Here is a 223,489-nt window from a genome sequence, read left to right on the forward strand (position 1 = left end):
TTGTAGTACATTATTTTATTCTATAATCAATAAATTTCGCAGGGCACGCGATGTAAAGAATACTATAGGTAATTTTTTTACACCTTAAGTTACATTATTGAAGTTTTAGTAGGGATCCCTAATTTTTTTCAATAAAGATTATAATAGCCTATGTCACTCGGGAATAGTGTAGCTTCCAAACAGTAAAATAATTTTTCAAATCGGTTCAGTAGTTTCGGAGCCTATACAAATAGCCAAACAAATCTTTCCTCTTTATAATATTAGTATAGAAGTATAGATAAATAATAAACACCCAGACAAAGAGCAAACAATGTGAAAATCGAACCCACGACCCTCGGCACAGCTGTCTGGGTCGTTAACTATTGCACCACCGAGTCAGTCAATTGTGACTAAGGTTTGGTTGGTTGCAGGGCGTGTAGACGTAAGGAGTTCAATCTCTGTATATGAAAAGGTAGTGGTCGAAAAACGACCAGCTAAGACGACGCCTCCGTAGCGAGTGGTGTACTTCCAAAGATGGTATGGAAGGCAGTGTGACCATCTCTAAACTATAGATTCTGCCTTACTTTAGTTGAAAACCTGCCAAATCCTGCCAACGTCTGTAGTAAAAAATTGCCTAATTAATGCCAACTTTATTAACCCTTGTAATAAACCAAGAAAAGTAAAAAATACAGGAGTTTCATATTTTCACATACGCTCTTTCATATTTTCGCTTCATCACTACCACCAATAATAATAAGTATCGCCCAAGAAATGTCACTAACAAGATATTATCACCTTAAAATCTAAATCGAATCTATCTATAAGTATGTCTCTATGACTGATTACATTGAAATATAAACTGTAAACTCGTGTTTATGAATACTCGTTTCAAGATTATCAACTTTCTACGCAAAGTTTTAAAGTTGTTAATTGAATGTGACACGAATATAGCGCGAGAAGTATGGGGAAATCATCGATCGTAGATGATCGATGGGGGAAATCCCCTACATGCTCACGAAGTATCTGCATGGTTATATCATTTTTTACATTTTATTGTGTCGCCATAAGGAAATTTATTTTCTTTATCCCAATTCCCAATACTGCCAAAAACTGCCAAGAGCTAAAATAAGAGTCCAATCCTGCCATTTTGGCAGGATCCTGCCACATATGGTCACACTTATGGAAGGAGAAAACATGTTGCGCCGAACTCAGCTGACTGGGAGAAGGTCGGGAGAAGGACAATGAGCCCCAGCTCGTAAAAATATCCAAAATATTGTTAATTAACGCTAACTCAAAGCAGACGTACATAATGTGATAGCGATTGATTTTGTTTTGTTATTGCTTGGATGGTTGGATGAGCTGACAGCCCACCCGGTGTTAAGTGGTTACCGAAGCCAGGTGGGTGGCGCATTTACGTTGTAGATGTCTATGGGCTCAAGTAACCACTTAACACCAGGTGGGCTGTGAGCTCGTCCACTCATCTAAGCAATAAAAAAAACCTAAATATATCATTGTGGTATTGGACTTCCTTTGAAGGATAACATCCTGAATGGGTTTTTCGAGTGAGGACTAAAGTCATTGCCACAGCTCACAAAGTTGGCAAGCTGAAGGGGTCCGGACATCTATGCCGTAGAACTGACGGTCCCTGGAGCTGACAGGTCCTCAAGATCTCTAACCGGGAAAAGCAAAGTGACATGCGAGTGAGAGAGAGAGAGAGAGAGAGAGAGAGAGAGAGAGAGAGAGAGAGAAAGGTGGAGCGTATACCTGATCCGATGGACCGAATGGTAGATAGTCGACGTTGCCCTAAGCACGTCATTACAGATCCTCTCGATCCATTAACGGTGCTTTTAGGTACCGCAAGCGCCGGTCACCGTCCTCGCCGAACCCGTTGCTTGCGACGAAGGGCTCGACGAGTAAATTATCGCACAGACACAGCCCACTGAGTTTCTTGCCGGATCTTCTCAGCGAGTCGCGTTTCCGATCCAGTGGTAGATTCTGCGAAGTACTGCTCTTGCTAAGGCCTGTGTTAGCAACACTCCGGTTTGAACCGCGTGAGCTCACCTAGACGTCAAGGAGAAGCTGAAATAGCCTCTCAAGTCTAGCAGCATAGGTAGGAAAAAAAAGTGCTGCGATTATCGCCGCCACTCGTAGCCAACCGCCCCGGACCATGGCACCTTTGGCCCTTGGACAAACACGCCCGTGGTCGGGTATCTGGAACAGAAACTGCGATTTCAGCAAAAAACCCAACGAACCTACCGGGATAACATGAAATACATTACTTACTCGAACGAGGGTGACTGAAAATCAGCGTTGTTCGATGCATCCACTTTGAACAGCATCAGGCGAGCCACCTCCTTTTGTCTTTCTTTTTCCTTTTCTTTTATTTATCTACTTGTATTAATCTAAATCTGTGTGGAAGGCAATAAATAATTTTATTATTATTCTTATTATTACTAACCTGGTAAATCTATATCTATACTAATATATAAATCTACAGTGGTTTTTACGGATGTTCCGTTATAACTACTGAATTATGCATCCGAGGACGGTGGCCGATTTGCATCACCTCATCCTTAGTTTCGTTCTAACTTTAAAAGTTTGAAGTGAAAAAAAAATAGACTAACTAACAAAACTCGTTTAGTTGTAAGACTAATAGCTTTTATGACAACGAGAGCGTAGACTAAGTTTTTTTGTTTTTTTTTTTATTACTTAGATGGGTGGTAGACAAGCTCACAGCCCACCCGGTGTTAAGTGGTTACTGGAGCCCATAGACATCTACAACGTAAACGTGCCACCCACCTTGAGATATAAGTTCTAAGGTCTCAGTATAGTTACATTAATAACATTATGTGATATTTTCATTGATAACTATTATTTTCAGTCCAAAGCAAAAGACTTCAGAACTCTATTTTAATGTAATTAAGATTTTTTTTCATTAAATAACATGGCGGCAAACCTTATCGTCTCTGAGCGTCTGTAAAGGTTATTTTAAGAGACAACTTCCCAAAGGAATTCACGCCTTAAAATCTGTCTAGCTCACAGCAGCCCTAAGTTAAACCAAAAACCGACATACAAAATCACTGATCCTCTCCGACAAAGACAATTTAAAACAATATACAAATTGAGTCAAATATTTGTTTTGCGTAGGTGTGTTTCAAACAAGCTCCGCCCACCGCGAAAGCCTTAATACAGTTGTCTCGTTCTAACCTAACGTCTCTTTCGCTCTGTGTCAATGACATCTGACATGTTCAAAAAATCTAAGGAACGATTTAAAAAAAAATTAAACAACTTTCACTCATGAGAAAAATAGCCAGTCATATTAGTGATTTCCTACTTAAGTTTTTGTGTTTCCCGAAGTTCCTATTTTATTTTTTATTTTTTTTATTGCTTAGATGGCTGCACGAGCTCATGGCCCAACTGATGTTAATTGGTTACCGCAGCCGATAGACCTGTACAACGTAAATGCCGCCACCCAACTTGAGATATGAGTTATAAGGTCTCAGAATAGTTACAATGGCCGCCTCGCCCTTCAAACCGAAACGCATATCTTCACGGCAGAAATAGGCAGGGCAGTGGTACCTACCCGTACGGACTCACAAGACGTCCTACCACCAGTAAATAAAAATGTAATAATAAAAAAATTACATGTTTCAACATTAGATCTAAATCGTTGAACAAACTCAAAAAGCACGTCTTAATAAAGATGTCCGTGTGTTTTATTCAAATAAATACAAAAACGTAATACCGAAAGCTGTGTCTGTCCGTGTGGTCGTGAAGCTTCGTACCACCCCTGTGTAACGTGACACTGCGCGTTCGTCATCACACACCGACCGGACCACGACGCGGCAATATATAAATGGATTTTACGATTCTTAAAACTTTGAAAAAAAAAATTATTATTATTTTTTTTTTATTGGTTAGATGGGTGGACGAGCTCACAGCCCACCTGGTGTTAAGCGGTTACTGGAGCCCATAGACATCTACAACGTCTCAAGTATAGTTACAACGGCTACCCCACCCTTCAAACCGAAACGCATTACTGCCTCACGGCAGAAATAGGCAGGGTGGTGGTACCTACCCGCACGGACTCACAAGAGGTCCTACCACCAGTAAAATATTTATTACCTGTACTGTGTGTGTACCCGCGATTTCGTCCGCGAACAAAATAGAAGAAGGCGAAGTACCTTGATATTACATAAGCTATCTCTGCCTGTGAAAGTCCCATCAAAATCGGTCCAGCCGTTCCAGAGATTAGAGGAACAAATAAACAGACAGACAAAAATTGTAAAAAATAAAGATTTTATATGTACATGTACATTCATATGCATGAAGTAAAAAGCGGTTATTTTAATGTTACAAACAAACACTTCATTTTTATTTATTTGTATAGATAACAATCTATTATTAGTTCGTTATGTATGTTTGCTTTTTTTTAACGCTGGGGAATCCATTTACGGATACCCGGTCAAGGGGGGGTAACGGACCGGGTTACGTTGGACTCCGGCGCCTCCCAAGAGGAAGAGGGAAACGAGGAGGGCCAAGGTCCTCCACCTTCCCGAATTCCTCGCAGGAGATTACGCCTTGAAAAAGACGCGCGATGCGCTCGACCCGCAAAACCAGCTACCGACTAAACCCCATCGAGCTCCACCACACCAGCTACAGACCTACGGTACCGATGTGCGCGCCAAAAGTCCGCCTTCGTCGGTACTCGTCCTGATGATAAGACGGGATTTCATTTTTGGGAATATCCCGAAAGACGTCGTCTCGGGAGACATACCGTGGGCGGCGCACAGGAGCCACCTTGCACCGCCCTACCACCGGACCGACAGTTGAGTACCGGGCGCCCCCGCACCCACCAGCCAACAGTCCCTACAGGGGCTGAGCGGGAACTTCACGCCCGCGTCGCCCACCCCTGCGCTGAAGTGCTGAAGAGGGATCCCACTCCCTTTCGCGCTCCTCAGCCTCACGGGACGCCATGACCAGGTCACAAAACCTGGCCATGGCCTCCCACAGGTACCACCACCTTGCCTATTTCTGTCGTGAAGCAGTAATGCGTTTCGATTTAAAGATCATGATAGCCGCACTGTAAAAACTTAGACTTACAATTCATGTCTCGAGATGGGCGGCGGCATTGACGTGGTTGTTGTCTATGGGCTCCGATAACCACTTAGGCGGGCCGTGAGATCGTCCACCCATCTTAGCAATAAAAAAAAAACTTTTAAAAGTAATTTTCATCGACTTCAACACGTTTGATTAACTTGAAAATTTGCACAGGCTACAAGATTCGATAATGACAAAAATAATTTTGTAACTTCAATGTCCCGATAAGATAAGATAAGCCTTTATTAACAATCTAATTTAAGTTACATTTTTAATAAACTTATTATCTAGTTTTATTATTCGACACCGGTTTCTTGATCGCCTTGCTTGTACAGCATAGGCCTCCTCAAGGGTTCTCCATAATATTCCATCCTGCGTTTTTCTCATCCAAGTCGTTCCTGCCACTTTTTTGATGTCATCTTCCCATCTACGTTGCTGTCTTCCTCTATTTCGCTTTTTTTTTTATCTTGGACACCATTCTGTCACTCTTTTGGCCTATTTTTTCTGTTTTATCTCGAATTAATGTCCTGTAATGTACTGTTATTAATAAAAAATTAAAATGTCCCGATAAGAATACACTTAAAGCTCCTTATTTGCAAGGAATATGTTCCATAAGTACGCCGCGAGTACAGAAGCTGTGAATATGCAAAATCGCGTTTGCAAAGAATATTAGTCATAATCCTAATAACCATTATAACATAGTATATTATTTACATTGCCGCAAAGAGTTACAAAGTAGCTACCACACGACTACTTTAAAGAACATTTCAAGCCCTCTCCAAGTTTATCCCATCAGCGTTGAGTGAGTGTAATGTTTTGGACAATATAACAATAACAATCGAAGTCCTTGGAAAGTATCGTTTGCAACAATACTACAAATTATCTCGGTTCAAGTAGTTATTGAAGTTCTCAAGATTTTGGGGTGATTATTTTTTTTGGTTTTTACGCGCGAATTTTTGCGAAATGTATTGGTTCCTTACATGATATTCGTTGTATCTGTCTGAGCTTTGTATGGTCTACAAATTTATAGCACTTGCTGCCTTTCATTATGTGTCCATTGCGGGAATCCAGCCGAGATACCCACTTAGTTTCGTGCTGAATCTTCTCAGTAAGTCGCGATTGCGATCCCATGGTAGATTCTGCGAAGCACTGCTCTTGCTAGGACCAGTGTTAGAATATTCTCTCAGACTGAGCTCCGTGAGCTTACCTACCAGTCACCGCCTAGCCGGAACCGTTCATTGAGCTACCAGCAAATAGGTAGGGTAATAAAACCAGCGGAGAAAGTAGCGTCGCAATGCAATTGATCACGACACAACACAGTTCTTAGGTCAACTACGAGCAACTCAATACCAGGGCAGAGCACAGTCTAATCGCCCATTTTTTTGACCTCATCCCACCCAGACTCTGTATACAATTACAACGTTAATGTCTTATTGAACAGCTTTAGAGCAGTTCTTTATGTGACATTTTTTAAGGCAACACCTCTTTATAGGTATGAATTTAATCCATATAGATTAGTAGTATTAGTAGATTGGAGAAGCAGGTGTCTTTGAGTTGTTAGGGCTGCATCGAAAACGCTCAGGCAGCTGCTAGAAAACCTGGTGGTAGAGCCTTTTGAGAGTCCGCTCGGGTAGGTACCACCACCCTGCCTATTTCTGTCGTGAAGCAGTAATGCGTTTCGGTTTGAAGGGTGGGCAGCCGTTGTAACTATACAGAGACCTTAGAACTTATATCTCAAGGTGATTGGCGCATTTATGTTGTAGATGTCTATGGGCTCCAGTAACCACTTAACACCAGGTGGGCTGTGAGCTCGTCCACCCATCTAAGCAATAAATAAAAAAACTGATTTAGTATAAGCACTAACTACATTAGGGGCAATACCGAAAAAAAAAATTGCAGGGTTTTCGTTCGCGGAACGTTGAACCCGAACCCATAAAACTACCCACAATTACGGTGCCATTACATCGTTACTCAGCACATTGTTATCGCCCCCATTTTAAATGGATTCCACATAATAAAAAAAAACACTATTGATTATGCTTGTTTTGTTGTCGAGGGCTTTGAATGAGGATTAAGCTATGGGGCGGTGTGACGGAATTGGTTTAGAGCATTATGTAGCGAGGATAATGAAGCTCTCGACATGTGCTCCTTGATTCTATCAAGGATGTTTTTGAAATATACTCTGCATTATGGTATTTTCATCGGATTTCGCGAGGCGTAGACGCAATTAAAGCCACTTTTACGGTTTAATTTCGCGTTTTTATTTGTCATTTTATATTGTTTCGTTGTCGCGGACGACTAAGGTTGAATAGTCAAAGGATCACGTGAACGGCCGATTCCGTTTATTTAGGTATTAAGTTGTAACTAGTGGTCCCCGCAGTAGTCGAAATTCGACTATAATTGATTGAAATTAAAATTCTATAATCAAAGACTTTACTTCTATAATCCCAGATTTCGTTAAGACTACACTGTAGACAAATAATATTAAAGATAAACAATATTAATCTATTCTCAATTTGACAACAGACTTTAAGCAATAACAAAAGTTTGACAATAAACAAAATAGTATTTATTTATCTCTGAGTGTGTGTGTGTCAAATACACGGTAGTGTGTGTAATGTTTTTTTTATTAATTTAATGTATTTTTTATGCATAATTTAAAAAAATATTAACATTCTGCACTCCTTCTCTATATTCTCTATAAGTGTGGGAAATTTTAATACTCCTCCGTCCGCACAATTTTTTTATTTTTTTATTGCTTTGATGGGTGGACGAGCTCACAGCCCAGCTGGTGTTAAGTGGTTACTGGAGCCCATAGACATCCACAACGTAAATGCGCCACCCACCTCGAGACAAGTTCTAAGGTCTCAAGTATGTTACAAAGTTTTTGCTTCACGTATTAATATATAAGTCACACTGTCACAATGCCAAGTCTCCGTCTTAGTCTATGTCTTGTAGTCATTGTAGGTTGTATTTCCTATCAAAGAGGTTGCACGCCACGAGGAACGTTTCATCCGTCGACATTTTAACTTTTTTCCGTCTAACTACCGTCTATTTTTCAATAAAATTACTTCTAGACTTTTGACGTTTCACACAGAACGAACTAGCAGTATCTTGAAATCTGATAGCTTGATTTAGGTTATCATCTACGCGATAAGAGGATCCTAGATTTTAGATAAGCACCAAACATCTCCACTATTACAATTAGAGTTTTTTTTTTCAATTGCAATAACTTCGCGCACCACACGTAGAATTCATTTGGCAATAATTTAATAACAATAAAAAGGCCTCGATAAAAGTAGTTTTAATCTTTGCCCTTTTCATTTGTGGCATCTTTTAATTTATTGGTCTTTGTAGGCAAATGAGGATTCGGTTAGTGGTCACTGTTGTTATGGACATCAGTAGTGCCACGAGCAGACTCTTGCCACTGCCTACCGCTGAGTGTTCCCCTCAAATCTCGTTTTTTATTGCTCAGAAGGGTGACGAGCTCACAGCCTGATATTAAGTGGTTACTGGAGCCCATAGGCATCTACGACGTAAATGCCGCCAACCACCTTGAGATATGAGTTCTAAGGTCTCAGTATAGTTACAACGGCTGCCCCGCCCTTCAAACCGAAATGCACTACTGATTTACGGCAGAAATAGGCGGGGTGGTGGTATCTATCCGTGCGGACTCACACGTTTTTACGGATGTTCCGTTATAACTACTGAACCATGCATTCGATTGACTTGAAACTTGGTATCCATGTGGAAAATATATGTACTTAATGGATAGGCTAAAATTTGTATGAGTGTTGGACTCCTTACACCAGTTACGGAGGCATTAATTATGAGAATCTTTGTGGGGTGAGAAATAATAATGTTAATTTTAAATGCCCAGCGAAGCGGACGGGTACAGCTAGTCATAAAGTTACCATTGTATAGAATAAAAAATACAAGAATCATACAAATGCATACGTCTTTCGAAATTTATATTCGTCTGTATCGTTATCTTGTGTTCGATCTCGTGTATGTTTGAGCAGCAAGATTTGAGAATGAACGCGAGATCCCGTGAGCAACCCAGAGACGAATTAACTCTAAACAATTGAGTCAAAATATGTACTGTAAAAACTGAGGCCTTAGAACTCACATAGGTGGCAGCATTTACATTGTAGATGTCTATGGGCTCCGGTAACCACTTAACACCAGGTCGGCTGTCAGCTCGTCCACCCATCTAAGGAATAAGAAAAAAAAGATCGGTTCTATGTGGAGGAAACAAATGCAACCCTTCTTATACCTGAATACCAGTAGTGACGTATGGAAACAGCGGCCTATCCCGATCCATTAACGGTGCTTTTAGGTACCACAAGCACCGGTCATCGTTCTCGTCGAACCCGTCGCTTGCGAAGAGCTCGACGAGTGAATTAACTCATAGACACAGCCCACTGAGTTTCTCGCCGGATCTTCTCGGTGGGTCGCGTTCCCGATCCGGCGGTAGATTCTGCGAAGCACTGCCCTTGGTAGGGCCAGTGTTAGCAACATTCCAGTTTGTGCCCCGTGAGCTCACCTGCATGTTAGGGCGAAGCTGAAATAGCCTCTCAAGGCTATCAGCATAGGTAGGAAAAAAAGCGGCCTATTTTTAAAACGATGATTATCAACTGGCAAATCACATATTTTCCCTGCCTATTCACTCGTAGTCTAAGGAGCTATTCCAGCTACGAGCAGACGGGTCAAATCACGTCACGTATCCAACTTGAGCCGCCGTGAAACATTTTAAGTAGGTACTCTAGGCAACGACGTACAAAAAATGCAACAATGGTATGTTATGTTTTATACTAACGATATTATTTGGGTTATTGTCGAAAGCTTTTGGCGTGTACTTGACTGTGCTCTCGAAAGCTTTTCAGATAATCAAGAGTGTTATTAAAAAAAATGATTGTGGGTTCTGTATATATATATATATATATATATATATGTTTTTGTAGTTCTTCGGTCACTGTGTCCCATATATTGCCTAGGGGGGCGCGCGGGAACCTAGCAGGAGGTTCGTCTCCTGGAAAAAAGTTTTTGTGTATTTTTTTCATTGCTTAGATGTGTGGATGAGCTCACCTGGTATTAAGTGGTCACTGGAGCCCATAGACATCTACAACGTAAATGCCGCCATCCACCTTGATATATAAGTTTTAAGGTCTCAGTATACATACAACGGCTGCCCCACTCTTCAAAACGAAACGCATTACAGCTTCACGGCGAAAATAGGCAGGACGGTGATTGATACCTACCGGGTTCATAAGACGCCCTACCACCAGTAAGATCTGATGCTAAATGACGTCAAAAGGTTTAGGTGGTACAGTGCCCAAGAATTGGACATACATACGCTCAAAAAACATTACCCTCCTTCGGTAGTCTGGTTAAAACATGTATAACCTTAGTTGCGTTTGTAATTCAAATTCAAATGATTTATTTGCCAGAGACATGGTACATAAATGATGGTATTGTATAATTTTAACATTCCAGCATGTTTTTACTTGAGTAAAAAGTGAGCAAATCTATCTATCTTTATCTAATATATAAAATTCTCGTGTCACAGTTTTCGTTGCCATACTCCTCCGAAACGGCTTGACCGATTTTGATGAAATTTTTTGTGCTTATCCGGTATCTATGAGAATCGGCCAACATCTATTTTTCATCCCCCTAAATGTTAGGGGTAGTCCACCCCTAAATTTTTATTTTTATTTTTTAGACAAAATTTTTAATATCTATTTTTTTATGATACAACATACAAAAATACATACAATCCTCAATTTTCACCCTTCTATGATCAACCCTTATTTTTTATTTGCTAATTAAAAACTTTAAAAATTTTTGCGAGAATTTTGTTTTTATTTTGTCATGACGTAGAATAATAAAATTCATATTACTCTGAAATTTTCACCCCTCTACGATCAACCCCTATTTTTTATTTGTTAACTTTATTTTTTTTGGCAAGATTTTCATTTTTATTTTTATTTTGTCATGAATTAAAATAAAAAATCTGATGTTACTCTCAAATTTTCATCCCTCTATGATCAACCCCTTTTTTTATTTGTTAATTATAAACTTTAATTTTTTTGTCAAGTTTTTTATTTTGTTTTGTCATTACTTAAAATAAAAAAAAATCATATTACTGTCAATTTTCACTCTTATACGATCAACCCCTATTTTTCCATCCCGATTTTTTTTTTTTTTATGCTATGCACAAATCCGCAATAAGGTTGCAAGATGGCAATCAAATATTATAATTGTAGTACGATAAATTCTTATTCAGAGTTTATAATTTCAAGTTCCTTTAATTAAGTTTTTTTTTAAATTGAATTTGATCTCCCGCCCTCGCTGGTGGACTACTGATCAACTATCAATCGATCAGCTATCCCCGCCAGGTGTCACCACTCATCCAGCAAACATCACGTAGTGGGGATGAGGACGAAGCCGGTCTCCTGTCTTACTATTTTTTAAGAGATTTTATGACCTGGTAACTGAGACCAAAAATATAAAGTCATGTCTTATTTTAATTGATATTAATCATATTTTTATGAAAAATGATACTATGGAGTGAAATGAAATGAAGATGATTAATTTGAGACACTAATCAACTGGGAGGAAATTAAATGAAATGAATTGAGATGATATGGGATGAAATATAATCATAGTAAAATGGTGGTCATTACTAAGATTTTTTAAGTGGACATTTTTTTTTTATTGCTTGGATGTATGGACGAGCTCACAGCCCACCTGATGTTAAGTGGTTACTGGAGCCCATAGACATCTACAACGTAAATGCGCCACCCACCTCGAGATATAAGTTCTAATTAGGGTCTTAGTATAGTTACAACGGCTACTCCACCCTTCGAACCGAAACGCACTACTGCTTCACGGCGGAAATAGGCGAGGTGGTGGTACCTACCCGTGCGGACTCCCAAGAGGTCCTACCACCAGTGATTACGCTAATTATCATTTTACGGGTTTGATTTTTATTACACGATGTTATTCCTTCACCATGGAAGTCAATCGTAAACATTTGTTGAGTACGTATTTCATTAGAAAAATTGGTACCCGCCTGCGGGATTCGAACACCGGTGTATCGCTTCATACGAATGCACCGAACGTCTTATCCTTTAGGCCACGACGACTTTCAAAACTTTTTTGAGGATCCCGAGAAGTTACGTCCAGCGGCTTTGTTTCATTTTCCCACATTTGTGCACTTTCACAGATATTAAACAGTTAATAAACGACCATTATTACACATTTAAGCCCGAAGAAACACTAAATAGACAAAATTCCCGCCAAAATGGGGACATTTTGTCTTACTTACTCACTATACATCATAGATTATACACTTAATATATTTGAGAGCTATACAATACTATATATTTTTCTACCATGTTTTTTTGGTTTTATTTGTGTAGTAGTATGTTCAGTAGGTCTGAGAATCGGTTGTGAAAAGTGAAAAGGGTTGTTCACCCCAAACATTTATTTTTTATTTTAATTTTTTGGATATTTTTTTTTTTGTTTATAATGAGGTATTATGTGGTTAAATGAGGTTTTTTTTTCTACAGTAGAATTTCCCTAGAAATCTTATTTAAGGCAACACAACGTTTGCCGGGTCAGCTAGTATGTATATAAAAATGAATTGCTGTTCGTTAGTCTAGCTAAAACTCGAGAGCGGCTGGACCGATTTAGCTAATTTTGGTCTTGAATTATTTGTGGAAGTCCAGAGAAGGTTTAAAAGGTAGGTAAATATGAAAATGCTCGGCATTAAATAAAAATAACAATTCTGTTTGTTTTACGTTTTTTTTATACAAAAGTTTAGGACTTTTATTTATCGATTGAGGCAATACGAAGTCTGCCGGGTCAGCTAGTAAAAAATAAAGAATTTTTGTATTACTAGTTTTTATATGGTTTTTTTCTCATAGCCACGGTACCCCAAAACGTCACTTCCTTGACACATCGAGAACAAGATGCCGGCTGTCGTGCACAAAGGCGCCGCACAAAACAGACAACAAAGCCCGCCAAATAAGCGTTTAATGGCGTTTAACTACCAACTTATGGTTTCGATCCATCTGTCCACCCTAACGAGGCATAGGGGTGAGCATGGCACAGCAATTATTATTTTGGGGATTATGGCTTTTTTCGATATGCCTCTTTAATTTTGGAATTAGGTATAGAGCGAAAACCTCTTTGGAATAAATGAGTAGGATTGTGAAAACGTATGTGGGATTATCTGGTCGATTCGGGCTAACGAAACAGTTGATTGCTACACACATACTTGATTTTTATTACGTCTTTGTTACAGCAAATAAAATAGAATATACAGGCGTGTTGCAGGTCATCCCTCCTCTCGCTTAAAAAAAAACTGTATGTGCTATTAGTCCTCTTTACGACATCCACGAGAAGAGTGGTGTTATTTTATAAAGCCACACAGCGAGGAACGGTAACTATATACGATTTAAAATTACAATAAATCCACTCTCTAGAGAACCAAATATCGAAAAAAAAAAGACACGCATCCTTTTTTTTTTTTAGAACATTGAATAGACTTCAAATGAACAAACTCGGCGCGGTCCCCCAGCCTTTGAGAGTGTTTGTTCTTGGAGGCGCCTTTGCACAGATGGGTCGGAACTGCATCATTTGATTAAGTTTTAAATGTCGCGCATGGTCGGTAGCATGGGTTTCGTTTGATTTCATTATCCTAAAAGAGCTTTACTGGAGAGAGGTTAGCGCCGCGAATGAGTCTCTTGCCTCAAAGCTCTTGGATGACAAAACGACCAGCTACCTTCCCGTACATGTTCAGCTTAGACCATTATGTAACAAGACCGAAATTATGATATTTTAGCAAAGTAGAAGGAAAGAGACCCCGCGGCCGATTACCTAGCCGTTGGTGTGATCAAGTAACCGCTCTAACTGGGTTGCCAGTTGCAACCGCCATTCGAGCAGCTGAGGATCGGACGAGATGGAAACAGCTCACGAGACAGGCAACGGTCAAGTTTCAGGGACACGACCTTCAGCAATGAAGAAAGCGACGAAGAAGAAGAAGAAGCGCTAGCTTCAAGCTAGACATTACAGATAAAAAATCAAAACGTGTTTACGGTTGAAATATAGAAAATAATGGAATTTTAATTTCGTAATCACAAACATACATACATCGATTGTGTTAAGAAATTTCTATTATAGTACTTATATTTGTATAAGATTATTTTTCTGTTTACACCTATTATTTATATATATATTAGCTTGGTATACCTGCCTAGCCCCCCTAGTGGTGAGTGGCTACCGTAGCTCATGGACGACAGCAATACCAGGAGCAGAGCCAAGTCACTGCCTACCTACCCGCTTGTCTGTCGTCGTCGTCGTGTAATAAAAATCAAACCCGCAAAATTATAATTTGCGTAATTACTAGTGGTAGGACCTCTTGTGAGTCCGCGCGGGTGGGTACCACCACCCTGACTATTTCTGCCGTGAAGCAGTAATGCGTTTCGGTTTGAAGTGTGGGGCAGCCGTTGTAACTATACTTGAGACCTTGGAACTTATATCTCAAGGTGGGTGGCGCGTTTACGTTGTGGATGTCTATGGGCTCCAGTAACCACTTAACAACAGGTGGGCTGTGAGCTCGTCCACCCATCAAAGCAAAAAAAAAATGTAATGGAATCTTTGAACGTAATTTTCAACAACTTCAAGACGACCGGCTATTCACTGTTTCTTTCCCTTCTTGATTTTCTCCGTTCGTTGTTTCGCTTCAAATCGATCCGCCTTCACTTTTGTTTTTCCTACCTATTCTAGTAACCTCGAGGGGTTATTCTAGATTCACCGAATTAGTAGGTGACGTCTTTGCTAACACGAACCCTAGCAAGAGTAGTGTTTCGCAGAATCTACCACCGGTTCGGAAACGCGATCCACTGAGAAGATCCGGCGAGAAACTTAGTGAGCTGTATCTGTGGATTAATTTACTCGCCGAGCCCTTCGTCACAAGCGACGGGCTCGACGAGAACGATGACCGGTGCTTGAGGTACCTAAAAGCACCGTTAGTGGATCGGGAGGATACAAAATGACGCGTTTTGGGCGACGGAGTCCCGGTTTCACGTTGCTTATGCCACGCTTTTATATAGTGGCGTACGCTATGTTTACTGATGGTAGGACGTGTTGTGACTCCGCACGCATATGTACCACCACCCTGCCTATTTTTGCTGTAAAGCAATAATGTATTTCGCTCTGAAAGGTAGGGCAGCCGTTGTACTACAAAAAGTGAGATTCAAAACTAATGTCTCAAGGTATTTACGATATCTATGTCTATGGGCTCCCGTAACCACTAAACTGGGCCATGAGCTCGTCCACCCATCTAAGCAAAAAAATATATCCTGAGCTTTCTCGACAGAACTAGAGCCTTCAAGAATGTTCTCGGTCTATTCAGAACATTCTCGATACAAATCGAGCATTGACTTCAAAATTTCCAGGCATATCAAGTATTAACGTCTGAATAATAAATTTTATGACATCGTTCTAATGTCAGACCAGTATCGACCGGGTAAAAAGATAGATGAAATCAGGTAACCGTACTCGTCGAACTCGACAAAGAGGTCGACGTGTAACCTAACCCATGAATCAGTACGCTGAGTTTCTCGCCGGATCTTCTCAGCGAGTCGCGATTCCGATCCGGTAGTAGATTCATTCGCGAAGCAATCGCTCTTGAGTTTTTAGGTCTCCTTTGAAGGCGCTCGGGCAGCTGTTAGCAAATCCCACCCCTCCTGGCTGAGCCCTTGCTCGCCCACCTGTCTTGGTGAAACTGGAAAGGCCTCCGGGCCACCAGTAATATTTCAATCATAAAAAAAAAGATGAAATTAATCGTTAATTCCTGTTTGCTATTTTTATTGTTTCAAACTACACATCAAGAAGTGAAACGCTATTTGGTTTAAGCTACATTTATCTTTGTAATTAAAGGTGTGTTTTATTTGGTACTAGCGACCCGCCCTCGCTTCGCTTCGGAAACATTAAAACACACATGAAACCAAAAAAAAAAAAATTTTTTTTTAAAAAAAGTAGCCTATGTTCATCATGGACAATGTCGGCTTCTAATGTAAAAAGAATTTTTCAAATCGGTCCAGTAGTTTCGGAGCCTATTCGAAACAAATAAACAAACAAATCTTTCCTCTTTATAATATTAGTATAGATATAGATCAGCATCAACAGTTCGATGTTTTTAATTGAACGTCAATCAAGTTTACTCCATTCGTATAGCTGGAGATGTTTTTTTTTTTGTTACGATATATTTTCCAAATTTTAAAGATTAAATAGCTCTCCTGTTAAGTTGCAAAAATGTAACTATACCGAGAACTTGGAACATATATGTATATTTTTATTGCTTAGTTGGGTGGACGAGCTCACAGCCCACCTGGTGTTAAGTGGTTACTGGAGCCCATAGACATCTACAACGTAAACGCGCCACCCACCTTGAACTATAAGTTCTAAGGTCTCAAGTATAGTTACAAGATCAAGTAGTATAGTAAGGTCAAGTACCTATAGTTATCTCAAGTTGGGTGGCGCATTTACGCAGTAACCACTTAACACCAGGTGGACTGCGAGCTCGTCCACCCATCTAAGCAATAAAAAAAAGTCGCTTAAACTTTTCCCGCTTTATTTTACTTTTCTTTTTTTTTTTCTTTAACAATTTGCGAAAATGATATCCCATCTTCGGAATTAGAACCGGCGACCGTTCCGACATACGGTAAACGGAATTTCTAATTAAGATCTTATTTGAGCCGACGCGTTCGTCCCGCACCGAAGTCCCGGCCACATGATCAAACAGAACATGTTTGTTTAGGTTCACCGACCAGGGACTCAATAGAACTACACTTAATTGTGAGTGTTTAAAATATTATTATTTTCTCTAATTTAAAACTACGTTGATGTCTTAAATTTTTGTTGACGTGATAACTTCTTAAAATTCCATGGAGCCGTCTGCACGCACGAAAAAACATGACTCATGCGGCGTTACCTCGCTCTGAGGCGTATTTTCTTATGACGTTGTCACGTTCAACTATCGTCAGTAAGCCGACTTTACAGACAAACGATTTTTTTATTGCTTAGACGGGTGGGCGAGCTCACGGCCCACCTGGTGTTACGTGGTTACCGGAGCCCATAGACATCTACAACGTAAATGCCGCCACCCACCTTGAGACATGAGTTCTAAGGTTTCACTTTTAATTACGGCTGCCCCGCCCTTCAAACTGAAACGCATTACTACTTCACGGCAGAAATAGGGTGGTACCAACTCGTGCGGATTAACAAGACGTCCTACCACCAACCAGTAAGCTGTGTTAAAGCTTTTAAGTTTGTTGAGCATCAACCAGGTCCAGATATTAAAGGAATCAACGAGCAAAGAAATTACTTTTCTGAGATGATTTCTTTGGTTACAGAGTTAGATATCCGCTTCACTCATTAGACATGTCAGTTATTAGCTCCATCTCTACGAAAGAGTTACCAACCACAGAAAAATACCGCTCAACCTAAACACTAAGGAAATGGCTAGATCGATTTTTTAAATTTAGATTTAGATTTTACTGGTGGTTGAACGTCTTGAGTCTAGCACAGGTGTGTAACACCAGCCTGCCTATTTCTACTGTGAAGCAGTAATGCGTTTTTGTTTGAAAGGTGGGGCAGCCGTTGTACGGTAAAAACGGAGACCTTAGAACTCATGTCTCTAGGTGGGCGTCTATGAGCTCCGGTAACCATATAACACCAGGTTGGCCATGTCCACACATCTATGCAAAAAGCCTAAAAAAACTTGTCATAATATGTTCTACTAGACCTTAATTACATGACCTTCGTAAATGTACCCCGATGCAAGCTGAAATACATAGCCTTGGAACAGAGCTGATTTAACATTTAGAATTCTCTCACCGGACACAACAAAAGGAGGTTTGTTATTAAAAAAACATCACACATTTGTTTTTTAATTTATTTATGCATCAAGTAACTACAAGATTATTTGCAGCAAGCCGATCGTGTATATTTTTAGTGCACTGTTTATTGGGTCGTTCATTACGCGTGGTCGTTAGTTTGCCTTCGGAACCAATAAAACAGTTTTATCATAATCATGCACGCATTAAAACTAGCAACAAATAGCTACCTAGGTGCGTACCTTAATAAATCAATGTTATTAATGTGATCAAATCATTATGTGCAAAAAAATACTGTCTGTTCATGTATCTATAACATTATAAGCGATTATTTAGCCAAAACAAACAAATGTATTTCGACTTCAATATGGCGCCTAAAATAAGTTTTTCTTTAATTAATTAAACATAAATAAAACAACATAAGATGACATAAAAATTACACACTATATTCATTATCGGTGGGCGTCTCCGATTATATCAATAGAACAGTGTATCGAAATGTAAAATACTGAAAAAAAAAATGGCCCAAAAACACTTTTAATGTTCTCAAATAAGTTTTTAATTAGATACACACTTTTCTAGCGTACGAAACAGAGATCCGTATTTCAAATAATCATCACTGCATAAAAGCATTTGATTGAAATATAAATGAATTAATCAAGTCAGCTGCTGACCAAATGTAGTTTTGTGGGACGCTACAAAAATATCTCGCACTTTTCAGAAAACAGCCGCTCAGTCAACACAACGCCTACATAACAATCCTCAATTGTTTCAAAAGCTGAAAAATGGCGAATGCGACTCCGACCAATGGAAGGCGTTGCCAACGGACAATCGAATGCAACTCTATTGGCCCTTACGATCTTTTTAATTCCCTTCGACCAATCACGAGCGAGAACGGAAGTCGAGTCAAACCAGTTCCATTTTCGATTTGAACGGACGTGCACGCGTTACGAATTCCGTACACCGTACGTTTTTTTTTGTTCAATTATTTTTTTCGAAGTTTATTAAAATTTTGCGCGAGTGTTTATTTTACAAGTGCAGTGAGGCCATAGCGTTTGTTCTGACTGGATACAAGATATTTTATTAAGAAACGTACGTAAATAGGTTGTGTTTCGTCACCGGCGAGGATTTTATTTATAGCATTTAGCTTTAACAAGCTGTTCGTGTGTGACGGATCTTAATTTAGCAGTGCACATGAGTGAGTATGCCACGAGATGTCTTCCTTATAGAAATTGGACCGGGCGATCGACACATACGCGATTGTTTATTCTCTGAACAAAATACTTCTATAGATAATTTACTAACCAACATTCCAGAGAGTGAGAGAGAGATAGAGATTTTTAAATCATTGTTTATCAATTTTTTTTTAATATGTGTGCAGCAAAATCTTGTCTATATTACTACCATGTAAATTTAAAATTCTTGCATACATATTTTTGTTAAACAAAATATTATTTGTGTGCCACGTTCCGCTCTTTTTTAAATTAATTGTAATTACCATTTGTAATATTTATAAAATTTCCAAATTTTAACTCAATATTAACCTATACATCGAGTTACAACAAACATTGTGTTTAAGAAAGCCAAACCGAAAATTGCTATTCGTAATATGGCTTAAAGCGCTGATAACTCATTTTGATGAAGACACAATCTCCCCGCCAAGACATCATTTGAAAGCTATCTGGTGAAATTGTTCTATACACAACAATACAACAACCAAATCAATAAACGACTTGGAAATGCAACTTAAATGTATTAAAGAAATCTCTCTAGCTTCAGGCTTGAGCTAAAAAGAGTTTTAGATTATGATCTTAAACTAGAACATAATAAGAAATATCGCAAGTGGAAAATAAATTTATTCGAGTTTTTTTTTTTTCAATTGTTTATACGACTCTTGATTATCATTCTTGAGTACCATCCGGCTATGGAATGAGCTCCACCCTCCACGGTGTTTCCCGAGCGCTATGACATGTCCTTCTTCAAACGAGGCTTGTGGAGAGTATTAAGCGGTAGGCAGCGGTTTGGCTCTGCCCCTGGCATTGCTGAAGTCCATGGGCGACGGTAACCACTCACCATCAGGTGGACCGTATGCACGTCTGCCTAAAAGGGCATTAATTTTTTTTTTTTAAAAACGAATGAACGAACTTACTACCTGCTCTTAAGTGGTTACCGGACAACGACAATGTAATTGCTGCCACCCACTATGAGATGTGAGTTCCAAATCTTACAAACGGCTGCCCCACCCTTCGAACCGGAACTTCTGCGGCAGAAATAAGCAGGGTGGTGGTATCTACTCATGGAGGTACTGCCCCGAATGTGTGATAATCAAGAATCGATTGATCTTACGGATAGTTTGGTATGAAGGACTATGTTTTTCTGTATCCATGCAATCGGTGAGATTCACAAAGCCGAAAATAACACTGAACTGCGTATAACGACTGTAATGATAGATAATACGTTTGGGTATTATGTCCTGCCTCACGTGAAAATTGTTTGAGGCTCCGGCGACCGGTTAACGCATAGCCAACGTATAGGCCTAACCGGTATTAAGAGCATTTTCTCTGAAGAAACCGTGTCGACATCAGGGATGACAGTGCTAGGAGATTATTAGTGGGTTGTAGACTAAGGATGATAGTCTCAGGAGATTTTAATGTGTTATCGTTGCCTCTTTCTAATCGTTTTCTCATTAGTGAAGATCATGTCTATAGTCTTCTAACTGTTGTTTAAAACTCTCCATTTATTTCTGTCTATTGCCTCATGGAGAACTTCGTTGACTAACTATTATAAGTGCTGGTCAGTGCACCGCTTTTTTACTAGTAACTTCTTATCTGGATTATGAGGGTTTTAGCGTGCTGTGACCGAAATATTCCAGGAGGAAGACACGCGATTGACAGCTGCGCTTATGGTCAATTAATGATAATGGCGGGCAAAGAGACTTTTAAAATTTAGGAAAAGATCTCATACGGTCAAGAAATATAATGTCGTTTCATAGTTAGACCAGGGTAGGTGGAGCATAATTTGTAAGTAGTACAGGAATAGGGAAGTTTGTAGTGGTAGGACCTCTTGTGAGTCCGCGTGGGTAGGTGCCACCACCCTGCCTATTTCTGCCGTGAAGCAGTAATGCGTTTCGGTTTGAAGAGCAGGGCAGCCGTTGTAACTGTACTGAGACCTTAAAACTTATGTCCCAAGGTGGGTGGCGCATTTACGTTGTAGATATCTATGGGCTCCAGTAACTACTTAACACCAGGTGGGCTGTGAGCTCGTCCAACCATATAAGCAATAAAAAAAAAGTATCTGAGTAGGAAAGCACCGGCCATTGACCCATTTTATGAGGTCCATGGTGATTCATAGCCGTTCTCCGCTAAAGACTTTCCAAACCTCGCTTCAGAAGGACAAAGTGTCCTAGAAGCTCCGTGAAGGGAAGCACTTTTCAGAACCGAATGGTACTCTGGAACCGCATCCACGTTTCCAATGCAATTGCTCCAGTAATCACATAAAGCCAAGTGTTACACAGGCTGCTGAATCTATCTTATACCTTTAAACGAGCAATTCTTGTATATCCCCAGTATACTAATTTTTTTGAAAATCGTTGGAGCCGTTTCCCAGATTCAGATTATACCAGATATTTATATAATCTGAATCAGGGAAACGGCTCCTTATTTTTATATAATCTGAATCTCGGAAACGGCTCCAACGATTTTCATAAAATTTAGTATACAGGGGGATTTCGGGGGCGATAAATCGATCTAGCTACGATTTATTTTCAGAAAATGTTGTTTTGTTCGTGTTTTCAATAATCAACCCTTACCGACATCTATTGGCGAATAATAATACTATTTTTCATAATTGAGAGCAACTAACTGCTTTAAAGACAATAAATAATACTATTATGCTATTTCAGCAGATGGCGTTGTTAAGCCACCCGAAGCCAATGAGTGTTTGGTTTAAGGTTAGACCAAGAAAATGAATTGCTTATTTATATTATTTGGGTCTTTTTAACTCACGTGTTCACTTAAAAATGCCTAAACGATCTTGGAATATGTCATCATTTTATCAATATGCAATTCGTATTTAAATATAATTTCTAAAAAACACAATTTATCAAAACAAAAAAAAAACCGGTCCTCGTCTAGCCAAGAATACATGTTTAAATCGTGGATAGTCCCTTAAATAATCTGATTTTAATTCACACATTTAATTGTAATCATGACGCACGTCTAAATTGAGTAAGTGAAATGAAAACACGTACCGACAATATAATACAGTATTATTATTGCACGTTTAAGCAAGATTCGATTTTCTCGTAAAGTAAACAGAATGTGAGTCATCTTGTTTTGTGTGTTAATTTTGTAAAACGCTTAGGTACTATTTAAGTGAGGTCATGGGGATTAGAAGTTGCCGACTTAAGTAGTTTCACAATGAGAGTGTAGACTAAGTTTTTTTTGTTTTTTTTTTTATTGCTTAGATGGGTGGACGAGCTCACAGCCCACCTGGTTTTAAGTGGTGACTGGAGCCCATAGATATCTACAACGTAAATGCGCCACACACCTTGAGATATAAGTTCTAAGGTCTCAAGTATAGTTACAACGGCTGCCCCAACCTTCAAACCGAAACGCATTACTGCTTCACTGCAGAAATAGGCAGGGCGGTGGTACCCGTGCGGATCCACAAGATGTCCTCCCACCATTATTATATTATTAAACTAATTTTATTATTAAACTATAAACACTTAAAATTGTTTAACATTTCACACATCACAGTCAAATGAAATTTTGTATTCGACATTTGAATGTTGTGCTTACTAAGCAATGCCAGCGTCGTCACTCTTTAGAAAGGTCCGAGATAATATTGTAAACTAAGCTTCTATCGTGGACACTCACGGTTGGACTGGTCCACAAGCTTAAAGTCGCTCAGCGAGCTATGGAGAGGGCTATGCTTAGAGTTTCTCTGAAAGATCGAATCCGGAACGAGGTGATCCGACTGTTTGGGCTTGGTTCTTTAGTTTTTTGATTTAGAGCGCAATCGATATGTTACTTGGTAATTTGTTAGGAACTCACCGAAGGTCTGTATCTTTGTAGTTAAAATAATATTTTGTAGCACTATCTTCCTGGAGTGTCCACTCCTGTCTTCCTTCTTTTTATCTTGATGAACACTTTCAGTTTTTTAAGTAATTAATTAGCTGCACTCAATATTCACTACAATTTTTCGCGATCGCACAATTTTGACGCGCACGATTCAAATTCGACTTTATAATGGACTTGATATAAGAGGGGAAAGGGGCGGGACTATATCGATGCGCTCTCAATTACGTTCAAAAATATTAATGCGATGTATCCATTGCAGATAGCGTAAACACCGACAGAGAACCAAAGTTATAGACACAGCACAGCGAATCAGTAAGCTGAAGTGGCAATGGGCTGGCCATATTAGCCGGACAACCGATAACCGTTGGGGTAAACGCGTTTTTGAACCGCGAATTCGCGCGGCGTCCTCGCCCTCAGGCTCGGTGGAGTGAGGACCTGTGACAGAGTAGCTGTCAGGAACTGGATGAGAGAAGCCGAGGATCGTGCTCAGTGGCGAACAATTGGAGAGGCCTATGTCCAACAGTGGCTGATGATGATGAAGCTTCTATCAGATAGGAAATAACACACTGACTCTTCTTCTTATTCCGTCCCTGTTCCAGTTATCTGGGGTCGGGTCTTCTCACTCTACGGCGCCAAGCTGATCTGTCCTGGGTTGTTGGTTTTGGCAATTGGGCAACGTCTTTTTCGATGTTTGACCACCAAGTCGATGGCTTGCGGCCTCTACCTCTCTTTTGTTCTGGCGAGCTTAATGCGATAATAATACACTGACTGTAGTAGTTTCATTCTGTAGTGATTTATTCGCAATTCCACTTTTACAAATATGTAGGTGCGTGCGTGTAATCACTACAAAGTATATTATTTTCTAAGCTCTTTCTCGATAGCCTCATTAACTTATTTTTTGTCCTATCTAGTCTAGATCTATATCTTCTATAGAAATCATCGTGGCCTAATAGACGTCCGACGCATTCGTATCTAGCGATGCAACGGTTTCCGAATCCCGCAGGCGGGTACCAATAATACCAAAAATATTATTATAGAAATAAATAGCTGAAAGAGTATCTACTACGATACATATATCCATAAAAATAAAGTATTTTAAATAAAATTTAATGGACCAATTGTAGGTTAGTGTCTTCTTTCTTAGTTCGCTTCCCTTCAAGAATTTTTTTTTAGTATGTAAACTACATTCAAACACATTCACACAATCGGTAGGCTCTGCCACTGGCATTTTTTATTTTTTTTTATTGCCGTTGTAGGCAGACGAGCATACGGCCCACCTGATGGTAAGTGGTCACCGTCGCTCATGGACGTCAGCAATGCCAGGGGCAGAGCCAAGCCGCTGCCTACATTGCTGAAGTCCACGGGCGACGGTTACCACTCATCATCAGGCGGGCCGTATGCTCCTCCGCCTACAAGGGCAACTATCGTTTTTAGAATAGATCTGATCTAGAATTTTCTTCTGTGTTTGCAAGGTACCAGAAACACTATAAGAAATTCCAACCCGTACAATAAAACCTACCGTAGTAACATACTGCGATATACGAATCGAAGCCCTTTGTACAGTGATCAAAATCATTTACCACTACACCAAATGGGGCGATCGAGCTGCAATCATAATTAGTATGAATTCAACCGAAGTATCGCTTCCGAGAATTGTAGCTATAAACTCAATAAAACCCCTACCATGCATACTAGTTCTGCAAAACAATTATATTAGTTGGATTTCTTTTTAGTACTTATTTACAAACATGTATACATATGTAGTTACATTTCTTTTGTCGCGTTTGGAATGTGGAAATTCTTGTGTCAAAGTCCTCATGGCATCAAGATTTGAGGCTATATTTATGAATAAAATCATAAAGTAATATATGAATGTTAATATCTTCACTATATATAAAAATGAATTGCTGTTCGTTAGTCTCGCTAAAACTCGAGAACGGCTGGACCGATTTGGCTAATTTTGGTCTTGAATTATTTGTGAAAGTTTAGATGTTTAAAAGGTAGATAAATATGAAAATGCTCGGAATTAAGTAAAAATAACAATTTTGTTTTTCCTTTGATGTGTCCCCCGTCGGACCGATTTCTTTTGTTTGTTTTAAGTGTATTTTATACAAAAGTTTAGGTATTTTATTTATCGATTGAGGCACTACGAAGTCTGCCGGGTCAGCTAGTACATAATATAAATGTTAATATTTCAAATAAAAAAATAAATATGATCGATTTGTTGGTTCGTGAAATTTACGTTTTGAGGTAGACCGTAAGCTTTCTTTGGTCATGATCTTTCATTTCGGTCCAAACTCTACTATTTCAAAGAAGAGTTTGTCATAGTTACTTTCAGGCATGATGGATAGGATATGAGCATATTTATTTAACAAATGGATGCTAATTCTTTGTCTAGCGACCTTAGAGCGCGATCTAAAGGTCATAAAATAATGTAAAATTTTAAGTCACCTAAATAAAAGCGTTTTTTAGCGATTGTTAGGTTATTTTCAACAGTCTGTAACTTGAAGAAAAATGGAAGAAAAAAGGAAATTGTTATGCGTCGATAAAAAGAAAGTTCATGGTCATTAATCAATCATCACGAAGATCAGATCCAGAAACTGGACACTTGGAACTACAATGTGCAGTGCAAGTGTAGATTATCATCTTACCAAGACGCGTTGGAAATTCAATTCTATTGGACAACAATTTAATTAAAGCAAAACACCCTCAAAACGTTCACAATCTTTATCCACACTTAATACTATGAATGCGAAAGTATGTTTGTTTGTCCTTAATTCACGTTGAAATGAAGCATTCGCTTTTTTTAATGGGCTAATGTTAGGTCAGGAGAGTGACATAGGCCACGTATAATCCCGAAAAAAAATATCTCGTTATTACAGTAAACTACACTGACGTCAGGTTTGACGCCCCGTGAGCTTACCTACTAGTTCTGTGAATCTAGTATAACCTCTCGAGATTACTAAAATAGGGTTGTCCGGTCATCGTTCTAGCCGAACCCGTGTCGCTTGCGACGAAGGGCTCGACGAGTAAATTAACCCACAGACACAGCCCACTGAGTTTCTCGCCGGATCTTCTCAGTGGGTCGCGTTTCCGATCCGGTGGTAGATTCTGCTAAGCACGGCTCTTGCTAGGGTTCGTGTTAGCAACGTCGTCAGGTTTGAGCCCCGTGAGCTCACCTACTAGTTAAGGTTACGCTGAAATAGCCTCTCAAGGCTATTAGCTTAGGTAGGAAAAAAAGAAAATATAGGCAGGAAAAAAAAAATCTGACATTTCTCATTGAATTTGAGCACGCGAGTGAAGCCGCGGGTCGGAGCTTTTAAAAAATAAACGAAAAAAAAAAACATCGGCAAAAGGTTCCCGAACGAACATATTTCGAAATCCTTAAACCGAACAAACTTCGGTCTTATCGTCCGATTAATAATTTTGAAACAATAAAAATTAACCCCAACAAACAAACACATGTTGGATAAGTTCAATCTTTACGAGTCAGGTTAGAACGTAATTTTTCTTGTAATATTGGTTTACAAGGTCATTAATTAGCCCCCCGCCGCGTGTCCGGAGAGCGACACGTATTAAATGGCGTCCGATAAAATCTGTCACGGCCATTTTAGGTTTTATGTAGCTCTTGTTTTTTCTTTTGTTTTTTTTTTTTTTATTATTTTTCAAATCCTATAATTTTAAATCGTATAAATTTGACGTTTTTATTGGTTTGTTAATGTTTACTTCACGAATTGATTTGTTTAATCCACAAGTATTTGGTTTAAATTACATTTTTGCAACTTTACAGGAAATCCACTATGTTTAAAATTCGAAAAAAATGTCACAACGAAAATACGTCTTCAGCTATTTGAGTAAACAATGAAGCGTAATTAAAAACATCGAACTGTTGATGCTAACCTATATATATAAATAAAATTGGAGTGTCTGATTGTAATATTGAAATACACCAAACGGTACATACACAAAAATAACATTTTTTACAATTTTTGTCTGTCTGTTTGTTCCGGCTAATCTCTAGAACGGCTGGACCGATTTTGATGAGACTTTCACTGATAGGTAGCTGATGATATAGGGAGTAACTTAGGCTATTTTTTTAGACTAACTTCGCCCCGCGGCGTTACCCGCGGCACGACAATAACCGCGGGTAACATCGCGGATCTCAGCTATCAATAATCAAATTTAATGTTTCCGAAGTGAAGTGAGGGTAAGTCGCTAGTACCAAATAAAACGCACCTTTAATTACAAATATAAATGTAGTGTATTAAGCGAAATATCTCCTTTCACCCTTCGGTATGTATTTTGACACGACACTGGGTCGTTGGAGGCACAGACAGACTGGCTTGACGCCGGAACATAGAATATAAAGCATGCTCATACATGCTCCCGTAATCTTAAACCTCTGGATGTCAGGCGATGAGGTCACGATTCACCTAGTGGTAGGTAATAACTGAGTCAATTGATCAAGTGAAGTGTAGTTAGAAGTCGTCGTGGCCTAAAGGATAAGACGTCCGGTGCATTCGTATGTAGCGATGCAACGGTGTTCGAATCCCGCAGGCGGGTACCAATTTTTCTAATGAAATACGTACTCAACAAATGTTCACGATTGACTTCCACGGTGAAGGAATAATATCGTGTAATAAAAATAAAACCCGCAAAATTACAGTTTGCGTAATTACTGGTGGTAGGACCTTTTGTGAGTCTGCATGGGTAGGTACCACCACTCGCCTATATCTGTGAAGCAGTAAAGCGTTTCGGTTGGAAGGGTGGAGCAGCCGTTGTAATTACGAGTATACTCGGACCTTAGAACTTACTCTCAAGGTGGATGGCGTATTTACGTTGTAGATGTCTATGGGCTGCAGTAATCACTTAACACCAGATGGGCTGTGAGCTCGTTTACCCATCTAAGCAATAAAAATAAAATAAAAAAGTGAAAATCCTTACAAACAACCCCGCTTAACGAGTGAGTGCGTGCGCCAAGCTTCAGTCCTCAAACTATGGAGAACATCTGTCAAGGCTTTAATAAACAAAGATACCATATGAGCACGACTGTTCTGCCAAAAGTAACTGACTATGATAATGAGGTCATAACTGAGACTAACTTACAACGCGTTTCTTGAGACATGTTGTCGAAGATTCTACATACAGAACTGCCGCTGTGGATTACTAATGAAACATTTGACCTTAACCAAATTGATGTTATTTTTGAGGGACTTTTTTTTTCTACCTATGCTGATCTCCTTGGGAGGCTATATCAGCTTCTCCTTGACGTGTAGGCGAGCTCACGGGGCTCAAACCTGACGACGTTGTTAACACGAACCCTAGCAAGAGCAGTGCTTCGTAGAATCTACCACCGGATCAGAAACGCGACCCACTGAGAAGATCCGGCGAGAAACTCAGTGGGCTGTGTCTGTGGGTTAATTTTCTGAACGGTGACCGGTGCTTGAGGTACTTAAAAGCACCGTTAGTGGATCGGGAGCATCCGAAATGACTATCTCTGAAGAGTTTCATATATGATATAGCCAGCCAACATAGAACACCAGATATTTATGAGACCCCTGAATCGCGTTAACGACATTGTCAAGATAAAATTGAATGTATGTTCTTTTCAAGGATCAAATATCTTTATTTATTTTATTGCGTTTATAGGTTCACGAGTTTAAGGCCCCTGGAGTTTGGTAGTTAGTGAACTTCATTGGTACAACGTGTCCCTATGCTGACTCATAGTCTTAAACGGTGATACTGGTGGAAGGACCTCTTGTGAGTCCGCACGGGTAGGTACCTATCTCGGGCATCAAGTGGGAGTACGTCAAAATTTGTATTGGTTATGGCGGATTTTTTTTATTGCTAAGATGGGTGGACGAACTCACAGCCCCCCTGGTGTTAAGCGGTTACTGGAGCCCATAGACATCTACAATGCGCCACTCACCTTGAAATATAAGTTCTAAAGTCTCAGTATAGTTATAAGGGCTGCCCCACCCTTCAAACTGAAACGCATTACTGTTTCACGGCAGAAACAGGCAGGGTGGTGGTACCTACCCGCGTGGATTCACAAGAGGTCCTACCACCAGTAAAATACCGGGTAATTACATAATTGTACATCAAACGAGATACATTTTCAAAAGTAGGCATTGGGTCATCAAGGTACACAAAGTTATTAAGGGTTAAGTGAACGGAAGAAGGTGAAGAAACACACTCTAGAAAATACAGTTTAGGAGGTCCACGGAAAAAGGTCACACAATCGATGCCGATGATGACGAAGTGAATGATGCGATTTCGTGTGTGGTTCATTGGTTCCGTATCAATAACCTATTATTGAATAGTAAGAAAACTAAATGTATTAAATTTACTTTAAAATGTATTAAACCATCTTTAAATGTGAGACAAGTGGATAGTGATATAATTGTTTCTGAGGAATCATTGGAGCTTGTTGAGTCAACCGTATTTCTTGGTATAACAGTGGACTCCAAACTGCAATGGGGACCTCATATTCATAAATTGGCGAGTAAGCTCAGCTCTGCAGCATACGCAGTAAAAAAAATTAGAATGTTAACAAACGCGGACACGGCTCGTTTAGTTTACTTTAGTTACTTCCACAGTGTCATGTCCTATGGCATTTTGCTATGGGGCAATGCGGCCGATGTAGAAACGATATTTATTCTGCAGAAAAGAGCTATACGCGCTATTTATAACATGCACTCAAGGGAATCCCTGAGGGAGAAATTTAAAGAAATTAAAGTTCTCACTATGCCATCCCAGTACATTTTTGAAAATTTGATGTATGTTCGTAAACATATTGAGGAGTTTCCTAAAAAGTCGGACATACATAATAGAAATACTAGGAACAAACACAAGCTTGTTGTGCCGATGAGTAGGTTACATAAGATACGAAATTCATTCGGGTGTTTGTCTGTGCGCCTGTACAACAAAATCCCACAAGATGTTCAGAACCTATTTATACATAGGTTTAAGAAAACTGTTAAAGAACATCTGTGCAATAAAGCTTACTATAAAGTCAATGATTATCTAGAAGATTGCACAAAGTGGGAATGAGTTGCTCGCTCCGGGCATTTCAATATTGTAGTAATTGTTACGTTATAATACTCATTGTAAAAAACTCATATTTAAAAAAAAATGTAATATTAAAAAATTAATAAATAATAATTGCTTATTAAAAAAAAAAAAAAAAACATGCCCGCTGAGTTTCTTGCCAATTCTTCTCAGGACGGAGGCTAGTTCTTGTGAATTGGCGGTAGTTCTTTTGACGTTCAACAAGTATGTACTTTCATTTATGTTGAATAAAAATTTTTTGATTTTGATTTGATTTGACTTAACTATTTATCTATCTATCTGTCAACCCACAGACGACCACTGCTGGACATTGGTTTCCCCCAAGCCTCTCCACAACAATCGGTCCTGCCCTACCTAATCAGACCACATAAGACCCTGTCCGATCTTTAAGAAGCTTAATGTCCTTAGAATATTTCGAAGAAAAAGACACGAAAAGGCTTCACGCCAGAATCGATCTACTCCAGTCCAGAACCCAAAGTTGAAGAACACGATAAAGAAGTAATCGCCCATAAAACACTAAAGCTACCAACTACGAGTAAACCATTTTTTAGATTCGTATCAAAAACATAAGCATTCAATAATACCGAAAGCTCTGTCAAAAAAGTTTCGTTTTTAACAAAAGTATTCAAGGGAATAGTGCAGTGATTTGTATAAGGTTCGCTTCGCGTTGAATTGTCGATAAATCTCTCATTTTACAGCTGGTGCTGGCGATAAGGATCGCGGACGCCACGTGGGGCGTTAGTGATGTACTATAATGCGATGGTTTCAACGATAAAATCAGTTGTAATTATATTTTGATAACAATCTGTTGGAAGATTATTTGGTATTATAATGTGTGTAGTACATACGGTTACTTTCCCTTGAGCCGTAGAAGCTCTATCTTCTATTTTCTCATCAGTAACGTTCCACCTTGCAATTATTCAACTCAATGACCCCACAAAGTGGTATCAGGGCAAGAAGAAAAAGGCTCTTATTAGCTTATTGGTGGTAGGACGTCTTGTGAGTCCGCACGGATAGATACCACCATCCTATTTCTGCCGTGAAGCAGTATTGCGTTTTGTACTGTAACATCTGAGACCTAAGAACTCATATATCAAGGAAGATGGCGGCATTTACATTGTAGATGTCTATGGGCTCCAATAACCACTTAACACCAGTCCGTCCACCCAATTAAGCAATAAAAAATAATCAGAAATAATCCACTTTCAAGAAGCTGTGGCATATCAGGGCTTAGAAGTATAAAAAGGGGCTTAACCATTAGGCCTGTATGCGCGCGGAGTAGTTTCGAGTTCTTTGTACACATTGTCAGAAAGAGAAGTGACAATTTAGCAAAAGCTGCTGGTAATAGACAAGGTATGCGGAAGAAGGCCCAGAGGCAGAGTTCAGTCCATGATGCAATCTGCGTAGCCGAGGATAGGCTGAGTTGGTGCAGGATAATCCAGGAGAAAGTAATTAAAGGAGGCCACGACCCTCAGCATTGGGTATTATTGACGCAAGAAGGAGAAAGAGCCATTAGTCAATAAATTTGTGACCAGAATGTGTGAATTGTGTCAAGAAATTCAGCCTAAACTGATTATAAGATTGTTCTCATAAGTATTCACCCCTAGCACCCACTCTTTGGCACTTAAATGCCAAATAACATAAAGTCCTAGTTTAAAATAAGCCATAAAATATGATATTAATTCTCAAACAGTAAAAGAAATTTTGGACAAAAGCCAAAATTTTAGTTTAAAATAGTAAAGAAACCTAAATTTCGTGAATGACGCTAAATTTAGAGCCGATTACGTATTATTATATGCGAATGTTTAATGGGATTTGTCTTTTAAGGGTCTTATATCTTAACATTAGTAAGCACTGTTACTGGTAGGACCTCTTGTGAGTCCGCGCGGGTAGGTACCACCACCCCGCCTAGTAATGCGTTCCAGTTTGAAGGGTGGGGAAGCCGTTGTAACTATACTGAGACCTTAGAACTTATATCTCAAGGCGGGTGGCGCATTTACGTTGTAGATGTCATCACCATCATCTGTCCACTGTCCACTGCTGAATATAGGCCTCTCCAATTGAGGTCCAGTGCGGCCGGTCAGTTGTCACTTACATCCAATGTGACCCAGTGATTTTCACTAGGTCATCGGTCCATCTGGTAGATGGCCGTCCCACACTGCGCTTGCCAGTACGTGGTCTCCACTCGAGGATCTTTCTGCCCCAGTATTAGGCAGTATTCAAGCGGCTTAGCTCTGCCCCTAGTCCCGGTAAATTAACCCTCAGACACAGCCCAAGTTATCGCCGGATCTTCTTAGTGGGTCGCGTTTCCGATTCGGCGGTAGATTCTGCGAAGCACGGCTCTTGCTAGGGTTCTTGTTAGCAACGTCGTCAGGTTTGAGCCCCGTGAGCTCACCTACTAGTTAAGGTTACGCTGAAATAGCCTCTCAAGGCAAGCTTAGGCAAGAAAAAAAAGCCCCTAGTTTTCCTGACGTCCATGGGCGACGGTAACCGTTCACCATCAAGTGCTTACAAGGGCAATAAAAAAAACTTACAATGTGGATAGATGACAGGTTATTGTGAATGAATTAACTTTGTCGATTGACATCATTAGATCTCACTTGGTCACTTCGACATCAGACTCTTCTCGATTTGCGCAATTGAGATTGAGAAATTTATCGTTTCTTGTCTAGAAATGACATAATATTCAAATTCTAAGAGCTAGATTAAAGCATTATAAGTTACTAGCTGTACCCGTCCGCTTCGTTGGACATTTAAAATTAACATTATTATTTCTCACCTTCACCCACAAAGATTTTCATCATTAATGCCCCCGCAACTGGTGTACGGAGTCCAACACTGATAAATATTAGCCTATCCATTAAGTACATGTATTTTCTACATGGATACCAAGTTTCAAGTCAATGGCATGCATGGTTCAGTAGTTATAACGGAACATCCGTAAAACCACTGTAGATTTATATATTAAAGTATAGATATAGAAGTAGCACTCCTGGCTGAGCCCTTGCTCGCCCGCCTGCCGTGGTAAAGCTGGAAAGACCTCCGGGCCACCAGTCTCTAAAACATAAAAAATAATGTATGTTTGTAAAGGTGTCATTACATCTTTCAAATATCTTGTGTTCTGTGATGGGTAACACCACATTCGCGAATTTCGTGATTAAAGTATGAAATTGCGTAATTAAAATTGAATAACTATTTTAGGACATAATCCTCAAGTCTCAAGTGGAATGGTGGCATTGACCTATTGTTGTCCATGGGCCACGATTACCACGTAACACGAGGTGGGCCTTAAACAAATTCATTTGTATACGTACAAAATAACATTTGTTTTCAACATGTCATAATATGGTTTTAAAATACCACATCCCTAATACCATTTAGAGTATTTCGACATAATTTCCGACGTTTTTCGTGGCCCATCCCGTCCTACATAGATTACCGTAAAATAATTTTTCATCAACCCTTGAAAAAGTTTCTCAAATCGTTGTCGTTGTAACGATTTATAAACTTAAAGGTTTAATTATAAATCGCAGCATTAAAAAAAAACAACGCGCGCGCTTAACACAATCTCGTTCGAATTTTAAATATCGTTAATGATTTTTTTATTTAAATAAACTGTTGGCCAACGGTATCCACATAAATACATTGTGTGTTGCTAACTTAAAATAATTAAAATACAAATGGAAATTTCTTTTCCTCTTTCCACTATATTAGGTTTGGCAAATTTAGCTCACTGCTCACGTGATGCTAAACGGCTATCACGGCTTCTTTTTTCCTACCTATTTATTGGTCACTTAAGGGGGGTTCCACCCACGTCATGGCAGGTAGGAGAGCCCAGAGGGAGAACAGGAGTCGCGTTCGATCCGTAGGCGAGAACGGCCACGCCACGTCGAAGATTGTGAAGTTAAAATAGTGTTTTTACAAAATAGTGACCAAAAAAATCAGTTCCTGAACGTGAACTTCCACCGTAACCCAACTTGAGATCCATCTAATTTGCATTATTAGGATAAGTTACCTTGACCTTCAGATGGGAAGGCGCCGTGTCTTCGCGGCAGACAAGACAGTCCTGCCGACCGGCTTAGACTGAAATTACACTCTCTATCTATTCTATTCTATAAGCCCACTGACTACTGCTGGAAATAGACATGCCCCAAGCCTCGTTACAAAGATCGGTCTTGCGCTGCTTGACGACCGAGAAGATGGATCTACGATTGATCTCTCTCTGATACTCTATCATGAGTCATTGTTTGAGAGCGAAGGGAGGACGGTAAGCGGGGGACTTAGTGGGGCAAGCTTTTTCTTACTGGTGGTAGGACCACCACCCCGTCTATTTCTGCCGTGAAGCAATAATGCGTTTCGGTTTGAAGGGTGGGGCGGCCGTTGTAACTATACTGAGACCTGAGAACTTATTTCAAGGTGGGTGGCGCATTTACGTTGTAGATGTCTATGGGCTACCACCACCACCACTTAACACCAGGTGGGCTGTGAGCTCGTCCACAAGGACTCTTCGGCAGTATACAGCGGCTGCGCTGTATCCTTGACATTTATAAAAGCAATTAAATAAAGTTGGAGTTAGTCAGTTACCCCTATCATAATCAGATCAATTTGTATGGAGTTGGAACAGCGCCCCTAGCGGCAAACGAAGAGAAGCTGTTCGAACTCCATAGAAAAATAAGTTAACTTTTACGCGATCGAGAAGTTAAAAGACTCGCACTACGCACACTGAATTTAATAACGATTTTTGTAAAAAAATATTTAAACGGATTTTATGACCTAGTAACTAAGACCTTTAGGTCAAGTCTTATTTTAATTTTAATGATAACTTTTTTATATGAAAAATGATTTTATGTAATGAAATGAAGTTGATTATTATGAAACATGGTACGAAATGCAATGAAATGAGATGATATGGGATGAAGTATAATCTCAGTAAAATGGTGGTCATTTACTGAGACTTTTTCAATGGACTTTTTGGAGGATCTTGAGAAGTTACGTTCAGGAACTTGTTTCATTTTCTCACATTGGTGCACTTTCACATATACTAAACAGTTAATAAACCACCGTTATTATACATTTAAACCTGAAGAAACACTAATTAGACAAAATAAAACAAACCACACAACTTCACTCCTCGCGTTCCCGCCAAAAAGTCCGATTTTTGTTAATGCCAAAACGAATTAGGAACGTCGATAAATATATATTTCGCGTCCCTACCCACCGCGACCAGATCCATGCATCAGGCGGGCCTCCCTCGCGATCGTGTCGATGATAAAAATTACTTAAAACACACAAGAACATTTGACACTATGACCCCTATTGCTGTCTCGTTCGCACTTCATTGTTTCGAACGCGCCGGAAAAAAGACGCGCAGTGAATAATTCTCGCCTGTGGCACACGTAAAGGATTGTCGCATGAATTCAGGGTGTGGTTGAACGAACGAGCGTTTTTTTAAACGCTGTAATTCAAACGCAGAAGTCGGTGTAATTTATTTATTTATTAGGCACACAATGCACATTACAAGCTAAAAAGATACACAAAAAAAAAGACGTGTGGCACTCGGGGACTGCCGCGGTAAAGCTATTGCAAAGCATTTTTTATCAACTTATGCAATTACAATTAGACAATAATAATTTAATATTAAAACAATAATAAAAATAAGACCACGCCATATTTAGCAAAACATTACCTGTCCCCTTCACACTCATAAGCTAAACTGCGTGAGAGAGAGATGGGCAGACTTTTCATGATGCTCATGCAGTGCGACGTCACGCCGCGCGCCTATTCGCAAATACTACACCAGCGCAACGTGTGAATGTGTTGAACGCGAGCTACGTAGTATGCGTAGTAGGGGTGTCAGGTTATTTTCGTTACGGAATTTCTTGATTCAGTCGCCGCGCTCAAGGCCCGCGATAGAAGCTATGCAATAGCTTAATAATAACAACAAGTAAAAAAAAAACTGGCTTATAACATAAGGCATGTGCGCAAACTAAACAAGACAAATGTGCTGAGCTTTTACACAATATTATAAATAATACAATAACTATTGAACAATTACATAACTTACTTTACTAATAACATGGAGGATACCTGTTCGGGTCCCAGAGGCACTCTAGTCGCTGATATTCATTATTGAATTCTATATTTTTATCTGTACTCCATCTTTGGTTTGCCATTTCAACGCTTAAAGAGCGCGCGAGTTAAAAATATCCACGTCCGCACAGCGTAAGCCCTTTCGCTGTGCGGACTGTTCGCCTAGCTTCACGTCGCGTCTACACTATGAAATTAGTTGCATGACACTAATTTCACCAAAAAATCGCGCAGGGCACGAAACTTATTTGCATGCATAAAATTAATGCATGCATTACGAAAATATTAAATGAAACTGTTGGTAAAACTAATTTCACGAAATTAGTTTCATGTCACTATTTTCGTAATGTAAATTCGCCCTAAAGGATATGATTAACGAAATAGCCATTCACTCCTCGATATAGAAAAGCTTAAAACCGCTCGTCTGCATTAAGAAGGCCCCGTTGGAGTCCCCCAGTAAATCTCTCGTTGTCTCCAACTCGGATCTCGTTCGAGTTACAGACAATCTGACGGTATTTCTGGCGATAAACATATGGAATATTGATGACGGCAGTAACATAGATGGCGTGATATCATTTTCATATTATTGTATTCTTTCATAACGATAAATAAACCTTTTTTAATCTTTTTAATATGCGTTAACAATTTTTCACATATCAATAAATAACCCTTTTTTCTAATTTTTTAATATGCGTTGACAATTTTTCACATATATCAATAAATAAGCCTTTTTTTCTATTTTTTTTAATATGCGTTGACAATTTTTCACATATCAATAAATAAGCCTTTTTTCAATTTTTTTAAATATGGGTTGACAATTTTTCACATATCAATAAATAGCTTTTTTTTCTAATTTTTTTAATATGCGTAGACAATTTTTCACATATATCAATAAATAAGCCTTTTTTTCAATTTTTTTAATATGCGTTGACAATTTTTCACATATATCAATAAATAAGCCTTATTTTAATATTTTTAATATGCGTTGACAATTTTTCATCATCACCAAAATAAATACCACTTCGGTTGATATCACATGATGATATCAAATTGCATTCACATCGAAAGATTTGGATCGCAGAGCAAAATATTACTTGAAACTAATTGATTTAGAGTCTACAATTGGAGAACCAAGAAAAAAAACATATAGAAATCTATTTCTGTTCAAAGTAAATGTGACCTTGTTATTTGCTTGTTATCGTCTTCGCGACTTAATGAAAACATTTTATTTTTATTTATTTTTTATTGCTTAGGTGGGTGGACGAGCTCACAGCCCACCTGGTGTTAAGTGGTTACTGGAGCCCATAGACATCTACAATGTAAATGCGCCACCCACTTTGAGATATAATTTCTAAGGTCTCAGTATAGTTACAACGGCTATCCCAATCTTCAAACCGAAACGCATTACTGCTTCACGGCAGAAATAGGCGGGGTGGTGGTACCTACCCGTGCGGACTCACAAGAGGTCCTACCACCAGTGAAACCTACAGCCCACTGAGTTTCTCGCCGGATCTTCTCAGTGGGTCGCGATTCCGGCGGTAGATTCTGCGAAGCACGGCTCTTGCTAGGGCTAGTGTTAGCAAATCCTCTCTGGTTGAGCCTGTGACCTCACTTAGCCGTCTGGGCGTAGCTGAAATAGACTCTTAGGCTACCAGCGAATAGGTAGGACAAAAAAACCTACAGCTTTGTGACAGCCAGCTTTTGGAGTTTATTTATTTTTATTGCCCCTGTAGGCTGACGAGTATACGGCTCATCTGATGGTGAGTGGTTACCGTCGCCTATGGACATCAAAATATCAGGGGCAGAACCAACTTGCTGCCCACCGAAACGCGACCCACTGAGAAGATCAGGCGGGACACTCAGTAGGCCGTGTCTATGTCTATTGTCGACAGTGGAAACTTATCGGTCAATGACAAGAACTGTATCTAGTACAATACAAAAAACGTACATAAATTTTTCGATGCTCATGTTACCCGTGTTTTTTTATTGTTAAAAACGCGAATTTTATATTCAAGTCACTCCGGCACTAGAGTCATTGCTCTGGATATCTCGACAAAAGACGTTAATGTTTTTTCTTTGTTTTCAGGTAAACCCGGGACGGATTTAATTAAAATGCGAAAAAAGAGGAAAACCTTGTACTGCGCCAGCAAGAAATAAACGTGAATGCTTAAAAGATCGCGCGGACTATGCGTGCGTGAACCAGACAGAGACTGGCCGTATACTTATTGTTCAAGTGAAATATTCAAAACTCATTACAAATACAAACAGTGCCACGGTGATTTAAAAAAAAAAAAAACAAACAAAAAAAAAGTCGAACAAACAAGTAATCGCCGTTTTAAAACTCGAACGCTTTTTGTTTAAACGTTTTGGGATTGCCGCCTTCCATGTTTGACTAGAGATGTCTACGTAAATATTTAATATAAGCCACGAGAAAAGCGTTCGAATATTCAAAAAGTCTAAACAACTAATTAAAAAAAAAAACTCAACAAAATCGCTTATTTAAATTTGGAATAATGATTTAAAACATTTAAACTATGTGGATACTTTTAAAATAACATCAGAATTAGCGCGCGATTATAATTTCCAAATTCGAATGTAAGACCAGCGTTAATAAAAGTGATATTCAAATTAGGAACTCGAAACTAATAAAGCTAGACATTCGTGACGCGACTGACGTCACGGCGTTAAGTGCTGTAGTGTGAAACAGTCGTCAAAGTGGCTGGGGACGAGCATCTGGACATGCTGGGGGGCCCCGAGTGGGGGCAGCGGGAGGCCACCCCCCCTAGAGACGCTCCCCTGCCGAGTTTTGGCTTTACACAGGAGCAGGTCGCCTGCGTTTGCGAGGTGAGTGAACTGCGTTATTAGTATGACCGTGTGTGGCCAGATTTAATTGTTTTTCTCATTTCAAATGTCAATGGTAGAGTACCCGCTGTGATTATTTCGCTTCCATCTGTATTTTTATAAATAGTAACAGAATATTTTATTACTAATTTATTAAAAAGTTATATTAACACGTATATTTCGTTTATTATAAATCATATTATAATGATTTAAAAAACCAATTTTCATTTTATATTCCGAGTGTAAGTCTTAAAGCTTGGAACGTATTTTACTTAGACCGTTAATAATTTTAATTTAACTGGTTATGTCTGACGCGAATGGAATAGAATAGACCTCTTTATTTTTAACCGACTTCAAAAAATGTGGACGTTATCAATTCAAATGTATTTGTTTATGTGTGTGTGTGTGTGCTACTTCAGAACTTTCTTCTAGGTTAACAAATTAACATGATTCTTTTTTGGAACGAAGTTCCTTACCGCGCGTTGTGAAAGGGGGCTAGACGGAAAAAATTCTTACGAAAAGTTGTCACGACACTTTTTTTATTTATTTTATTAATATAAGTAATTTTGAACTGTATGTCGGAGTGATAGGACACACTACGGCGCTGCGGAGTCAACGCAGCATCAATCGCGTTTGAGTGACAGCCGCGTGACAGAAGAAGACCGTAGTGTGTCCTATCACTCACTATGTATAGTCTTAGTGTGATGGCTACACAGTGTCTACGTGATGACGGTTATTATTATTATTCATATAAATAGCTGTTTCTTTGTATATTATTATTAAATATTTTTTTTAAATCATTGTGAATAACATAAAGTTGATAACTTTGTAAAGCAGTATTTTTTTATCAATAAAAAAATCATAATAAAAAATGTATACCCGAATAATTATTTTCTTTATACCTCGAATAGAACTTAAAATTAATTTTTTACAATAAGGGACTTCGTTCCTATCTGGTGTCCCACGATACCACACATCTTTTTATTTAAAAACCTTTGCTTCTCATTTGGTCGTTTCCGGGCTATCCATAGTGATCCATATTCATAATTGTCTTCGACTATATTGATGATGCTCTAATTATATTTTGTTAAAGTCTGTTGTCATATTTATTAAACTGTTTAAATTATTACTCAGCATTGTTGTTTAAGCTCCGAACATCAGTTGCATATACCTATAATATGTATATTGAATTATAACATCACAATATTTTTTTTTAACTAGACTCAAAATACTTTATATACTGAATCTTTAGTATCTCCGGTTATATTAAGATAGACAGTAGGCACAACATTAACTACTTACGTAATGGTATCATGCAAGAACTAAGCAGGGAGCTTTAAATTGTGTAATTATTGGCAGAGTAAGTGGGGTTTATTTTGCGCATTTCAGACCTTTAACTCGTAATAGCTTCGGGATTACATAGATATTTAAAAGTCCTCATCATCCCAGCGCGCCAAGTGTGCCCAGTGTGCTTCAGTACGAGTTTTTAAAAGTTCTAGATAGCGTAATAGTTAACTCAAATTTGTATGGTGTTCTGAAGAGAACCTTTGCCGCTAGGAGCTCTGTTCCAATTGCTTACAAACTTGAGTTAACTTTTACGATATCGAGAAGTTTAAAAAAACTCGCACAAGTACACAGAACCCGTTTTGCATTAATTATATTAATACAAAACACAAGATAATGGTGGTTTTTAATGTTATAAAGTCCGATACGATACCAGCACAGATAGATGACAGCGTTCTGCTTATTTCGACCGTGATACAGACACGCTTTTTTTTATTCCTGCCCATTCGCAGAGTCTATTGAGATACTTGTTGTTCAGGGTAGGTTCAACGGTAAAAGGTCTCGTGGACGAAACCCCTGGACTGATCAGATAAAAATCCTTACCCAAACCCCACTTTATGAGTGCCAAGCCTCAGTTCGTAAACTATGGAAAATATCTGTCAAGGTTTTAATAAACAAGGATTCCGCATAACCACGACTGCTCTGCCAAGACTGATGGTAGGACTGGTGGTGTGATTTATTCGTGTTAGGCCCTCTTGTGAGTCCGCACGGGTAGGTATCACCGCCCTGCGTATTTCTGCCGTGAAGCAGTAATGCGTATCGGTTTGAAGGGCGGGGCAGCCGTTGTAACTATATCGATATCTCAAGGTGGGTGGCGCATATACGTCGTAGTAGTCTATGGGCTCCAGTAACCACTTAACACCAGGCGGGCTGTGAGCTCGTCCACCCATCTAAGCAATAAAAAGAGAGTAACCGACTGTGATGGTTATGATTCGCTATTAGCCTAAGAGGCTATTCCAGCTACGCCCAGACGGCTAAGTGAGCTCACGGGCTCAACCTGAGAGAATTTGCTAACACTAGCCCTAGCAAGAGCAGTGCTTCGCTGAATCTACCACCGGATCGGAATTGCGACCCACTGAGAAGATCCGGCGAGAAACTCTGGGCTGTGTCTATGGGTTAGTTCGCTGGTCGACCGAGACAGACACGCATTCGTTTTTGAGAGCACGGGACTGCAATTATATACAATTGAGACTTCAAACTCATGTTCCAGGTCATTAACGTTTGATGTCTACGGTCTCTCGTGACCTCTGAGCGTCAGATCGAAGGTGGCCTCCCCTAATACATCCATCTCTCTACGACTAAACGGACTTTTTGGCGGGAACGCGAGGAGTAAAGTTGTGTGATTTGTTTTATATTGTCTATTTAGTGTTTCTGCAGGTTTAAATGTGTAATAACGGTGGTTTATTAACTGTTTAATATCTGTGAAAGTGCACAAATGTGGGAAAATGAAACAAAGCCGCTGAACGTAATTTCTTGGGATCCTCCAAAAAGTCCACTGAAAAAATCTCAGTAAATGACCACCATTTCACTCAGATTATATTTCATCCCATATCATCTCATTTCATTTCATTTCGTCCCCGTTAATTAATGTCTCAAATAAAACATCTTCATTTCATTTCACTCCATATTATCATTTTTCATAAAAATAAGAATATAAATTAAAATATGACATGACTTAAAGTAAAGGTCTTAGTTACCAGGTCATAAAATCCTTTAAAAAAAATCAACGAGTAAACAAAAAAAATATTTTCGATCGAGAGGCAAAGAAAAATATATAAGCGATATTTTTGAAAATAATTCCAAAAAAATGTTTTTTTTCGTTTCTATCCACCACCAGCGAAATTAATAGGACGGAATCAGCCGTGGTTTCACAGTACCATATTTTATTCGCTGACAGCACAGAATATTCTGCGGTATCCCAGACCTGCTTAAGGAATCAAAATCCGATATTTAATCACTCAGTCGCCTAAAACATACCGGGAGAAGTAAATAGAGGGCCGCCCGGTAACCTTGACAACCGGATATCCGGTTTCAGAGGGGGCGGGGCTTCGTGTATATTGCGATGACTTTTATTCACTGAATTCTCTTTAGAGACATAAGCACTAGAAATATAGCTGGATAATTTTTAAATATTTTTTATGAGGTTTGAAAGGAATCGTCAGCGGTAGGTAGAGCTTAGCTGTGCCCCTGACAATGTCCATGACCATGCGTATCTACGCGCGAAATAGGCAGGGTGGTGGTACCTACCCGTGCGGACTCAGAAGAGGTCCTACCATCAGTAAACGTAGACGTTAATATTAAAAAAGATGTAGGGCAGATGCCGTAACGCCAGAGTATAAAATGGCGTTACGTGGAAATAGTCGGGGTTCACATTATTTCGGATCCTCCTGATCCATTAACAGTGCTTTTAGGTACCTCAAGCATCGGTCATCGTTCTCGTCGAACCCGTCGCTTGCGACAAAGGGCTCGGCGAGTAAAATAACCCACAGACTCAGTCCACTGAGTTTCTCGCCGGATCTTCTCAGTGGGTCGCGTTTCCGATCCGGTGGTAGATTCTGCGAAGCACTGCTCTTGCTAGGGTTCGTGTTTTGCTAACGTCGTCGAGTTTGAGCCCCATGAGCTCACCTACTTGTTAGGTTACGCTGACATAGCCTCTCAAAGTGTCGGGACAGTCAGAACGAAACTGTTGGCTTACAGTGTCATTGTGTAAATTATTTGTTGAAAGTTTTTTTTTATTTATTTTTTATTGCTTAAATGGGTGGACGAGCTCACAGCCCATCTGGTGTTAAGTGGTTACTAGAGCCCATAGACATCTATAAAGTAAATGCGCCATCATTACCACACCTCAACATCATTACCACAGGATTTCTTTATGGTTGTCTCAAAGAGGTCACTTCTATCAGTAAGACCGCCCTATATTTTTACGTATACACGGATTAATTTTTAATCTAATTTATGTTACGATATATAAATCTAGTCCGTTTCAATTCGGCTTTGAAAATGTATTTATATACATATTTTGCTTTAGGATAATTTGTCTATAATCTCGCCCCCGTGGCAACCCTCGTTGTGTATCCCATTATCTTCGCCCTCCAGTAAACAAAGTGGTAACCGATATCCGCCATTAGGGGGCCGCTCATTACTGCATTCTGTTTTGTATACCTACGTAGTACCTATAGAAATAGCACGCGACCGTATCTTGTAACTGCAATTTTGAGATCTATGTATATTTGTTGTCGTCCAGTCTATTCATATGCGACTGTGTCAGTGCTCGAATCCCACAGGCAAGTATGTACTGAGCTTCTCGCCGGATCTTCTCAGAGGGTCTCGTTTTCGATCCGGTGGTAGATTCTGCGAAGCACTGCTCTTGCTAGGGCCAGTGTTAGCAACATTCCGGTTTGAGCCCCGTGAGCTCATCTACAAGTTAGGACGAAGCTGAAATAACCTCTCAAGGCTAGAGTCAATCAGCATAGGTAGGGAAAAAAAGTTCGAATCCCACAGGCAAAAGTATGTGTACTCATTTTTGTAATTAAATGTGTGTAGGATCGTTAAGAATGGAATGTATAATATGAAAAGAGTGTGGAACGGATCGTTAAGATGTGAGTGAGAGACAACGGAGAAGATAATGACATACAGAATGACAGAGAAATAGGAAGATGGCGAAGACGGGTTAATAAAAAATGAGCAAGGCGTAATAAAAGTGTTAATTAATTTTTAAATTATTAATATAACAGAAGATTTTGGAACAGTGAAAGTTTTATTTTATGCGCTGCGATCCCTATTCTACGTGTATATGTAATTAACTCATGTTCAGCGATGACTTCTCAAAAAATCCGGGCCAGGTGACGGGGCAACGCAAGGCCAAATCGTCTCCCGAAACATGTCTTGTCTCCGGATCCATTTTCTGTCCTTAGGCTTCTCGTGGCCTAAATGATAAGACGTCCGGTGCATTCGTATCTAGCGATGTACCGGTGTTCGAATCCCGCAGACGGGTACAAATTTTTCTAATGAAATGCATACTTAACAAACGTTCACGACTGACTTCCACGGTGAAGGAATAAAACATCGTGTAATAAAAATCAAACCCGCAAAATTATAATTTGCGTAATTACTGGTGGTAGGACCTCTTGTGAGTCCGCACGGGTAGGTACCACCACCCCGCCTATTTCTGTAGTGAAGCAATAATGCGTTTCGGCTTGAAGGGTGGGGCAGCCGTTGTAACCACAGATCATAGAAACACAGGAGATATGGCAAGGAGGCGTGGCGCTTGCGAACGCATCTGGCCTCAAAGCGGCTTGATGCCAGTTTCGGTCATTAGTCGAATGTCAACTTGCGACGTCTTCATTGCTTACGATTTTTAACAAAATGCCGCGTTGTTCAGTGATTGTTTGCAAAAATAACAGCTGTATTGTGAATTACAAGAAAGATAGCATCTCATTTCACACGTAAGTACTACAATATTATAGTTTATCATATTGAAATTACAGAATTCATTAAAAAATTTAGAAAAGCGATGATAGATCCCTTTTCATTAGGAACTAAAACCATTGCTTGCTTAGTACAAATGAATCGATGAATCGGCTGCTCTAATAGCGCAATGGATAATTTTTTTACTGATACTCTCACTCACACGATAGTTTCGTGAAGCGGCCGCTGTCGGCTTTTGTGTGTTAGGGTTGTCTGTTATTGTATTGTCTGTATTGTCGATATTTTATACGATCCTATTTAGTACGAATGATTATTTAAGATACAATTAATTATTTAAAAACCCAATTTGTTTCTATTTCTTGATTACTTCACCTAACTTTTATTGAATCAATAGCTAATGGCAATATAGGTAAATAGTAACTTCAGAAACTGAGCATTAAATAACTGATAAAACGTAAAATAAGTGTAGATAATGTGTTGGTTTTTAATATATTGTGGTATTCATGCATCATTCATATAATGATCATCATTTATACCATGCTTTTATTTTAAAACTTTAGCTATCCGAAAGATCCAAAGATAAAAGAAATGTGGATAAATGCGACAGGAAGGGGTCCAAGCTGGTTCCCAACAAAAAATCACACCATATGCTCGTCCCACTTTGAGCCAAAGTGCTTTCAACCATTGAAGAAAGTTCGTCGGCTCTTCGAATGGTCGGTCCCAACATTGAAGTTGCGTATGGTATTGATGAATTATATGGAACCTTCCACATCCAAAGTGTGCTTTTATTCTGAATTGGATAAAAAGGATCCTAATTTGGTAAGTTAAACTATTTTACAACATCAAAAACTTGTTTCTTTTTTTTAATATAAATATAAAACAAAGTAAGTTTTTTATATGAGAAATTATATAAATGCGGAATGTTTTCTTAATTACAGACGGTTGCTTTAAAACTTCCAACCGGAACCGAATCACAAAATCTCACTTGTGAAAAAAACGATAATTCGGAAAATACTGCTCCAACGTCTACAATATATGGTATCGATACAAACTTTAATGCTCGACAAAATAGCATTTTGGAACAAGAAAATCTGGAAAAAAATGATCTCATCGAAACACCTAGAAAGCGTAAATTACGCCAATTGATTTTGGTACAAGACAGTTTCATAAAAACACAAAAAATGCAAATCAGAAGGCTTCAAAAGAAAACCAGCCGTTATCAGAAAAAAATTGCTAATTTAAAGGACATTTTGAAAAACCTTAATGAAAAAAACTTCATTAGTGCTGATCACGTTACGCAATTAGAAAACATTGGAGTAACCGACCTTATCCAGCGTTATGAAAGAAATGTTTCATCGGGTCAAAGTACTAACCAGAAATATCCGCCTGCTTTAAGAATTTTTGCCACTACTCTTCACTTTTATTCGCCAAAGGCGTACGCGTATGTAAGAAAAAAATTCCAAACAGCTTTGCCTCATATTCGAACCATAAAAAAGTGGTACCAATCTATCGATGCTCAGCCTGGATTCACGCAAGAATCATTAAAAGCGATAAAACTTAAAACTGCCTGCACTAAACACAAATTGTTGTGTAATTTAGTTTTAGATGAAATGGCAATCAGACAGCATGTAGAGTGGGATGGAAAACAAATGCACGGGTATGTTGATATTTCTAATTCTGCAGAACAAGGGGATTGTTTACCCGAAGCCAAAGAAGTTCTTGTATTTTTAGTTACCGCAATTAATGGGGCTTGGAAAATACCAGTCGGGTATTTTCTCATTGACGGTGTCACAGGAGAACAACGGTCTAATCTTGTCAGACAATGTTTGGAATTATTAGAAGATACAGGTATTCAAGTTACCTCGATGACTTTTGACGGCTGTCCAGCCAATATCACCATGGCTAAGAAACTCGGATGTTCTTTTGAAGTTGAAAACTTAAAATCATATTTTGAGCACCCCGTTACTCGTCAACCTGTACATATTTTTCTCGATCCATGCCACATGCTGAAGCTATTGAGAAATGCTTTTGAATCATATGGATGTTTCATGGATGCTTCAAATAGGTGTATAAAATGGAGTCATCTAAAAAATCTGTATGACATTCAGGATAAAGAAAAACTGCACTTAGCAAATAAATTACGAAAAAGTCATATCTTTTTCAAGAACCAAAAAATGAAAGTTCGCTTAGCTTCGCAATTATTTAGCAACAGTGTTGCAGATGCCCTGAATTTTTGTTGTGAACTTCAAATCGCTGGTTTTGATGATGTAGAAGGCACTGTGGAATATCTAAAAACTATCAACAACTTGTTCGATGTGTTAAATTCAAGGCATATGGCCCAACTCCATTATAAAAAACCAGTTTGCCCAGGCAACAAAGACAAGGTATTTGAAACTTTAGAAAAGGCGAAACGGTGTCTAACATCTATAAAGCTTTCAGATGGTACAAAAGCTATCATTACACCCAGAAAAACCGGTTTTATTGGTTTATTAGTGTGCATAGAAAGCCTCAAGGCCTTGTATATACAACTAATTGAAAAGGACCAAAAACTTAAGTACATTCCGGCTTACAAAATCAGCCAAGATCATTTAGAGCTTATGTTTGGACATATACGGTCACATGGTGGATGCAGCACCAACCCAACGGCGCGACAGTTTCAAGCAATATATAAAAAGCTCTTGGTAAAGTCGGAGCTTAGAGATGTAGACCAGGGAAACTGTATAGCTCTTGAGGAGGTTTCTTTTTTGTCGTGCTCTTCAGCTGTCCAAAATATAAATCTGACAATCGAACCATGTAAGTTACACGAAGGTAATGACGAAGACGAGATGAGTTTATTATATGAACAAGCCGTATTTGATGAGGAAATCAGTATACTTGTACAAGATGTCACAGAATTTAGTAGCCAGGTAGTGTCATACATAGCTGGATTTATAGTTCATCGTTTGCTAAAATTGCTGAAGTGTGATACATGCTGTAGCGGTTTGATTGCAGATACAATTAATGACAAGCACCTCAAGTTAATAAAATTGAAGGATAAAGGCGGCCTTATATTTCCATCTAGTGACGTAATAACCATATGTAAACGGATGGAAGTAATAATAAAAACATATATTCTTTCATCTAATACCACGAAAATTTTATCAAAAAATATTAGACAAGAGCTCATGTCAAAATCTTTATCGCATTTTTTAGGTATGAATCTTTTTGAAAAAATTAATTTTCACCAATTTAATCAATCGCCAATGAATAACCATTTAATAATTCTTATAAAAGCCGTAATGGAAAAATATGTAAACATAAGATTACACTACTTAACTAAGAACGCTATACCTAAACTGTCTAAGCGGCAAGTTTTAAATAAATATTTACATTTTACTGGTCAATAAAATCCTTAACAATAAAATTCTTGCAGTTTTACTTGTGTTTCTCTTGATTCGAGAAGTTGATATCCTAACTGTTTCTTGGTAGTTAATATAATTAGTTAATATTCCAATTATGATAAAACTTCGCTTGTATAGAGTACCTACGGTCGAGGGAAACTCCGGTATAGTATTCAAGTCAATTTATTATTATTATTATAAGTATTATAGTCAATAAAATTTTAGGAGAGAGAGCAGATAATATAGTTAACTGAATTTTAATCGATACTTTTCTATGATTATCACTTAACATCACTAGTTGCATAACTTGCACATGTGTGTTTATTCAGAGTCCGTAGCTACAGGTAAATGCGCCGCCCTCTTTTTGCATGTGTTCTATTAATGAGTTTATTGGTGTTGCTGTAAGTTTCTTCGTGTGCGGGAGAAATATGAGCTCGTGTGCCGTTCTTACAATTTTTGGTTTTGTGTGAGTGAAGTAAGTGGGAGAAACGCGGAGACATCTGAACACGAATAATTTTTTGTACAAAGCTAATCTCCTTGTTTCTATGATCTGTGGTTGTAACTCTATTGAGACCTTAGAACTTACATCTCAAGGTGGGTGGCCATTTACGTTGTAAATGTCAATGGGCTCCATTAACCACTTAACACAAGGTGGGCTGTGAGTTCGTCCACCCATCTGAGCCATAAAAAAAAACCTCCGAACGGTGACTGGCAAGAGGTGGGTGAGGACTGCCGAAAACCGGGCTCTGTGGTGTAGATTGGGAGACATCTTTGTCCAGCAGTGGACAACTGTGGGCTTATGATGATTATGATACTCTACTCTCCTTGGTTAAAAAGTTCTATCGCTTCCAAACTATTTTTGGGGATGCTATCGTGCGGTGTCTGGGAACCCCATTTTCCAAAACTTGTCGCAACCCATCGTGATAAGGGTCCAGTTTACTCCAACTCCGTATATCTCACTCGTACACAGCTTGGAATCGGAGACTGAGTTTAAAAACAACAAAAGTATCCACAACGCGACAGGAGACTAATGATTCCGTCTAGTCGAAATGTCGCCTTGAAAATTATTATTTGTTTAGGTCTGCCAACGGATGTTTTCGCATCAAAATTTCGCCAAACAACAATTTACGGCCACACAAGAATGTTTCTGTTTATTTATGTGTCCATTGTGATGTTCTTACATGCGATTGACCAATCGAATTGACCTCATTTCATTTTAACACGTTTTTAACCGACTTGAAACAAACACGAAGTTTTCGATATGATAGTTTTTTTTTTCACGTGTGTTAGTTACCTCAGAACTTTTCTCTGGATGAACTGATCTGATGATTGTTTTTTTTATTGGAAATGGTGTTTGTCATGTGGTTCCATTTTCTAGACTTGTCTCATATTAAGGCATATCTAATTGACTTCACTACTGGACTTTTTTACTGGTGGTAGGGCCTCTTGTGAGTCCGCACGGGTAGGAACCACCCCCCTGCCTATTTCTGTCGTGAAGCAGTTATGCGTTTCGGTTTGACGGGTGGGGCAGCCGTTGTAACTATACTGAGACTTTAGAACTCATACCTCAAGGTTGGTGGCGGCATTTACGTTGTAGATGTCTATGGGCTCCGGTAACCAATTAACACAAGGTGGGCTGTGAGCTCGTCCAACCGTCTAAGCAATAAAAAAATTAAAAAGCAGCCCCTAAACGCCAACAACGTGAATCCTACCCACCTTAAGATATGAGTTTGAAGTTCCAGGTTTACAGTACAACGACTAGCCCACCCTTCAAACCGTAAAGCAATAGTGCTTTACGCCAGAAATAGGCAGGGTGGTGGTGGTACCTACCCGTGCGGACTCACAAGACGTCCTACCTTCAGTAATTACGCAAATCATATTTTTGGGTATGATTTTTAATACACGTGTTATTCCTTCAACGTGGAAGTCATTCGTGAACATTTGTTAAGTACGTATTTTATACTGCACTTGCTTCTGGTTAGAAAGTACACATAGATCAAATTCAAATTCAAATTCAAATTGAAAATCATTATTTCAACTTAGATGTCAATATAACACACTTATTGAATGTCAAAATATAAATAACAATGTTAACTCTAACACCGGTTCCAAAAAAGCCACAGTCCTGAGAAGAACCGGCGAAACAAACTCAGCGGGCTTTTTGTTTTTGTTTTTTCTCAAAAAAAATATATTTTTTAAATAAGTAAAAATATTTACGAATAAACGAAAAAACAAGGCAAAAAAAAAAAAAAAGGCCGGGGGCGAGGGCCTCATTCCCACGTAGTGCCATCTAGTAAATAATCCTTAACTTTATAATATGCCTTGTTGCACAAACGTTCCTTGATCAAAATGATTATCAAAATATACCGCCCAAATGAGTTAATTAGGGGTTGAATTTTCACATGCGAATTTCGTCACTTTTTAATGATACATGTGTATTGCACGGTCATCGCTCTCGACGAACCCGTCGCTTGCGACGAAGGGCTCGGCGAGTAAATTAACCCACAGACACAGCCTACTGAGTTTCTGGCCGGATCTTCTCAGTGGGTCGCGTTTCCGATCCGGTGGTAGATTCTGCCAAGCACTGCTCTTGCTAAGGTTAGTAACGTCGTCAGGTTTGAGCCTCGTGAGCTCATCTACTTATTAGCAATATGCTGAAATGGCCTCTGAAAGCCATCAGGTTAGGTAGGAAAAACAAAAGTGTATTGCAGTTTATAATTGTGTTTAGAGTAAGCGCGCCTATTATGGACCACCATAAGGATTTTGTCAAATAAAATTCAGAATTTTAAAGTTTAATCAGCCTTATATATTTCGAACAGTTCCATAATTATTTGGTGTCAAAAATCTATATCTATATATTTATGTATATAAAAATGAATTGCTGTTCGTTAGTCTCGCTAAAACTCGAGAACGGCTGGACCGATTTGGCTAAGAAGTCGTCGTGGCCTAAAGGATAAGACGTCCGGTGCATTCGTATGTAGCGATGCACCGGTGTTCTAATCCCGCAAGCGGGTACCAATTTTTCAATTGAAATACGTACTCAACAAATGTTCACGATTGACTTCCACGGTGAAGGAATAACATCGTGTAATAAAAACCAAACCCGCAAAATTATAATTTGCGTAATCACTGGTGGTAGGACCTCTTGTGAGTCCGTACGGGTAGGTACCACCAACCCGCCTATTTCCGCCGTGAAGCAGTAATGCGTTTCGGTTCGAAGGGTGGGGTAGCCGTTGTAAAATTGCAAAAATTTGGCCGCGGGAGGGTAAAGCTTAGCGTGCGCTGACCGACGGCTCGGTGCGAAGGATGTTCTTTAAGAAGCACGGGTAGTCCATATTACAGAACCAGTCCATAATTGGCGCACTCACTCTAACTAGAGGTCCCGCAGTAGTCGAAATTTGACTATAATTAATTGGAATTGTAAGTTTGTACACTATTATGCTTCTATAATCACAAATTTCACCAAGGCTACTCTATAAAAAAATATTAATAAAGACAAACGATATTTAATCTATTCTCAATTTGACCACAGGCGTCAAGAACAAAAGTTTGACAAAAAATAAATAGTATGCATGCGTGTGTGCGTCAAATACATGGTATGTAGTGTGTGTAATGTTTTCTTTATTGATTTAATATATCTTTTATGCATTATTTAAAAAAAATATTAGCATTGTGCTTTTTTTTTTCCTACCTAAGCCGGTAGCCTTGAGAGGCTATATCAGCGGAACCTTAACTAGTAAGTGAGCTCACGGGGCTCAAACCTGACGGCGTTGCTAACACGGACCCTAGCAAGAGCCGTGCTTCGCAGAATCTACCGCCGGATCGGAAACGCGACCCACTGAGAAGATCCGGCGAGAAACTCAGTGGGTTGTGTCTGAGGGTTAATTTACTCGCCGAGCCCTTCGTCGCAAGCGACGGGTTCGACGAGAACGGTGACCGGTGCTTGAGGTACCTAAAAGCACCGTTAGTGGATCGGGAGGATCCGAAATGACGTGTTTGGGGCGACGTCGAATGCTTTCCATCTTTCCGCAGGATCGGGAATTGTGCACTTCTTCTCTATATTCTCTATAAGTGTGGAAAATTTCATACTCCTCCGTCCGCGCAATTTTCAAAAGCACGTATTAATATATAGATATCATGATACGCCCGTACCAAGTGAGAGCGGGTGGCTAGTTTGGAACCCTACTAAAGTCCCCTTTTTTCGTACAGGTCCTTCAGCAGGCCGGCAACATAGACCGGCTGGGGAGGTTCCTCTGGTCGCTGCCGGCATGCGAGCGTCTTCACGCCCACGAGTCGGTGCTGAAGGCGAAGGCCATGGTCGCCTTCCACCGGGGGAACTTCAAGGAACTGTACAGGCTGCTGGAGTCGCACAACTTCAGCGCACACAACCACGCAAAGCTGCAGAGTCTATGGTTGAAAGGTTTGTTCGGTTTCTAAGATGGTTCGCTTTTTTTTTTATTGCTTAGATCGGTGGATGAGCTCACAGCCCACCTGGTGTTAACTGGTTACTGGAGCCCATAGACATGTATTACGTAAGTACGCCACCCACCTTGAGATATAAGTTCTAAGGTCTCAGTATAGTTACAACGGCTACCTCACCCTTGAAACCGAAACGCATTACTGCTTCGCGGCAGAAATAGGCGGGGCGGTGGTACCTACCCGTGCGTACTGACAAGAGGTCCTACCACCAGTAATTACGCAAATTTTAAATTTGCGGGTTTGGTTTTTACTACACGATGTTATTCCTTCACCGTGGAAGTCAACCCATTAGAAAAATTGGTACCCGCCTGCGGGATTCGAACACCGGTGCATATTGCTACATACGAATGCACCGGACGTCTTATCCTGTAGGCCATGACGACTTCAAAAGTCTATGATAAGAGAAAGGAACAAATTGTATATGTCCAGCTCACTACATGGAAGCGGAGCGGCTTCGGGGTAGGCCACTCGGAGCAGTTGGCAAATACCGGGTGAGGCGTAAATTCCCCCTCCCCAGAACGATATGGGACGGAGAGGAGACCTCTTACTGTTTTAAGGTACGTTTCCTTATTTACTAACTAAAATATGAAGCGTTTTACAAAATTCCAGCCACTAAAAAGCGAAAATTACAAGCAAATTTCTCGCTGGATCTTCGCATCGCCAAGACCTTGAAGATTTGACGTAAATCTCTCTTTCGGGTTGATCTGTGGACTATTTCGATGCACAGAATCATCATAGACGATTGTTTCTCTGATTTTTCTTCTTCCCAGTCGTAGTACACTCCTGGCGGAGTGGTCGTGGTTATGTATGTCTTATTGCTTGGTTGCGGCCTTTTGAGAGACTTCTCCATCTCTCTCTATTTGTGACGGTACTTGTACATTCAGTAAGGGAAACACTTAGTTGATGATTTAATCAAGTCTATCCACCTCGTGGGCGATCGGCCGCGAGACTGTTGACCGCTTAGTCTTTCTTGAACCACTAATTGTTCCAATGAGCTTTCATTACGAATGATACAATGTTTCATTACGAATGTTTCTCTGATATAATTACCATTAATGGCATTTCGGTAGTCAGCGGTTTGGCTCTGCCCCTGACATTGCTGAAGTCCATGGGCGACAGTGACTACGCACCATCAGGGGGCCCGTATTCTCATCTGCCTCTAAGGACAATAAAAAAATACTACAAGTTTTTCTACTTTATCCCAAGCTGTTTCTGGCGTATATCGACGACAATGGCATAAATGCTGGTGGCAATGCGGGGATCTATGTGAGCATTAGATGAGTATTAGGTGAGCATGGCTCAAGAGACGTATAGAAGTTCATTATTGCAAAAATCCACTTGGCGTATTGCAATTTCGCGCGAATGATCCCTGCGATCCGCTCTGAGAGTTTCTTTTCTATGACCACTTTAGACCACGTGGGCAGCGGGATCTTCATTCATCTGAATCAAGATGGGACCATATACAATTGACACGTCGACCTCATTTTCCAATTGCTTGTGATCTCAGCCCTGCGCCCGTGCATTCATCTCAGGAAAAAGGCTCACATATCTCAAACATAATTTTTTCGTACAGGAAAAGTCCAGATCCGTCCTCCGCGACTGGTATCTCCACAACCCGTATCCTTCGCCACGAGAAAAGAGAGAGCTGGCCGAAACGACCGGACTAACCACAGTACAAGTCAGTATATTTCCTACCAATAACTTTCATATGGGCAATATAGTGTTCAGCAATACCAGTTTTTACTACCATCAAGGAGACGCACAATTGTGAGCATCTGTGAGCACACGTGAGCACCGATGAGCACGCATGAGTGCCTGTGAGCACACGTGAATATTAATAACGCCTTGACATCAGCTCGCAATCAATTTGTCGAGTTACAGAAAAAATACATTAGACGTAGTTCGCAATAAAATATAGTTTATATTATGCATTTATTACTTCGGCGCACAAATTGTGGTCCGATGGTAACATTACACCACCGCAGCACTTCCTCAAACCTGTTCGTATAGTGTTACTGATATCAGATACATTATTTTAAATTCTAATACAATGTTGTTGAGATATGTACAATGTCAATGTTAGTCTAAAAAAACAAGGTTTTTTATAAACAGCGAAAGAAAAAAAAAACGTTTTTTTTTTTAAAGTAAAATTGGCGAAATAGGCAAATATATAATTGTTATGTGAAATATAATTATTTATTTATTAAAAGGAGAACCAACAGCCAACAATTTTTTAATTTTTTATAATAATATAACAAATAATGGAAACAAAAAGACAATTAAAGGTCCTCATCAATATAAACAAATATACTATTTAACTACTACTAATATATATTGCTATTACTAATATATATGTAACCTCTATCCGATTAATCCTTAAAGAGGTTAATATGTTATTTATATAATTCTTCTATAGATGACATAAATAGAATTTCGATTATTGAAACATTAGAATATTAGACATATAAAGAGCATTTTTGCAATATTAAAATATAAAAAGATATAAAAATAATGGTGAAGCTTTAAATGTTGTTTCTCTTTATAAGAGCAACTCAATTGCTATAGTTTTACAAAGCTAAACTGTATTTTGATTTAAATAAATAAATACATTATATATATTATAAATATAATATTTTTATGCACGAAATTACACAACACTCCAGGTGCGGGATCAATGTCCTCACACGGACGCGACTCACTTCATTATCGATTGAAACTCACAACTTAAATAAATAATAGTTTAAAAAAACTAACAAAATACACTTTTATAGACAATCCAACTAAAAAATAGAAAATAAATTTTAATATATTTGAATTAAAAATAGTGTAAGAAAAAATGATTTTATTGTAAAAAAAAGCGTATGGTGCTATTCAGGATATTATCAAAATAACACTTCTACTCATATATGTTCATAAAATATTTTAAACTACTGATACCATGCACGCCACGCGTTTTCAAAAGCAAGCGCAAAATCATTTTTTCTTACACTATTTTTAATTCAAATTTATTAAAATTTATTTTCTATTTTTTAGTTGGATTTTCTATAAAAGCGTATTTTTTTAGTTTTTTCAAACTATTATTTATTTTTCATTTTTTAGTTGTTTTTCAATAAATTTTTTTAATATTGAATTGTTTTGTGTACAGTAAAGAATACTGTCTCTTTCTCTACTCGCTCGGTAAATCTATCATAACCCTTCGAGGTTACTGGAATAGGTAAGAAAAAAAAAGAGGGTATTGCAATAATGACGATATGGATTTTCGGTTTTCAGGTATCGAATTGGTTCAAGAATCGCAGACAGAGAGACAGACAAGCCGAGCATAAAGATAGGTGAGTGTCAAGGCGGATTTCATTTTTAGGAAACTTTAACCGCTTCTGAGGTCTAGACTGCGCGTCATAAAACGGCCAAGTGACACATCATAGTCGGTTACTTTTGGCAGAGTAGTCGTGGTCATGTGGGATCCTTGTTTATTAAAGCCTTGACAGATGTTCTCCATAGTTCGCGGACTAAGGTTTGGCGCACGCACCCGTCAAGTGGGGTTTTGGATACCCGATCCTGTAGACCAAATGATAAACAGTCGACGTCGCCCAAAACACGTCATCACGGATCCTCCCGATCCATTAACGGCGCTTTTAGGTACCACAAGCGCCGGTCACCGTCCTCGACGAACCCGTCGCTTGCGACGAAGGGCTCGACAAGTGAATTAACCCATAGACACAACCCGTTGAATTTCTTGCTGGATCTTCTCAGTGGGTCGCGTTTCCGATCCGGTGGTATCCGGTGGCCAGTGTTAGCAACACACCCGGTTTGAGCTCCGTGAGCTCACCTACACGCCAAGGAGAAGCTGATATAGCCTCTCAAGGCTATCAGCATAGGTAGGAAAAAAAAGTAGGGGTTTTGGTAAGGATTTTCACTTGAACAGTCCAGCGCATGGGGCTTCGTCCACGAGGTCTTTTACCATTGACCCTACCCAGAACAACAGGTTTCTCGATAGACTCTACTGGCCGTCGCGTTACGTGTCCAAAATATCGAAGAATCCCGGAACAGCCATTGAGAGCTGTTAAGTTCCTTTAGGATCGTATTGTCGGTGCGATGCTCAGTTGCATTACGTAACAAAAATAATAAAACCTTTTCGCGGCATTTCGAACACCTGGCAACCATAGACAAAGCACAGATAACACAAACAGGGGAGGGTATTGTCTATAACCATTTCGCTGGCTTCGTGTAACGTGATACTTTGTGTACGTATTCCCTGTACACACTAAATTAATCTTTATTGGACCGAACGTAAATGTCAAAACGAGTTGTCCGCGATGAAGCAGCATTTACAGGTACTGGGAAACGCAAGGGAGAATCGTCTTTAAAGAGTGCGTAATATTGTTCACATTCGCATTTCTAGCAATTGGCTCAACAGTACTACTAATCTGAAATACATTTATGTACAAACGAAATAGACCTTTATCGCTAAGAAGATTCATATATGTTTTAAATAGCTTTAAAAATATTGCATTAACACCAAAATTAAAACAATGTTGATTTTTTGTTGTCGTTCTGTTGTTTATGTATTACGCTATTTAAACTCATCTCTTCACTATAGTAATACTTACTAGTCGAACTCGACAAAGAGTTCGACGTGCAACCTAACCCATACATCAGCCCGCTGAGTTTCTCGCCTGATCTTCTCAGCGGGTCGCAATTTCGATCCTGTACTAGATTCACTCGCGAAGCAGTTGCCCTTGAGTTGTTAGGTCTCTTTTGGGAGTCCTTGCGTAGCTGTTAGCCTATTCCGTCCCCTTCTAGCTTCGTCCTGATGAAATAGGAAAGCCACCGTGCCACCAGTAATCCTTCATTCCTAAAAAAAAAAGAATTAAAACTAGGTGCGACTCGTGGTTTCGCCCGCGTGATAAGAAAACAGTCAGTGTAGCTTCTCGTGGGAATTACATGTTTTTTCGAGTTAAAAGGTGGCGTATGTCACTCCCCTTATACTATCATTAAAAAAAAAACATTTCAATCCATTGCTTCGTTTCAAAGTGAACGAAAGACCAACAAACAAACACCCTTTCACGTTTACTATAATTTAATATTAATGGTTAGTAATTTCTGCCGAAAATCCTTCCGGCAAAATACATCGATTTAAATCTCGAAACATCGTTATCATCAGCTGAGTCGTACACAAAAAAAAAAACAACAACAAAATATCTATATCTAAAATCGAGTTTGAGCGCGAAAGAGACAGATATCTGCAAGTTAAAACGAGACAGACATAATGTAACATGAAACCCGCACATCTGCGTCCTAAAAGCAATGGTAGACGCCACTCGCTCATCGGTGGATAAAAAATTATTATTTAACCGTGTAACTCGGAGCTTTCAACATGCGAAACGTGACTGGACGTTGTCGAAAAGCTTTAAGCTTAGACGGGTGAACGAGCTCCCGGCCTAACTGGTGTTAAGTGGGCACCGCCACGAATAGATTTAAAAGGACGTTAATAGCGCCATCTACCTTAAGATATAAGTTTTTTTTATTGCTTAGATGGGTGGTCGAGCTCACAGCCCACCTGGTGGTTAAGTGGTTACTGGAGCCCATAGACATCTACAAGGTAAATGCCGCCACTCTATAATGATATGAGTTCTAAGTTCTCAGTATAGTTACAACGGCTGCCCCGTCTTTCAAACCGAAACGCATTACTGCTTCACGGCAGAAATAGGCGGGGTGGTGGTACCTACCCGTGCGGACTCACAAGACGTCCTACCACCAGTAAAGTCTAAGTGTCAGTTCTATAGTACAATGCCTGCCCCACTCTATAAACATATTACTGCTTATCCGGATCTTCTCAGCGGGTCGCGATTCCGTTCCGGTCGTAGATAGCTGTATCTACTCTCGCTAGGGCTAGTGTTAGCAAACTCTCTCAGGTAGAGCCCGTGGGCTCACCTATCCGTCCGGGCGTAGCTGGAATGGCCCCTTAGGCAATCATACCTAATCGTTTAGCAATTTTATGTTTTTCTCTAATCAAGTGTAGTTTTTATAATTCACTAGCGACCCGTCCTCGCTTCGCTTCGGAAACTGTAATTTATTATTGATTTCTCCACTATTTAATGGATGTTATTATACATATAAACCTTCCTCTTCAATCACTCTATCTATTGAAAAAAACCGCATCAAAATCCGTTGCGTAGTTTTAAAGATTTAAGCATACATAGGGACAGAGATAGCAACTTTGTTTTATACTATGTAGTGATTCTGTTATTGTTGGTTTTATAACTACTCACTGTGTTATTATTAAATTAATTCTAATTTTTTTATTACACGATTTTGCTAAATATCGCTTTGTTTGAACCAATCATTGTGGTGACACACTGATCATCAACTTTCTTGTCAATTGGTCGATAATCTGAATCGGTAATCATATTGACGAGCTCACAGCCCACCTGGTGTTAAGTAGTTACTGGAAGCCTATAGATATCTACAACGTAAATGCGCCACCCACCTTTAAATATAAGTTCTAAGGTCTCAAGTATAGTTACAATGGCCACCTCACCCTTCAAACCGAAACGCATTACTGCTTCACGGCAGAAATTCGCGGGGTGGTGGTATCTACCCGCGCGAACTCACAAGAGGTCCTACCACCAGTAAATAAATCTTTTGTCAGATAATTTCGTCCGCACTGCACTAATTGTATTCAAGTTGACTAGTCGGATGACTCAATTATATTAAGTCTACTGTTTAAAAGAAAAAGAAAATAAAAAAAAAAACTTTTAATCTTGTTTTTTGTTCAATGAAGCGAAAATACACGGTCGACTGACTTACTATGTGGGTTCATTGCCGACTGAGTGGAAAAAATAATGGATCCATACTTGAGGACGTTACTTGGCTTTGTTTTGGTATAAGTATATTTTCTATTGGTATTTATTAGTAATTGTCTTAAGAGGCATTTCACTTTTTTTTTCCTACCTGTGCTGATAGCCTTGAGAGGCTATTTCAGCTTCACCCTAACGTGTGTAAGTGACCTCACGGGGCTCAAACCGGAGTGTTGCTAACACTGATCCTATCAAGAGCAGTGCTTCGCAGAATCTACCACCGGATCGGAAACGCGACCCACTGAGAAGATCCGGCGAAAAACTCAGTGGGCTGTGTCTATGGGTTAATTCGCTCGTCGAGCCCTTCGTCGCAAGCGTCGGGTTCGACGAGGACGGTGACCGGTGAATTTCGCTTAATACGCGACATTTTGCTTAATACGTGATATTTATCTTTGTAATTAAAGGTCCGTTTTATATGGTACTAACGGCCAGCTCCGGCTCCGCTCGGGTCCTTAACAAAAATTTCACGATATTTGACGTTGCTTTATTTTTTTAAATAAAATAACACTTATTGCAGCATAACTATAATAGTTAGACATATGTTGTCGTGACACTTTTTGTAAATAATAATGTGTTCTACAAAGTCGTCATTATTTTATTCTATCATCAATAGTTTTCGCAGGGCACGCGATGTAAAGAATATTTTAGGTAATTTTTTTACACCTTGGGTTACATTATTGGAGTTTTAGTAAGGATCCCTAATTTTGTTTCAAAAAAGATTATAGCCTATGTCACTCGGGAATAGTGTAGCTTCCAAACAGTGAAATAATTTTGCAATTTCTGTTCAGTAGTTTCGGAGCCTATTCAATACAAACAAACAAACAAAAAAATCTTTCCTCTTTATATAAGTATAGAAGTATAGATAATCTATGTTAGTAACTTAAAAACCAAACACATAACTATTTGACTATTTAGTACTTTTTTTTGTTCGATATGATTTAATATTTGATTGTTTTTTTTTGGTTCAGTGTTCAATTTCTACTCGTTAGGTTCAGAATATTGATGGTTGTTATAAAATATTGGATACGTCGTATCACATTTTATACCACTGTTATATACAAAATTCAAATCGGTTCAGTAGTTTCGGAGCCTATTCAAAACAAACAAATCTTTCCTCTTTATAATATTAGTATAGATATTAGCATTAACAGTTCGATGTTTTTAATTGAACTTCGATTAAGTTTATTCCATTCGAATAGCTGAAGAAGCTTTTTTTTTGCTATGAAAGTTTTTCCAAAATTTTAAACTTTAAATGGCTCTTCTGTAAAGTTGCAAAAATGTCGCTTAAACCGACTAACCTTACAACCCTCGATTTATAATTGGCTACTAGGGCCTATAGTACTATAAAGCAGCCTTTCCCAAAGTGGGCAATAACGCCCCCTCATGGGCGCTGCAGGCCTAAAGGGGGGCGGTAAGAGACCCAGAAAAAAAGGGGTGCGTTGTGTAGAGGCTTGGGAGGCGATTTGTAATTTCATCTAGGAGGGCTCTTAGACAATGACTGAGCACTCGCTATAGACGATTATATGTAGGTGAAAAAATGGGGGCGCTAAAAAATAATTTATTCTCGAGGTGGGCAGTAGACAAAATAAGTTTGGGAACCCCTGCTATAGAGGTAGGAGGAGCTATTTTTTAAAGTCTAAATCGAAAGCAGAAGAAATGTCGGAACACGCAAAAAGTCCTGGGTTAGGAATGCCAGGGAATGGTAAAATATATTCGTCAGGTTTCACTATCCATTATTACACCATATATTCTTCCGTCTTGATGAGACGCGTCTGATATGAAACGCGAGGACATCATTAAACAATATATGCTTCGACCTCAAGTCTCAAGGTATTCACGTTGTGACGTCACTTATTAGTAATAACAATATCAATTATAAAACCTCTGCTAGTAATGGCCACTGCACGAAGTTATTATTCATTGTGCAACTTCATTGAGTATCCTTCTTTCGCTAAGTGACCATGGATTAAAGTCCTTAATAAAGCTATTCTAGTATCTGTTCAATGGATTCCGTCTTATTTCGTCCTATAGTCGTCGCGGCCTAAAGGATAAGACGTCCGGTGCATTCCTATCTAGCGATGCAACGGTGTTCAAATTCCGCAGGAGGGTACCAATTTTTCTAATGAAAGACGTACTTAACAAATGTTCACGATTGACTTACACGGTGAAGGAATAGCATCGGGTAATAAAAATCAAACCCGCAAAATTATAATTTGCTTAATTACTGGTGGTAGGACCTCTTGTGATTCCGCACGGGTATGTACCACCACCCCGCCTATTTCTGCCGCGAAGCAGTAATGCGTTTCGGTTTGAAGAGTGGGGTAGCTGTTGTAACTATACTGAGACCTTAGAACTTATATCTCAAGGTGGGTGGCGGCATTTACGTTGTAGATATCTATGGGCCCCAGTAACCGCTTAACACCAGCTGGGCTGTGAGCTTGTCCATCCATTAAGGCAATAATGAAAAATAAAATAAAAACACTCCATATAAAAATACCGCTTGTCCTTAAACTTTTTATCGCAAGCTACCCGCATCTTGAGTCGTCCCACCCGAAAATGCAAAGGCACTAAAAAATATCGGATTACCTATATACATCAAAACGTCACCCCTTGTAGATGTCATGTTGTCGGTTGAAAACTCGTGGATGCTGGGCAGATCACGTGGTTTTGAGGAATACTTGGGAATACTGTTAATAATAAGGTCCGCGACTAAGTTCCCGCTGTGTTTTCGTTGAAAATGCAACTTTATTGTGATGAATTAAGCTTACAAATGAATCGTTCGAAGTATTGTCCATCACTAGCCATGAAAAAATCTCATGTTTCTGGGAGTAGTCAAATAATTATAATTAACTAGTGGTCCCGTAGTATTCGACTCGAATATTCGTAGAAATTCGACTATAATTAATTGAAATTGTAAGCTTGTACACTATTATGATTCTATTATTTTCAAAGACTATTTCATAATTCACAAATTTCGCTAAGACTACACTATAGAAAAATATTAATAAAGACAAACAATATTTAATCTATTCTCAATTTGACCACTGACGTGAAGAACAAAAGTTTGACAATAAATAAATAGTATGCATGCGTGTGTGCGTCAAATACATGGTAGTGTGTGTAATGTTTTTTTATTGATTTAATGTATTTTTTAGGCATAATTTAAATAAATATTAACATTCTGCACTCCTTCTCTATATTCTCTATAAGTGTGTGAAATTTCATACTCCTCCGTCCGCGCAATTTTCGTAAAAAGGAATACAAAGTTTTTCCTTCACATATTAATATATAGATTAGCTGATAATTAGTTAGATGTGACATCGAAAGGAAATCTACATCATTGCTTTCAACTAAGTTTTAACGGGTTTGGCGACATGAGGCCCAATTTTGTCATGCAGGAGAACCACTTTATCTTCTGGTCTGGTATTGTGCCAGTTTTCACGCAGTACTTGGCTACATCACCTTAATCTTAGGAGTAGAACTCTAAGACCTAGCGCTTAGTACGTGGTTAGCGCGATCTCTATGATTACCCTGCTCTGTAGGCGCCGATATCTCAAAGCATAACCCACTCCACGGTGTAAATAGAAAATGGACTTACCCATACGATTTCTTAATAACATAATCAGTAATCAAGCAATTAATTTTGGATTTTAACACACGAAAGGTTCCCCTGCAACTTCGCTAATGCATCTTAGGCCTTTCTGATTTTAAATTCTATGCAGTCGCGGCTCTAATCCTACGCAACCATAGTCCAGTCCTTATGGATGCACTTGATCCTCACTCAGCGCTATTAGACGCTAGTAAATCTAAAGCTGTAGAGGCATAGCTCAAGTGATCGTACTCATGACGCGACATCTAGCCAATAGCAACAGCCCGCTGAGTTATGTTGATGGTTATTGATGGTTATTAGTCCTCAGCGGGCCAATAGTAGATACATTCGACCAGCATCTCTTCATCAGTCAAGGCTCCTTCGAAGACTTTTTGGCGGTCGTAAATCCTCTGCTCATCCCAATGAAGCTTTAAAGGTTGCCGGGCCCAAATCAATATGGCCATCCCAAAAAAAAAAAACCACTTCAAAAGAAATATTACAAATTAAAAACGCTTTTGTAGTTCAGTTAATGGTTTCACGTTACGAAGCTGTCAGAGCGATCACGTCAGGTTGTTCACGCGCACCGCTTGAGGCGACCTGCGGCTATTGTGAGGTCTTTAACGATTTTTTGTGAGAACTTCCGACCGGAGTGCGTTGCTTAGATTTTCTTACAGCTTTTTTTTTAAAACTACCCAAGCTGAGAGCCTTGAGGGGCTATTTCAGCGTAACCTTAACTAGTAGGTGAGCTCACGGGGCTCAAATCTGACGACGTTGCTAACACGAACCCTAGCAAGAGCAGTGCTTCGCAGAATCTACCACCGGATCGGAAACGCGACCCACTGAGAAGGTCCGGCGAGAAACTCAGTGGGCTGTGTCTGAGAGTTAATTTACTCGTCAAGCCCTTCGTCGCAAGCGACGGATTCGACGAGAACGATGACCGGTTCTTACAGCGCTCAGTGTGCTTAGTGCGAGTTTTTTAACGTTCTCGATAGCGTAAAAGTTAACCCAATTTTGTATGCAGTTGGAACAGCGCCCCTAGCGGCAAACGTACGCAAACGATCCCATTCCATACAAATATGAGTTAACTTTTACGCTATCGAGAACGTTAAAAAACTCGCACTGAGCACACTGTATTTTAGTGAACAATAAGACTGTAGAAAAGCACCATAATGCAGTGCAATGTATAATTTTCGTGAGCCCACGTGATTAACATCAGTCCATCTGGAGTCAAGGGGTCACCTCTAAAGACTTACGTTGAGACCTGAAAGATCTGAGAGTATTGCAATGTGACCACCTGTCTTTTCCATCGGGAACTTATTACTGTGTTAAAAATAAACATGATGGTGATATTCTTGCGAGTTCAAAGTACCATAACTAATCACACCGGATCACTCATTGCAAGCGGCTTGCAGTGCGAGGAGCATAACCAAGCTTCTGCCTATCAGCCTATTCATGGAGTCGATCTTAACTCTTCGTTTGAAGATGAACATACCCGACCTGGAGAGGTGTTAATCCAGTTCAATAGTTGTAGTGTTGACCGCGGGAACCTCTCTACTCTGACCGGGTTCTGACTCCGAACAGAGATTGGACGTCTGGTGTAAGAGTGCAGGGGATTCATTTGGTACGGTAGGGTCCTAAAATTCCTTGGGCCTGCGGTCTGCTCCCAACATTTGCAGATTGTCAAGTACCATATACCAGCGCGCCCCCTGGACGCGGGGACCTCGTAGGAGGTTCGGCTCCCGCCTAAAAAAAAGCTCAAACATATCTGTGATTAAAATCTGTCATTTTTGTTTTCCAGCGGCACCGGAGGCGATAAGCAGCTGGACTCGTCCACGGATGAAGACAGCGACGCGCCCCCCGCGCCCCTACCTCCCCCGCAACCACTCTACCCCCTCTACGACCACCCCCTAGCCCACCTCCAGTACCACCACGCGTGACCGCGCCACCACTCGCGCGATCCACTCTCCACAGCACGCGACAGGTGATACGGAACAAACTTGGTGGTAGGACCTCTTGTGAGTCCGGAGCAGGTACCACCATCCTGCCTATTTCAGCCGTGATGTCGTTTCGGCTCGAAGGGCGTGGCAGCCGTTGTATACTGAGACCTTAGAAATCACATCTTAATGTGGGTGGCGGCATTTACGTTGTAGATGTCTATGGGATCTGGTAACCACTTAACACCAGGTGGGCTGTGAGCTCGTCTACCCATATATGCTATAAAAAAAAAGCAAGAACCGTTCTAGTGTGACCTACTCCAAGTACGCAACTGGTAGCTTTGTCATCATCAATTAAGGGTGTCATGACTGATGACCGTGGACCGATACGATACCGCCGTCACGAGATCTCATCGATTTCGACAAGAATATCGAGAGGCTTGCGACGAGAGTCAACGTGATAAAGAAAATTTTAAGGATGGTGTTACAACAATTTTATATAAAGCATTTTTTTTTGTTGTTGTTTAAACTCTCGAGATAACTGTATGAGGATTTGATAGAACTTCATTATATTTCTCGACGTTAGAAGCAAAAGGTCCGTTGCGTATGAAACAGTCCAAATATTTGTATGGTTTTGTTTCTTATTTCTAGATTACAATTTGTAGGTCAATTAACTGTTTATTATTTTTTAACCCAACATAAGTAATCTTGGCGTTAATACGCGACATTTATCATTGTAATTAAAGGTGCGTTTTATTTGGTCAACAGTTCGATGTTATTAATTGAACTTCAATTAAGTTTACCCCATTCGAATAGATGGAAAAGTTTTTTTGTTATGATATTTTTTCCAAATTTTAAACCTTATATGGCCTCATGTAAAATTGCAAAAATGTTGCTTAAACCAAATAGTCCCTCGATATGTAATCTCTATATTAATACGTGAAGCAAAAACTTTGTATCCCTTTTTACGAAAATTGCGCGGACGGAGGAGTATGAAATTTTCCACACTTATAGAGAATATAGAGAAGGAGTGCACAATGCTAATATTTTTTTAAAATAATGCATAAAAGATACATTAAATCAATAAAGAAATCATTACACACACTACATACCATGTATTTGACGCACACACGCATGCATACTATTTATTGTCAAACTTTTGTTCTTGACGTCTGTTGTCAAATTGAGAATAGATTAAATATTGTTTGTCTTTATTAATATTTTTTTATAGTGTAGCCTTGGTGAAATTTGTGATTATAGAAGTATCAAATACAATCATAATAGTGTACAAACTTACAATTTCAATTAACTAGAGGTCCCGCAGTAGTCGAAATTCGACTATAATTATAATTAAATAAATATAATTATAGTCTTAATATAATAATTATAATTGAATAAAATATATATTAATAAAGACAAAGAATATTTAATCTATTCTCAATTTGACCACAAACGTCAAGAACAAAAGTTTGACAATAAATAGTATGCATGCGGGTGTGCGTCAAAACATGGTATGTAGTGTGTGTAATGTTTTCTTTATTGATTTAATGTATCTTTTATGCATTATTTTTAAAAAATATTAACATTGTGCACTTCTTCTCTATATTCTCTATAAGTGTGGAAATTTTCATACTCCTCCGTCCGCGCAATTTACGTAAAAAGGGATACAAAGTTTTTGCTTCACGTATTAATATATAGATTATAGTCGAATTTCGACTACTGCGGGACCTCTAATTTGAATTAAAAAGATCGTGAAACCTTTTGCCTCTAACATCAAGACGTACCCACGAATATTATTTGAAATGTCATTCAAATTGAATTTCATTAACATTTTCATAAATAAATAACGTGTTATTATTTTTCAGAATTTTTGTCAATCAATGTCTCTTCTATATCTTGTAAATAGTTTATTAATTATTTTTATTGTAACGTAAAAAAAAAAAAATATTAAATGTAATTAATAATTTTACTATTAAATTATAAAATGTAAGTAAGTAGGTACATACATACTTTTATTTCGTTTTAAATAAATATATTTAAAATAAATGGTGTGTCGTTTTTGTGTGCGGTGGATTGTTTAATGCAAGGATGAACCACGCGCCGTCCAGCTACTCTTGAGTTGTTAGGTCTCCTTCGGAGGCGCTCGGGTAGCTGTTAGTAAATCCCACCCCTCCTGGCTGAGCCCTTGCTCGCCCACCTGTCCTAGTAAAACTAGAAAAAAGGATTGTGTGTGTGTGTGTTTTTTTATGCTTAAATGAGTGGACGAGCTCACAGCCCACCTGGTGTTAAGTGGTTACTGGAGCCCATAGACATCTACAACGTAAATGCGCCACATACCTTGAGATATAAGTTCTAAGGTCTCAGTACAGTTACAACGGCTGCCCCACCCTTCAAACCGAAACGCATTACTGCGTCACGGCAGAAATAGGCAGGGTGGTGGTACCTACCAGTGCGGACTCACAAGAGGTCTTACCACCAGTAATAACGTGGAGCACTGGCACAAATGAGTATAGTCTATACACTACACGGTCAGCTGCTGAAAACTATAGGCACCGCCATATTGGCCTCGGCTGCTCTGACGAACGCCTTTCACTTTATCCCTACTCCGCGGCCGACCGTCACGCGACATGCAACACACAGACGAAAAAGTTTGAGACGTTGTAATAAAAGTTTTACTTTAAGCCTCCGGGCCACCAGTAATCTAGTCTCGGCGAAATCTGTTATTACAATTTTAATAAAAATACAAATGTAAATTACGATAAAACCATTTATTCCGAATATCGTATTTACAATTACAAACATTGGTGATGAGTTTATTTTAAGTATAGTTCATAATAAATTATACGATTTTTTTAATTGAAAATAGGCCATTTAAGTGATGGTCTCCATATCTTTCTCCATATCCCTTGCTTCTTTTTTTTGGACATGGAATCGATGAAAAATTAACCAAAATCTTCTTAAAACACGAGACTTCTACAACACGATAACGAGATTTTTGTTTAAAATTATTTGGCAAATGACATTATACACTATGAACACACAATATATGGGAATAGCCGAAATTTTACTGCTTATTTTTTATGTAGATAAAAAATACATACAGGCATAGTTGACATATTTCATTCAGAAAAATACTCTCCTTTTTAATACGCTTTTATTAGCTTCTGACGTATGTATGTTTGTAACGGAATCTTTGAACATGATTTTGACCCCCTTTAAAACGTCGGATTAACTCGAAATTTGGTATACTTATTAAGGACCGATGACATATCACTATTAAAAAAAAAATTGGAAAAATTTAAATTCAACTAAAAAATAAAAATAGTTTAAAGAAACTAACAAAAAAGGTTTTATACAAAATCCAACTAAAAAATAGAAAAAAAAAATAATAAATTTACCCTCTAACTATTGAGTCGGTTGGTCGTGTGTTAAATTCCCACATCGGGCAAACATTCGCGTGACGTACAGGTTTGTTTGCTCTTTGTCTGGCTGTTTATCATCTATATATGTATGTATTCAAACGTATATAAGTGTACATACTTATATACGTTTGAATACATACATGACTCATTCATACTATTCACTCATACTATTCAAACGTATATAAGTGTACATACTTATATACGTTTGAATACATACATATCTCTGGTCAGTCTCTGGTACCTATAACAAAGAATCCAGCTATTTTTGTAATGAAACTTCTTTAGGAGCATTGAGAGTAAAATTTAACTCTCGACAGATTCGTTACGGCTAGAGAGAAAAGATACATTTAGAACGAGTGAGCAAAAAGACAGCGTCTCGCTAACCATTCGATTGTGGAGGGAAAGGACAAAGCGAGCTAGGTCGTTTCTCTTATACACAGCATTCCCTATTACAAGAGAAATTTAATTTAAGGATGAAAAATGAAGAAAACAACAGTACTTTCACGTGTACAATTTATTATTATTATTCAGACACCGGCACACGAAATGCGTCCACCGTAATACCGCTATTCAAATCTAAGAACACAAGATTCGCGTTGTCGTAATAACTAATGTTTATATATTGCTCGGAGGTGATGCCGTTTTTCGTGCCGCAAGTGTACAGAACGTGGTCTATGTTCGGCGCCCAAAAATGATGGCCGTTATGCGGACGGTCGTAAGCCAAAGCCACAACGCCAGACAGATAAGCTTCGTATGTTATCTGAAACAAAAATCCACATATAGCCGCCGGAAGGTCGGATTTGAAGACGTACAAGCCTTAATGTCATTCCCGATACTGGTAATAGGAAAGAATGTTGATGATAAAATTAAAACCCCCTTAAGTTTGTGAATACCTGTATTCCGACTGTAGTGATGTCCACGGTCAGTTCTGCACGCGCCAGTTGCCCAGGGACTAGAGTGACGTTCGCACAGAACCCGTGACCCAGCGTGATCGGTACCGTGAATTGCGAGTCTTGACCAAAACTCGCGTTGAACTTGAATGAGGATGCCCGATTTTGCGTTGCGAGTATTATATCTGAAAGCGATTGTGGTTTGAATTGTGTGCGGGAAACCTATCGAATTATGGGCCGTTTGGAGCTAGGCTTCGGAGAAAAGTGAGACAGTTGTGATCTTCCAAAAAATCCATTTAAAAACTTTTATCCCATATCATCTCGTTTCGTTTAATTTCATCATCATATTAATGTCTCAAATTACATAATCAACTTCATTTCATTTCGCGCCAAATCGTTTTTCATAGAACAGAATATACAAAAGATTAGGCTGTATGGATACCTTCGCCTGTCCATTTGGGAAAATGGAATTCTATATCAGCATATATTTTTTAGGGATATTATGACCTGGTAACTAAGACCTTTAAGTCATGTCTTATTTTAATTTATATTCTTATTTTTATGAAAAATGATAATATGGAGTGAAATGAGATGAGATGTCATGGGATGAAATATAATCTCAGTAAAATGGTGGTCATTTATTGTGATTTTTTCAGTGGCCTTTTTAGAGGATCCCGAGAAGCTACGTTCAGCGGCTTTGTTTAATTTTCCCCACATTTGTGCACTTTCACAGACATTAAACAGTTAATAAATCACCGTTTATACACATTTAAACCTGAAGAAACACTAAATAGACAAAATAAAACAAATCACACAACTTCACTTCTCGCGTACCCGCCAAAAAGTCCTACTATATCAAAGAGTGCTGACATACCATAGTTGATAATTCCTTCGATGCCCACCGGACCATTCCACGACACACGAAAGGAGTTCTCTACTTTTTCGCAAATTGAAACACTGAAATTCACTTTGTTTACATTCGTGTTATAATAAAAACGTTCCTTCAAACTTTTACGTTGCTTTTTTATTTTTGTTACGTCAACATATTTAGGTATAACGACTTTTACGATTTCTTTCCAGCCGTACTTTCGATATAAATACCAGGGATTTGAGTTATTAAAAAATATCTTATCCGGAACTCTTCCCATGTAGGTTTTTAAGCAGCTTTTTAACTTGTCGTCGCTTAGCCCAAATAACTCAAAATTTGTTGTTCTATTTGTTAATTCGCCTTTGTGATTTGATTTCGTGTTGATAGTATCGAGTTCAGTGGAAATTTCGATATCGATACTAGCTGATATCGATTCCAGGAACGTTACTATCAAGATCCACTTCATTGTTATTCTGAAATAATTATTTATAAAATTTTTACTCTAACTCACGTATACTGCAGTCATTATTAAAGCAAATGTTTATCTATATATATAAAAACGAATTGCTGTTCGTTAGTCTCACTAAAACTCGAGAACGGCTGGACCGATTTGGCTAATTTTGGTCTTGAATTATTTGTGGAAGTCCAGAGAAGGTTTAAAAGTTAGATAAATATGAAAATGCTCGGAATTAAATAAAAATTATATTTTGTTTTTCGTTAGATGTGTCTGTCCCCTGTCGGACGGATTGCTTTTGTTTGCTTTAAGTTTATTTTATATAAAAGTTTAGGTCTTTTATTTATCGATTAAGGCACTACAAAGTCTGCCGGATCAGCGTGTCTCAGAAATAAATATAGGCAATGAAAAAACAGTTTAATACCTTTTTTGTTTGTCAACCCAGTATTTTTAGTACCCACCGACAGAACTCGTCTTAAAAATTTTGTTACCATTGTACGAACACTAATATTAAAATTCAAGCATTTTATTTCGTTTTTGTTTCAAATTAATCACAATTAATTAAAAAATACGTATTCAAATCGGCTACCCATACTTTATGCCTGATATAATTTAAAATCAACCAATTATTTCGATACCATTTGGATACCTACCACAATATCACATTAGCACACAACATCTCAGTAATACATAGCTTGTTATTCAAAGGATTCGCATAAGACTTGTTGTTAAAATAAAAAGATGTGGTGTCGTGGGACACCAGGTAGGAACGAAGTTCCTTCGGCTAATGTAGAATCGACACAATTTGCAAAAAAAAAAATCGTGCTCAATTTTATGTAGGTTTTCTTGATTTTTCTCTTAAATTTTGCTGATTAGTTTTTATTTAAGTATAGGAAAGTATTTAGGAAATTCAGTATTTTAGGAAATAATAAATTACGTAAAATAGAAAGAGAATGGATGAGAGAACGAAAAGAAAGAGGGAGAAAGAGAAAGGTATTATATACTACTCGCTTGTGTATGCGACTGTCGCGCCTGCGCACGTCTCATTTAACGGTTTTATTCCACGCACTTTTTTCCACGGATTTTTTCTTACGGTTTTACTATCACATTTTTTTCAGTTCGGTCGCGCAGCAAAATCCCTATCCTCTCCAAGCCTGCCGTAAGGAACTTCGTTCCAATAAAAAGCTACCAACAGAAAGGACTATAAAGCCACAAACAACAGTTTTGATCGATCGAGCCAAGCAATGTGGCATGAAACTGGGTTGAGAATAGCAAAGAACAGTTTTAATTGCAAATATCCTGTAATTATGCTTTTGTGCTAATCATCTCGACGTTTTACTAATTGATGTTGATACCTTTATAGACGTTCAAAGGACGTAAACAATAGTTACGCGCTTGGGTTCGGGATAAATAAAATTTCACCAAAGTACAACTTAAAACTGTATTCAACACTTAGAACACTTAAAAACTTCACAAACACTTTATAACACTCAAAAAACACTTTAAAAATCTCAATTCGCTTGTTCCGCTTCGCTTCAGGTGATCCTCTCGCTGTTTCGCTTCGAGTAGTTCCGATTACTGACTGACTGCGTGCCATTTTGAACGCTTTTATAGCCGATACCTCATCCCTAGAATTATCGAGAATATTCTACACATCTCTAGTAGTCGTTTCCGCTATCTGACAATAGATGGCGTTGTAATTCTCGAGCATTCTGGATCCTTCGATATTCGTTCGGCGATAGATGGCGTTACTCTTATCGGCATAACACAATTATCTAAACGACTGTTAATAATGTTCTTTTAATCCATCATCCATCACTGGATAGAAGAAATAAATATTCAATGCAGCTTAAAAACAAACAAACAAAAAAAACATACTGTTACACCGGTAAGAGTAACGCCATATATCGCCGAATAGTCGAACGAATATCGAAGGATCTAGTAGCATCTAGAACGCTCGAGAAGTACAACGCCATCTATTGTCAGATAGCGGAAACACAATACTCGACTTGTGTGGAGTATTCTCGATAATTCTAGGAATATGGTATGTGGAAGCGAATTGAGAGTTTAAAAGTGTTTGTTGAGTGTTCTAAGTGTTGAATACAGTTTTTAGTTGTACTTTGGTGTAACATTTATTTATCCCGAACAACACTGCACGTAAGAATACTGAACCCAACCCTGTAATTAATTCAATGTTTTTTATCCTGATTTAGATATTAGAGATACTGAGTAGGATATTAGAGAGAAATTATATAATTATTGTATCATAATCATCGGTCCTTAATGCGTGTACAATCAAGTTAATTGGACGCCTTGAAGTCTGTGAGAATTACATTCAGAGATTCCTTTTTTTTTCTTTCTTTTTTTCTACCTAAGGTGAGAGCCTTGAGAGGCTATATCAGCGTAGCCTTAACTAGTAGGTGAGCTCACGGGGCTCGAACCTGGCGACGTTGCTAACACGAACCCTAACAAGAGCCGTGCTTCGCAGAATCTACCACCGGATCGGAAACGCGACCCACTGAGAAGATCCGGCGAGAAACTCAGTGGGCTGTGTCTGGGGGTTAATTTACTCGTCGAGCCCTTCGTCGCAAGCGACGGGTTCGATAAGAACGCTGACCGGTGCTTGAGGTACCTAAAAGCACCGTTAGTGGATCGGGAGGATCCGAAATGACGTGTTTTGGGCGACGTCGACTGCTTTCCATTCTGTCCACAGGATCGGGAATGTAGTTACCGGCGGCCACGATGAGAGAGTTCTCGTGTCGTGCCGCTTTATTGAAGTGGAGAGATTCCGCTAGATACATGCATACTTACAACAAGCTAATAAAAGCATGCTGAAATCTTATAGATACAAGTTCGGAGCCACATCTTGGATGTCGGTCTAGGGCACAACCACACCTGTACCGACCATGCGATGGAAGGACTTGGCTTTGTTCTGCGAAGAGATCACACCCACGGCTTGCGGTTTACGATTTTAGTCTTTATTGGCCTCTCGTTAGTGCTGAGACTGGTCGTGAGAATATCAACCTATCGACGTTGGTGAAAAAATGGAATACCATACTAATTAGTAGAAGATTCATAGAAGAATGCTCCGGATACCTTGGACAGCGAAGAGAAGCGATCTGTCTATTTTACACCAACTACAGATCAAGACTAGACTGTCCACACTCTACCTTCGCCGCGCACTCGAGTACTTCGGTCCTATTGCTCGGAAAACATCGGATAGCTTAGAGAGACTATTCGTGACAGGGAAGATCGAGGGATAGAGAACGCGCGGGCGTAGTCCGACAAGGTGGTTCGACCAAATCCGCACCACACTAGAGATCCCATTCCACGACTTCAGGCGGCCAATGATCGGAGGCGCTTGCGGGACATTACAAGGAGCAAAATCCTGACGACATATAATTGTTCACGCAAATTCACATGTAATTATTACTCTTTAAAAACGAAATTGTTTATCTGTATAAAATCAGTACGAAGCCGTAATAATCTATGTTAATGTTCAGTTTTTTTGTCATTCATTACTCTGTACGCCCTGCTCAAGCGCCTCTCACGCGAGCGGTCGCGTCTTCGGTATAATTAAATGTAAAATGTACTAATTCAGACGAAATACAAGTGTTCAGAAGAAGTCAGTGCCTTTATTATTCAGTCTATCAGTCCGCTGCTATGCGATCCAGTCGAGCCCGTCTGGTGGCCCATGAAAGCTCAGTAGCCGCGCTCAGTCGACCACCATATTCAACATATAATGGTCATGACCCTCAGCAGTGAGGAAATGACGCGAGGAGGAGGAGACTAATTAGTAGCTTTAATATTAGATATCCTTTTGATTTATTTATTTTCCCTACATAATAATTGGTAGCCTGGTATTCTAACTACGCGCAAACCGGTAGGTGAGCTCAGGTGGCTCAATCTGAGAGGAGTTACTAATACAAGTCCTAATGCTTCGCTGAATTTACCACCAGATTGGACCTACCACCAGTAAATGGACGGTGATCGGTGTCTAAAAAGCCTAATAGCACCGAGAGTGGATCGGGAGGGTCCGATAGCATGTTTAGGAGTTATTTTGGTAGTGGTCAATAATGGTTCAGGGCGTTATCGGAAGTGAGATAATTAAGTAACACATCTGGTTAATCGGAGCGTTTATTTGCGACTGAACTTAAAAAGTAAAAAGGAATAGAGCTTGCGGGCGCAGCTGCATGTTATGACTACGAACAATTTTGCTCACATAACAAACTGTGCCCCTACAGATATGATAAGAGGGGCAGCAGCTTGGCGTTAGCCTACCGCTTATTTCTTGTATGTAATTACTTACAATATATAGGGATTTATGTTAAAACTTTATGATCTAATTAAAATAACATGAATTTAATAAGGAATATATTTACTTTTACTATTTAATACAAAAAGTTGACGGAGTACGTATTTAATACATCACTAGTGTTCTGATCTGTGATTATAATTTTCGCATCCGAATAATATTCTATCGTAATCTCTTCCATAACTTTCACTGTTGGTTTCAATCTACTTGCCGCCATTACGGTGTTAATGTCTAAACCCCAAAAATGATGATTGTCGTATTTTCTGACGTAGTTGACAGCTGTCAAACCTGTCAAGTGTGCCTCGTAATCAATTATAACCTCAATTGTTGTTATGTTTGCCGCCAACTCGGCCTTAATATGTTGGTTTGGTTCTAAATGCACATTAATGTTGGCATCGATTTTTACTACTTCGTATTTCTTTGCGTTCTGATTGTAATTCGCTATGAATAAGATTCTCGGAAAATCGTCAAGCTTAATGTCATAAGTGATATAGTCGTTCACCGTTAATTCTTGAGCTTTCGTCCATTTTGACGCAACATAATTCTCGATTTTATCCTCAATTTTCACTGAAAAAACTGTTGAATTACCTTGGTTATTGTAAAATTGTTGCGACAATACAACCATTTTGTTTTTAATTATGTTTTTAATGGCGCGTTGCGGCCGGAAATGTCTCTCAACTTCCTCCCAAGAGTATGTCTCGTATAGATCTCCCCAGGGTGTAGGGCTTTTGAGAAATACATCGTCAGGCTTTCTACCGAATAGTTTTTCCACAGCGTTTTTAAGATTAGCATCGGTCAGGTTAAATGTAAGTGTTTCTGTATCGCTTATTACGTCAGAATTACATCCGGATATTTGTATTTGATTGTCACTTTTTGACATTATTATCTCAATCGCTATTTTAGCTTCAATTATTGGTAGAAGAATAATGGTTAGGATTCTGAGTTTCATCTCTGTAATACGTAAAATGGATAAAGTGTTAAATTAAATATATTTCAAGATATGCCTCTCGAGAGTAATACATATATTATGTAACAGATAATATACATATATACACACATACATAAACACAGTAATACATAATATACGTACTAATTATTTCTTTTGACTTTTTTGTTTGGACAGCAATTAATAGAAAGTATGTACATTGTGCACCGAGGGAGAAAAGTAGGACATTTCCTTCGGCTCGGGTAGCAATTTTACACGCGGGATGAGGTCCTACTTTTCTCCCGCGGTGCACATACTATTTTTTCTCCTACCAGGCCGAAAGTTCGTGGAGTACCGAGCCGGGGTCCAGGGGCGAAGCCCCGGTGGGGTCCAGGGGCGAAGTCCTGGCAGGGGGTAGCATACTCGGATGACATACTCATAAAAAAACAATTTAACTGTTTCTTAATTTTTAAATAAACTATTAATTAAATAAGAACTGTCTGCTGAACTCATATTTGTTTAATACTTCACTATTAAATTTTATTGCCTTTTTTTGAAGTGAAACTTCTTAAGGCGCATGAGGGTAAAATTTTTACAGAACGTCACTCAGGTATGCAACGGAAGTGACATCAAACTACTATTGTTGTCAAATGTCAGTAGTAGTAGTTGTTGTATTTTTCCAACTGGAAAGGCAAATGTATCATACCATACGGCCTAATATTTTATAATTTTTTTTGTGAAAAATGTTAATAGGAATTGAAATGAAATGAAAAGAATTTGGAACATTAATCAAATAGCGTGAAATTAAATTAGTCAATTCAATTGGCAAAATATTAGTCATTAACAATTTAGAAATCTAAACATAATGTGACTGTCAACACTGAGGTTTGAGATTGATATTTGACAGACTTTTGGCGGGAACATATCTTCCTTTTTCCCTTCCTCTAAGTCTCGGAAATCTAAAGTTTTAGATTTGTATAAATATAAGCAAGACTTATAAATTAGTTCACCAAAAAAGTTTCACTTCTGACATGTGTACTTTGTACGCACGTACTTTTTTTATTTCACTTTTACACTAAACACAATATTGCAAATTACCAGAGCACAACAATGGCGGAGAATTTTAGGTGCGTGAGAGCAGACGTAGACACTATCGCGCATGCGCACTTATCAGTACCCAGGGAGAAAAAGTTACACTTTCTTCCCTGTACAGCGGGAGGAAAACCGAACTTTCGGCGTAGGTAGGAGAAAAAAAATTTCAATCAATGCGGCATTAGATGGAAGTCTTTATTAAAATTTTGATTTTGTGTATAACAATGGTATAAAATGTGATACGACGTATCCAGTATTTTATAACAACCATCAATATTCTGGACCAAAAGAGTAGAAATTGAAAATTGAATTATAAAAAAAAAACAATCAAATATTACATCATATCGAGCAAAATCCAGGTATTGCTGATTAATAAATAGCCTTTGCAGTAGGCACTTGGAAAAAAAAGTACTATAAATAGTCAAATATAGTGTTCGGTTTTTAAGTTACTAACATAGATTACAAGTAATATTTTACTAACAAAATGCTATGCTTTATTTACTGAAATAAAAATACATAATAATAATTAACATTAGAATATTAAAATAGATAACTAAAAGATGTATTTGATGTCGTCAGCGTAAAAGTGGCCTAATCCTCAATTTTTCCTAATCATGCTAATATTATTTACATTGCAATTTATTTAAAATTATATTTTGATGCAATACCGGCCTATCCATAGTTTCACCCATAGATAACAGATGACTTTGTAAACATTATTTTTGCGCGTATTGTTTTTTTCCTATTCCAATTCAAATTCATGAAAACTTAAGCCTCATTGCTCCATAATAACTATGGTAGGCTTAGGCCAAACTTGCACTGACGCCCTCAATAGTGGAAATGCAATTATATGTTCAATTAACTAAAAACATAAACCGCTTTATAGAATAACAATTCTTACCTTCCGAACTTAAAACACGTGGATTTAAAACAAAATAATATTGTGCAGTAAACGTTTTCCAATTACGTTGTTATATAAAACTAATTTCTTAATAATTGTTCGATTGATTTTGACAACGCAAGCAGCTTCGAGTTCTCCAGTAGTCACACGTAGCGATTTTATTGATGACGCAGTGAGAGTCGACTATGTACCTACTGCAAGGCGGCGGCTGGCATTATTAGTCTTATTATAAAAAACACAAATCCTTTTCTACAACACTGTTTTATTAAAAGACGCTTACAGAAATTTAAAAGTCGTCGTGGCCTAAAGGACGTCCGGTGCATTCGTGTTGAGCGATGCACCGGTGTTCGAATCCCAGGCGGGTACCAATTTTTCTAATGAAATACGTACTCGACAAATGTTCATGATTGACTTCCACGCTGAAGGAATAACATCGTGTAATAAAAATCAAACTGGTGGTAGGACCTCTTGTGAATTCGCGCGGGTAGGTACCACCACCCTGCCTATTTCTGCCGTGAAGCAGTAATGCGTTTCGGTTTGAAGGGTGGGGCAGCCGTTGTAACTATACTGAGACCTTAGAACTTGTATCTCAAGGTGGGTGGCGCATTTACGTTGTAGATGTCCATGGGCTCCAGTAACCACTTAACACCAGGTGAGCTGTGAGCTCGTCCACCCATCTAAGCAATATATATTTTTTTTACACTACCCCTACTAGGATCAGTGCTTCGCGGAATCTACTATCGGATCGGAATCGCGACCCACTGAGAAGATCTGGCGAGAAACTCAGTGGGCTGTGTGATGACTTACGCGAGAGTGTTGTTCGCTCACGCGGCCCGCACACACATAGACACCCTCCAATCCCTACAATCCCGCTTTTGCAGGCTAGCCGTCGGGGCTCCGTGGTTCGTGAGAAGCGTTGACCTACACGACGACCTGGGCCTCGAACCAGTCCAGAAATACATGAAGTCAGCGTCGGAACGGTACTTCGATAAGGCTATGCGTCATGATAATCGCCTTATCGTTGCCGCCGCTGACTACTCCCCGAATCCTGACCATGCAGGAGCCAGTCACCGTCGACGCCCTAGACACGTCCTTACGGATCCATCAGATCCAATAACCTTTGCATTAGACGTCTTCAGCTCTAATACTAGGAGCAGGCTTAGGGACCCCGGTAACCGTACTCGTCGAACTCTACAAAGAGGTCGACGTGCAACCTAACCCACAGACACAGCCCACTGAGTTTCTCGCCGGATCTTCTCAGTGGGTCGCGTTTCCGATCCGGTGGTAGATTCTGCGAAGCACGGCTCTTGCTAGGGTTCGTGTTAGCAGCGTCGTCAGGTTTGAGCCCCGTGAGCTCACCTACTAGTTAAGGTTACGCTGAAATAGCCTCTCAAGGCTATCAGCTTAGGTAGGAAAAAAAAGGTAAACTAGATAACACTAAAGTAACGTAACCGTACGAGCTCATATACCACAAGTAACTACGCAAATTACATTTTTGACGTGACGTCTTATAACCCCCATGACCCCCCCCCCTGGGTCCGCCGTTGGTCACGTTCAACTATAGTCAGTGAACCGACTTTACAGACAACCGTTTTTTTTTTGCTAAGCAGTTTTATTCCTTCGAGCCATATGTGAGCGTGTGCTGAGTATGTTATTAGAAAAAAAACGGTGCACGTGCAACTTGCTGCACGTGAATGAAGTGAAACTTCTTTTTTCGATGTGCAGTATTGGGGATTTCTTCATTTTTAATACGCTTTTATTCGTCCTTAAATCTAATTGCTATTGTAATAGGGAATGTGTATATGATATGCGACATCTTCAACATTTATATTATATATATTTTAAATTATAGTTAGAAAAATAGCCTTTTTTTTTAAATGCTTCATTAAAATATTGGACGTTACTCGTTGCTAACGCTCGCGCTGGCCTGTAACAGGTGTACTACGCGCATGCGTTCGAGTGCCACGCGTTCACTTTCGCTGTCTCTTTCTAGTATGGTAGCGTTAAACGTATAGGTTTTTTTTTTTTTTTTCTCTGGCCTGGGGCCGAACCTCTAACGAGGTCCCCGCCTAGGGAGCGCGCGGGGTATGTGAGACTCAACGATTTGCAGGTGTTGAGAGCAGATCGCGGGCCCAAGGATTTAGGGCCCACCCACTAAACGACTCCCCTGCACTCTTACACCCGACGTCCGATCTCCGTCCGGGGTCAGAACCCGTTCAGAGTAGGGGGGTTCCCGCGGTCAACACTACAACCAGACACGCGGCGCCACCCCGAGGACGCCCGACCGACGGGTCGTCGAGGCGATAGTCGACGACCAACGACGACAGTCTCCGCGGTATGGCGGCCCTACCAGGCCGCCCGGGCGGTGCCGCTGGTGTTCCGGGATACCCCGCTGGGCCAGAACCAGCCTGCCGGGTCGGAACGCGATACACCACCGACCGGGAAACGTATAGGTAACACAACCTTGTTGAAAGTCGCATTAGAAGTGTCACTTCGAAAAATAATATTCATCTGCCGACTGTCAACACCGGCATACTCCCATCGCCCGAATTTAGTACACTGGCCAACTGCTCCTTTAGGCTACGATTGTCAATGTTTTACGAATTGGCTTGTATGATCTATATTCCCTTTGCCTTTCGCGACACCTATGAATCGGCCAGTTTAACCCCTACGAGGACTCGTTTGCCGATCAACGCCAATAAAACAAACAGTTTCTCGTCAATGTATTTAATAATCCGATTCATGGAGTTAATAAGTACCTACAACTGGAGTGCTGTCTAATGCCGAGAAATCGGTCTCGAAAGAGAATACTTTTTGGTCGCGGTGTCCTTGTCTAATGTGGTGACCATATAAAATTTATTTATAGGACAAAATTATACACATGCATCAGTTTTGAATTTACCTTAAGTAATTCTGTGTAGCCCTATGTAAATACAAAACACGTGCTTGCAACAGTTTATTTATGTAAATTCAATTCTAATCATTGCTTCGTCGTCATGGTGACTTTTTTTCGACGGTTTTTTTTTGGAAATCGCTGCGTTATCGAAAATCTAGCACTGAGTTTTATTACAAACATCATTACCTCAGTTCTATTACTTAAACTTCCTCCAACTCATGTTTAACGTCCGAATACTCAACCGTGACTTAAATATTATGTTGAACTTAATTACGCAATTCCTACTTTAATGTACTGGCTAAGTGGGCCGTGCAAATTAATATTTGACACACTGAGTGAGACACTGCAACACACATGGTCTGCGCGTATCGGGTGCTCTTTTCCTACATTCACATCTTCAATTGATTTAAAATTGCTTGTATTTTTACTTCTGTGCTATTTTTATGACACGTGTATATTAAGTCTACTAGTTACATTTTAGGAAATAAACAACACAATGGGTAATAAAATGAAATGAACTGAAATTAATTTATTTGGTATATGTAGACAATTAAATAACTCTTAAATAACAAGTCAATACACATAATACAATACTTATAGTACTTGATCTCTATTTACAAAATATTGGTTATATTATTATTATTAAGTTCAGTTAATTTTCTGTAGTCTTATAATAGAAGTCGTCGTGGCCTAAAGGATAACACGTCCGGTGCATTCGTATGATTTCCGCCGTGAAGCAGTAATGCGTTTCGGTTCGAAGGGTGGGGTAGCCGTCGTAACTATACTGAGATCTTAGAACTTATATCTCGAGGTGGGTGGCGCATTTACGTTGTAGATGTATATGGGCTCCAGTAACCACTTAACACCAGGTGGGCTGTGAGTTCGTCCATCCACCTAAGCAAAAAAAAAAAAAAATAACATTTCCTCTATTTTATGTAAATTCTCTTTTTTTCAACGAAAAACATAATTTATTTTAATCAATATCTAAGTGGACCATGAGTATCATTAAAATTTCGCAATTTAAACTTCAATTCAATTAAAAATCGCCATTTTTCTTTAATGAATCTAAAATCGACTTTATATTTACAATCACTATTTCGCGACTTTTAAGTTTTTGTTTCAAAACCTTAACATCTTGTCGTAATTTTGCTTTTCTCGGGATATTTTTTATTTCTTGCGTTTGAGTACTTGATTCCTCTTGTTTGACCTTTATATGGGACACTTTCTAGAAATTCCAACGTCATATTTACTAGAAAATCCTCCTCGTTCGCTTAACGTCAGGCAAATGATATACATGCTTGCGTGCGACGCTATTCAATACAATAAAAAAAGTTCAAAAAATACCACGTGATGGCTCTTATAATCTGAAAAATACATTGCAAAATTATAGTTTTTCACGATTGTTTTTTCAAATTTAGTATATGACATAGATTAAGTACAATTTACAAGACAAATGGTATTAAATATTATAATGAGAAAAAATATCTCACATTTTAAAAATATATGCTCACACTAGTAAAAATATATCAATGAATCTGACATATGGAAGGATATTCCACAAACTGGAGAGGATTCTCGCTTACAACCACTTACAATACAAGTGTTCACCATGATTACACGGAAACTTTCACGATTTTCGAAAAAAAACAAGCCACAAGCTGTATCAGTGCCCTTTTAATTTCGAACTACAAACGTAAATAGACGCCATTTTTCTTTTAATCCATTCATAGCTCTTTTTCGGTGATGCCAACAATTAATCTGGTTTCCCACCAAATTCAACATGAAAACCATTAGAAATCTACGTACCTACCATTAAATTTTCCATTAAACAGAGTTCTTATTATTATAGAACATAAATTTTTTTTGTTAATGAGCTTTATTAATGTGTGATGTTCTATTCAAAATCAATATATATCATTTAATCAATACTTCTTATATAATTTATTTTAATAAATTGTCATCATCAGAAATTAATTTCACCATAACTTTGTACGTTTCTTTTGAACCAATTTAATTTTTGACGTTGATGGAAATTTTAAATTGTCGCACTATTTTCTAGATAAGTTTAAGTCACATCGTTTAAATGTTTAAAATCCTGTAAAGTGGATTGATTTTAACCTTTTCGATAATTTTCAACAACGCCCAATCTACTAAAAAATCCACTAACCATTAAAAGCCATTTTTGATAACTAAGACAGGCGTCCAAATTACGAGATTTTGTGGAAAATCCTCTAAGCTAGCAACACTGCTTTTTGTTTGTAAAATGTGCGAGAGGGACACCACCACTTAATAATCATTCTCTTTTCAGACCGTTTTTCCTTACATCTTTTGCTATTTAAAAATAAACTTTAAGCCATAGAGATAAAGTATATTTTTAGTTTTTATGTCAAACGAAGTAAGCACTCCAGTTAGAATAGTAACTCTATGATCCGATTACACTAGATAACATACACAGTACAAGTTATAAACGGACGATTGGTTAGTATAAAAGCAAAGGAGGCCTTACTTATAAAGCCACAATATTTTTATTAAAGGGCCGATTACACAAGAGCTTCTTTGATGAAAAAATAATGTTGCGTGTAAACACACTTTAATATGTTAGTCCGTAAGACTTCCTTCAGTTGAATTTTATATTCGCACGAATTACTTCGATGTAAACTTAGGCCAACCAGACGAGATAATAAACGTAAACAAGCGGACCGTTACTGAGTTACATTGCGATAGCGAGGGATTATTATCTCTGTCCTTATCACTCGTACGCGCAGTTATGGCGTCAGTTGGTCGACATCAGCTGTCGTGTGTTTCGTGGTACAGGAAAGCACTGAGTACCGCAGTTGTCAACATTTGGTCCGCCATTTTGTGAACAAGTTCATTCCTGTTTGGATTGCGTTCGAAGTGATACATATTTTTTCGTTTCCGTAAATTCAAGTAAATACTTGGTTTGTTGTTGTTATTATTCCGTTTTTGTTAGTTTTATTTTTGATTTTTGCTGTTATTGTGAGTACTTAGTTGTTGATTTTAATTATGGAATCACAGCCTGGCGGCTCTAAAATGAATTCACCACGCAAAAAGCGTCAAAAGGTAAGTTTATTTATTAATTCATTTGTACTTGAACCACTACCATAATTTTGATTTTTAAAGTTCAGTACGAAAAAAGATGACAGCGATTAAAATTCGAACTTTGTAATAATTTATTTAAATAAAAATGTTTTTTGCTCCTGAAACTTTGTTTACATTTTTTATCTCGTCTGGTTGGCCTTGCTTTAGACAACAGTACTTACAAGTGACGTTATAATCTGCTGCGATTGCCTTGGATAAAATAAAAATTGCGGTTTTTCACGATTTATTTATTTGTTTTTTTTTTTAATAACATAAATCAGTAGTTCAAAAAAATATTTTCCGGTGGCGCTATTTGGACTGACAGGGGTCCGGCTGTTGTAAAGCGATCACCAGGGCCCACTGTAAATTTCAACATTTAGTATTGACACGTTCCTTTACACGCAGACGGAACTGGTCACTTAACAATATAACATACAACTTTGTTATAACTTCGCTTTCATAACCTTAAAGTAGACATTACTGGAAAAAAAAGCATTAAATCTAATTTAATAAATAAATTACGAAAACTATCTATCGATAATTAAGTTTATATTAGGGCTTTATAATTGCATTCCGACTTGACAGCTGGAGGGGGTGAGCGCTCGTGAGCATGCTCACGTTCCCCTTTAAAATAAAAAAAAGCCGTGCTCCGTAGAGCCTGCAAGTTCCTAGCTTAAGTACAGAAAGCTCCCTAACATTGTCGGAATGCAATTAAAAGATCATTCCCATAACAGCACGGAGGGCAGAGGGAAAAAGCACATTCGCTTTTTTTTTTTGAGGGATTTTATGACCTGGTAACTAAGACCTTTAAGTCATGTCTTATTTTAATTTATATTCTTATTTTTATGAAAAATGATAAATGAAGTCAAACGAAGATGATTAATTTGAGACATTAATCAATCGGGATGAAATTAAATGAAATGAGATGATATGGGATGAAATAAAATCTCAGTAAAACAGTGGTCATTTACTGAGATTTTTTCAGTGGACTTTTTGGAGGATCCCGAGAAGTTACGTCCAGCGGCTTTATTTCATTTTCCCAGATATTAAATAGTTAATAAACCACCGTTATTAAACACTTAAACCTGAAGAAACACTAAATAGACAATATAAAACAAATCATACAACTTCACTCCTCGCGTTCCCGCCAAAAAGTCCAAGGAACACATTCTATACGCTAGAAAAGTGACCAGCGTAGAGAAGCGTCAATTCAAAGATGGCGTCGAATTTACTGGTAGGACCTCTTGTGAGTTTGCAGGGTGGGTACCACCACCCTACCTATTTCTGCCGTGAAGCAGTAATGCGTTTCGTAGGGTGGGGCAGACGTTGTACTATAAAACTGAGACCTTAGAACTCTTGTCTCATGCTGAGTGGCGGCATTTACCTTGTTGATGTCCACGGGCTCCGGTGACCACTTAACACCAGATGAACCGTGAGCTCGTCCACCCGTCTAAGCAATAAATAACTAAAAAACTCGACAACCTTCACTCTACTTATATTTACTATATTTATATGACATTACCTACTCTAATGCTGTTTTAATGAGTTTTTCAATTGCATACAAGAGCTCACAGCCGGATATTTTGTGAATTTTTCCCTCACAAAGACCTCTCGTCTTTACCCTCCACAGAGAAAAAAAAATATAAAAAAATATATATCTAAATCTAAAAGTCATATATATTTTTTAATGAGTCGTTTCTAGTTTTTTTTTACGTCGATGAACGTAGAAGCCTTCGAGAACTTTCCGAGGCCTAACAATATATCCTGTATGAATATATATAGAGGGGCAAAAGGCTATTTGGTTTAAGTGACATTTACCTTTGTAATTAATTAAAGGTCTATTTTATTTGGCATTAGCATCAACAGTTAAATGTTTTTTAATTGAACCTCATTAATTTAACCTCAATTAAGTTTACTTTAGTTGAATAGCTAAAGTCTTTTTTTGTTATATTTTTCCAAATTTTTAACTTTAAATTGCTAAAAGAATTGCAAAAATGTCGCTTAAGCCGAATAGTTTTTCGCCCCTCGATATTTACATTATCCCAGGGAAATTTGTCACGACAATTGACATTGTGAATAACAACTGACCAGACGGTTGTATAGCTAGTCGATCCGTTAAAAACAATTATATAGTTCACGTATTTGTTACATTTCGCAGCTTTAGAATTGAAATGGCTTTATTCAAAATTGTAATTTTTTTTGGTAAACTCAAATTCCAAAAATGTAATTGAGGTTTTTTTTTGTATTTTCGATTTTAGTACTTTAAGGTTGACACTTGATTTAAAAAAAACGGAAACAGTAAGTCCTGTCCTTTTCTAGGACAGTTTATTTTTAATAAAACGATTGAATACATATCGCAGTTGTCAAACCAAAATCTGCTATGTGAACTTTTTGAGATTTTTACTTTTTGACCTTTTCGTATAGTTCACAGCCTTATATCTACTGTATAAAAAAACTGTTGTGTCTATAGCTTTAATATTAATTTACGGCTTTCATTTGATATAGTTCTTAAAAATTCAACTTCATATAAAATTTACATAGCAGATTTTGGTTTGACAGCGACTTTATTGTTTGTAAGTCGTACAAAGTATAAAACTTATTTTCTTTAAAAGAACTTGTTAAGTCACTTTATTTCTAAAGGTGGAATTTGTATTTCGATCGCGTGTTTACTGAAGACGCCTCCATACCAAGAAATTGATTCATTAAATAGAATTATCAACCCTCGATATGATGATGCATGAGCAATGAGCGGGGGCGGTAACCTCAATTGATAATGACTGTTGAGACGCAGACCTCAAGCCTCAAGGCGGCTGGCGGCGCTCGCGTTGCTACACGAACAACTTAGCGCCAGACGAGTCGTGAGCACGTTACTTGGCTGAGCAATAAGTAACATGAGTACGTGTGTCTATAGTAAGGTAGGTTCGTTATGTAAGTCCCATAGGCGGTAAGATCACGACGCCATAACTCAAACATTTTCATTAAAATCAACGTATCATTCGAGTCCTAATGTATATTTGTTCGCACAATCATCGATTAAAATTAACTTCACAGAGGCTCAATATCACTCGACACTATTGCAATGAGTTCAGTGTTGCCACTGCACAAACACAACTTCAAATTCCTGGCAACACTCGCGCGCTTTTCGCTCTGATACACTTCCACAGTTGAACTTCACTTTTGTATTAATTATCTTCACGAATTCAAAGCACACCGGATGGTTCCCAGTCGGGGGGCCGGGCGGAGGGCCGCGGGGGGATGGCGACACTCAAATGAGCCCGTGCCTCTTCTTGTACTCCTCGAGGTTGAGCGAGCGCTTGGGCCCCGTCTCCTTGACCTTCGTCGTCACCTGCTTCGGCTGGCTCGACACGGATTCTGTCAACAATTAATTGGAACTTAACGGAGAACTGTATGTTGTCACACCATATACTGGTAATATACAATAACTAGCCGTACTCGCCCGCTTCGCTGGGCATTTAAAATTAACATTATTATTTATTGTCGTTATTATTAGGGAGTCCAACACCCATATAAATATTAGTCTATCCGTTAAGTACATGTATTTTCTACATGGATACCAAGTTTCAAGTCAATCAGATGCAGTAGTTATAACGGAACATCCGTAAAAGCCACTGTAGATTTTTATATTAGTTAGTTAGATACGTTAGTAACATAAAAGACCAATTAATAGTTTTATCACTAATATGAAGAAGCTTGTTTTTTTAATTTAATACATATCAAAATAAACATGTCGAGGGGTGAAAGAATATTTTTATAAGTTATTATTTAGTTTTATAATATACTTATAGGAGAGCCATTTAAAGTTTAATGAGTATGAGGACACGTTGAAAACAAGCTACAGAGGAAAATACTAGTACCAATGGAGTCTTTCCCACCTTGCTATTTGCAGGACAATCATTAAATAAACTTACTGGTGGTAGAACCTTTTGTGAGTAGTACAGTACCACCGCCCTACTTATTTCTGTCATGAAGCAGTAATGCGTTTCGGTTTGAAGGGTGGGGTAGCTGTTGTAACTATACTGAGACCTCAGAACTCATTTACGTTATAGATGTCTATGGGCTCCACTAACCACTTAACACCAGGTAGACTGTGAGCTTGTCCATCTATATATGCAATTAAAAAAAAACATGACTTCGGTTCTAGATCTCGAGGTGGGAGATAAGATCCACTTTAATAATAAATTTAAATTAATATCTATGGACTGCAGCTATCACTTAAATACAAGATTAAAAAAAAAAAATTATTGCCCATAGTAGGCAGATGAGCATACGGCCCACCTGATGGTGAGTGGTTACCGTCGCCCATGGGCTTTAGCAATACCAGGGGCAGAGCCAAGCCGCTGCCTACCACAGGTTGCTACCCTGTGCTGGCAGATCAAAGAGGAGTCAATATAATCACTACATAGTATAAAACAAAGTTGCTTTCTCTGTCCCTATGTATGCTTAAATCTTTAAAACTACTCAACGGATTTTGATGCGGTTTTTTTTAATAGATAGAGTGATTGAAAAGGAAGGTTTATATGTATAATAACATCCGTCAAATAGTGGAGAAATCAATAATATATTACAGTTTCCGAAGCGAAGCGTGGGCGGGTCGCTAGTATGCAATAAATATAAAAAAACATGACTTTGGTTCTACATCTTGAGGTGGGCGATAAGATTCACTTTGTAATATTTAGCAACTATCACTTAAGTACCAGATGGTTGTTACCCTGTGTAGACAGGTCAAAGACAAGTCAATAAAATCTAGGTAATAAAAGACAGGCAGTGATAGGGAACAGCTGGTCGCTACAACTTACTTGCTGCAGGTAGATCTAGGTCTATGTTAATTTCGAAGTCGTGCAGCGAGTACAGGCTGGTGTCGCTGGACGTGGGGTGCTCGCCGCGGGACCTCTTCGCCTCCTCGTGGTTCTGTTGGACATGACAATAACCATCAGCCGGGGCCGGGATATGGGTCGATGCAGGGGGATTGGATGCGACATATTGAGTATCGAGTACATTATACTGGTGGTAGGACCTCTTATGAGTCCGCACGGGTAGGTACATTTCCACATTTCTGCCGTGAAGCAGTAATGTGTTTCGGTTTGACGGGCGGAACAGCCGTTGTAACTATACTGAGACATTATAACTCATATATCTCAAGGTGGGTGGCGCATTTACGTTGTAGATGACTATGGGCTCCGGTAACCACTTAACACCAGGTGGGCTGTGAGTTCGTATACCCAACGAAGCAATAAAAAAGAAAGAAAAAACACTTCTCAACATCACCCACATTATATCTCAGAAATGATGTAAAAGAAAAATACACATAAAAAAAATTGATGAGAACACGTATGTTATAGGGTCAACGACCTCTATACAGCTGCGTGCCGCCGGAGGTCGTTGACCCGCTGGCGACGCACGTCCTACCCTGCCGCGTGTCAACTAAAGTTATTGTAAATGATTCAATTAATCTTTTTTCTAGGACATTTTGAGGTTGTACGATATTCTACTGCATTTCTGAGACACGTAGCTTCATCTCGTCAGATCAAGTCATCATTATGATGTGTTCAGCGTAAATGTTTTGTAATAAATGTGATGTGACCTTTTGACCCTGCCTTCCAAATAGGGTAAAGTGACAAATTAAAAACGCCATCATTAATCGCCCGTGAAGCCTTAAAATTTTCTTATGTAATTATTGTAAGCATTGGTTAATTATATAGTGTAAGTATTACGACAGATTTATTGATCAAATTTGTTTAACTATTATAAAATTTTGGTTAAAGAAACAAAATCTTGAAATTCTCGCACACAGATATTAAAAATTCATACAAGCATCACATAAAACTCACTTCAAGTCTATCTCTCTCAATTTTCTCCTTCTCCATCCTCTCTTCCTCAATTTGTATCTGGGCTTCCACAGCTGCGGCCTGCTGGTTGCTTATTAGCTCCTAAAACAATTTACGAATTAGTTTGAGAGGCACATCAGCATAGCTGTATGTGGACCCCGCGTTGCGCCTTGTGGCCAAATTAAATTTGTAATTACAAAATAAAATAAGAATAGAGAACAAACGTTTTATTTCCATAAAATTCTATAATGAATTATATATTAAGTATATAGTCTCATTTATTACTTTATACTATTATATAAAGATTTTGTGAAATCAAAATAATTTAACATACATCAACTGTGTGAACAGTAGAACAGATCTTCCAATGCGCTTAAAGGAGGCACAGTTCCCAAGATACTGGCTACATTACCTCATTGGACAGCCAGACTCACTCTCTGTGCAAAGTACCAGCCAGCCTTAGCATCATGTGTAACCTCCTTCAAGCGTTTGGAGATTTCTGTTAAAAATTTCTTTGCTTCAGGGCCCCAAGGGCCCATCGTCTCAAAATATCATCGTATATAGTTATATAGTAATGAATTATATCTTAAGTATAAACTATGTTTGTGTGAAATGTTATCTAAATCTGAATCATATTATTATGTCCAATGCAAATTTGAACAACACAGGCTACATTTCTAAAAGTAACATTTGTTGAAATAAAATATATAATAATAGAGTATTGCTTTCTACTCCTACCTGTTATACTATTATGGAACGTGGAAGTAAGGAGCATCATCTCAGTGTATTAAAAAATATCCACTGGAAGGAAGCCAAAAGTTTTTAAAAACAGCACCAAAAACTACCACATTTCGCTCTGTTTAAAACTGCTATATTCATATCATTTCTACTACGCTACCACTATTTTGGTAAGTCTTCAAGCAATAACTTGCTACAGGTGAATAATTTTTCAACTTGTCCCGCATACAAGATGGTGCTCCTTAATTCTACCCTCCATATATACAATATGCCTAAGTGTGTTCACAGTTGACAGTTTAATGTTGACAATGACAGAGTCAATAGTGTCCCATTCTCTCACCTGACTCCTGCTGCTTTGTGATTTAAAGTTCATGACGGGCTTGGTGTGTCGCCTCGTGAACGGGTCGTCTGTTTTCTTTCCTTTATTCGCTTTGACCTGAAACAGTAATCATCGTAATAAATAATTGCAATTCTAATTGAACACATCTTTCTACTTTACAGCAGACATAGGTTTTTTTTATTTTCCTCCCTATGCTGAGTAGGTGAGCTCACGGGGCTCAAACCCGACGACGTTGCTAACACGAACCCTAGCAAGAGCCGTGCTTCGCAGAATCTACCAATGGATCGGAAACGCGACCCACTGAGAAGATCCGGCGAGAAACTCAGTGGGCTGTGTCCGAGGGTTAATTTACTCGCCGAGCCCTTCGTCGCAAGCGATGGGTTCGACAAGGACGGTGACCGAGAGACATAGGCAGGATGGTGGTTCTGAGCCTTTCTGTTTCACTACATATTGGCTGGTAGCCTGTGGGGCTATTATGGTATCGTATGGTAGCTTGAACTAGGTGATCATTGTCAAATGGAAGTGAATATCGTTGTTTAGCTTTAGACATGTGATCTGAATCTTTTGGCTCCTGAAGTACAATGTTATTTAGTGATTCAATTTTATTTATATTTCACAAACAAATTTAATGGTAGACAGCGGCTTGGCTCTGCCCCTGGCATTGCTGACGTCCATGAGCGACGGTGATCACTTACCATCAGGTGGGCCGTATGCTCGTCTGCGTACAAAGGCAATAAACAAAAGGTTCACTGGCCAATTTAATGCAACAATTCTTTCTCTTATAACTAATTATTCATGAATGAGAACAATCTTCAGTCAGAGAAAAGTACCTCCTCCATGATAGCTTTCTCGGCGGTTTCAACGTTCAGCTTCCGGTTCCTGTTGTTGATGTACGAGATGCTCTGTATGGACGAGGTCCGCGTCTTGTCGAGCTGGTTGGCACGCTCCTCCAACTCTTCGATCTTGGAGTTTAGGTCCATCACCAGTTCATCGTCACCCCTGTTCGATAATTAGAAATAGGACCGTTAGCCTTTTATTATCATAATAATATCACGTTAGCCTTTTGTTATTATAATAATATTAATTAAGTTAAACAAATCGAAATACATGAATAACAAATCATACATGGTTCAATTGTATATTTATTTTTCATAGGTATTTTAAATATGTAATTGTTTATTCTTATTTATGTGTAAAGAAGCAAAATTATTATTACGTTACATTGTATATTTTCATGTATATATGTAAAGAAATTGTGTATATATATGTATGTGTATAATAGTGGATATATATATACAGTCGTGGTCAACTAATTAGGGACAATCTCTAGTTAAACCAAATTGTAAATATTTTTTTTATTTTCCAACGAGTCTTAGCAATATTCCATATCTTTTACATGTAAGTGTAATTAGTCATTTATGTGCGCGATTATACAAACAATAATGACTTCTTAAACATTAAACCTCTTTACAGTATAGCTGATACAATATCATAGTGCTATTGGTTCAAAGAATGCTGGCTGGCCATTTAATTAGGGACATTGAGGTTTGCGTTCCAATTTCAAAATTGGAATTTTAATACTTTTTTGTTTCTTTTCTTATTGTTTAGTGGTCGTTTTGGCGGCAATCCAGATTTTTTATTTTAAGTTTTGAGAATTATTTTGAAGAAAAATGGGCAAAAATAAAAGTTGCGATCCAACACTACGAAAAATTATCATGAAGTTTGTCGAGCGTGGTTGGTCATACCGAAGGATAGCACAACATTTAAATTGTTCAAAAACTATGGTATGCAATGCAGTGCAACATTTCAAGCGCTATAACACAGCTTTAAATGTGTCCAGAACAAAAAGATCGAGAAAAACGACTCCGCAAGAAGATAGAATGATAACCAGGTTAGCTAAGAAAGATCCGTTTCTAGGCTCTATTTTAATTAAACACGAAGTGTTTGGGGCAAACGAAAGAGCCGGTGTATCTGCGAGGACCGTTCGACGACGTTTGGTAGAAGCAGGGTTGTTCGGAAGAGTGGCTCGCAAAGTACCGTTGTTGAAGAAAGAACATAGAAATGCTCGTTTGGCATTTGCACGTAAATATGGACATTGGACCTACGCCCAATGGCAACATGTACGTTTCTCTGACGAGACCAAGGTTAATTTGGTTTCTTCAGATGGAAGGCAATATGTACGGTGTCCTGTAAAAGCGGAAATGAATCCAAGATTCACAAAAAAACAGGTGAAACATGGCGGTGGAAACATTAAAATATGGGGTTCATTTTCTGGACGTGGAGTGGGACCTGTGAGGAAAGTTCAGGGTAGCTTAGACCAAAATCAATACAAGGCAATATTGGAAGAAACTATGCTTCCCTATGCTGAGGAGCATCTCCCTATTATATGGACGTTTCAGCAGGATAACGACCCGTAACATACCGCCCATTCAGTCAAGTCGTTTCTTACCAGTCAGTTTGTATCGGTGCTAGATTGGCCAGCAAATAGCCCGGACCTCAACTCAATTGAGCACCTTTGGCACGAAATCAAGAAAAAAGTTGCCACTTATCGTAATACAAATTTGGATGAACTTCATGAAGCTTTTTGTGAGGCATAGGCAAACATTCCTGTCGAAACATGTCAGAAACTGATAATGTCTATGCCACATCGGTGTCAAGCGGTAATTACTAACAAAAGTTTTGCTACTGGGTACTGATTTTACACGTAATAAAATGGAGCTGTTAAATATATTATAACTCTGAAGATTATAAGTTTTGTGTAGCTGTATTTTTCATTATACTTTACTGTCCTTAATTAAATGTCCACTACAGAATTGTACCTTAATATTTAATGCATGTTTAATCTTTGATATTAAATACTTTTTCTATTTATTAAATCTTTTATTTACAGCCATTTATAGCATAATAATCGGACCACATTATGCAAATAATAGGTGCTGAGAAATCAATAGGGTTTTATATTTAAATGTACATAACCGGTTATAGCCCTTCACTATCTTGAATGTCCCTAATTAGTTGACCACGACTGTATATATATATATTAATTTATTGGTACACCGTGTGAAATTCGTTTCTAAATGATTCTTTTCCACCTGATGGTTGTCTGGAAGATATCGCTATTAGCGATAAGACTGAAATTGTACTTTTTTTGTATTTAATGTTTCGCATTGTTTTTTTTTGTTGGTGTACAATAAAGAATACTCTCCCCCTCTCTCTCTCTCTCATGGTCTTCTGCCCAGAGACTAGGATTCCCTGTACCAAGGAAACCAGAGACACATATGTGTACATTCATACAAGCAATACCGTCTTTACCATAAGGGCACACGGGGCCCGTGCTCAGGGCTCCCATTCTCAGGGGGCCCCGAAAAACCGACAATTTCTCTCCCACGTTTATTCTCAAAACATTTTTGTCGGACACATTACATTTTTTTCACAAATCAGTAATCAGAAGGTATTTACAAGGCATATACTATGCCTATAATAGAAGATTTTGCTCAACAGAAATCCCGAAAGAAACCGTTATCGAAATCGTAACCAAAAAACCAGGAGCATTCTAATATAATTAATGACATATTATATCATGCTGTATTTGATTAGCTATAATAAATAGTCTCATACTCAATAAAAAAATGTTATTATAATTCGCTTTTTTTAATATCCAAAAGGGCCTCAAATTCTTGTGTGCCCAAGGGCCCCATCCTAGTTTAAGACGTCCCTGCATACGAGCGCATGTTGTTCATACCTCAGTTGTGCCACGTCCCTCTCTTTCATAAGCTGCGTCTTTTTCATCGCATAGTTGGTCGGGTGAGATCTGAACCTCTCCTTCTCTGCCACTATTTTCTCAATATCTTCTTCCTGTTAATAAAATTAAAGCTTTTGCGTTAAATAATACCCACACGCCTATGATCAAAGTTCGTTAAATCCTAATAGTAATGGCACTAAGGGTATTTATTGCCTTTAAGCATAAGCACCATTTAAGCACACGGCCCACCTGATGGTAAGTGGTTTCCATGGACATCAGCAATGTCAGGGACAGAGCCAAGGCGATGTCTACAAAAGCTGAAAGAAGTTATTGTCATTTATAGGTTGTTTGATGTTTACTTTCATACTAACTTTGTCTGAGATTCAAATTTATTTATTTACTTATTTATTAAGCTCACAATACACATCACGAGCTAAAAAGATACATAAAAAGGGTGCGTGTACACGTAAGAAGTTATACTTTTTTTTATTAAATTTATTTCTTTTTTTTTATTTAAATTTTAATCAATTTGAAAAAAAATCGATTAAACAACATCCTCAAACACGCTTAACGGACATCACTTTTCTTGACATCGTATAAATTCGGTAATTCTCGGTACGGTTCGGAAAGTTCACCTGCGGCTATATTCAGACTCGCCAAGTTACGTCGGTCGTATTGTAATGAGCGATTTAGTGGGCAATTTCATTCTGTTAATTATGTGTCACGGTGCGCGCGCATCGTAAAATTTCACTCTCCTCAATTTTTCATAACGCGCCTATAGAAGTATAACTTCAAAAAACACAAGTAAAAAGAAACAAAATCTGGCTTGCAGCATAAGTTATGTGCGCACGACTAAACAAGACAAAGTGCTGAATTTGTACACAACATTCTTTACAACTATACGACAAAACAACACGATCACGAAAACTAATCTACCTTATAATGTAAGGAAATGATTTTATTCACAATATACAATTACACTACTAACCTATATCTATCGTGGAGGATGCATGATGCCCTTGAGCATTTTTATAAACATAATTAACCTACAAGTAAAAATATCATAAAACTAGCTGACCCGGCAGACTTCGTAGTGCCTCAATCGATAAATAATAGACCTAAGCTTTTTCATTATAATAAACTTAAAACAAACAAAGCGAATCCGTCCAACGGGAGACACATCAAAGGAAAAACAAAATTGTTATTTTTATTTAATTCCGAGCATTTTCTTAATTATCTATCTTTTAAACCTTCTCTGGACTTCCACACAAATAATTCAAGACCAAAATTAGCCAAATCGATTCAGCCGTTCTAGCGAGTTTTAGCGAGACTAACGAACAGCAATTCATTTTTAATAGATTAATACGTGAAGCAAAAACTTTGTACCCTTTTTACGAAGATTGCGCGGACGGAGGAGTATGAAATTTCCCACATTTATAGAGAATATAGAGAACGAGTGCAGAATGCTAATATTTTATTTAAATTATGCATTAATAATAAATTAAATCAATATAAAAAAACATTACACACACTACCGTGTATTTGACACACTCACACACTCACAGATAAACACTCTTTGTTTATTGTCAAACTTTTGTTAATGCTTAAAGTCTGTGGTCAATTTGAGAATAGATTAATACAGTTTATCTTTAATATTATTGATCTATGGTCTTGGCGAAATCTGTGATTATAGAAGTATAATAGTCTTTGACAATATAACCATGATAATGTTCAAACTTATAATTTCAATTAATTATAGACGAATTTCGACTACTGCGGGACCACTAGTTAGTATAGATATACAATTAAACAATTACACTACTAACTAACCTATTACTATCGTGGAGGATGCATGCCCTTGAGCATTTCTATAAACATAACTAACCTACAAGTAAAAAAAATATCATAAAATTGACATAGCGTACCTTAAATTCGTACATGAGCGCCTGCTTGACTTCGTTGATCTTATTCCTGACGAAGTCCATGGTGGGCGGCTTCTTGTTCGCATCCTTTAAAGCTTTGTACCATTTGTGAAATTCTCCGTCCGTGAATTCCTATCAAAGGAGAAGAACGATACATTGCTATTGACATTGTCATTGTCATCATCATCTCAGTCAATCTACTGTTCACTGCTGAACATAGACCTGTCCAATCGATTTCTAGTACGGCCGTTTTAATAATACATTGTATCTCCTTTAAAAAATTATCAGTAGTGTTACGCCGGTAAGAGTAACGCCATCTATCGCCGAATAGTCGAACGAATATCGAAGGAACTAGAACGCGCGAGAAGGACAACGCCATCTATTGTCAGATAGCGGGAACTACTACTAGAGATGTATGAATATTCTCGATAATTCTAGGGATGAGGCATCGACCATAAAAGCGCTGTAGGGATGGCACGCAGTCGGTTAGTAATTGGGACTACTCGAAGCGAAACAGCGAACGGATCACCTGAAGCGAAGCGGAACAAGCGAATTGAGAGTTTTAAAGGATTTGTCGAGTGTTTTAAGTGTTCTAAGTGTTGAATACAGTTTTCAGTTGTACTTTGGTGAAATTTTATATATCCCGAACTCCAGCGCGTAACAGTAGCAACAATTTTGTAAATACACTTTTTATTGCCTGCCAAGGCAGACGAGTGTAAGCAATGCATCAAGGTACACCATACATGTTCAAACAATACAGTCTGGTGAAAGTTGTTGTTGTCCTGGGTTACCACGGGAATCTCAAGAGAAATGAATCCTTATGAAATAATCTCTACTGGGACGTAGAAACATTTTAAATTAGAAAATAGGAAAATAGATCCACCGAATTGCAAAACAAAATACGTATCTACCTGATTACTGACGAATTCCAATCTAAACGCTCTATCCTGAGTTCCGTGCCTCAATTTGAAGCCTTTATTTGTTCTTGTGTTGCCCAAGTTATAAACCTTCCCAGTTTCGTGCACGTCTATGATCTCTGCCACCTGAAACATATTAACGGGCTTCAGTTCTCTTAATCTATACTTATAAAAAACATTGGAGTGTCTGTTTGTAATATTGAAATAACCGCTTTTTACTACATGCATATGAATATATATCGGTACATACACCAAAATAATATTTTTTACAATTTTTGTCGGTCTGTCTGCTTGTTCCGACTAATCTCTGGAACGGCTGGACCGATTTAAACGAGACTTACACTGATAGGCAGCTGATGATATAAGGAGTAACTTAGGCTACTTTTTTTAGACTAGCTTCGCCTCGCGGCGTCACCCGCGGTACGACAATAACCGCGGGACTCAGCTATCAATAATAAAATTTTATGTTTCCGAAGCGATGCGAGGGCGGGTCGCTAGTACAAAATAATTATAAACAATTTCTGTATTTATTCAGTTACACCAATTCAAGAGAAAAAAATCAAAATAATTGTAATGAATGATTGAATGTCAATCTGTCATATGACAATTGATAGTTGTTTAAATAATTTTTCGGTTAATGGACGTTGTGAAATGTGTGTTATAGAATTATTGAAGAAAGGGCATTAAATGTTGTTTCTTGTTGTTTAGAAGAAACGCAATTTCGTCTTTTCTTATTTAAACACCGTAAATACTATTATAAAACAACATTTTTGCTAATATATTGAGAAAATGGAGAAATTAAGATTTGATTTTACAATGAAATCAATGGCGGATGGAAAAACAAACGTCATATGCATAACTTCTATTGCTACACCAAGTGGACAAGTTTTTGGAATTCCAGTCGAATATCAACCCGTAAATCTTCATAAGGTGATCACAACTACTCCTAACTACACCAGAGTAAAAAACTCTTTAGTAAAAAGGCATCAAACGAGGAAAATATGGATAACTGTGACGGAGGAAATTTCAAAAACATATTTGGATGAAGAACAAAATTTGCAATTCAATGATTGTTATTTGGAAGAGATTTCAGAACAACCTGTTAGTTATGAATCGACATCTAGTGATTCTAATCACATGCTTGAAAAACTGTTAGAAAAACTACAAGAACAAAAACAGCAGAAACCAGAAAAACAAAATTTAGGGAAAATTGCAAAGGATTTTATTATAGAAAAATTCAACGGCCGTAATTCAAATGCATTACAGTGGATCAAAGATTTTAATAAAGAATGTGAACGTTTTCAAATAAACGAGGATAAACAAAAAATTGAAATTTTGAAGAACTTCTTAGAAAATGCTAGTGTAGATTGGTACAGTTGTATGCTGATGAAGCTTACAGTACAATCAGAATGGAGCAAATGGGAGAAAAATTTTTGTGAGACATTTGCGAACAAAGGATGGTCCTCCACTAGATATGCTCTTGCCTTTAAATATCAATCGGGATCCTTACTTGAGTATGCTTTAAAGAAGGAGAAATTATTGTTGGAAGTCAGGAAGACAGTGGATACCGGAACAATTATTGATCTCATAGCATTTGGTTTACCCAATTATGTGGCGGACAAGATTGACAAAGAAACATTACAAAGAACGGAAGACCTTTACAATGAGATAAGAAAATTGGAACATCTGGTGATGAAAAATAAATATGAAAAAAGGAACAGCTCATATAATTTAGATAATAAAGGGAAAAAGATTGACGAAAAGAAACCATGCCCAATCTGTTTAAATGAGAAAAAAGGGAAACGGTTCCACCCAGAAGACAGCTGTTGGTTCAAAGAAAAAAATAAAAAAGCTGTGGTAAAAACAGTAAATAATTCAGAATTGGAAATAGAACTGAATGAGAAAAATCCAAAAAACTAGAAATACCACCATTAATAAAAATAAGTTTACAAATAAATGACACTTTGAAGGTTTCTGGAATCTATGACTCTGGATCTAATGTTTCTTTAATTAATGCAAGATTATTGAAAATACAAGAGAAACAGAAGACAAATGATATGCAAGTTGTAAACTTAAAAACTATTAATGGTGAGAAAAAAACGAAAGGTATGGTAACGCTAAAAATAAAAATCTACAATATTGAAAGAAATATGGATATTTTTGTGGTGGATAATGAAAATTTTAACTATGACTTCTTAATTGGTTTGGATTGTATAAAAAAATTCAAATTAATACAAAATGAAGAACTTAACATCATACAATATCCCGAAAAGAAAAGCATAATCTCAAATGAACATTGTTTTAATGAGAATAATGTAACAAATGTCGGAATTCCTGATGTACTAGGTGACAAAAATAAAGAACAAACATTTAAAGAGAGAATAGAAGAGAAAGAGAAGATAGAGATGGAACTATACTCTGAGATAGTAAAAAAGGGTACTACTATAAATACCAACAAATTGTGTGAAATTAATTTCAATGAACATGTAAACATTGATGAATTTCAAATGTCTGTAAATCATCTAGATTTATATCAGCAATCAAAAATTGAGAAGTTAGTAGATAAATACAAATCTGTTTTTGCTAAGGACAAATATGATGTTGGCTCTGTGCAGGATTATGAAGCCCATATAGATTTGATGGTAGATAAATACTGCTATAAGCGTCCGTACAGATGCACAATTGAAGACAGAACAGAAATTGAAAGTCAAATATCGAAGCTACTACAGAAAAATTTGATAGAGGAATCTTACAGCCCGTTTGCTGCTCCTGTAACTCTAGCATATAAGAAAGAAGATGATAAAAAAACAAGATTATGCATAGATTTCAGAGATTTAAACAAAATAGTAGTTCCACAATCACAACCTTTCCCACTTATAGAGGACTTAATGACCAAAACAGTAAACTGTAAGTATTATTCTACATTAGACATAAACTCAGCATTTTGGTCGATCCCATTGAAAATTCAAGATAGACATAAGACTGCTTTTGTGACACAAGAAGGACATTTTCAATGGACTTGTCTCCCATTTGGGTTAAAGACTGCACCAGCGATTTTCCAAAGAATATTGAGCAATATTATAAGAAAACACAGACTATCTAACTTTGCAGTAAACTTTATTGACGACATCTTAATTTTTTCTAAAACTTTTGAGGAACATATACAACACATATCGAGACTACTGGAAGCAATACAAAAAGAAGGGTTTAGACTGAAGTTTTCAAAATGTACATTTGCAAGTCACCATGCTAAATACTTGGGTCATATAATAGAAGACAATTCAGTTAGACCTCTAAAAGATTATTTAACTGCTGTCAAAAGCTTCCCAATTCCAGAAACAAGGAAAAATATACGGCAGTTTTTGGGAAAAGTAAATTTTCATCATAAGTTTGTACCACATAGTGCAATTATCCTCGATCCATTACATAACTTATTAAGGAAAGATGTGAAATTTGTATGGACGGCAGAATGCCAGGAAGCATTTGATAAAATTAGAGCATTGCTTTGCTCAGAACCAATCCTAAAAATATTTGACCCAGATTCACCGATAAGAATTTACACAGATGCTAGTATCAAAGGAGTTGGAGCAGTGTTGAAACAAGACGATGAAAACGGCGTGAGTAAACCGGTTGCTTATTTTTCGAAGAAATTAACAGAAGCACAGAAAAAGAAGAAGGCAATATACTTAGAATGTCTGGCGATAAAAGAAGCAGTCAAATACTGGCAACATTGGCTTATGGGAAAAGAATTTATGGTATACACAGATCATAAACCCCTGGAAAATATGAACATTAAAGCTCGAACTGATGAGGAACTAGGTGATTTAACATATTATCTATCACAATATAATTTTGAAATTAAATACAACCCAGGAAAATCAAATCAAGAAGCGGACTGCTTAAGCCGAAATCCAGTCTTAGAAGCAAATGATAATAACGACGATTTTTTAAAGGTCGTAAATTTAATCGACCTACAAGAAATAAAGAATGACCAGCTAACAAATCCAGACCTACAAAAAGAAAAGAATAAGCACATATTAGAGAATGAAGTTTATTACAAGAAAAATAAAAGAAGAAATAAGATTATACTGTCAGAAAAACTTAGCAAAGCTCTAATAAAAAAAGTCCATGACACGTACTGCCACATTGGAAGAACCCAAATGACAAATAAAATAACACCATTCTTTTCAGCCAAAAATATTACAGCAAACATTAATAAAATGTGTGATGCGTGTGAAACCTGCATTAAAAACAAGTCCAGGAGGAAGTCGAAATATGGTTTAATGTCACATTTGGGACCAGCCACACACCCGTTTGAAATTGTATCCATCGATACTATTGGAGGCTTTGGAGGATCCCGATCAACCAAAAGGTATTTGCATCTTCTAGTGGATCATTTCACACGGTATGCCTATATTTGTACATCAAAAACTCAAGGCTCCAATGATTTCATTAAGCTAATGCAAAAGGTAACAAAAAATTATGACGTTAATACGGTATTATCAGACCAATACCCTGGCATAAATTCAAAAGAATTTAAAGAATTTCTAAAGAATAATAATATCAAAATAGTTTTCACAGCTGTTGATGCGCCTTTTTCGAATGGGCTTAACGAAAGATTAAATCAAACACTAACAAATAAGATAAGATGTAAAATAAACGAAAGCGATAAGAAGACATCTTGGACAACAATTGCACAAGAATGCGTAGAAAAATATAATGAAACAGAACACACAGTTACAAAGTTTGCTCCCAGGTACCTTCTAGAGGGTGAAAATGTGAGTATTCTACCACTACATTTGAAAACAAGTTGTACAACAGAAGATTTGAGAAGAGATCGAAAATTAGCCTTAGAAAACACAATAAAATCTCACAATTATAATAAAAATATATTTGACCAGTACAGAGAAGGGTATAAATTGGAAGAAGGAGATAGTGTTTATGTGGAGAATGGAAATAAACTAAACAGGAAGAAAATGGATGAATTGAGAACAGGGCCATACAAAATACTAAAGAAGATTTCAGAATCGATCTATGAAATTGACACCGGACACAAAAAAGCAGAATCAAACCTCTACCATATAACAAAGTTGTCTCCAGTGTCTATCTGATATGATAAACAATTGTAAAACCATTCACTGCCTCTTACAATTGTCTTTTCAGCGGGGGAGATGTAATGAATGATTGAATGTCAATCTGTCATATGACAATTGATAGTTGTTTAAATAATTTTTCGGTTAATGGACGTTGTGAAATGTGTGTTATAGAATTATTGAAGAAAGGGCATTAAATGTTGTTTCTTGTTGTTTAGAAGAAACGCAATTTCGTCTTTTCTTATTTAAACACCGTAAATACTATTATATAATTATGAATTTAGAAGAACAAATTATTACGCCGGCAAGAGCAACACCATCTATCGTCGAATAGCAAAAACGAATATCAAAAGTACCAGTGAAACCTAGAACGTTCGAGAAGTACAACGCCATCTATTGTCAGAAGACGGAAACGAATATCGAAAATACTCGACTTCTGAGGAATGTTCTCCATAATACTAGGGATGTCGTATCGATTATAAAAGCGTTGCAGAGAAACAGCGAACGGATCACTTGAAGCGAAGCGGAAGAAGTGAATTGAGAATTTTAAAGTGTTCATTAAGTGTTCTAAGTGACAATACAGCATTAATTTGTACTTCGGTAGAATTTTTAGCGTTTTGATATATTTTTTATTGCTTAGATGTGTGGATGAGCTCACCTGATGTTAAGTGGCTACTGGAGCCCATAGACATATACAACGTAAATGCACCACCCACCTTGAGATATAAGTTCTAAGGTCTCAAGTATAGTTACAACGGCTGCCCCACCCTTCAAACCGAAACGCATTACTGCTTCACGGCCGAAATAGATAGGGTGGTGGTACCTCCCGTGCGGACTCACAAGAGGTCCTACCACCAGTAAACATAATATTAATAACAATATATACGCACCCTGTATACAGGGTTCCCGTTGTTATTCCCTATGCCGATCCTGACGAAACACCCTGTGACTACACGAGTGAAAAACGGCAAGTGCACCAGTCTTTCCAGTTTGAATCTGCAACAAAATATATTATATTGATCGAGATACACCCAATAACATTTTGAAGATGTAATGGTAATTTTATTTCATTTGGATACTGAGAGATTTTTGACATATCATCTTTAGTGTATAATTTCCAAAAATATTCGAAATTGAGTTAATATACATTTTCTCATAAATACTGTCAAAAGAGCTTAGTTTAGTTATAGTTTTTTTTTTTTTTAGTTTACCTTTGTTTTGACTACTATTAACAAAATTAATATATAATTTTATCTTACTTTAAAAGACAGATATAATGTAACTGGTAAAAATAAAAAACAAATGTTGCAAAGATGATTAATATTAAAAATATCACAAGTTAAACCTTTAAAACACTCTCCTGTAAAATTAGTAAGTTTTGAGATTATACAGTTTTAATGCGAGAAGACGATATCCGGGTCAAAGTCCCACTTGCATTGAACTAGAATGTGGTAGCTGGAGTGGTTACCTTAGGGTAACCTCCTGACGACGAGACTGTATGTTACTTGGTGAAGTCAGCATGCTACAGTTAGAAGTTAGAGCCATTATTCTGTACAATTCAGACCTCTACAATCTGTTGTCAGTCGTAGTACATTATTTTACTCCATCATCAATAGTTTTCGCAGAGCACGCGATGTAAAGAATATTTTAGGTATTTTTTTTACACCTTGGGTTACATTATTGGAGTTTTAGTAAGGATACCTAATTTTTGTCGAAAAAGATTATAGCCTATGTCACTCGGGAATAGTGTAGCATTCAAACAGTGAAAGAATTTTTCAAATCGGTTCAGTAGTTTCGGAGCCTATTCAATACAAACAAACAAATCTTTCCTCTTTATAATATTAGTATAGATTGAGGCACTACGAAGTCTGCCGGGTCAGCTAGTAATAAATACTAAACTGACCTGCTTAAGCGCAGTTTGTTGATTTGTTCCCTGGTGTCGGCGTATCTGACTTCCACTTCTTGTCGTTTCTTCTCTCTCTCTTCTTCTTCTGCACCGGACGAGGATGAGCTCGTGGAACTTCTCCGAGCTGTCAACATATATTTAAGATTTTATTTTCGAAGTGTAACTTCTGTGGGCGGAATGAGATTAGGTTTGTTTTGGAGACTTTTTGGCGGGAACGCGAGGAGTGAAGTTGTGTGATTTGTTTTATTTTGTTTATTTAGTGTTTCTTCAGGTTTAAATGCGTAATAACGGTGGTTTATTAACTGTTTAATATCTGTGAAAGTGCACAAACGTGGGAAAATGAAACAAAGCCGCTGAACGTAACTTATCGGGATCCACCGTTTTACTGAGATTATATTATTATGTCATCCCATATCATTTCATTTCACTCGATTATCATTTTTCATGAAAATAAGAATTAAAATAAGACATGACTTAAAGGTCTTAGTTACCAGGTCATAAAATCCCTTAAAAAAAGGTTTGTTTTGTCTAGCGATCGTATATCTTCAAACTGAAGCACAAAGATCCTCTGTAATGAAGGAGGGTTGGGAATCCCCTTAAATAAACGGTAACAATATCAGTTAAGTACCGTTTACTCTGTTAACAGCCAGTAACAAACTTTAGTATTGTGTCGGTAGCTATCATATAATACAAGATATTTGACAGATCCCTAAATCTAGCTTACGACTATACCATGATAAGCTTGCACATATACAAGTTCCGAACAACAACATTCAGAGTGTCAGTCTACCGAGCAATATCACCTGCTCAGTAGATGATATTGCTATATATAGATCTACCCTTTGTCGATATCCCTCAAAGTATTATCAATAATAATATGTAGCATATAGTGCATTTAAAAAAAAAGGCCTTTAAAATATTGAATTACTTAATTGGAAATAAATGTATTTATCTACAATCAGTATCCAGTACTTTTATTAGATGAGTTGAAATTTTCTAAGTCAGTAAGAGCGTGACTCCAGCGAGCCATCTACTCTAAATTTAAGCTTTGTCATTGAACTATATGACGTCTTTTCTCTTGAGCCGTTTACCGTAACTACGTTTTTTCAAGGCGGCAGCCAGATTGTTTGGGTGCTTTTCCAGTCTTTCGTGGTGTTTTTGTTTAAATTTTATGATTTCCTGCAATATTGTAGGCATCCCTAGTTCTTTGTGTATTTCAGTGTTTGTAACCAACCACGGAACACCACTTATGGAGCGCAAGATACAGTTTTGCATTCTTTGTATAATACTGATATTCGAATTGCAGGCGCTACCCCATAATTCGATTCCGTACAGCCAAACTGGCTTAAGGATAACTTTGTAAATTAAAAGTTTGTTGTCAACACTCAGCTTGCTGTTACGTCCCAACAGCCAATGGAGATTTTTGTATCGGATGTTTAGTTCCTGTCTCTTAGTTCGAATGTGGTGTTTCCATGTTAGGCGGCGGTCCAAGTGCATTCCCAGGTATCTTACATTATCTTGATGAGGCAATATAGCGTTATTAACATGGACAGGTGGACAATCACCTTTTCGCAATGTGAATGTAACATGTACCGATAATAATATATATACCATATTATTGTGTAGCCTGATACTGTTAAAAACTGCCTAAAATGAATCAATTTGCCAAAGTTAGATATTCAACAGACAACCACATTGTGCTCGACCATTAGTACCATCTCTGAAGATATTTTTTTTTTATTGCTTAGATGTGTGGACGAGCTCACAGCCCACCTGGTGTTAAGTGGTTACTGGAGTCTATAGACATCTACAACGTAAACGCGCCACCCACCTTGAGATATAAGCTGTAAGGTTTCAGTATAGTTACAACGGTTGCCCCACCCTTCAAACCGAAACGCATTACTGCTTCACGGCAGAAATAGGCGGGGTGGTGGTACCTACCCGTGCGGACTCACAAGAGGTCCTACCACCACTTGTCCGGACATTTCATTTGTCCATCATTAAAGTTCCCAAACAACAACATACATACGAATCGGTCCCTGCCCCAGAATTTGAACCGTGTGTTGGATTCATCACTTGATCAGACATATATCATGTTCCTAGCCCATCAGACCACGAGGCTTGAGATGTAAATTTGAGCCACACCTGATTTATTATCTTCAGATTCAGAGCCGGAGTCGTCCGAATAAATATCTGAAGCTTTAAGTTTCACAGTCTGTTTGCTCGAGCCGCCTATTAAATCTGCTTCAGCGTCCTGTTGAATAAATAAATAATTGTATTTATTCCATTTTAGGCTTAGGTTATATTTTACAAAAAGGAAAGGAAATCAAAAGGTCCATATTTCAACAAATTTGATGTTGAACATTTTGCAAATATCTAATAACACAATAGAAAAACAATTTAATTTTAACAATGTTAAGTTATCGAATAATGCCTGGATGGTTCACGTAGGATCGTCTAATGATAACTAACACAATTTTAACACAAACACCTACAACCTACAATTTACATGTACAAGTCATCATCGACCACGTCATCTGACTACCTAAACCCAAGTGGCAACCCTTTATCGATATCGAGTTGGGCGGCATTGTCATATTCCTTTGACGTCATGTTTTATGACTCAGTTCATCATCATCAGCCTAAATCAGTCCACTGCTGGACATAGGCCTCTCCAATTGCTCGCCATTGAGCACGATCCCTGGCTTCTCTCATCCAGCTCCTACCAGCCACCCTGCACAGATCCTCACTCCACCGAGCCTGAGGGCGTCCTGCAGTGCGTTTTCCACTCAAGAACGCGTTTACCTCAACGGTTATCGGTTAATATGGCCAGCCGATTGACACTTCAGCTTACTAATTCACTGTGCCATGTCTATAACTTTGGTTCAGAACTTCGGATCACCTCGTTTCTGATTCGATCTTTCAGAGAAACTTTGCAGACTCAGTTTGCAGGTTTTTTTATTTTTTATTTTTAGTTATTTATTTCATTCAATACAAAGTCAGGCTATTAAGTACGTTTTATATATATATAAATCAATTGCTGTTTGTTAGTCTCGTTAAAACTCGAGAACGGCTGGACCGATTTGGCTAATTTTGGTCTTGAATTATTTGTGGAAGTCCAGAGAAGGTTTAGATAAATATGAAAATTCTCGGAATGAAATAAAAATATTTGTTTTTACTTTGATGTGTCCCCCCCCCCCCCCCCCGTCGGACGGATTCCTTTTTTGTTTTATTGTATATAAAACTTTAGGTCTTTTATTTGGCGATTTATGCACTACGAAGTCTGCCGGGTCAGCTAGTAGTGTCACAGTAATGGCCCAAGTGTAATAAATAAAGCGAAACTCACAGCCGGCGCCCTTTGCACTCTCGAAGCCCTTTGAGCTCGCAACGCGGCCATAGCATTCTGTCGTTTGTCATCCACGGCGCGTTTCCGTTCTGTTTTACAGCCAAACAGCGGAGAGGCTGATCTCTCTGAGGGCTCTGTGGAACATCACACGTTTAGTTAACGATATTTTTTTATTGTTCAGCTGTAAATTGTTATCTATACCAGCGGTCGGGGAACTTTTTTTTAATTATTACCCCAAAATATTTTTGTGCAAGTTGATATTACGCCATGGCGAAGAACAAAAAAAAACAAAATCGCTTCTTTTTAGCATTCATATTATAGACCCCATGATAATTTTGAAAAAAAATTTAAAAAAAAATCCTTTCGTTTCATTTCGTTTCATCGAGTTTGAAATCACAACGATTCTAAAGAAGTTTTACTTCTTTAAATACTTTTTACTCACAAGTTTCATTTTTACCCCCCAAAATTTCATTTTACCCCATTTTGGGGTAATTTACCCTTTTTTGTGGGAAACGGAACGTTTTCGAGTGAAAGGGATGAATGTATGAGGAAGAAAGGGACGGAGGGGAAATGGTCAAGATGGCGATCGGGCATAGTAAGAGTGTGAACGATTACAACGTGTTATTCTAACAAATTTTGTTACTTTTCCTATAAGCTGCTATTATTTACTTTAAGCAAGTCCCACACTAATATATAAATCCACAGTGGTTTTTACGGATGTTCCGTTATAACTACTGAACCGTGCATCCGATTGACTTGAAACTTGGTATCCGTGTAGAAAATACACGTACTAAATGGATAGGCTAATATTTATATGAGTGTTGGACTCCCTACACCAGTTGCGGGGGCGTTAATGATGAGAATCTTTGTGGGGATGAGAAATAATTATGTTAATTTTAAATGCTCAGCGAAGCGGACGGGTTTTTTTTTATTGCCCTTTTAGGCAGACGAGCATACGGCCCACCTGATGGTGAGTGGTTACCGTCGCTCATGGACTTCAGCAATGCCAGGGGCAGAGCCAAGCCGCTGCCCCTGGTCTAGTCTACTAATAAAATGGTATTTATTTTTATCGCGTATGAAAAAACTGACGAAATTTATTTGTATTTAAATATTTTTTTATCTAAGCATCTGACATTTTCGTGTATACTGTGACATCGTAAAAATCAATGCCTAATGCGGAGTTTACATTACGAAATTAGTGTCATGCATGTTGAACTCAGTTTCACGAAAGTAGTTTCGATATATGCGAAAGTAATTTCGTTAAAAAATTAGTGTCGCGAAATCCACAGTATCGCAGTAACCACGGCGCCTTCAGCATCAAAGCTATAATTTGCTATATTCAATGTAGCTAAAGAAATGCTTATATACCTATAAACTTAAAAATAGATTATCAAGAAAAAAAGACGTTGGTAGATTTGAGGATGGTTACCAAGAAGGCATTTAGGTGCAATGCTCTGAATTAGCAGATGAAGATCCTGAGAGCTATAAAAACTATTTTCGAATGAGTGAAGATAATTTTGATTTTTTACTGTAGTTGTCGCTGATATTCATTAATAAGATCTATATTTTTTTCTGTACTCCATCGTTGGTTTGCCATTTTCAACGCTTAAAGCGCGTCCGAACTAACAATACACACGTCCGCACAGCGCAGGCCCTTTCGCGACATTAGTTTTCACGTCGCGTCTACACTATGAAATTAGTTGCATGACACTAATTTCACCAAAAAATCGCGCAGGGCACGAAACTAATTTGCATGCATGAAATTAATGCATGCATTACGAAAGTATTCAATTACACGTGAAACTGTTGGTAAAACTAATGTCACGAAATTAATGTCATGCCACTAATTTCGTAATGTAAATTCGCCTTAAGGCATTGAAGACGAAGACAATTAAAAAAGAAAAAAAATGTTCATTACATCAACAACATTCAAAGCAGTTTCGGTATTAGTGTTTATCATATTGATTATCATATTGAAATGAAATTATCTGATTGAATAATATTTGTGGAGCATACCCATATCTTTACTTTCGTCCAGTATTTCTCCAGGACTAGGAGGCGTCTCTTCTGGTTCATTCTGGGGCTCTTTTTCTTTTTCCTTCTCTTTCTCTGCTTCTGCTTCAGCAGCTGAGACACAGACAGTATATGAAATTTTTTGTTGTTACACTACACAGACCTGATATGACATGTTTTTGTTTTCAATTATGGAGGGTAGAAGTAAGGAGAGCCGTCTCAATATCATTGAAAAAGTGTCCCACTTTCAGCACTAAATAACAGTTCAAAAATCGTCCAGAATGCTAGCATAGGCACAGGGTATGATATGAATTGAGCAGTTGTTAACTGATTGAAGTATGCCGAGTTAGGAAATTTAATATATTTAGTGACTAGTGCAGTAAGTGACAACGTAATATACAAGACCTCACATGTTTACGTAGTCCAAACTAATTTCGTCAATATAACCTAAAATTATTGCTGTGGTAAAACGTGGAGACATCGATTGCATTTTCTTATCAGCTTTAAATAGGAAACTTTTTGTGGTTTTGTAGTGCTTACAGTTCTTTCGTCCTTTTTTATTTCTCTATCATATTCTAATAACTTTCAGCGCCTTTTTTTAAATTTACCCGGTTGCTACTGTAGCGCCACCCTTATTTAGCAGATTTTAACGGATACTTCACATACAGATATGGTTCTCCTTACCTCTACCCTCCATACTATCAATGTTGTTGCAACAAAAATCTCTATAAAAATACCTTGCCGCTGTCTTTCTTTCTCTTTCTCCCTCTCCTTCAATCTCTGTTCACGCATGGCTCTCCTCCGTTTCCTGGCCTCTCTCCTTCTAGCTATTTCTCCCGGAGATGCAGATCGTTCAGCCGCAGAACGTCTCGCTAAGCGTAGCTTACGTTCTATCTCCCATCTGTAATTATTTTTAATTTTTATAATTTAACTAGCGACCCGCCTTCGCTTCGCTTCGAAAACTGTAATTTATTATTTATTTCTCCACTATTTAATGGATATTATTATACATATAAACCTTCTTCTTCAATCACTCTATCTATTAAAAAAAACCGCATCAAAATCCGTTGTGTAGTTTTAAAGATTTAAGCATACATAGGGACAGATATGAGAACAGAAAAAGTGACTTTGTTTTATACTATGTAGTGATTATTTTAATTAATTATTTTTTTCCTATCTATATATGGATATTCGCTTTCATTAATGCATATGTTCGGAGACAAACTAACAACGAATTAAAAAAAAATCTAGACGTTTAAATAGTTGTAAGCAAACAAAAACATGTGGTAATCCGGAATCCTCAATATGGAATATTTAAAAAATAAATTATAGATAACTACAGTCAAAATCTGTTATAACGACATCGAAGGGACTGCTCATATTCAGTCGTAAAAACCGATAGTCGTAACAACCGGTGATGTTTAATGTGTATCGTGCAAGTACAAACAAATTGATAGGGAATTATTGGAAAAATATATTTACATAATACGCGATTTTTCTTCAATATTAATTTGTTTTCTTTTTCTTTGCGACATTTTCAAAGTTTCACGAATAACTCCACAAAGTTTTGGTGCGTCTTGTGTATAAATAAGTAACAAACTAACTGAAGAGATATGAAGAAGCGGACTTCGACTCTACTGCATGCACGTGTTTTGTTTCTAAGAATTAGAAAAGACCCTACACTAAACTAAATCCTATTGTTTTCTTTCCTGATTTTAATAGCCATTGAAGACAGATGTGGATACCTATTCAAATTGTTTACAATACAGCTTAGCCGGTCGTTCTAACAGATCTAATACTCCGAAATATTAGTTAAATGTGGTCGTTTTATGAGGTATGTCGTTATAAGCAATGTCGTATAAAGCAATGTTTTTAATAAGGCGGTCATATAGCATTCAGCCGGGACCTTTGTTCTAGGTTATTATAACCGGCATGTTGTTCTAAACGATGTCGCAGTAAACGGTTTTGACTGTATATTGTAATGCTTAAGATGTGATTGAAGAGAAAGAGAATAAAATATAAAAAAAAATGCAATTTTCATATATTTGTTTTAAAGAACACACTTCAAAAAACAAATTTTAGTGGAGTTTTAAAAATTTTGAAAATCCAGTTTGTCTTGTCATTGCATTTTTTTTCCTACCTAAGCTGATAGCTTTGGGAGGCTATATCAGCGTCATAGCAGAAAATGTGATAAAATAGCTATTGAAGATTTTTTTATACCTAGTTTTCATTAAATCTCTTCTCTCTATACGTTTGAAAATCTCTTGTTCTCTCTCTTTCTCTGACATGGCAGCCAGACGAGCTCTATCCTCTTCATCACCCATTAAATTTTCATCATACCTGGACAGGAATGTAAATAAAATTAATTTCAATAACACGGTAAAAGAGAATATGTAATACTTAAACTGATACCAAGAGGGACAAGATGAAGATAAACATATATAAACAACTATCTTACCCATCATCAAATTCCTCTTCAGAGTCAACTGAGTCATTGTCTGACGAATGTGAAGATACTTCACCTAATAAAAAAAACCGGCTTTAGACAGTGCATTATATTATAGAGTTTATAAATATTTATAATTAAATAAAACTGAGTTATTTGAAACAATGACATAATTAAAAATACTATCACCATTTATTATTTTTATTTTGTTTTTTCTGAATTTCAAATACTTTACTTTTTATGTTCATAAATTACTATACTTGCCACAATATTGAACGGTAACAGTTGTTTTAATTATATCTACAATCTGTGTGAGTCATAGGAATAATCGTGGTTGCCAATATTTGCAGAGCCGTTACTGTGGTGTACTGAAGCTAGGCTATCACCTATGCTATAAGCAATACCAAACAAAATCTTTGTTACTCTAGAGTAGTCTAGAGTACCAGATTATCCTGTTTTGAATTTTCAAAAGTTAGTTTTATTTAGTAGATTCCATTCCCGATCCTGCGGAAAGAATGGAAAGCAGTCGACATCGCCCAAAACACGTCATCTCGGATCCTCCCGATCCACTAACGGTGCTTTTAGGTACTTCAAGCACCGGTCACCGTTCTCGTCGAAACCGTCGCTTGTGACGAAGGGCTCGACGAGTAAATTAACCCTCAGACACAGCCCACTGAGTTTCTCGTCGGATCTTCTCAGTGGGTCGCGTTTCCGATCCGGTGGTAGATTCTGCGAAGCACGGTTCTTGCTAGGGTTCGTGTTAGCAACGTCGTCAGGTTTGAGCCCCGTGAGCTCACCTACTAGTTAAGGTCTGGAATAGCCTCTCAAGGCTACCAGCTTAGGTAGGAAAAAAAAAAGTAGATTTCAACCATACTAGAAGTTTAATGAGCTGAAGCATGTTGGATATTTGAAAAATCGGAAAACCCTGCTATTCAAGCAGTTCAATTTTGCTGCTATAGCACCTGAGGCAATATCTTCTAGCAGCTTATTCCATTCTGTGATCATCTTTGTTCAGTAAAAAGTGCTGTAAAGGACTTCTCTTATAAAGTATTCTGTTTAGTTTCCTTATTGCTGTTTATCATCATTATGAGTAAATGGATTTTCAATCATCATCATCATTCCTTCCTATTACCCTCTGCTGGGGTGTAGGGCTCGAATCAAACTTTTCAATTTATATCGGTCTTGGGCAGTCTGTTCTAGCTTTTGTTCTGGATTTTCAATAACTAGGAATTTTTAACTATACCTATAATGTTTCAGTAAGACTTCCTGTCTGTCACAGGAACTGTGATGTCCACCAATCAACGTATTACAATAATGGTAGTATACTTCGTATATGTTTCATACTTCGTCACTGTCAAACCAAAATCTGCTAAGTGCAAAAACTCTATTTTGAATTAACGAGTAAAAACACTTTCATATAAAACTTTATATGGAGGTGAATTTTTAAGAACTATATATATCAAATGAAAGCTATGGATAAATATTAAAGCTATAGACACATAACAGGTTTTTTTATATGGTAGAGAGGACTGTGAACTATACGAAAAGGTCTTCAAAAGTGCACATAGCAGATTTTGGTTTGACAATGACAACTTATTGTGAACAATGTGATCGCACGTTTTCTATATTCGTATGTACTTTACGGTTTGTACCATTATTATTCTAGAAAGATTTATCAATTACCTTCCTCTGGCTCACTGAAGGTATCTTTTTTCTTCTCCGATCCAGCACTTTCAATGCTCTTCCTGGTTTCAGATCTCTTTGGCTCTGTCTCCTTCGACTCTTCATCTGAGGAAGCCCGCTTCGGAGGCGAGTCTCTGCTCTTGGATGCATTGCTTTTGGCGTCACTGTCTGAATCAGAATCAGACGATGATGCTGATGACTTAGCTGAAACAAAATAGGAAAAGCATCATTATGTGGGTATTGTGGGTGAGTCATGGTTGTCTAAAATATTTCAACTATGAATATATAATATTGAAATAAGTAATTAAGATTTAAAAGGAATAAATAATGTATGTAAATAAAATTTGTTAAAAATTTCATTTGCATCAGTTTCATCTTGATTATAAATTCCAAGAGAATCGGAAAGTAATTACTCGAAAAATTTATAGTCAGCACACAATTTTATTTTAAACTTTAATAGTTGCTTCCTTCATTCGTGTTGTCACTATTTGCAGATTAAAAAACTCTGACTCAATTCCTATATTCGGGACTAATCGGTACATCGGTACATATATATACATTTACAAAAATAATTCTAATATGGGTATCCAACTGAATATCCTTTGTAAGTGCTTCGTCAAATGGACCTTATTACAAATGCGCCTAAAGTATTTTCCAAAGAACATATCCCATATTCACGGTTTCTGTATTCGCGGCATATTTACATAACACATACTCCGCAAATAAAGAGCTTTTCCTGTCTATTAAAAGGTGTTTTCCCATTAACTAAATGTAATGTTTATGCCCAATGTCTCTGAGCATCATGCACTAGTGTGTAATTCATTGTTTGTTCATGGCCTCAAATTAAGTTTGGGACATGGAGATTGTGTTCGAAAATTGTATGTATAAATTGTGCAGTAATTTAGAAAAATATGACTTGTACATATGCCACATAGCATTTGACTAGCTAAACTACTCACAGTGATTAGGTTTTTCGTCATTATCATCATCTGAATCACTGTCGGATGACTTCCCTGAGGATCTGCTCCTTGGCTTAGGTGGGGGTTGAACATCTGTTTTCTTCTTCTTTTTCGCGAGATTTAGCAGTTGCTGAAAAAATTTAATTCATATAAAAATATTGAAAGTAGAATTAGCTTTTGGTGTGCCTTATGGTCTGTTGGAGTAAAAAATTGTCTACTACATAAATTATATTACCTGTTGAGTTTATTAATCTATTTTATCGGTATAATCTGTGTCATTGCTTTTTCCCTCTATTACTGCTGCAATATTTCTACAGATTGTTTGTGTCTAACAAATCAACTATCTTTTGATTTGTATAAAGCACAGAGTGTCGGAATACCGAGTATCGCACAGTTTGATTATAGGTATTAGGTAACTAGGTGTACAGATGTGTCTTAGCATGTCCACATATAACATTTTCAATAAGTTAATGACATTTATAAAAAACCATTTCAAATTATGTAGTTGTGAATTTAAAATTGATATTTGTATTTTTTTAAATTAAAGTTTTTACAAATTAGGTTTTTTATTTCAGAATCCTTTAGTAATTTCTGCAAAATATGTCAAAATAAGCTCAGCACCAAAAGGATTACAGGGTTGAGCTGCTGGTGTCATGAACTAATTTACGCATCTGATTTGACAACTAACCTCATCACCAAACTTAATACCAAACTGAACAATAAAGATCTTTTTTTCATATCACTGACACCTTTTAAGTTTTTAAAAACTTTTTTTCATAATGGAGTTTTTTATACACAGATACTATCTATTTAGATTTATTTTTATACATTTTTCTTTCAGCTTCAGAGTGTATTATAATTTTTCCCCAAATTATCATTTGAGGACACATCTGTGCCATAGTATTTGGAGGTCAAAGATCCAGAATACATTCATATATCAAACATCCAAATCTTCTTTATTATAGGTAATTCATAATAAATACTGTTAAAACGAGAAAATTGAAAGAAGAAGTTATGTAACTTTCGAAAAAAACTTTCATTATTAAACTCAAGAACATGAAATTTGGTTCGTAATATTTTCACGTCAAAATTTTGCGTTTGACGTTAGCAAGAAAGTTATTCAAAATAAATAAGCTTTTTACTTTGTTTCGAGCTTTTAAAGAGTAAAGTAGCGTTTAGGTGTATGTATTGTATGAAATTTTACATGAGTCACGCTACTATGTCCGTTTCTTGAGAACAACAAAGTAAATAAACTAATGAAATACAAAACTGAACGGAAAACGTAACGATTATTTATTTTGAACTAATCGATAATAAAGCAACGCGGTATTCGTGATTTAGGTTTTATTAGCTTAAAGCACTATTTTTCGAAAACGTAGCACTGAACTTGGCCTATTTACGCAGTCTGATTACTTAGGAATGCAGACAAAATACTCCAGCATTCAACATGAATTCGTAACCTATCGGTTTATAAAAAAAATATACTTACTGACTCCAAATCTGAGCATTCGCTGCTTGAATCAGAATCGATCAACGGTTTATTCTTTCTTTTGGCCATTTTGAATGAATTCAACACTAAAACGGCCGTAAAATGCGTCTGCTTGGTTTTCCTTCTACTAAAAGTCGTAAATTAAACATAGACTAAAGTTTGTTTTTCAAAGCACTTGATTTTTTAAGGGATTTTATAACCTGGTAACTAAAACCTTTAAGTCAAGTTTCATTTTAATTTTAATGAAAACTTTTATTATATGAAAAATGATATTATGAAATGAAATGAAGTTCATTAATATGAAATATGACATGAAATGAAATGAGATGATATGGGATGAAATTTAAATAATCTCAGTAAAATGGTGGTCATCTACTGAGACTTTTTCAGTGGACTTTTTGGAGGATCCCGAGAAGTTACGCTCAGTGGTTTTGTTTGATTTTCCCACATTAATGCACTTTCATAGATACTGAACAGTTAATAAACTACCGTTATTACACATTTAAACCTGAAGAAACACTAAATACAGAAAATAAAACACATCACACACCCTCACTCCTCGCGTTCCTGCCAAAAAGTTCTCAAAGCATTTGAAAGTCCAGTGTTTGACAGTAACATGGTGCAAAGAAAAAACGTACCTACTTAATTAGTGTGTAAATGGAAATAAAGTAGATGATAAAAAAATATTTATAAAAAAATCAACCTAGTTCGGCATTATTTCCTTTTTCTTGTTGTTATTGTTTTAATATAGCTCCAATCATTTTTTTTATTTCTTAGATGAGTGGGCGAGCTCACAGCCCACCTGGTGTTAAGTGATTACTGAAGCCCATAGACATTTACAACGTAAATGCGCCACTCACCTTGAGATATAAGTTCTAAGGTTTCAGTATAGTTATAACGGCTGCCCCATCCTTCAAACTAAAACACATTACAGCTTCACGGCAGAAATGGGCAGAGTGGTGGTGCTTACCCGTGCGGACTCACAAGAGGTCCTACTACCAGTAAATCTCTCATCTCAAACCATCTCATTTGAATTCTTAAATGCGAATCAACAGACGTGATTTCTTATACATAAACATGATGTGGATTATAAAAACGACGCAGAACATTAATTTTAAATCGATATACTGGTTTATCGAAATGTTAATCATGACTAAAAATTATTGAAACGTCAAACCAAAACTGTCAAAATATCATAGTATCGATATATTTTAAGCTAGCATGCCTAGGATCTTACAGGTATCTTGACCTAAAGGTCCTAGTTACCAGGTCAGGTCCTAAAATAAAATAAAAAGTATAAAGGTAGTAAAGGTACACATGAACCTACGCAATTATGTTTATATTTCAATTTAATATACAAAATCATATTAAATATTAAATAGTAGACTCAACAATATAGTGGTGATATATTTTATCATAAATATCCTAGTTTAAAGTAAACGATATCTGGAAAGGCGACTAAAAGGGTGACCCATAATCAAAGGATTGACGACTCAAAAATTAATATGCCTCACGATTTAAAGGAACTGGGTGGAAGGAAGGCTATTAATATGGTGAGTTAAAACTTGAATTTTTTATGAAAATGACTCACAAAATAATTACAGTTTTTTTAGCAGTATTTCCACGTTTTGTACGTCTATACCTGATTTATCCAATCTCTTTTTTCTTCCTCTGTAGGGGTAATAAAAGGGACTTCGGCTATAAAAGCGACTCTGCTTCTTGATATCGTATCATTTATGTTAATAGTCACAACTTTTAATTCCAATACAATTTCAAATCAGTATTTTTGCATACTCAAATGTAAAACTGTCGTTAGTGTAAAATACATAATTGCTCAAAACTTTAATCATTTATCACATTTGGATATGTGTATTTTTCATATTTTTTCGTATGGGACAAACATACATTAATATTATAATACACAAGGGAATAAATAAAGGTCTATTTTATTGCGCACTAAGAAACCTCCTTAAACAAATGATCACAATTCAATACAAGCAGATTTAACATAAACTCAAGTCCTGTTTTGATATTTCTGGACTGTAATAATCATTTCAAATTATAAACAAAGATCTTGTTAAAATAGAATATAAGAATTTGAAATGTTTTCATTCTGAACACTACTAAATTTGTAAATTTCATGTAACATTCTAGGCACCTTTATCCCCGACACCATGTGCAGAGATAAGTGATGATGAACTAGTTTCTATCTCAGTTAGGGACCTCAACAGGCAACTCAAAATGCGAGGCCTCACTCGAGATCAGATTGTAAGGTATGTCTTGTTTTTTACTGTTATCAAACTGAATGATTTTGGCAAAATGCCATTAAGCATTACAACAAACAACTGACTGATGCTGTTGCTGTAGTCAGCACCAGACTGATGGGCCGAGGGTTGTGGATTCAATTCCTACATTGCACAAATATTTCATAGTTGTGTGAATTTTATAATAATTCATTGAAAAACAAGCAAAAAATCATAATTCGTTAATAAGCATACTCTTATATTGGACATGCAAGTTTGTCATAATGAGTGCCAAGAATAATTAGAAAGTAATTAGACAGATTCACTTTTTGTTTCAAAATTGTCAATAGAAAATCAGCAATTCAAGGGACAGAGCTAAACTATTACCAAAATCAAGAGAAAGACATGTTGTACCAATTGGTAAATACAGTGATATGGGCTATTTTAAAGTTACGTGGTATGTGGCAAAAGTAAAATAGTTCTGGGAGTAGCAAAGCAGTTTCAGGTAGTATAAGCTCTACTCTGGATGTGCTATGAAGCAGATGATGAGACTATCTCCTTTTTTTTTACTGGAGCTTTTTTATAGTCACGTTCTAGGATTCTTTCCTATGTTGATTACAGGAAAACTTCAATCACACTCCCATTATTTTATTACAGAATGAAACAACGTCGCCGGACTCTAAAAAACAGAGGTTATGCCGCCTCGTGCCGTATCAAGCGTATAGAACAGAAAGATGAACTCGAGAACGAGAAAAGTCAGGTTAGCTACAAAATGAGGAAATATTAATGTAAATGTGGAAACTATAGTTTTCACTGCAGCTCTAGACGTATATGTGCAATCATACGGTCTATCTTTTATTAGGTGGATATTAGAGACAAAAGATCTGTGTCTCTAATTGTGTCGTATAACTCATGTCCTAAACACAAAATTGGAACACATGTAGATCTATTTATATCTATGATTTTTTTTTTATTGCTGAGATTGAATGTTGGTACCTACTTGTGGAAGCTCATTATCAACTTTCCAGTGTAGGTTAAGTTAGCTAAAGCAACAACTAGTAAGCTTTAAAGTTCATCACAAACAAAACTGTTTTTATTTTAAAACAATTGCCCGAGAAATGTGTTAAAAAGGTTACATTTGATTTCTCATTAAACATTTCAGGAATGGCACGATATGGAACTGATGCAGGACGAAAATAATAGAATAAGGGAAGAGATTGAAGCGTTGAGAAGCAAATATGATGCGCTAAAACGTTTTGCGACGATGAAGAGCATTCCTTTGCCGGCAGAACTGGATATATTACCGTGAACTATATTTAATTGGGAATTAGGATTAAAATTACTATTGTATTCAATAAAATAAGATAGGAGATATTTTAATACAAAAAACTATAATACTACTATTGTTACTCTGTTAGTACTTAAGACGCATGAGTAAAAAAGTGAGGAAGCAAGTGTTTAACTAGTTTTATTCCTGTTTAGTAAAACATGTTATGCGGCAATATTGGTTGGAATATATTTTTTTTTTGCTTATATGTGTGGACGAGCTCACCACAGCCCACCTGGTGTTAAGTCGATACTGGAGCCCATAGACGTCTACAACGTAAATGCGCCATACACCTTGAGACATAAGTTCTGAGGTATCAGTATAGTTACAACGGCTGCCCCACCCTTCAAACCGAAACGCATTACAGCTTCACTCGCATTACCTTTTTGATGATTACAGCTTCTAAGGAAATTACATTTATTAAAAACCGACAGCATGTACATAATAACAGACTAAGGTATGTAATTTGAGTAGTGGTTGGTTCAAGGTAAACTCATAGATTGAACTTCTTTCCTAATATCAATACAAAAACAAACACAGTTTAGTCAAAGTCGAGTTTTTGAGGTGCGGCATAATTTTGCGCTACATTTTTTGTCTTCTATTAGGTTTACAAGATCATGGGAGCACGAGCGAGATCTTGTATAGGGGACAAATTGAAAAGTGCCCATCTGTAAATAGCAAGTTGTTGTTGGAAGACTCAACGAGATAGCGCTAGTGTAGGAAGTGGAAATGATATGAACATAGCGGTTGTAAACAGAGTGAAGTGTGGTAGTTTAAGACGCTGTTTTTAAAATCCTTCCACAAGCTACTGTAGCGCCACCTTAATTGACTCCTTTTCAGCGAAAACTTTTTCAATACACTGAGATAGTGCTCGTTACTTCTATCCTCCATGTAAAAGTTTGAAGTCGTCGTGGCCTAACGGATAAGGCGTCTGATGCATTTGTGTTGAGCGATGCACCGGTGTTCGAATCTCAGGCGGGTACCAATTTTTCTAATGAAATATGTACTCAATAAATGTTCACGATTGACTTCCATGGTGAAGGAATAACATCGTGTAATAAAAATGAAACCCGCAAAATTATAATTTGCGTAATTACTGGTGGTAGGACCTCTTGTGAGTCCGCGCGGGTGGGTACCACCACTCTGCCTATTTCTGCCGTGAAGCAGCAAATGCGTTTCGGTTTGAAGGGTGGGGCAGCCGTTGTAACTATACTTGAGACCTTAGAACTTATTCTCAAGGTGGGTGGCGCATTTACGTTGTCGATGTCTATGGGCTCCAGTAACCACTTAACACCAGGTGGGCTGTGAGCTCGTCCACCCATCTAAGCAATAAAAAAAAAAAGTTATTTAATTATTTAAATATATATTCAATTTTAACGTGAACTGCTTAGCAATCAATCAGTGCTTAGTGTGGTTCTTTTAATTTAAATATGTTAACTTTGAATTCGCACGACATGTGTCAACAGTGAAGTCAAATCGTCGCATTTTCTTCCGCCACCGTCCTCGCCGAACCCATCGCTTGGGACGAAGGGCTCGACGAGTAAATTAACCCATAGACACGTCCCACTGAGTTTCTCGCCGGATTTTCTCAGTGGGTCGCGTTTCCGATCCGGTGGTAGATTCTGCGAAGCACTGCCCTTTCTAGGGTCAGCGTTTGCAATAGTCCGGTTTGAGCCTTGTAAGCTCTACACGTCCAGGAGAAGCTGAAATAGTCTCTCAAGGCTATCAATCAGCATAGGTAGGGAAAAAAGTGGCATTTCAAACTTTTCTAATTCAAAAACACAATTATTAACGATTTTAGTGACCGATTTATGTAAGTGATGATTTTGTTGTTAACCAATTATGTTATAACCTAATACAAAAAAATTAGGGCAAAAGTTCAAAATATCTATTTACTGAGTTTGATTAAATTTTTTTAAGGGATTTTATGACCTGGTAACTAAGACCTTTAGGTCAAGTCTTATTTTAATTTTAGTGATTTTTTTATATGAAAAATGATATTATGAAATGAAATGAAAACGAAATGAAATGAAATTAGATGAGATGATATGGGATAAAATATAATCTCAGTAAAATGGTGGTCATTTACTGAGACGTTTTCAGTGGACGTTTTGGAGGATCCCGAGAAGATACGTTCAGCGGCTTTGATTCATTTTCCCACATTTGTGCATTTTCACAAATACTAAACAGTTAATAAACCACCGTTATTACAAATTTGAATCTGAAGACATACTAAATAGACAAAATAAAACAAATCACACAACTTCACTCCTCGCGTTCCCGCCAAAAAGTTCTTGGTACTGAGTTTGACACTTAAGAACAGACTGCTTTCCAGCGGACATTTTGGATCAATTGTCTCAAGTGCTGCTTCGTGGATACTTTGAGATAGTTTAAACTAAGATCGAAGATAGTTGAAACTAAGATCGATTAATTGTATCATTATAATAGAATATGGTTCTACTTAATTATTATTTGTTAATGGAAGTCTTGTGGTGACGAAATCTTAAAAATTTTAACCAGAATGCATCGTTAATATTCTTTTTTTTTTTTTCAATTAACGATTTTTTTTATCTGTCTTCTAGATCCAAGGGCGATGTTGATGTGATCAGGCAGAAGTTTTCTTAGAAAATCCCAAATACGAGAAAAATTTGTCATTGTTATGTAAAGCACAAAATTGAAGTCATCCGTTTTCGGAAAAAAAAAAATGCCTTGTCCATTATGGATTCCAGACATCTAAGTGGAAAGCCTATTAAATAAATTAGTTTGATAAATTTCGTTAAGAAAATGGAAAGGTGCGATTTTGCATTTTATTTTATACTAGCTGAGGCCCGCGAATTTACCCGCGGTTATTGTTGTACCGCGGATGACGCCGCGGGGCGAAGCTAGTCTAAAAAAAGTAGCCTAAGTTACTCCTTATATCATCAGCTACCTATCAGTGAAAGTCCCGTCAAAATCGGTCAAGCCTTTCCAGAGATTTGCCGGAACAAACAGACAGACAAATTTTTTAAGAAATGTTATTTTGGTGTATGTACCGTATATATATATTATTCATATGCATGTTGTAAAAAGCGGTTATTTCAATATTACAAACAGACACTCCAATTTTATTTATTTGTATAGATTTATTAACATTTGGGTATAAAAATAAAAATTATGTGATTTCTAATTGTTTCATTTACTTTGTAATTTTGGTTTGAGAGGTCGTCGTGAATCGTAAATTTTCTCGACTGCACTCAACAAACTCAAGGGAACGCGTGTTTTTAAAGAACCATACCCACAGACACAGCCCAGTGAGTTTCTCGCCGGATCTTCTCAGTGGGTCGCGTTTCCGATCCGGTGGTAGATTCTACGTACGGTACGAAGCACGGCTCTTGCTAGGGTTCGTGTTAGCAACATCGTCAGGTTTGAGCCCCGTGAGCTTACTTACTAGTTAAGGTTACGCTGAAATAGCCTCTCAAGACTATCAGCATAGGCAGGAAAAAAAAAGCGTGGTAGCCGTTGTACTGTTAAAAGTGAGACATTACAACTCATGTCTCAAGGTGGGTGGTGGCATTTACATTGTAAACGTCTGTAGGCTCCGGTAACCACTTAACATCAGGTGAGCCGTGAGCTCGTCTACCCATCCAAGCAAGAAAAAAGGAAGAGCAAAGCACACTGTAATTGTTAGAATACGTAAATGCGTCCGAGAACTACACCCAGGTAAACTATCAGAATACTCGTATGACTATGACTATGAAATCTATGAAACTATGAACCCTTTGCGTGTCAAGATCATGTCAGAGACATGTCACAATTTACATTCAATATATTAAAACTATTTTTAAAGTTATGCATAATTGATTTTTATAAGTGTATTATCTATGGAGATGCCTAGACCCCTTGAAAAGAGACACAGATAATACACTAAAAAACGAGGTCTACGTTATAATTTCATTGTACTTAATAATGGCGTCCTACACTCAAAACCGGGCGAATAAAATTTTCGCGGCTGCAACAAGTCGAATTTAACATTTGCTCGCGTATAAATGACTTCGCGAGGCGGGTATATTAATTCTTCATAATGTAATATTCGCGCTGACGTACATCTCCCTCCCATAATTCACAAAGCTATTGCTCACCGAAGCCAAAACAAAGCGAATTGACATTTTATCCTCAAAGCGCGAGCCGAGTTACGGTTTGAGTATTTTTAATGAGTGCTCTACGTTTCCCGATTTACCAAAGGAATATCGTCCGCCAGACCAATAAATATTTTATTCGATAGCCAGAGTTGCCAGGAAATACGAAAACAAATTATTGAGTTTTAGTGAACATTTAGGAATGGATACAGCAAAATAAACAGGAAAGTTAAAAATAATATTTGTATTTTTATCAACTTTTTTCATCTGTGCTACTAACTGAAATCCCGGATCAGACTAATAAAAAAAAACGTCTGAACAAATTTAATAAAATTTAGGCTATTTAGTATTTTTTTCGATTTTGCTCGAACAGTAGATATAGATAAAACAACTTACTTACACGGTTTACTTCCACTTTATTATTTTCGACATTTCGAATACTATATAGTTTTCGTGGTCACGGATTGGTCACGTGAAAATTAAGAGGTTGCGTGAAGTATTAATAAGCTTTCCATATTAAGTATTAAGCGTTTAAGTCTTGTCCTTGTTGATCAGTACACAGTACAGTAATATTTTTGTAATATCAACAGTGAAAAATATCAATCATAGAAATTTTAACTACAACGTTTTCTATGATCATACAACTACATTTCTTCAGAGAAAATGCGTATTGACATTTCATCATTCATTATCCTGCTCTTCTTCCAGTAATCTGGGGTCGGCACAACATGTTTTCTCCTTCCATACTCTTTTATCATATACCATAATTCGCTCACTCCCCTCTTACACATATCGTCTTTCACGCAATCCATCCATTTCTTCTTAGGTCCACCTCTTCCTCTATATCCTTCCACGTTCATAGTTAACATTCTCTTACCAACCTCATTTTCATTCCATCCCAAACGCGCACTTCTCAGCTTCTCTGTCACAGGTGCCACTTTCAGACTTCCTCTAACATATTCATTCCGTATTCTATCCATTCTCGTTACTCCACACATCCATCGCTACATTCGCACCTCTGCTGCATGCAATCGCCTTTCATCCGCCACTTTAGTTGTCCTTAATACGTATTAACATAAACAAATACTTATTTTGTTAGAGCCGTTTTCAAGAAGCGGAAGATATTATAAATATTTGATATCAATTTTTTTCGCTAGCTAATCGTTGGTAGCCTAAGGGAAATAATATAATATAATCCAAATTCACATGGACTGGTAGGTGAGCTCACGGGCTGACTCTGAGAGAATTACTAACACTAGCCCTAGCATGAAATAAATATCTAATATTAAAAAGAATTGTCAGGTTGGTCCAAATCATTTAGTTTTGCGATATTTGAGGAGATCGCGAAACGCTGGCAACCCATTCTAAAGGTCGAGGGGTTTATACAACTAAAAGCACTCGGCGGCCCTTTTTCGTATCTACTCGAAAGTCAATAATTACATTTCCAGAGATTGAGTTTGCTAAAAAAAAAAAGGTGAAATTTCCAATGATACGACTCCCATACCCGACGGCTTATTGCGATCTTTCAATGTGCTATGAAAGTTGTAAAGAAAATGTATTGAGTCTACAAAATGGCGACACAAATTTTACTCGTAAAGGGCAGTTAAGACTTTTTAGTTCTGATAATACTGAATCGACAATCTCTTTTACATTAAAGTTTTTACTTCGCTTTTCGCGAATCGTTATAATTAAAATTACTTTTAAGGTATTACTTAAGCGGTTTTTATTGTCATATTGCTTCTGACGTTTAGAATGCTTTACAGTTTTTTTAAGCTATTGTTGCAACTTCGAGGGGCTAGTTAGCTTCACCGGGCTTGTAGGCGAGCTCACGGGGCTCAGTCTGGGAGACTTAACACTAGCCCTAGCAAGGGCACTGCTTCGCTGAACTTCGCTGAATCTACCACTGGATCGGAATCACGACCCACTGAGAAGATCCAGCGAGACACTCAGTGGGTTGTATCTGTGAGTTCATTTTCACGATGTTGATCGGAAAGCACCGGTAGTGGACCGGGAGGATCTAAAGTAGCCTTTCCCAAAGTGAGCAATAACGCCCCCTAGTGGGCGCTGCCGGCGTAAAGGGGGGCGGTAAGAGACACAGAAAAAAAAGAGCACGTTGTGTAGAGGCTTGGGAGGCAATTTGTAATTTCATAAGAGGACTCTTATACACCGACTGAGCTCTCGCTATAGTGGTTTTTAAGTAGTTGAATAAATGGGGGCGCTAAAAAATAATTTATTCTCAAAGTGAACAGTAGACAAATAATAATAATAATTACATTTATTTACTCCACAATACAAATAACTTTTCAATTAATATGACCTAAAGGGGATGGCCCATTTTAGGCCCAAAGCGGACAATAGATTATAGAAAAAATACTTAGTGCATTAATTTTGTCATAAATAAATATGCATTTACTTTCTTGCAAATAAGCGCCACTATAGTTTACAATAAGTAGTTTAAAAAAAGTAACTCTATTGAAAAAACAAGGATTTTTATTTTTGCGGGAAAAATATTGCCAGCTTCAAATCCTTTAACGTATGAAGTAAATATTTTGAGTATATAAATAAAACATATAAATAAATCATTTTAAGTATTATCATTAATCAAACGATTTTAATGGATTTTATGCACATAAAATAACATCGAAGACATACCCATTGGACTTTAACTTGTAACTATACTTGAGACCTTAGAACTTATATCTCAAGGTGGGTGGCGTATTTACGTTGTAGATGTATGTGGGCTCGAGTAACCACTTAGCAACACCAGGATGGCTGTGAGCTCGCCCACCCATCTAAGCATTAAAAAAACTTTACTAGTATTGTTATTTAAATATGTACAACTAAAACAAAAACATAAGAAATAATGTGTACTCGTAAAAAAAATATTAAGATATAAATCAATTATCGGTTATTTAAAAAAATAATCGATATATGAATTTCATATAATTATTTTTCTTTATACTGACAACACTGAATTTAATCTGACTGACTGATACTTCACTTGCTGCTTGTGGTGTTGTGCTTGCGTACAAAATGGATGTGTTTTGATTTTTCTTCGATTTATTTTACTTTTATCAATAACGTTTCATACTACGACTAAAAAACATTGTGTGAATTGTGGTTTTACCCTAACCGAGATTTAAAACCGTGTATATGTTCTCCTTTGCTATTTTTAGATGATACTAATTGTGTATGAAGATGAAGAAAATATAGATATTTAAAGAATTAAGTGTGTTTTATTTATATAGAAAATTAACCTCAAAACGAGTTTTTATTTTTATTATATTTTTTATAATAGTGGCGTCAATTTCAATATATTTTTTAGATATCCAATACATTTAAGAATTTGAATCAGTACATTTTTATAGTAATATTTGATGTCCATCTTGGGCCTAGCACACTATGGAGAGTGGGCAATCCCCTTTATAATTCTATCTAAACAATATTACAATATATTAATTATACTGACAGTGGAGATAAAAAGGCCGCGGCTCAGCTTTGTGATAGCTGAAACTATCGCTGCTATTCTGCCGCTGCCTGTAATTTTAATCTATAAACTAATCTAATCTATAAAATAATAAACTAAACTACTACCACTAAAATAATATAAACTAATCTATAAAAAATAATCTAATAAGTTTGGGAACCCCTGAATTCTAAAGAGACGTGTTACCTTACGGTTTTCGTGGCCATGGACGCCTTTAGTCCGTCGAAATTTTAATGTTGTAATATTGTTAACAAACAAATTAAAATCCTAAAAGTTTATTCAGTTACTTCTTCCACATTTACCTTACCACCTTCCACCTCTTTAGTCTCTACCTTAAAACTGGATAAAACCTACGATAAAACCTTACTAAAATCAGTTTAAAATTAATTAAAGTAGATGTCAAATATTTATTTAATAAAAATTTGTAGATATAACGTTCTTTTTTTATTGTTTAGGTGAGAGGACTTATATTTTGTGCCTCTTTAATTATGTAGCGTCTCGAATTGCCAGAGTGAAAAAAATCAAAACAAAACAAAAAAATCTCTAAAAAATGAAGATTTTCTAAAATTCAATTTTGATGACTCCGCAAAAGGATCCGTTGTGTCATCGGCATCGAGTGAAAGTTGCTATGCTTGCGTTTTTTTTTTCTTTCTTTCTGCAACAATTAATTAATATTTCTTGAAACGGGGTCTCGAGTCATTTATAACTGACAACATTAAACCACTAAACATACGGAGTTGGGAGAATATTTTTTATTTACTTATTTATTGCTTAGGTGGGTGGACGAGCTCACAGCCCACCTGGTGTTAAGCGGTTACTGGTGTCCATATCCACAACGTAAATGCGCCATCCACCGTGAGTCATAAGTTCTAAGATCTCAGGTATAGTTACAACGGCTGCCCCCATATTCGAGGTATATAGAAATTAAAACTGGAGGTTTCGCAATAACCCACGGTCATTCGGTAACGTGCGAACTTATTGTGGTACACTTCATTCACGGTTGTTTGCATGAGAGTTAATGTATTGCGCAAACGAACGCTCTGAGATCGTGGTCAACGAATGATAAAAAAATATGTTATTTTTTGTACGTCCACATCGTCCCATAAGGAACTTCGTTCCAATAATATTTAAAATATTTTTATTATATTTTTTTTTATTTACCAAGTCCACACTACCAGTGGTACTCGTGAGCGCATTGGAGCAGTCAAAGACAAATTACTTTATTCGTCCTCCCCGCCCCCTCCCCAGTATTTATTTATTGTCTTCTCTCTTCAATTTTATTTTTCTGTTGATCAAGTGCTTCGTCGCTTAATTGTGTTTACCCGTTTTATCTGATTTAATAGAGATTTAAATCTTGAAAACGGGTACGAACTATGACGGTTTCAATTTTTTAAAAGCCGATAAAAACGTGATCTTATCTGTGTTAATATTTTTTTTTGTTAAGTTGTAACATTGTTATTGGCAGCGAAACTGCGGGCACATTTCTCAATGTAACTTATTGTAGTTCATATTTTTATTAGGTATATGTACATAGATGGCGAAAGGTACCGATCTTAGTCGCCGGACGAATAAAAAAAAGCGGCAGTTTCCGATTGAAGGTTAAGGTTTTAAAAATGTATATTGTTGTCTCTTTTTTCAATCATCCCCGAAAGGAGTGTGAAAGAGTCAGCTGTAACTCAGAATAAAATACATTAAAATTAAATTAAAATTAATGTATTTTATTCCGATGAAATATGAAATGAAATATTTATTTTATCACCTGTCTTTTCTCTAAATACCGGATCACATAATACAGTTATTTTGTCCAGTTATTAATCAAAATGTAATTATGTCTGTATGTTTTCCCATGTTTCAATCCTATGTGTCTTTTAGCTACAACATGTTTGAAATTCTCGCTGTTTTCAAACACTATTATTATTTGTTGGGCTCTTAGTTTTAATGACTTACCGATATTTCAGTGCTGATGCTAGCGTTAATTATCGGGTAGACTACCTACCGCGTCTATGTTAAATAATAATAATTTAAATGTTTATCCGTTGTAAGAAACATATTTATTTCAGGGTAATTAGAGAGAAGAGTAGATGGTCAACGCTTTCCCGGCCGATCATCCACAAGGTGGACAGCCTTAAGTCATCTACGAAGTGTTCCCTTACTGAATGTATACGTACCGCCACAAATAGAAGGAATTGGAGAAGTCTCTCAAAAGCCGCAACCAAGCATTAAGATATACGTAACCACGACCACTCCGCCAGGAGTGTACGACTGAGAAGAAGAAAAGATATTATGGCATAAAAACATGTTGTATGTTAATAATTTTTAATAGAGGATACAAATGTAATAAGTTTATTTGGACAAAAAACAACATATTATTATTTTTTATAAAAAGCAACGTTAACAATAATGCTTGGAATGGAATCGTTAGGACGCGTTTTGAATACACACAGATTGTTTCACGAATGTTAACCTCAAAGTTGTGATAGTTGTTTTTTTTAAACGGATTTTACGAACTGGTAACTAAGACCTTAAGTCATGTCTTATTTTTTGAAAAATGATAATACGGAGTGAAATGAAATGAAGATGATTAATTTGAGACATTAATCAACTGGGATGAAATGAAATGAGATGAGATGATATGGGATGAAGTATAATCTCAGTAAAATGGTGGTCATATACTGAGTATTTTTCAGTGGACTTTTTGGAGGATCCCAAGAAGTTACGTCCAGCGCCTTTGTTTCATTTTCCCACATTTGTACACTTTCACAGATATTTAAACAGTTAATAACCCACCGTTATTACGCATTTAAACCTGAAGAAACACTAAATAGACAAAATAAAACAAATCACACAGCTTCACTCCTCGTGTTCCCGCCAAAAAGCGACATTTAATTTTGTATTTACACTCGCAAAGATTCATTGCGTTTCGTTCATTCATTGTCAAAACTATATTAAGTTACAAACGTTACAGCTATGATGATTTATTAGGTACTACTAGCCCTTTTGCCTTCGAAAACAGCTTTTTTTTAGTCTGAATATTAATTAAGCATTTTATCTATAGTGACGGCGTGATGAATATTAACTTTAGCTAAATTAAATTACATTGAATATTACAATGCAATTATAGCTATGAGATGAGAGAATAATTCAAGGATTAGTCTATAAAAAAGCAATTTGTGTTATTTCTGTCAGAAACAACTCAGCCCTTACATTCATTTGCATAAAAAAAGGTAAAAGACAGTTTAAAACTTCAGGGAACTTAGTCGTTGGGATACTTAATGTTTTAAAAGTAAATAAAATTGTGAGAACTTTATTTCGAGATTAAGAGAAGCCCGCGTTGTATTCAGCCTGCGTTACGCATGTATAATCTGTACTGATTACAGGTTTTGATTTCTTGTATTTTGTTTTTTTATCTTTTCTCGAACAATCAAGAAGTTGAATGAAGCCTTTCCTCTTTAGTGTTGCTGAAAATAAAGGTTCTTTTCCTGGATTTTTCGCGTGAATAACTCATATATCATATTCCATTTTGTGTGATACAGTGATACCCTACCACCATTTACTGGTGGTAGGACCTCTTGTGAGCCCGCACGGGTAGGTACCACCGCCCTGCCTATTTCTACTGTAAAGTAGTAATGCGTTTCGGTTTGATGGGTGGGGCAGCCGTTGTAACTATACTTGAGACCTTAGAACATATATCTCAAGGTGGGTGGCAGTATTTACGTTATTGATATCTATGGCCTTCAGTAACCAGCTAACTCCAAGTGGGCTATGAGCTCGTCCACCCATATAAGCAACGTTAAACTAGTTATAATTACGTAGTCGTAACATTGGCGCATTTAAATTCAATTAAAAGTACTTTGAGAGTGTTTGAACTCTGAGTCCGCATCCCTTTGATACCAGTAAGCCAAATGCCAGTCTACATTCAGACATTTCAGATAGTCCAGTCAGAAATTTCAACCATGGTTGGAATAAAAAACCATAAAATATCAAAAATGTTTGTGGCACGAAATAGTCTTTCGAAGAAACTTGTCGATTATTCGTTGTGAAATCTAGCAACCCTAGAATGTTTTTTTTTTGTTTTGTGTTCGTTACAAAACACGACGGCCAATCAAGCGCACAGCCTGGTTGAAGCCTGAGTTTACTTCATTAGTTTGATTGAAAAGATACTTTTATTGTGTATCTAAACGTTTAGGTTTCCACAGTTCTCACCACCTTAGAATTACTTAACGGAAAGTTTTTAAAAGGACGAATTAATCATTTATATTTTTATTTTTTACTAGTTGACCCGGCAGACTTCGTAGTGCCTCAATCGATAAATAAAAGACCTAAAATTTTGTATAAAATAAACTTAAAACAAACAAAAGGAATTCGTCCGACGGGGGACACATCAAAGGAAAAAGAAAATTGTTATTTTTATTTAATTCCGAGCATTTTCATATTTATCTACCTTTTAAACCTTACCTGGACTTCCACAAATAATTCAAGACCAAAATTTGCCAAATCGGTCCAGCCCTTCTCGAGTTTTAGCGAGACTAACGAACAGCAATTGATTTTTATATACATACTAGCGACCCGCCCTCGCTTCGCTTCGGAAACATTAAAACACACATGAAACCAAAAATAAATAAATAAAAAAAAAAAAAAAAAAGTAGCCTATGTTCATCAGGGACAATGTCGGCTTCTAATGGAAAAATAATTTTTCAAATCGGTCCAGTAGTTTCGGAGCCTATTCGAAACAAACAAACAAACAAATCTTTCCTCTTTATAATATTAGTATAGATATAGATTTCTTAGATCCGTGGACGAACTCGCGGCCCGCCTGGTGTCAAGTGGTTACCGGAGCCCGTAGACGTAAACATAACAGAGTAAATTACCAATGATTAAAAAGAATAACAATATAAATTACAACTCCCAAAGCCAACTAACTACTAACTGATTTTCATTATTTAAAAATGTCTCACGCCGTTGTATAATAAATATTCTATAATAAAATAAATAATTCCAATATTTAGATAATTGGCTTTGCGTCGTGTTCTTAAAAAAAAAGTTTTTTTGGCGGGAACGCGAGTTGATGTGTGAATTGTTTTATGTATGTTTTACTTTGTTAATTAAACTAAAATGTACTTTAGATAGTCTCATTCTATTTATGTAAATACGTTTAATATTTGTAACAGAAGTCGGTGTCAATACAGTGTAACATTTTCTTAGATTTATTATTAACAATAGGGACGGTTTGAGAAACAAGATTGTTACATTTAAAGCTAAGAATTCGGAATTGCAATTTTAAAACTCGCTTATATTACTAACAAACAGCATATTATATACTTTTATCAAAAAATATCAATTTTCACTTGACATTTATTAAGATAATTTTAAGATGTTTTTTCTTTATTGTAACACGTAATTTTTTTTGATTTTTTTAAGCTATTGCATAGCTTTTATCGCGGGCCTTGAGTGCGGCGACCGAATCATGAAATTCCGTAACGAAAAAAACCTTACACCCCTCACTCCGCCTACCATGTAACTCGCGTTCAACACATTAACACGTTGCGCTTGTGTAGTGTTTGTGAATAAGCGCGTGGCGTGACGTCACACTGCATGCGCATCATGAAAAGTCTCTCTCTCGCGCGGTCTGGCTTAGGAGTGTGAAGGGGACAGTTAAGGTTTTGCTTTTATTAATGTTTAATATAGCCAGTTTCCGAGTGCCACACGTTTTTGTTTTGTTATAAATGTCTTTTGCATTTGTTTTGTAATCTGGATGTTCTTTGAACAAAACATAATGTCCTGCTAGCAGTCATAAGCGCGGAAAGCATCCCAAGACATCGAAGTGTTACTTTGATTGATTAGAAACTAATGATATACGCATCAAATACTCTGATGTTGCAGGAAGGCGTGAGTTTCGACGGTTTCTCAAACAGTCTAGTTTACCCGGACGTATTCGCTGATCAAATACTCCGACTCATTAACTTCATGTTATCGTTCGAGTTCGGAACAGGAGTTACACGGGAAAGCTCTGAGTTCAAATCGTGCAAGCTTCCGTGAGCTTAGTCAAACATAATTGAATATTGTTTGTTCGTTGTGTCTGTACGAACATGTCTTTTCTGAATTATTTCTCGAATTGTATTATATAAAATATAATTATAGATTGGCGTATTAATTACTTTCATCTAATTCTCCTTATTCGCGTTTCCTTCATTCGCGTTTTCGCTATTTGGGGATTAAAAAAAAGCGACCCAATTGACTTCAACGGTGAAGGAGTAAAATCGTGTAATAAAAATCAAATCCGCAAAATTATAATTTGTGTAATTACTGGTGGTAGGACCTCTTGTGAGTCCGCGCGGGTAGGTACCACAATACCGCCTATTTCCGCCGTGAAGCAGTAATGCGTTTGGGTTCGAAGGGTGGAGTAGCCGTTGTAACTACACTGAGATCTTAGAATTTATATCTCGAGGTGGGTTGCGCATTTACGTTGTAGATGTCTATAGATGGGCTCCTGTAACCACTTAACACCAGGTGGGCTGTGAGCTCGTCCATCCATCTAAGCAATAAAAAATAAATAAAAAATTAGGGCTCGCCTACGTCGTACCTACCCGTGCGGACTCCCAAGAGGTCCTACCACCAGTGAAAAGCTTGATAAGCTTGTTATTCCATCAGTGTGACAACCAAACTAAAAAAATAAAAACAGCAATACAAATAATAGTATACACTTTACTTCAAAGTATGTACGAATATAAATAATCATCTAGTATCATGAAAATATATCCATGATAAAGTACAGAAAGGTGTCTGTGTCAGAGGTAGGGTGCGCAAAAACGTCGCCGGCACTGCTACGTTTCACTGAAGTTAGCTGTGACTGAGTACCGTCAGCAGAAACGTAACATAGTAATTTAATTGATTAAAAACGTTTTTTTTTAAAGTGAAACTTCTAATGAGACTTCCAATAAGGTTGCGTTAAACGTTTAACGCCACCACACTAGAAAGAGACAGAGCGAGAGTGAATGCGTGGCACGTCCTTTCAGGCCCTCCGATTCCTGGGTTTCTATCACCTAAGTTATCTATACTTCTATACTAATATTATAAAGAGGAAAGATTTGTTTGTTTGTTTGTATTGAATTGGCTCCGAAACTACTGAACCGATTTGAAAAATTCTTTCACTGTTTGGATGCAACACTATTCCCGAGTGACATACAACAAGTACATACTTGTTGAACGTCAAAAGAACTACCGTCAATTCACAAAAACTAGCCTCCGTCCTGAGAAGAATTGGCAAGAAACTCAGCGGGCATGTCTTTTTATTTAAATATTAGATTATTTTTTTAAATATTAGATTATTTTTTAAAATATTCATTTTTACAATGAGAACGGCTACCCCACCCTTCAAGTCGAAACGCATTACTGCTTCACGGCAGAAATAGGCAGGATGGTGGTACATACCCGTGCGGACTCACAAGAGGTCCTACCACCAGTAAAACCACCATTATATTATACCGTAGTCTGAAAGCAGCTTAATACACTCTGGGCTCTTCGTGTTACGTGGGACAAGATAGCGCTCTACGAGGTCAAAATTACTCGACTGTCTCTTTCTAAAGGTCGATGCATAGATGTCGGCGGGCACCGTAAATAAATATTCATAAAAAAAACAATCGCCTTGTTTTCTGTCTGTACCGGGAATAATTTGCGCCAAGCGAACCGTCACTTTTAATCTCAATATTGAGATGAGGACAATATGAAACTACACCGTCTCGTGTCCCTCTCGATCCCCAGCAGGTCCCTATGTCTGTCTCTTTCACACTATAATACGACTAGATAGAAGAGGCTATATTATTATATAGTTGTCTCTTTAATGTATCGTGATATAAACGGCTTAGTTTGTTTGTACGTTGGCAAATGTGCTGTTGGTTCAAGATGTACAATAACTATGCTTTAGTTAACTATTTACATATAAGGAGTCGGTTCATATAGATCGGTACTATGGATGGAAGGTTAGCGAAAAAAAAAAGAATAACTGGGAATAAATCAAGCGCGGTTTATATACTTTTAAATGTATACATAATATGTATGTAACCTCTATATGTTTTATGAGATAAATATTAAAAAGAGGTTAATATGTTATAAAGGTGACATAAATGATGATTTGAATATTGAAACCATAGATTATACACTTAATATATTTGAGAATTGAAACATTAGAAGAAGGAACATTACAAATATTAAAACATTTTTGAATATTGAAATATAAAAAAACATAAAAACTGATGAAGCAATAGCTTTAAATGTTGTTTTATGATGTATTATTTTATTCACACGAAAATAAAGTTTAGCCTAGTAAAACTATAGCACAAATTGAGTTGCTCTATAGAAACAACATTTAAAGCTATTGCTTCACCAGTTTTTATGTTTTTTATATTTCAATATTAAAAAATGTTTTAATATTTCTAATGTTCCTTCTTCTAATGTCTCAATATTCAAATTATCATTATTAGTGTACGTTTATTTCTAATCTTTATTTTTATAACAAATCAATATAATTTAACATAAATCAACTCATACAGTAGAACAAATTTTCCAATGCGCTTGAAGGAGGCACAGTTCCCTAGATACTGGCTACGTTACCTCGTTGGACAGCCAGACTCACTCTCTGTGCAAAGTACCAGCCAGCCTTAGCATCACGTGTAACCTCCTTCACAGCCCACCTGGTGTTAAGTGGTTACTGGAGCCTATAGACATCTACAACGTAAATGCGCCAGGCACCTTGAGATATCAGTACTAAGGTCTCAAGTATAGTTACAACGGCTGCCCCGCCCTTCAAATCGAAACGCATTACTGCTTCACGGCAGAAATAGGTAGGGCGGTGGTACTTACCCGTGCGGACTCACAAGACGTCCAGCCACCAGTAACGAATCAGCACGAAGCGAATCTCTCAATTGCAACTAACGTAACTTAATTATTATCACCAAGCGGATCCGCGTGCGGCGACCAGTCCGTAATAATTGTACAATACCCATTCATAATGTGATTTTCGAGAATTTAAATTGGAAATCTCGAGACCTATATAAGAGAGTCTAATTGAAATTGTTTTGCGATTTAAAACACGAAAACGTCGGTCTTCATTTCTTGTGATTGCCTCGATTTCGTTACGTGGCCGCTGGAGCTTGTTAATCTGTGTACTTAGTGCGAGTTTTTTTAACGTTCTCGATAGCGTAAAAGTTAACTCAAATTTGTATGGAGTCGGAACGTTTAACTACGTTTGCCGCTAGGGGCGCTGTTCCAACTGCATACAAAATTGGGTTAACTTTTACGCTATCGACAACGTTAAAAAACTCGCACTAGGCACACTGCTCCCACTTTTACCTGTGTTACCATAGCCTATGTAAGGTATTACGAGGGTAGGTGAATATAAACAAGCGAACACCCAATCAGCGTCTTAAACGGATTCATTCGTGACGTTATATCGGGATCGCCGTTATGTAGGGCTGTCTCAGAAGTTTTTAACACGTTTTTTTTTTACTAAATCGATGTGTCCACTCCGACTTAACTTTGAAGGTAATCTTTTTCAACTGATCAGATCAGAAACGTTAAAAAAGCACACTGACCACGTTCATTCCACCAAGTCTCCAAGTTACACTTCGACTAGTGACCGTTTCACCCTTTAAACGGCAAACGAGATGATGGCATATAATTCCTCCAACCAATTACCAATTACCGACACCAATCAAGTAAACACGTACTTAACAAATGCTCACAAATGAATTCCAGGATGAAGATATAGAGCGTTGTGTACCAAAAACCTACCCACGAAAATTATAATTATCGTTACTGCTGGTGGTCTAGCGATGGTAGCTTATAGGATTGTGAGCCCGGACGTGTCTCTACCACCATTCTGCTTGTATCTGCCACGAAGCAGTCTGTTTGAAAGCATTTCGGTTTGAAGGGCGGGGCAGCCATTGTACTGAGACCTTAGAATTCACATCCCAAGATGAGTGGCGGCATTTACACTGTAGATGTCTACGGGCTTCAGTAACTACTTAACGCCAAGTGGGCTGTGAGTTCGTCCAAGCTTCAATGCAATAAAAAAAAATTCAAGATGGGAGGCGGCATTTGAGGTCTGTGGCCTCCGGTAACCATTTGACACACAAAAATACACCTATGCTTCAAAATGTTCAAAACGGCCGTATATGTTTTTTGCACGTGACCTCTATCGTTCAGTAAATATGAGATTTCGATCCTTCTTGCTCTAAGAGGTTAACATGATTATGAAGACGTCATAACAAAAATCATTAACAAGGTTAGCTGAGATTAGTTAGCGGTAGCCAGCGGCTTGGCTGTGCCCCCGGCATTGTTGGGGTCCATTAGCGACGGTAACCACTCACCACCAGGAGAGCCGTGTGCCTTTGATGAACGGTATCAAGAAGATTGGGCACGGAGGAGGTCCGGTCCATACATAACGTGACCATACGTCCCGCTTTCATTTATTTATCTGTTGTGCATGTGTTTATTAGAAACTTATTTATCCCAAATCCTTATTGTATTAGAAAATACATACTAAAGTAACTCTAAGTTTGCTATAGAAAAGTAGTTTGTCTATGTATTGTCTATGGTACACCGCAACATACCTGCTCTATTTTTATATTTTTCAGAATTTCTGTTAATTAAACGGTTGTCTGGAAGAGATCGCTTTTAGCGATAAGACCGCCTATTGTACAAATGTATCTGCTTTTTGACTGTTTTTTTGAATGTAAATTGTGTTGGTCTGCAATAAAGTGTATTCGCTCTCTCTCTCTCTCTCTCTCTCTCTCTCTCTCTCTCTTTATTTTTTGTTGCAAAATTATTTATAAAGATTATTTTCAGGGCAAGTTGGTGTAAGAATTAAGATTTCAGTGAGGGTAAGATACCATAATAAATTATTTCAAGTCATTTTTTTAACCATATTTTTTATTTTTCACTTAATTATTACATTTTACCCCGACGTAACCCATATATGTATATTTATTTATAAACCAAAATTCCGTAGGCGTCCCGTTTTGATACGAAAAAAAAGGTCACGTTATCCATACATCAAATTCTGCAGACATGGAGCCTTGGTCTGCATCCAATAGAAGACATGAGTAGGATGACCATGTTCGAACTGCCTACATGGCGCAATACAAAAAGGAAGAAAGAAAAGCTCCTGTAGTCGATATTAAAATTTTGAACGTCAATGTCTTCTTATTATTGTCGTCGTAGCTTAAAAGATAACACGCCCGGTGTTCTTGCATACCGCGGTACCGCTATTTAAATACCACAGGCAAGGTACAAGGTACAATTGGTTACTGGAGCCCATAGATATCTACAACGTAAATGACGTCACCCACCTTAAGATATAAGTTCTAAGGTCTCATGCCCGTATGTTAAGACGTTTCGTCAAATAGTCCTCCACTCTTAACTCATCGGATGATGCTCAAGCATTCCTCCCAAACTTCTCGAGTTTGGTATTTTTAGTCGACCATTACAATATTCCTCAACTGTCCTCGAGTGAGGTAATAATGATGAAAATTTGATCAAGCTAGCATCAAACCCATAGAGTTCTGTAGTCTATAGTCATTGTTTAATGTCAAAGTCAAGCTGCCGCTGTCTGTTTGACACTAGAAGCATTGAACTTGTTTGATGTTTTAATTGCTGAGTTATTCGTAAATATGTGTGCGTGCGGTAAATTTGAAAGTGTATTATTTATTTTCTAACCCATTATTATTTTAGATTTCGGACCCGGTTTTGTATTTTTATTCGCCGTTTTTGTGTGAATTTGATTGCATCGTGTTGTTGAAGTGCTTTTCCACAACCACCAGTTTATTATTATATAAATAAAACTTATAATCGCATTGGCTTTATTTATTAGGTAGTAAGCAAAATATGACTCTTATGTAGGTATATAAAATAAGGAGTTTCAAATGTCTAACCACGAGTCTAAACAAGAGTCTAACCTCGAACTATTTACTTTATTAATAAAAATTATCAACATTAAATTATCCAAATATCCGCGAATCATGCACAGATCCAGGCCATTGCACAACAATATCATATATTTCCATTTGTGGTCCACATACTATTTGGACATTGATAGAAAACCAGCCTTGAGGAACGTTCAATGTACGTCGCGACGTACCTTGACTTGACAGTTCGTTTACTCCACCCCGGTTAGGAAAATTTTCCAAGGACGTTTGAGTGGAGTTTATTTTTACGACTAAGCATACCAAAACGCGCGTTGGAGGTTGAGTCGAGTCGAGTAAAGCTCGTGTGAACGACTAAAGATACGGGGGTCAGTATAGTTACAACGGCTGCCCCATCTTTGAAATCGAAACGCGTCTGTCGTCACTCGTATTAGTCTCGTTTGCTACAGCCAGACCGCGGGGTTTTAAAAGATAATAATTCATTTAAAAGGTGATATTTTCTACAAGTTCTCCAGCTCCTGTACAACGACCCTATCATAGTTAGGGTGGACACGTTAGCGTCCTTCCCTTGGGTCTCTTTATACCTTTGATCCCCAATTTTTTTCCTACTAGAATTCGGAAAGACAGCAGCGGTGAAAGTCTTCCGGAGAGGGCTTTAATTTGAGCAGCAGGTGATGTCAGGGCTCATCTATTTAAATAGTATTGGACCTTGAAGTCTTTATTCTAATGCAACCCTCTTTTTTTTGATTGGGAAGACGTCCCCAAGTTTGGCAGTTTGGGAGAATCAAAAAAACCCTGTAGTATTTGAAAAGTCAATGGAATGCGTGATAAAAGAGCTAGAGAAATAAAATGTCTGAAGCTGATCAGGCCAGAACCCATCTAAAAGGTTGGTGAAAAAGTTTCTTCGAATTTTTAAAGACAAATCCCATTTTTTTTTATATATTTTAATTAGATTTAACTAAAGTATGTAGGTGCCATTTTGTTCGATAATTTTTTGCCATCTTGTAGGTAGGGATAGGATCCCATCATCAGATCTTGACGATTAAAGGACCATTCGGGAAGTCTAGCCTTTCGAACAAAAAAAAGAATTATCAGAATTGGTTGAAGCATTCTCGAGAAGTCGGTGAACATACATAAATTAAAAATTATGGTCGAATTGATAACTTCCTCTTTTGAAGTCGGTTAAAAAGCTTGATTTTATTACTTTAAATAGCTCCTTAACATTCTATTATTTAAAAATATTTTCACTTTCTACGTAAATGAAGAGGCGGGTAAAATTTAGCGTTATGACAAAATAACTATTCCCCGAACGCGGACGAAGTCGCGGGCAAAAGCTAGTATCATCATATATTATGTATAAATATTTCAAGGTACCGAAAATTAATGTCGACCGTCAAATCTTCAAACAAATCTCAAAGCTCAAGCAAAAGATAAATCGTGCATATAAAAGCTTCATTAAGTCGAATTGAAACAGTAATTAAGAGTTTTAAAAAAAGCTCCCTCGAAGCTTTACGTTCATTAATCTTTAGACAATCGTCAAATGAATGAGGGAGTGGGACTCGTTGAAGTTCTTAATTTTAATGGATTGGCCATCACGCCGGTCCCTTGGGGGGGTGGACAGAAGCTCGGAAGTCTCAACAGCATTTGATGTAGTATCAATTAAAACTGACCTTTACCTTTTTACTGAGAAACAAACACTATCACACTAATCGTTGTAAATGTTTAACGCTGTTCAAATCGATCTTCTATCTATATATATAAAAAAGAATTGCTGTTCGTTAGTCTCGCTAAAACTCGAGAACGGCTGGACCGATTTGGCTAATTTTGGTCATGAATGATTTGAATCTCATGAAGTCCAGAGAAGGTTTAAAAGGTAGATAAATATAATAATGCTCGGAATTAAATAAAAAATTACAATTTTGTTTTTTCTTTGATGTGTCCCCCGTCGGACGGATTCCTTTTGTTTGTATTAAGTTTATTTTATACAAAAGTTTAGGTATTTTGTTTATCGATTGAGGCACTACGAAGTTTTCCGGGTCAGCTATATAGTCGTCAATATATTTTTCAGTTAAATTTAGAATGTGGTATGTTTTCTAACCTTTTTTCCCTTATTTATTCGGTGTTAGCCTAAAAGGCTATTCTAGCTACGCCCGGATCAATAGGTGAGCTCACGGGCTCAAACTGAGAGAATATGGTAACACTGGTTCTAACAAGAGCAGTGCTTGGCACAATCTATCACCGGACCGGAATCGCGACCCACTGAGAAGATCTGGCGAGAGGCTTAGTGGGCTATCTATGGGCGAAGACACCGATTTTTCTGCTCATTTTTTTTATGGCTTAGATGGGTGGACGAGCTCATTCATAGCCCACCTGGTGTCATGTGGTTACTGGAGCCTATAGACATCTACAACGTAAATGCGCCACCCACCTTGAGATATAAGTTCTAAGGTCTCAGTATAGTTACAACGGCTGCTCCACCCTTCAAACCGAAACGCATTACTGCTTCACGGCAGAAATAGGCAGGGTGGTGGTACCTACCCGTGCGGACTCACAAGAGGTCCTACTACCCGTAAAATTAACTACCATTTGAATTAATTACGTACGTTTTTTTTTCAAATGTATTTTTAATCAAGCCCTCCACGAAATCTTGGTAAGTATTTATTTTCCGTGTTTTTTTCTTCCCAAAAAGAATAATATAAAAACGTATTCGAACCAAGCACGCTGGGGTCGTCAAAACCGACGCTCGTAAAAACCTGCCAAATACCAATGCACATGTCAGAATAATGTCTTATGGTTGTCCGTTTCCATTATCGTACGATTCACTAAAATCGCTTTTAGGACGTCATTTAAAACGTTTTCACTCGAGATGATTTTAATCGATCGACTATTGGGTTAATTTCAACGTCCCAATTTTTTTTTGCTTAGATTGGTGGATGAGCTCACAGCCAACTTGGTATTAAAAGGTTACTGGAGCCCATAGACATCTACAATGTAAATGAGATATAAGTTTTAAGGTTTAAGTATAGTTACAACGGCTGCCCCATCCTTCAAACCAAAACGCATTACTGCTTCATGGCAGAAATAGGCAGGGCGGTGGTACCCACCCGCACGGACTCACAAGAGATCCTCTCCCCAGTAAATCAATTCCCGAATCTCAGTTACATTAAAATCAATCCCATTAAATGAATCCCTTAATCAATCAATTAAATTAATTAATCCCTAAAAGAATCCCATTAAAATCAATTCCTGAATCTGTAATCTAGTTTAAAGCTGTGGTTTGTGGTATTAACAACGTCAATACAATGTGGTTGATGCAATTATCGCTGGCAACCTTGACACGCTAAAGCCTTGTTCGGACTAGGCGAGTATTTTAGTCGAGTATCGAATAATTTAGTCGCTAAATGTGTCTGAGCACCAAAAATTTAGTCGAGTAGGTTAGTAAATAATTTAGTCAAGTCAATCCATTTTGTTCTATTTTTTCGGGCCAGTAGCGAGTAGTTTAGCCACTAAATTTAGTCGGTACTCGACTAAAATACTCGCCTAGTCCGAACAAGGCTTAACCGACGATTAAAAATTAAAACAAATGTTAAGGCTAATTTAATTTAATAATTTGTTAAGAGAGTGTTAACTATGAATGTGGAAGGATTTAGAGGAAGAGGTAGACCTAAGAAGAAATGGATGGATTGTGTGAAAGACGATATGGGTAGGAGGGGAGTGAAGGAAGAAATGGTATATGATAGAAGAGTATGGAAGGAGAAAACGTGCGCCGACCCCAGGTGACTGGGAAAAGGGCAGGATAATGATGATGATGATGATGTTAAGGCTAATTTAATCAATTAATTTCAATCTAACTTTGATTTGCTCGGAATTAGCTGGAATAGCCCTTTAGGCTACTAGAGAATAGGTAGGGACAAAACAAGTCGTTATTAATCTATATTATCTACTTTTTTTTTATAATATTATAAAGCTGAAGAGTTTGTTTGTTTGAACGCGCTAATCTCAAGAACTACTGGTCCAATTTGAAAAATTATTTCATTGTTAGATAGCCCATTTATCGAGAAAGGCTATAGGCTATATAGCATCACGGTAAGACCGAACTCGGTAAGTGGAGTACCAATGAAGAATGTTTCAAAATAGGGGTTTAAATACCTCCTTAACATTCTATATTTCAAAAATATTTTCACCTTCTACGTAAATGAAAATAGCTGGTAAAATTTAGCGTTATCCAAAAGTAACTATTCCATGCGGACGAAGTCGCGGGTAAAACCTAGTGTTATTATATACCATACAAAGCCGACTTAACCTAATAGGTGTATGGCTCTAATAAAGAATAAAAAAAAAAAATATCATAGAGCTCATATTCGCTTACCCTAAAAAAAAAGTCGTTGTATAATGTACACACACGTATCTCCAACATGAAAATAAAAGGTCGCCGAGCGTCTCACTTTTATGTTGGCACCGCTGACATGCCGCCGGATATTACGTACGTTTATTCATTTATTTATTTACGCGGTACCACGCCCGGGTTTATTTAGTCACGATTCGTGCTTCCATACCGGACTTCGGAAGGGTATTTTTATGGTATCCTTATGTGGTGTTGTCGAAGAAACTATTCTTGAAAATATATTCAGGTCTAAGACACAGCCCACTGAGTTTCTCGCCGGATGTTCTCAGGGGTTCGCGTTTCCGATCCGGTGGTAGATTCTGCGAAGCACTGCTCTTGCTAGGGCCAGTATTAGCAACACTCCGGTTTTGAGCCCCGTGAGCTCACCTACACGTTAGGGTGAAGCTGAAATAGCCTTTCAAGGCTATCAGCATAGGTAGAAAAAAAAATTAGACATCTACAGGTCGTCATCCTCACCCGGGGGCCGGAGGCGGGAATACGCCCGTACGTCCCGGCCCCTGTAGGTGGCGGCCTCCCCCCGGTGAAGGTCAAGGGGCGACCTGAGGGGGTGAGGCCGCGCGGCGCGCTACCAGCACTCTAGCGCGCTGCCGTGGAGTGAATAGAGCGACCGGTCGACGGTGTATCGCGTCCCGACCCGGCAGGCTGGTTCTGGTCCAGCGGGGTATTCCGGGACACCAGCGGCACCGTCTGGGCGGCCCGACGGGCTGCCGTACCGAGACGGCCGACGTTTCAGAGCCTTCGATTCGCCTCGAAGGCTCCGTCGGCTGGGCGTCCTTGGGGTGAGCCGCGCCGTCTGGTTGTAGTGTTGACCGCGGTAGCCCCCCTACCTCATCCGGGTTCTGACCTCGGAGGGGATCGGACGTCGGGTGTAAGAGTGCAGGGGAGTCGTTTAGTGGGTGGGCTCTAAAATCCTTGGGCCCGCGGTCTGCTCACAACACCATGCAGATCGTTGAGTCTCACATACCCCGCGCGCCCCTTTTGCGCGGGGACCTCGTAGGAGGTTCGGCCCTCTACCCGAAAAAAAAAAAAAAAAAAAAAAAGGTCGTCGTCCTCACAAACTCCTGATAATAATGTCACAAATAACTTTAACTGTCAAATAATTCTTAAAGTTAGGTTTCATACTTCAGTGCTTAAAGTAAAGCGTTTGCGTCAACTGCGAAAAAAAAAACTACAATCTGACATTTAAATTACAAAGATTTACCCGCCAAAGTGTCGACCAAAAGTAAGGCGCGTAGTCGGAGAGTTTTTTTTTTTAAAATGGATCCTTTCGTAAAACAGCTGGATTTTACGGCGCCAAACTGAAATTTGCACTTTAAAAGAATTCTCGTTATGATAATAATTTCAATTGGACGCCGCTTCGTTTCACAAAGAAATGTTTTATTCTGAGATTAAACTGTGAATTTGTGGATTGTTCTCGCATTTGTTATTTAAAAATCTGACCGTGTTGATAATTCTTTAAATTTACCTCTATTAATTCTGTGAAGATAGAATATAAATATGCAATTTTTGGAGAGTGAAATTTTCTGTTTCGCTCTTCGCTCCCGTATTTTGAACTATCGACTGTCAAGATAATAGAGAAAATAAAAAGCAAGATGGCGTTGACGACTGAATTAGCGATACCGTACGTAAAAACGCGTTAGTTAATTATTAATCAAAATAATAGATCAGGTTTTGGTATGAAAAAATTAGAAATAATATACGGTGAAACAGTTTTATTTTGTTCGCCATAATCTCCATTTTACAATTATAGTATAATATGGACATATAATATAAACACATTATATAAAATATTATTTATACATTCTGAGACATACGATTTTTTGTAAATGATTACTAAATCTATCAATGAGGAGCTTGTCTGACCTGTCCAAAATGATGTTTCTAAAATTTGGCGGTAGGAAAGAAGTTACACTTATTTTTCTGTCCAATTCCTAGTTCCTATTTTAAACACATTACTTATGCCACGTATTGCTGTCGTCTATATTCTTGCCGCCAAATTATCCCTTCTACTTGTAATGGAAAATAAAGATACTCCAGAAATCAAATCAAATCAAATCAAAAATTTTTTATTCAACATAAATGAAAGTACATACTTGTTGAACGTCAAAAGAACTACCGCCAATTCACAAGAACTAGCCTCCGTCCTGAGAAGAATTGGCAAGAAACTCAGCGGGCATGTCTTTTTTTTTTAAATATGAATATATTTTTTTTTTAAATATGATTTTTTTACAATGAGTATTATAACGTAACAATTACTACAATATTGAAATGCCCGGAGCGAGCAACTCATTCCCACTTTGTGCAATCTTCTAGATAATCATTTACTTTATAGTAAGCTTTATTGCACAGATGTTCTTTAATAGTTTTCTTAAACCTATGTATATGTAGGTTCTGAACATCTTGTGGGATTTTGTTGTACAGGCGCACAGACAAACACCCGAATGAATTTCGTATCTTATGTAACCTACTCATCGGCACAACAAGCTTGTGTTTGTTCCTAGTATTTCTATTATGTATGTCCGACTTTTTAGGAAACTCCTCAATATGTTTACGAACATACATCAAATTTTAAAAAATGTACTGGGATGGCATTATGAGAACTTTAATTTCTTTAAATTTCTCCCTCAGGGATTCCCTCGAGTGCATGTTAATAAAATGAAAATAAAGATACTACTAATGTTTGACTCTTTTTTTGGGAGGCAAATAAAGACGAGTAAATCCAGTGAATTCTTTAGTATAAGCTAACATTTATAGGAGTAATAAAAGTAAAACTATTAGTTATATTGAGCGCGACACACGAACCTCGAATCGGCTTATATAGCACAAAATAGTTCTCAAACTAATGTTAGAAATACACGGAAAGATATCCTGTATTTAAACGTGGGCTTTTTTTTATTGTTTAAACGGGTGGACCAGTTCACTGCTCATCTAGTGTTAAATGGTTACCGGAGCCCATAGACATCTACAACGTAAATGTCGCCTCCTACCTCGAGACAAGAGTTGTAAGGTCTCCGTTTTTACTATACAATGGCTGCCCCGCCTTTCACACCGAAACGCATTACTGCTCACGGCAGAAATATGCAAATTAAATCGCCTTCAAATATACTAACGCTTACAATTGTTGTATAGCAGTTATTGGCGTCCTTGGGCCTATTTAATTGACCTGTGTAGTGTTTACAGTATCAGAGGAGTCTATTAGAATACCACAAACCCCTAGTCTTCATTGCGCACTGCCGATTTCAAATTCGAACACCGGTGTATCGCTCAACACGAATGCACCGGACGTCTTATCCTTTAGGCCACGACGACGATCAAGTTATAAGAGCAGCGTTAAATGACGCGATGTTCGCCCGTATGCGCCCGTTCCCGGGTGACGGATATTTTAGCTTGCGTCTCATAAATTCGCGGCCCGTTCGAATGTATTCAAACTGATAATTTACTGCCGCGATCGGGAGCAGAATAGACCTCTCTATTATTGTTTCTACTCGATTAAGGGGGGAGCTATTCCCTTCACGTCAGTCTGCAACGTTTAGGTCGTAATTTGAGGCTCACCTTCGTCGACCTTGTTGCGATAAGTCCTTTTTATGCTTAAATAAGATCACAACATCATCAATAATGTAAATACCGTTAACCGATTTGAGGTATGTGTTCTAAGTATTGTTACGCGCTGGGGTTCGGGATGAATAAAATTTCATCAAAGTAAAACTAAAAACTGTATTCAACTTAGAGCACTTAAACACTCAACAAACACTTTAAAACTCTGAATTCGCTTGTTCCGCTTCGCTTCAGGTGATCCGTTCGCTGTTTCGCTTCGAGTAGTTCCGATTACTGACTGGCTGCGTGCCATCTCTACGACGCTTTTATAGCCGATACCTCATCCCTAGAATTATCGAGAACATTCCATACATCTCTAGTAGTAGTTCCCGCTATCTTTTTATGATTGCAAGATTACTGATGGCCTGGAGGCCTTTCCAACTTCACCAGGACAGGTGGGCGAGCAAAGGCTCAGCCAGGAGGGACCCCGCTATCTGACAATAGATAGCGTTGTACTTCTCGAGCGTTCTTCTTGTTAGTAACTGCTCCGTTTTTTTTTTTTTTTATTATTGAAAGATTACTGGTGGCCCGGAGGCCTTTCCAGTTTCCCCAGGACAGGTGGGCGAGCAAAGGCTCAGCCAGGAGGGAACTGCTCCGTGTCATCCCCGCAATGCTTTTATAGTCGAGACGAAATCCTTAGAATCGTCGAGAATATTCCACAAAAGTCGAGTACTGTGCGTTTCCGCTATCTGATCTGATGGCGTATTTCTCGAACGTTCTAAGATGCTACTAGATCCTTTGATATTCGTTCGACTATTCGGCGATAGATGGCGTTACTCTTATCGGCGTAACAGTATAATTGTCGTCATGATAATCGCCTAATTGATAATTCAGGTCGTCGTGGCCTAACGGATAAGACGTCCGGTGCATTCGTGTTGAAACGATGCACCGGTGTTCGAATCCTGCAGGCGGGTACCAATTTTTCTAATGAAATACATACTCAACAAATGTTCACGATTGACTTCCACGGTGAAGGAATAACATCGTGTAATAAAAATGAAACCCGCAAAATTATAATTTGCGTAATTACTGGTGGTAGGACCTCTTGTGAGTCCGCACGGGTAGGTACCACCGCCCCGCCTATTTCTGCCGTGAAGCAGTAATGTAATGCGTTTCGGTTTGAAGGGTGGAGCAGCCGTTGTGACTATACTGAGACCTTAGAACTATATCTCAAGGTGTGTGGCGCATTTACGTTGTAGATGTCTATGGGCTACAGTAACCAATTAACATCAGGTGGGCTGTGAGCTCGTCCACAGAGCTAAGCAATAAAAAAAAATATATATATCTTGGCGCCACTGACTACTCCCCGACTCTTAATCACGCAGGAGTCAGTCACCATCTATGCCCTAGACACATTGCATTAAACGCCTTGAGCTCTAGCACTAGGAGCAGGCTTAGACACTCTGGTAACCGTATTTGTCGAACTTGGCCAAGAGTTCGACTTTCAAGCTAACCCATTCGTCAGCCCGCTGAGTTTCTCGCTGAGTCTTCTGAGCGCGTCGCGATTCCGATCCGGTAGTAGATGCATTCGTGAAGCAGCTGCTCTTGAGTTGCTAGGTCTCCTTTGGAGGCGCTCAGGTAGCTGTTAGCAAATCGCACCCCTTCCTGACTGAGCTCTTGCTCGCCCACCTGTCTTGTTGAAACTGGAAAGGCCTTCGGGCCACTTATTAGTGGCCCGAAGGCCTTTCCAGTTCCAGTTTTCTAGGATTATTATCCATCAATCATAAAAAACAGTACAATTGTACTACTCTTCGATTTGGAAGGACAGGATAATTAGGCAGGGTGCGATTCCTACCACGAAAAAGGACGTATAATTCTTGGTACTCATATACCACAAGCTATGTTATTAATGAACTGCTAATTAGGTTCGGAATACGAAGCGGAATTCAGACAATATGCTCGTGTAATGTACGAGAATTATGCGCCCTCCTAAAAGACATTTGATTTCGGTGTACATTCGCGTACGAAATAGTTTGGACATGACAAAAATAATAATAAGATAAATAACTTTAAACGTGGAGTTTTCTTATGTTTGAGGGATTACTGATGGCGCGGAGGTCTCTCCAGTTTACTAGGGCAGGTGGACAAAGGCTCAGCCAGGAGGGGTGGGATTTGCTAACAGCTTCAAATCGAAACGCATTACTGCTTCACGGCAGAAATAGGCAGGGTGGTGGTACCTACCCGCGCGGACTCACAAGAGGTCCTACTACCAGTAATGATGAGAAGATCTGGCGAGAAGCTCAGCGGGTTAATGCTTAGGCTAGGTTGCACGTCGAACTCTTTGTCGAGTTCGACGAGTACGGTTACCGGGGTCCTTAAGTCTGCTTCTAGTGTTAAAGCTGAAACAAACATGGAGTACATGAGCAGACAAGCAATGAGGTAGACCGACGGCTTGGTCAAAATAGCTGGTAGGGAGTGGATGCAATAGGCAAGAGACCGAAGGGAATGGAATTCATGTGAAGAGACCTGCTGTTACGCTCAGCATTGGGTGGACATAGGTTGAAGAAGAGAATGGAATATACAATTTTATTCATGTTTCTTACTGATACTATTAGTGCATAGAAATGTTCCCGAAGTTAATTTAGACTTTCGGTATTAAAATATAGTTGAGTCAAAGAGTTCATGCACGTCTTTCACATTGCCACGTCCAAATTTCGTGTATCCAGACCAGAATACGCCCAAAAGACTAACAAACGATATTTCATACGCACGCGTAGCTCTTACAGCTGAAAGGATAAGGTTGATTTTCGCACCGAATAAAGCAGCATTGTGTTCAAGCCACGGTTATTTATGTACCTTGTTAATATAAGTTGGGCTGCTTTTGTCTTCGGCTCCGTGGCCGTGACATGACAGATGGAGTTTACTTTTATCTGTTTTCGAGTTATTGTTTAAGATTTAGCGAAGGGAATTCTTTAAGGACGGGCGCTGATAAATTACGGAGGACTAATTGAGGATTTTAAACCGATCGGGATTCTGGGGATTAGCGCCGATCGATTGTGGTGTCCGGTATTTTAATGGCGGTAGGGCGTTTCGTGTGTCCGCAAAGGTACCACCACCATGCATCAGCCCGCTGAGTTTCTCGCCGGATCTTCTCAGCGGGTCGCGATTCCGATCCGGTAGTAGATTCATTCGCAAAGCAGCTGCTCTCGAGTTGTTAGGTCTTCTTCAGAGGCGCTCGGGCAGCTGTTAGCAAATCCCACCCCTCCTGGCTGAGCCTTTGCTCGCCCACCTGTCCTGGTGAAACTGGAAAGGCCTCCGGGCCACCAGAAATCTTTCAATCATAAAAAAAGGTACCACCACCAAAGATATTTCTGCTGTGGAACAACATTGGTTTGAGGCATGGGGCAGCAGTTGTGCTGAGATTTAGAACTTAACTCTTAAGGTAAATGAAGGCATTTACTTTCTTGATGAGGCTTCGGTAACCAAATACTTAACAAATGTTCACGATTGACTTCCATGGTGAAGGAATAACATAGTGTAATAGAAATCCAATCCGCAAAATTATACTTAATTTGCGAAATTACTGGTGGTAGGACCTCTTGTGAGTCCGCACGGGTAGGTACCACCACCCCGCCTATTTTTGCCGTGAAGCAGTAATGCGTTTCGGCTTGAAGGGCGGGGCAGCCGTTGTAACTATACTGAGACCTTAGAACTCATATCTCAAGGTGGGTGGCACATTTACGTTGTAGATGTCTATGGGCTCAAGTAACCACTTAACACTAGGTGGACTGTGAGCTCATCTTGTCTGCCCAGTGAGTTACTGCTTTCGTCGAACTTGTCGAAATTTTTGACGCGAAAATTCAGCTATAGCTTCAGCTTGCTTTTTCATCTCTTCCTCTTCTCTTTCGGACAATTGTAAGAAAAACCTCCCCTCACAGCTGTGCTGTGGAATTCACCTAACGGTCCAGGTTAAATGGCAAGGCCTTCTGACCATCCGCCTCTAACACCCGCTCGGTGGAACATCTTCTTTATTTTTTATTGTGCGAGCAGGCAGACGAGCATACGGCCCACCTGATGGTAAGTAGCTACCGTCGCTCATGGACGTCAGCAATGCCAAGGGCAGAGCAAAGCCGCTGCCTACCGCTTAATACTTTCCACAAGCTTCGTTTGAAGAAGGACATGTCATAGCGCTCGGGAAACACCGTGGAGGGGAGCTCATTGCAAAGCCGGATGGTACGTGGCAAAAATTATCCCTGGAAACGCACTGTGGATGAACTTACAGCTTCTCCCACTCTTTTTCAGGTAAACGTTACAAAACAGGAATTAGACCTTATAAATCTTACGACATCCATCTGGTGATTAATACGATTAAGAAGTTCGAACCTAAATCATGAACCACAACTCCGCATCAACATGACGCAGTGTCCTGATCTGTCACGTGTATATTAGTACGTATGAGCCGCCACAATGTACAAACGGTGTCACTACATTAATGTTATATATACACATACCACAGAGTAGATGGCATCAGTGTTGGGGTTAAGCCGCATTATTTCTGGGGAAACAAATTTCAAATTTCGTAGTGTTTTTGGAACGAAGTTCCTTATGGGACGATGCGAAGGGGTACCCTAACCGGGACAAAACGTCCGTAACGTAAGATTTTTATTAGTAATGCACACAGTGTACGACTTAGCTTTGTAATAACGTACAAAAAATAACATATTTTTTTATTATATATTTTGATAAATCATTGTGAATAAAATAAAGTTGATAACTTTGTAAAGTAGTTTTTTTTAATAAATAAAAAAATCATAATCAAAATGTATACCCGAATAATTCTTTTCTTCATACCTCGAATAGAACTTAAAATTAACATTTTTATAATAAGGAACTTCGTTCCTATCCGGTGTTCCACGACACCACACATCTTTTTTTTATCCCCTACATTATTGCTGGTAGCTAAGAGGCTATTCCGGCTAGGGACGTGTAAGGAAGTCGTCATGGCCTAAAGGGTAAGGCGCCTGGTTCATTCGTATCGAGTGATGATACTATACCGGTGTTCAAATCCCGCTGGCAGGTACCAATCTTTCTAATCAAATACGTACTTGATCTAATTATAATTAGCGCAATTACTGGTGGTAGGACGTCTTGTTCCGCACGGGTAGGTACCACAACCCTGCCTATTTCTGCCGTGAAGCAGTAATGCGTTTCGGTTTGAAAGGCGGGGCAGCCGTTGTTACTATACTTGAGACCTTAGAATTTATATCTCAAGGTGGGTGGCGCATTTACCTTATAGATGTCTATGGGCTCCAGTAACCACTTAACACCACGTGGGCTGTGAGCTCGTCCACCCGTCTAACCAATAAAAAAAAAGTATAATTGCGGTTTTCAGTGACCGCACGGCTAGTTTGATGCACTATTAAACCGGTTATCAATGACCGGAAATATGACCCGACTGGCTCGCTCCGCTAGTTAGCCGCTTACCTACCCGGTTAATCTGAACGATTGATTAGATACCAGGTTCCTTGGTTGCTGAAATGGTCTCATTATATACTTTACTATAATTAGTGTAGTATTTGTTTTGAAATAAATACTTCTAAATAATGAATTGAGTTTGTTTTTATTGTCCTTGTAGGCAGATGAGCACACGGCCCACCTGATGGTGAGTTTTTTTTTTCTTGCCTTCGTAGGCAGACGAGCATACGGCCCACCTGATGGTGAGTGGTTACCGTCGCCCATGGACTTCAGCAATGCCAGGGGCAGAGCCAAGCCGCTGCCTACCGCTTAATACTCTCCACAAGCCTCGTTTGAAGAAGGACATGTCATACCGGTAGCGAGTGGTTACCGTCGCCCATGGGTATGCCAGCAATGCCAGGGGTAGAGCCAATCCGCTGCTTATCGTGGAGTACTTACTCTCTACAGGCCTCCAGTAAAGTTGGTACTCCCACAACCCGATTTCTGAGCTAGTGCCATTGGCTTACGATATGTAACGTCATCATCATCATCATCATCATCAGCCCACAGTGGTTTACGGCTTCAGTTTCTCTCATCTATTCGCGCAGGTCGCGGGAGGTGTCGATTAGTATATAAAATGGATGTACCTCTTTGACATTGATTGATGTTTTGATGTCGTATCTGTTACTAAGCAAACTTGGCTTTTGGACTTTTCATAATACGCTTTTATTAGCTTCAGACGTTTTTTTTTTTTTTTTTTATTGCTGAGATGTGTGAACGAGCTCACAGCCCACCTGGTGTTAAGTGGTTACTGGAGCCCATAGACATCTACAACGTAAATGCGCCACACACCTTGAGATATAGTTCTAAGGTCTCAGTATACTCACAACGGCTGCCCCACCCTTCAAACCGAAACGCATTACTGCTTCACGGCAGAAATAGGCGGGGCGGTGGTACCTACCCGTGGGGACTCACAAGAGGTTCTACCACCAGTAATTACGCAAATTATAATTTTGCGGGTTTGATTTTTATTGCACGATGTTATTCCTTCACCGTGAAAGTCAATCGTGAACATTTGCTGAGTACGTATTTCATTAGAAAAATTGGTACCCGCCAGCGGGATTCGAACACCGGTGCATCGCTCGATACGAATGCACCGGACGTCTTATCCTTTAGGCCACGACGACTTCAAATATGTATGTATGTAACGGAACGGATGTATGTATGTATGTTGGTATGTAACGGAATCTTTGAACATGATTTTGACTCCCTTCAAAACCTCGGATTAACTCGAAATTTGGTATACTTATTAAGGAACGATGACAATTCAATATTAAAAAAAAATTTGAAAAAATTGAAGTTCAACTAAAAAATGAAAAATAAATAATAGTTTAAAAAAACTAACAAAATACGCTTTTATAGAAAATCCAACTAAAAAATATAAAATAAATTTTAATAAATTTGAATTAAAAATATTGTAAGAAAAAAATATTTTATTGTAAAAAAAAAAGCGTGGGCTCCAGTAACCACTTAACACCAGGTGGGCTGTGAGCTCGTCCACTCATCTAAGCAATAAAAAAAAAGATCCGCCGAACAACTTACCAGGATGATAGTATAGGTCAGAGTTCGACGAGTAAGGTTACCGGGTCCCTATGCCTACTCTTAGCGATTTAGCTGCAGGCGTCGTCGTGGCCTAAAGGATAAGACGTCCCGGTGCATTCGTATCGAGCGATGCACCGGTGTTCGAATCCCGCAGGCGGGTACCAATTTTTCTAATGAAATACGTAACGAACTTAACAAATGTTCACGATTGGCTTCCACGGTGAAGGAATAGCATGGTATAGTAAAAATCAAACCCGCAAAATTATAATTTTCGTAATTACTGCTGGTAGGAGGACTTGTAAGTCCGCACGAGTAGGTACCACTGCCCTGCCTATTTTTGCCGTAATGCGTTTCGGTTTGAAGGGCGGAGCAGCCGTTGTAACTATACTGAGACCTTAGAATTATCTCAAGGTAGGTGGCGCATTTACGTTGTAGATGTCTATGGGCTCTGGTAGCCACTTAACACCAGGTGGGCCGTGAGCTCGTCCAACCACCTAAGCAATAAAATAAAACAAAAAAGGCGTCTTAGAGTTGAGTTAGTTCACCAAGTGAAAATTTTAAAATGATAAGAACACTAGCAGGCAAACAAATACTAAAACTCAATTGCCAAGAGATAAGTTGATAAATAATACATAAATTCAAATTTGCGTCCTAGCGTAAGACATTAAAATAACATAAGTGAAATAACCGGTTTATTTCCCACAAAGAGCAGAATCGGGCGGGTGAAAACCGATATAAACCGGATAAGCGCTGTTGGGCGACCTGAATAGTTTCCGAGGGGGGAATATATATATTCGTTTTCATATTATAACTCGTATTTTGTTAACAGTGCTTTTGATACGGTTTTACTGTATGCTATAGTTTCATTAGTTTAATGGCCCGAGTTTGATACTCGTAAAGTCTGTTTTATTTATTTATTTATTTATTTAGACGCACCAACAGCAATACACACAAAACATTCAAGCTTAAAATGAACAAGTATTGTTACGCGCTGGGGTTCGGGATATATAAAATTCCACTGAGGTATAAATTATAACTGTATTCAACACTTAGAACACTTAAAACACTTCACAAACACTTTAAAATTCTCAATTCGCTTCTTCCGCTTCGCTTCAGGTGATCCGTTCGCTGTTTCGCTTCGAGTAGTTCCGATTACGTGCCATCTCTGCAACGCTTTTATAGCTGATACCTCATCCTTAGAATTATCGATAATATTCCACACATTTCGTGTATTGTGTTTCCGCTATCTGACAATAGATGGCGTTGTACTTTGGCTATTACTCGTACTAGACGTCAAAGGAATATGGTAGTGACAATTAGACATCATCGGAGCCGATCGCCTTTATTCCTTACCAATAGTAGTAAGAAATGGCTTGTTAAATAGACGAGAAAACAGTAGTGTTTTTTCCTTGGCTACTTAAATGTAGATCTAACAGCGCGTGACATTTCTAGATAAAGAAGATAATTTATTTTAATTTTTTTTTTGTCGTTGCTAATTAATTTTGATAAAGATTAATCGTCTTGTATTCGACTAAATGGTGATTTTGACAGTGATCAAGAATCCTGAATAGAGGTGCGTGGACTTTGTAGCCAAGGCGCCAGGAGCGAAGTGAATTGTACTGTTAAAAGTGAGACCTTAGAACTGATATCTCAAGGTGGGTGGCGCATTACGTTGTAGATGTCTATGGGCTCCGATAACACCGGGTGGGCCGTGAGCTCCTCCAACTATCTAAGCAATAAAAAAAAAAGATTTAAATTGCTCATTTAGTATTTATTTATTTTAAGTGAAATAGATGTTTTTTCTAATTGTCTCACAACTTACAGGAAAAATCTGCCGCGGATCATTTCCCAATTAAATATGAAATAATCTTATGCAATCAATGAAATTTAATCAAATTTTAGTTATATAAATTAATAATTTTTGTTGTTAACGCACTGTCGATTGCATCTATAATTGAGGTGACATCTGCCATGAACTTTTGTCAATGTTTTGTACATAGAGCTAGAGTCAAGAACGTTTATCGATAAAACCTAATAACCTTAAAATGTTCTGGGCAGCACTAAAACCGCCATGTTTAGCGGCCAGATGACGTCACAGTGGCACGCATTTTTTGTTGACGTGTCATTTCCATAGGTTTCATACTTCAGTCGTTTTGTATTGATGATCACTTTGTTGGTGCAACTTAATAAATAAATAAAAAATGAAATGTCTAATAATGGGAGTCTGTTAACTGTCTAGATTCTGTGAAAGCGAACAGATGTGGGAAAATGATGCAAAGCCGTTGGAAACTTGTCGGGATAAATTCATAAATTCCACTTTCTAAAGTCACAGTAAATAACCATTATTTTACTGAGATTAAATTTCATTAGATATAATCTCGTTCCATTTAATTTTATCCCAATTGATTAAAGACTTGATTACAATCAACTAAATCTTGATTTTCTTCAACAAAATTTCAAATTATGACAAAATGTAAGAAGAAAATAACAGACTTGGCTTAAAGGTATCGTTGCCAGGTTAGAAAATCTTAAAAAAAATATGGAGTTGCGTCTATCACGGCGGGAGAATGTCCCGCCCCTAGCATAACCCTCCTCGTTGATCTTAGATTGACTTAGAACCTTCTGCCAAGGTCTATTGTGAGCGACCACGTCTCATTTTTAATACGCTTTTATTAGCTTCACACATATGTCAGTATGCAGCGGAATATTTGAACATGATTTTGACCCCCTTCAAAACGTCGGATTAACTCGAAATTTGTCATAGTTATTAAGGACCGATGCCAATTCAATATTTTAAGCAGTTTGATCCGCTATCCTTAGTAGGATAATCAGGATTAGCAATTTTTTGTTTTCCTGAGACCCGATATTGAGAATATTGAAATTCAACTAAAAATGAAAAATTAATAAACTAAAAAAATACGCTTTTATAGAAAATCCACATGAATAATAGAATATTAATTTTACTACAGATATGAGTAGAAGGTTCATTTTGATAATATCCCGAAAAGGACCTCACGCTTTTTTCTACTATAAAATATTTTTTTCTTACACTATTTATTTATTTAAATTTATTTTCTATTTTTTAGTTGGATTTTCTATAAAAGCGTATTTCTTTATTTAATATATTTTGTACACACAGCTGTTAGAAGAAACACGACAAAAAGGGTACAGAGTACAAGGGCACTACTTATGTCATGTTGAAATCTCTTCCAGTAGGCCTGCAGAAGGAAAGAAGAAAATTAGGAACACAAGCCTAGTGCATACAGTGCGTATTTTTGTTTATTTTTTTAAATCATCATTTTTTTTTTTGCTTGGATGAGTAGACGAGCTCACAGCCCACCTGGTGTTAAGTGGTTACTGGAGCCCATAAATATCTACAACGTAAATGCGCCACCCATCTTGAGATATAAGTTCTAAGGTCTCAGTATAGTTACAACGGCTGCTCCACCCTTCAAACCGAAACACATTACTGCTTCACGGCTGAAATAGGCAGAAAGGTGGTACCTACCCGTGCGCACTCACAAGAGGTCCTACCACCAGTATAAATTATTATTTTACATCATCACTGGCACCCATACTGGTCAAAGACGGTATATAACCTCATGCAATCAAGCATTAATTTTAATTGGATAATTACGATAATTAGACCTGAAATCCATTGGTACAATAGAGCGGCTACCTATCCGCTTATTAGCCATCGACTGGCACCCGTCCCGAAACAGAACCTGAATTTTATCGGGACCTGTGAATTTCCAGCAGGAATTATGGCCCAGAGACGATTGGGAGGTATTTATCCGAACAACAGATCCGCGAGTCGAATTATATTTTATAATTTTTTTAATTTAATTTAGGTCTGTATTCTTTATAAACGATATTTTTTTCATGATTCAAGCACTTTGATTTATAGTCCGTGAGTCGAATAATATGTTTTTTTTTTTAAATCTGATATTTGAAAGAAAGATGTTTTTATTTTTAATTATCATATTCTTCATTATTATGATTTCCTTCCATAATGACAGTAATTAAGACTTTATTTAGTTATTTTTATTGCTTAGATGGGTGGACGAGCTCTCAGCCCACCTGATGTTAAGTGGTTACTGGAGCCCATAGACATTTACGACGTAAATGCGCCACCCACCTTGAGATATAAGCTCTAAGGTGTCAGTATAGTTACAGTATAGCTACCCCAGCCTTCAAACCGAAACGCATTACTGCTTAACGGCATAAATAGGCAGGGTGGTGGTATTTACCCGTGCGGACTCACAAGAGGTCCTACCATCAGTAAACTTACTTTTCCAAACGATTCCTTTTATTGAATTTCTACGATACATTAATAACAACAGAGAGGTTGGGGCCCTTTGGTTGCTCAAGTCGGAATGTGAGGCGCGACTTTTTTTTTCTACCTAAGGTGATGTTCTTGAGAGACAATTTTAGCGTAACCTTAACAAGTAGGTGAGCTCACGGGCTTCAAACCTGACGACGTTGCTGTTAGTTACGAGGGATACGCGAGTGAAACACTTTTTTGCCACGTACCATCCGGCTATGGAATGAGCTCCCCTCCACGGTGTTTCCCGAGCGCTATGACATGTCCTTCTTCAAACGAGGCTTGTGGAGAGTATTAAGCGGTAGACAGCGGCTTGGCTCTGCTCCCGGAATTGCTGAAGTCCATAGGCGACGGTAACCACTCACCATCAGGTGGGCCGTGTGCTCGTCTGCCTAAAAGGGCTTAAAAAAAAAACTTGCGTGCTATTAACCCGCTGGCCTATATTTGTTGAAATAGGGCACGTATGCGTAGGCAGACGCACACATACTTAACACTAACCCTAGCAAGAGCATGGCTTCGCAGAATCTACCATCACGGCACCGGTTCGGCACCGCGGCCCCCTGAGAAGATCCGACGAGAAACTCAGTGGGCTGTATCTATGGGTTAGTTTACTCGCCGAGCCCTTCGTCGCAAGCGACGGGTTTGACGAGAACGGAGATTATCAAATATCAAGAGACACTCCATCACATTCGATGTTCCATTGTTTGAAGTGTACGTAATTAAAATTGGTGCGATATTAGTTCTCACCTGAGGGGCGAGAGGGTCGGTAACACATACACGCATGACGATTACGTTAATAGAGATTGCTCGACGATTCTTGTTCAAAATCTATATATTAATAACTGAAGCAAAAACTTTGTATCCCTTTTTACGAAAATTGCGCGGACGGAGGAGTATGAAATTTTCCACACTTATAGAGAAAATAGAGAAGAAGTGCACAATGCTAATATTTTTTTTAAATAATGCATAAAAGATACATTAAATCAATAAAGAAAATATTACACACACTACATACCATGTATTTGACGCACACACGCATGCATTCTATTTATTGTCAAACTTTTGTTCTTGACGTCTGTGGTCAAATTGAGAATAGATTAAATATTGTTTGTCTTTGTTAATATTTTTTATAGTGTAGTCTTGGCGAAATTTGTGATTATAGAAGTATAAAATACAATCATATGGAATTGTAAGTCATATAAAATACAATCATATGGAATTGTACATAGTGTACAAACTTACAATTCCATTTTATTATAGTCGAATTTTGACTACTGCGGGACCTCTAGTACTACATAAATATCTAATATATAAAATTCTCGTGTCACAATGTTCGTTCCCATACTCCTCCGAAACCGCTTGACCGATTCTAATGAATTTTTTTATGCATATTCAGTAAGCCTGAGAATCGGCTACTATATATTTTTCATACCCCTAAGTGATTAGGGTTGTCCACCCCTAACATATTTTTTTTTATTTGGACATTTTTTTTTGTTATAATGAGGTATTATGTGGTTGAATGAGGTTTTGTTATTTTTATTATATATTCCCTCATCGTTCACAGCACTACATACCTCTTTCACTCATTTACCACATCCTTACACGCTTACAATAAGTTAGTTTTTTTTTCTACACTAGAAATTCCCTAGAAATCTTATATATGGCAAAACAATCTTTGCCGGGTCAGCTAGTATTTATATATTAATACGTGAAACGAAAACTTTGTAGCCCTTTTTACGAAAATTTCGCGGACGGAGGAGTATGAAATTACCCACACTTACAGAGAATATAGAGAAGGAGTGCAGAATGTTAATAATTTTCTTTAATTATGCATAAAAAATACATTAAATCAATAAAAACATTACACACGCTACCATGGACATAGGCCTCTCCGAGCAATAAAAAAAAAAGTTGTTTTATTGACGTAGAAGGCTGACGAATACTTCCAACTGCATACAAATTTGAGTTAACTTTTACGCGATCGAGAACGTTAAAAAACTCGCACTAAACATACTGATGGTAAGTGATTATCGAAGCGTATAGAGATCACAGCGTCACTGCTCTAACCACGCGTTTTAGGAGCAGACAGCGGCTTGGTTGTACAGTTAGCAAGCACTATGTCCATGACACAGTGACTGCCTACCAATAAAAATCCACCTCATAATTGAAGTTCAACTATCGGCTGACCCAACCTTTAAACCAGCTTTAACTGCTTCACGGCAGAGTTTGGCAGCCCTGTCACCGATAATTCTGAAGCCAGCTTAAAAAAATTGATGCAAGGATTTGTTAAGACAGTCCTATTGTCGGATTCCCCGGATCCACCGTCGGTTGTTTTTAAGCTCCTCAAGCACCAGTCAGTATCCTCGTCGAACTCGTCGGCTACGACGAAGAACGTGTGAAATTATCCATAGTCCATTGAGTTTCTCGCCGGATCTTCTCATGTCTTCAATTCCAATCTGATAGTAGATTCAGCGAAGCACTGCTCTTGCTAGCAAACTCTCTCAGGTTGAGACCGTGAGCTCACCTACCCGTCCGTCTGTAGCTGGAATAGTCCCTTAGGCTACCAGTGATTATGTAGGGAAAGAAAAAACAATTTAAACGGCCGTCTGGTGTAGTGGTAAGTGACATGGTCACTACACAAGGGGGTCGCGGGTTCGAATCCCGCCAAGGGAATTTATATTTGTATGATAAATATAAATGTCTTTTCCAGGGTTATGGATGTATATTAAATATATGTATGTGTATAATAAAAATCTTACATTTATATCCGTTATCTGGTACCTGTAACACAAGTTCTTTACGAACTTATACGAACGGGAGCAGATAACGTGGCGTGATTGTTAAAAAAAACAAAAAAAAACAATCCAATCGCTAATCTCAATGGAGCCTTGTACACGTAATAACGCCCTCTAAAGGTTTTCATTTCGCCAATACCGTCAGAATTCCATATGCCTTGGATTTGATCTCTTCAGATAAGACGTTCGGCGCCCCTATATCACGATAATGGGGGAATCATTCGACGCCTTCGTCTTATTGAGGCGAGTCCTATAAGAATTTGTTTAGCCCGAAAACCTATAACGCGAGCATTGTTCATATATTTACATCTCTTCTTATCTACGGAATATTTAAATACAAAAATTGATCTAATCAGTAGCCTCGGTGAAGCGATGCTTTTGCTATTTTTTTTAATTTTTTTTATATCTTGATCCACAAAACATTTTTTTTTATTGCTTAGATGAGTGGACGATCTCACAGCCCACCTGCTGTTAAGTGGTTACTGGAGCCCATAGACATCTACAACGTAAATGCGCCACCCACCTTGAGATAGAATTTTTAAGGTCTCAAGTTTAGTTACAACGTTACAAATTACAATCATTACAGTACATATAAAGCTAAATCGTACAAGTAGTACCTAGATCTAATCTGGATTGCAATCTAAATAGTATGTGCACTCAGCAAAACCATATTAATGTGCTTAGCTTTGGCTATTGAAAACACAATTGAACTTACAAATATTGATAGCTAGCCATTGTTAAATAGGATATCCTTCACACATCTGACAAATCCCCTGAGTCTAGGTTCAAAGATATTAAAGTTACCGTGACATTTAGCCAAATAATTGACAGCCAATTCGATGAAGTGAATTTGATAATTTATGTAAAATATTAATCTATATATTAATACGTGAAGCAAAAACTTTGTATTCCTTTTTACGTAAATTGCGCGGACGGAGGAGTATGAAATTTTCCACACTTATAGAGGATATAGAGAAGAAGTGCACAATGCTAATATTTTTTTAAAATAATGCATAAAAGATACATTAAATCAATAAAGAAAACATTACACACACTACATACCGTGTATTTGACGCACACACGCATGCATACGGTACTATTTATTGTCAAACTTTTGTTCTTGACGTCTGCTGTCAAATTGAGAATAGATTAAATGAGTCGTCTATTATCAAAGGTGGCAATCTGTGCATTTGGACAAAAATTTTTTATTGATATGTCAATACAGATTGATTTGAATATAATCGTCTCCTTCAAAGAATACGGTTCAAAACCTGCATTAAATAAAGGTTAATAATTAACCTTTTATTTATCTAAGATGTGGTTCAGAAGAGTTTTGTGACTGCCAATGGAATACAAAGTCAATAATTCGTTTTTCTGATTTACCAATAATTTTCCAAAAGTCACATTGCCGGCTTTGATAATAGTCGACTCAAATATTGTTTGTCTTTGTTAATATTTTTTATAGTGTAGTCTTGGCGAAATTTGTGATTATAGAAGTATAAAATACAATCATAATAGTGTACAAACTTACAATACCAATTAATTATAGTCGAATTTCGACTACTGTGGGACCTCTAGTGCGTATTAATTTATTTGTTTACAAATCGTCTTTTCGCATTAAGAGTGTACAATTTCCAAAAATGTTCGAAATTGAGTTAATATGCGGAATCATTTGGTATCACCAGGATTTTTCTCATAAATACGGTCAAAAGAGCGTAGTTTAGTTTAAATTTTTTTTAATTTTTAATTTACCTATATTTTGACTACAATTAACAAAATTAATACATAATTTTATCTGACTTTAAAAGACAGGTAATGTGACTGGTAAAAAATAAAAAGAAATGTTGCAAAGATGATTAATATTAAAAATATCACATTAAACTTTTAAAACACTCTCCTGTAAAATTAGTAAGTTTTGACATTATACAGTTTTAATGCGAGAAGACGAAATGTTTTAAAAGCTTAAAGATAAATAAATAAATAAGATTATTTATGATGGACGGCTTTTCTTTGTCACAGTTTTAAATTTATAGTTCAAATACTTGAGAAACCATCTCTTAGGACTACAAAGATACGGCGAAACTTAGAATTACTAATTCTCTAAGTTAATTTTTTGAAGCAAAGCTTGTTTGAAGCACGTAAAGAAATTATGAGAAGATTTGACCTTAATTATAATTAATTTTTTTCTGTAAGTTCAAAGTTCGACCAATTAAAATATAAACGACAGAAATGAGACGAAAACTTCCCATTTATTACGTGAGGAGCTTTTAACGGATCACTGAACTTTCACATGGGATACGCATTTTTTTTATTTGACGCCTTAATTGAGCTAATTAACTTTTTTTTCCCTACCTAAGCTGATGGTCTTGAGAGACCATATCAACGTAACCTTAACTAGTAGGTGAGCTCACGGGGCTCAAACCTGACCTTGTTGCCAACACGAACCCTAGCAAGAGCAGTGTTTCGCAGAATCTACCACCGGATCGGAAACGCGACACACTGAGAAGATCCGGCGAGAAACTCAGTGGGCTTTGTCTGTGGGTTAACTTACCCGCCGAGCCCTTTGTCGCAAGCGACGGGTTCGACGAGAACGATGACCGGTGCTTGAGGTACCTAAAAGCACCGTTAGTGGATCGGGAGGAACCGAAATGACGTGTTTTGGGCGACGTCGGCTGTTTACCATTCGGTCTGCAGGATCGGGAATGTAGCTAATTAACATGGAATATATTTATAATTGACTTGGTGATGCAGTTTTATTTTTATTTTTTATTATTGCTTAGATGGGTGGACGAGCTCACAGCCCACCTGGTGTTAAGTGTTACAACGTAAATGTGCCACCCACCTTGAGATATAAGTTCCCAGGTCTCAGTATAGTTACAACGGCTGCCCCACCCTTCAAACAGAAACGCATTACTGCTTCACGGCAGAAATACCTACCCGCGCGGACTCACAAGAGGTCCTACCACCAGTTAATGGTCCTAATTGTTGCGCAGAGGGTCGTGGGTTTGATTCCCAGATCAGGCAAACATTGTGTCATCAACAGGTTGACGCTTTTTTAAAAGTACTAAAGGTCGCTCGGCCGTCGAAATTCGACCATAATTATTATTCAGAACTAGCTGACCCGGCAGACTTCGTAGTGCCTCAATCGATAAATAAAAGACACATCAAGGGGACACATCAAAGGAAAAACAATATTGTTTGTTTTTATATAATTCCGAGCTTTTTTATATTTTCTCACCTTTTAAACCTCCCCTGGACTTCCACGAATAATTCAAGACTAGAATTAGCCAAATCGGTCCAGCCGTTCTCGAGTTTTAGCGAGACTAACGAACAGCAATTCATTTTTATATATAGAGATTATAAGTTTTAACATTAATAAGGTTCTATTTTCAAAGACTCAATAATCACAGATTTCGCCAAGACTACACTATAGACAAATAATATTAAAGACAAACAATATTAATCTATTCTCAATTTTGACCACAGACTAACAATAAACAAAAGAGTATGCATGCGTGTGTGTGTAACTGCATGGTAGTGTGTGCACTGTTTTTTTTATTGATTTAATGTATTTTATGCATAATTAAAAAAAATATTATCATTCTGCACTCCTTCTCTATATTGTCTATAAGTGTGTGAAATTTCATACTCCTCCGTCCGCGCAATTTTCGTAAAAAGGGGTACAAAGTTTTTGCTTCACGTAGGTATTAATGTATAGATTTATGTATGTATGTGTATCCGTTTCCGGTACCGGTGGTACCAAAGACACAGGGAATCCTAATTTGGGGCCCCATGACCGTGTGTGATTTGCTCGCAGTTATTATAATATTATTATCATTATTATATCAGAATATATGATTCTGTGGTACATAATTGCTTGCAATCGATATCCTATGGCTGATTTAAGTGGGCTGTGACTTCGTTCACCCATTAGGACACCATAAAAATAAGCTTAAAATATTATCCCTCCATTATTTGAATTCGATTCAAGTCGTACATTTAAAACTCGTATCTATCTAGTCTCACGTGGTAATGGCGGTCGGGAATCCACGGCGTTCTAATTTCAAAAAGATTCGAAAAATACGTTACGTCACAGTAGCACCTGAAGCAGTATTACAAGTTGCTCAAAAAATAAATAAACATATCTATTTAAATATTAAAACAGTACTATACATTGTTACTGTTACTAAAATACAATTAAAAACTATAATTATTCATTGGTTGTAGGACGTTCTGTGAGTCCGCACGGTGTAGGAACCACCACTCTGCCTATTTCAGCCGTGAAGCAGTATGCGTTTTGGCTTGAAGGCTGGAGTAGCCGTTGTATTATGAAACTCAGATTTAGAATTCACGTTTCAAGATGACTGCATTTACGTTGTTCATATATATGGGCTCCGGTAACCATTTAACACTAGGTGGGCCGTCAGCTCGTCCATCCAAAATTATTGACTTAATTTAACTTAATTAAATTTAAGACATACAAACACTCTTGGAACTGTCAAGAAATTTTTAACATTTGTCCTATAGTTAATTTAACACGTGTGTGGGCCCCGGTGACAATAAGGGAATCATGTGAAGTAAGTGGATCTAACTTTTATATTTAACATAAATAAAATGGAACTACGCTACTAAAAATATAATATTGTTTTGTAACTGATAGGTTGTAGCAAAACCTTCTTTTACAAAGAAGGTTTTGCTTACGCCGAATTGGCATGTTTATGACTGAAATGCTCGCGATTATAATATTTGATTGATACTCAATAAGAGATTTATCCGCCCTTGGATGTTTAAATCAAAATATTCTCCTCTGTCAATATTAAATATATGTTACTTAATTCTTATAAATACTGGTGATAGGACGTCTTATGAGTCCGCAAGGGTAGGTACCACCGCCCTGCCTATTTCTGTTGTGAACCAGTAATGCGTTTTGGTTTCAAGGGTGAGGCAGCCGTTGTACCTATACTGAGACCTTAGAACTCATATCTCAAGGTGGGTGGTGGCATTTACGTTGTCGATGTCTATGGGCTCCGGTGACCACTTAACACCAGGTGGGCTGTGAGCTCGTACACTCACGTACGCGATAAAAAAATTAAAAAGTGTATATTACAAATTTCAAATATGTGTATATCTCTTCGGCCAAGAAGCTTTAGATGATTACACAAAATTAACTTACTGTATGTTTTACACTGTGGAAGGCCCACCGTTCATGAAATTCAAATTTACAAATTCGTGTTCGCTTTTTAAAAATCGTCGCGAGGTTTACCGATCGGCCACGATGTCAAATCCAAACCGGAAAAAAAACCAGATTTTTTTGAATTTAAAATTTTATTGCGTCAATCCGATCGATCATGTGTTTTGTTGTTATAATATATTAACTACATATTATTTTGCCATGATTTATTTTATTTGTAGCATTTTGTGAATGGATGTATTAAAACACAAAAATAAAGGTAAATATGTATCGCTTTGTTCTATTTTTTATATGAAGTCTGTAGGAATTTGCGAACGCCGAATCCATTATTTATATTTGGAACGGTTCGAATGATCAGTATTCGCAGTCAAGGACGACCGTTACATTTGTAATTCCAATTATGAATTCGTGAATTCGATTCGTTAATACCTTTCGGTAGATGTTTCATCGGTTTTACGGTAATTTTCGCGTGTTTTTATTTTATTTTACGTATAATTTTACTTTTGAACTTGGAATGTTTGTTTTGCGTCATTCAAATATTTGGGGTTTCAGGATGAAAAATAATAAGTTAAATAAATATTACGGAAAATGGATTTTTGTTTTTGTTTTCTCACTTTTCGCTGACGATATTCTTTGATAATAAATAGGTACGCAATTTGATTTCCATTATGGTGAAATAACATCTCTATATATAAAAATGAATTGCTGTTCGTTAGTCTCGCTAAAACTCGAGAACCGCTGGACCGATTTGGCTAATATTGGTCTTGAATTCTTTGTGGAAGTCCAGAGAAGGTTTAAAAGATAGATAAGTGTGAAAATGCTCGGAATTAAATAAAAAAAACAATTTTGTTTTTCCTTTGATGTGTCCCCCGTCGGACGGATTCCCTTTGTTTGTTTTAAGTTTATTTTATACAAAAGTTTAGGTCTTTTATTTATCGATCGAGGCACTACGAAGTCTGCCGGGTCAGCTAGTTGTATGATAAAAAAATCAAGAAAAACGTATAAGTTCTTAATATGCCGATAATTGGTATTAGGGATTGTTTGATTGTAAATTTTTAATTACACGTTTTGATCAAAGAATTCGGTATGATTAGTGAAATAGTGATTTGATTAATATCGAGGGAGGAAATGCTATTCGGCTTAAGTGACATTTCGCTTAATGCGCGACATTTATCTATGTAATTAAAGGTGCGTTTTATTTTGTACTAGCGACCCGCCCTCGCTTCGCTTCGGAAACATTAAATTTTATTATTGAATAGCTGAGTCCCGCGATGTTACCCTTTTTTTATTGCTTTGATGGATGGACGTGCTCACAGCCCACCTGATGTTAAGTGGTTACTGGAGCCCATAGACATCTACAACGTAAACGCGCCACCCACCTTGAGATATAAGTTCTGAGGTCTCAGTATAGTTACAACGGCTACCCCACCCTTCGACCCGAAACGCATTACTGCTTCACGGCGGATATAGGCGGAGTGGTGGTACCTACCCGTGCGGACTCCCAAGAGGTCCTACCACCAGTAGCGGTTATTGTCGTACCGCGACTGACACCGCGGGGCTAAGCTACTCTAAAAAGTAGCTTAAGTTAATCCTTATATCATCAGCTACCTTTCAGTGAAAGTCCCGTCAAAATCGGTCTAGCCGTTACAGAGATGCTCTGATAGATGAAGAAGTTTTTTTTACGATATTTTTTCTAAATTTATCTTTCAAAATGGCTCTCCTGCCTGTGAAGTTGCAAAAATGTCGCTTAAATAATATTTCACCACTTGATAATGTAGTTTTAGGTATATTAGTCAATGCATAAAAATATATTTTTCATTATTATTTTAATAACTGAATGCAATTAGGGTTTGTTTTATTTTAATAGATTTTCGCAGGATACCTGCTTGTAGCTTATTCAGAATTATAAAAACCCGTTGCCTGGAAAATATCTCTTTAAGACCGCCTATTGTACAATTACACCTATCTGTTGGTTGATTTTCAATGTTAATTATGTTGGTGTGAAATTAATTAAACTCTTTCTCTCTTTCGCTCTATTTCTCACTCTCTCTCTCTCCCTCTCATTATCGCTTGAAAAATCAGTCCAAATCAATTCAGGTTCCATTTTCAATTCTCACAGCGGACAAACATTCGTGTGATGAGCATGTTTGTTTGTTTATTATCTATATACATATATAATTATACGTATATAAGTATGTTTGTCCATCTCTGGTATCGATAACATAGGAAATCCTAATTTGGCGCCGGATGACCGTGCGTGAGTGATGTTCACAGTTATTATTATTTTTTGCATTGTGTTTCTCGAAATATTTAAGACATTTCGGTATAATGAAGATCACGGGCCTATGCCAAGTGAAGTGAAGAAGCTTCATTTTCTACTTGCAGCATATTTAAGTCTTCCTGCAAGAATTTTTTTTTTATTGCTTAGAGGGATGGACGAGCTCACAGCCCACCTGGTGTTAAGTGGTTACCGGAGCCCATAGACATCTACAGCGTAAATGCGCCACCCACCTCGAGATATAAGTTCTAAGATCTCAGTATAGTTACAACGGCTACCCCACCCTTCGAACCGAAACGCATTACTGCTTTACGGCGGAAATAGGCGGGGTGGTGGTACCTGCCCGTGCGGACTCCCAAGAGGTCCTACCACCAGTGACCACCAGTCCATTGACGGACTATACGGCATGTGTTTAATATTGCGGCTTTCTGCATGGTCATGTACGTGTTCTATGTCGTCTACGTCTACGTCTACTATGTCTAATATTAAAAAAAAATTGGAGTTCATGTTTAGGTATTACGCTTGTACTGGATAGCACCAGTGGTACAATGTAGACATTGTTAAAATTTCTTCCTTTAACTCTGTACTTTTTTGTATTTAATGTATCGCACTGATTATTTGTTTTTTGGTGTACAATAAAGAATACTCTCTCTCTCTCTCTCTTTCTCTCTTTCTCTCTCTCTCTCTTTCTCTCTTTCTCTCTCTCTCTCTCTCTATGTATATTTATTAATTTTTTCAGTTATTGATTTCTGTATATTATGGGTATATTATTATTATTATACAGTCGCCCCAAGCTCCTATTATGTCTAATATTATGGGTATCAAAAATAGATACGAGAGTTAAAACACCAAATGTCTTTATCAAATTGGCTTTGATCTCACTGAACCGCACCCTGGGCCCTTCGCCAACCACTAATCCAAGGTGATTAATAAAGGTCATTAATAAACAACAACGGGTTAATCTTTTAAACTTTAATTAATAAAATTTGATTCATTTTCGATTACGTATTAAATTGAATGTTTTATTTCGTCGGCTCCGCGAGGTCCGTCGTATTCCGCTGAGTGATTGGAGGTGCACTACAAAGGCATTAAATTTTCATATCCAATCACTCTGGTGCGGCTCCCGAGAGGAACGATACATGAGCGACGGCGACTTAACGCGTGATGACACTCGGCTATACGCCGGAGCGCTACACGTCCCGTCACTCAGCTACACGCCGCAGCGCTACACGTCACGTCACTCGGCTACACGCCGCACGTGACGTCACTCGGCTTCACGCCGTTGTGCTACACGTGACGTCACTCGGCTACACGCTGCTGCGCTACACGTCACGTCACTCGACTACACACTGCTGTGCTACACGTCACGTTACTCGGCTACATACTGCTGCGCTACACGTCACGTCACTCTGCTACACGTGGCTGCGCTACACGTCACGTCACTCAGCTACACGCTGCACGTGACGTCACTCGGCTACATGCCGCTGCGCTACACGTCACGTCACTCAGCTACACGCTGCACATGACGTCACTTGGCTACACGCTACTGCGCTATACGCCACGTCACTCGACTACACGCTGCTACATTACACGGCACGTCACTCGGTTACACGCCGCTGCGCTACACGTCACGTCATTCGGCTACACACAGCTGCGCTACAACTCACGTCACTCGTCTACATGCTGCTGCGCTACACGTCACGTCACTCGGCTTCACGCCGCTGCGCTACACGTCACGTCACTCGGCTACACGCTACACGTCGTATGGCGCTCGTATACTGCAGTACACGTGACTATTCGCCTATCACTCGCACCGCATCCCACGTCCGGGAGCCGGATGTAACTGGTTTAACAGGTCTCATTTAAATTGACTTGCCCAATTGAAAGGGAATTTTAATAAATCCCCTTATATACCGGTGTCCACGCTCGCAAGTCTATGGAAAACGAATTCCGGAATTAAGGTAAACGATTTTTAAAGGATTCCCGCGTTTGTGAATCGGATTTTTATCGATCATTGATTGCGTACCACCGCTTTCAATAAAAGGTTGCTCTTAATTGCAGGTCTGTTTAATGTAAAATGATTCGTTATTTAGAAGATGAGAAGGTTACTTCGTACACAAGTGGTCGCAGTGTGGAATCCTGTACCTACGTTGTTCACAACTAATTTCATGTAATCTTCAAGAGTAAAAATACACCAATAGTATTTTCTTTGCGACTCGTAGGCAGGGTCGTCTTAAACTAGGATGGGGCCCTTGGGCACACAAGAATTTGAGGACCTTTTGGAAAGTAAAAAAAGCGAATTATAATAACATTTTTTTACTGAGTATGACCATTTATAATCAAATACAGTATGATATAATATGTCATTAATGATATTAGAATGCTGCTGGTTTTTTGTTTACGATTTCGATAACGGTTTCTTTCGGGATTTCTGTTGAGCAAAATCTTCTATTATAGGCATAGTATATGATGCCTTGTAAATACCTTCCGATTACTGATTTGTGAAAAAAGTGTAATGTGCCCGACAAAAATGTTTTGAGAATAAACGTGTGAGAGAAATTGTCGGTCTATCGGCCCCCCCTGAGAATGGGGGCCCTGGGCACGGGCCCCGTGTGCCCTTATGGTAAAGACGGTATTGCTCGTAGGCACAATTAAAATTACTTTTAAGATTTAATCTGTCGTTTTTTATTGTCGTGATTACATCATTTCCGAAGTTTTACAGTTTACGTGTTCTGTGAAAATTTATAATAATATATACGTAAAGTTATAATTTTTATCTATACTACTTGTATAAATCTACAGTGGTTTTTACGGATGTTCCGTTATAACTACTGAACCATGCATAAGATTGACTTGAAACTTGGTATCCATGTAGAAAATACATGTACTTAATGGATAAGCTAATATTTATATGAGTGTTGGACTCCCTATACCAGTTGCGGGGGCGTTAATGATGAGAATCTTTGTGGGGGTGAGAAATAATAATGTTACTTTTAAATGCCCAGCGAAGCGGACGGGTACAGCTAGTTTTTAATATAAAACTGTCGGCAACAATATAATGACAGTAAAAAAACTCGACTTTATACCGGAAAAGTGGTTATAATAATATACTGGCAAAATTTCAGTCACTTCAGGACGCAGATAACCGAATTAGTGCTAGTTTTTAAAGGCCTGGCGGTATTTTTTTCTGGAGCCCATACAAATCTATAACGTAAATGCCGCTACCCACCTTGAGATATGTAAGGTCTCAGTATAGCTACAACGGCTGCCCCACCCCTCAAACCGAAACGCATTACTGCTTCACGGCAGAAATAGGCAGGGTGGTAGGGACTCACAAGAGGTCCTATTACCTGAAAAAATATTAGTATCGTATTATTAGTACTAGAGGTCCCACAGTAGTCGAAATTCGACTATAATTAATTGGAATTGTAAGTTTGTACCCTATTATGATTGTATTTTATACTTCTATAATCACAAATTTCGCCAAGACTATAAAAAATATTAACAAAGACAAACAATATTTAATCTATTCTCAATTTGACAACAGAAGTCAAGAACAAAAGTTTGACAATAAATAGTATGCATGCGTGTGTGCGTCAAACACATGGTATGTAGTGTGTGTAATATTTTCTTTATTGATTTAATGTATCTTTTATGCATTATTTTAAAAAAAAATTAGCATTGTGCACTTCTTCTCTATATTCTCTATCATACTCCTCCGTCCGCGCAATTTTCGTAAAAAGGGATACAAAGTTTTTGCTTCACGTATTAATATTAGTATTGTTTTACCGTAGTACTTAGTAAATCAAAGAGACGCTTACGATGTGTCCATGGTGCTCAGTGCGAGTTTTTTAACGTTCTCGATAGCGTAAAAGTTAAGTCAAATTTGTATGCATTTGAAACGGCGCCCCTAGCGGCAAACGTAGGCATACGTTCCAACTCCATACAAATATGAGTTAACTTTTACGTTATCGAGAACGTTAAAAAACTCGCACTAAGCACACATTTGTTTAGCCGTTCTCAAGAAGTAACCAGAGACATACTCACATTCAATTATCGCTGGAACAATGAGGATCCTTTATGCAAAGAGTGGCTCTTACCTATTTATATGCGAGGTTTTGGAGAGTCCTGAGCAAAAGGTAGCGATTTAACTGGGCTCCTGGCATTAACAGTTGGAACATATTGTTACGCCGGTAAGAGTAACGCCATCTCTCGCCGAATAGTTGATGAATATCGAAGGATCTAGTTGCACCTAGAACGCTCGAGAAGTACAACACCATCTATTGTCAGATAGCGGAAACATAATACTCGAAATGTGTGGAATATTCTCGATGATTCTAGGGATGTTGTATCGGCTATAAAAGCGTTGCACAGAACTACTGAGAATTTTAGAGTGTTTGTGAAGTGTTTTAAGTGTTCCAAGTGCTAATACAGTGTTAACTTGTAATTCGGTAGAATTTTTATTAATCCCGAATCCCCGCGCGTAACAATATGCTTGTCCGCCTACAAAAAAATTGCCGTTATGCAAGCTTTTCGAGAATTCGCCCTCGTGTCTCTGGATGGCAGTGTATACGGTGCTGATGTCCAAGGGCCCTGGTAAACGTTTAACACCAGGTCCGCCGTGAGTTCAATTACCCATCAAAGCAATAAATAAAAAATTAAATTACACTTCGATTTGTCTTGCAGTGTACTTCCTTGTTTGCGAATAGACTCGAGAGCCCCCTCTGAAGTGCAGTCACTGCTTTGTGGCATAGTGAAAGGTTTACTGACTAAAGTGTATCGTATGTGCTTGTCGTTTATACAACAAGATGAAGTCTTGTGAGCCTACACGGGTAGCTAGCCGTAGGTAGGTAGGTAGGTAGGTAGAGAAGGGGGATTAGCTAACAACTGCCCGAGCGCCTCAGAGGGAGACCTAACAATTCAAGAGTAGCTGCTTCGCGAATTAATTTACTACCGGATCGGAATGGCGACCCGCTGAGAAGAAAGAATTTTTCAAATCGGACCAGTACCTAGTTCCTGAGATTAGCGCGTTCAAACAAACAAACTCTTCAGCTCTATAATATTAGTATTGTTACCAAGTCCAGGCAACCCCTTACCGAGAGCCAGCGCTAAAACTATAAAAACGATCTCTCGCTGCGCCTTTGCCTCTTTTTTGTGCGTGGCGTTCGTGTGTGCGGTTCTTGTTGAAACATGTTTGGGACTTGTGTAATTTTAACAGTTTTCGTTAATAGTAGATTGAAATCATTTTGTTAGAAGTATTGGTTAATTCAGTAATTAGGCCAGTCCTGTGTAATTATTTTCTTTTTTTTAACTACCCTCACTTCTGGTCGATAATAGTATAGATAATTAACGATTGTCATTAATTAGTTCCATCCCTATTTATTATAGTTTATTTAAATTACTGGGTCACGATCGGTGATTGTTTAATACAAATAAATTCCTGTATGCTATACCTACAGACATCGGTTTCATTCCTGATGTCCGAGTCATACATACGTACAGCCGACATATTCATTTTTATAAAATATATAAGTTAAGTGTTAATGTGTATAGATTTTATCCAGTTGTATGAACCTGATAAGTAAATAAAATATGTAGATATTTATACCGCAACTCTCCGATCTGTTAACGGTGGCGACCATATTTATGTAGGATTGGTAAGAACGGAACGTTAAGATGTGAGTGAGAGGAAACGGAAAGAAAGGGAAAAGAGAATGACAGACAGAATGACAGAGAAAAGGAAGTTTTTTTTAAGGGATTTTATGACCTGGTAACTACGACCTTTAGGTCAAGTCCTAATTTAAAATTTAATCTTATTTTTATGAAAAATGATAATATGAAGTGAAATGAAATGAAGATCATTCATTTGAGATATTAATCAACTGGGATGAAATAAAAAGAAATGAGATGATATGGGATGAAATATAGTCTTAGTAAAATGGTGGTCATTTACTGAGATTTTTTCAGTGGACTTTTTGGAGGATCCCGAGAAGCTATGTTCAGCGACTTTGTTTCATTTTCCCACGTTTGTGCACTTTCACAGATATTAAACAATAAACCACTGTTATTACACATTTAAACCCAAAGAAATACTAAATAGAAAATATAAAACAAATCACACAACTTTGCTCATCGCGTTTCCGCCAAAAAGTCAGAAAAGGAAGACGGCGAAGACCATAGATTATACACTTAATATTTGAGAGAAGACGGTTAAAAAATTAGGGAGGCGTAATAAAAGCGTTAATTATTTTTTAAATATTATTATATTATAACAGAACAGATTTTGGAACAGTGGAAGTTTTATTTTATGTGTTGCGATCCCTATTCTACACTTATGATGTATAAAGCTGGGTACTCACCTAGCTGTGAAGCATGTAACGTAACAGATACTGTATCAACCTGCAAGTGGGCTTGTCCACGGTCCACAGCGTATCTAGCTACGAGCTGCTACGAGCACACTGCAAGCCGCCTTTGTGTTCGCAGTGATACCGCCACTCGGCGGGTGACTGCGAGCTTGCTGCGCTCCTTCCGCGAGCGGCTCGCAGCGGGCTCGTGCCTACGTACTCACTGGATACAGTATCTGTTACGTTACGTGCTACACGGCTAGGTGAGTACCCAGCTTTAAGGTGAATTGAGTTCAAATAAAACTAAAGGAAAATGAAAATTTAATTAATGAAAGCAAGTGCACGTTCAATTTGAGAGGGGCGTTGGAGTATCCCGTCCGAGGGTTGGAGGGCGGAATTCTTGGGGCAACTCCCAACACGCTTTCCGAAACCTTTGATGGGCTGAATAGCTTTAGGCTGTCCAATGGGTGTAGCATTAGACAAACAATAAATTATAAGTTGTATATGTAAATATTTAAATTATTCAAGTGACAAATATCTAAGATGTGGTAGGACGTCTTGTGAGTCCACACGGGTAGGTACCACTGCCCTGCCTATTTCTGCCGTGAAGCAGTAATGCCTTTCGGTTTGAAGGGTGGGGCAGCCGTTGTAACTATACTGAGACCTTAGAACTCATATTTTAAGGTGGTTGGCGGCATTTACGTTTTACATGTGTGGGGCTCCGGTAACCACTTAACATCAAGTGGGCCGTGAGCTCGTCCACCCATCTAAGCAATAAAAAAATAAAAAACTGTTTTGCCGACTTTACTTGACCTAAGCTACCGATGTTGATGAGTGCGTGGAAGTCGCTTCGTTGCCTTCGATGTTTAGCGTTTAAGGGAAATTAGGCCAAATAAGAGATCGCCCTTTGAAGGTCGCGTACCGAAGTTGATCAATCTGTCTACACCAGCGTTGGAACGTCTGCGCGTAAATTGCATTCAACTATGAAAGACTCACAAGAGGTCCTACCACCAGTAAATGTGCATTAAAAATATACTAGAAACCCGCAGTAGTCGAAATTCGACTATAATTAAATGGAATTGTAAGTTTGTACACTATTATGATTGTATTTTATACTTCTACTAGCGGCCCGCTCCGGCTCCGCTCGGGTCTTTAACAAAAAATTCACGATATTTGACGTTGTTTTATTTTTTAAAATAAAAGAACACTTATTGCGGCATAATTATAATAGTTAGACATATGCTGTCGCTACACTTTTTGTAAATAATAGTGTGTTCTACAAAGTCGTAGTACATTATTTTATTCTATCATCAATATTTTTCGCAGGGCACGATGTAAAGAATATTTTAGGCAATTTTTTACACCTTGGGTTACATTATTGGAGTTTTAGTAAGAATCCCAATTTTTTTTCAAAAAAGGTTATATATAGTCTATGTCACTCGGGAATAGTGTAGCTTCCTAACAGTGAAAGAATTCTTCAAATCGGTTCAGTAGTTTCAGAGCCTATTCAATACAAACAAACAAACAAATCTTTCCTCTTTATAATATTAGTATAGATAATCACTAATTTCGCCAATATTAATAAAGACAAACAATATTTAATCTATTCTCAATTTGACAACAGACGTCAAGAACAAAAGTTTGAAAATAAATAGTATCCATGCGTGTGTGCGTAAAATACATGGCATGTAGTGTGTGTAATTTTTTTTTAAATTAATTTAATGTATCTTTTATCCATTATTTTAAAAAAATATTAGCATTGTGCACTTCTTCTCTATATTCTCTATAAGTGTGGAAAATTTCATACTCCTTCGTCCGCGCAATTTTCGTAAAAAGGGATACATAGTTTTTGCTTCACGTATTAATATATAGATTAATATTCTGCACTCCTTCTCTGTATTGTCTATAAGTGTGGGAAATATCATACTCTCTTTCAGTAATTTTATTACTTATAAAATAGATAAAATAAAACAAATCACACAACTTCATTCCTCGCGTTCCCGCCAAAAGTCCCCAAAATCGTGATTGAGTGAAAAATGCACAGATAATATAAAAAATAAGGATATACGTATCGTTTCACGCTGTGTTGATCTTGAACAACCGAGGATCGCTGGAGCTGACGGGTTCTTGAGTGAAGAAACGCAGGACGTACCGGCAAGGTGGTAAGGCTACCAGAAATGGATGGGGAGAGCCGAAAACCGGGCTCAGTGGGAGATACCTATGTCGAGTTGCGGGTGACTGTGGAATTATGATAATGATTCGTGATAACGAAAGTTGTGAAGCAAAATCTTATTGTTGCTTTGCCCTTCTCTTCTCTGAACTTTTCACGTCGGTCTCCAGTGTGCTTAGTTGCGAGTTTTTTTAACTTTTTTTTAATCATTTGTACGGAGTTGGAACAGCTCTTTTTTTTATAGCTTCGATGGGTGGACGAGCTCACAGCCGACGTGGTGTTAAGTGGATACTGGAGCCCATAGACATCTATAACGTAAATGTACCACCCACCTCGAGATATAAGTTCTAAGGTCTCAAGTATAGTTACAACGGCTGCCCCACCCTTCAAACGGAAACGCATTACTGCTTCACGGCAGAAATAGGCGGAGTGGTGGTACCTACCCGCGCGGACTCACAAGAGGTCTTACCACCAGTAATTACGCAAATTATAATTTTGCGGGTTTGATATTTATTACACGATGTTATTCCTTCACCGTGGAAGTCAATCGTGAACATTTGTTGAGCACGTATTATTTCATTAGAAAAATTGGTACCCGCTTGAGATTCGAACACCGTCGCATCGCTCAACACGAATGCACCGGACGTCTTATCCTTTAGGCCACGACGACTTTTTTAAAGCTCCCCTAGCGGCAAATGAAGGGAAGCTGTTCCGACTCCATACAAATTTGAGTTAACTTTTTCGCGATCGAGAACGTTAAAACACTCGCACTAAGTACACAGTTGTTTTTTTTTTGTAATCAACTAAATCTGTGTTGTGTTTCGCGGGCAGGGGCGTACAGTGTGCTTAGTGTGAGTTTTTTAAAGTTCTCGATAGCGTAAAAGTTAGCTCATATTTGTATAGAATGGGATCGTAAGCCTACGTTTGCCGCTAGGGGCGCTGTTCAAACTGCATACAAATTTGAGTTAACTTTTACGCTATCGACAACTTTAAAAAACTCGCACTAGGCACACTGTTCCCACTTCTACCTGTGTTACCGTTGCCTACGTAGGCTATTACGAGGGTAGGTGAATATAAACAAGCGAACACCCAATCAGCGACTTAAACGGATTCATTCGTGACGTTATATCGGGATCGCCGTTATGTAGGGCTGTCTCAGAAGTTTTTAACATGTTTTTTTTTTTACGAAATCGATGTGTAAGTTCTGATTTAAGTTTGAAGGTAATCTTGTTCAACTGAGTCTGATTGGCTTAAAAATTTGTACTCATATTAAGGACCGATGATAGTAAAATATTTTGTTAACTTCGTCCTAGTATTAGGACCGGTGTTGGTATGTTAATAAGAGAGATTAAATTAATTTTTGGTTCGTTTCTTTTATGATTTAATAAAAAAAAAATGATCATGTATAGATAGAATCTGTAAAGCAGCGGTCGGGGAACTTTTTTTTATTATTACCCCAAAATATTTTTGTGTAATTTGGTTACCCCGTGGCGAAGAGAACAAAAAAAACTAAATCGCTTCTTTTTAGCATCTTAAGAAGTTTCACTTCAATATATACTTTTTACTCGCCAAGTTACGTCGGTCGTATTGTATTGAGCGATTTAGTGGGCAACTTCATTCTGTTCATTTTGTGTCACGGTGCGCGCGCATCGTAAAATTTCACTCTCATCAATTTTTCATAACGCGCAGAAGTATATATATATATATATATATATGTCGGCGCGTGTTTTTATAAACCATTAGTTCATGACTAATAAAGATGGGACGACAAACAACAGGTGCAAGCATTCATCGAAAACAACACGTGCAAGATAAGAATCGTAAACAACATCGTTCCACTACGATACCTTGCTAAAAAACGCTCCGTTGTTGTCTCTCGAGCTCCACTTCGATAAAGCGGCACGACACGAGAACCCTCTCATCGTGGCCGCCGGTAACTACATTCCCGATCCTGCGGACAGAATGGAAAGCAGTCGACGTCGCCCAAAACACGTCATCTCGGATCCTCCCGATCCACTAACGGTGCTTTTAGGTACTTCAAGCACCGGTCACCGTTCTCGTCGAACCCGTCGCTTGCGACGAAAGGCTCGACGAGTAAATTAACTCTCAGACACAGCCCACTGAGTTTCTCGCCGGATCTTCTCAGTGGGTCGCGTTTCCGATCCGGTGGTAGATTCTGCGAAGCACGGCTCTTGCTAGGGTTCGTGTTAGCAACGTCACCAGGTTTGAGCCCCGTGAGCTCACCTACTAAAGTTAGGGTTACGCTGACATAGCCCCTAGGGCTATCAGCTTAGGTAGGAAAAAAAAAAAAACTCTCGAGCTCAGAAGCGAGCGAGTCGCCGTGTCGGACGGAGCGCTTCTGCGTAATATACGCTCTGAGTTCATTTCTGGTTTTATTGAGTGACGAAGACCGCCCGCTTACCATGTCGCTACCCGAAAGTGGAAATACTCCAACTCTCCAATAGAGAGAGAGAATACACTTTATTGCACACCAAAACACAATTTACATTCAAAAAACAATCAAAAAAAGCAGATTCATATGCGGTCTTATCGCTAAAAGCGATCTCTTCCAGACAACCGTTTAATTTATAAAAATTCTGGAAAATATAAAAAATATAGCAGGTATGTTGCGGTGTACTATAGATAATACATTATAGAAAATATATACATACAATAAACAAAATATATACCGTTTACATATAATATGAAATATATACCAATATTTATATACCAATATACATACATACAATACATACTGATATACTTACGTACACACAATACATCAACAGTATGGAAATAATAAATGATGATGCAAACAAACAGCGCTAAGCAGATAAGTAGTGTTCCTTCACCATTCTTTTAAAACAGTTTAAAATTTGAGCACTTCTCACTGCATCCGGCAGAGCATTCCACAATCGAACCGCCTGGACGATGAATGAATGATCAAAGAATTATGATGAATGCGCCGGCATTTTCAGTATCAGGCTATCCGATAACCTCAGGGAAAAATTATGCGTATAACTTCAAAAATAAAAAAAATATATGTTAATTTTCGATACGATCTTTGTTCAACCCTAAAACAAATTGTAGTCGGCGAATTGCAACAATTCTGTTAGAAAAGACGTTTCAAAAACATTGTTGTTTTGTTTCGGGAGATTCTCGTGTTAAGATACAACGGATCAGACGTTATCACGAAAACGTATCTACTTGTATACACCTCTAACAATGTGTACCTACTTAAATTAGATTGGAAATGTGAAGTTATACATTGACGATATACTCGAGAGTCAATTTACATTTGCGTAATTACTGGTCGTAGGACCTCTTGTAAGTCTGCGCGGGTGGGTACCGCCACCCTGCCTATTTCTGCCGTGAAGCAGTAATGCGTTTCGGTTTGAAGGGTGTGGCAACCGTTGTAACTATACTCAGACCTTAGAACTTTTATCTCAAAGTGGGTGACGCATTTCCGTTGTAGATGTCTATGGGCTACAGTTACCACTTAACACCAGGTGGGCTGTGAGCTCGTCCACCCAGCTAAGCAATAAAAAAAAACAATAGAACGAATTAAGTTAGGTTTTTCTCTACAGAACTGGTTCGAATGACACAGCCAAAGTGATAGCTCAAGGATAAAAGGTAGTGACCCAGCCATATTTGGCGTCAAATTGACAATTGGTGTGGTAAATACTGGAGTGGAGTCTCGTATTGGAGACCAGAGATAATGGAGTGCATTTGAAGATACCTAAACTCAGCATTGCGTGAACACAGGTTGAGAGGAGGAGGGGAGAAAGATCAGAACATCAAAAACTAATTTTACCAACTTCCTCAATTTTACAAACTCAGAGCGGGCTGAGACAGACAGAGTTACTTTCGCATTTAAAATACTAGTATGTAAATTATAACATTAAATTATCGCTAAATGCGAACAAATCACCTGTCGTCGGCTTCCTGTAGTCGGCGTAATTGGTGATGGAAGCCGGCCTTACTTCGAGATCAATTTAATTGGATTTTTAATGAAAAAAGTTGATGTTTTTCCCCCCGGATTCGGAGGCGAGGTCGCCGCCACCCAGTACTATTGTTTTCGCAAAATGGTGTGAATTTCCAATTGTTACGTGATTATAAAGGTGTACATGGATATGCCTGCTTATATTTATTTTGTTTGTTTTCGTCGTGGTCTAAAGGAAAATACGTCCGGTGCATTCGTATTTAGCGATACAGCGGTGTTCAAATCCAGCAGGCGGGTACTAATTTTTCTAATGAAATACGGACTCAGCAAATGTTCACGATTGACTTCCACGGTAAAGGAATAACATCATGTAATAAAAATCAAACCCGCAAAATTATAATTTGTGTAATTACTGGTGGTAGGACGTCTTGTGAGTCCGCACGGGTAGGTACCACCACCCTGCCTATTTCAACCGTGAAGCGGTAATGCGTTTCGGTTTAAAGGGCGGGGCAGCCGTTGTACTGTAAAATTGAGACCTTAGAACTCACGTCTTAAGGTGGGTGGCGGCATTTACGTTGCAGATGTCTATGGGCTCCAGTAACCACTTTACACCAGGTGGGCTGTGAGCTCGTCCACCCATCTAAGCTATATAAAAAATACGGGTTCGTGCCAGAATACTATCCGTTATGCCTTTTTTATTTGCTTTTAAAGGTGAACGAGGTCACGTCCGGTCTGGTGCTAAGTGGTTATCGTCGTCCACTTTAAGACACGAGTTCTAAGTATCAACTCTTGATGCCTTTAGGTCCCTCAAGCACCGGTTGCCGTCATCATCGAACTCGTCGATTACGACGAAGAGTTCCCTAAACTAACCCATAAACGCAGTAAACTAAGTTTCCCAAGAGATCTTCTCAGTGGATCGCGATTATTACGCGGTGGTAGATTCTGCGAAGCACTGCGCTTACTAAGGTTAGTATTAGCAAATTCTCTCAGGTCGAGTCCGTGAGCTCGTCTACCCATGTAGGCGTAGCTGAAATAGCCTCTTAGGCTACCAGCAAATAGGTAGGAGAAAGAAAATGTTGTTTGCATTACAAATTTTCTGAATTAGCGCTGGGTTCTCGTGATGACAGTCCTATAATACAGCTTTGGTGTAATGGGAAGACGAGTTCATGACCAACCTTATTTGTCGCCCACTTGGAGTTATGAAGTTGAAGTGTAGATTCTATTATAATTGCTTTTTGAACCTTCAAATCGCAATGCAAAACTACTTCGCGGCAGAAGTGGGCGAGATAGTGGGTGTCTACCCATGCAGGATCACAAAAGGCAGTAATTGTGCGGCATTCATTTTGCATAGGTCGCCTACCAATGTGAGCGAATAAACCGTTACAGAAAAAACCAAACTCGTAAACAAAAACATTTTAAACAAATTTTTCTGACGTTTATAATAATAATAGTCTTAACTTGCGAAATCTATAAGATGTATTCAGGCAAGGGTGTTTTTATATTTATTTGGGGATGAGTAAGTAAGTACTATCCATGTTATACCCGCGTTTGACCCTTACTCGTTGCAATTAAACGCGCCGGACGCTCCCGAGCGTACAGCGAAAACCGACGAGCCCGGAGCGTTCCAAATATATTATTTGACGCTTTAACTAAAATGAGAGACAATTATTGCATTCATTTATAAGCTCGTATTTGAAGTTTATATCAAAGCGAATGCAACCGTGATCACAAATAAACAATTACGAAATCCTTCTTTTAACTCTCAGACTGTTTTGAAAACTCATTAAAATTTTTTGCTATGTGCTTCAATTTTTAAGCTATTGCATAGTTTTTATCGAAGGCTTTGAGCGCGGCGACCAAATCAAGAAAATCCGTAACGAAAATAACCTAACACCCCCCCCTCCGCCTACCATGGAGCTCGCGTTCAACACAATCACACGTTGCGCTTATGAGTGCGAAGGGGACAGTTAATGTTTTGCTTTTGTTAATCTATAAATTAATACGTGAAGCAAAAACTTTGTATCCCTTTTTCACACTTATAGAGAATATAGAGAAGAAGTGCACAATGCTAATATTTTTTTTTAATAATGCATAAAAGATACATTAAATCAATAAAGAAAACATTACACACACTACATACCATGTATTTGACGCACACACGCATGCATACTATTTATTGTCAAACTTTTGTTCTTGACATCTGTTGTCAAATTGAAAATAGATTAAATTAATATTGTTTGACTTTGTTAATATTTTTTATAGTGTAGTCTTGGCAAAATTTGTGATTATAGATGTATAAAATACAATCATAGTAGTGTACAAACTTACAATTCCAATTAATTAAAGTCGAATTTCAACTACTGCGGGACCTCTAGTGTTTATAAATATAGCGTGCTCTTATTTTATTATTGTTTTAGTATTAAATTATTATTGTCTAATTATAATTGCATAAGTTGATAAAAAATGCTATGCTTTACCGTGACAGTCCCCAAGTGCCACACGTGTTTTTTTTTTTTTAAAGAAATGTTATTTATCCCGCAAAGCGAATTTCCGTAATTCCATTGTATTTTTTGGCTATTTGGTCATTGTAAAATGTATGAAATATTTACACACATATTTTATTAAAACAACTCGGACGCAGTTTACTTCATATTATTAATGAAACCTTCCCTGAAATGCCAACAACTGTACAAAATTTAATTCATCTACGTCAATACACAAACCGAGTAACAAATGTTTTCTTGTAAATACTAGAAAATATTTTTAAGACGTTACATATTTTGTTTCGATACATTTTGCAGAATGAACGGCTATGGTTGTTATGAAAGTAAAGAAGTACTTATCTATATATATTATTAATACGTGAAGCAAAAACTTTGTATCCCTTTTTACGAAAATTGCGCGGACGGAGGAGTATGAAATTTTCCACACTTATGGAGAATATAGAGAAGAAGTGCACAATGCTCATTTTTTTTTTAAATAATGCATAAAAGATACATTAAATCAATAAAGAAAACATTACACACACTACATACCATGTATTTGACGCACACACGCATGCATACTATTTATTGTCAAACTTTTGTTCTTGGCGTAAGTTGTCAAATTGAGAGTAGATTAAATATTATTTGCCTTTGTTAATATTTTTATAGTATAGTCTTGGCGAAATTTGTGATTATAAGAGTATAAAATACAATCATAATAGTGTACAAACTTACAATTCCAATTAATTATAATCGAATTTCGACTACTGTGGGACCTCTAGTTATTATTATTATGTATTTCAAGGTCAATGTGTCTTCCAAACAAATTCATTTTTTTAAATTGTTAATCTATGGTTAAATCTAAAGAAATTTGTCTGCAGGGCCATCTATGATTTATGGTTGAAACTATTTGCCAATGTCTGTCTTTCATTAATCAATTTGTTGGCAGCGCCATCTAGGATTTGTAATCCGAACTGTTTGCCAATATAATAATATGTGTTTTCTAAGAATCTGCATCGTCAATTCGATCGAGATCTATTTACTTTCCAATACCAAAACTAGATGGCACTACTGTTGTTATTTATTTCAAATTCAAATTTGTTGACAGTAACAAAGAAAGACCTTTTTCAAAGATGGTTATATATAGTTCAAAGGAAATAAATCTATTAACCACTTCTTAAATTTGTATAGAAATTGGTGAATTAAGTTGCGTTGCCGGCATTAAACTGTCATACGATTTAAACGTAAACACCATAGATAATTGGTAAATATCTAACACTCATAGAATTTTGAGAAATTAAACCCGTCTGAACAACATACATAAGTGATACCATCGATCGTAGACTTTCTCTGTTCCTATATCCCTATGTATGCTTAAACCTTTAAAACTACGCAACGGATTTTGATGCGGTTTTTTTAAATAGATAGAGTGATTGAAGAGGTTTAGGGGTTGGTGCTTCCCGCTTCCGTAGGTTTAACCCGCGATTCCCTACAAGTGACCCCTGGGTGGTGCTAAACGGGAGCCGAAAACATAACCGGTGGTAGGACCTAGTCCGACTGGCTGGCGACCACCCTCCAACTAGAGTCCGCCGCCAAATAGCCTAGCTGTGTTCCGGCGTGTGGGTTGGAGAGCCAGTTCTATCCCTTCCCTTTCCCCTTCCTTGTTGGGGTTGAGTCTTGATGACGCCTGGAACTTGCGGAGCAGACGTGCGTGCGAACTCACGGGGCGTGATTGTTTGACGGGGGTATAGGGAGACCCAGTGAAACGGTACCCGCTGCCGCCCGCCGGTCAGTAGGGGACCTGAACCCGGGTGTCTCTACTAAACTCCGCCCCGGGAAGCTGTCCCGCCAACCGGTGTAAAATCCTGCCGTGCGGTCGTCGTGCCGGAGTCGGAGACCGGAGTGGATCCCGGCGATCGCACGCAGAGTGGACTGGGGGCCCTTCCATGCCCTGCGTCAGTCTCTCACGCAACCCGTGGTCGAGCACGTACTATGTTCCGCGCTTCATTCAGGTGTTGCCTCGATCTCACCTCCAACATCCTACCTCTCCTAATCCTACTCTCCGAAAACTTAAACATCATGAAGACGAGAAAAAAAAAGAAAAGGGTTTCACAGGCGGTCCCCCATTCCACATTTAATGTGGATTTCAGCAATGTCAGGGGCCTACATAGCAACCTTGACGCCGTACACCACCACCTTGAGACGGCGCAGCCTGCCCTGCTTTTTTTAACGGAGACGCAGATATCTGCTCCGGATGATACCTCATACCTTGAATACCCCGGCTACGTATTGGAGCACAACTTCCTGCGTAAAGCCGGGGTGTGCGTATTCGTCCGGGCTGATGTCTGTTGTCGCCGTCTTCGGGGCCTCGAACAACGGGACCTGTCCCTCTTGTGGCTGCGCGTAGATCACGGGGGCCGTAGCCGAATCTACGCGTGCCTGTATAGGTCCCACAGCAGTGATGCAGGTTCAGCTCTGTTTGAGCATGTGCAAGAGGGGACTAACCGCGTGCTTGAGCAGTACCCATCTGCGGAGGTGGTGGTTCTTGGAGACTTTAACGCTCACCACCAAGAGTGGTTGGGATCCAGAACCACTGACCTCCCGGGTCGGACTGCCTACGATTTCGCCTTGGCCTACGGCTTCTCCCAGCTGGTGACACAGCCCACCCGTGTCCCAGATATCGAGGGGCACGAGCCTTCTTTGTTGGACCTTCTGCTGACCACAGATCCGGCCGGATACAGTGTGGTGGTCGACGCTCCGCTTGGATCGTCTGATCACTGCCTTATTCGTGCTGCCGTACCACTCTCTCGTCCTGATCGTCGAACGACGACCAGGTATCGAAGAGTTTGGCGGTATATGTCAGCAGACTGGGATGGATTGCGTGAATTTTACGCATCCTACCCATGGGGGCGGTTCTGCTTTTCCTCTGCTGATCCCTGGTATAACAATGCCAGCAGGGATGCTGCACACCTCAAGCGGTCCGCATACGTGGCATGGGATAATGCCAGGAGACGTCGGGATCCTAACATCTCAGGGGAAAGGCGGAAATATAACGCCGCTTCCAGGTCCTACAAGAAGGTAATTGCCAAGGCGAAGTCGGAGCACGTCGCTAGAGTTGGCGAGCGATTGAAGAGCTATCCCTCCGGGAGCCGTGCTTTTTGGTCGCTCGCCAAAGCTGCAGAAGGAAACTTCTGCAGGTCTAGTCTCCCACCACTGCGCAAGTCCGATGACAATCTGGCCCACAGCGCGAAAGAGAAGGCTGACCTTCTGGTCAAACTCTTCGCCTCGAACTCGACTGTGGACGACGGGGGTGCCACACCACCGAACATCCCCCGGTGTGATAGCTCCCTGCCGGAAATCTGCTTCACACAGTGTGCAGTCAGGCGGGAGCTCAGACTCCTGGACGTCCATAAGTCGAGTGGGCCAGACGGCATCCCCGCAGTGGTTTTGAAAACGTGCGCCCCTGAGCTGACACCTGCGCTAACGCGTTTGTATCGCCTCTCTTATTGCACTAACAGGGTTCCGTCTTCATGGAAGACCGCCCACGTCCACCCTATCCCCAAGAAGGGTGACCGGTCAGACCCATCGAGCTACAGGCCTATCGCGATAACTTCCTTGCTTTCCAAGGTGATGGAGCGAATTATAAATACACAACTCCTGAAGTATCTTGAAGATCGCCAGCTGATCAGTGACCGACAGTACGGTTTCCGTCACGGTCGCTCAGCTGGCGATCTTCTTGTATACCTTACTCACAGGTGGGCTGAAGCCTTGGAGAGCAAGGGCGAGGCTCTTGCTGTGAGCCTTGATATCGCGAAGGCCTTCGACAGGGTCTGGCATAGGGCACTTCTATCGAAGTTACCATCTTACGGAATCCCCGAGGGTCTCTGCAAGTGGATCGCTAGCTTTTTGGATAGGGCGGAGCATCACGGTCGTTGTAGACGGTGACTGTTCTGATACCATGACCATTAACGCTGGCGTTCCACAAGGTTCGGTGCTCTCCCCCACGCTTTTCATCCTGTATATCAATGACATGCTGTCTATTGATGGCATGCATTGCTATGCAGATGATAGCACGGGGGATGCGCGATATATCGGCCATCAGAGTCTCTCTCGGAGCGTGGTGCAAGAGAGACGATCAAAACTTGTGTCTGAAGTGGAGAACTCTCTGGGGCGAGTCTCCAAATGGGGTGAATCGAACTTAGTTCAATTCAACCCGTTGAAGACACAGGTTTGCGCGTTCACTGCGAAGAAGGACCCCTTTGTCATGGCGCCGCAATTCCAAGGAGTATCCCTGCAACCTTCCGAGAGTATCGGGATACTTGGGGTCGACATTTCGAGCGATGTCCAGTTTCGGAGTCATTTGGAAGGCAAAGCCAAGTTGGCGTCCAAAATGCTGGGAGTCCTCAACAGAGCGAAGCGGTACTTCACGCCTGGACAAAGACTTTTGCTTTATAAAGCACAAGTCCGACCTCGCGTGGAGTACTGCTCCCATCTCTGGGCCGGGGCTCCCAAATACCAGCTTCTTCCATTTGACTCCATACAGAGGAGGGCCGTTCGGATTGTCGATAATCCCATTCTCTCGGATCGTCTGGAGCCTCTGGGTCTGCGGAGGGACTTCGGTTCCCTCTGTATTTTGTACCGTATGTTCCATGGGGAGTGCTCTGAGGAATTGTTCGAGATGATACCAGCATCTCGTTTTTACCATCGCACCGCCCGCCACCGGAGTAGAGTTCATCCATACTACCTGGAGCCACTGCGGTCATCCACAGTGCGTTTCCAGAGATCTTTTTTGCCACGTACCTTCCGGCTATGGAATGAGCTCCCCTCCACGGTGTTTCCCGAGCGCTATGACATGTCCTTCTTCAAACGAGGCTTATGGAGAGTATTAAGCGGTAGGCAGCGGCTTGGCTCTGCCCCTGGCATTGCTGAAGTCCATGGGCGACGGTAACCACTCACCATCAGGTGGGCCGTATGCCCGTCTGCCTACAAAGGCAGTAAAAAAAAAAAAAAAAAAAAGAGGAAGTTTTATATGTATAATAGCATCTATTAAATAGTGGAGAAATCAATAATTCATTACAGTTTCCGACGCGAAGCGAGGGCGGGTCGCTAGTACTTTTATAATCGTTTTTTGACAACTATACCTATTAATTGAAACGACAAAAATAATGTAAAGGTTATAAAATAGTAAACGCGGGATTAAACCGTAAAAAATATTTTTATTACATTTTACGACTCGTGAAAACTGAAGAAAATACTTTATGGTGTAATATTTAGAAATACTTTAATTCAATAATTTAGGAAGTCTGATTTTGACTTAAAAATGTGTTCATTCAAAAATTAAGTCTAATTTTGATGTATTGCTATCCCGGTAAATACGAATAATAGTATCAAGCATTCACGCTTGTATTTCATTCATAAAAACAGTTAGCTGTACATATGTATATAAATATATTATTATATTATATACACCTTCTGGGCAGAGGAAACGCTTATAGCTTTATTATTATAATGTTACTAGAACTGGTTCTAAGCGGGCATTACAATCGAGTGCACGAAGCGATTTTGTAGAAATGAGCAATATTTTAGGTTAGAATATTTTAATCATGGAAGTAACATGCTTATCTATGTTATGTAATATGGTATTATTATTCTAAGACTTTAATTATAGGTTAAGTTGTCATTCAAGAGTCTAGTGAATGATAGTAGTAATTAAATAAAATTACTTATCTATAACCCACAGACACAGCCCACTGAGTTTCTCGCCGGATTTTCTCAGTAGGTCGCGTTTCCGATCCGGTGGTAGATTCTGCGAAGCACGGCTCTTGCTAGGGTTCGTGTTAGCAACGTCGTCAGGTTTGAGCCCCGTGAACTCACCTACTAGTTAAGGTTACGCTGAAATAGCCTCACAAGGCTCTCAGCTTAAGTAGGAAGAAAAAAAACTTATGTTATGTGAACAGTAAAACGTAACAATAGCAACAGTCAGTGGGTAAGGTACAAAGGTATTTCTTATTTCTCGTTGTATTAATGAGCGTTCGCTGGTATTCGTTTTTTTTTTTTTTAAATTTAATTCATTAAAGTGTCAATGATCCCAGGGCGCATCGGTTCCTTAGTGTAGTATGGGCACTTTCACTGTTCTTTGACCGCCTCTGAAATTTTGTATGTAATCAAAATGTAACTGTAATTTTCATGTTTGTTAGGTTATCGACTTTTTTTTTTTATCGGGTTACATAAAATATCAACATTTTAACTATTGTTAATTATAACATATTTAAAAAGAATGTTAATGTTAAATAAAAACAGAGGTTTCTCAATTTTTTGTTAATTTTTAAAATTTTTAGTTCGAAAACGACTTCGGTCAGGAATTGTTTTGGCGCGAATTGAAATAGTATCTCGTCACTTGTGCCGATCACAATGAAAGCAGGTTTAGCGTTTGTCGAACGAACGTCTTGGTCAATGGCAAGGAAATACGGTACAATATGTCATTTTATCACACCGCAGCGAACTTATTTTGTACCGTATGTTCCATGGGGAATGCTCTGAGGAATTGTTTGAGATGATTCCTCATCCTCATCTCCTTTTTATCATCGCACCTTCCGCCATCGGAGCAGAGTTCAGCAATATTATCTGGAGCCAGTGCGCTTCCAGAGATCTTTTTTGCCACGTACCATCCGGCTATGGAATGAGCTCCCCTCCACGGTGTTTCCTGAGCGCTATGACATGTCCTTCTTTAAAAGAGGCTTGTGGAGAGTATTAAGCGGTAGGCAGCGGCTTGGCTCTGCCCCTTGGCATTGCTAAAGTCCATGGGCGACGGTAACCACTCACCATCAGGTGGGCCGTATGCTCGTCTGCCTACATGGGCAATAAAAAAAAAACCTTAGCAGCGATTTTCGTGTAAAAATTCCGTTACATCGGGCCAAATCCGGGAAGTAATCATCGCTAAGTAGCAGACAGGGGTTTTGATGAAAATCAATAGGATATTTTTTTCGATTTTTAAGAGTCGTAGATATAATAAAAACTTGAATAATCTATTTTAACGTCCGTCTGGTGAAGTGGTAAGTGACATGGTCACTACACTAGGGGGTCGCGGGTTCGAATCCCGCCAAGGGAAAATATTTGTATGATAAATATAAATGTCTTTTCCAGGGTTATGGATGTATATTAAATATATGTATGTGTATAATAAAAATCTTACATTTATTTCCGATATCTGGTACCTGTAACACAAGTTCTTTACGAACTTATCACGGGACCAGTTAACGTGGCGTGATTGTTAGTAAATATTTATATTATTTATATTTATATATTAATTTCAATCGTCTGTGAACACGAAAACTGTACTGTCGGAAACATGCTAGATAATATAATCACAATATTTAACTTAATTTTAAATCGTAAAACTTGTTTGTTGTGTCAATCGCATATGTAAATAATTTGTAAACGAATATGAAAAAAATAACACATTCCTTATTTACTTCACGAAGGCTAAGAAAAAAAAAAACCGTATTGAAATAATAAATAGTTGGTTTAAATTCGTTAGTTTTTTTTTTTTTTTTTTTTTTTTTTTTTTTTTTTTTTTTTTTTTTTTTTTTTTTTTTTTTTTTTTTTTCTTTTTTAATTTCTTCCTAAATGAAATATGATAAACAAAGGAATGTTTTTGGTTTTTCTTTTACACGCTGTTATTATTCTGTTATTTGTGGAAGTGGCCTAACGGATAAGACGTCCGGTGTATTCGTGTTGAGCGATGCAACGGTATTCGAATCCCGCAGGCGGGTACCAATTTGTCTAATCAAATACGTACTTGACAAATGTTCACGGTTGACTTCCACGGTGAAGGAACAACGTCGTGTAATAAAAATCAAACCTGCAAAATTATAATTTGCGTAATTACGGGTGGTAGGACCTCTTGTCAGTCCGCGCGGGTAGCTACCACCACCCTGCCTATTTCTGCCGTGAAGCAGTAATGCGTTTCGGTTTGAAGGGCGGGGCAGCCGTTGTAACTATACTTGAGACCTTAGAACGTATATCTCAAGGTGGGTGGCGCTCCAGTAACCACTTAACACCAGGCTGTGAGCTCGTCCACCCATCAAAGCAAAAAAAAAGATGTGTGGTGTCATGGGACACCGGATAGGAACGAAGTTCCTTATTAGGTCTAGCTAATCGCGCGGTCTAGCTTATGAGTATGAAGGGGACAGTTAATGTTTTGCTTTTGTTAATGTTTATAAATATAGCGTGCTCTTATTTGTTATTGTTTTAATGTTAAATTATTATTGTCTAATTATAATTCCATAAGTTGATGAAAAATGCTATGCAATAGCTTTACCGCGGCAGTCCCCGAGTGTTTCACGTTTTTTTTGTACGCTACGGTGTGAAAGCAGTCACCATTCATTCATGGTGAGGTGTATTATTACTATACTTCTTTCGTGTTCATTCCCTTAGCTACTCTCACGATGTAAGTTGAACTGCGCGCTTAGTTATTTTTTTATCTGCTCTCAAATATAACAAGATGAGTTGTTTTTTTTATTAGCGTATATGGACAGACAGGTTTTTTTAACCGCGATATTGGGTCGATACATCAACCAGCATGTTAGTTGTGGGAAATGTGTTTTTTTTGCTCTTACCTATGCTGATAGCCTTGACAGGCTATTTCAGCTTCACCCTAACGTGTAGGTGAGCTCACGGAGCTCAAACCGGAGTGTGGCTAACACTGGTCCTAGCAAGAGCAGTGCTTCGTAGAATCTACCACCGGATCGGAAACGCGACTTACTGAGAAGATCCGGCGAGAAACTCAGTGGGCTGTTTCTATGGGTTAATTTACTCGTCGAGCCCTTCGTCGCAAGCAACGGGTTCGGTTTGAAGGGTGGGGCAGCCGTTGTAACTATAGTGCGACCTTAGAACTTATATCTCAAGGTGGGTGGCTCGTTTACGTTGTAGATGTCTATGGGCTCCAGTAACCACTTAACACCAAGTGGGCTGTGAGATCGTCCACCCATCTAAGCGATAAAAAATATATATTTATATAATAATTTTTTTTATTTTTTTTATTTTTTTTTATTGCCCTTGTAGGCAGACGAGCATACGGCCCACCTGATGGTGAGTGGTTACCGTTGCCCATGGACTTCAGCAATGCCAGGGGCAGAGCCAAGCCGCTGCCTACCGCTTAATACTCTCCACAAGCCTCGTTTGAAGAAGGACATGTCATAGCGCTCGGGAAACACCGTGGAGGGGAGCTCATTCCATAGCCGGATGGTACGTGGCAAAAAAGATCTCTGGAAACGCACTGTGGATGACCGCAGTGGCTCCAGGTAGTACGGATGAACACTACTCCGATGGCGGGCGGTGCGATGGTAAAAACGAGATGCCGGTATCATCTCGAACAATTCCTCAGAGCACTCCCCATGGAACATACGGTATAAAATACAGAGAGAACCGAAGTCCCTCCGCAGACCCAGAGGTTCCAAACGATCCGTGAGACCGGGATTATCGACAATCCGAACGCCCCTCCTCTGTATGGAGTCAAATGGAAGAAGCTGGTATTTGGGAGCCCCGGCCCAGAGATGGGAGCAGTACTCCACGCGAGGCCGGACTTGTGCTTTATAAAGCAGAAGCCTTTGTCCAGGCGTGAAGTACCGCTTCGCTCTGTTGAGGACTCCCAGCATTTTGGACGCCAACTTGGCTTTGCCTTCCAAATGACTCCGAAACTGGACATCGCTCGAAATGTCGACCCCAAGTATCCCAATACTCTCGGAAGGTTGCAGGGATACTCCTTGGAATTGCGGCGCCATGACAAAGGGGTCCTTCTTCGCAGCGAACGCGCAAACTTGTGTCTTTAACGGGTTGAATTGAACCAAGTTCAATTCACCCCATTTGGAGACTCGCCCCAGAGAGTTCTTCACTTCAGACACAAGTTTTGATCGTCTCTCTTGCACCACGCTTCGAGAGAGACTCTGATGGCCGATATATCGCGCATCCCCCGTGCTGTCATCCGCATAGCAATGCATGCTATCAATAGACAGCATGTCATTGATATACAGGATGAAAAGCGTAGGGGAGAGCACCGAACCTTGTGGAACGCCAGCGTTAATGGTCATGGTATCAGAACAGTCACCGTCTACAACGACCGTGATGCTCCGCCCATCCAAAAAGCTAGCGATCCACTTGCAGAGACCCTCGGGGATTCCGTAAGATGGTAGCTTCGACAGAAGTGCCCTATGCCAGACCCTGTCGAAGGCCTTCGCGATATCAAGGCTCACAGCAAGAGCCTCGCCCTTGCTCTCCAAGGCTTCAGCCCACCTGTGAGTAAGGTATACAAGAAGATCGCCAGCTGAGCGACCGTGATGGAAACCGTACTGTCGGTCACTGATCAGCTGGCGATCTTCAAGATACTTCAGGAGTTGTATATTTATAATTCGCTCCATCACCTTGGAAAACAAGGAAGTTATCGCGATAGGCCTATAGCTCGATGGGTCCGACCGGTCACCCTTCTTGGGGATAGGGTGGACGTGGGCGTTCTTCCATGAAGACGGAACCCTGTTAGTGCAATAAGAGAGGCGATACAAACGCGTTAGCGCAGGCGTCAGCTCAGGGGCGCACCTTTTCAGAACCACAGCAGGGATGCCGTCCGGCCCACTCGACTTATGGACGTCCAGGAGTCGGAGTTCCCGCCTGACTGCACACTGTGTAAAGCAGATCTCCGGCAGGGAACTGTCACACCGGGGGATGTTCGGTGGTGTGGTACCCCCGTCGTCCACAGTCGAGTTCGAGGCGAAGAGTTTGACCAGAAGGTCAGCCTTCTCTTTCGCACTATGGGCCAGACTGTCATCAGACTTGCGTAGTGGTGGGAGACTAGACCTGCAGAAGTTACCCTCTGCAGCCTTAGCGAGCGACCAGAAAGCACGGCTCCCGGCGGGATAGCTCTTCAGTCGCTCGCCAATTCTGGCAACGTGCTCCGACTTCGCCCTGGCAATAGCCCTCTTATAGGACCTAGAAGCGGCGTTAAATTTCCGCCTTTCCTCTGAGGTATTAGGATCCTGGCGTCTCCTGGCATCATTCCATGCCGCGTATGCGGACCGCTTGAGGCGTGCAGCGTCCCGACTGGCATTGTTATACCAGGGTCCACTGCGACCCCCGACGGGCACCTCGGAAGAAGGAATGAACAGTTCCATCCCCCGAAGCACCACGTTTTTAAGTCGGTCCGCACAGACGTCAGGATCACCAGAGGAAAAGCAGAGCCGCCCGCATGGGTAGGATGCGTAAAATTCGCGCAACCCATCCCAATCTGCTGACATATACCGCCAAACTCTTCGATACCCGGTCGTCATTCGACGACCAGGACGAGAGATCGGTACCGCAGCACGGACAAGGCAGTGATCAGACGATCCAAGTGGAGCGTCGACCACCACACTGTATCCGGCCGGATCGGTGGTCAGCAGAAGGTCCAACAGAGAGGGCTCGACCCCTCAATATCTGGGACACGGGTGGGCTGTGTCACCAGCTGGGAGAAGCCGTAGGCCGTAAATATTTTTTTCGAGTAGCTTCGCCCCGCGGCATAACCCGCGGTACGACAATAAACGCGGGTAGCATCGCGGGACTCGGCTATCAATAATAAAATTTAATGTTTCCGAAGCGAAGCCTGGGTGGGTCGTCAGTTTATTAATAAATCGTTAAAACTAAACCAATTAATTTAGTTTAACACATGTATAATGATGTTTGTGTATGCAACTCGAACCCGATGCAACGGTTCGAAGCATCTAAGACACGTAACAACAAGACGAAAGGCAGACTTGGTGTGTGTTTGGTGCGTACAGTGGCGGACACGAAAACCGGACCACGAGATAATCACGAATTCAGTCATTTCGAATCCTCCCGATCTATTAACGGTGCTTTTAGGTACCTTAAGCGTCGGTCACCGTCCTCGTCGAACCCGTAACTTGCGATTTTTTTTATTTTTTTTATTGCTTAAATGGGTGGACGACCTGGTGTTAAGTGGTTACTAAAGCCCGTAGACATCTACAACGTAAATGCGCCACACACCTTGAGATATAAGTTCTAATGTCTCAAGTATAAATACAACAGCTGCCCCACCATTCAAATCGAAACGCATTACTGCTTCACGGCAGAAATAGGCGGGGTGGTGATACCTACGTGCGCGGACTTACAAGAGATCCTACCACCAGTAAAAAATCACCAACAACTTACCACTATATGATATGATTATTATTTTTTTACCATACCATAAAAACTGAAAATTAAAAATCATATCTTACTTAGTAGGACAATAATTTTGTCCGCCACCGTATGGGCGAAGCAATTAATTTAACTTGCATAAGTTGAGAAGCTCATGTTTGTGAAGCTGCGGAACATTCAAGTTCTAACCGGAGCTTGACAGAAAGCTCAAGGCCTAAGTTCTGTGCACAAAGGATATTACGAAGGGTATTCTTGGAGATTAAATTAATCAGTTCTTAGCGCAAAATAATGGACGGTCAAGCCCCTAATTAATATGATTTATTAATACGCTTTAATTAGCTTCAGATGTATGTATGTAACGGAATCTTTGAACATGATTTTGACCCCTTTTAAAATGTCGGATTAACTCGAAATTTGGCATACTTATTAAGGACCGATGACAAATTCAATTTTAAAATTGAACTAAAAAATGAAAAATAAATAATAGTTTGAAAAAAATCTAACAAAATACGCTTTTATAGAAAATCCAACTAAAACATAGAAAATTTTTTTTAATAAATTTGAATTAAAAATAGTGTATGGAAAAGTGATTTTATTGTAAAAAAGCGTGAGATGCTTTTCAGGATATTATCAAAATAACCCTTCTACTCATATCTGTTCATAAAATATTTGTAACTACTGATACTATGCACCCCACGCTTAATTAAATTAATAATTTAATATTAATAATTATTATATAAATAGAAATTAATATAATTTATTTTACTAAACTTTTTTTCACTATGTTAATATGATCTGACAAGCTTACTTAAATGATGTTAAGCGGACACTGAAGACCTTGGGTCGAGGTTTCAGACTCCAGTTTTTAATACTAGCTAACCCGGCAGACTTCGTAGTGCCTCAGTATATAAATAAAAGACCTTTTTTTAAATATTGAATTGTCATCGGTCCTTAATAAGTATTCTAAATTTCGAGTTAATCCGACGTTTTGAAGGGGGTTAAAATCATGTTCAAAGATTCCGTTACATATTAACATAAACTAGATGTCCCGCAGTAGTCGAAATTCGACTATAATTAATGGGAATTGTTAGTTTGTACACTATTATGATTGTATTATAAACTACTATAATCACAATTTTCGCCAACACTACACTATAAAAATATTAACAAAGACAAACAATATTTAATTTTAATCTATTCTCAATTTGACAACAGACGTCAAGAACAAAAGTTTGACAATAAATAGTATGCATGTGTGTGTGTGTGTGTGTGTACATGGTATGTATTGTGTGTAACGTTTTCTTTATTGATTTAATGTATATTTTATATTAATTTAGTATATTTTAGATTTAATGTATTATTATTTAAAAAAAATATTAGCTTTGAGCACTTCTTCTCTATTTCTCTATAAGTGTGGAAAATTTCATACTCCTCCGTCCGCGCAATTTTCGTAAAAAGGGATACAAAGTTTTTGCTTCACGTATTCATATATAGATACGTATGAAGCTAATAAAAGCGTAAAGAAAAAACTCGTCTGACCGCGTATCAAATGTCTTCAGTTTTCAAACGCTGCATGCATTTCAGTTATCGGCCAAGGAAAACTTGATTGCACAACGAAAAGCCATTCAGGACTCGTATATTTCAAATACAAGAAGGGGCTACATAAATGTATAAATGTACTAGCGGACCCGACAGACGTTGTCCCGCAAAAATTCATTCAAGTCGATCATCCAGCCGTTTAGTTGTAGTATAGATAAATAACCTAGATACCGACTGTAGCGCGATCTGCCGGGCTGATATGTGAATCTAAACCATCCAGGCTGCCACCTAAACGCATACAAAAAATCATTCAAATCGGTCCCAGCCGTTTAGGAGTTCAGTGACAAACACACGCACAGATGAAATATGTATATAAAGATAGGTAGGTACAAAACGATTATTCGTTAAAGACCCTCTTGATGGAATAGCGCAATGTATTTAAAGTTATCACCTTATCTGACGCTCTTGGTATGTTGGTATTTAGGTTGATCAAGTCGCCTCAAATTTGAAGCTGTTGACGGCATTTCCTCCATAGAGCACCTTTTTTTATTACTTAGATGGGGGGACGAGCTCACAACTCACCTGGTGTTAAGTGGTTACTGGAGCCCATGGACATCTACAACGTAAATGCGCCACCCACCTTGAGATATAAGTTCTAAGATCTTAGTATAGTTACAACGGCTGCCACACCCTTCAAACCGAAACGCGTTACTGCTTCACGGGAGAAATAGGCAGGGCGGTGGTACTTACTCGCGCGGACTCACAAGAGGTCCTACCACCAGTAATTACGCATTTTGCGGGTTTCACTTTTATTACACGATGTTATTCCTTCACCGTGGAAGTCAATCGTGAACATTTGTTGAGTATATAATTCATTAGAAAAATTGGTACCCGCCTGGGATTCGAACACAGGTGCATTCGCTCAACACGAATACACCGGACGTCTTATCTCTTAGGCCACGATGACTTCAAAAATAATAATCTTAGGGCACGACCTTAAAAGAAAATAAAAATAACCTTCGCTCTGAGTATAGATTTATTGAATCGATCAGTCCAAAATACAGACCACGCTCTACACAATGCGAGAAAGAAAAAAAAATGGCATTAGGATGCGTCATCGGAAAACTTCGGGTCACACAGCTCACCGAGCCAGAAGAGTAGTAAAGTAGATCTACATGAAGATGTATCACCCAGCATCCTAACGTAATACACCGATAACATTCAGGCTTCATTACGTACATTATCCTTGTGTAATTAGACATGAATTCTTGCTCGTTTTATGTGAAAAATCTCATTGTTTACTCCATCAAGCTGGATTAATGTGGATAGGACTTTTATTTTTATTTTTCGACGCTTTTCTATCTATTCATGTTAAAATCAGATGATTTGAATTTATTTTTCTCTAAGCCATAATAATTTGATTTAATCACTAAATAAACCAACCGCCATACGATAGAATTCTGACTTTGATCTCATGTCCTATGGTATGACCATCACCAGGTGAGGTCCCTCAAGATGAACGCACAACACCGCGAGGGTTCCTGGATATATGATTTTAGATTAATATTTTCAATAATAACTTTTATACCAATATATGGCACTCGATGGCATTTATGCCAATATAAGGCGCACTATGGCACATAAGCAATATACGTCATACGATGGCATCTGTGGCACATCCTTTTTTATGATTGAAGTATTACTGGTGGCCCGGAGGCCTTTCCAGTTTCGCCAGGACAGGTGGGCGAGCAAATGCTCAGCCAGGAGGGGCGGGATTTGCTAACAGCTGCCTGTTAGCAAATCCGAAGCGAGCGCCTCCAAAGACATCTAACAACTCGAGAGCAGCTGCTTCGCGGATGAATCTATTAGCGGATCGGGGAGCATCCATGCTAGTCTGGACATTTCACGAATTACCGGCGGCGGTGTCTGAGCAGCGTTGCTCTTTAATTGTTCCTTCGAGGTCCATTAGCCGGTAGTAGCGGGCTGCAGCAATCACGGTGTTGGGGATCGTTAAGGGAAGCTTTAAAAAAATGGCTTCAAAAATATTCCTCTACCGGAGAGGTAGGGTAGGGTTTTAGAACTGCGCCCGGCGTGCTGGTGAGACGCTTTTGAAGGTGATGATGCACCACGTCCATGCTTTATGAATGCTGAAACCCTGATAGCTCGGAAAGGAAGCTACCGGTGAAATAAGAGACGGTAATGAGATTGAGAATCGAAGTCCAAACTGGTGGAAGGACCAGCATCTAGAAATGCCGCATAACGTAACCCTCCAGCCAAAGAATAGGAGTCTGCTGAGAGAAACCATGAGAAGAGTCACGATTCTCCACAATCGACGGAGAACACGAATTTAAATTTAATTAGAAATCTTAAATATAATATTTTACAATCAAAACATTTTAACATAAAACCAAAAGCGTATTAAACATAAAATAAAATTCACCAATATATTCGAAGTCATATACCGCCACTTACCTTGAGACATGAGTTTTAAGGTCTCAGTTTTTTTTACAGTACAACGGCTGCTCCAGCCTTCAAGCCGAACCGCATTACTGCTTCACGGCCGAAATAGGCAGGGTGGTGGTACCTACCCGTGCGGACTCACAAGAGGTACTAACGCCAGTAAAAGCCACTCTGTCACACGTACGTTTAACCATATCGAGTGCTGAAAGGATATTAGGTTTTGTTTTAAGTGATATTTTTGCTAATTTACAGGAGAGCCATTTAAAGTTTATATTTTTGTAAAACATATCATAGCAAAAAAACTTCTTCAACTATTTGAACGGGGTATAATTAATTGAAGATCAATTAAAAACATTGAATTTTTGATGCTAATACCAAATTTACTGTCGGTAGGACGTCTTGTGAGTCCGCACGGGTAGGTAACACCACCCCGCCTATTTCTGCCGTGAAGCAGCAATGAGTTTCGGTTTGAGGGGTGCGGTAGCCGTTGTAACTATACTGAGACCTTAGAACTTATATCTCGGGGTGGATGGCGCATTTACATTGTAGATGTCTATGGGCTTCCGTGATCACTTAACACCAGGTGGGCTGTGAGCTCGTACACCCGTCTAAGCAATAAAAAAAAATCGGATCTTTAATTACAATTAATTTAAAAGTCGTCGTGGCCTAAAGGATAAGAGACGTCCGGTGCATTCGTATCGAGCGATGCACCGGTGTTCGAATCTCGCTGGCGGGTACCAATTTTTCTAATGAAATACGTACTCAACAAATGTTCACGATTGACTTCCACGGTGAAGGAATAACATCGTGCAATAAAAATCAAACCCGTAAAATTATAATTTGCGTAATTACTGGGTGGGGCAAGGGTGGGGCAGCCGTTGTGACTATACTGAGACCTTAGAACTATATCTTAAGGTGTGTGGCGCATTTACGTTGTAGATGTCTATGGGCTCCAGTAACCACTTAACACCAGGTGGGCTGTGAGCTCGTCCACCCATCTAAGCAATAAATAAAAAAAAGATAAATGTCGCCTAAACCAAATAGCAATTCTTTAAACTAATTCACGAAAACTTTAGCGATTGGCATCCGAACGTGGCGAGTCTAATTACCCGGTAATGGTGCCGGTAATTAGCGGGGAGGCAAGATTAATAGTTGTCATACTTGCCGGCCGAGAACTAAAATTTAATTTCGTACAAAGTATAAAACGTGAATCGGCATTACCATTGTGGTTGTACACGGAGCTTACGGCAACTGGATGTGGCATTTTGAAACCGTTTAGTCTGGTCCAAATCCGAGCTCGCATCAGCGTCGGATCTAACCATTTCTTTTTTCTTCTACCTAAGCTGGATAGCCTTGAGAGGCTATTCCGGCGTAACCTTAACTAGTAGGTGAGTTCACGGGGCTCAAACCGGAGGGATGCTAACATTGACCCTAGCAAGAGCAGTGCTTCGCAGAATCTACAACCGGATCGGAAACACGACTCTCTGAGAAGATCCGGCGAGAAACTCAGTGGGTTGTGTCTGTGGGTTAATTCGTCGAGCCTTTCGTCGCAAGCGACGGGTTCGGCGAGGACGGTGACCGATGCTTGCGGTACGTAAAAGCACCGTTAATGGATCGGAAGGATCCGTAATGACGTGCTTTGGGCGACGTCGACGGTTTACCATTCGGTCTACAGGATCGGGTATATAGTTTCCAGGGGTCACGACAAGAGGGTTCTCATGTCACGCCGCTTTCTCAAAGTGGCAGATCTACCCGTGCTCTTTGTGGTTAGTGCGAGTTTTTTAACGTTCTCGATAGCGTAAAAGTTAACTCAAATTTGTATGAAGCTGGAACGTTTACCGCTAGGGCCATTGAGATGACGTATATTTATAAATTTCGCTAGATTGAATTTTATTCATCTTTATGTGTATATATGTGTGTTTTCTGTAAAGTCCAAAGCAACTGGACTGATCTTAATGAAATTTTCCAATGCCATACAAATTTGAGTTAACTTTTACGCTATCGAAAACGTTAAAAAACTCGCACTAAGCACCCTGTTCATTGTAACACTGGCCACGCACACAACCACACAAGCAGGGACGTCTTAAAGTAGGATGGGGCCCTAGGGCATACAAGAATTTGAGGCCCTTTTGGAAAGTAAAAAAAGCGAATTATAAATAAAAAAAATTACTGAGTATGACCATTTATTATACTTAATCAAATACAGTATAATATAATATGTCATTAATGATATTAGAATTGATTGATTTAGAATTGATGATATTAGATAATAGAATTAGACTGATTTTTTGGTTACGATTTCGATAACGGTTTCTTTCGGGATTTCTGTTGAGCGAAATCTTCTATTATAGGCATAGTATATGTCTTGTAAATACCTTCTGATTACTGATTTGTGAAAAAAATTTAATGTGCCCGACAAAAATGTTTTGAGAATAAACTTATGAGAGAAATTGTCGATCTTTCGGGGCCCCCTGAGAATGGGGGCCCTGGGCACGGGCCCCGTGTGCCCTTGTGGTAAAGACGGTATTGCACACAAGATTATTTTAGATTAAAAAAAACTAGAAGAAACCATACAAATAGTAGTTCTAATTATATAGTATTCAAAAGCGCGTCCAGTCTCATAATATCTTCGTAACAATGTTCTATCTCATTTATATTGGGTCTGTGGGCCCAGGACGGGCCATTGTGGCGAATATACGTGGAAGTTAAGGTCAAGTCGACCGTTAAGGGTTAGTTTGTTTGCCAACCAATAATTTACCTTTTATTTGCTCAACTATGGTCCTATATACGCTTGGTAACACCAAACTAATTATGGGTAGGGTATACGGGAGTTAAGTATTATTTTGCATTTATTTTTTTACTAAGATACCAGCGGCCCGATCCGCTCGGGTTTTTAGCAAAAATTTCAACGATATTTGACGTTGTTTTATTTTTTTAAATAAAAGAGCACTTGTTGTGGCATAACTATAATAGTTAGACATATGCTGTCCGGATATTTTTTGTAAATAATAATGTGTTCTACAAAGCCGTAGTACATTATTTTATTCTATCATTAATAGTTTTCGCAGGGCACGCGATGTAAAGAATATTTTAGGCAATTTATTTACACTATTAGGGTTACATTATTGGAGTTTTAGTAGGGATCCTTAATTTTTTCAATAAAAATTTATAGTCTATGTCACTCGGGAAGTGTGTAGCTGTAGTGTAGCTTCCAAACAGTGAAATAATTTTTCAAATCGGTTCAGTGGTTTTCGGAGCCTATTCAATACAAACAAACAAACAAATCTTTCCTCTTCATAATATTATTATATATTATATTATAAGTATAGATTGCATAGCTTTTTTTTTATTGCCCGTGTAGGTAGGCGAGCATACGGCCCACCTGATGGTGAGTGAGTTTAACGAATAATTGCAGCTCACTTCGACAATTTTTTTTTTTTATTGCTTAGATGGGTGGACGAGCTCACAGTCCACTCGGTGTTCAGTGGTTATTGGAGCCCATAGACATCTATAACGTAAATGCGTCACCCACCTTGATATATAAGTTCTAAGGTCTCAAGTATAGTTACAACGGCTCCCCCATCCTTCAAACCAGTATTTATCAGTGTAAGTATCAAATGAAGCGCTTTGTTTTCTTTCATTACGATGCACTAGACACCGGATGCCCACGCGTGGGCTTCGGGTCAGAAGTCATGTTGTAAGACCTACAAAGGTTTAATATAGGTTTGGTACAAGTCATAAGATCGGCGATAGTTTATGGAAAGATCCTAATGTTTTATAGTTTGGTAGGCAGTGGCTACTGTAGGAGTTTCTCTGGGCGATCGAATCAGGAATAAGATTCTCAGGAGTACGTAATTTTTTATTTATTGCTTATATGTTTGGATGTGCCCACAGCCCACCTGGTGTTAAGTGGTTACTGGAGCCCACGTACTGCTTAAGCTGCTTCTTTCAGTATGTGGTCTCTCAGTCTCTCCCTCACTCAAGAGCTTTTTTTTTTGCTTCATTGATGCACAGATGCATCGGCTTGGCAGCGGCTTGGCTCTGCCCCTGTTATTACTGAAGTCCATGGGCGACGGTAACCACTCACCATCAGGTGGGCTGTATGCTCGTCTGCCACAAGGGCAAAAAAAAAACAATTTACAATAATTACAGTACATATTAGCTAAATCGTACAAGTAGTACCTAGATCTAAACCGGATTGCAATCTAAATAGTATGTGCACTCAACAAAACCATATTAATGTGCATAGCTTTGGCTATTGAAAACACAATTGAAATTACAAATATTGATAACTAGCCATTGTTAAATAGGATATTCTTCACACATCTGACAAATCCCCCGAGTCTAAGTTCAAAGATATCAAGGCTACCGTGACATTTAGCCAAATCATTATACTGCCTGACCATAGGGTTATAATATGATATATTATTTTTATATAAACATAACGTAAAGTGGTTTACCAAATGCGAATTCCGGGCTCTGAAGTGGGTGTTGATAGAAATATTCGACATCAGTTCCATGGAACCTATTTGGGAGTGTAAAAATTTGTACAAAAATATTAAATCAAAATACCTACGGCGGGCTTCCAATGATTGGACTTCTTGGCACTAGCAGCCATATTTCATTTGTCGCTTGGCGTCAGCCTGTCGGCTATTTCTGCCGTGAAGCAGTAATGCGTTTCGGTTTGAAGGGTGGGGTAGCCGTTGTGACTATACTGAGACCTTAGAACTATATCTCAAGGTGTGTGGCGCATTTACGCTGTAGATGTCTATGGGCTCCAGTAACCATTTAATACCAGGTGGGCTGTGAGCTCGTCCACCCATCTAAGCAATAAAAAAAAAAAGTTACTCGCCGGATCTTCTCAGTGGGTCGCGATTCCGATCCGGTGGTAGATTCTGCGAAGCACGGCTCTTGCTAGGGCTAATGTTAGCAATTCTCTCAAGTTGAGCCCGTGATCTCACCTATCCGTCTGGGCATAATAGCTGGAATAGTTCATAAGGCTACTATCGAATAGGTAGGGGCAAAATACACTCAAGCGCTTATAGCTTAGACCTGAAATACAAGATGACGCGTGGGCACTCTCTTTGTGCGTGGTGGGTAAATATCCCTTATGTTAGTTATTAAAAGAAATACAATTAAATATATATATATATATATGTCGGCGGCGGCGCCAGGGATGGCTAAGCAGTAATTTCCGTCATCACTCGTATTTGGTTGATCTCAGTTTATAAAAAGTCAATAAAACCTTTTGAATAATAATTATTGAAACTCAACACACACAATTTTCACAATGACAGGATAAGCCGACAGTTTCGTTGCACATACCGACAGACCGACTGACTGACTGACTGACTGTCAGAGGCTCACTGCTGAGACGGATGGAATCACTGTCTGACACGAATGCCACGACTCTGTCCACGTACCGCCATTTTATACTGTGGCGTTACGGAGTCTACCCTTCATTTTGTGATATTTATCAAAACAACATTTCATCATTTAAAATAATAATCAAAACCACCGTCTTAATATTACTAAAAGTCGTTATCCACGACAACTAAAAGTCGTTATCCACGACATATAAATGAATTGCTGTTCGTTAGTCTCGCTAAAACTCGAGAACGGCTGGACAAATTTTTGTCTTAAATTATTTGTGGAAGTCCAGGGAAGGTTTAAAAGAGAGATAAACATGAAAATGCACGGAATCAAATAATAAAAAAAAAAATCCCCTTTGATGTGTCCCCCGTCGGACGGATTCCTTTTGTTTGTTTTAAGTTTATTTTATACAAAAGTTTAGGTCTTTTATTTATCGATTGAGGCACTACGAAGTCTGCCGGGTCAGCTAGTATTGGACAAAAATTAATATAGAATTGGGATCGTGAGACAATAAATAAAAGTAAAAGTTATTTTAGGATTGGTAACGTGGCACATAAAATAAAATTATTCCACTGTTGCACTTTTACTGTTATTTATTAAAATCTTCTTCTTTTTCTCCACCTTATCCCACTAGGTGGGGTCGGCACAGCTAATTTTTCTCTTCCATTCTCTTCTATCAGCCGTCATCTCAACACTCACTCCTCTCTCTCTCTCATATCGTCATTTACACTCCATCCATGTCTTCTTCGGTCGACCTCTTCCCCCTCTACCTCGCACTACCATTTCCATACATCTCCTAGTCACATGCATCTTCTCTCTACGCATCACATGGCCATACCACGCTAACCGTCTAAAATCTTCTTTATAATAATTCAAAATCAACTGACATCTTTTTTACGCATTGCTCATACAATCGTATTAGCCATCTTGGTTTTCTCTGTCATTCTGTCTGTCATTTTCTTTTCCCTTTCTTACCGTTTTCTCTCACTCACATCTTAACGCTTCGTTCCTCGCTCTTTTTAACAGACTTCAAAAAAGAAGGAGGTTCTCAATTCGATTGTGTGTTTTTTTTTATGTTTGTTACCTCATAACTTTTGACTGGGTGAATCGATTTTGATGATTATTTTTGGAGTTTACTCCTTTAGAATCGATTTACATATATAGGCCCGGGGTATGAAAATTATGGGGACCAAAATCGTACTAGCATGTCACACGAAATGCGTTATGCGCCTGATTGGCTCCTGATTGCGTGATGCGTGCGCGCGCCAATCAAAATCGTACTAGCATGTCACACGAAATGCGTTATGCGCCTGATTGGCTCCTGATTGCGTGATGCGTGCGCGCGCCAATCAGGAGCCAACGCGCGGCCGCGTTATCGCAGGTGACGCCGGGCTGCTGCGCCGGCAGTCCGCCACAAAGCCTCGTACTGATCGCGCGTTTCTCTCATTATTGTATTTTCATATATTTGTTAGTCGTTTGTTTTGTGTCTCGTTAATTTGTTAATAATCTGTAGTTTATCGTGTTGTCGTAATATAGAACTATTTCTCGTATTGTTTCGTTTAATTTTTTATATCCAGTAAACTCCAGTCGTGCGTCGGAGCGGACACACACACTTTTTTTTTTTATTAGAAAGCTGACGCTTCCCGTGTAATCACATTTCAATTTAATCCAGTTCTGATAATGGTATCCATGAGAAAACAATATAGGTCTTAAATTTGCATTAAGTATGTGCGCGACAAATAGATGAATAACTCAATAACTCAATATCACGCCAACCGATTTCGATGATTATTGTTTTTAGTGTTTAATAATTTGTTTTGGAATATCTTTTTTTTCCATACCGTTCTTACCATACCTATATTGATAATAACTAATAACCTAATTTAAAATACATAAAGATATGACCTTAATTAATAGTAAGGTAAAGCTATTTCAGGTTATCTTTGTTCGAATCGGAACATCGGTGCTCGCTATAAAAATAATAAAGTTTTTTTTGTTTGTTTGTTGAACACGTGTTTTTAATATCTACACATTTTACATTTAAACATTCGAGTAATAAAACAATATTGAATTAACAAATCCCACGGGTGGTCTGCGTTTCGTCTCGAAGGGATTCCGGGAATAATAATAATAATTAGACCTGGCCCATGAGACTACCGCCATATGGCATGTTGATTCAACCATCACTATTCCTATAGCTGTATCGGTACACGGTTTGATAGCGAAGAGTTTTGCACTTTGAGAAAGCGGCACGACGTGAAAACCCTCTTGTAGTGGTCGCCGGAAATTACATGCCCGATTCTGTAGATCGAATGGTAAACAGTCGACGTCGCCCTAAACACGTCATTGCGGATCCTCCCGATCCATTAACGGTGCTTTTAGGTACCTCAAGCACCGGTCATCGTTCTCGTCGAACCCAACGCTTGCGACGAAGGGCTCGACGAGTAAGTTAACCCATAGACACAGCCCACTGAATTTCTCGCCAGATCTTCTCAGTGGGTCGCGATTCCGATCCGGTGGTAGATTCTGCGAAGCACTGCTCTCGCTAGGGCCAGTGTTAGTAACACTTCGGATTGAGCCCTGTGGGCTCACCTACACGTCAAGGAGAAGCTCAAATAGTCTCTCAAGTCTATCAGGATAGGAAGGAGAAAAAAAAATTCGATCACCACCTTATAGAACTTTCGTTATCCAGTTGGGTTAGGAGTCTGATTCAGAAGGCAATTATCCTCGATACTGCGCGTATTGTGAGGTTTTTTTTATTGTTTATATGGGTGGACGAGCTCACAGCCCACCTGGTGTTAAGTGGTAACTGTAGCCCATGGACATCTACAATTTAAATGCCGCCAACAACCTTGCTTCACGGCAGAAATAGGCAGGGTAGTGGTACCTACCCTTGCGGACTCAAAAGAGGTCCTACCACCAGTAATAAAAGGTTTCTCACCCTGAACTCCTAACCACTGGTTGCTTGTGTCGTAGTCACCGTCTTCAGAGGCAATCTATTTTTATATAGTGCTTAGAAAAAATGCATTTTTAATATCGTTTAAAAAATACTGTATATTTAATAAGATTTTAAATAAATATAAATATAAATAATAATAATATTAATCGTTATTGTACACAGGATCAAGATTTTCACACGAAAAAGTCGTCGGTTTTCGTAAACTAGCCGCCATCTTGTTCATCCACGATGCATTACGTAATAATTTAATATTTCAGTCTAATTAGGTGTAGTTTAGGTTGGTCGTAGTTTTTTTAAGGGCGACGAAAGAAAAAACTTTTTAGGGTTGGCACGAGGCGTTTTTTTGTATTTATTTATATATTTTAGGCTTAAGGTTTCACACACTGGGAATTTACGCAAATGCGCTAAAACTATGTTAAACGCGTATGTACTATTTTCCCCACGGGTACCGGTCCGGATCCTCAGCCGTTTTTTTTTTAAATTTGCCATATTAGAATAGTATTATAGAATAGTATATACTAGTATTACTAGACCTGTTCATTTATCATTGGAAACATCTTCGGGAGATGGCAGTCACTTACCATCAGATGTATAGATGTATGTATCTCAAATTGGACAGTGGTATTCCCGATTATGATGTATTTATGAATGAATTCTGATAACCGCTAAACATCAAGTGGTTCATGAGCTCGTCGGCCTATATAACTCAATAATCGCCGTGGTCTATGGGCTCCATAGCTCCTTGTGTTTTTCCTCTAACACCACCTATGGAAAACCGATTATTAATTATTATAAAGTGATTGAAAACTGTGAAAAAGGATTTACTATAAAGGCGAATTTACATTACGAAATTAGTGGCATGAAATTAATTTCCCGACATTAGTTTTACCAACAGTTATACGTGTAATTTAATACTTTCGTTATTCATGCAGTAATTTCATGCATGCAAATTAGTTTCGTGCCCTACGCGATTTTTTTGTGAAATTAGGGTCATGCAACTAATTTCATAGTGTAGACGCGACGTGAAACTAATGTCGCGAAAGGGCCTGCGCTGTGCGGACGTGTGTACTGTTAGTTCGCGCGCTTCGAGCGTTGAAAATGGCAAACCAACGATGGGAGTACAGATAAAAATATAGATTTCATTAATGAATATTAGCGACAAGGGTGTCTCTGAGACCCGAAACACCTACTGTAAAAATCAAAATTATCTTCACTCATTCGAATAGTTTTTAATAGCTCTCAGGATCTTCATCTGCCAATTCAGAGACTAACTTCATTGCACATAAATGTCTTTTTTTCTTCTTGATAGCCTTTTTTAAGTTTATAGGTATATAAGCATTTCTTTAGCTACATAGAATATAGCAAAATATAGCTTTGATGCTGAAGGCGCCATGGTTACTGCGATGCTGTGGATTTCGCGACACTAATTTTTTATCGAAATTACTTTCGCATATATCGAAACTACACTCGCGAGCAAAAGTTTGGAATCACTTACTTGAAATTGATTCCGCGCGATCTTGTGTACTAAATATTTTTTTGATAATCATAAAAATGAGATCATTTTAAAGGTTGAACTCTTAACTTTAAACTGATACCAAATTCATTCAAATCGAGCCAGTAGTTAAGGAGCTATTCCGGATTAAGTGAAGGAGGTAGGAAACAAAGGAAATATGGAAAAATAATGAATGCATAAAACAACAAAAATTAATAAATAAAAATTTTATTTAGCCTTAAAATTAAATGTCAGTACTTTGTGTTCCCTTCCCTTGCCCTAATAACTCCTCGAAGACGATTCTTCATAGACCTGATCAGCTTTTGAATTGATTCTTGTGGGATACCTTCCCACTTCTCAATCAACGCCGATTTCAGCTCATTCAGGCATGAAGGAGCAGAAGTTCTGGAACGAACCCTATTCTTCAGTTCATCCCACACGTGCTGAATAGGATTCAAGTCAGGGCTGAGCGCAGGCCAGTCCAATGTGGCGATATAGACTTCTTCGAAGTATTCAGTTGTTTCACGGGCAGTGTGACAACGAGCGTTATCGTGCTTAAGGAGGAAGCTATCACCGGCATATCCCGCATAGGGAACGACATGTTCCAGCAGAATATTGGAAATGTACCCGTCCGAAGTTGACCGCCTCCTCGTCCCCCACCAGGCACGAAAACAAGCTCGGTTTTACCGTCGAAGGAAATGCCGGCCCACATCGTACAAGAGCCGACCCCATAAGCCACTGTTTCAGCGAAACAGCACTGCGCAAATCGCTCCCCAGGCCGCCTGTAGACCCAACCTCTTCGGTCGCTACCATGCAAACACATCCTGCTCTCGTCGGAGAACAGGATTTGCCTCCATTGCTCAACCTCTCAATTAAGATTAGTACGAGCAAATTGAAGGCGTGCTTGTCGATGAGCTACCGTGAGTTTCGGGCCTGTGACAGGCCTTTTTGGAGTCAGATTCGCTTGCTTGAGTCGTCGACGAACTGTCTACTTGCTAGCTGCTACCCTACGAACATCTCGGAGCTCCTGTTGGACGTCGACACCAGGTTAATGCCGATTTCGGAGAGAGGTTAACACGATAAAACGGTCATTCCTCTCCGATGTGCCCTGGCGCCGTCCAGATCTTGGTCTCGGGATAAAGCTACCAGTCTCTTGAAAGCGCTTGCAAACTTTTGAAACACAGGAATGGCTTATTTGGAGCCGACGAGCGACAATCCGCTGGCTGAGCTCTTCTTGCAATAGGGCTACGATTTGTGCTACTTCTGTAGGTGTTGTCCCAATTGTCGTACAAGGTAAAGGGTCAAAAGTAGCCGAGATATGTACCAGTCAACGTGTGAAAGTCGACTGATAAAGAAAATCCGATAACAGGTGCTTTTATAGGGGTCAGTAGGCCGCAACTCGCGACGTATCAAGCAATTGAAACACGTCTTTTTCGTTATTCCTTCACTTAATCCAAGATAACTTCTTAAATACTGGCTTGATTTTAATGAATTTGGTATCAGTTTAAAGTTAAGAATTCAACCTTTAAAATGATCTCATTTTTATGATTATCAAAAAAATATTTAGTACACAAGATCGCGCGGAATCAATTTCAAGTAAGTGATTCCAAACTTTTGCTCGCGAGTGTATACGCTGACAATTTTGTAAGCCTTACTGTGGAAATAAAAATTTTTGGTGATGTCTTAGAGTACTTACTAATGCAGCTGTGTGACTTCTAAACTTAAGATTGTGAAAATTTGTATGTTCGGATGTTTGTTACTCACTCACGCAAAAATACATAGGCGGCACTGAAAATTTCGGGAATTAACGAAGTGACACAACATTACTATTTAAAAATGTATTTATTGCTTTTCGAAGTATTCTCCGCGAAATTTGACACATTTTTCCATACGATGGAACCAATCATTGAAGCAACCATTCCATTCGGAAGTTGGGGTCTCCAAAATGGCCGTTTTGTAGGCGTCCACAGCTTCTTCAGGTGATGAAAATCTCTGTCCACGCAATTTATTCTTTATTTTAGGGAAAGTATAGAAATCATTAGGGCTTAGGTCGGGGCTGTACGGCGGATGGTCTAATAATTCTATGTTTTCTTGCTCTAAAAACTCTTTTTTTTTGTGCGCGGTGTGAGAGCTCGCATTGTCGTGATGGAGGATGATGCGGCGGTTGCAGTTCTCTTTACGGAGGTCAGAAACGACCTGTGGCAAACAAATGCTAGCATACCATTCTGCATTAACCGTTCTTTGTCCCTCAAGAGGAATAGTCTTAACATGGCCGGTTTTGGAGACAAACGTGGCCACCATTTTTTTTGCAACACTCCGTGAACGAACAATTTTTGTTGGCTTTAACTCATTTTCGAACACCCAAACTCGTGACTGGTTTTTTGGTTCGGGTTCGTTCGCGTATATCCACAATTCGTCACCTGATACAATGTTGTATACAGCATTTGAGGATCCGGCGTGGAATCTTTCGAGAGCTCTGACGCACCAAGTAACGCGAGCCGCTTTTTGCTCTTCACAGAGCGAATGCGGTATCCATCGGGAAAACAACTTTTTTACACCTAATTGTTCATGGAAGATTATTTGTATTTGACTCATGCCAATGTCTAAAGCTGCCTGAATTTCGCGGTATGTCACATGTCGATCTTCCTCAATCAACTTACGCACAGCATCAACGTTTTCTTGGGTGACTGCAGTTTTTGTACGAACTTGACGGGGATCATCACTGAGCTTGACACGTCCACGTTAAAACTCAGCAAACCAGCGATAAATTTTGGTTTTGGATGGGGCTTCATCACCAAATGCAGAAATCATCCGGTCAACACACTGTTTTTGTGTTAAACCACTTCGAAAGTCAGAATAAATCATCGCTCTTGAATTTTCTCGAGTCAATTCCATTTTCTCAACGACTAAACAAGTTTGACAAAACCTCGTGACAAGACCGAGAATCTTTTTTAAAATAAATAAATGGTATTCGATTTTTAAAACCAAGGAGTTTTCAATTAAAAAGATTTTAATATGACAGGAACAGTGGAAATATTCCATTCCCGATACTTTTAGTGCAGCCCTCGTAGTGTTTACTGCCTGTATTAACGCATAGGACACTTTTTATCATGGTAAATAGCATACAGTTTTTACACACTACTGGATATTCAAATCAACTAATAGTTTATGGAGTCGAGAGTGACATAAGTAACTTTTTATCCCGGGAAAAGACAACATGCTTCATTCATTGTTAATTATAAATTTCACCACGGGACGCGAGATATTGGTACAAGGACAACAACCACAGAAAAACGATTTGAAGGGCGGGGCAGCTCTTGTATTGTTTGTCCCTAAATTCCACCCTTTGGGCCTGCAGTCCGTCCAGTCCCATAACTCCCTTTGTATTATAGAACTGAGTTGTTGATGTCTATGGGCTCCAGTGACCACATAACACTAGGTCAGCTTTAGGGACGTTCAACCGCATAAGCAATAAATAAAAAATAATAATAATATTGTTGTAACCACTCTAGTCTGTTTTTTACAAGTTGTTCTCTGCTACCGGTCGTTTGGTCCTTGACCTACGTGTTCTTTTTTTGAATCGTTTTTTTTTCTTTTCTTTAATTTTTTTTTAATTTTTACTCGACTTCATCGTTCTCACTTTTAATTTTTGTTTACTTTAGTTTCGTGTGAGTTTAATTTTTTTTTGTTTGTTTCCAATGTCGTATTTTTAAATTTTAATGTTGACAGTTTTCGATGAACCGTTTTATTTGTAACTCGGGCCTATTAAAAGCGAATTAGAATTTCCAAAACGGCCGTTCTGCCTATTTGTCGTGCTGAGAATAAAATATTAGGGGTGTCCACCATCAAATATCAAACAAACAAAAGAAAACCAGTCCCCGCTGAGTTTTCGATTCATGCGTGTCGGTTTTTGTTTGAATCGATGACAGAGCTTTGTGGATGTTTAAGAGGTAACATTACACGGAATATAAATTAAAATGTATATACAGGGTGTCCCAAAACTCAACGATAACCTGGTACCGGGCGAGAGGCAAAGGTATACCAGTTATGAAAAAAAAAATAAGAAAAAAAATCTATGTCACTTAGTCAAGCGATGATAGACATTTTTCGAAAAAGTAAAAAATTTGACACCCTTGATTCGCATTTGTAGGTACTGTGATCGTAATTTTCACAATTTTACAGTGATTTTTTTTAATAATGTTATCTCAAATAACAGTGCTATTAATCGTAACCACAAATGAAAGTAACGATCATTGTTAACTAAGTAAAATAAATTAAATTTTGACGAGTTATGGTATTGTATATACAATTTGTACGATGTTCATTTTCGTGTTTTTTTTTTTACTGTATCCAACAGAATCGTTGAACGTAATTTTTCTCGATTTGTATATGAGTCGACTATTATCAAAGCCGGCAATGTGATTTTTGGACAATTATTGGTAAATCAGAAAAACGAATTATTGACTTTGTATTCCATTGGCAGTCACAAAACTCTTCTGAACGACATCTTAAATAAATAACAGGTTAAGTTAATACTTTATTTAATGCTGGTTTTGAACCGTATTCTTTGAAGGAGACGATTATATTCAAATCAATCTGTATTGACATATCAATAACATTTTTTTGTCCAAATGCACAGATTGCCACCTTTGATAATAGACGACTCATATAACACGTCCGATTAACTTTTAAAAGTTTGCACTGATGAAAATAATAATAATTTTGTATTATTCAATTCACTCTGATATCCAGATCAGTGTCAAGAATAAATATTATAGAAGAAAATAATATGGATAAAGAAATACATAAAATTCACTGTTAGTTCGTTTGTTATTTCAAATAGTTTTTTTTTAAATAGTTTTTGAAATATATATTTTTTTTATTAATTCATAATTGGTGGTGATAAATTAAATAGCGGACGGTTAGCGTGGTATGGACATGTGATGCGTAGAGAGGAGATGCATGTGACTGGTATGGTAGTGCAAGGTAGAGGGGGAAGAGGTCGACTGAAGAAGACATGGATGGAGTGTGTGAATGACGATATGAGAGAGTGAGTGTTGAGGTGACGGCTGACAGAAGAGAATGGAAGAGGAAAATTAGCTGTGCCGACCCCACCTAGTGGGATAAGGTGGAGAAACAGAAAAGGGCATGTTGGAAGCTCGCGTAAGGACCATCTTTCAAGGGCTCGACGAGCGAATTAGCCCACAGACACAGCCCACTGAGTTTCTCGCCGGATCTTCTCAGTGGGTCGCGTTTCCGATCCGGTGGTAGATTCTACGAAGCACTGCTCTTGCAAGGGCTAGTGTTAGCTCTCTCAGGTTGAGCCTGGAGCTTGCCTACCGGTCCGCGCGTAGCTGAAATAATCCCATACGCTACCAGCGAATAGGTAGGTAAAAAAAATATTCTAACTCTGTAATCGGCATGTTCGCTGGACTATAATATATGTAGGAACGGAGCGATATGGATGAATGACAGATATGGAGCATGACTGAGTGAGAGAGATAGCAGATGTCGTGTCAGGAAGTAAGAATGACGGTGAATGAATGCGGAACACCTAGTTTTATTTCATAAGCAACAGGAGAGTAGTTAGGGACGCGATGACGCTCAGACGCAGTGTAATCCGGAAGACGAAAGACGTTTGTATTGGAGTTACTTATAATAAGACGAAATAAAGCATCGAGTTTTTGTGAAGTGATCGAGCGTTTCACTGACCTACCCCGAATACAAAATCCCACATGCATTGTAATAGTAATGCGTTTCGGTTTGAGATATGGTGCAGGCGTTGTAACTTACTGAGACCTTAGAACTTATATCTCAAGGTGGGTGGCGCATTTACGTCGTAGACGTATATGGGCTCCAGTAACCACTTAAAAACAAGTAGGCTGTGAGCTCGTCCACCCATATAAGCAATAAATAAAAATAAATGTGTAGTGTCGTGGGACACCGGATAGGAACGAAATTCCTTGTTATAAAAATATTAATTGTAAGTTCTATTCCAGGTTTTAAAGAAAATAATTATTCGGGCGTACATTTTTAATTACGGATTTTTTTATTGATAAAAAAAAAACTACTTTACAAAGTTATCAACTTTATTTTATTCACAACGATTTATAAAAAAACAAGCTTTTGCCCGCGACTTCGTCCGCGTGGAATAGTTCACAAATAATGCTTTATTTTAGAACAAATTTGGTTAGCATAAATAACGTTATAGTGAGCCAACCTTAGCATATAGACATATTATTATACTGTCGTGGGCTTTATTTTAGATCTTTTAAAGGGGAACAATTCTGTAATACATTATTTTAGCGAAACTTTAACCGTTTCTGCAGCGCACGCAGCGAAAGCTCTCAAAAGGGAAAAAAACCTGATTTTGAAACATTGTTTATTGGTGCTCCGCTTGCATTGGTCTTAGCGTGATGTTATATAGCCTATAGCCTTCCTCAATATATAGATAATAATTAAGCCTAATTATATTCTATCATAGAAATAATAATAACCGTCATCACGTAGACTATACATTAGACACTGTATAGCCATCATACTAAGACTATACATAAATAATAAAAATCTTACGTTACGGAAGCTTTTTCCCGGTTAGGGTACCCCTCCGCATCGTCCCATAAGGAACTTCGCTCCAAAAATTCTAACTCTGTAATCGGCATGTTCACTGGACTACGCCATTAGCACAATGCAACCTTTTGTCGGAGACAAATTGATTAAAGTCCGAAGTTGTATTCAGACTGCAACAAGCATTCCGTTGAGTTGCCTATAAACTTGTCGCGGCTCAAACTTTAAGCTCGATTGTTTCAATACAATTAGAGCTTTGTTGTTCCGCCTTAATATATTTTCATTAAGCTCGATTGGGTATAAATGAAATTCTAAACGTGCTATTTATGACTACTTATTTATGATTCTACTGGTGGTAGGACCTCTTGTGAGTCCGCACCGCCTATTTCTGCGGTGAAGCAGTAATGCGTTTCGGTTTGAAGGGCGGAGCAGCCGCTGTAACTATACTGAGACCTTAGAACTTATATTTCAAGGTGGGTGGCGGCATATACGTTGTAGATGTCTATGGGCTCCAGTAACCACTTATCAACAGGTGGGCTGTGAGCTCGTCCACCCATCAAAGCAATAAATAAAAAAGTACTTGTGTAAAGATATGCTGTTTTACCAATTTCTGCCGCGGAGCACTTGAGCTTGGAGTCACAGACGAGCTTTCTGTCCACCTCTCTCCCAAACTCTACATTTTTTTTTTTATTCCTACCTTTGCTGATAGCCTTGAGAGGCTATTTCAGCTTCACCCTAACGTGTGTAGGTGAGCTCACGGGGCTCAAGCCGGAGTGTTGCTAACACTGACCCTAGCAAGAGCAGTGCCTCGCAGAATCTACCACCGGATCGGAAACGCGACCCACTGAGAAGATCCGGCGAGAAAACCAACCTCTTCCACTTCATGACTCAGTGTATATATCACAGTTGTATAGGCATTAAGCATAATATAAAGATTTTTTATTATACGATGTATCTTTTTAAGTCGCTTTGACGGATGTTTTGGCTCACGGTCCGTCTAATGTTAAGTGGTTATCGGAGCCCGTGGGCATCAACAACGGAAATACGCCCGCCCATTTAGACCCGAGCTGTAATTCGCATAGCAAAAACGGCTGATCAGTCCTTGAAAAAAAAAATTGTCGCCGGTAAAGTCGATTTATGGACTATAGTTTTACGTGATTATGTTATTAGCAGAACTATTTAAACTGCTAGCTCTAACGTCACGCGAGAAGAGAGATAAACGTGTCACAAGCTAACGCTTGGGCCGATCGTGCCTCTCTATCGCTTTTCCGCGCTCTCGCTTACACGGTCAGGCTCGGGCGGAACGTGACACTTTTTCGTGCGTGCAGCCCTTGTTCATCTTAATAATAATATATATAAATTTCGTGTCACGTTGTTTGTCCGCGATGAACACCTAAACTACTGAACCGATTTTAACTTTCTTTTGTTTTAAATATGTGTTTTGTTCCAACTTAGGCCATAAGATGGTTTTTATTTCGATTAGTGGTCGCAATATTTATTAATCAACAATCAAATAATTTCTTATGTTGATTATTGTTATTAATAGTAAGTTTCATAAGTCTAAAACTGATGGCGCCTTAAATCAGTTTTTACAGACAATTGTGATATTATCTGACATTAATATCTCTTAGATGGCGCTGTGTTAAAAATACCAACGTTTCACATAAGCTACAATTTCATGGCATGAACACCACGTGTTGCCGATGCTAAAGTATAAGTGAAATTTATTTCGTAGTAAACTCAATACAGTGAAATCCGATTGTTCTTGCTTTGTTAATTTTTGGTATTAGCATAGCCGGCTACGTGTTATCTATACTAATATTATAAAGAGGAAAGATTTGTTTGTTTGTATTGAATAGGCTCCGAAACTACTGAAGCGATTTGAAAAATTCTTTCAATGTTTGGAAGCTACAGTATTTCCGAGTGACACAGGCTATAATCTTTTTTGAAAAAAGTTAGAGATCCTTATTAAACTCCATTAATGTAACCCAAGGTGTAAAAAAATTACCTAAAATATTCTTTACGTCGCGTGCCCTGCGAAAACTATTGATGATAGAATAAAATAATGTACTACGACTTTGTAGAACACATTATTATTTACAAAAGTGTCGCGACAGCATATGTCGAACTATTGTAGTTACGCCGCAATAAGTGTTCTTTTGTTAAAAAAAATAAAACAACGTCAAATATCGTTGAAATTTTTGTTAAAGACCCGAGCGGAGCCGGAGCGGGCCGCTAGTTTAGAAATAAAAGCACAGCAACGTATGGCCGGTTCTGCTAGTCGATTTATAGGGCGTAATCACGTCAACACATTCATATTGTTCGGCTTTAAGAAACAAAAAACACCCTCACAATACATGGATCCGTTTACGTCGCGACGAACGCATTACGTGCGCGTTGTGCGGGTAATGGAAAGCATTATATAAACGCGAGCTTCATCGGTCGCAGAGACATTCGCTTTATGTTAGGCTATTCACACAAATTACCCGACCAATGTATTTACTTCGCGATCCACGAAATCACTACCGCTTCCCGGGATGGTTCTGATTTTTATTGTGCTATCTAGAATCTCATCGACAAACAAATTTTAATGTTAATCTATTGACAAATAAAATATTAAAGACAAACGATCTTATTCTAATTTCTAATCTAATCTTAATTTATTTTCAATTTGATCACAGACTTTAACAATAAACAAAAGAGTAAAATGAAATATATCTATATATTGATACGTGAAGCAAAAATTTTGTATCCCTTTTTACGAAAATTGCGCGGACGGAGGAGTATGAAATTTTCCACACTTATAGAGAATATAGAGAAGAAGTGCACAATGCTAATATTTTTTTTAAATAATGCATAAAAGATACATTAAATCAATAAAGAAAACATTACACACACTACATACCATGTATTTGACGCACACACGCATGCATACTATTTATTGTCAAACTTTTGTTATTGACGTCTGATTAAATATTGTTTGTCTTTATTAATATTTTTTATAGAGTAGCCTTGGCGAAATTTGTGATTATAGAAGTATAAATACAATCATCATAGTGTACAAACTTACAATTGCAATTAATTATAGTCGAATTTCGACTACTGCGGGACCCCTAGTATATTATAATTATATAATTATAATTTCGATTATACAACGAACAATAGTAATTTTAAATACAAAACTAAGTTTTATACAGATACTAGCTGTACCCGTCCGCTTCTCTGGGCATTTAAAATTAACATTATTATTTCTCACCCCCACAAAGATTCTCATCATTAACGCCCCCGCAACTGGTGTAGGGAGTCTAACACTCATATAAATATTAGCCTATCCATTAAGTACATGTATTTTCTACATGGATACCAAGTTTCAAGTCAATCGGATGCATGGTTCAGTAGTTATAATGGAACATCCGTAAAAACCACTGTAGATTTATATATTAGTATAGACTTTGATATATCGATATAGTGGAATACAATGCGTGAAAGCTACGTCGCCCAAAACACGTCATTTCGGATCCTCCCGATCCACTGACGGTGCTTTTAGGTACCTCAAGCACCGGTCAATGTTCTCGTCGAACCCGTCACTTGCGACGAAGGACTCGGCAAGTAAATTAACCCACAGACACAGCCCACTGAGTTTCTCGTCGGATTTTCTCAGCGGGTCGCGTTTCCAATCTGATGGTAGATTCTGCGAAGCACTGCTCTTGCTAGGGTTAGTGTTAGCAACGTCGTCAGGTTTGAGCCCCGTGAGCTCACCTACTTATTAGAACTACGCTGACAATTGACATAGCCTCTCAAGGCTAGGTAGGAATTAGCTTAGGTAGAAAAAAAAAGTGAAAGCTTTTTTTTTATTGGCTACAAGGGTAGGCAGACGAGCATACGGCCCACCTGATGGTGAGTGGTTACCGTCGCCCATGGACTTCAGCAATGCCAGGGGCAGAGCCAAGCCGCTGCCTACCATTTAAATGACCTGAAAAAATGAAACTACGACCGTACACTAATTTTGCCTTTTGTCACCTTTGCTCATGAATACTCACGGATGCTCAAGGCTTGTAGATTTATAATATATGTCAAATCAGTAATATTTGCATCCAGAATACGAGCACATATGAAAGAGCTATAAACTTCTATCACAGGTAGTTTGCTCAAGAATACTCACGGTTACGAAACGTGAGAATATTATTGAAACGTACAAATTATTTCCGACACCGAAATTCTATATACAGATCGTTAAAGGCCATTTATAATGGAAACTATGTAACAATCACAAGGTTTGATTGATTTATAGCTCTATTGCTGATAAGTCCTCCCCTTTAATGTTTCGTCACAGTCGGCCGCCGTAAATGGCATTGTTTTAATAAAGCAGCCATTTAAATCACACTTCCTTATACGTTAAACAAAGGTATTATTAGAGGTAAATTTGTTCCTAGTAGCCATTGGCACTGATATACAGAAATCAGGGTATATTGTATACACGAGCTTAACTCGAAATCGGCGGGGCTTAAATCATGTGGTAATGATGCGCAGACTAAAGGCGCATTTACGTTGTAGATGTCTATGGGCTCCAGTAACCACTTAACACCAGATGGGCTGTGAGGTCGTCCACCCATCTAAGCAATAAAAAAAAAGATGTGTGGTGTCGTGGGACATCGGATAGGAACGAAGTGCCTTATTATAAAAATATTAATTTTAAGTTGTATTCGAAGTATAAAGAAAATAAAACTGGAGGTTTCGCAACAACCCACGGTCATTCGGTAACGTGCGAACTTATTGTGGTACACTTCATTCACGGTTGTTTGCATAAGAGTTAGTGTATTGCGCAAACGAACGCTCTGAGATCGTGGTCAATGAATGATAAAAAAATATGTTATTTTTGTACGTTATTACAAAGTTAAGTCACACACGCCTGGTGTTAAATGGTTACCAGAGCCCATAGACATCTACAGCGTAAATGCCGCCACCCACCTCGAGATATCAGTTCTAAGGTCTCAGTATAGTTATAACAGCTGCCCCACCCTTCAATCTGAAACGCATTACTGCTTCACGGCAGAAATAGGCGGGGTGGTGGTCCTACCTATCAACAAGTCCTCCAGTAATGGTAGTACATTCATTTTTCGTCTCCAGTTACAGTCCGATGCGAAAAAACATATTTTCTTATCATAGCCCCACAACATCAGCCAGTAAAAATCATTTATCAATAAGCTCAGCTTCTGGGAAACTGAACTGATTCATGTATCCATTTTCCTACGAAACATGAAGATCAACAATTCAGGTTAGTGAAAAAGAGCAAGATTATTTATTTATTTATTTATTTATTACACTTCATGTAAAATTTACATTGGCGGACTTAATGCCTAAGGCATTCTCTACCAGTCAACCAAAGGTAGTGCTGAGTAAATAGTGGTAGGTGCAATGAAATTTATATTAGGCTACGAATATATACAAAAAAAAGTATATCTACATATATACAAAATCACATATACATATACATACATACATATAATAGTTTATACAGTATTAAAAGGAATATACCTAGTCAGGTCATAAATTCTGTCACATGTTTAATGTAAAATAATTGAAACAAGTATATTATATAACCATTCATATACCAAAATGAACTTAACAAAACATAGATTCTTATGACACTAAAGTTTATTCAAAATGACCTCCGTGATTTTGAATACAGGCCTTCAATCTGCGCGGCCAGTCGTATTTTTTATTTATTTTTTATTTTTATTGCTTAGATGTGTGGACGAGCTCACAGCCCACCTGGTGTTAAGTGGTTATTGGAGCCCATAGACATCTTACTATCATTTAATTACTACGACTTTAATTAATTTAATCTATCGCAGCACGAACGAGGTCCATGTCAATATCGGCGGCTGCCTTAATCAAGGATGTCTTGAGTGGCTCCAAATTGGGATGAGGCTTTGAGCACGCCTTTTCCTCCAAGTGTTGCCATATCTTATAATCTAACGGATTCAAATCTGGACTGGAGGAGGGCCAGTCTTCGTGCCGGATGAAGTCGATTTCACGCGCCGCCAGCCAGTCTTGTGTGCTCTTCGCTCTATGAGCTGGCGCCGAATCTTGTTGGAATACCCAGTGCCTGTTATTGAACATGGTATGAGAAACAGGTTCCACAAGGTTTGTCAGGACTGTATTTTGATACACAACTGCATTCGTTTTTACAACTTTCTCACAAAAATGTACCTCTGTTAAGCCCCAATAAGAAACTCCCAACCATACCATGAACGAGGATGGAAAATGACCTCGTTGGACACGCGGAATACGGTTGCTCGCTTCTTCACTACTGTGTGCGTACACCTTATCATTTTGTTTGTTGTAGCTCTCTTCTACGGTAAAAAATTTTTCATCCGAAAAAAGAATTTCCCGATATTTTTTTCCCGCGTACCGCTTCAACAAAGCGCGGCATCTCTTCAGTCTCAGGTCCATTAGACGAGCATTCAAACGATTTCCTGTTTTTCTTCGATATGCCCGAAGCCCTAAGTTTTCATTTAACACCCTTTTCACCGTGGTTCTGCTTAACCCCATCTGAAGGGCCAACAGTTTCTGCTTACGTTTGGGATTTCTTTGAATTCGCGCCTTCACAGCTTTTATCACTGCTGGAGTCCCAACAGACCGAGGGCGACCACTTCTTGACCTGTCATCTACACTAGAGTCTTCATTGTATCGTTTGATGGTACGATAAACGAATCTTTTGGTTGTATTCAAATTTTTCAGTATGTTAAAAATTTGAATTGGCGCGTAACCGCAACGATGCAACGCAATAAATGCAACACGGTCTTCTTTAAGCGTCCACTCCATATTTAAAAATGAGTAAATTTCTAAAAGTATACATTTTTATTTTCATGAACAACTCGAAATTCGAATTCAATAAACTTTTTTGTGGCCAGCAT

The 223,489-nt window shown here is 38.5% G+C and overlaps 5 protein-coding genes and 1 long non-coding RNA gene across 8 annotated transcripts; 2 read left to right on the forward strand and 4 right to left on the reverse strand.

The window, feature by feature from the left end:
* The first annotated feature begins 18,139 nt into the window (after positions 1-18,139).
* LOC101735990 (homeobox protein SIX2) lies at positions 18,140-67,127 on the forward strand. Of its 2 annotated transcripts, XM_062675751.1 has the most exons (8): positions 18,140-18,221; positions 18,709-19,185; positions 38,316-39,073; positions 52,432-52,642; positions 53,131-53,258; positions 54,275-54,379; positions 55,972-56,030; positions 64,946-67,127. In XM_062675751.1, the coding sequence occupies exons 3-8, from the start codon at positions 38,969-38,971 to the stop codon at positions 65,082-65,084; spliced, it is 747 nt and encodes a 248-aa protein (XP_062531735.1). In that variant the 5' UTR covers positions 18,140-18,221; positions 18,709-19,185; positions 38,316-38,968; the 3' UTR covers positions 65,085-67,127. The 2 variants fall into 2 exon arrangements, with proteins under 2 accessions (XP_062531735.1, XP_004923196.2); XM_004923139.5 differs by lacking the exon at positions 18,140-18,221 and having other exon boundaries at positions 18,416-19,185.
* Positions 67,128-69,002: 1,875 nt separating this feature from the next.
* On the reverse strand, positions 69,003-70,787 carry LOC101736125 (spherulin-2A). Its single transcript, XM_062675829.1, has 3 exons — positions 70,773-70,787; positions 69,397-69,615; positions 69,003-69,263 (listed from the first exon to the last, which is right to left on the reverse strand). The coding sequence occupies exons 1-3, from the start codon at positions 70,785-70,787 to the stop codon at positions 69,027-69,029; spliced, it is 471 nt and encodes a 156-aa protein (XP_062531813.1). The 3' UTR covers positions 69,003-69,026.
* A 4,289-nt stretch (positions 70,788-75,076) lies between these two features.
* LOC101742872 (uncharacterized) lies at positions 75,077-78,623 on the reverse strand. 2 transcript variants are annotated; one of them, XM_004923105.5, is made up of 2 exons: positions 77,949-78,623; positions 75,077-75,981 (listed from the first exon to the last, which is right to left on the reverse strand). In XM_004923105.5, exon 2 carries the CDS (start codon positions 75,977-75,979, stop codon positions 75,107-75,109), a length of 873 nt encoding a protein of 290 aa, XP_004923162.1. In that variant the 5' UTR covers positions 75,980-75,981; positions 77,949-78,623; the 3' UTR covers positions 75,077-75,106. The 2 variants fall into 2 exon arrangements, with proteins under 2 accessions (XP_004923162.1, XP_021209117.1); XM_021353442.3 differs by lacking the exon at positions 77,949-78,623 and adding an exon at positions 76,288-76,536.
* Positions 78,624-84,176: 5,553 nt separating this feature from the next.
* Positions 84,177-116,551, reverse strand: LOC101743014 (RNA polymerase-associated protein Rtf1). Its single transcript, XM_004923106.5, has 19 exons — positions 116,384-116,551; positions 114,895-115,024; positions 113,936-114,139; positions 112,265-112,328; positions 112,027-112,146; positions 110,544-110,707; positions 109,810-109,920; positions 107,794-107,927; positions 106,593-106,701; positions 104,445-104,571; positions 103,432-103,537; positions 97,443-97,574; positions 96,535-96,663; positions 94,610-94,722; positions 91,698-91,866; positions 90,868-90,963; positions 89,793-89,891; positions 88,761-88,872; positions 84,177-87,315 (listed from the first exon to the last, which is right to left on the reverse strand). Exons 1-19 carry the CDS (start codon positions 116,450-116,452, stop codon positions 87,209-87,211), a joined length of 2,295 nt encoding a protein of 764 aa, XP_004923163.2. The 5' UTR covers positions 116,453-116,551; the 3' UTR covers positions 84,177-87,208.
* Positions 116,552-117,488: 937 nt separating this feature from the next.
* Positions 117,489-120,123, forward strand: LOC101743159 (transcription factor MafK). Its single transcript, XM_004923107.4, has 4 exons — positions 117,489-117,936; positions 118,538-118,656; positions 119,284-119,386; positions 119,789-120,123. The coding sequence occupies exons 1-4, from the start codon at positions 117,889-117,891 to the stop codon at positions 119,933-119,935; spliced, it is 417 nt and encodes a 138-aa protein (XP_004923164.1). The 5' UTR covers positions 117,489-117,888; the 3' UTR covers positions 119,936-120,123.
* A 7,819-nt stretch (positions 120,124-127,942) lies between these two features.
* Positions 127,943-130,003, reverse strand: LOC134201323 (uncharacterized). Its single transcript, XR_009976541.1, has 2 exons — positions 129,724-130,003; positions 127,943-128,210 (listed from the first exon to the last, which is right to left on the reverse strand). It is a non-coding gene; the product is annotated as an uncharacterized LOC134201323 (long non-coding RNA).
* Between the last annotated feature and the right edge of the window lie 93,486 nt (positions 130,004-223,489).

The sequence above is a fragment of the Bombyx mori genome, chromosome 24 (assembly GCF_030269925.1).
Source record: "Bombyx mori chromosome 24, ASM3026992v2".
NCBI classification, from domain to species: domain Eukaryota; kingdom Metazoa; phylum Arthropoda; class Insecta; order Lepidoptera; family Bombycidae; genus Bombyx; species Bombyx mori.

Bases quoted from the DNA above. Each gene is read 5' to 3' on its own strand.
- LOC101735990 (XM_062675751.1), top strand. From the start codon at position 38,969: ATGCTGGGGGGCCCCGAGTGGGGGCAGCGGGAGGCCACCCCCCCTAGA. The intron at 53,259-54,274 runs GTACGTTTCCTT...TTTTTCGTACAG, and splicing joins AGACCTCTTACTGTTTTAAG to GAAAAGTCCAGATCCGTCCT. The intron at 56,031-64,945 runs GTGAGTGTCAAG...TTTGTTTTCCAG, and splicing joins CAAGCCGAGCATAAAGATAG to CGGCACCGGAGGCGATAAGC.
- LOC101742872 (XM_004923105.5), bottom strand. From the start codon at position 75,979: ATGAAACTCAGAATCCTAACCATTATTCTTCTACCAATAATTGAAGCT.
- LOC101743014 (XM_004923106.5), bottom strand. From the start codon at position 116,452: ATGGCCAAAAGAAAGAATAAACCGTTGATCGATTCTGATTCAAGCAGC. The intron at 89,892-90,867 runs GTGAGAGAATGG...AAATTGTTTTAG, and splicing joins CACAAAGCAGCAGGAGTCAG to GAGCTAATAAGCAACCAGCA. The intron at 87,316-88,760 runs GTAAGTTGTAGC...AATTGTTGACAG, and splicing joins CCTAGATCTACCTGCAGCAA to AATCCGTGTCGAGCCAGCCG.
- LOC101736125 (XM_062675829.1), bottom strand. The intron at 69,264-69,396 runs GTATTCACAAAC...TTTTTGTTTCAG, and splicing joins TCACTACAGTCGGAATACAG to ATAACATACGAAGCTTATCT.
- LOC101743159 (XM_004923107.4), top strand. From the start codon at position 117,889: ATGCCTCACGATTTAAAGGAACTGGGTGGAAGGAAGGCTATTAATATG. The intron at 117,937-118,537 runs GTGAGTTAAAAC...GTAACATTCTAG, and splicing joins GAAGGAAGGCTATTAATATG to GCACCTTTATCCCCGACACC. The intron at 118,657-119,283 runs GTATGTCTTGTT...ATTTTATTACAG, and splicing joins ACTCGAGATCAGATTGTAAG to AATGAAACAACGTCGCCGGA.